Consider the following 212830-nt stretch of genomic DNA (forward strand, 5'->3'; position numbering starts at 1 on the left):
AATAAACAACCTAACCTTGCACCTAAAGCAATTAGAGAAAGAAGAACAAAAAAACCCCAAAGCTAGCAGAAGGAAAGAAATCATAAAGATCAGATCAGAAATAAATGAAAAAGAAATGAAGGAAACAATAGCAAAAATCAATGAAACTAAAAGCTGGTTCTTTGAGAAGATAAACAAAATTGATAAACCATTAGCCAGACTCATCAAGAGAAAAAAGGAGAAGACTCAAATTAATAGAATTAGAAATGAAAAAGGAGAAGTAACCACTGACACTGCAGAAATACAAACGATCATAAGAGATTACTACAAGCAACTCTATGCTAATAAAATGGACAACCTGGAAGAAATGGACAGATTCTTAGAAATGCACAACCTGCCGAGACTGAACCAGGAAGAAATAGAAAATATGAACAGACCAATCACAAGCACTGAAATTGAAACTGTGATTAAAAATCTTCCAACACACAAAAGCCCAGGACCAGATGGCTTCACAGGCGAATTCTATCAAACATTTAGAGAAGAGCTAACACCTATCCTTCTCAAACTCTTCCAAAATATTGCAGAGGGAGGAACACTCCCCAACTCATTCTACGAGGCCACCATCACCCTGATACCACAACCAGGCAAAGATGTCACAAAGAAAGAAAACTACAGGCCAATATCACTGATGAACATAGATGCAAAAATCCTCAACAAAATACTAGCAAACAGAATCCAACAGCACATTAAAAGGATCATACACCATGATCAAGTGGGGTTTATTCCAGGAATGCAAGGATTCTTCAATATACGCAAATCAATCAACGTGATACATCATATTAACAAATTGAAGGAGAAAAACCATATGATCATCTCAATAGATGCAGAGAAAGCTTTCGACAAAATTCAACACCCATTTATGATAAAAGTCCTGCAGAAAGTAGGCATAGAGGGAACTTTCCTCAACATAATAAAGGCCGTATATGACAAACCCACAGCCAACATTGTCCTCAATGGTGAAAAACTGAAACCATTTCCACTAAGATCAGGAACAAGACAAGGTTGCCCACTCTCACCACTATTATTCAACATAGTTTTGGAAGTGTTAGCCACAGCAATCAGAGACGAAAAAGAAATAAAAGGAATCCAAATCGGAAAAGAAGAAGTAAAGCTGTCACTGTTTGCAGATGACATGATACTATACATAGAGAATCCAAAAGATGCTACCAGAAAACTACTAGAGCTAATCAATGAATTTGGTAAAGTAGCAGGATACAAAATTAATGCACAGAAATCTCTTGCATTCCTGTATACTAATGATGAAAAATCTGAAAGTGAAATTAAGAAAACACTCCCGTTTACCATTGCAACAAAAAGAATAAAATACCTAGGAATAAACCTACCTAAGGAGACAAAAGACCTGTATGCAGAAAATTATAGGACACTGATGAAAGAAATTAAAGATGATACAAATAGATGGAGAGATATACCATGTTCTTGGATTGGAAGAATCAACATTGTGAAAATGACTCTGCTACCCAAAGCAATCTACAGATTCAATGCAATCCCTATCAAACTACCACTGGCATTTTTCACAGAACTAGAACAAAAAATTTCACAATTTGTATGGAAACACAAAAGACCCCGAATAGCCAAAGCAATCTTGAGAACGAAAAATGGAGCTGGAGGAATCAGGCTCCCTGACTTCAGACTATATTACAAAGCTACAGTAATCAAGACAGTTTGGTACTGGCACAAAAACAGAAATATAGATCAATGGAACAGGATAGAAAGCCCAGAGATAAGCCCACGCACATATGGTCACCTTATCTTTGATAAAGGAGGCAAGCATATACAGTGGAGAAAAGACAGCCTCTTCAATAAGTGGTGCTGGGAAAATTGGACAGGTACATGTAAAAGTATGAAATTAGAACACTCCCTAACACCATACACAAAAATAAACTCAAAATGGATTAAAGACCTAAGTGTAAGGCCAGACACTATCAAACTCTTAGAGGAAAACATAGGCAGAACACTGTATGACATAAATCACAGCAAGATCCTTTTTGACCCAGGTCCTAGAGAAATGGAAATAAAAACACAAATAAACAAATGGGACCTAATGAAACTTAAAAGCTTTTGCACAGCAAAGGAAACCATAAACAAGACCAAAAGACAACCCTCAGAGTGGGAGAAAATATTTGCAAATGAAGCAACGGACAAAGGATTAATCTCCAAGATTTACAAGCAGCTCATGCAGCTCAATAACAAAAAAACAAACAACCCAATCCAAAAATGGGCAGAAGACCTAAATAGACATTTCTCCAAAGAAGAGATACAGATTGCCAACAGACACATGAAAGAATGCTCAACATCATTAATCATTAGAGAAATGCAAATCAAAACTACAATGAGGTATCATCTCACACCGGTCAGAATGGCCATCATCAAAAAATCTAGAAACAATAAATGCTGGAGAGGGTGTGGAGAAAAGGGAACACTCTTGCACTGTTGGTGGGAATGTAAATTGATACAGCCACTATGGAGAACAGTATGGAGGTTCCTTAAAAAACTAAAAATAGAACTACCATATGACCCAGCAATCCCACTACTGGGCATATACCCTGAGAAAACCATAATTCAGAAAGAGTCATGTACCAAAATATTCATTGCAGCTCTGTTTACAATAGCCAGGACATGGAAGCAACCTAGGTGTCCATCATCGGATGAATGGATAAAGAAGATGTGGCACATATATACAATGGAATATTACTCAGCCATAAAAAGAAATGAAATGGAGGTGTTTGTAATGAGGTGGATGGAGTTAGAGTCTGTCATACAGAGTGAAGTAAGTCAGAAAGAGAAAAACAAATACAGTATGCTAACACATATATATGGAATCTAAGGGAAAAAAAAAAAAAAAAAGAGGTCATGAAGAACCTAGTGGCAAGATGGGAATAAAGACACAGACCTACTAGAGAATGGACTTGAGGATATGGGGAGGGGGAGGGGTGAGATGTGACAGGGTGAGAGAGTGTCATGGACATATATACACTACCAAATGTAAAATAGATAACTAGTGGGAAGCAGCCGCATAGCACAGGGAGATCAGCTCGGTGCTTTGTGACCACCTAGAGGGGTGGGATAGGGAGGGTGGGAGGGAGGGAGATGCAAGAGGGAAGAGATATGGCAACATATGTATATGTGTAACTGATTCACTTTGTTGTAAAGCAGAAGCTAGCACACCATTGTAAAGCAATTATACTTCAATAAAGATGTTTAAAAAAAAAAAAAAAAAAAAAAAAGATTGCTATATAATAGCTTACTTAGCCAGGCCCAGATTTTGAACATCTGGATTGTTTCCAGGTTTCTACTGTTATTTCCTTTATTCATTTAACAAAGCAAATGACCTTATTTGCTTGGGCACGCATAAAATTTCCCTGGAGGAGGAGGAGGGGTGTGGGATTGTTAGAGGCCAGGAGTGGGAAGGAGACTTTTCACTGAATTTCCCTATAGACCCTTCTGAATTTTGAATCATGTGAATATGCTGACTATTCAAGATATATATACCAAAAGCTTACTGTACATGAAGCATCTCACTGGAAGCTGGATATAGCAGTGGTGTCTACACTCTCAAACTAACTTCCTAATATGTGCTCTCCCAAAAGTATGTATAATGTACCTTGGGTATCCAGAGGAGAGAGCAGGGTGAAGAATCTCAGAAAATGACATTTTCACAGTAACTTGAAGCATGCGTAGGACTTAGTCAGGCTGATAAAAGACCACCGTGGGCAAAGGCCCAGAATAGCAAACGGCACTTCCTGGTTGGGAAAGGAGGCTGTATCTGGTGTGGTGTGAAAGTTATGGGAAGTGAGACTTTCAAGGAGGGCAGAAACCAGTGGAGCAAGGGCTCTGGAGGCCAGACTCTGGGCTTCGAACTTGATCCCAGAGGCCATGCGAACCTTTGGAGGGTTAGAAACAGGGCAGAGGGTAAGAGCTGTGTTTGATAGCAATCCTCTAGCAGCAAAGGACTAAAGGAAGGTAGAGCAGCGGGGAGCAGCCTGCTGAAGTCCAGGAGACAGTGACAAAGGCCTGAACTAGGGGACCAGCTGTCCCAATGAGCCCCAAACCACCCTGGTTTTAGCACTGAAAGTCGTGCGTCCCGGGCAACTCCTCAGCCTCTGGCAAATAGACATAGTCGGTCATTCTAGCCTGAACCAAGGCGCTAGATGCTGCTGTTCCCCAGAGCCTGCATGCCCTGAGAAGTGATCCAGTGACTTCCAAGAGATTTTGAAATACTCACCCTGTTCTGTCCCACCCTCCACCTCCTCCGTCCCCACCTCCAGCCACTACTCCTGGGTTCATTTACTTTCTGTAGGTTCTTTCTAGAGCTGCTGATTTGCAGACATAAAGGGATTTATGAGGAAGACATCCCCACTTACCAACGTCCAGTCTTCTCTCCGTCTGCTCCCCTCCACAAACCTGAGGCTCCCATCAAACGAAACTAGTCCCTGTGCCAAAGCAAACCTGCAGACTTTTGTGTCTCCCCAGCTGCCACAAGACAGATCACTCTCCCTACTTCTCTGCCTGTTGAAGCCCATTGCAAATGCCACCCCCCCCCACCGCCGCACAGCTGAGTACCAGTACCATGGAAAAGCTCCTGGGTGGCAGACACTGCCCGAGAACTTTTCAAACGTTACCACTACTCCTCACTGCAAATAAATATGACTAGTCCCTTTTTCCGGAGGAGGAAACCGAGACTCAGAGAAGGGAAGTGTCTTGTCCAAGGTCACACAGCTACTAGCCTTCCCCTCCATCTTCTTTGTACTTCTCTGATGGCCCCAATCCTTGTATTGATGATGTGTGTACTTCTTTCACTCCCTGCCAGCCCCCTGACCCATCACACACATGATTGTCAACCTAGAATAATGCCAGGCTTGTAGTAGAACCTCAATAAAAATTTGGTGAAAGAAGGGACTATGTATGTCCCTTGTATAGTACCTAGCCCATTGACTGGCACTAAATAGGTTCTCCTCTTCAGATATTGCTGAAATTGCAGTACTGAACCAAATAAGGGTATGATTGAAGGGGAACGATCAGAAGAAAACACATTATGGCAGAACCTCAGCTATCCAAAGCTTTCTAGAAAGGAGTCATTCTGAAGGCTGAGGGTGAACCTTCAGAATCCAGGAAGAAGAATCCTAGGGCTGCTTCTTTCTCAGCGTTTCCCTCACTTCCACCCACTTCTTCTGAGCTCCCCGGTCCCCTTGCTCTCCTTTTCCTTCCAGTCTTCTTTGGTTTTCTGTTGTTCCTGCAAAGCTTCTTAGCTTCTGGTTTGGCGAGCTAATTGCAGTCTTCCCCGTGCTGTCCTTCCATGCCTTTTGCACCCTTTCTCCTCACCGCAGCACCCCCGCTTCCACAGAGGCTTCCCTGCCCTCCTCAGGCTGGCGGATGCTTCTCTCATCTGCGTCTGCACACCCCACGGCACCCCATACGGGTGTCTGTGATTCCATCCACTTCACATGCTGGACTGTGAGTTTCTTGAGGGTTAGAATCATATCAGCCTTAAATGTCTATGAATGAAATTACCAGACCCTTTTGTGCTTCTCGGCCGCCTCTCCTTTGGTACTGCTTACTCCGAGGCAGCTAAGGGTTTGCTTGTTGGTTGGTTGGATTGTAATTGGGAAATCATGAGTGCTGGTTATTCAGGATTTGTCTGCTCACCTACTTCTCTTCTTCCTGCTTTTACTACATTCACTGGTGTTCGTGTTATACTTGTCCAGTTGGCTCAGGAAGGCTCCAGCTCAGACAGTATGCTCTTTGTTTTGGGGAGAAAAGGCTGGCAAATCAGGGTCATGGCCCAGCCCTGCCAGTACATCTTGCTTAAGGAACCAGGAGACCAGACCTCATTATTTGTTCCACAAGCATTTACTTGAATGCCTACGCTGTACCAGGCCCTGAGCCGGACATTAGGCAGACAGAAATGGAAATCCATGTGTCCTTGCCCTGCATCTAGCACCCTGTGTGAGCCTTTTCTAGGCCTCTTCCATTTACCCATCTGAAAGTGAAGCAGGGTAGAGACCTGATTTGTAAGCAGCCTTGGAGCTGGCAGCATTGTGGAACTCATCTATCCGGGATACTCTCACCCTCCCCACATCTGTGCTTTGCCCTGGAAGAACCCAGGCCCACCTCTTACCTCTCTCCCTTCTCCCCTGCAGATTCTGAGCAGACGTGCTCTAATACATCTCACCCTGTATGTGGCCAACTAGCCCCCAAGAAGCAGCTTGGTAACCCCAGCTAGCCAGGGGGAAGAAAAGAAAGAGGAAGAGGAGGAGGGGTGGCATGTCAAGTGGCCATGGAGGGTACATTGGGGGAGGACAGTACATCCCACGGTGCACCAAAACCGTCCCCTAAGCTCAACTCTGAAGATTCATATTAGTCAGTCTAATCGAGGAGGCCCAAGCCAGAGTGGGAGGTAGGGAGGGAGACAGAGTTCCACTGATATTCCTGGAAAAGGCTAAGGAATCAATATTTCCTTGTACTTGTAGGACACTTGATACCTTTTTGTATTTGATTTTCCTAGCAACCTTTTTGATTACATTCAAAAGATTTTTTTGAGCACCTACATTAGAGGCCTTATGCTGAGAATTACTGGCCTTTTCCTTTAGGACACTTATCAGAAATTCAAGTGTATAGACAGTTTCATAAGTTTTTAATGTCTGTCTCCTCCACTAGACTGTGAGTTCAATGAAGGCAGGAATCATGCCCATCTTCTTCCCCAATGAATCCTCAACACCTAGAACAGTACCTGGCAAACAGTAATCACTCAACAGATAGTTACCGAAAAAAGGAATCCACAGGCCTGGGACCTGGAGACAATCTTTAATTTTGAAAAGGCTGGTGTGCAGAAGCAAGCCTTTTAGCCTGAAACATAATAGATGTTCAGTAGACATTCATTTAATTAAACGAAGAATAATAATCGGAAACACTTACAGTAATACCCCCTGTGTGCCAGGCCCTGTGCTAAGTGCTTTACATTCACTCACTCAATCCTCAGAACAACCCTATGAAGCGGGTACTATTATTATCCCCATTTTACAGTTGGGGAAACCGAGGCACAGAGGTTTGCCAACTTGTAAGTGGCAGAGCTGAGATCTGAACCCCAGCTATCTGGCTCTAAAGTCCATGCCTTTAGCCGCTAGATTGCCTCCCAACAACAGATCTAGAGAGACGGAGCAATTCCCCCACAGCGTCCGGGGAGGAACTTGGCGGAGCCAGGACCGAAAGCCAGGTCTGCTCTCTGTGCGGTGCTTCTCCCACTGGCCACTGGTACAGAAGCCCTGGGAACAGAGGCACAAGGAGGGATCTGAGAAGTCTAGATATTCATGCAGAAAAAGGCTCTAGTCGACTAGGTGGCTCTCAGCAGAAGACAGGAGGAGTCGAAGAGCACCCACCAGGGCAGAATGCTTTTCAGAGATCCTATTTGAGGCCTAAGCCATTCCTTTTCCTGCACTAATTTATCAGGGACCCCTCCTCACACACACACACACACACACACACACACACACACACACACAGCTAGAACCAGCCCGAGGCAATTGAGCACCTGTGGGGAAAGGATGCATATTAGAGAGATTAGAAAGTATGATCTAAAGCCTGGTGTGTGCGTAGGAAGTTGAGGTGGGGAGAGAACAGGGAAGACTGGAGAAAAGGTTAGGTCAAGGCTAAAACCTCCAGCAGATAAAAGGACTCAGTGATCAGATTAAAGCAAAGCACCTGCAATCAGCTCAGCTTTGGAGGCACCAGCCTCCTTACCACAACAGAACAGCACCATGGCCATGGCCTTCCTCTCCCATCTGGATCTTCAGGAAAGCCTCCAAACACTCCCTGTTTTGCAGTGGATCCCAGTCTATGTCTTTTTAGGTGAGTGAACCCCAGGGGCTGGAGAGCACAAGGGAACAGATGAGGAAAGAGACCAGGAATCTCCAGATGAGGAGGGCTCCAAAGAGATCATTTGGTTGCTCTCCTCTCTCTGGGAAGGACTGTGCCTCTCCACCCAGAGAGAGGGCTACTGTTGAGTTCATTAGATTTCTCTCCTCCCATCTGAGGGGCATGAAGGCCAGGAGTGAGGCTGCAGGTTTCCTGGTTTAAAGATCACCCCAGCCTTCTCTCAGGACTGCCCCCTGCGAACTAGCTGAAAAGAGTCCTATTCGGGGGCAGGGGCAGAGTTGGTGTTACTGGGTAGACGTAAGGTGATTTTCCAGTATAAGACTACGATGAGAGAATTATGGAAAATCTGCAGGCTGCGCGAGTGACTCATTAGACAGAATTTTGAGAAAGGGCCAGTTCTTCAATGGACTCAGAGAATGACAGTCATCGGTGCTGGGCAAATGGGCTAAGAGCTCGAAGCTTTTCTCAGTCAGAAACCAGGGCTTTGTGAGCAGCCAATTACAGGGGCAAGTTTGGAAACTGGACATGGAGAAATGTCATCCTGAAGGATGGGACAGGTTAGGAGGCTGCCAAGTCCAATCTGTGAGAGGCTATATGACCCCGTAGAGCAGTGGTTCTTAACTAGGGACCTATAGACCTAGAATGAGGGACAACGTTAAATTTGGATTGAAAAAATTACCTGTTTATTTTCACTAACCTCATATTGAAATGATGAATGTAGGCAGCAAACCACAGAAATACCTGTGAATTTGTCGGTAATAGACATCACAGAGATTTACATTTCACGTGCCAGTTGTTGCAGTCATCTCAAAAGTTCATTTATGCTCGTTACCACTTCCAAATTCCAACAGTTATTGGAACTACCACTAGGCGTGGTTATTTAACGCATAAATCAAGAAGCCCGTGTTACTGTATGACATATTTGGCAATATTTTGATAACGGTGTTTTACTATGATGAGTTTCCTTTGTAAGTCTGTGTATTTTATTTTGTGCATTTAAAAATACTATTCAGAAAAGGGCTTCACCAGACTGCCAAAGGGGTCCATGGCCTGGTTCCCAGTAAATGCTCCTTACAGAAAAGTGTCCTTCCTTCCTTCTTCCCTCCCTTCCTCCATCCTAATTCCTTTCTTCCTTCTTTTTCTCACCCTTTTTCCTTCATTCTTTCTGTCTTGCTCAGAGCCTCCCTCAGCGCTTCTCCTCCTTCCTGAATGATGTTGAGAATCATGGCTGGTTGCTGAGCACTACTGGGAGTGATGGGGGGAAAAGTAGGGAAGAGGGGGAGAGAAAAGGCAGAGGGACAAGAAGGAGGAAAGAAGCGAGGAGAGAAGAATGAAGAGATGGTTTGGGGGAGATGTGGAATATAAATATTCATGACCCTTGGAATTAGGCAATGCTCCTGAGAGCCCCTCTGAGGCCCAGCTTCCAGTTAAAGGATGGCTCTCCATCTGTCTCTTCTTTTCTGGGCTTGTATTGCCATCTATCTAAACTGTTGCAATATCCTCTTTCCTGGCCTGCTGTTCTCCACCCTCTCCCATATATTCCACTGCCTGCAGCCAGAAGAGTCTTTCAAATGCATCTTTGATTACAGCCCTCTGCTGCTCAAAAATAGTCAGCGGTTTTCCCTTGCCTACTTGATGAAGTACAAATGTGTTATCCTGGGCATTCAAGGCCCTGCTCCAATCTCTGCCTCAAACTCTTTACCAGCTCATTCCCCTACTCTTCCCCTAGGTGAAGCTCGTATTCCAGGCAATCTATTCACAGAACAAATGGGAAGCGTACTTACTCTCTCACTCCTTCACTTCTGCTCTATCTCCTCCACTTAAAAGATTCCCTGATCACCCTTCCTGCACTATCCCTGGACAACCCCTCCTTTGAGATATTGCTCAAGTCATACCTTCTCTGCAACATTTTCCTGGCAACCTGAGACTATATTATCTCTGAAAGTCCAGAGCACTTTGGAAAAATTGGTTGCATAGCAGCCTTTATACCCTTTGCCTCCTCTACCCAGTAAAGCTCCATGAAAACAGGAGCCACATCTTGTCATTGTTCTATTTCTTGCAAGACCAGGCTTGACACTGTTGATTCTTCCAGATTTCTTCTCCTCAGTAAAGACCTTTAAGTCCACCTCTTGTTCTTTTTTCTCTCTCATGGACATCTTTTTGTGTGTGTGTGGGGGTCTGCCTCCTACCTCTGGTTGCGGATAATACAAAAAATAGAACATACTCTTGGGAGTCAGACAGATCAGGTCTGCCGTTTACTTGTTATGTGAGCTTGTGCAAGTAAGTCGTTCACCCTCTACCATTGTAGAACAAAGCTCTCAAGACCATTCTGATAATCAAAGAGGAAAGAAAACCCTCAGTAGACGTTCATTTTCTTTCTGTTATAGAAATTGACATTGGAGCCCAACCACCCCACCTCAGAAGACGTTTGATCAACAGAAGAGTGACTACCACTTCTGAGACAGACACCCTAGACTCTGATTTCATTGCACCTTCAGGAAGAATAATAGTAACTAGATCCTAGAAAATGAGGCAAACAGAGACTCTGATACCTTCCGAGCATTCCCACAGGCCCTTTCAAGACATCGTTCACTACTCCCTCTCCTTCATCCCCTACATCCAGTCAACTGCAAACCCCTGAACATTCTGCCTCCATAGTATCTTTCAAATTGATTTCAGAAGTAGTAGCCGATTTCAGGTTCCCATTGCCTCTCATCTAAGTCACTGCAACTCTTAGCTGACCTCCCTGCCTACCGTTTCTCCTGCTCCCACAGTCATCTCAAATGATCTTACTGATACACGGATATGATCACGCTCTTCCTCTGCTAAGAACCATCACTGGCTTCTCATTCCATTCAGCATGGGACCTGAGCTCCCCTGCTTCCTTCCCAGTGTCATCTCCTGTTCCATGGCTTCCCATGCTCCCTTGTACTTTTACAGGTTATGGTATTACTCACAGACCTTGGACTCTTCCATCTCCAGGCCTTCGTTCGAGCTCTTCCTTGCACGTGGAAGGCCCTTCCGCCACTAATCCATCTGTCAAAATCCTACTCTTCCTTCAAGATTCAATTTAAATCTTACCTTCTGCAAGAAGCCTTTCTAGGTTGCCCGGTAGTAAAGAATGGCCTTCTCCTTTGGTCCCCATATAATGACATTTGAACCCTAACTGTATTGTTCTCACCCTCTGGGATATATCCATTATTTATGGTATCAGTTTTCCCCTCTAGACTAGGAGTTTCTGGAAAGCAGGAACTTTATTTTTTACATGTCTTAATATGACTTAAAATTAATTAAGCATACACAAAGTGCTTAAAGTAGCTCTTGGCTCATAATAAAGACTCAACAAATGCTACCTACTTTTTTTCCCAAAGCTTGAAATGAAGATACATGACCTCTCTGAGCCTCAGTTTCTTCGTATGTAAAATGGGGATAATAAAATTATCTACCTCTCAGGGTCGTGAGAGGATTAAATGAGATAATGCACATTAAGTGCTGAACAGAGTGCTTGTTGACAATAAATGCTCTATACAAGGTATCAGTAACCATACTTACATTATTTTCATCGTTTTCATACTTATGCTCTTCACCCTCCTCCTTCCAGGCCCCAAGCCTGCCCCCATTGCTTCTAGCACAGGGATTTCACACGAGGTATGCTCAGTCTATGTTTGCTGAATTACTAAATTATCTTCTTTTTACTCCCACGGGTTCTTATATTTATAGTAATACAGATCCAATAAGTAATCACAAAGCCACAGAAATTCGTTTTTGACAAACCAGCCACGTTCTTGGATTTCTGAAGGCTTTGAGCCAACTGATTAAGATGCCGGGTTTTCGCTTTACACTAGAAATGACAGGCTGCCCATAGCCTTACACACTCATGCACACCCTGGAACCTCAGAAGGCCTTTCTTTATTTGGAATAAGGGCATTGGTGGTTTCTTTCCCTGTTAACATTCACCTGCCACTTGGAGAATTTTGAAATCAAACTTCCCTGTGCTACAACTGAATGTAACAAGTATATTTATCCTGAGTCATCATCCTCCTGTGCTTGGCACTGTGCTGAAGGCTGTTTTCAAGAAGCTTACTGTCTAGGGCTTCCCTGGTGGCGCAGTGGTTAAGAATCTGCCTGCCAATGCAGGGGACACAGGTTCGAACCCTGATCTGGGAAGATCCCACATGCCGCGGAGCAACTAAGCCCGTGTGCTACAACTACTGAGCCTGCGCTCTGGAGCCCGCGAGCCACAACTACTGAAGCCCGCGTGCCTAGAGCCCGTGCTCCACAACAAGAGAAGCCACAACAATGAGAAGTCTGCGCACCACAACGAAGACCCAACGCGGCCAAAAATAAATAAATTTATTTAAAAAAAAAAAGGAAGCTTACTGTCTAAAAGGCAAAGGGCCAGACATGTAAGGTGCTAACTACACAAGCAGCAAAATGAAACAGGACTAAATAGATGCAGAAGTAATGTGCTGTGGGTGTGTAGAGGAGGGAACTCTTCATTCTGACCAGAGAATAAGCAAAGATATCATCAAGGAGGTATCATTTGAGCTAAGCCTTGACGGCTGAGAGAATTTTGATATAGACAGAAAGTTGGAGAGAGGGTAGTCAGAATAAGGGAACAGCATCACCAAAAGCATGGAGAGGTGAAATTGCATGGTGGGTTGAAAGAATGGGGAGTAGACTAAGGTGGTTGGACCCCCGTTTCCCATTCTTCAGCCATTTGCCTCCCACTTTCTGGTCCTTTCCACAGCTGAGTACCACCTATGCTATTATTACTTAACATTTTTTCCCCAAATTGACTCATTCCTGTAACCTAAATTAATATATTCTTTTTTTTTATAAATTTATTTATTTATTCATTTATTTAATTTTTGGCTGCACTGGGTCTTCCTTGCTGTGCGCGGGCTTTCTCTAGTTGTGGCGAGCGGGGGCTACTCTTCGTTGCAGTGCGCGGGCTTCTCATTGTGGTGGCTTCTCTTGTTGCAGAGCATGGGCTCTAGGTGCGCGGGCTTCAGTAGTTGTGGCACGCGGGCTCAGTAGTTGTGGCTCACAGGTTCTAGAGCACAGGCTCAGTAGTTGCAGCGCACGGGCTTAGTTGCTCCGCGGCATGTGCAATCTTCCCGGACCAGGGCTTGAACCCGTGTCCCCTGCATTGGCAGGCGGATTCTTAACCACTGCACCACCAGGGAAGCCCCTAAATTAATATATTCTAACAGGAAACTTTACATTACCACCATGAATTCACTTTTATTCACTACACATTAAAATAACTTTCCATCCATGAGCCACTTCAGATCACCCCGTGTCCTTACAGTGGTGTGGGTATGATCACCTCATGCTAGATCATAAGGGGTGTGAGTGCCGGTGCTGAGAGATGAGGCCAAGAAGGTGTGTGGGGCTGGCCCATGGAGGGCCTTAAACACCAGGCTAACATGTTCAGACTTTATCCTGTCAGCAGTGGGAAAATACTGAAGCCTTCAGAGGAGGCAAACAACATTATGACTGTGCCTCAAAAATATATCTGCGGCATGGAAAATAGACTGGAGGGGAAGAGACCAGCAGGCAAGAATAGACAAAAGGCTGCAGTCCAGACCAGAGGAGATCAAGTTCTGGACCACAGCAGTGGCAATGGAGACAGAGGCAAGAGGATGAATGGGAGAGATTTTTTTTTGGAAAGGGAGAGAAGTTAAAGATAGTTCCAAAATGTTGAAACTGTGACATTTATCCTGAGGCCTGAAATATGAATAGGAACTAGCCAGGCAACGAGCTGAGGAAAGAGTCTTCCAGGCAAAAGGGACAACATGCACAGAAGCCTGGAGGCTGGGGAACAGAATGAGTTGAAGAAACTGACAGAAGAACAGTATGGTGGCATGCAGAGAACCAGGGGGTGGCCAGGGGCTCCATCACGGAGGACCTTCAGAACCAAGGTTATGAGACTGGACTGGATCCTAAGAGTCATGGGAAGCCATGTGAGTTGTTGAATTATTGAATTACCATTAACCCCCATAGGTTCTCATATTTATCATTAATTTTGATCCATTAAGTAATCACAGAGCCACAGAAATGTCTCTTTGACAAACCAGCCATGTTCTTGGTTATATGCTATAGAAGGACAGAGATTTGCATTTAGCATGCTGGCTGCATCATGGCTCAAATCGAAGCAGGTAACCTGTTTAGAAGACATTGGCAGTCGGCTTAGAGAGAGAGAATGGTGGCTTGGACCGGATGATAGCATGGAGGTGGGGAATAGAATAATTTGAAAGATGTTTGGAGGACAGTACTGACGGGAATTAATAATTGACTAAAGGAAAGCAATAATTAGAGCTCAGTGTCAAAGAGTACAGTCTCTGGAGGAAGAGTGTGAGTTCTCAACTCTGGCTCACCCACTAGCTGGCTGTGTGACCTTAAGTGGTTATTTAACTTCTCTGAACCTGGGTTCCTCATTCACAAAATGAGAATGCTTATTGTCCTAATGGGGGCTTTATGAAGATTAAATAAAATACGCATGTAAAATACTTAGTTTTACATGATGAGTGTACAGTAAATGTTGGCTATTACTATATGGGGAAAGTGAGCAAGCAAGATGAATCAGAAATGATTTGAAGAAAGGACCCACTTAGATTCATATTGGTACCATCTTTAACTTAAGCTAGTAATCATTAGTAATTTGAGGGTGTACAGGTTTAAATTTATTTTTTTAAAGTCAAGACCAAGGTGAAAAAGGATATTACATAATGGTAAAAGGGTCAATTCACCAAGAAGACATAACTATCCTAAATGTCTATGCACCTGGCAATAGAGCTTTAAAATATATGAAGTGAAACCTGACAGAACTGGAAAAAAATAGACAAATTAACAATTATATTTGAAGATTTCCTTGAAAACCACAAACAACTAAAACTCACCCAAAATGAAATAGATAACCTGTAACTATTAATTAAATTAAATTTTAATTTTGGAAGGTTATAAACCTTCCAAAACAGAAATCTGCAGACCCAGTTGGTTTCAACGGCATATTCTTCCAAACATTTTAAAGATGATATATCACAAATTCTACACAATCTTTTTCAGAAAATAGAAGAGGAAGGAACACTTGCCAACTCATTTATGAGGCCAGACCCTGATACCAAAACCAGACAAAACAGTACAAAAAAGAAAACTACAGTCCGATATCCCTCATGAATATAAATGCAAAAATCCTCAAAAAAATACTAGCAAATCAAACAAAGATTAATATACCATGACCAAGTGGGCTCTATCCCAGAATGCAAGTGTAAATATTTGAAAATCAATCAATGTAACCTAGCATATTAACCACCTAAGGGAGAAAAAACACACACAATTATATCAATTGATGTAGAAAAAACATTTGACAAACTTTAACCCATGATAAAATCTCTCAGCAAACTTGGAATAGAAGGTAACTTTCTCAACTTGATAAAGAGCATCTGTAAAAAAAACCCTGCAGGTAACATCATACTTAATGGTGAAAGACTGAAAGCTTTCTCCCTAAGATGGGGAACAAAGCAAGGATGTTCACTCTCACCATTTGTATTCAACATCATACTAAAAGTCCTAGCAAGTGCAATAAAGCAAGAAGAAAAAAAAAGAAAGAAAAGCATACAGATTGAAAAGTAAGAAATACAACTGTCCTAATTCACAGATGACATGATCACCTGTGTAGAAAATCCCATTAAATTAAATACTTTTAAAATCTACTTCAAAAAAATCCCTCTAAGGGTGTGGAGAAAAGGGAACCCTCTTGTACTGTTGGTGGGAATGTAAATTGATACAGCCACTGTGGAGAACAGTATGGAGGTTCCTTAAAAAACTAAAAATAGAGTTACCATATGATCCAGCAATCACGCTCCTGGACATAAATCCGGAGAAAACCATAATTCAAAAAGACACATGCATCCCAATGTTCATTGCAGCACTATTTACAATAGCCAGGACATGGAAGCAACCTAAGTGTCCATCGACAGATTAATGGATAAAGAGGATGTGGCACATATATACAATGGAATATTACTCAGCCATAAAAAGGAATGAAATTGGGTCATTTGTAGAGACGTGGATGAATCTAGAGACTGTCATACAGAGTGAAGTAAGTCAGAAAGAGAAAAACAAATACTGTATGCTAACACATATACATGGAATCTAAAAAAAAAAAAGATGGTTCTGAAGAACCTAGGGGCAGGATGGGAATAAAGACGCAGACCTACTAGAGAATGGACTTGAGGACATGGGGAGGGGGAAGGGTAAACTGGGACGAAGTGAGAGAGTGGCATGGACATATATACACTACCAAATGTAAAATAGATAGCTAGTGGGAAGCAGCCACATAGCACAGGGAGATCAGCTCGGTGCTTTGTGACCACCTAGAGGAGTGGGATAGGGAGGGTGGGAGGGAGACGCAAGAGGGAGGGGATATGGGGATATATGTATATGTATAGCTGATTCACTTTGTTTTAAAGCAGAAACTAACACACCATTGTAAAGCCATTATACTCCAATAAAGAAGTTTAAAAAAAATTAATAATGATTCATATTTAACTTTATTTGAGTTTTCTTCTGAAGCTTACCCAGCAAATTTACTCTCATCTTTTATGAGGGTCAGAGGTAGCAAGATTTGTATCCATGGCAATCTTCCCATAAAATTCCTCCCCCTGCTATTTCCTATTTAATTAGTATGCTTACAACAACCACTTCAGCCAGCTCTTGTAAGTGGAATTCAGCCTATCACTAAGGTTTCTTCTACTCCATAACACAACTTCTGTTTTTAATGCCCATTCCATCTTTTTCCTGTTATTTTCATCTAAGCCCAAAATGCGAGAGACAAACCTGCTGGCAGGTAACTCTTGAGTTTCTTCCCCTTCTCTGAAACTTTTATCTACTATGATGTTATCTGGTCAAAGAAGTCATTCCTTTAGCTGGGTATTTTTAAATTCACAATATGTGTACTGAGCCCCTCTTTCTCATGAATGCAGATTTTAAAATGGAATTCAACTCCTACTGCTGTAAGATGTATCAAGTCTGCATTTCACAGCCTGCTGTGACCCTTTGCTAACAGAGATGATTTTTCCCCCTTCTGAACTTTTGAGAGATTTCAAATGGGACAAAATCAAACAAAGTAAAGCAGTTTCTAATATGTGTTTTCTTCTCAGCATCAAACAGCCCGTTCACTGCAGGCCGCCCCTCTCCACTGGAATGTGCTGACAGAGCAGTTCTACAAAGGAAGGAGGGTTGAGCTTTCAGAAAGGACTTCCTGAGGTGCCAGAATGGGGATGTAAGCCACCGGCCCAAGATGCTGTTTCCTTCCAATTGCCAAGTAGTGCTGTCCTTTGACCCCAGCTGAGGACCTACTCTGAGAACGTCATGGTTCTGCTGTTTCCTCAGTTAAGATCTCAGCCATCAAGGGGACCCAGATCCAGGGACTCAGAGGTCATCCCGGACCACAGCAGAGCTAGGAGGCGGGTAGGGGGTTGGGGGGGATGAGGAGAGAAGAGTCTCACACCGGCCTCGACCTGCTCCTTCACTACAGAGCAGAGATCGGGGTTATGAGAGGTGTATTAAACTTGAAGGGAACTGAAGGGCACGAACCCTTTGTGTCCCCTCAGAAGCTATTCCTATTCTTCTTATACCCTACTTTCTGGTGTTCACTAAGTTCGGGATGCTGTCCGTGCTCGCCTTAGCCTGGCTCGCCTATGACTGGAACACCCACAGTCAAGGTAAGAAACAGGGGAAGAGTGGTGGTCCCTGTCTGTACTAAGGATGGAACCACAGGGCTGGGGTGGGGGTGGAAGGAGAGAGTGGGAGAGACAGAGGGAGAAGAGGTGGAGAGAGGAAAGAAGAGGAAAGGGAAAGGAAAGGAGGTCAGGGAGGCGAAGCGAGGGAGAGAGGGAGAGGAGCACAAGAAGGTAGAGGGAAGGGGAGGGAGACAGGAGGGCAAAGCTCAGCAAGGAACAGAGGTCTCTGCCAGGCTGCCCAGGAAGAATTGAGGCTGGTTTCTGGGCGGGTGCTCCCAGCCTCCTGCTATTTCCCTCCCACCTTTCTGACTGCTCCAGAGGAGCAGGGGCTTCCTGTGTCTCCTTGGGGGATGGATTCAGGGACACTACCTATAGCTCTGTGCCCAAGATATGGAAATGTGAGAAGACCCCTCTAGTGACCTGAAGATTTTAGGAAGAACCCTCCACCTCCGGGAGAAGTAGAGGGATTGGCAAGATCTCACACAGTCTTCCTTTCCCTTCCGTACCTGCAGGTGGTAGGCATTCAACTTGGGTACGAAACTGGACCCTCTGGAAGTATTTCCAAATTACTTCCCAGTAAAGGTGACTACGCTTCCTCTGGGTGCCCTCAGTCCCTGCTGCCCAGACTCTCCCTCCCCATTCAGCCCCATGCTTTCAAAGGCTTTGGTGGCCAGCAGTGGACGTCAAGGCCCAGAGGCATAATGCAGAGTAGGGACCCAAGATGGATGGGCAGGTGGGGAGACAAATGGATAGCACCTTGCCTCAGAGTGGCAGACCCAGGTCAGCCTCTCTGAGCATCATAACCCCTGGCAATCCTGTGACAGTGAAGACATCCCAGTGAATAGGGATTTGGGGCTCCCCAAGGGAAACACAGGCTACCTACTGGGATCTGAGTCCACATGTCCTCTCTTCCTTCTATCCACTACTGTGATTCAATCTCCCTCTAACAGCTGGTGAAGACTCATGACCTCTGTCCCAAACACAACTATATCATTGCCAACCACCCCCATGGCATTCTCTCTTATGGTGTCTTCATCATCTTTGCCACTGAGGCCACTGGCTTAGCTCAGATTTTCCCAGCCATCACTCCTTATGTAGGGACCTTGGAAGGGATCTTCTGGATCCCAATTGTGCGAGATTATGTGATGTCAATGGGTGAGTATAAGAAATCATTCCATTCTCTGACCTACCTCAGGGCTCCAACTTCTATAAGCCTTGACAGTCAGTCCAGTTCTCACTCCCTGCTGGAAGAGGACTTTTAGTAGAAAATGAGTCCAGAACACACTGGGCCAGTAACAGGAATATGTGGCCAAGCCTCAGGTTCTGTCCAAGATCTGGGAGGCAGGGTTTGATTAGGCAGCAGGATAAGTTATAGCCATTCATAAGAGTTGCCAAGGATCCTTTCAGAGGAGGAAGCAGAAGCCTGGAGTTCAGGATCAAAGCCAAAGTGGAAAGCAGAAAGCAAAAGCCAAATATCAAAACCAAATATAGGGAAAATGAGGCATGAATGGGACAGCTCAGATGAACTTTGCCTGACTTTTGGGTGATGTCAACTGGCTTCTTTTGGCCAGTCATTTATGTAGCAGCTCTCATCTCAGGGCGTCTCAAAGACACTTTTAAGTCTTTCATACTAGCTGGTACCCTCCTGGCCCATGACCCTCATCTCCTGAGAACCCCTTTGAACTTGCGTAAGACATCAAGGGATAAAGGATAGGCATCCGTCAGAATCCAGGACAACTTCCCCATGCCAGGCTTCAAGCCGGGGTACTGTGCCAAATGTCCTTCTCTTTGGATGAATATCCATCCTTCTGGACACCAGAAAACAACTGAAGCCAAACATTAAAAGGTAAGATACATTGATATCTGGAGGGGCCAGGTGGGACCACTAGAGTCCCAGAGGATGGTTCTGCTCCCCTCTGAGGTTGGTATGAACCTGGATCTCAAGGACTGTGGCCTGGAGCCAATGTCTGCCATCCCAGGAGAGAACAGAAGGTGAGCACAGGGCAAAGTTGGGAAGCAGAGGTGAGGAAAGACTCTGTGACTGTTGTAGAGCAGCAAGATGTCATCCTCATTCCATGGTTCATCTACATTTCAATTTGGCTTGGACAGGATCCTGGGTCTGCCTACTCTCCAGAACCCCCAGCCAATGGCTTCCCTTTGCCAGGTCGCTCTAGGGAGGAAGCAGGTTGGTGGTGGCTATTCCTCATTACTCCTAGGGAAGAGAACTCTGGAGAGCCTCAATTGCCATCAGCCTGGGGAGAGTGGAAGACAGCTGTGGTTCCTGGGTAGAGAAGGAAGGGATGGGCTTAAATACTATAGAGCTAAGAGAAAGTAGGCAGAAGAACTCAATGTAGCCCCAACTGTAGTAGCACAGAGCTGCAAGGCAAGCAGCTGACCCTAAGGACCAACCTCAGGGCTAACCCAGGATGTGGAGGTTAAAGACAGAAGAGTGGAAACAAGCACAGTCAGGAAACAGAAGAACTGTCTCCAGCAGGAAGACCCTGGAGGAACCCCTTACCCCGTCCCCAACCACCAAGCTTGTTATACCACTTGACTCTTTTGTTTCACAGGTGTGTGCCCAGTGAGTGAGTTGGCCTTGAAGTATTTGTTGACCAAGAAAGGCTCGGGCAATGCTGTGGTTATTGTGGTGGGTGGAGCTGCTGAAGCCCTCTTGTGCCACCCAGGAGCCTCTACCGTCCTCCTTAAACAGCGTAAAGGTTTTGTGAGGTTGGCACTGAAGACAGGGTGGGTCCCTAGGTTCTGGTGCCCTATCGTCAGGGTGCCATAGGTCCTCCATAGCACCTCTCCAGAATGGTGCCCTTCCTTGGAAACCTGTTAGAGGGGGTTCCCTCTTCATTCTGATTGTTTCTCTCTACTCGCTCACACTGTGCCTAAGGGTGTTTGGGCCTCCAGACACATTCTGGCAGGTACTTTTAAAACTTGAAGTTGGAGAAAAAACAGTAAAAGACCTTTACCCTCTGGCCATTAGCCTGGTAGGCTGGGGTTCTGGGGAAGTGGGGCTTCAGTCTATATCAACCCATGAACTGCGAGGCCCAGAGAACTTACCCAGGGCAAGGAAGGCACTGGGCTTGATGCTGTGGGGATTGCAAAGATGCAAAAGACATGGATACTGCCCCCAAAGAGCATATAATCTGGTTTGAGAAATAGAATGCATTCATTCAGCAGTTATTGAACAGCTACTGTGTGTCAGGCATAGTACTAGGCATTAAGGATATAAAAATAAATAAGACCTGCTCCTTGCCTTTAAGGAACTCACAGTCCAGTGGAAGACAGACATATTCACATATAATTACAAAATATATCCAGAAGCCAACCACTTACCATCTCAACTATCACCCCCTGGTTTACCACCCCATCGTCTCTCCCCTGGATTATTACAACAGTCTCCTAAGTGCTCTCTCTGCTTCTATCCTTGCCTCCCTCACGTCCAAGAGTCTATTCTCAACCGTGGCCAGGATGATCCTATTCAGCGTGAGTCAGATCATGTCACTACTCCAAATGCTCCAGTGGCTCCCGTTTCACTCCGAGCAAAACCAAAGTCTTTACGAGGGCCTGCAAGACCCTAAATGATCTTGCCACGTCTCTGATCTCATCAGCCACTGCCCTCCCCCTTGCTCACTCCATTAGAGCTACACTGGCCTCCTTGCTGTCCCTCAAACAAGCCACACAGTCCTCCCTTAGGGCCTTTGCTCTAGCTGTCCCCTGTGTCTGGGACATTATTCCTGCAAATAACTCTTTGGCTTATTCCTTTACCTTCTCCAGGTCTTTGCTCAAATGTCTCTTCTCAATAAAGTCTATCCTGACCATCCTGCTGGATCTTTTTCCCATTGCACTTATCATCTCCTCATACGTCATCAATTTTATTTCTTTACATATATGGTTTTCTATTTGTTCATTATTATTGTTTATTGTTTGTCTTCTCTTAATAAAAGGTTAGCTCCATGAGGACAGAGATTTTTTTCTTTAATCCATTGTGTTCACTGATGTGTCCCCAGGGCTTAAAAAAGTGCTGGCACATAGAAAGAACTCAATACATATTTGTTGAATGAAAGATGTGCCATAATGGACATATGTATAAAGCACTATGAGAGCACCAATTGATGGAAAGCCTTTCACCCAAAGTAGAAGTTTTATAAGTGGGTGACATCTGAACTGTGAATTGAAATATTAGTAGGCATTACCAGTCAGACCAAAAGGGAGAAGAACTCAGGCATTCAGTGAGGGCCAATGATGACATGTCAGGCACTATGCCAGGCCCCTGGGGTTCAAAGATGAATAAGACATAGTTCCCCCTTTTGATTAGCTTGCTGTCTACTGGGAGTCAGCCAGGCAAGGTGATGACTGTAGTACAGAGTTGGGGTAGTGTTAGTGTAGGAAAGAGGTAAGCACTAGATGCGGGAGGTGGGAGTGGAAGGAATTGGAGGGGGTCAAAGGACTGGAGGTGGTTCAAGGGGATGAAATTGGAGCTGAGTAGTGAAGGCCGAAATAGAATTAGCCACGTGAAGACAGAGGGAAGGCATTTCTGGCAGAGGGAGCAGGATGTACAAAGACGCATAGACAAGCGAGAACGTTGCACACTTAGTATGGCTAAGCAGATTGCAACAAAGGGCTGGGGAGAGGGGAAGCTAGCCAGGTAGACAAGGCTAGAGCACAAAGGCCTTGCTAAGCAGCGTGGCACAAAGTGAGGAGCTCTGGAAGAGTTTTAAAGAGAGGAGTGACATGTCCAGATACACAGTTTAGGAAGATCACTCTGGATGCTGGGTACAATAAGGGCTATTAGATTTCCTGAGATTACTTTCCTCCCATCACAAGACAAGGTGCAGCAACTCTCCTCAAAGTGTTCACTTGTGGGGGGGTGGGTGTGGAGCATAGCAAGAGCGAGACACAAAGCTGGAGATGCTTGGGTGCTTGGACTCTTGTCCTATAATGGGGAGATTGTAGAGGTTTCCTACCTTGGAGAGGGTTTCACAGCGGGGAGCTTCCTGGGAGAACTCACACTTCTGCCCATCTCTTTGCAGATCATGCCTTGTCCCCTCCTATTCCTTTGGAGAGAATGAGGTTCACAATCAAAAGACCTTCCCTGAGGGCACGTGGCTAAGGTTCTTCCAAAAAACCTTGCAGGACAGAATCAAAAAAACCCTGACTGGGTGAACTGATGAGGATGATTATAATTTTTGTGACTTTCTGTTTGAATTAAAGCAAACAAACAAACAAACAAAAAACCCTGAGACTAAGTTTCTGTACCTTCCACGGCCGGGGCCTCACTCGAGGATCCTGGGGCTTCTTGCCTTTCAATCGGCCCATTACCACTGTTGGTAAGTTTTCCAGCATCTTTGGACCACTCTGGTCCTTGATTCCCCCCACCCAGGTCATCCCTCAAGTCTCAGGGGACCCGACACACAGCTGGGACAGGCAATGGGAATTCCAGTGGCTGTGGTTGAGGGCAGGGTGGGGAGGACAACTAAACAGATCAGAGTTGTGGCCATTCACGGGAGGGACACAGTTCAGCAGCTGCCATGAGGGCATCATTATTCGCATACATTCCTTCAGCACTCTCTGAGTTTACTCTCATTCTCTTAAGCATGCACGAGATTAGGTATTTGGAGAACATGGGACAGGATGGGGTTGGAGCAGAGAGAAAGAACAAAGGAAGGGGAGGGCACCCAGATACTGAGTTTCAGTATGTGGCTCCCTCTGAGGAATGGGTAATTTGAGTTGGGTGGGGGGAAAGGTCTGATGCTTGTCTCTCCTCCTTCCCCACAGTTGGGGAGCCCCTGCCAATTCTCAAGATTAAGAAGCCAAACAAAAAGACGGTGGACAAGTACCACACACTCTACATCAGTGCCCTGTGCAAGCTGTTTGACAAAGTACAGTATGGCCTCCCTGAGACCCAGGAGCTGACAATCATATAACAGGAGCTGGATTTCCCCGTTATTGAACCCCCAAAGCATTAAGGGATCCAAGTAGGGCCACATGGAAAGAAGAATCTGGGGAGAGGGGAAGATCTCAGGGTTGAGTGAGGAGGCCAACCAAGCCAGAAAGTACTTAATGAGTCCGGCTTAGAGGAAGGAACCAGAGGGATGGGGAAGAGTGGGCAACAACCCAGTTTAGTAAGCAGAGTCTTGTGAGTCCACAGATCTCTTTTGCCCCGTGACTCCAGCCAACTCTGATCAGAGGAATGAGAAGTTAAAGAACACCATGCCCTTTCCTCCTGAGCCTTAGTGACACCATCACTATTTAGGCTGAAGCTTAGAAGCCTTGTTGAGAACAAGGATGGTTTGTTTCCTCCTAGGCCCTTGGCCCTTTCCTTACAATTTGGGGGCCACCACAAGGTAAACCAGGGACCTGAGCTATGCTTTCCTGATCCAAAGCAGACACGATTCCCTCAGCTGTGATACAGTTCTACACTGGCATAAACTTTATTAAAAATAATTACACCATTTCTTCTATAAAAACAAAGCTCTAGATATATAAAACAGGATATGACTATTTCCTAATTACTGTGTGGTTCACTACTGGGCTTCCCTGAAACCTAGCCAGAAAGCTGGTCTGTGGAGAGCCATTTTCCTCTTCTTTATCCACCCTTTACTCTGTAGCTGACAGAAAAGGTGGAGGAGTGGAACCAAAACTGCTGCACAGTGTAGGAGACAGGACAGAACCATGGGAACTGGCACAGGCATGCCCTGAGTAGCCCATCTCTCCTGATCCCACATAACCACCCTGGGTGAGGAGGGAGGGCACATACAAGACCACGTACCAGCTGTGAGTCTACTTTATGTCAAAAACCTACTGCGGGGAATTCCCTGGTGGTCCAGTGGTTAAGACTCAGTGCTTTCACTGCCAAGGGCCCGGGTCTAATCCCTGGTCAGGGAACTAAGATCCCACAAGCTGCGTGGTGCAGACAAAATAATAATGATAACAATAATAATAATAATAAAAGAGCCTACTGCGTACCAGAGGCTATGCCATCATTTTCACAGCCTCTGTCTCTGAATGCTAACACAGCCCCATGAGATTGCCATCATCTCCATTTCACAGTAGCTAAAACTCCTAGAGATGAAGTAACTTGCCCAAAGCCACAAAATCCAGGTTTTGCTAGTTCCATTCCAAAGCTGTTTCTAATTCAAAAAACCACCACACCTCCCATTCCTCATTTCTTGGAGACCTATTAATCAGCTTCATTTTCCTAAATGTGGTCCTGTGGCACCCTACTTAAATTAGTTCATAAGTGTGGGTAAAAATGACATGGATTCTACTCCAAGTGGTCCCAGGTTAGGCCTCACGGAAAATAATGTATTAATTAAATAAACTTTTTATAGAGACAGAATGGAATTGAGAGTCGAGAAACAAACTCTACATTTATGGTCAATTGATTTTTGCCAAGGGTGCCAAGATAATTCCATGGGGGGAGGGGAGAATAGTCTTTTTAATAAATGATGCAGGGACAACTGGATATTCACATGCAAAAGGGTGAAGTTGGAACCCTACCTCATACCATATACAAAAATTAATTCAAAAGGGATCAAAGACCTACAGTGAGAGCTTAAACTGTAAGACTCTTAGAAGAAAAAATAGGGTAGTTTGCTGGCCTTGGATTTGGCAATGGTTCTTATATATGACACCAAAAACACAAACAACAAAAGAAAAAATAGGTAAGTTGAACTTCATTAAAATTAAACACTTTTGTGCTTCAAAGGACACTATCAAGAAAGTGAAAAGACAACACAGAGAACAGGAGAAATTTGCAAATCATTCATCCAATAAGAGTCTAGTATCCAGAATATATAAATAACTTACAACTCAACAACAAAAAGACAACCCAATTAAAAATAGGCAAAGGATTTGAATAGACACATTCCTCCAAAGAAGATATACAAATGAAAAATGCTCAGTTAACCATTAGGGAAATATAATACAAAACTACAATGAGATACCATTTCACACCCCCTAGGATGACTATAATAAAAAAGACAGACAATAACAAGTATTGGTGAGGATATGGAGAAATTGGAACTCTTAAGGCATTGCTGATGGGAACATAAAATGGTACAGCCCCTTTGGAAAACAGCTTGGCAGTTCCTCAAAAAAGTTAAAGTTATCATATGATCTAGCAATTCCACTCCTACATATGTACCCAAAGAACTGAAAACACATGGTCACACAAAAATTTGTATATGGATGACCATAGCACAACTATTTACACAGGCATGCCTGGTTTTATTGTGCTTCACTTTATTTTGCTTTGCAGATAATGCACTTTTTACAAATTGAAATTTTGTGGCAACCCTATGTGGAGCAAATCTATCAGCACCATTTTCCCAACAGTATTTGCTCACTTTGTGTCTCTGAATCACTTTTTTGGTAATTCTTGCAATCCTTCAAGCTTTTTCTTTATTATTATGTTTGTTATGGTGATCTGTGATCAGTGATCTTTGATGTTACTACAAAAACTCACTGAAGCCTCAGATAATAGTTAGCATTTTTTTAGCAATAAAGCATTTCTTAATTAAGGTATGTACATTGTTTTTTTAGACACAATGCTATTGAACACTTAATAAACTACAGTATAGTGTAAACATAACTTTTATATCGACTGGGAAACCAAAAAATTCACATGACTCACTATATTGCAACATTTGCTTTATTGTAGTGTTATGGAACTGAACCCACAACATCTCCTAGGTAAGCCTCTAATAGCAAAAAAGTGGAAACAACCCATAGGTTCATCAGTTGATGGATGGAGAAACAAAATGTGGTACATCTATACAATGAAATATTATTCAGCCATAAAAAGAATGAAGTACTGATACATGCCACAACAGGATGAACCTTACAAGCATTATGCTAAGTAAAAGTAGCCAGAAACACAAAGCCATATATTGCATGATTCCATTTCCATGAAATGTCCAGAATAGGCAAATATGTGGATACAGAGAAAGAGAGAGACAGAAAGTAGATTAGTCATTGTCAGGGACTGGGGAAAGAGGTGATGGGGAGTGACTGCTAATGGGTACATGGTTTCTTTCTGAGGTGATGAAAATGTTGTGGAATTAGATAGTGGTGATGGCTGCACAACCTTGTGAATATGTTAAAACCCACTGAATTGTATGCTTTAAAATGGTGAATTTTATGATATATTGTAACCGAGTTCAAGCTCATACTGCTCGCTGCACAAGAGGCCACTGAGTTGAGAGACAAGGTGTTGGGGCAAGGAAAAACGACTTTATTCAGAAAGCTAGCAAACCAAGAAGATGGCGGACTAATGTCCTAAAGAACCATCTTAATTCAGGGTAGAATTCAAACTTTTTTTATTGTAAGGAAGAAGGAAGCAAGAAGGGGTTAAGATCAGGAAGTGACATGTGGTCACCAGCAAGGGTCCAAGGATGGTTGTGAAAACTTTGTTCTTGGTCAGCTGACTTGGGTTGATGTGAGTTTGGTCACAATGTTCCTTTAAATCTTGACAAGACAATCGTTATTTTTTTTATTCATACTTCCTTATCTCCCTGTGGGAGACAAGTTTCAGGTGAGGGGCTGTTTGCACAAATCTTAAGCTGTAAGCAAAATTCCTTTAGTGATTAACATGTCTACGTGTAGAGCTAAGCGGAGGTTTATGACTCAGAGATTAAAGCAGCAGAAGAGATAGATACATTATGGAGTCAAAGATGCCAAGCTTCTTCTACAAATAAGATGCAGGCAGGGGACATTGTGGGGAGGGGGGTCTGTCCCCAAGAGGGCCCCACACAGTTCTGCTTGGTTACAATATGAATTATATCTCAAAGAAAAATTAGCCTTTTAGTTTAAGGGAAAAAGTGTGAGCTATATTAAAGTTTCAAAATCACAATAAAAAATTTTAATACTTTTTATTTTGAAATGATTGTAGATTCACAGGAAGTTGCAAAAATAGAGTTCGTTTGACACTGTACCCAGCTTCCCACAATGGTGACATCTTATATAATTGTAGTACAATATCAAAACAGGAAATTGACACTGGTACAATACTGTTAATTAGACTACAGGCCTTATCCAGTTTTCACCATCTTTATACACACTCATTTGTGTGTGTGTGTATGTGTGCATGTATGTGTGTCTATACAATTTGATCCCATATATAGATTTGTGTAGCCCCCATGACCGTCATGATATAGAACTGTTTCATCACCACAGAGGAACTCCCTCATACTGCACCTGTATAATCACATACCTCCACTTTCGTCCCTGTCTCCTGGCAATCACTGACCTGTTCTCCATTTCTGTTGCTTTGTCATTTCAAGGATATTACCGTCAGCCTTCTGTATCCAAGGGTTCTGCATCCACAGTTTCAACCACGGATCAAAAATATTTCATCAAAAATATTGTCAGGGGCTTCCCTGGTGGCGCAGTGGTTGAGAATTTGCCTGCCAATGCAGGGGACACAGGTTCGAGCCCTGGTCTGAGAAGATCCCACATGCCGCGGAGCAACTAGGCCCGTGAGCCACAATTACTGAGCCTGCGCGTCTGGAGCCTGTGCTCCACAACTAGAGAGGCCGTGATGGTGAGAGGCCCGCGCACCGCGATGAAGAGTGGCCCCCGCTTGCCGCAACTAGAGAAAGCCCTCGCACAGAAACGAAGACCCAACACAGCCATAAATAAATAAATAAATAAATAAATAAATAAAATTAAAAAAAAATTGTCAGATCAAAAATATTCGAAGTATTCAGAAAAAAATTCCAGAAAGTTCCAAAAGGCAAAACTCGAATTAGCCACAAGCCAGCAATTATTTACATGGCATTTACATTGTATTAGGCACTATAATATAAGTAATCTACTGATGATTTTTAAATATATGAGAATGGGACCTAATTCAACTTAAAAGCTTTTGCATAGCAAAAGAAACCATCAACAAAACAAAAAGACAACTTACTGAATGGGAGAAAATATTTGCAAACGATATGACCCATAAGGGATTAATACCTAAAATATATAAACAGCTAATACAACTTAATATCAAAAAACAAACAACCCAATTTAAAAGTGGACAGAAGACCCGAACAGACATTTTCCCAAAGAAGACATGTAGATGGCCAACAGGTACAGGAAAAGATGCTCAACATTGCTAATCTTTAGAGAATTGCAAATTAAAACCACAATGAGCTATCACCTCACACCTATCAGAAGAGCTATCATCAAAAAGACCACAAATAACAAATGTTGGTGAGGATGTGGAGAAAAGGGAACCCTCGTATACTGTTAGTGGAAACGCAAATTGATGCAGCCACTATGGAAAATAGTATGGAAGTTCCTCTAAAAACTAAAAACTAAAACTAAAAATAGAACTAAATATGATCCAGCAATTTCACTTCTGGGTATATATGCGAAGAAAAAGAAAACACTAATTCGAAAAGATACATGCACCTCAATGTTCATATCAGCATTATTTACAATTGCCAACATATGGAAGCAAACTGTGTCCATCAACAGATGAATGGATAAAGAAGATGTGGTATATTTATATACAATAGAATACTGCTCAGCCATAAAAAAAGAATGAAATTTTGCTGTTTGCAACAACATGGATGGGCCTGGAAGGTATTATGCTTAGTGAAATAAGTCAAACAGAGAAAGACACATACTGTATGTTACCACTTATATGTGGAATCTAAGAAATACAACAAACTAGTGAATATAACAAAAAAGAAACAGACTCACAGATATAGAGAAGAAACTAGTGCCTACCAGTGGGGAGAGGGAAGAGGGATAGGGTAAGGGATTAAGAGGTACAAACTACTATGTATAAAATAAGTAAGCTACAAGGATATATTGTACAGCACAGGGAATATAGCCAATATTTTATAATAACTATAAAAGGAATATAATGTATAAAAATTTTGAATCACTATGTTGTGCACCTGAAACTAATATAATATTATAAATCAACTATACCTCAATAAAATAAATAAAATAAAATTTAAAATAATAAAATATAAGGGAGGATATGCATAAGTTGTATGCAAATGCTAGATCATTTTATATAAGGGACTTGAATATTTGCAGATTTGGGTACCTGCAGCGAGGTGGGGACGGTCCTGGAACCAATCTCCCTCAGATACCAAGGGACAACTGTATACAAATGGAATCACACAGTATGTAATCTTTTGAAATTGGCTTTTTTCCCTAAGCATGTCCTTAAGATCCATCCAAGGTGTCGTATATCAATAGTTCATTCCTTTTTATTTCCGAGTAGTATTCCATGGTCTGGATGTACCAAAGTTCGTTTTACCACTCACCCATTGGAAAACATTTGGATTGTTTCCAGTTTTTGGCTATTACAAGTAAAGCTTCTATAAACATCCATGTACAAGTTTTTGTGTGAACATGTTTTATTTTTCTGGCATAAATGCCTAGGAGTGCAATTCATGGGCTATATAAGTAATTGCATGTTTAGTTTTATAAGAAATGGTCACACTGTTTTCTAGAGTGACTGTACCGCTTTACATTCCCATCAGCAATATATGAGGGAGCAAGTTTCTCTGCATCTTAGCCAGTATTTGGTATTGCCACTGTTTTTATTTTAGTAATTCTGATACATGTGTAGTGATATCTCGTTGTAGTTTTAATTTGCATTTCGGGGGGTCAGTCTCAGCCTACCAATGGTGATGCTATCAGTTAGAAATGCCTGGGGGCACTCACCTGGGCCCTACTACTTGTGGGCGAGCCCCAAGGACATTTCCCTAACCAGAGCCAATGTTGTGGCTGGACCAGCTCTTGTGGTTCTTATTACGATTGCAAGACCATCAAGGAACTTTTAGAAAAACGAGGTTCATTACTCATAAGTCCTGGATGGTACATAGCACTCTGAGGGCCACACAGAGAGGTCATGGGGAGAGAGAGAGAGAGAGCATGTGAACCTGGGGTTCTGCCTTTATTGGGGTTGATGGTGGGGTGCCCAGGATTTCACGAGTTCATTCTTTATTGGTGAATTTAAAACATAAGAGTGGGAATTAAAGCATAGGAAGGGAAAAGCAGGGTCACGCATCATTTCAGTTATCTAGGTCGCCCAGAGCTTTCTAAAAGGGGAACTACAGGAGTGGGACAGCCTGGCTCTTTATCTCATTGTGTAGCTGGCAATGTGTTTATTCAAGATGAATGTTTTTGAAGTGGACGCCTCAGCAATCAAAAGCTTAATGACAGGCACTTACAATTTAAAAAAAGCTAATTATTAAGCACTTACACTACAATTTTCCTAATGGTTAATGGTGTTGAACATCTTTTCATGTGTTTATTTGCCATCTATCTATCCTCTTCAGTGAAATGTCTCTTCAGCCTTTTGCCCATTTTCTAATTGGGTTAATTAGCTTTTTGCTGTTCAGAGTTCTTTATATATTCTGGATACTAGTCCTTTGTTGGATACATGGTTTACAGATGCTTTCTCCAAGTCTATAGCTTGTCTTTTCATCCTCTTAACAGGGTCTTTTGCAGAGAAAATATTTTTAGTTTTGGTAAAGTCCAATTTATCAAATTTTTCTTTTATGAATGTTATCAGTTTACTATTGCAGCTATAACAAATTCCCACAAACATAGTGGCTTAAAACAACTAATATATTATCTTACAGTTCTGGAGGTCAGAAGCCTGAAAAAGGCTCTCACCAGGCTAAAATCAAGGTGTTGGCAAGGTTGCATTCCTTCTGGAGGCTCTAGGAGAGAATTCATTCCTTGCCTTTTCCTGCTTTTAGAGGCTGTCCGAATTCCTTGGTTCATGACCCTCCTCCAGCAAAGGTGTCATTCCAACCCCTGCTTCTGGCATCACATCTCCTTCTCTGATTCTTACCTTTCGGCCTCCCTCTTATATGGACCCCTGTGATTACATTGGGCCCACATAGATTATTCAGGATAATCTTCCCATCTCTTAATCATATCTGCAAACTCCTCAGCCACGTAAGGTGCAAACTCACAAGTTCCAAGGATTAGGACATGGACACTTTAGGGTTAACCATTATTCAGCCTACTACATGGATCTTGTTTTTGGTGTCATGTCTAAGAGCCCTTCACCAAGCTCTAGGTCCCCAAGATTTTCTCCCATGTGTTTTTCTAACATTTTTCTAATTTTACATTTTATATTTAAGCCCATGATCCATTTTGAATTAATTTTTGTGTAAAGTATGAGGGATTAATAAATTTTGATTATGTATAAAGTGCCACCCTGAGCAAATAGAACCATTGTACCTACTCAGAGAAGGCCACCAAGATGGTTCATCTCTTTCAAGTGTTTTCATTGATAGTACCTGATTAAAAACAGAGACAGCACACATGCCAAAAAAGGAAACTACAGAATAATATCACTTACAAACAAAGATGTAAACCTCTTAAATAAAATAAGAATAAATTGGATTCAGAGTTCCCTCAACAGAATGCTCCACCGCCAAGAAAGTTTTATCCCAGGAATGCAAATATGGCTAAATATTAGGAAATCTATTCCTAGGACACAACAATAGGTCAACAGAGAAAAACTGTATGATCATCTTAATACATGCTTAAAAAGCATAAAATAAAATTAAATGTCCATCCTTGATCAAAAACTCTTTAAAACCTAGGAATACAAGATACTTCTGTAATATCATAAATGCTACCTATCTCAGGTCAATAGCCAGCATCATAAAATGAAACCCTATAGACATTTCCTTTAAAATCAGAAACAAACCAAGAATGTCTTTTATCAACACAGTTACTTACTACTATTTTCAGATTCCTGGCCAAAGCAATAACAAGTAAAACAGAATTGAGAGGAATAAATATGGGAAAGAAGGCGACAGAATTATGTTTGGAAGTGATTCCTTTCTTTTCAAGACTAAAGTCCCCACTGTAATACCCAAACTGCTATTTACACTGATACAAATTCAATTGATAATAAGCTGAGGTGTGGGTGAACAAGGAGAAGAATAAGAACAGGGTAGGAGGGGTAGGCAGGGATTCAATTACATAAGGTCTTGGAGGTCATGGTAAATATTCTGAGTGAGATGGGAAACCACTGAAAAGTTTTGAATGAAGAAGTGACAATATCTGATCCCCTTTATCACTTTTTTTTATCAGTTTTCTTCAAATTTGAAAAAATTTTCACTTTCCCCAATATATGAGAAAAGAAATGCCAAATCAATAAAGAATTGAGAGACTAAAACTTAAAATTGAAATATGATATTTTGACTCCATTAATGCATAATGAGCCAAGCAATAATTTTGACAAAAACATTGTCTCTCTTAAGAACACATAAAAATAGGCAGAGAGATCAAAAGAAAACATTTCATCCTGAACAAAGTACACTTCTGTTTTAATAGCTACAGCAAGAGAAATTTTACTACGATATCAGAATTGGGGGAGAGGTAATCTGCAGGTCCTGGCACAGAAGCATTGAAGGAGTTCCCGGAAAAATTAATTGAAATCATTGAAAAGGAAGGCTACTATTTCCATACAGGTGTCTAATATCAATAAAGCAGGAATTTTTGTAATCTAATGCTGTCACAAATCTCCAATGTCAAGAAATATAAATCAAGACCTGGGTATAAAGCAGAGGTGGTTGAATTGTTAGGTCCTCAAAGGAACTCAGCCATGAAGATTTTATTGAAATAGGAGAGCAAGGCGTCACTGTTCAAGTTGCCATAGAAATTATCCCTCTCTAAACATTTACCATGTCTCAATATGCAGCTCATTGGCAACAAAAACTTTCCAGAAAGATGACCCTATTTTAAAATGCATTTGGAAGGTCATAAGAGTAATAAAGAATGCCTATGTTCACTTGATATTTAGCAGAAAAATACGACATCTTCATTCCAAACTTCAAGGACTATATTTTCTTTTTTAAAAGATTGGGATATACTTGACATACCACATAATTACCCTTTTAAAGTGTACAATTCAGTGGTTTTTGCATATATTCACGATGGTCATCTTAGCCCAGCCTATGAGTAAAAGTAACCTCCCCCAGAAAGAAGCATTTATAATGTAGCATTTTTAATGTAGCATTAAAAGCATTTTTAGGGGCTTCCCTGGTGGTGCAGTGGTTGAGAATCTGCCTGCTAATGCAGGGGACACGGGTTCGAGCCCTGGTCTGGGAAGATCCCACATGCCGCGGAGCAACTAGGCCCGTGAGCCACAACTACTGAGCCTGCGTGTCTGGAGCCTGTGCTCCGCAACAAGAGAGGCCGCGATAGTGAGAGGCCCGCGCACCGCAATGAAGAGTGGCCCCCCACTTGCCACGACTAGAGAAAGCCCTCGCACAGAAACGAAGACCCAACACAGCCAAAAATTTATAAATAAATAAATTAATTAATTAAATGCAACTGCGGAAAAAAAAGCATTTTTAATGAAGCATTTAAAGCATTCAAAATGTAGCATTTTTTTAGTGTTTTATTTACTGTTTTATTTACTGTTTTGTATTACATAGTTCATAAGGATCTTTTAAAAACATATATTTGGATTTTCTTTTCTTTTTCATTTATTTTCATTATCAATTTTGGTATTTTTAGTGTCAGATGAGTTTTCAGGAACAGATTAGAAGGTATTACATTGCACCAGTAGGATATGAATTTACCTTATGACAGCTTAATGACTGAACTTGGCCCAGGAACCAATAGGTTACAAGTTATTTGCAAACAATATGATTGTTTAATTTAAAAACTCAAGAGAATAAACTAAGAAATTGTTAGAATTGATAAGAGAGTTCAATCAAGTGGCTAAATACAAGACAATATATGCAACAATCAAATTTTCCTGTATACTAATAATAACCAATTAGAAATGTTAAAGAGAAAAACCACAGACCCAAAAGGGCATCACTTGTGCTAAAGCCCACGATGCCAAAACTAACCTAAACCCATGATAGCTAACCTAATTGCAGTTTTGACCTTCCCCAGGAATGTAATCTTAATCAACCAGTCCGGAACTTTCTGGTCAGCACCAATGAGGTAACCCGTCACGTGGGCCCTCTCTATCTGCCCCACGCCCCCCAAGAGTAAGAAGAGGCAATCTGCTAGTTCCCTTCCTCACAAAAAGAAGATGTCTTGGGGGCTTCTCTGGTGGCACAGTGGTTAAGAATCCGCCTGCCGATGCAGGGGACACAGGTTTGAGCCCTGGTCCAGGAAGATCCCACATGCCGCGGAGCAACTAAGCCCGTGCGCCACAACTATTGAGCCTGCGCTCTAGAGCCCGTGAGCCACAACTACTGAAGCCCACATGCCACAACTACTGAAGCCTGCACACCTAGAGCCCATGCTCCGCAACAAGGGAAGCCACCACAATGAGAAGCCCGCGCACAGCAACGAAGGGTAGCCCCCGCTTGTCACAACTAGAGATAGCCCACTCGCAGCAACGAAGACCCACTGCAGCCAAAAATAAATAAATAAATGAATGAATGAATAAATAAATTTATTAAAAAAAAGAAGAAGAAGAAGATGTCTTGGCCCAAAATAATCCTTTCTTTTCTTTTTTTATTTTAAATATTTATTTATTTATTTGGCTGTGTTGGGTCTTAGTTGTGGCATGCAGGATCTTCATTGCTGCATATGCAGGATCTAGTTCCCTGACCAGGGATTGAACCCAGGCCCCCTGCATTGGGAGTGTGAAGTCTTAGCCACTGGACCACCAGGGAAGTCCCCACCCTTTCTTTTCTTTTGCTAATGACTTCCTCTCCCCAACTTCCTTTCTATAAAAGTCTTCCCTCTTGTATGGCTCCTGGGAGGTTCCTTCTGGTTGCTAGCCGGGATGCTGACAGATTCATGAATCATCTAATAAAGCAAATTAGATCTTCAGATCTACGGGGTTGAATTTTGGTTTTTGACAGGATTTAGAGTCTCTCTGCTTACAGTTCCCTCATGGTCTCTTCCCTTGGGAGAAAATGGAGGGGGTTTCCTCAGGGCCTACGAAGATTTATCCTTGACAGTGGTGCTTTCTAGGCCAAAGCAAGACCTCAACCCAATGGCAAAACACTATTGTCTGAGTGCGCAGCAAAATCAGTGGCCAAGGTCCCTCAGAATTTGTTGAGCTGAAGAATTGAATGGGGTCTCTGCACAGACATCTCTGAACAGGCTTTGTTCAAGAGTGCCACAGGCCCAAGCTCATGTCTCTCCTGTGGCTGCATAACAAGAGGGTATCAAGAGGGACAATGCAAAGAGGTTGGAGGGAATACAGATGAGGGGCAGGGTTCCTTGTTGGGGGTGGGAAGAGATCCTCAAACTCACTGCTGCTCCCAGGTCCAAGGCTATCACATGGAGCCCCCCCACTTTTTATGCCTCCACAAAAACCACCACAGTCTCAAGGCATAATGTCTGAGGAAAAACTAAGAAATTTTTAGAGCCTAATCTCTGGCTCTCAGGACCTGGTGCTTTTTCTCAATAGCCAGTTTTCCTTTTTTCCCCAGTAACTGGAAGAAAACTGAGTTTAAGGATGACCCAGAACTGGGAACTGGTGAGTCAGAAAACAGAGCAGTCATGCTGATAGCTGGAGGGGGACCCCACCCCCTTGACAAACCCAACAGCCTGGAGACACAGCCCCAAAACATCTGTGCAAACAAGTCCTCCCTGAAGACAAGCAGAGTCTGGGAGATGCCTCACTCCTTATCCCCAAGATCTCTCCCACCATATGACACATACAGAGCATCACAGCACACGCTGTTCCTAGAGGATTAGCAGTTCAGCAAATGTGTCGGCATGAATTGCTATCTGTGCCAAGTCACTCAGGGCTTTTAAACTGTCACGACACTATTCTTTTGCCATTTCAACAAATGTTTTATGGAGTTCCTACTATGTGACAGGCACTGTTCTACATGCTAGGATTGGAGCACTGAGTAAAACAGAGACCTTGCCCTCACAGAATTTACATTCTAGTTAGGGGAGGCAGATTAAGCAAGCATCTTCAGATAGTGATAAGTGCCATGAAGAAAAATAAAGCCAATAAGGGACCAGTGTGTGATGGGGAGTCCTATTTCAGCTAGGGTGGTGAGGGAGGCCTTCCCTGGAAAGGTGTTGTTGGAACAGACATTTGAATGAAGTGAGGCATCCAGTCACGTTAGCATGGGGGGTGGGGAGAACAGTTCTAACAGAGGGATCAGCAAGGACAAAGAGCCTGGCATGTTCAGGGAATAACAAGATTGCCTGGCAGACATAGAAAACAAACATATGGTTACCAAAGAGGAAAGCGGGGTTAGCGGGAAGGGGGTAGGGATAAATTAGGAGTTTGGTATTAACAGATACACACTACTCTATATAAAATAGATAACTAATAAGGACCTACTGTATAGCACAGGGAACTATACTCAATATTTTGTAATAACCTATGAGGGAAAAGAAGCTGAAAAAAATAGATATAGATGTATATATAACTGAATCATTTTGCTGTACACTTGAAACTAACACAACATTGTAAATCAACTATACTTCAATTTAAAAATTTTTTTTAAAAAGATTGCCTGGTAACTGGTTGAAGTGGAATGAACAACAGGAGAATGAAAGATGAGGTGACAGAGGTAGACAGGGGCTAAAGTAGGACCTCATAAGACAATGTGATAGCATTGGATTTTCTACTAAGTGAGATGAGGAGTTGTTGGAAGGTTTAGTTTTTTCTTTAGTATGAAAAATTTTAAACACATACAAAACTAGAGAGTATAGTAATCATGAACTTCTATGGAAGTTCTGGATTCCACAACTATTAAGATAATGCCACTTGCTTCATCTATCCCAACTTTTCTTTTTTTTTAAGCTGAAGTGCTTTAAAGCAAATTTCACCCTTATGTATGGCACATCTAAAAAATATGACCATTTTCTTATATAACAATAAAGCCATTATCACACCAAAAAAAAAATTGACTATGATTCCTTAGTACCATCTAATACTCAGTCCATAGTCACATTTCCCTCCTTGCCTTCAAAATAGTTTTTTTACAGTTGGTTTATGATGCCCCATCAATTATTTTAATCTAGAGCGGTCCTCTCCCCCAACCCCCCACTTTTTTCAAACCATTGACTTATTGAAGAAACTAGACCATTGTCTTATAAAAAGTCCCATATTCTGGATTTGTCTGTTAGCTTCCTCATGGCATCTTTTAAGTTGTTCCTTTATCCTTCCTATTTTCTGTAAACTGGAAGTTAGCCAGAGGCTTGTTTAGATTCAGGTTCAATTTTGAAGGTAAGAGTACTTGATGGGTACATGATTCACATTGAGGTTATCCCCCTTTTAGTGCTTCTGAGATTAATCTGAAATGTGGGTGGCCATAGCCTGATCTTTTCATTGCAACATTCCATATCAACCTTCACCTCATGGTTATAGCAGTCAGTGATGATCATTACATGTCACAATTATTTCATCAGAAGTTGTACAAGGATGTTTTTCTATTTCTATCATCCCGTCCACACTTATTAGCTCACATAATGCAGTGTATTGATAAGCTTCACTTCCAACTCCACCCCCTCTAAACTTTTCCTTCCCTGTCTCTACGGGGAAGGTTAATTTGTTTTTTTTTTTTCCTTCTAGAGTTCTTTTTCCAATTAGAAGCATTTATATGATATATTTGTATGTACACATATATATTCATATCCCTCCTCTTCTTGACTAAAGGTTGCATAGCTGTATATGCTATTCTGTATCTTACTTTTTTCACTTAAAGTATATCCTGGAAATCATTTCATGTCTATCTCGAGATCTTCCTCATTATTGGTTTTGAGCAAGGGAATGACAAAATCTGACTTATAGTTTAGAAGCCTTCCTCTAGTTGCCTTGTAAAAAATAGAATTTAAAAGGACAAATACCAGACTTCCCTGGTGGTGCAGTGATTAAGAATCCACCTGCCAATGCAGGGGACACGGGTTCGATCCCTGGTCCAGGAAGATCCCACATGCCGTGGAGCAACTAAGCCCATGCGCCACAACTACTGAGCCTGCACTCTAGAGCCTGTGAACCACAACTACTGAGCCCACATGCCGCAACTACTGAAGCCCACACGCTTTAGGGGGCCTGCGTGCCACAACTACTGAGGCTGTGTGCTGCAACTACTGAAGCCCATATGCCTAGAACCCGTGCTCCGCAACAAGAGAAGCCACCGCAATAAGAAGCCCGCGCACCACAACGGAAAGTAGCCCCCGCTCACTGCAACTGGAGAAAGCCTGCACGCAGCAATGAAGACCCAACGCAGGCAAAATAAATAAATAATAAAATAAAATAAAATAATATTTTAAAAAAAGGACAAATACCAAAGCAGAGAGGTCATTTAGAGGCTGCCATCTTGGATCATGCAAATAAAGGCAACACCCTAGGGATGGAGGGGTCTGGGCCCCTGACAACTTCACTGAGTAGCCTGGCACAATAGCCACTTCATCTTTGGGTCTGAAAGAGAGAGAAATAGATCTTTATCTTATGTAAACTACATTTTATTTTGGATCTCTGTCACATTCACTGAACCTACATCCTAATTAACAAATCATTCTTATTTTAATATGCTCTGATTATTATGACTGGAGTCAAGACAACTGGCTTCTTGTCTTGACTGTATTGATCATGTGACCTTGAGCAAAGAAGAGGTGAGAGAGTGTTCTGGATAGAGGAACAGCATGAGTAAGGTTTCAGAGGCTGTGTAATTTGGCCCTTATCTCATAAGCAATAGAGGACCCCTGAAAGTGGTAGTACAGAAGGAATTCTCAAAAGATTAAGTGGGTAGTAGTATAGAAGGGAAGAGAAACCAGAGACCAGGAGACCAGAATAGGAAGCCAGCCCTAGGCCTTGCTTCTACCCAATACGTAGCCATTGATGATCCAAGATAACTTATTTCCTCAGTGACTTACCATGGTTAACCTTACCACCATCTCTCTAACTCCACTTCCTACTATTTTCTCTACTTGTTGTTAACTCCACTCCAGCCACAGGATCTGCTTGCTGTTCCTTGAATAAATTCCTTGAACAAGTATGCTCCTGCCTCAGGGCCTTTGTATTTGCTGTTCCCTCTCTCTGGAATGGCTCTTCCCCTTGATAGCCACATGCCTTCCCTGACCAATCTACCTAAAATGGCAGCCCCATCCCCATCCCCCTTACTCTGATTTCTTTTACTTCACAGAATATATCACCATTTGGCATTATATATTTATTTATTTTTTGTTGTCATCCCTCCCTGGAATATAAGCATCATGAGGACAGGGACCTTGTTTAGTACACTGCTGAAATCCCAGCACTTAGAACACTGTATACAATAGTTGGCACACAATAAGTATTTGTTGAATGAATGAATGAGATATAAAATAGATTTTACTTATGTCCTTCTATGAGTAATTGACTTTAAGAAATTTTAGAGAAAACATGAGGCTAAAGAGGTGAGGAGGGAAGGCCTAGAACGGAACACTCAGCCCTGAGGCTAAGAACATGGAGGAATGAGCTTGAAGAGGAGCTAAGAGGCTTAACCTAATCCCATTTACAGACTGAAAAGCACTCAAATCGACTTTTGTGGTGATTTTAACATTTTCTGTAAGTAACTAAACCTGCTATTTTTGCATCTCTCTTTTTCCCAAAGTCATTAAAAATTTTTTAAGAACAACAAACTTTTAAAATTTTGGAAGAAAGTATAGAAAAATATCTTCATATTCTCAGATGGGGAAATTTTTATTAAAACAACGCACAAAGGATTGATACATTCACATTAAAACTAAGAACTTTTTAAAATCTCTAAAGAAAGAGAAAAGACAATCTACAGACGAGGAGAAAGATCATTCAACAAATATTATTGAGCACCTACTATGTGCCAGGCACTGTTAATGGTCCCTAGGATAAATTAGTAGATGAATCAAAACAAAATCCCTGCCCCTAAGGAACATTCTATTGAAATGCATATGTTGATTAAAAGGAGCCAGGTACCATCCTAAGTACTTTACATATATTAACTCATTTAATTGGCACAGTAACTCTGTGGGTTAGGTACTCCACGGATGAGAAAAATGAAGCTCAAAGAGGTTAAGGAAACTGAGGCACAGAGAGGTTAACTGCCTGAGATCACACAGTTGGTGAAGGGTGGAGCTGGGATTTGAACCCAGTCTGGCCCTAGAGGCCAGGTACTCTATTCCTTATTGTAAATTAGTATACTGACATTCACAGCACCCAACTGACAAAGGATTAGTATATGGACTGTGTCAAGAGTTCCTACATATCATTAAGTAAAAGATAACCAATAAAAAAATTAGTAAAAGATGTAAGCAGATATTTTCCAGAAGAAATATGGCCCATAAGTATAAGAACCGATGCTCAACTTCTTTAGTAATTAGGGAAATACAAATTAAAACTGCAACAAGGTAGCATTTGACACTAAACTGATTGGCAAGAATTTAAAAGTCAGTTAAAGCCAAGTGTTAGGATATGAGGCAATGTGTACCCACACTCTGCTGAAAGCATATGATATAATCACTTTGGGAAACAATTTAGCATGTCCTAGTAAAACCGAATCTGCACAGAACCTATGACTCAGGAATTCCACTCCTAGGCATATACCCTAGAGAAACTTTTACGCATGAGCACTACAAGACATGGATAAGAATGTCCTAGAAACAGGGTTCATAATAGCAAAAACAAGCTGGAAACAACCCAAGTGTCCATAAATAAGACCATGGATGAATAAACCATGGTACATCCACCCATATTCATACAATGGAATACAAAAAGCAAAGCTACATATGTCAACAAAGATGAAACTCAAAATCTTAGTGTTGAGTGGAAACAATCAAGTCAGAGAGAAATACCATATATATGTGTGTTTGTGTGTGTGTGTATATATATATATACACACACACACATATATACACAAAAGTAGGCAAAACTAAACAACATACGTGATAAAACTACAAATAAAAGAAAGGGAATGACAGACAAACACATCAGCATAGAGGTTATTCAAGGTAGGGGAGGAGATGAGGGGAAGGAGATTAGGGAGAGGCACTCAGGGGTCTTCGAAGCTACTGGTAGCATATTATTTCTTTAGCTGGGTGGTAAATACACGTGTGTCCTCATTATTATAGAAATATTAGTTATTATATATTATAATTATAAAAATGAATAATATAGAACAATATATCATAATAATGTCTTCATTATTATTTCAATTCTTTTATACATATGATACATCTCACAAAAACATGAAGAAAAGAAAAAGTAGAACCCTAGCCGATCTGAAAAAGATTATATATTCTTTTCAGAAACAAGAAGGTAGGGGAGGAGTGGGAAGGCCATGCCCATTTCTGCTGGTCCCCCCTTTGCTCTGCGTAGGAGCTCTCAGTGTTAACTGGGTGTTAACTGGACTCTGAAGACTTCCTCTTGGCTCCCCACACTTGGTCTGTGTCCAGTCCTTCCCCAGTGGTCACAAATGAGCAGCCCTTGGACCAAATCTGTCTGCAGTTGTGTTTTGTTTAGACAGTCCAGTTATTGTCATTTTTAAAATTTTAAATCGTTCAGAAAAAGAAAACTCACATACATATATACATACATATGTACATACATTCCTATAGAGAGAGACAGATAAAATAAATATGTGAAATACTGACAATTGTTGACTTGAAGAGGTAGATGATATACAGGTGTGTATTATACTATTCTTTCAACTTTCCTGTACGCTTGAATTTTTTTTTACAAGAAAAAGTTGGAAAAACTAACTTTGAAGGCCTTTAGAAGGAGCATGCCCTCTCTAGTTCACCACAATCCCCACCATTCCCTATTATAACTCTCAGCCTGTTCCCTCATTTCTAGTACCCCTGGTCCCTAGAGACATGTGAGTTTGCAACTGGTAGCTCAGCTTGTAGGGTTTGGCCCCTCTTGCATCTCCATGTCTCCTGCATGTACGTGGTTTGTTCAGCCATTCCCACATGCTGAACAAACCTTATGCAAAGTTTTGTTTTTAGAACAGGAGAGGACAACACAAGCTGATGTAATTCCCCACTACCCTGCAGTAGGGAGGGAAGCCCTCTTCACCCACCTCCCAGCAGCTACAGAAACTTCAGCAAGTGTACTCTACCTTGTAAGACAAAGGTGGGGCCTTGAAAAAGTCAAGCCACACCAGTTAGCTTCTCCTAGAAGATAAGATGAAGAATTTGATGACTCTTTATGACTCTCTGGCATCAAAGGTGAAAAGGATGGGGAAGGAAAATCTTCCAGCAACATCAAGGGGCCTGCGAGGTAAACGACTATATCAGGGATATAAAGTATGAGATAAATGTGAAGTATGAGATAAATGTGCCTGGACTTATGAGTTAGAAAGAATCCCTTGAGGGTGCTTAGGCACCAGTTTGCAACCAATAAACCGTTCCTCTTCAGACTGATCAGTGCTTGGTCCCTCAGAGTCCAGTGGCATCAGGGAAACTGAAGCAGCTTCCTAGTTAGCATCTGCCCAGCCATGTTCGGTGATATGACAGGTTCTTTCTTTGCAAACTCTGGTTTTCACTCCCACTGCACTAAACAAATCCTTGATTCCTGCCACCCACAGTTTGGCTATTTCTGCACACACCACACAGCATGAATTCATCCAATTGTTTAGCATGCAAAACAGGCTTAGAAAGGAATAGGCAGATAGCCAGAGGCAGGCAGTGTCACTTGGGGGATAAGGCCATTTTGGAACAGCCTTGCCTTTTGGTTTATTCTTGCCTTGACCTCCACACCTTGCTGAATTCCCAGATCTTAGAACTTCAACTCATTTCTGATATCCAGCTCTCCATAGGACCAGGCATCGGCTTTAGGGAATATTGATGCCTGTCCATCCTTCCCCATGACCTGCTTTGGCTATTTGCCATCCACATCCTATTGTGACAGAACTCACCTAAGGATTTGATGCTGCTGTCATGAATCCTTACCAGGTCAGGGACTGAAGATAAGGAAAAGAAGAACTCTATTACCAAAGCTGTAGCATCAAGGCGATACCTTCAATATATAGAATGGATAAACAACAAGGTCCTACTGTGTAGCGCAGGGAACCGTATTCAATATCCTGTGATAAACCATAATGGAAAAAAATATGAAAAAGAATATATATATATAACTGAATCACTTTGCTGTATAGCAGAAATTGACACAACATTGTAACTCAACTACACTTCAATAAAATAAACTAAAAAAAGAAGAAGAAGAAGAAGATACCTTCAGATGTCTGAGAAGGAAGTGAAGGCCAAGACCAGACAAGTAGCTGCTAAGTTGTGACACAGGGGCAAGACAGTACTTCTCATGTGTAGTGCTTAAGAGGGCAATTCCTACTGCAAAAGTAGATAGATAAATAGATAGATAGATAGATGATAGGTAGATAAATAGATAGATGATAGGTAGGTAGATAGATAGATAGATGAGAGGGAAGGGGGACATCCATAAACAATGAGAGTGTGTCATCAACCAAGGATTACAATTAGTACAATTCTGTGAGGTCATGTTAAAAAAAAAAAAGGGTGGGGGAAGAAAAGAAAGGATCAGTGTACTTACTAACAATCAGTTCTTACATTCCCAGGTTTCCTAATTTCTTTTGGCCATCACTCCATTTTCTCTGATACAATTCATGGTGACCAGGACCACCCACATACCAAGGAAGTCTCTGGCCTAGGGAATTGCAATCACTCTCATTCTTAGTTCAGGTGAGACTAGATTAAAAAATTTTTTTTTCTCAAAAAGAAAAGAAAACAATATGAAAGCATAGAAACCAATGTATTGATACAACAGATTTCTTGTACTGATCTTTCCTGGGTACAGGCTGATCTCAGTGATCCACACCTTTCAAGACCCATTTTTCTACACTTCACCTCAGCCCCGGACTTGGCTTGTGTTTAAATGTTCCTGAGCTTGAGCGGAGGTGAAACTAAGCAGCAGCCCTGCCAGGTCTAGTATATAGGGGGCCTTCAAGAAACCTGTTTCCTGAGCTGTTTGGAGAAGAGGGTCAAGCCCTTTCTTCAGATCTAGTCATTTCCTGGCAGAGAGAGGCCGACTCTGCTGACCACACTACCTGGTCCCTGGACCTTACCTGGGTTAACTGAGGCTTGAGGAAGTGGTCCGCTTTTTGCACCAGTAAATCCTAAAAACTTCTGGGAAAGAGGAAACTGAGCAGTGCCCACTGAAGGGGCTGCGGGTAAGTGAGGGTTTCTGATCAGTGACCTTTCACCTACCATTAAAAGACCTAGAAGTCTGACCAGATAGTGAAAGAGGCATGTCTAAAAATTAGTGCTTCCTCCATAATAGGAGATTGGTTAAATGAATCATGGCATATCCATACAATGAAATGATGATGTGATAGAAGAAAATTGACATGAAAAAATGTCCATGATATACTCTTAGGTGAAAAAACAGGTTACAAAACAGTACAGAGAATATGATTTCATTTTGATTAAGAAATTATACATATAACTAACATTTATTGAGCTTTAAATATGAGCATATAAATAAACAAGGCACTGAAGAAAAAGCTTTACATTAATTACTTACCCTCATGACAACCCAATGGTATCGGTAGGTATTATACTCATCTTTTAGAGATGAGGAAACTGAGGCACTAAGCAGTTAAGTAATTTGCCATAGTTCACTTAAGTGGCAAAGCTGAGGTACAGACTGGGATACGTTGGACTCAAGAGCCCAAACTCTTCACAGTGACACAATATTTATCTCTATATTCATACAGGAAAAAGTCAAGAAAGAGAGATACCAGGATGTGAACAGTTAACAGTTGTTATTTCTGGATTGTGAGATTATGAGTCATTTTTGTTTCCTTTATGTTTCCTTGCGTAGTCTGAAATTTTTATGAATTAAATGAATTATTTTTATAATCAGGAAAAAAATCAACTTTCATTTTGAAAAAAGCAAACAAGCCGTTGTTTCTAACCTGTAAGCAGCAGACCACTGTGGGGGGCAGGGAGTAACTTAATTATTACAAGGGTTCTGGAAATTCCTATATGGCCCAAGCACTGTCTAGAATGAACAAAAAATATGCTTACACATATTTTTTTTTCAAATGTCACAATGTATACTGTCATGATGTATAGCCATAGTTGTTTCGTTTGTTATATATTTCTCAATCAATGGATATTAAAAATACAACTATTATTATATGGAAGTCTATGACATTTTAAACATTAAAATATGAAAACAAAGGATGCAATCTGCTGTTAAAAGGAAAATATATGTGTACAGATCAACACTGTAGCTTGAGTGTCTTCTCAACAACTGACCTCTTTTTGGGGGTGGTGAGGGGGTGGGAGGAAATAAAGGGGAAAAACTGAAAATGCACAAATTATTAAAAGTTCATCTAGGAGCAGTCCTGAGGAAGACAATTTACAAGGACGAGAGGGCATGGAGAGGGAGTTAATGTCACCCCAGAAAATCCTATTCTGGAAAGACAGAATGCTAATCTCCCCTGTATTGCGAGGGGCTAGTCCTCACTTTCAAGCACAGGGATGTCAACACAGATTGCAGGAGATGCTGTAATGCCTGAATGCTCAAGCTTGCTACAGGGCCGGGCTGATATTCAATTAGCAGGAAGAGCTGGAGTGGGGACAGCCCTCCAGGTTCAGAGAAGGCAAAGTATGCAGAACTCTGTCTTTTGTCAAACCGACTCAAAGGTCAACACTTGCCTTCCTTCCTCTCATTCTTCTTTTCCTGTTTTGCAACGTGCCCATTGTCCTCTATTTCTGTACAGCCTTTTGTCCCCCCACTCATGTCCCCAGGACACACTCTTCCATAGGACTCCTGTGATCTAATTACCCAGAAGAAACCACAGACCTCAAACTAAGTTACTCACTCACTGATTGTTTATTTAATACTGAGGGCCTAGGACTTTCCGGGCATTATAAGAAGATGCATTTAAAAATAAGATATGGTCCGTATCCCTTTAGAAGCATACCGACTTCACGTGTGAAAATCAAACAAAAACAAAGAACAAAACAAAACAAAAAAACCAACAACTCAATTTGCTTCATTGGGCACGAAGTTATAACAAGGTAAGAGTTGGGAGTCAGAAAGAAGAATGAGGGCTTTGCTGCCCCCCCTCCTCACTTTGGCCTGTACGTGGGGCTCACCCCTGCTCATGGGAGGTGGTGCTGAGGTCTGGAAGACAGGCTAACTCCAAGGGAGAACAGTCTTTGACAGGTCAATGGCAGGGGAAAAAGGAGGGTAGGAAGTGGGATTGTTCTGTATTAAAAGTAAATGAAGATCTTGCTGAAGGGCTCAAACCTGAGTCTGATCCAGTGTTTGAATCCAACTGCCAATCTGGGGGAAATGCAGACACGCAGCAAGCGGAGTCCAGGCTGTGGGAGATTCTCCAGGTCAAATGTGGGTTGTTCAACAGATAAATGATCAGGAAAAGAAAGGGATGGAGGGGGAAGCTGGAAACTAAAACAGACCTAAACTCTTACAAAATGCCAAGGTCATAAAAGACAAGGAAAGACCAAGAAACTGTCACAGACTGGAGAAGACTAAAGAGACAAGATGACTAAATACAGCATGGGACTTGATGGCACCCTGGAACAGAAATGGACATTAGTAGAAAAAAACTAGTGCAATTCGAATAAAGTCTGGAGTTAACAGTAATGTTACAATATTGGTTTCCTAGCTGTGATAACTATACTATGGTTACATAAGATGGTAACATAAGGGGAAGCTGGGTGAAGGGTATAGGGAACTCTCCACACTATCTTTGCAACTCTCCTATCAATCTAAAATTATTCTCTAACAAAACGTTTACAAAAAAGAAATTTTAAGGGTTATAATAATCTTTTTAATGGACAAGACTAAACCATAGTCATTAGGGAAGTGTGTTTGGGTAATAAAACCATAGAAATGCAAGGGAACGATTCCTCTAAATGTCAAAGATAATGGTTACTTTGGGAGGAGAAAGAGAGTTGTGACTGTAATGGGGCACATGGGAGGCTTCCGGGGTGGGTGAAAAACTTCTATTTCTTGACCTAACGGTGACCACAAGGTATTTGTCTTATAATAATTCATTAAGCCATATTTGTTTTAGGTGGTTTTCTGTATCTGGGTTTTATTTTACAATGAACAATTAAAGAGAGAGACTTAACAGACATAACATCCAAATAAAATCAGTGGACCTTGTTTAGATCCTGATTCAAATTAACCAACTATTGGGTTGGCCAAAAAGTTCGTTCGGTTTTTTTCCATACGATGGCTCTAGTAGCACTTAGTTGTCTTTAACTTCATTCGAAACAATTTTGTTAGATTGTATTGTGACAGCTGTCATATCAGCGTGCATTAAAAAAAACTTACCAAAATTGGTGAATTTTTGTGTAGCTATTTTGATATTGAAGATGGAAGAAAAAAAGCAACATTTTTGGCATATTATGCTTTATTATTTCAAGAAAGGTAAAAACGCAACTGAAACACAAAAAAAGATTTGTGCAGTGTATGGAGAAGGTGCTGTGACTGGTCGAACGTGTCAAAAGTGGTTTGTGAAGTTTCGTGCTGGAGATTTCTCACTGGACGATGCTCCACAGTCGGGTAGACCAGTTGAAGTTGATAGCGATCAAATCGAGACATTAATTGAGAACAGTCAACGTTATACAACGCGGGAGATAGCCGACATACTCAAAATATCCAAATCAAGCGTTGAAAATCATTTGCACCAGCTTGGTTATGTTAATCGCTTTGATGTTTGGGTTCCACATGAGTTAAGTGAAATAAACCTTCTTGACCGTATTTCTGCATGCGATTCTCTACTTAAACGTAATGAAAATGTTCTGTTTCTAAAACAAATTGTACAGCAGAAACTAACACAACATTGTAAAGCAACTATACGCCAATAAAAATTTAAAATAAAATAAAATGATTATAATTTAAAAAAATAAAAAATAACAAATAAATTAAAAAAATAAATTGGGATGGGCGATGAAAAGTGGATACTGTACAATAATGTGGAATGGAAGAGATCGTGGGCAAGCGAAATGAACCACCACCAACCACACCAAAGGCCAGTCTTCATACAAAGAAGGTGATGTTGTGTATATGGTGAGATTGGAAGGGAGTCCTCTATTATGAGCTCCTTCCGGAAAACCAAATGATTAATTCCAACAAGTACGGCTCCCAATTAGACCAACTGAAAGCAGTACTCGACAAAAAGCGTCTGGAATTAGTCAACAGGAAATGCATAACATTCCATCAGGATACCCCAAGACCGCATGTTTCTTTGATGACCGGGCAAAAACTGTTACAGCTTGGCTGGGAAGTTCTGATTCATCCGCCGTATTCACCAGACATTGCAACTTCGGAATTCTATTTATTTCAGTCTTTACAAAATTCTCTTAATGGAAAAAATTACAATTCCCTGGAAGACTGTAAAAGGCACCTGGAACAGTTCATTGCTCAAAAAGATAAAAAGTTTTGGGAAGATGGAATTATGAAGTTGCCTGAAAAATGGCAGAAGGTAGTGGAACAAAACGGTGAATATGTTGTTCAATAAAGTTCTTGGTGAAAATGAAAAATGTGTCTTTTATTTTTATTTAAAAACTGAAGGAACTTTTTGGCCCACAAGTATAAAAAGACATTTGTATATGGACTGGATATTAGATATTATTAGAGGAGTATTAATTTTGTTAAGGGTGATAATGGCATTGTTATTATCGAAGAAAACATCCAAATTTTTGTAGATGCATAGTGAAATTTAGGGGTGAAATGACATGATGCCTTAGAATTGCTTTAAAATACTCCAAGGGAAAAAAAAAAAAAGAGCTGGGAGATAGATGAAACAAGTATGGCAAAATGTTAATAGTTGTTGAAGATGAACATAAAACATGAAAACAAAAATGAAAATTTCTTGCATTCTCTAGTTTTGTGTGCGGGGGCAAATTTTTATAATAGAAAATTAAAAGAGGAGGACAGCCTCGAACCAGGCTGCCTCAGGGCAACGGCCGCAACAGACATCTAACCCCAGGTGCTCCCCACCCCACAAACCCACAGCGCTCCCTTCCCACCAGCCATCTCCCTGAGGTCACAACCCCAGCAGTCTCAGAGTGGCCTGTGATGTGAGGGGTGTTTCCCTTCTCCGGACCTCTGCGTCACTAGGACCGGATAGCAGCTTTTCTCACCTTTTCTTCATCCTTATGTTCTAGTAATACCAGGAGAGGGAATCAAAGGGCAAATGGGCAAGGCCCAGGGCTCAGACCTGATGGGGCAGTCCTTACCACTCCAGAGCCTGCCCCCTTCAGTGGGTGGTAGATGTGGGGTTGGACCAGGACGGGACAGGGAGATGAAAATCCTCATAACTATATGCGTTCAATATCGGGTGAGCGTCCAGAGGCTAGTGGTACCTTTGGTTGGAACACCGTTCTGGGATCTTCGTCTCCTTCAGGCTCCTGGGCATCATGCCTTGTTTCAAGCAGCCTAAGCACTTCCAGAGTCTGGTACTTCTGCACTGGCCCCTGAGCGACCTTGCCATATGTGTGTACTGATCCAAGAGAGCATGGCAAGAAGCCAGAGTCAGAGGCCAGGACAAGATCTGGGGTGACTTTTGTGCTCATGGGAAGTCTCATCTCTGGCCTTCGATCATCTCAGTTGGTACTACAGAGTAAAGCCAAGGAGTCTCAAGTTCCCCGAGTGCCCTGGAGAAGGAAGAGATAGAGTCTCAGGGGCAGAAAGGACAGGTGGAGGTGGGAGGTGGAACAGGGTCATGTTGGTTATGAGTAGATCTAGCTAATTTCAGCCACTTCCTAACCCTCACTATATGGAGAGGAGAAATGAGGGCCATGGAATAAGCGTGATATGTCCAAAATCTTAAGGAAGCATGGGGAGTGGGGCAGAGGAAGCATTAGCATTACAGACTTAGAGAAGTATCGCCTGTGTTTGAACCATAGAATTTTCCATTCTGGGAGGGGAGTGGTAGTAGCATGGTGGGGGTGGGGGGAGACAGAGATAATGGAAGGAATGGTGAATGGGCAAGGGGACAAGAATGGTGTACGGGGAACAGTAGAAGGCTGCAGATGCTGTATGCACGGAGTATGGGGAGATATAGACAGTATATGGACAAGGGAGGGTGAGCTAGTGTTTTAACAAGAGTTCAAGGATGATGAATAGGGAGGGAGACAGGAGACAAGAGGGAAAACATGGTGGATGAATGGAAGCAGTGGGGGGAAAGCTAGTGGCAGGCAGGGAGCAGGAGTGGGGGGATGGTGAGAGGGCAGGTGGACAGGGATGACAGGTAAGCAGAGAAATAGATCTGGAATGTATGGTAGATGATAGAGGGAAAGTTTGAAGGACAAGTGGACATGGCTGATGGACAGGCAGGAGCTGGATTGTGCAGAAGGCCAGGACCAGGGGGCTTGGAGAGTTTGGAGGGCTTTTAATAGGGCTGGACATGGTCAAGTTCGGCTGGCAGCACAAATTTGGTCTGATCTGCTCCCTCATCAGTTTGGATCTTGCAACCATTGTCCATTTACCTGCTGTTTACATCCTAGTGGCCACTACCAGCCCTTTACTTTGCCTGGTTTTTCCTGGACTGGAAGACCCCAGAGCAAGGTAAGACTCATGGACCTAGAAAGAACAGGACTTAAGAATGTTCCACCTCAACCTGTAACCAGGCAGTCCCACTTACCATGCCACAGGCCTCTCATCCAAGTTCTCAGAGCCACAGGAGCTAGGCCAGTCAGGACCATCCTGAGGTCTCTTCCTTTTCCCTAGCAGAGCCACGGTCCCTCCAGGCTGCTAGGGAAGCACTGGGTGAGCGGGAGGAGTGGGCTTGGCACACACAGACACCATCCCCTACAGATATTTCTATCTCAGGTGACAAGCGATCAGCCTGGGTAAGGAACTGGTGTGCCTGGACCCACATGAGGGACTATTTTCCCATTTCCGTTAAGTGTCTCTTCCCCAGCGTCTCTCACAGTTCCCCAGATACTAAGCATTGATGCCAAATGACTAGGGCTGTCCATAAGGAAAATGAGCATCCCAGAGAAGTCTCAGTGCAGGCTAGACAGACTTCAGGGTCCAACATTGCTACTGGGCTCTCACTACCTTGCTAGTACTTAACTATCACTTCTAAGCAGCACCAAATCCAAATGTAGAATTCTGGTTCCTCGTCCAGCTACACTAAAGTTGAGAACTTTTGAGAAGGGGTTCCCACCCACAGGAACTGTAACAGATGTTTTTTCATCCATTACTCCATTGACACTTCACAACAGCCCTGCCAAATAGGTATTACTATCTCCAGTTTATCAATGAGGAAACTGAAGCTCAGAGAGATTAAATAACGTGTACAAAATCATGCAGCTAGTGAGTAGCAGATCAAGGATTCAAAGCCACATCTGGTTATCTGACTAAAATTGCTATTCTCTCTACTACTCCTCATCACCTCCTTCACCAAAACACTGGCTTTCATCACATGAATGAAAGAGAACAGAGGTCTCAGGTGAAGCATTTAGCATAACCAGTTAGGGATTGTGGGATGCAGTAGTAGAAAATGTGGGGAAAGCAAAAGCTCAGATGTACTACCTCCTTCACTCCACATCCAGGTTACCCTTACAGGTAAGCCAAGCAGTGAGTAGCCAGTGTAGTAGGATGTGAGATATGCTGGACAGGCCTACTTTCCTTCAAAGTATCTTTCCAATGCCCTCCCAACCTCCACTGCTCCTGAAGTACCCCTAGATCTTTAGGCTCCTCGAGCTCTGTGGCCTCTTAACATGGAAATATTCCCAGGAGAAGAAACATTAAGCTGAATTACTGACATGTAATTTTTCAGAAAATATTTATTAAGCACCATTTATTAAGCAAATGGGATGATAAAATAAATATTTATATTTGCTTAGCTGTCTAGATTTGCAGAGTCTTGCCACAATCTGGAGCATCTAAAGCTGAGATTATGATCTTCATTTTACAGATGATGAAACTGTGGCTCAGAGAGTCTGAGTGACTCACCCAAGTGACATACCTGAGCCCCACCTTGATAACTAGGGCTCCAACTTGGTTCTTCTGATTTTCAGTTCTATGCTCTTTCCTCTCTATCACAGTAACTCAAGGGGTTTACAGGTAGGAACTCAAAACAAACACACATAAAAACTTAAATAACAATTCAGGATAATAGTATAAGCGATATCAAAAGACAATAAAAGTGTCAAATGACTGATATAGATAATAATTACTGTAGGAATGACCAGGAAGTTCACTGTGGGTAAGAGTCAGCAGAGAAGGCCTCAAAGAGGAAGTGGGACTTAAGCCTGGCCTTTGACACTGGGTAGGAAAAAGACAGTGGGAAAATAAAGGGAGGGCATTCTAGAGTATGGGAAAGGAAGAATAAAGGTGGAGAGGTGAGAAAGCAAAAGTCTTATTTGGAAAAAGAATGAGGAGATCAAAATAGCTGGAGAGATTTGTACGGGGGAGGAATGGAAAATAAAACTGAAAAAGTACTCTTGAATTTCTTCTTTTTTTTTTTTTGACACAGCACAAGCTTTGACTAAAGAATGGAGAAACGAGAACTAAGTTCACAGATCAACTTCTCATCCACCTGGCAAGAGGGATTTAATTTTAAAGAGTAAAGACAAAGGGAGCAGAAGTGAGGCTAATGACGGGGAGGCATACGCATTAGTGCTCTTGAATTTCTGACAAAAGGATTTCAACATGTCTTGTAGACAATGGGGAACCATGAAAGAGTTTTGAGTGAGAGAGTGAAACTGAAAGCAGTTTTGGGGCCAATTAATCTGGCAATATGCACTGTATATATCGTGCTAGGAAAGACTGGCGGCAAGGAAGACCAGTTGGGAGGCAGTGACAGTCAGTCAGGGAGAAGGTGACAAGAGCCAGTATTAGAATGGTAGCACTGGGACCATAAAGGAAGGCCAATTGTAATTGACATGATGAAGGAAGAAATGTCAGAATCTTGTGAAATAGGGAGGGCAAAGAGTCAAAGTTGCCTGAGTGTTTTCAAGCCTAGGTGACTTGAGAAAAGAAGATGCCATGAACACAAATGAGCAAGACAGGTAGGGAAACTGGTTCAGGGAGTTTAATTTTTGACATTTTGGGTTGGAAGTAACAATGGAAGATCCAGTGAAACTATCCAGTGGGCAACTGAAGACACAGAGGTGGAGCTTGGGAGAAAGGTCAGACATAGAACTGAGTTGGCCTGGCGTAATGGGAGGAGCTCTGGAATTCAGGGGTCCTGGAGCCTCGTCTCTGCTCTGTTCCTAATTTACTAAGTCATGGGCAAGTCATATCTCTGGGCCTGTTTCCTCCTTTGTAAAGTGACGGGGTGCCCCGGCCCTAGAAGATTTCTGAGATACTCTCAAGGACTATGAGTCAACTGAATTGTATTCACATGCATATATGTTCTCTCCAAGAGAAAAATCAAGGCTCAGATGAGGGGAGGGGATTAAATAATCCCCAAATGCTATGACTATGACAGATCCTGGAACTCTGTTTACTTAGGGAGTAAAAGAGAAAGAGAAGAAGTAATAAGAGAGAGTAAAGTAGGAAGAGAGAAATTTTAAAGCAAGGGGATAAAATAAGAAACTAAAGTTAAAAGTATTACAATAAATGGAAGAAATAGTTATATCAAATATGACAAAGGATTAACATGTATGTTAAATAAAAATACATCTAGATAGATAAGAATACCACTAAGATACCAATTGGAGAAGGATATGAACAGAGAGTTCACCCAAGAGAAAATGCAAGCAGTAAACATATGGGAAAGTGTTCAATCCCATGAGTAATCAAAGAAAGGAGTTAATAAGTTAATGTTTAAGCCATCCAAAAAGATTTCTAATAAAGTCCAATGCTGGGGCTGCAAGGGAACTGGAACACTCGCATGTCATTGTGATGTTGATAACTGTGCAGTCCTTTGGGAAATCAAGCTCTATAAAAACATTCATGCTCTTTGATCTAGTAATCTCACCCCTGGGAACTTGTCCTAGGAAGAGGATTACAAAGAAGAAAACAGCTATATGCATTAAAATATTCAAAGCACAGAAAAATTGGGAGTCGCCTAAATGTCCAGTAATAGGGGAATAGTCAAATAAAATATAATCTACTGATGGATGTAATTTCATGTGGCCATTGGAATGATAAATATGAAAGACTGTAACACAAGGAGAGTATCTGCAATTAAGTTTTTTAAAAGAAGAATTAAAAAATATATGTACACTATGATTGCACTTATATAAAAATATGTATTATACAAACTGGAAAAGCACAGAATGTGGAAAAATAAAAACAATTGTCTAGGGTTGGGAAGTTGAGGTAAATATTTTCTTTCAAATTTTGCTTTAATGTTGTCATAGTGCAATTTATTAATGTGGTTTTTATAAAAATTTTTAAAGAAGATATGCAACAGGGTCAAGCGAAGCAGAGAAGTCAAAGAGGATGAAGGCAGAGAAAAGATCATTAAAGGTTTTGCTTATGAGGCAATTTGTGTTCTAGGTACAGAAAAGTGTAGGAAGGAAACCAGATCCAGAGAGTTAAGGGGTGACTTTGTGATGAGGAAATGGGATTCATGGTATTCTTTCCAGATATTTGAGAGTGAAATGAATAAGATGAATAGAATTTGTTTTTTGTTTGTTCGTTTGTTTGAATTTATTTATTTTTGGGTTGTGTTGGGTCTTTGTTGCTGCACGCGTGCTTTCTCTAGTTGTGGCGAGTGCGGGCTACTCTTTCTTGTGGTGTGCCGGCTTCTCATTGCAGTGGCTTCTCTTGTTGCAGAGCATGGGCTCTAGGCACGCAGGCTTCAGCCGTTGTGGCTCACGGGCTCTAGAGCACAGGCTCAGTAGTTGTGGCACACGGGCTTAGTTGCTCCGCGGCATGTGGGATCTTCCTTGACCAGGGCTCAAACCCGTGTCCCCTGCATTGGTAGGTGGATTCTTAACCGCTGCACCACCAGGGAAGTCCTAGAGTTTGTTTTTTAAGACTAGATGAAATCAGTTACGGAAGAGACTGAAAATGAAGAGGGATAAACAAAGGAAAAGGAAAGAGGGCCACTTCTTATTCTGGGACTGCAGGGAAGAAAGGGAGAAAGACAAAATGAATATAGAAGTAGAGTTATCGTGAATGAAACAGAGGGAAGCTGAGATATTAGATTTTCTCCGTTTTTCAGGAGGCAAGGTAACTCTTAAGAGGTCATAGGGGAGGATGAAGTTGGGGTCTTGAGAAGGTAGAAAAGACAGGAAAGAGTTGCTCTGGAATGTTCACTAGGAACTCAGCAGGCTAAGGGGAATGGGGGCTTAGATGAAGTTCTAACACATCAAGTTTCAGTGGGTCAAGCCAGCCTTGGGCTCTGGCTCCACCTGCAATCCCCTCTAGTCCTAGGAGACAGAAGACTGGCCCAAGGTGAAAGTCAAGGTGTTTAAAATTAGAGTGTGAGGGAAGGTGGCCCAAAAGTAGCAGACCACAAAGTCTGGGCAGTTAGTCTCAGTTAAGCGTAGGGGACTTCAGTGGACTGGAGAAATGGAGGACCCTGGGTCAGCTGTGATGAAGAGAGCAGCTTTGTTAGGTGGGGCTGGTGGGTAGGAGAGGTGATAGGCGAGGAGGCTGTGGTCATCAGAATAAAAGGGAGTAAGTGCCGATGAGGAACAGCATATGCAACAGTCTAGGCAGTGGCCATGAGACTGGGAGGCTAGTAAGAGGAAGGCCAGTTCATTAACTCCTAGTGGAAGGGGTCCTTGATGTCTAGAGAGGAAGAGGGAGCATTTACAAGAATGCAAAGGGGGACTCAGGGGCACTGAAGTCATTTTTTTTTTCTGCAGACCAGCCCTAACCTTACTCTCCAGAGAGACCCCTTAGAAGCCAGGAGACAAGCAAGGGATCAGAGCTAGGTCAGCAAGAGTGGGGCAAAAGGAAAGGAAGGCTGGAGACTCAAGAGACCAAAGGACTGGAAGGCAATTTTAGAGAGGGTGCCTGGAAGTGTAAGCCTACCCTTCTCACGAACGCCTTCCCAGAAACTCTTACTTCCCAAGGCTTGGGAGTTAGCTCCCCAAATTCCACACCCCCCGCCCCACTCCTGGAAGTCTGTAAGCACTAAGATAGTGCTGGAGAGGAGTGACTGGATGGGAAACTGAGGGGAGTTGTCCTACTCCCAGTGCCTTGCCCTGTCCTCGAAGTCCTAAAACCTGATCTGAAAGAGCTGGTGACAGATTTATCATTTATCTAGGGCAGGAGCTAGAGAAAGGGGAGAGACCAGTGGAGAGTCAGCTCTGGGCCTCGGTCCCTGTCACCACCCCAATCTCTGCACAAACCTGCTCCACCCTTTGGTGCTGGAACTTATGCCATAGACACGAGAGCTCCTCCCTTGCGTTCTGAGCCATCCACTCTGCCTTTCATTAAGTACCGGAGAGCTGTCAAATATGTTCTCAGCAAACATCATAAAGAAGGGCCAGTCCCATTCCTGTTCCAAAGACCATTATCAGCTTGGGTCCTGCTCCCTGAGGCTCCTCAAGGTCCCCACCCCATGGGAAGACTCAGGGCTCCCTCTCTACCTCATGGCTACACACCATTCAACAGGGCCATGCCTCTAGCTGCACATGGGGACCCTGGCAGGCAGGCTCTCTGGGACTGTGCCCTAGTTCAGCGCCTGGGTAGACAAGACTATCCTGTCTTCCAGGGGAAACCAGGGAGTGGGTGTGGGCACTACATATGTCACTTCCCAGGCATTTGTGATATGCTGGTGCCCCCACTTCCTGATTCTGGCTATCACTGTCAGATGAGTCAGGCCAATCCTGAGATCACCCCAGCTTCTTCACCCCTCCAGTTAAATGCTCTGGTCTGGCTGAAGGAACACATGCTATACAAGGATATGGGGGGAGAGGGCAGGAGAAGGAGGGCTGGGGAAGATTTCCAGCAGCCTTGTAGGACCAAGAAACAGGACCAGTGGCCCCAGGAAGGGGACAGAAACAAAGAGAAAGAAGTCGAGGACGAAGAGTGGCTGCTATGTCTTTGGCTAAAAAGGAGAGGGCAACTGAAGGGTTTAGGGGAGATGGGGTCGCACGTGATTTCTCTGGCTCCTCCTAAATCTCAGGGTGAGGGCCTCTCTCCAGAGCTCAGAAAAGAGGAGAAAGCAGCCAGATCGGGTGTCACTATAAGGTTCCCTCCCCTCTTCCCTGCACTCACCCCCTTTCTCTCACTTCCCGGCTTCCGTTACAATCTATCTGCCCAAGCCGCCATCCTGGGGGGTGGCTGTCCACCTGCAGCTGCTGTCCTCAGGCAGGGACACCAGCGCCAGAGAGGAGGCAGCCGTGGGGAGCCGGGGCCTGCCACCCCTGCAGAGCTGCCGGAGCTGACGTCGATACTTGTCCCCAGTGAGCAAATAGAGCACAGGATCCAGGCAGCTATTGGCACTGGCCAGAGGCCGAGTCACTTTGTAGACCATGTTGACGATGTTCAGCACCCAGCAGTCAGCTTCCAACAGCCTCGCCATGTAATAAACGGTGCGGGTGATGTGGAAAGGCACGAAGCAGACGGCAAAGACAGTCAATACCACAGCGATGGTGCACAGCGAGCGCAGACGGGAAGATGACTGGGCAGCCCCTGGCAAGGGCCGATACAGGCGCCGGGCCATGAGCCCATAGCAGACAAGAGTGACCAGGAAGGGCACGCCAAAGAGCAGCCCCATGATTGCCGAACTGAAGTGCACGTAGTGGTCAAACTCCTCAGGCCGGGTGGTGTCGTGGCACAAGATGATGTCCCCCTTAGGGCTGGTGGTGACAAAGAACAAGTTGGGCACGAGGCAGCCAGCTACGACCAACCAAACTGCCAGGCAGAGAAGGCCAGCAAGGCGTGGGCGGACCCAGCGCAGCGCCCGCAGAGGGTGGCAGATGCCCAGGTAGCGGTGTACGCTGATGCAGGTGAGGAAAAGGACGCTGCAGTAGAGGTTCCAATAGAAGAGAAAGAGGATGAACTTGCAGATCCCAGTGCCAAAGGGCCAGTGGTTGCGGGCTGCGTAATAGTAGACGAGGGTGGGCAGCGACAGGACGTACAAAGTATCTGACAAAGCTAAGTGGAACATGTAGGTGGTTGTCGCATCCCACGGTCGGAGGCGAAAGAGGAAGAGCCAGATGGTCAGGGCATTGAGGCCTAGGCCCAGCACAAAGACAACTGCATAGCTCACGGGCAGCAGGATAAACTTGAACTCCTCATTAAACCGGCAGTCCAGCTCCACCTCACTGTCGTCAGGATCTGAGTGGGGGCCTAAGGCTGTGAACAGTGAGGACTCCGTACTGGTCATGGTCCCCCTAGGGGTGGAAAGGGCAGAAGTGAGGGTGGCCAGAGTTCCCTGGGCCCCCAGCCCTGACCTGGGGCAAAAAAGCAGAGAATGGGGAGGGTGATGGTTGAAGCACAAGGGGAAGTTGAGAGGATGCATCTGGGAGTAACCCGGGCCAGCCTGGCTCCTGCCAGAGCTCCGTCGGTCCAGCCCGGGGAATAGTAGGCAGCAGGCAGTGCCGGGGCTCAGGAGGGCAGTCAGTGGGTTTGGGTCGTTCTTCTGAAGCTGACTCTGTCCTTCAGAGCTTGGTTAGCTAAAGGGGGTCAAGGCCCACCAGGACTATCCAGTGTAGGAAGATACCCAGACCCAAATTGTCTCCCAGCTCATCACAACAGCTGTGTCCCTGTGAAGAGGGCATCTCTCCACACAGTAACTTCTCTCCCCTGGTCCCAGTGTCTCTGAACTACAGTGATCTCTGATACCTTCCCCCAGCCTGGGCCAGCCCAGGAACCCCATCGCCACCCTTACCCAAGAAACTTGGCACGTCTCCTACCTGCTCCCCTTGAAGCTGAGCCCAGCTGACTCTGTCACCCGTCCCCTTGGCAGCCAGAGGGCATATCCAAGGGGGCGGGGTTGGGCGTGGGACCTGTACCTCCTCCGGTCCTGGGAAATCATTAGAGCTAGAAAGGCCCATCAAGATTATCTAGTCCCACCCACTCAGTGCACAGATTGGGAAACTGGGGCCCAGTGAGATTACTATTTAACGGTTCCTAAATGACTGTAGGAGAGAGTACACAAGGAAACGTCCAAGATGACAGATGAAGAGCCAGGCCACTGGAGATAACTAAAACTGCAGGAAGATCATAGAAATCTGTATGAGCAGAAACATGGAAAATGAATGTTAGCATGGATAACACATCGAAAGATTTTAGGAAATCTGAACTACTGATATAAATCTTAACTCCATGTGCATATAATTATAAGAAATTTGTATATAGCACTTACTACATGCAAGGTGCTGTTCTAAGCGCTTTGTACTTATTAATGGCCCCACAGGCTCTCTATGATGTAGGTATCATGATTGTCCCTACTTCACTGATGAGAAAACGAAGGCACAGAAAGTTGAAGTATTTTGCTAATTAGTGGTAGAGTCAAGATTTCGAACCCAGGAAGGCCAGCCTTTGAACCAGGCTTCAGCAATCCATAATTGCTATGCTCAATGGCCTCTCTAAACCACTGGCCATAATCTAGGAAAGGATAAGCAAACATGTTCTGAGAGCCTATTACGTGCTTGGACCAGTTCTAGGCACTGGTAGTTCACTAATAGTAAGCAAAACAGGCAAAAACTCCTACTCTAATGGAGCTTACATACCAGTGGGAGGGAAAAGATAATAAAATTAAGAGGTAAAATATATAGATCATGATCATTGTTATGGAAAAAAGTAAAGGAGGGAAAGAGAATAGAGAGGATTTCTGTTTTAAATATTAGGGTGACTTTTGAATAAGGACCAGATGGTTGTGAGGAAGAGGAAACATAGGGAGGAGGTCAGAGAGTTTGGCACAAACCAGATCATGAAGGTCCTTGGAAGCCATTGTGAGGACATCTTGGCTTTTACTTTCAGTGACTGGGAAGCCATTGAGGGTTTAGAAGAGACAAGTATCAGGATCTGATTCACATTTTAGAAAGATCCCTGGCTAGCTCTATGTTGAGAATAGACTACAGGGCTAGGGACACAGGAGGAAGATCAGATCAGAGGCCATTGCCAATAGAGATGATGGTGGCTTGGACCAGGCCGGTGAAGGTGGTGAGAAGTGGCAGATTCTGGCTAGCTTTTGAAAGTAGAGACAACAATATTTACCAATAAGGGGTATAAGAGAAAGAGAGGTGTCAAGAATGACTCCAAGATTTCTGGCCTGAGCAACTGGAAGAATGGACTTACATCATTGACAAAGATGGGGAAGGCTGTGAGAGGAGTAGGTGTGGGGAAAGATGAGGAGTTCATTTTTCCACCTGCCAATTTCAAGATGCTTATTAGGCATGTAAGAGGACGTGGTGAGGAGGTGATTCACTCCTCCCCAAAGATGCTAGCTCACATGCTTCCCTTACAGACTCCACCCCCTCCTACATACCACCCCTCGTCTCTCTCTATCACCCCAGGAGACCCTGGTCTGAATACAGCCAAGACAGTACAGACACCAAACCTAGATGTTTGAGAGCCTAGTGCTAGGGAACATGGAATTGTCAGGAGCTCTGGGCCTGAGGCTCCTGAGGCTAACTAAGGCTCCGTGATTATGGAAGTCTTAGGCACAGGAAGCAAGCTCTGGGCCTGGAAGACTCTGAGGGTAAGGTGGGTAGTGCTCTTGGGGAGGGGGAGCAAGCTGCAGCAGAATCCACTCTGAAGGGAGCTGGGAAGCAATGGGGACTCTGAACTGATCTTCAGATCCTGAAAATGTTGCCCAGCTGGATCCTGGGAGTGAGGGGAGGAGGCAGGGCTGCAGGGGAGGCTCTAGAATCTAGAATCTAGATCTCCTGGAAGACCCAGAAACCTAGATGGGGGAAACCTGGAGATCCTTGTCCAGTGGGGGTGTGGTGGATAGAAGGTAGGCGTGGAGAAGGCAGTCATAGCCTGAGTCCTGGACAGCTGATCGCTGTGATTTTGCACAAAAGGCTCAGGTGTTTGGAGCCAGACAGACCTGAATTCAAACCCTTGTTCTTCCACGTATTAGTTGTGTCACCCTGGATACCTCTTCATGACTGAATTTCCTCATGAGTGAAATGGGGTCACTAATACCAACCTTTTAGGGTTTTCTGAATACTGAATTGGTTAATAGATGTGAAAACACTTTGTAAACCATAAAATGCTGCAAATCTATAAAGTACTTTGTTATTATTTACTTTGCTCCCAGGGGTGAAGCTGGCCTCTTCAGAGGACGACAAGTGTGATCTGAAGCTTGGCATACACTCAAGGGGACATTCCAGTGTCCACTAAACTAGAGAAGCCCCAGCAGGAGCCAGCTTCCTGCTCCTACTGCTTCAAGCTGGTTTAGCTCTGCCAGGTTTCTGCCAGTCCCTGGACGCAGCTGCAGCTGCCAACGCTGCCACCACTGCCGCCCAGTGGCTACTTCAGGAAAAGACCTCTCCCAACATTCCCCAACCAGAAGCTAGCTTCCGCTGACGTCACCTGGGCCAAAAGGAATGCATGCCTTATGAAAGGTTGCAGACCAGACCCCTCTCTCCTGTGAAACTCTTCCTCATTTTCATTTCTATGACTTTACTCTGATTCCCTTATTCCTCTGGATGTTCCTTCTGACCCCTTCCCTGGCTCCTTTTTGTCCTCCTTCCTCCAAATGTGACCCTTCCACAATGCTTACTTCCAGATCTCTTCTCTCCTCTCCTCCTTCTCCATTCCTCCATTGTTTCTTTCTCTCTCCTTCTCTCCCTCTCTCTCTCCATCCACTCTCATGATTTAACTTACAAGTTATGAATAATTATAATGACCAATGAGATTCCAAAATACAAATCTCCCTCCAATCAAAATTTCTCTTCAATTGCCTAGGTTTTCTTTATGAAGTGAAAAGACGAGGTCGCCTGCTAAAAGTAAGGTGCAGTGTGGAGTGGAATAAGACAATCCCCACAGGCTTGATGGAAAGGAGCAGTAACCTGAAATCCTGGACAATCCAAATTTACTAATAAAATCATGGGAAAGTGACTGGTTCCATATAATTGTACCCAAGTTAGTGTTGTCCAGGTGTCTTTTCTGTAGTGTTCCCTTTTAGTCTTTCTAAATGTCTGTTCTTTATCTCCAACAAGGCTGTTAACAACTTTAGACTAGAGACCAGTACCACTGTGTCCGGTACCTAGGACAGCAGGGGAAGTCTCTGCTTCTACCATTTGATTTGTCTGCCTCCTCTCCATCCTCCCGCACTGAGCCAGTGCCGTTGTGCAGATCCCACTTAAGTCTGCTGGTATGTTGTCAGCTGCAATAACAGAAAACGCCAACTCAGTTGACTTTAAAATAAGGAAATGTATTATCTAGCATCTAAGTCCAGGAGCAGGGAGCTTTAGAGTTGATTAATTCAACAGTTCAACAATGTCATTAAAAAAATCCTGATTCTTTCCATCTTTCTGATCTGCACCCCTCAGCCTGCTGCTCAGCAACTCTCATGGTCACAAGGTGGCTGTTGCATTTTAGGCATTGTATCCAAACATGGAAATACCATTGACAAAAGGAGAGGAAGGCCTCTCTTCCTGTGTGTTTATTTTTATCACTCAGGAAACCTTTCCCAGAATCTCCCTAGCATGCTTCCCCTCATGTCTCAGTGGCCTGAGTTTCATCATGCCTATAACTAAACCAACCACCGGCAAAGAGGATGAAATTACCATGACTGGCTGAGAGGAGCAGAGAGCCAGGTGGAGGAGGGTGGGGTACATAAAAAAGTGGGGATTCTGCCCACAAGAAGGAAGGGAGAGATGCCTATTGAGTTGATAAACAATCCTGTCTGCTAAGATCCCTTATGGAATAACCAGCCCTTCCTCACTCAGCTATCCGGTCATCACTTCCAAACTGGAAGGACTGGTTGGGAATATCACTGGGGTGTGCAGAGTGAGGGTGGGTAAGGACCTGAAGATACCTCTCCCATTAATCTATCACAGGGGCCAGACACTTCACCTTTAGAGATGCACTCCTTTGCCTTCTTACTCTTGCCTCCTCACAAAATGCAAATACTCTTGATCAAAATAAAACTATGGTGTCTCTCTTTGGGAGACTACTAACTGGAAAGGGACACAAGGGAATTTTCTGGGGAGCTAGAAATGTTCTATATCTTGATCTGGGTGGTGGTTACATGTATGTATACATAGGTGTAGTAGTTTCTTATTGCTGCTTTAAAAAATTACCACAGACTTGGTGCCTTAAAACACCATTTATTCTCTTACAGTTCTGGAGGTCAGAAGTCCAAGATCAGGTTCACTGGGCCAAAATCAAGGTATCAGCAGGGCTATGCCTGAACTGTGACAGCCACCCTGCAACCATGAGGGACTATAGGGGAGAAACTGTGTCCTTGCCTTTTCCAGTTTCTAGAGCTGCATTCCTCCATCTTCAAAGCCCAGAGCATAGCATCTGGCTGCAGTCCTCATATTGCCTTCTGTCTCCGCAGTTAAATCTCCCTCTATATCCCTCTGCTTCCCTCTTATAAACAGACTAGTGATTACATTTAGGGCCCGCCCGGATGATCCAAAATAGTCTTCCCCTCTCAAGATCCTAAATTTAATCACATCTGCAAAGTCCTGTTTTGCCGTATAAGGTAACATTTATTGGTTCCAGGGATTAAGACCTGATATCCTTAGGGGCGCATTATTCAGCCTTCCACAGTAGGTAAAAATTCATCAAGCTGTGCAATTAAAATTTGTGCATCTTACTTTTGCTAAATTATACCTCTGGCAAGAAATGCACATACTCCAGGAAAAGAGAGAATGATTTAAGTTCAATCATAATAATGAATTAAAGGTCTACCAGATCTACTTCCTGTTGAGAGTACCATGGACCTGGGTTGAAAGAGGGGCTAAGCTTCAAGTGTGTGTCTGAAGACAAAAATGGGTTGAAGGCTAGTCCAAAAGTACATTCATTCTGACTTTTCACCTCCTCCATAGACACCAACCTTCTCCGCAGAGTCTGGGCTTCTAGCTGTAGCTGAAAATCCCTGAGAAGGAAAGAGTTACAATGACTAAAAGCCAAGGCCCTGGGGTGCATACTAACAAGGAATGGCAAAGGCTAACCCGGTTATTTGGGCAAAGAGATTATAGGACAGCTAGCTCTCCAGTGCCCACAGTGGGGAGTGGGAGATAGGGAAGGCCCAGCCCCCTGAGCCACGGACATAGTCACCCTCTGAGGAACGGACATGCTGTCGTGGAGGGTTGAGGGCTGCATCTATGGATAGATACTAAAGCGCAGCCGGCACTATGGTGAGGTGAGGTGGTGTAGGGTCCTGTATCCCCAGAGCTTGGATATCCCGTCTCTACATCCCCCATGTCCATGAAGCCTGGGCCTGGGCCCTATGGGAAGGACAGCCAAGAAAGGAAGATTACTTTTGTTGCTACCATTGTGGGGGGTCCTGGCAGCTGCAGGACAGAAATATCTCTAATTCCATGAGTGGTCATATGAGGCGAGCGAAGCTGCTTAGAGCCTATAGCGTGGACTTAGTTTTAGGGATTGGAGAGAGTCAAGGGCTGGGGGGCAGGAAAGGTTTACTTCAGGTGGGGGTGATATAGATGTCAATTGCTTTTTCCCTCCACAGGCAACATCCTGCCCAGAGAACCTGCCCCTGGGCCAAGGATCCTTTGTTACCTTCCTCTCCAACAAGAAAAGAAGTTCAAGGCTCACAGACATGTGCACACAGCTCAACACACTCAGCCTCTCCTGCCCTACCCCACCCCCATGTACGGGAGATTGACTCCTGCTGTGCACATAAGCTGGGATAATCGGGTCTCTAAACATCACTTCAAGAGTCCCAAGTCCCAAGTAGTGGGGGGCTGGGGAAGGGGTGCTCTTTCCCATACCCTTGGCTTTTGTGTGGCCTGTAATAGTTGATCAAGAGATATAGAAAGACTGGAATATGACACAAGCCTCTCCTTTCAGAATCATAAAGGCCTATACTTTGAGCCCTCCTATTTCTATCCCTCACATTGCTTTTCTTTTAATATCCCAGAGTCCCCTTTGATCCCGGTCCTCAGGTTCAAGGCCTCACAAGGCCAAAACCTTGTATTTCCCTTTCTCAAGCTCCCCTGACTTTAACACCATCAGATTCAACCCCTGACTCCCGCCCTGTCCCAGCAGCAAGAGCCTGCTAATCTTTTAGCCACTAATCTTTTAGCCACTAATCTGCTTTCCAAACTCTTGGCACCTGCGCTATTTATAAATCAGTATTTCATGCCCCCCCCAGAACCCTATTCTTCTCTCCTGACCCCCACCAATCTAAAAACTCAGAGGATATACCCTGAGAAAACCATAATTCAGAAAGAGTCATGTACCAAAATATTCATTGCAGCTCTGTTTACAATAGCCAGGACATGGAAGCAACCTAGGTGTCCATCATCGGATGAATGGATAAAGAAGATGTGGCACATATATACAATGGAATATTACTCAGCCATAAAAAGAAATGAAATGGAGGTATTTGTAATGAGGTGGATGGAGTTAGAGTCTGTCATACAGAGCGAAGTAAGTCAGAAAGAGAAAAAGAAATACAGTATGCTAACACATATATATGGAATCTAAGGAAAAAAAAAAAAGGTCATGAAGAACCTAGTGGCAAGATGGGAATAAAGACACAGACCTACTAGAGAATGGACTTGAGGATATGGGGAGGGGGAGGGGTGAGATGTGACAGGGTGAGAGAGTGTCATGGACATATATACACTACCAAATGTAAAATAGATAGCTAGTGGGAAGCAGCCGCATAGCACAGGGAGATCAGCTCGGTGCTTTGTGACCACCTAGAGGGGTGGGATAGGGAGGGTGGGAGGGAGGGAGATGCAAGAGGGAAGAGATATGGGAACATATGTATATGTATAACTGATTCACTTTGTTATAAAGCAGAAACTAACACACCATTGTAAAGCAATTATACTTCAATAAAGATGTTTGAAAAAAAAAAAAAAGAATAAAAACTCAGAGGACCTTGGGTATAAGAGGTTGGGGAGGCGAGTATAGTGACCAGAGCTGGAGACGGATGTGAGCTTCATCTTCCTCTCCAGGTAATAGTCCAAAGTCCTCTATTTCCAGCCCATACTAGGCCCCATATCCCCTTCCCTTAGCACCCCCATCAATATATCAAGAAGCACTTGAAGGGCACCTTTCCCGACACAACTGACAGGCACTCAGGCTGAGAGACCCTGGGAGAGACCTCTGGAAGCTCCCCTAAGCTCACCCCTCAAGCCAGATCTAATATGCATCAAAGAAAAGCATTAGAGAGACGTCTTCCTCTCTCTAAGTATCCCTACTCCAAGGCTTAGCACCTGGGGACATGGATGGAGATAAGGGTGGGAAAATCTGGGGAGGGTGATGTGAGCGATGAAGAGGTTCAAGGAAGGCTTTCAACCTCCATACAGGTTTCTGCCACCAACAACCAGGAGCATGAGGGTACCAACCTTTTCTCTCCCGCACCTTTCTCCTTTCTTACCTGAGTGTTAAGGCCACCGTGAGGTGAACTCAGGCTCAGAATCCATTGCAGGAGCAAAGCCAGAGTCTGGATTTTGTTCATTCATTCATTCATTCATTCATGTATCTAACGAACATGTCTTGGTGCCTACTGTGTGCCAGGTGATGTTCAGCCTCATCCAGTCCAATTCTCCTCATACTTTCCTGGATGCAGGCCATTCTCCAGACAAATTTCTTCTCTCAGAAGGCTCTCAAGAGTGCCCCAGCTATTTCAAAAAGCCTCACTCTTTCTGGAGAATAGACAGTATGGTTAGTCAACAATTCGTAAAAACTAGGGAAGGTTATTTCCCATGTCCAGGATAGTTGAGATTATGGCTGAATAAGTAACCTTGGCAGGAGGCAGAATAGGAGGTGTGGATGGTGGTGAGGTGTCTATCTAAGAAGAAAAGGTTACATCACACTAGGTGTGTCTGGATGGTATACCAGAGCCAGGTAAGGAGAATAGGGACCAAATGATTGAGCCTTCCTCCTTCTTTCCCTTTTGCCAGAAAAGGCTCAACATCAACGCCATGGCCAACATATCCAGGTAAGTAAGAACTCCTAATTCTCTGATTCTGTGACTTGTCACTTACCCAAACCCAAGTACTTGCCTTTGGGGTGGAGGGGTTTGCAACCTCTCCCCAACTTGTGTCTTGGACTCTATCCCAACTGCCTCCACCTTTGTGTCATTTCGCTCTCCTTGGGGCTCTTCTTTTTTTTTTTTTCCAGCTCCTCCCCAATCCCACCAGTAAGATTTATTTATTATTTATTTATTTTATTTATTTTTGGCCGCGTTGGGTCTTAGTTGCGGCACGCGGAATCTTGGTTGCGGCGCACGGACTTCTCTCTAGTTGTGGCGTGTGGGTTTTCTCTTCTCCAGTTGTGGAGTGCAGGCTCCAGGGCACATGGGCTCTGTAGTTGTGGCGCACGGGGTCCAGGGTGCGTGGGCTCTGTAGCCTGTGGCACTCGGGCTCTCTTGTTGAGGCCCGAGAGCTCAGTAGTTGTGGCACGCAGGCTTAGTTGCCCCAAGGCATGTGGGATCTTAGTTCCCTGACCAGGGACTGAACCTGCATCCCCTGCATTGTAAGGCGGATTCTTTACCACTGGACCTCCAGGGAAGTCCCTGGGCCTCTTCTTCTAATCCTAGAAATATTTCCTTTTCTCCCCACTTCCCTTTCTCTTCTTCTCCTCTTCCCTTCTTTTCCAATCCCCCTCCTTATCCTCTGATTTTCTCCTCATAGGGTGTTTAAGAAGACCTGCTCCAATGGCAAGGTGAGAGAACCTGGCCCAGCTGGGCAAATGAGAGGGCAAAAGGGATAGGTGGGTACCTCCTTCAAGGTCTCAGGGGTTTGGGTTGGGGGCTTCAGGGGAATCCATTCAAAGATGATTATGAGAATAACATGGGAGGTTGTTCCACAACAGCTCTCCATCTACCTGGGGAAACGGGACTTCATGGACCATGTGGACATGGTGGAACCCATTGGTCAGTGAGTCCAAAAAGGGAAAGAGCCTGGGGAGAAGGGAATGGGAGTGAGGGAGTAAAAGAAAGCCAAGAAAGGACCATGCAGAAGAGGAGGCCAATTAAAGAGAAAAATAGGAGGAACCATTCAGGGGTCAACTTCTGTTTCATAGTCTGAGGACCTTTCCTGACCAGAGGGCCATCTCTCCCCCTCTCCACAGATGGTGTAGTCCTGGTTGACCCTGATTACTTAAAAGGTCGAAAGAGTAAGTAAAAATCCTTGTTGGTCTGTGTATGTGCCAGGGACCCCAACCTAAAATGTCACACATGCCAGACAAGTAGCCTGAATGAGTGGAGTGGACGAGTGGACCAGAGGGGTATAAGAAAATATAAAAGTAGTGGGAACTGTGAATGTCTTGTCTGGTGGAGGTTAACCACTGGGAATTTCAGCCCAGTGTGGCCAGATTTTCCAATTGTTAAAGAGGAACTGGAAATGAAGCTCAGAATACGATCTTGAGAGGCCCAAAGTCTGAAAAGATTCTAGTGCCCCTTTCCCAAATGATATTCAAAATAGATATATTTCTAAAGCATAAATGAAATTTTGTTTTTCAAGATCACACAAAATTTACATGTGTGCTGAAATTAAGTTTTTTTCTAAAATTTCTGATTTTCTCCATTACTGTTGCTGGTCCCTCTTGCTTAGACTGCCCATGGAAAGATCCAGTACACCAGAAACCCATATTTTAATGCAAATTTCCTGATTTTCAAATGTTGGTAACTAATTAAAAGATTTTTAAGGGCCTGGATAAATCAAAAAACTTTATTTTTCCATAGGGTGGATGTGACCTTCAGCCTGCCACTTTGCATTTGCTTTTTCCTTTAATTGCATATGTCTTTCCATATCTCCTTTATGTAGGGAAACCCATTTTTCCCATTTAAAAAATCCCAAACAAAGAAACAAACAATAACTACAGCAAGTAACAGCAAGCGACATTGCTCTGGCCACAGTATTATAGATCCAGATTACACTGAAATATTGTTTTGCCACTTTTTTTTCTTTTAATTCTTACTCTGTGATCCAATTAGACTGAAAATTGGGTTTGACTTGAAAAAGGCTCAGAACAAATTGATGAATACTAGTTCAGATGTAACCTTTAGATATTGTGGAATAAACCAGACTTAGTCGCTCAGATTAAACAGTGCAGATAAGCAGTCCACCCAGTTTTAAATATCAGAGGAACTTTGGGGTATGGCCAGTAAATTAACCAACTTATTTAAGACTCTCAATTACTCTGTAGTTCTAAAACCTAAATCATTTTTTCACAGTCCTACAAAGTCTTCAGAATAACCTACAGAAAGAAATCTTTAGTTGAAAAAATGCATGTCAATCCAGGAATAAGATGTGTTTTTTCCTTTAATTCTAATCTTCTTCATGTCCCTTAGTAGTTTTATATTATTATTCATTTAGGTTGTATATATTTAAGTTTATTCCTTAGCTACTTTATATGTTTTGTTACTTTTATGAAGATAATCTTATTTGCATCATATTTTCAAATATGCTTTTTTTTCTTTTGAGGTGCATTTGTTGATGTGAAATATGCTTACGCTACACCTTGAATGAAAAAGGCTTGTTGTAGGGCAACATATGCGGTTGTGCGAATGAAGTGTGGTTTAACAAAAATCGATGTGGGATCTCTCTGTGTTATTTCTTACAACTGCATGTGATGATCTCAAAATAAAATGTTTCATTTCAAAAAGGCAATGAGAGAGAAGTCAATAGCTAAGGTGGCCTTATGTTTAATTATAGAAACAAAGTTGGGAAGCAAATGCAACAGAAATTAACAGCAGTTATCTCTGGAATATGATGTATGATGGCAGGGCTTTGATTCTCTTTGTGTTTTCTGATTGCCACACAATTAATATGTATTGTTTATATAATAAACACAAATATAAATTAATAACTTTAGAATAGACGTTGAATTTTTAAAAACTAAAAACAAGCTATTTCCTAACACACTAAAAAAAGGATGATTCTAAACTGCCAGAGAGCCAATAAGATCTTGGGGGTGGGGTGATGCCCTCCCCACATGCCACAGCGGGATGTGACAGAACAATTCATCTGATTAACACCTTTACCTCGGGGGCTATTAGATACCCTTCTGCCTGGCCTCGCCTGATCTTTTTCTGTCTTACTTCTCATCTCTTTCATTTCCTCCCTTCCCTTGCTTCCTTCCAGCCACCTCTTTTCCTCTTTTTCTCATCTTCTCTGTTTTTTCTTTTCCTTTGCCCCCTCTTTCCTTTTCCTTTTCTTTCTCTCTCCCTTCTCCCACTTTTATTGGCATAATTGGGAACCAAGGTGAATTTAATTTGTTGTATCTTTTGAAAATTGTTAAGTTTGTCTTCATTGTAGAAATATTAGAAAGTACAGATGAAGGAGAAAAAGACTGTAATCCTCTCACCCAGAGATAATCACTAATATTTCACTTCATATTTATTCATATTTTCTGAGCAAAAAATCTATATTTTTATTAAAAATGCTATACTATAAATAACATTTTCTAATCTTTTTTACCTATGCAATATGTAAAAATCTATAAAGTTTTAAGTTGCCTAGTAGTATATTGTATGGGTGTACCATAATATATTTAGCCAACTTCAATCATTGGACATTTTTTGCTATGATAAACAACCCCATAAAGTACATGCTTGTATGTATTTCTTTTCATACTTGTCCAATGATTTCTTTAGACTAAATGCCTAGAAAAGGAATGAATGGCCAAAGGGCAGTCACACATTTTTAAAGGTTTCTATTGCCAAATTGCCCTTCAAAATGGTTGTACCAATTAACTCTCCCTCCTGCAGGGTATGAGGCTGCCCATTGCCCCAGTCATTATAAACACTACCATTATCATTACTTTCAGTCTTTGTTGTGTCTTTTGAATATAGATTCATTTTCTTTGCTTGCTCGTAATTTTAAAAGCAGATAATTTGGCTGTTTGATATTTTGATCTCTTAAAAATACAAAAATGAGTTGCTTTCTACTAGTGTGTGGCTCTTGGTAGTTTTCTTTGGGTCAGGGCTCCTGATTAAAAGTAAGATTCCCCACCTCTGTTCTAAATCTTTCCTTCCCTCAGTCTCTGTCACTGTCCTTGGACAGGTATCTTTCTGTACCCCATCCCACACCACTAGTGCACTCAAGTGACTTTCTATTTGCCCCTAATCTTAGGTACTATCTGCAATGTATAAGTTCATTTATAACTGTTCCACTTTTCTAATATTCCCATGATCATCATCATCATCATCCACATCTAATTTAAATGTCCAAAGGGATTTCTCATACATCAACTCCTTACAACCATCCTATGAGTTAAGTTGGGCACGTACGAGTCTGGGCTTTGGAGTCAGGCCTGAGTTGAAATCCTGGGCTGTCACTTAGCTGCTCTGAGCTCATTTTCTCTACCTGTAAAGTGGAGATAATAATACTTCAGAGGATTATTGTGAGGTCCAAATAACATATGTAGAGCTCTCAGTGCAGTCCTATTATTGACAGGTGAAATAACTGAGGCTCACACAAGTCGAGGGATTTATGCAAGTCATATTCAAGCCCAAGTATCTGACCCTAGAGAATGATGTAATGAATACCCTGTACTCACCATCTAGCTTTAAAAAGAATTACAGAATCAAACTGAAGTCTCCTGTGTATCCTTCCCTAATCCCATACTCCTTCCTCCCTCCCTCCTTTTCTTCCTGCCTCCACCGCAGATAATTACTATCCTGAATTTGATGTTTATTATTCCCATGATGTTTCTATACTTCTACTCTATATTTATATATCAGTGAGCAACTTTGGTACTGTTCTACATGCTTTTCAACTTTATGTACATGGTATCAGATTGTGCATATCATCCTGCAGCTAGCTTTTTTTACTCAATAGTTTTTGAGACTTAACCATGTTAATACATGGAGTTTAGTTCATTCATTTTAACCTCAGTTTAGTATTCCATGATATGAATATACCACAACTGTTTACCCATTCTCCCATTGATAGGTATTTAAATCATTTCCAATCTTATGCTATGACAAACATTGACGCAATGAACATTCTCATAGGTATCTCCTTATAGACATGAGCAAGACTTCCTCTAAATTCATCTTAGGTCATAAGATATAAGCAGATTCAGCTTTACTGGATAGTGCCCAACAGTTTTCCAAAGTGGTTGTACTCATTTGTTAGCAAATTTTTTTCTGCATTCCTTTGACCAACTACAAATCTCCAGGTCCTTGAATTTTCTCTTGTATCAGTCTTAACATCTTACTGGTTTCCTCATTAGTTGAACTGCCTTCAGAAATAAATAAATAAATAAATAAACCTAGGGACTCTGACAGAAAAAAAAAAGTGGTTGTACTAATGTATATTCCCACCACAGTGTGTAATGAACCCTATTGCTCCACATCTGGAGCACTGCTCAACACACAGTGCTGTCAGACTCAAAAGTTTTTGACAATATGATGGGTGTGAAGTGTTATCACATTGTGGGTTTTTAAAAATTATTTATTTATTTATTTGGCTGTGCTGGGTCTTAGTTGCGGCACGCAGGAGCTTCGTTGTGGCATGCGGGATTTTTTTTTTAGTTGCAGCATGCAGGATCTTTTAGTTGCGGCATGTGAACTCTTAGTTGCGGCAGGTGGGATCTAGTTCCCTGACCAGGAATCGAACCCAGGCCCCCTGCATTGGGAGCGTGGAGCCTTAACCACTGGACCACCAGGGAAGTCCTCTCATTATGGTTTTAATTTGCACTTATCTGATTATTATTAGACTGGACATGTTTTCATACCTTATTGGCCATTCCGTTTTGCTCTTCTGTGCAGAGCCTATTCATAAACTTTGCACGCTTTTATATTGGGCTGTTTTTATTTTTATTACTGATTTGTGGGAGTTCTTTATATATTACGAACACTAAACTTTTGTTTGTTATATGTGTTGCAAATATTTCCTCTCAGGCTTTTGCTTGTTTCATTATTTATAAAGACTCTTAATGTAAAGAAGTTTTAAATTTTACTATAGTCAAATGTATTGATCCTTTTCTTTATGGCCATACTGTTTTGATCATATTACATTGTCTCTCCATGTCTTCCTCTGAGCTATTTAAGATCTCCTTTCCTCCTCAGGTCTGACAGGTCACTCTCTTCCTCCTTTGCCTGCAGTGTTTTTCATGTTGACGTGTGCCTTTCGCTATGGCCATGATGACTTGGATGTGATTGGTCTGATGTTCCGCAAAGATCTGTATGTACAGGTCAAGCAAGTGGTCCCAGCTGAGCACAGCAGCCCCCAGGGGCCCCTCACAGTCCTGCAGGAGCAACTGCTGCACAAGCTGGGGGACAATGCCTACCCTTTTACCCTGCAGGTACTGACCCCAAGTCCTGGGTAAGGCTTCCAGGGAAGATTAAGAAAGGAAGCTAAAGAAGGAGAACATAGGAAAGGGGTCCCTGTTTCTTCTGTTTGCTGACCTTTTCTGATCTTTTAGATGGTTGTCAACCTGCCCTGTTCGGTGACACTGCAGCCAGGTCCTGATGATACAGGGAAGGTGAGGTCTGGGTTCTGAGAAAGAGGGACAGGGGGATAAATGGACAAGACTAGAGAAAGGGACAGCTAAGGGACGGGATCAGACATTTCCTTATAAACCCATGAGGAAGGGAGGGGTAGTGTCAGAAATGAGTTCTTTTTGCTCCTGCCCCTTTGCAGGCCTGTGGTGTTGACTTTGAAGTGAAGAGTTTCTGTGCTGAAAACCTGGAGGAGAAAGTCTCCAAGAGGTATTTCTTTGGTCCTCTCCAAAATCCCTGCCTCCAGCCTGCGCCAGAAAACAGATCTTGCTCTCAGGACAGAAACAGCCCTACTTCTAACCTCTGTAGCACCGTCACCACCAACTCAGATGCCCAGTTCTGATTTCCCTCTGACTTCTCTTCTTTGCTCTAGGGCAAGGGTCAGCAAACTTTCCTGTAAAAGGCCAAAAAAGAAATATTCAGGCTTTGTGAGCAATGTAGTTTCTGTTGTAACTACTCAGCTGTGCCACTGTAGCGTGAAAACAGCCATAGGCAGTACGTAAATGAACGAGCGTGGCTTTATTTATGGACACTGAAATTTGAATTTTACATAATTTCCACATGTCATGAAATATTATTGTGGATTTTTTTTCAACCATTAAAAAATGTAATAACCATTCTTAGTTTGTGGGCCATACAGAAACAGGCAGCAGGCCAGATTTGGCCATTGAGCCATAGTTTGCTGACCTGTGGTCTAGATACCTACCTTGAGGGTACAGAGGAGTTCTCTGACAGAGGCCTTCCACCACCTCCCCTCCCCAAGCAAGGACTGGGCTATGGGGTTGGCATGAGAAAGGTCTGTGGGTCCTAAGGAGACATTCTGGCTGTTCCCTTGGCCTCTACTTAGAGACTCTGTGCGGCTGGTGATTCGGAAAATCCAGTTTGCACCCCTGGAGCCAGGCCCTGGCCCCTGGGCCCAGACTGTTCGCCGCTTCCTTCTGTCAGCTCAGCCCCTACAACTCCAGGCCTGGATGGACAGGGAGGTTTGTGACCCCCATTTCCTGCCCCCTACCATGCAACCCCTCTGACATCCTTTCTTCATTGATCTCCTACTTGGGAAGACAAGGGTGGAAGCCAGGGTGGCAAAAGCACTGAGGAAACAAATTCTAGGTCTTGATCTGGGTGTTCTCCCTCCAATCTTATAATGGGCCTCTCCTCCTGCTTCAGGTTCACTACCACGGCAAACCCATCACTGTCAACGTTTCCATCAACAACTGCACCAACAAGGTCATCAAAAAGATCAAGATTTCAGGTGAGCTTCTTTTCCTATCCCCCTGCACCTGGTCCCAAATCCAGAGGTCTTTTTCCAGAACTCTGCCCCACTTACCCAGTCTGCATTCATCTAGGCTTTCCCTCCATTGCAGGCTTATCAGAACACGTATCTCTGTTTGCCCATATGCACATCTTAGTATATCATGAGTAGTGTGCCCGTGTACAAGGGCAGCAAGTTGGGGTCTCGAGGATGACTGACTAATTGTAGTCATGTGTTTTTCCTGGCTCTTCAGTTGACCAGATCACAGATGTCGTCCTGTATTCACTAGACAAGTACACCAAGACTGTGTTCGTTCAGGAGTTCATGTGAGCTGGCACTGGGGCCTGGGTCAGAGAGCCAAGGGATAGGGTGGTGGGAAGAGGGCCGGGGTCTGGAGGCAGAGGAGGGGGTTGGGGAAAGAAGGAAGTGGAGAAGAGCCCAGGACTGAGGAACATCAAGGTGAGGGTTGATGTGGAAAGAGGGAGGGATTCTCAAGAGAGCTGGAGGGGGGATACCACAAGAGGATCATCAAGTCCTGAGAGAGGGCAGAGGCATAAGGATTTCCCACCAGAGTGAATTGTTCCCACTCTCCACAGTCAGACATGCCAGCTCTCTTGGATACTCCAGTAGTTCTTGGAATCGTGCAAAAAATTCTTGGGAATGAGAATCACTTAGTTGGCGAGCCTAGCTTAAGTTCATCTCTTCTTTTCCTTTGAAAGGGAGACTATAGCTGCTAACTCCACCTTCTCCAAGAGCTTTGCAGTAACCCCACTCTTGGCTGCCAACTGCCAGAAACAGGGCCTGACACTGGATGGCAAATTCAAGCATGGTGTTACCAATCTGGCCTCTAGCACGATGTAAGCTCAAATGTAACTCCCAACCTTCATTTTCTATCCCCAACCCATTCTGTGTGCTATATATACAGTTCTGAGGTTTCACCTTCAATGAAGCCTACCTGTTTTTAAAAATGTCCCTAGGTCAGTGTTCAGAGCTGCCTCCAGGCAAGAGGGCCGACAGTAAGCTAAATAATACCCATGGGACCAACGGCAGGCTTAGGTCATAGGCAACAAGAAAGGAAAAAATGGAAAGGAAAAATTCCTTATGTTGTATAATATTTTACAGCTCATAAAGGTCTTACGTATGGTACTGTTATCTTCATAAGAATCCCATTAAAGTAGGCTGGATGTGTATTCTTATTCTACTTTACACTTAACGACCCTGAGGTTCAGAGAGATGAAGGAACTTGTCCAAGCTTGTGTAGCTAATAAGTGGCAGAGATGGAAAAGATTCTATCACATGTCATCTGCCTCTAACACTGCGATCTCTACAGCAGCTACTCTCTAGTGAAGATAGAAGTTCAATGGAAGACAGATGAGAAATGGAGAGAAAAGAGGACAAAAAGAAGAAAAATATGATAGGAATTGATATAATTCTATCAAATCATTCATTTGGTCCTATGCCTAACACTTGGAGGCCCTAGTATAAGATGTGTCTCCCACCAAAAGCCATCTGCCACCATCTAACAAGCATTAATTCCCACTGCCTTTCCCTATGCCTTATCAATCATGTAGCTATGGACTATTATTGCTTGAAAGAGCCTGAGAAATCATACAAACAGCATTATTTTACAGATAGAGGATCAGCATCCCAGGGCAATGAAGAGACTTTCCCAAGATCATATAGCTTTCTGTGCCTTATTTTTCAATCAGTGGGTTTTCATTGAACACCTGTTACATGCTTATTCCTATGCTAAGCAATGTGGGAGGATACAAAGACGTTTAAGACAGTCTGCCTTCAGTCAATTTACAGCCTAAACGGAGAACAAAGAGGAATTTAAATACAATCTAACAGTTAAATGTTAGTACGTGTGGTTCAGACTATAAATCCGATAGAAGTTAATAGAAGCCAGCATAGCTGGAGAGGGCTTCCTAGAGGAGACAAAAGGAGCTAGAGCTTGAAGAAGGTGTTGGATCTGGATAGCAACAGAGGAAGAAAAGAGTGTTCTGGGTTGGGAACATAGCCTGGGCAAAGGCTAGAAGGTAGGACTCTGCATGGCACGTTCTGAGCATGGAGAGAGCATGGGTCCGCTTAGGTTGTATCCCCGGTGTTAGGGAGTTAGGGCAGGAAGGTTAGATTGTTAAGGGTCATGAAAGCCAAGCAGTGTAGTAGTTATATTCAGAGAGGTAGGCTCCTGAGCAGAGGGTGACCTGGTAAAACTGGATCTGAGGAACAGAAATGTGGTCCCAATGAGTAGGAGATCAGAGCCTGGGAGCCCTGTCAGATGACAAAAGGTGCACTGAATGAATTAACCTCCAGCCCCTCCCCTCCAAACACACAACAATGAATACTACCACCTCCAGTCTTCGACCAGGAATGGACAAGGAGCTGCTGGGGATCCTGGTGTCCTACAAAGTCAGAGTCAACCTGATGGTGTCCTGTGGAGGGTGAGTGAGAGTGCAGGGTCTGTCTGGGCAGGGGCTGGGGAGCCACTTCTGTTTTCCTCCCAGTTGGACTGATCCACTCAAGCTATTCCCCACCCCTTCTCCTGGACCAGTTTCCCAAACCTGTAAGCTCCACAAACAAGCCAACTTCCCTTCCAGAAACCCATTCTGTGGTTGAGTTGGCCTTACAATCCTTCATTCCCCTGCAAATTTAAGTTGCTACTAACCATTTCCAGCTGCTAATTTTAGGGTGTCATTCTACCCTCAGCATCCTAGGCGACCTGACAGCCAGGTAAGACACTGTGGGGAGGGGGAACTGGGGCAAGAAGGGGAGGATGTGATCAGGAGACCAAAAGAATGACACGGGAGAATCTAAGGGCATCCCAGGACCGAAAAATTGAGGGAGAGAGGTTCAGGGAGTGGCCTTGGAGGGAAATCTGTAACTCTGCCTTGGGATCCTTGCAGTGATGTTGGCGTGGAGCTGCCCTTGATCCTGATGCATCCAAAGCCATCGAACGGTGAGTGACCAGGTGGGACTCACAGGAACAGTGGTCCCGAGGGTTGGGGACCAAGCAGTTCTGATCTCATGAATCGAGGACTGGCAGTTTGGGTAGAGATTGAATAGCAATAGGTAGGTTGGGTGTCTAGGTTTTCAGGGGAAGTTGTGTGTGTGTGTGTGTGTATTGTGTATATGGGAGGGAGAGGGTTAAAAAGGGAGAGGAATGAGTAACAAGACATTTCTTCAGGGAACTTATCAGCTTCAATCCATATTTCCTTCCCTCTCCATGCTTGCTACAGAGGCCGCTAGGTAAGAAAATGTGAGGCCTGGAAACCTCGCCCCCCTTTCCCCACTGCCACTCTCCATTTTATGATGATGGAAATGGATAAAAGCTTCCCTGGAGTGTTGCTTTCAATAGGTGTGCAGTGGAAACGTATGGTTTAGCTTCGTGTCATAGTTCAGTGCTTTTCATACGCCCCACTCTTTCCCTTTTTGCGTCCCCCCCTCCACCTCCTGCTCTTCTCCCAATCGTCCTTCCCCCTCATCCCTTCCAGTTTTCTTTTTCCTTCCCCTCGCACCTCCTCACCCTAACTTCTCCCGTCTTTCATTCTCCCATCCCTTCCCTCCTTCCCACCCTCCATTCTTATTTCCCCTCCGGCCCTCATGGGGGCTTTTGTGTTGGCAGACTGGGGAGGGAACAAAGGAAACAAGCCAGTGTGATCCAAGTGGGGCGGGTGCAGCTGAGAGGGGGTGAGGATCGGAGTTGGGAAGCAGGGAAGGGATCACTTCTCTGGGATCAGGAAACGGGAGTGGATGTGGAAGACGCTCAGACAGCTGTTCCTAACCCTCCATCTCCCTCTGCTGCTTCTGCAAGCTCTGAGGATATAGTCATCGAGGAGCTCGCTCAGCAGCAGCCCGGCAGAGAGGAGAGCCAGGAGGCTTTGGCGGCCAAGGGGGATGAGGGCAGCTGAGCGCCTGGCTCGGGTGCCTCTGTGTGGAAGCCCCACTGCAACACTCTAATAAATCAGCTTGTCCAGATGTGCCCACTGATCGCTTTGGTATCTCCTCCTCCTGGAGGAGGGTAATGGAACTACCTAGAATGAGCCACCTCCCCACCCGCCACCCCACATCAGTGATTAGACTTCCTGCAGCACGTGCTTTTCCTCTAAACAACCCTGACTTCCCTCTGGCAAGGCCACCCACCCTGTGAGTCCTTCAACTTTCCTTCTGAGCCCTGGCCACCTCTGCCCCCACCCCCAACTATCCCACTCCCACCTCGGAGCTGCGGGCAGCGCCTGAGGGGACATGGCCCTGAGATCAGGCCTGAGGGCGACGCTGATGGTTGGACAGAGTGCCATGTGACCCCAGGCAGCAAGTGCCACCCACCTGCCAAGCATACAGCACACCAGAAGGCCCACAGCCAAGGCACCCAAGCACCAGTCTCTGCGCAAATCCAAACCCTGCAATCCTTGGGGGTCAGAGCAGCGGGGGTCTGGGTTGGGCTCTGGGAACAGGAAGGTGTGATGGTATGGAATGGAATGGGGGGTTCTCTGGGGAATCAATTTCCTCCTCGCCCAGGGTGACACTTGGCCTACTTATCATCACCCACTTTATGTACAACAGCTTCGAAGGCGCCTGCTGGGTGAGCCCACCGCCAAGGCATCACACAGTACATTTTTGCCCCCTTCTTTGGTCAACTTACCCGGGGATTCTTCTCCTCAAAGCTATCTATTGTAAGTGTTGAAAAGCTGAGCCAGAACACTTTTCAAGGGCTATTCTCCACTTCCGGGTCTAATACTGCCTGGTATTGGGGGTAGAGGAGGGGTTTGCAGGCGACCTTTGGAATTGACTTTCTAAGATCATGTACTTGGAGGACTGAATAGTGAGTGTTCACTCTCATGCCACTAATCCGGTACCTCAATCACTTAGGCCTATTCATCACAGTAGGGTAGCACCACCCCACATTACCTGTGGATAAAGAAGGAGAAATAAAATGTGAAACCTCCCCAAACTACCAAATCCTGTGCTGTTTCTTATTCTGTCTGTCCTCATCTAATCTACAGCTGTAACAAAGTCCAAGTAGCCTTGAATCCTTAAATCTGCTGCTCTGTAGGGTCTTCCTTAATCAAAATAGTGTATTGAGATCGGACCTGTCCTAGGATGGTAGGCACCTGGTTTGTGGCCATAGCAGCCACTTTTCAGGAACCTAATTTCCTTGACTTTTTTTATGCCTTTATTAAGTTCTAGCCTTTAAAAAGCTAGTTTCTTTTCTATCTTTCTCCACCTTCTTTCTAAACATTTGTTTTATGCAGGTTCAGCTGCAGCTATGGAATGCAGCTGGCCAGGAGACCTTTTGAAGCCTAATTCTAGCAACATTCATGATTCAACTATTGCTGTGGTTGTCTATGACATCACAAGTGGGAGTTATGCCATGTTTTACTTGAAAAGGGGATTGGGGGAAGCAATAGAGAGGTTGGTAAGACTAGCAGAGAGGATAAAAAAATACAAGCATTAGTGCATAAGAAAAAAAAAAAAGACTAGGAGAGAGAAAGACAGGTACGTTATTTTCTCCAAATCTCTACTAAATGTTTCAACTCTCTGCAACACATTGTCCTGTAGACATCAACTTTTTCAAGGAAACAGATAAGTGGGTAGAAGATGTACAGGCAGAGTATATCATCATCATGTTGGTGGGTAACAAGATTGATCTGAACAACAAAAGGAAAGGTATAACTGCAACTGCTTCTGGCATACCTAGAGCTCAATCCCAATGGGGAGGGTCTACTGTGCTCTATTTACTTGGGAGGAGTTACCTGTGTCACGGATCAGAAAGGTCATGGGTTCAGGGCTTCGAGGGTTCCTGGTCCTAGGGATGCATCTTTACACCTCAGAAGGATCTATCCCCATCCACTAACTCTAGGTCAGAAGGGGGTCTTACCACTATCTGGTCCCTTGTATCATTTCTCATTTGTCCAGACAAGTCTCTACCGAGGAGGCAGAAGAAAAATCCAGAGACCTCAATGTGATGTTTATTGAGACCAGTGCCAAATTCACCATTGCTTATTCTTTTGGATAACCTTGGCTTGTCCTATCGTGGGGTGGGGGTAAGGTTCATCTCCCCATCATGCAGTGCAAAGGCCTGGAATCATCTCTCTAAACCTGACCTTTTTTCTTTCTTTTGCACATACACACACACACACACACACACACACACACACACACACGGCTATTCCATAGCATGGCTTCTGCCCTCACTTCCAGAGGTAATTCCTCTCCACTGAAGGAAGACGAGAGTATCCTTTCTCCCAGCTTTGCTGGGGTAGGGAGGGTACAAGCAGAGAAGGCAAACTTCCTTTGCTGAGTTGATGGCCAGGCCAATTTTCCTGCCTGACTGATACTGAAGGGAAAATGGGACTAACTTCAGCCCAAAGCAGCTCCCTGGTTTGCCTTTAGGTGAAAGGGATCATAAGATAAAAATTCCTTTTCTGTATCTCCTAGAAGATGCCCCCGGGAGTTGAGATTTGACCCCAGCCACTTTATTACCTTCCTTCCTTACCACACACTTCAGTGCTGAAATCCAACTGGAACCCTCCAATGAGTCAGGCATCAAAAACCATTGTTCCTGTTGATAGCTTAGGTTATCTCTCTGCCTAATATGATCAACTTACTGCATTTGGGCTTCCCAGTACCAGTCCTTCTCCCCCAACCTCATGTTTATGGTTTAAATACTTGGCCACTTACTAAGCTCTTGTTCAATTCCTAGGCTTAGGAGTAAAACGGAACCCCTGAAAATGCTATCACTTTCTCTTGACCACTTCTCATAGTTACAGGGTGGAAAGTTCTGGCAGAGTCCAGGAATCCCACCTGGCCGTCTCTGACTGCTAAAACACATCTATAAGGGATGCAGTTCTATGGCAGCTGGGATACCTCAAGGATTGGTACAGTTCCTTCTCCACTGTTTTCTTATCTCACCCTCAATAAATGACTGGTCCTTTCACCTCAGCCTCTTATTGTTTGCACCTTCTCCATGCTATACCTACACCTCCACAATGCAGTTGCATCATGCTGGTGCCCCAACACAGGACCATTCTAAATACCTCAAAGAACCAGTTTAGGGCAGGATTTTTGCCTCTTAGGCCCGTGGCACCTGGCTGGGGCTTTTTACCCTGTTTACCACACTTCTTCGATGAGTTGTTTTAAAACCTTTTAACCACAGACAGTTGGGAGAGTCTTGGACCTCAACATTCAGTAGACTCAGCCAATATGCCTTTGTGCAAGTATCTCAGCCTCTAGTTTCTTACTCAGATGGCCATTGGGGGGCAGCAGAGCAAACAGGAGCATATATTCTATATGGGGGGATTTCCCGGGAAACAGAGACAGCTAGATTGATTGCACCTCCAGCTCTGCTCACTAGGATGTCGCTACCTGACAATGGCACCGAGCCTCTAGAAGAGGTACCATAGTAGAGCTGGGGTGGGATTTATAGGAAGAACCAGAACTTCCTCACAGAGATATGTTACTACTATTTAGAACTGTTTCCCATATTTGAAGACTTATTCACCTTATTTTAAAATCCATTACAAACAAAAAAGAAGCATGGAAACCCTGGGTGATTAGTGCTTCGCAGAGTCAGTAAATTGGTTGGTTTGTGCAAAATTTGGAGAGAAGAGAGTAGAGTGGCAAAGTGAGTTAACTGTGGCAACATGAGTAGAAGTGGCACTGAAAGTGCAGAGGGGCAGCCTCCTAATTGTATTGTGATTTTTTAAATCGAGGTATAGTTGATGTACATAATTGTACTGTGACTTTGAATAAAGAGATCTTTAAGTACAAAAAAATAAAAAAAATAAAAATAAAAATTCAGACATCCAGGCTCCACCTCAGATCAATAGAATCACTCAATGGGGGCAAGGGCCTCAAAATATATATTGAAGCTTCCCAGGATTCTTTCAAGGCAAATTCGGGACTTTCATTATGGGGTACAACTTCGCCCCGTACCTCATTAGACAACTTTCTATTCTGAACGGGTATTGTGAGCATGCCAATGGAAATGGCATAAGGCGTGGCCTGGAATCTCTAACAATGGATTGCTAAGAACATAGCAGAAGGTTATTTGGGGGTTGGGGTGAAGACAAGGGGGAAATCAGCAGTCAGTACTACTCAACCAACCAGGTGGAAATTGGGAAGCAATTTCTTACTGCTGTCCCTGAAAAGAAATGCATCTAAGCCTCTCCCTTAGTTTATGTTCCCGATGAAAGAATCTGGGAAAAAGAGAAGACAGAACTATATTAATACTGCCCCCTGCAGAGAAATGGCCACAGCTCATGGGGGAAGGGGCACTGTTTCCTCCAGTACCCCCTCACCCTATACCATTCCTCAGTTATACTGTAGATAAGCTTCCTGGGTCTCCCTAATGTTCTGAGAGAGATAATTGTGAAGTACATATAGTGTTGCTCTGCTGCTTCTAGTGGCTCCTCTCTTTGGAAGAGCTTTTATTTTTATCTATCTCGAAGGCATTTAACACCCAATCAGTATCATCCAAATCAGTATCAACCAACATTTCCTCAGCATTGTGTTTTACTTTTTTGGAGGGAGAAGATAGAAGGAGGGAGTGGGGGAAAACGGGGTTCCACTGGAGTCTCCAAAGTGTGTGACTGGTAGTATAAGGATGGGATGAGATGGCCAGGCAGATTAGGTGGGAGGCCCCCAAGATTTGTAGACGTTAATGAAAATGACATGACATATGTGGAACTGCCTCGCACATGGTATTCAATAAATGTCAGTTGCCTTCTCTAGCAGGGTTCTCCACAGGCTAAGCGATACCTAGACATCATCATCCTTCTCCTTCCAGGGAATGAAGCCCACCTAGAAAACTAGGGAACTCAAAGTGCAGTACGGGTGGGATAATGCAGTTGGCCAGCTGGCTCAGGGCATCCTCCCCATCCTCGCTGTCTCCCCATCCTCCCTACTCCACTCTGCCAGGGTGGGGCTGAGAGTAGAGTTTCCCAAGTGGCTTCCCTGAGGCCTAGCTAGCTCGTCCTAGAAGATTCCATGTGGAGGGCTGTGGGTTGCAACTCTCTAGTGCACAGTCCTCTCTTTCTGGCGGTGATAATCTGGGGGAAAGAAGGAGGAAAAGAGCAGGTTATTTTCCGGCCTGAGCTCCCAACTCCCCATCTCCAACTTGTGGGGCCTCTAGTAATTGGTATTTAAAGAGTTCCTACCTAAGGCCCTGCCAGGTAAGCAAAAAAGAGAGCGGCACTTACTATAGGGAAAGAAGCGGACACGCATGCTGATTTCTCGAGCTGTCTTCAGGATCTCAACAGCCTGGAAGGAACACAGCAGCTTGTACAAATGAAGAGATACAACCCAGGACAGAATAATAACAGAAGGAATGTAGTTTGCCATTCCAACTTTCTGGGTCACTAATAGCTGCTTCCCTCTTACCAAGGAGAAATTGTTTCTTATCAAGTTACACATCAGGCTAATCTTATCCACTGTGTCCTACCTGGGATGGCTTCTTGCCTCACCACAGCCCAGGCTGCTGTGCTCACCTTGCTGTGCTCAATATCTTGGAAATCCACATCATTCACAGCTAGGACTTGGTCCCCTTCCTGAAGTCCTGCTCGATGTGCATCAGAGTCCGGAATCACCTGTTGGTAAGGAGAGAATATACATGATCAAGGTGGGATAATTTCAAAGAATGTAAGTGAATTAAGTACTATTCAAATGTAAGGTACTATCGGTTGTGTGTGTGTGTGTGAGACAATGCAGGGAAATGGGTGGCTTGCCAGGTGGGAAGTTTTAAGTGGGCAAGGGTATCCCCACTATGCCCCTTCTATGAGTCTACTAAATCATCCCTCTCCCCAGCCTTGGGACATCAGGGTTCTGCAACCTGATAACTTAACAAAGGGAAGTAGCTATCCATATTGCCTACCAGGCACACGCACCTTGGAGATGAAGATGCCTAGCTGGGAGGCCTTTCCTCCTCGGATGTTAAATCCCAACTGTAAGACAAGAGCACAGAATGGGGGCTCAATACAGACCACAAACACAAGAACATCTAGTAGCATCACTGTATGATAGCTTGCCTTGTGTCCCTCAGAGAGAAGTCAGAAGTTGTGGAAGTGGCATCTCAGCTTTTCTGCCCATAAAAGTAAGTTTCTTTACCTCCTTACCTGCTTCCCAATCCGTCCCCCCAACCGTGGCCAACTTCTGGGCCTGGTACGGACAAATCTCGCCTGGAATAAGAGGCAACTGTTCCATAAGCTCACCTGAGCTCCAGGGGGCTTCTTCAGTGTGATGATACGGGGCAGAAACTGGGTCAACTCATTGTTGTAGTCTGGGTGGTATACCCTCTGCAAGACACAGCAACCCCAGAAATCTTACTACCAGTCTTACTACCTTCATCTAGAACACAAATGCATCACCCTGAAGCCAGGAGAAGGTGAAGTCATGGACTTAGTTTAAGTAGAACCGATAACACTGTCCAAATAGGTAGACGGATAGCAGTGGGGAAATGCTAGCCGCCCAGCAGCTCCCCACTTCTTTACCTCGACAAAATGGAAATCAGGGCTCTGAATTTCCAGAATTCTCTGGTGTAAGTGGACTCTGGCAGGAGGATTCCATAAGAAGTTCCCAATGGGGCCAGTTGCTCAGAATCTAACTTCTGGCCAAGATTCACTCTCTATTGAGCTTTCTAACCCTGCCATCCTGCCTTTCATATATCATCCCTTGCCTATGGGGAAAAAATCCCTTGTACAGATGGTTCCCACCTCATGAGGAGGAATCCATGCTGGGGGATTCTCATAGGCAGGCAGGAAAACCACCGGGTAGTCATCATAAGGAATCCGGCTGTCCATCTCCAGCAAGGACCTGGAATGGAAGGGTGAATCAAAGCTGACGAAAATGGTTCAAAAGGGATAGCAGCCCAGCGAGTTTCAGAAAACAACCCCAACCCATTCCAAGGCTGTCAGTCTCTAGGCCCGGCCCACTTCTAGGTAGGTGATAAACATTTTGGGAGAGAAGGAAGAAAACTATCAACTTGGCTGAATATCTGGACTCCAAGCAACCTGTTAGGTACACTATAGAAATGATCTCCTTTCTCACAACAACCCTGCAAAATAGATGTTACCGTCTTCATTCTAGAGAAGAGGAAATCAGGAACGCGTCTAAAAAGATTTGACTACTTTGGAAATTCAAGGGAGTGCTGACTCCAACTATCCACGGGGACTCGGGGCAAGGTACCGCCCCATATTCCCTAATTTGATCAGTAATGGTGGGGGTCCCCAGATCGGCCCTTCCTTTACCACCAGCCACCTCCAGATACCCGTCCCGCATCGTGCCTGAGTCCTGCGCCCACGGCGCTGTAAAAATCGTCGTACTACCTCTCCCGCCGGCAGGCCCCAGACGCCCCGTACTCCTCTCACCATCAATTCAGCCTGGGACCCGGAAGCGGATGCTCAGCTGTGGAAAAGGGGCGGGGTCAGGGTGCGGCGCGCAGGCCCTCCTCCTCCCCAACGCGTCATCCTGCGCGCGCCGCGTGCGTGCTCCGCGCACAGGCTGTCTGCGCTCCGATTGGCTGGCGCCTCCGAGAGTGATTTGAAACTTGGCGGTTAAAGCTGTGGTTGGGACAGGGCGGCGGGAGACCGGGGAAGGGACGTTTAGTTTGGTGAGTTAAGGGGGCACACCTTAGCTCAGGATCTGCCTTTCCCGGTACCCTGGGGCTTTGGTTCTTTGTTGTCGTCTCCGCTGGGCTTCTCCTTTTCATTTCAGACGCCACTTCGCTCTCTTCAGAGGGTCGGGCTGACTGGCAGTCCTGTCGTGGCAAAGTCTGAGGGACAGTGACTTTCCCGAGGCAGCGATCCCGCTGGCACGGGGACGCCGCCACCGTAGGCTACCGCTGACTTCCCTAACCCACCACACCCTCCGAGGAAGGCCGGAACTGAGGAAGAACGCCTTCCCACCCCTGCCGACCTACAAAACTTAATCAGCGATCATCTTTCCCCACCCCCCCGCCGCAGAGACGGTGCCGAGGTAGGATCATGAAGGAAGAGGTGAAGGGCATTCCTGTAAGAGTGGCACTGCGATGTCGCCCTCTGGTCCCCAAAGAGATTAATGAGGGCTGCCAGATGTGCCTTTCCTTCGTACCCGAGGAACCTCAGGTGCGTAGCGAGTCCTGGGCCTGCCTCTGAACAGCTGGGGCCAAATGGCAGTGAGGGGCGTGGTCTGGCCTTTCATTTTTTTTCTTACTCCTTGTCCCTTGCCTTCTCTAGGTGGTGGTTGGTACTGACAAATCCTTTACCTACGATTTTGTGTTTGACCCCTCTACTGAACAGGAGGAAGTATTCAATACAGCAGTAGCACCACTCATAAAAGGCGTATTTAAAGGTGAGGCTGTTTGATTCTTCAAATGGTTCTTGAGCATACACTGTGTTAGGCACTGTGATTGCGTGCTGCCAATACAGGAATGGATGAAGCATGAGTCCTGCCTTCAAAAAGCCCACAGCCTGAGAACTCACCAAATATCACTTGTACCCTTGAAACTAGTTTTATACTTTATTTGCTTTCTATGGTTCTGCTCATCTTTGACTTGTATATGTTTCGGTTTGTTTGTCCTGGAACCTCATTAGATTCTAAGCTGTTTGATGGGTGCTGATGAGGATCTACTTGAGGCCCAGGCACTGCAAAGCCTGTTGAGGGATTCAGAGATAAATAACATAGCTTCTGGGTCCTGGAAGAGTTCAAAGTCCAGGGGTAGGAGTGGAAATAGATGACTACATACATACTTTTTAAAAAATATTTTTATATTTTATTGACATTTATCACTTGTGTTTTTTCTTTTGTGAACTTTAAAAATATTTATTTATTTATTTGGCTGCGTCGGGTCTTAGTTGCAGCACACGGGATTTTCATTGCTGCGTGCAGGATCTTCGTTGCAGCATGCAGACTCTTAGCTGCAGCATGTGGGATCTAGTTCCCTGACCAGGGATCGAACCAGGGCCCTCTGCATTGGGAGCGTGGAGTCTTAGCCACTGGACCACCAAGGAAGTCCCCATACTTTTAAATACATTAGAAATGTTAAACTTTTTGCTCCTATCTTTAAGAAGAAATATTTTAAAAGTTAAAACCTTTGCGGTTTCCTAAAGCCCCCGAATACCCTGGCCAGTTAATAATCTTGATTACAGAAGCTAAGGCTTTAGTGTTATTGAAGACCATGGCAAAGTTCTGAAGAAGGGAGCAATGCCTGAGAGGTGTCTAATTGTTATTCTAGTACAGTGGTTATTCAGGATTCAAAGCAGAGGGCTATTTAAAAGAAGTAGAACCATGGCATACTAGTCCCTTAAAGTTGAAAGGGATATTTGTACATCATCTAGTCTAACTTTCCATCCAAAGAAAAATACTTTCTAGCAATATCTCTAAGTGAACTTCCAGCATCTGGTTAAAATTTTTTTCTTTGACAGGGATATCACTGGCTCATAGGGTAGTCCTGTTGATTGGTTTTGGACAACTCTAATTGTTTTAAATTATATTGAGATGAAATTTGCTTCTCCATAATCTCTACCCAGTGATGTTAGTTCATCCCTCTAGACAAACAGAAGCCTTCTTCCAAGCAACAGCTATTCACATTTTTTTTTTTTCGCTTCTTAAAATGATGTCATGGCTCAGGACACATTGAATACTTTGTTTCAAATTTTTTAACTATTAAAGCAGTAATCTCAAACTTACAGAAATGTTGCAAGAGCAGCATAAAGAACTTTTTTTTCCTGAACCGTTTGACTTGAGTTGTTGACCTGATGGCCCCCTGAATACTTCAGTGTATATTTGCTACAAACAAGGACTTCGTCCTGCGTAACTACAACAAGACCATCAAAATCATGAAATTAGCATTGCTACCTCACTACCATCTGGTCCTCAGACCTCATTCAAGTTTCACCAGTTGTCCCAATAATGTCCTTTGTTGCAAAAGGATCTAGTTCAAAATCATATGTTACATTTAGTTGTACTACTTCTATAGTCTCCTTTATTATAAAACTCCTTCAGTCTTCTTTTGACTTTCATGATCATGACACTTTTGAAGATCACAGGCCAATTATTTTGTAAACTGTTCTTCAATTTTGTTTTGTCTGAAGTTTATTTATGATTAGATTCAGGTTGTATCAATATATCTTTAGCAGGAATATCACAGAACTGATGCTGTATTCTTCTCATTGAATTCTATCAGGCAACACACGATTTTGATTTGTTCCATTACTATTGATGTTCATTTTGATCATATGATTAAGGTGATGTCTGCCAGACTTCTCCAATATAAAGTTAATCTTTTTCCTATTTACACATTTGGAGGACCATTGTTTGATTCTAAGTCTCTTCTAATTAACCATCCCTCCTTTCCTTTAGCCATTCCTAAAAAAAAATATGGTATCCAGACCCTTCATTATCTTGTTATCTTCCTCAGAATGTACCTTTCACAGCTTAGTAAGAACACTATAGTTCTACTTTAGTATTCTTAACTTGGGAAACTATGAGAATGATAGTCTTTAGAGGCAATATAAAGTAGAAAGTGATTCTAATATCTATGTGTTTTGTTAACATTGCTCTCAGTTGCAGAGATAAAGCCAGTATTTTTCAGTCAGGTCAACAGCACCCTGAGTTTTTATAGAAAGTACTGAAACTTGGTTTCCCCACTTATTACTATATATACATATCTGTGGTATTGCAGGAGATTATGGAATGTTATTCTCTTGTCCCAGAGTCATGCCAGGTGATATTAGCAATCTATTACAGTGAAAATCTCAATTTAACATCTTAAGATCTTCCAGAACATCAAGGTCTTCATTTAGGTGAATAAGTTCTTTCAAAAAGAAAAAAAAGCAAAGGACATATATCACATTGAATCGTACTTAAATGATGACATTTCTATGAGGAGCCTGATAATACGGTCCAAATGCAGTCTGAGAATTCATATAGGGAGGGATGCTTTCATTGACTGTAAAAAGCAACTTTGTTGCCTTTTCGAATGAAGACTCTGTTAATCAAAGAAATACACGTTGGAATCCCTTCTATTTATGCAGCTTCTAAAACTTTCATTTAATTGCCCTAATTTAGAATTGTTCGAAGTAGAGAGAAAGTAGAATTATAAAACTCTGAATGGCTTTTAGACAGTGACTTGGCCACCTTCATTATCTCAGTCATATCTTTAAGTGTTTTACTTCCTAGCTTTTAAGGGCTATCAAGAGAGGCACACATTCAGGTTTTATATTTTTCTTCTTTGCTTATTTGGAGTAGTGCAAAGTCATGGCACTCATATAACTTTTCTTTGTGTCTGACATTCCTAAGAGACCCTTGTGTTTAGAGAGCAGTCTCAATTTTGTTACAAGTAATTGCTGAAGGAAGTAGAGTGTATTGATTGGATGAAAATATTTGAGCACCGCCGTGCATGTGACTTCTATTTTGTCAGGATACAATGCAACCGTCCTGGCCTATGGGCAAACTGGCTCTGGAAAAACCTATTCGATGGGAGGTGCATACACTGCAGAGCAAGAAAATGAACCAACAGTTGGGGTCATTCCTAGAGTAATACAGCTGCTCTTCCAAGAAATTGATAAAAAGAGTGACTTCGAATTTACTCTGAAAGTATCATACTTGGAGGTAAATGATTTATCTTTAATTATTCTGAATTCAAATTTATCTTTGGGTAGAAAAATAAATACAAATCAGGTTTTTCCTGGCATAACTCAAATTAATAAATTGCATTTTTAGTAAATTGCATTTTAATAAATTGATAGAGAAAACTTACTGGCTCAGTTGGATCTGGCTCCCACCCAGTTCTTTCCCTGTTGTCAGAATAGTCTGTTTAATCCGATTGTTAGAGGAGTTGGCATTCCCATATAAAAAGATAATAGGAATCCTTTAATTCCAGTTTGGCCTCTATTATTGATTCCCTGTAGAGTCTGTAGAAAAATATTTGATATCCCTTTAGTGTTTCGAGGCTTGAGTGATAATGCTGCTACTCCATGAAGAATGTTATAAAAATTGGGTGAAGTATTGAGCTGTGTAAGTGATGACAGAGTGTTTATTCAACAGATATTTATTGAGTCTACATGTTACAGGCCCTGTTCTAGGTATTTGGGATATATCAGTGAACAAAACAGATAGAAGTCCCTGCCTTTGTGGGTATTTTCATTCTATTATATATCAGTATACAAGTAGACTGACCAGTTATATATAACCTCATGACACCAGAAACACATAGTTAGGAAACTTATGGCTTCTGGGAAACTAGCTGGTTGATTCCATAGCAGTGATAAGATGTCTTATCTTTAAGGAGCAATAATTAAATGTATATAATTTAAACATGCAATTATAAATAGTATGTGAATACTTCATCCTGAAGTTGAATCTCAATATGTTAGTTGGTATAGGAGGTATAGAGGTGGAAGATGGGGAGTTAAACATCATTAAGATTAACCTTCTTGAAACTCTTGATTAACCCAGTTGTGGCCAAGGTGACCAAATGTAAAAATAACTTAGGAACCTGCTATATTAAATAGTACCAACAGCAATAATAGCAAACAAACGTGGTGCTTACTATGTGCAAACACTGTTTTAGTACTTAAAGTTCTGGTTGTTGTTGAAATATTGGTTGCTACCTCTCCCTTTTGCTTCCCACTTCCACCCTCCACTAAGGACCCATTGCTTACATTTTAACAAAATTGGTGAAGGTGATGTTGTCATGACACCATCAAAGAACTGAATTTGGGCACCCATGTAGCTTTCATTGTGTCTGCTATTCCTGAGAAACACTGTCTCAAGATAGCAGTCTCAATTTTGTTACAAGTAATATGTGAATTTATTCCTATAACTATCAAATGGTTACATGTAGGGTTAAAATCCTTTTCTTAATTATAAAAATAATATGTTTGTTGAAAAAAATTTTTTTAATACAGAAAGTCATAAAGAATTTTAAAAATCACCTGTGGTCCCACCACTCCTCAATTACCACTGTTAACATCTTGTTTTTACCACTTTGTTTTCAACAATACCAGATTTACAATGAAGAAATCTTGGATCTTCTGTGCCCATCTCGTGAGAAAGCCCCTCAAATAAATATACGGGAGGATCCTAAGGAAGGCATAAAGGTGTGTTTTTCTCTCATTTGATGTTATTTTAAAAATGTTGGCCACTACTAAAGTTCACACTCCTTTTATTTGCCACTGTGGTTTTAAATGACTACTAACATCTCAGTCTTTCAGATTTTGTGTGGTCCTAATTCCCTTTGTTAACCTAGAATTCCTAGATGGGAACTTTTGTGGGGAAGGAAGTTTTATCACCTTCCTATTACCTCTTGAAGGAATGCTAATATCAATTAAATATTTATTGGCTATTTACAGAGTTCTGAGGCTGGGCTGTCCAGTATGGTATCCACTAGCCACAAATGGCTATTTAAACTTAAATGAACTAAAATTGAATGTAATTTGAAATTCAGTCCCTCAGTTACCAGCCACATATCAAGTGCTCAATAGCTACGTGACTAGTGGCTACTGTATTGGATAGCACAGATATAAAACATGGTCATAGGAAATTCTGTTAGACAACACTGTAATAGACATTGTGCTAGATCTCTGGAATGATATTTAGAAAGTAAAATGATACAAAAATTTTAAATTTATAAGTACCATAGGAAGAAGAGATCGCTTATTTGAGAGGCTTCCATCACATGGTATAGATGTAGGCTGAGGAGCTGTAGCTGAACAAAGTTTGAGGCAAGGTTGGGAGTATTGTATATGGGAGTGGACCAAATCCAGGAGCCAGTGTTGAAAACAGGCAGAGCTTGGTTCTAGCAGCAGCTTGAGTATTCAGGAGTGGGAGAATTTGAGGTGGGAAGTGGATGAGAATAGGGTAGTACAGACTTAGGAAAACTTGGTAAAATAATACCTTATCCATCTTTCTCTCCTTCTTCTCTTCCCTGCAGAGAAAGCTGAAATTTAGGGTGCAGGTGCTTGAGGGGCAGATGCCTATGCTACTGAAATTTTTTTCCTTCTGGGTCATTAAGTCATTAGCCAGGCACTAAAGCAAGGCTTGAAGAATCAGACTTATTTTGAAAGCCTGATAAGCGTGGGATACAGAAAGACAGTTTGGATAGTGGGGATAAGAAACCTGGGTAAAATGCATGCTGTCACCAGAAAGAATGTTGGTACTGAGCCGGCTCTTGACCCAGTACTAAGATCTTTTATGTGTCCTATACCAAGGCAGGAATTAAATCCCAAGCACTATTTAAGGGAAAATTTGCAATACAGAGAAGTGTTAAGTTTCTGACTCAAATTGGGGAGGGTAAGGACAAGTTTGTGAGCACTCTTCAGTTGGGATGGGTGGAATATAAGTAAGTAAAGAAGTAAGGTTATTCTTGTAGTAAGGAATAGCTTAAGCAGGAAAGCAGAAAATATATTCCTGGGGGTAATAAGACTAGATCGGTCTGTCTGCATTAGAGGATATGGGTTGGGAAGTAATAGGAGATGTGTTAGGACCAGATTATGAAGCCAGGCTAAAGAGCTTAGTTTCTATCCCTGTGAATAGTATGTAAGCTACTTAATATTTCCGAATGAAGGATTGCACTGGCTACTTTTACCAAGTTTTTATCTTACGTGTATATCTCCGACTAAGTTAGCTCCCGGGAGGTTAGGAGAGTATCTTAAGATCTCTTTGTACCCTCATTATCTAGCATAGGGCTTAGGAGTTTGGTGACATTTTAGGAAGAAGGATTTTCGGAAGGCTAAACAAGAATGGATTGAAAAGGAGAAAAACTAGGATGAGGAAGGAAAATTTAGGGAAACTTTGCCTTATTTTTCAGGCATGAAGTAATATGGGCCTGGATTAGGCAGGTAGATGTGGAAAGGAAAAGGAAACAATGGATTCAAAAGAAGAATGACTGGGAGTTGGTGATAGGTGAGATATGGGGGAAAAGCAGGAATTAAAGGCGAATCTGAGGTTTTGAGAATAGAGATCTTAGTAGAAACGAAGAAGTAGTGGAGAGAATCAGTGTTGGTGGAAGGAAGATGAGTTTGGTTTTATAATTTACTGATGTCGAAGTGTAAGTAGCAGGCAATTTGAAGTATAGGACTAGAAATTAGGGCCACAGATATAGATTTGGGAGCTATGGGGTAATAAAATCATAGCATATTGAGGCTAGAAGAGACTTCATAATCATCTAGTTCAATCTCCAGAGGCTCTAAGAGATTTTAACTTATACAAATTCTCCTGGGTAGATACAGTACCAAGCCTAGGACCCTGTTTTCCTGGCTTCCTAATCCAGTGGAAATTGTACCATGCTATTTTCCCTAGTGAATATGAGGTATAAAATGGGTCCAAGATATAGGGAGGAACACAGGGCCACATGGAGGAGAATGCAGCAAAGAGAAATACCATAGCTATTTGTGTTGCCCTTGCTGTCCTTAGGGCCAAAACTTACCTTCACTTGGGGCTCCCTGGAAGGCACATACCATTGCTACCATAAAATCTAGAGGTCTTTTGTAGCTCCAGTGTTGACTGGCATCCTTGTTTTGGAGGTCCCCAGCGAAGACTGGAGACCTTGGTTTGCAGTGATCACAGAGTTGCTAGTTAAAACTGTCCTTATGGGACTTCCCTGGTGGCACAGTGGTTAAGAATCCTCCTGCCAATGCAGGGGACATGAGTTCGAGCCCTGGTCCAGGAAGATCCCACATGCCGTGGAGCAACTAAGCCCGTGCACCACAACTACTGAGCCTGCGCTCTAGAGCCTGCGAGCCACAACTACTGAAGCCCACATGCCTAGAGCCCGTGCTCCACAACAAGAGAAGCCACCGCAATGAGAAGCCCGTGCACCGCAACAAAGAGTAGCCCCCGCTTGCCACAGCTAGAGAAAGCCCGCACACAGCAATGAAGACCCAACGTAGCCAAAAATAAACAAAATAAATTTTTTAAAAAAACATTAAAAAACCCAGCCCTTATTACCATGACTATTTATTGAGGTTCTACTGGAACATCAAGGCATTATTTTTTAAACCACCAATCCTTATATTTCTGATGAAGTATTTGAAGTCGAATCATAAGAGAGTTTTTTCTTTCTCTGAATTAGATTGTGGGACTCACTGAGAAGACTGTTTTAGTTGCCCTGGATACTGTTTCCTGTTTGGAGCAGGGCAACAACTGTAGGACTGTGGCCTCCACAGCTATGAACTCCCAGTCATCCCGATCTCATGCCATCTTTACAATCTCCATAGAGCAAAGAAAGAAAAGTGACAAGTAAGTTCAAGTTACAAGTAAGAGTCAAGATTTTTAACATTAGTTCTACTGAAGTTGAATAATAGGTTGCTTCTTGATTTGAAAAATAACCAGACATCAGTACTCTGAGCATGAGTAATGAATGGAGCCATTTGGACTGACGTGAAAGAAAATGAGAGCTGGCAGGTGAGCTTTGATACTCACCTACCCTCAAGCTTGTGTACCATTCTCACTTGTGTCCTGTTATCATCACAGGAATAGCAGCTTTCGCTCCAAGCTGCATCTTGTAGACCTTGCTGGATCAGAAAGACAGAAGAAAACCAAGGCCGAAGGGGATCGTCTAAAAGAGGGTGAGAATAATTAAGGCTACAGTCGTAGATAAAAACTTCCAGTACTCTTCTTACTATTGTTGGTGTCTTGACTGGAATATCTCAGGTCACATTCTAACAGTAGCTACAATTCAAGTTTGAGGCTGATTTCAGAAACAGTGAAAAATTGTTTCTCTCCCTTGCACTCATTTTCTAATTTAGGTATGAGATTTGGATCTGGTCCTTGGTTTGATTTCATCTGGCCCAGGCAAGTTTTAGTTTTTGTTTTGTTTTGTTTTACCCCCAACTACTTATAATTAAAATCAATATCCTGATTCTGTCATCCCAAGTATTCACTCTCCTTCCCAGATGTTGTCACTTATAAACCTCATCAGCATGGTTTCCATATCTTCATTTAAGTGGTTGGATATAAACGATGAAGCTCCTAAGGCTAGGAGAACCCCATGGTATATGCTATTAGAAACCTGTGTCTAGCATGATAATGACCTGGTAATCTGCATGCTTTGGGAATGGTCTTTCAAGCAGTTATTAATCTAGCTAACAAAAATTAACAACCAGCTCCCATTTCTCAATTTTGTACTTAAGGATCTCATAAAAGATTTTGTCAAATGCCTTGCTAATGTCCAGATATACTATATGTCTACCATATTTTTCATAGCTACCAGCTTAGTAACGGTACAAAAAAGAAATAAAGATTAGCCTAAATTGACTTTTTCTAAGTGAATTCAAGCTGGCTTCTAGTGCTTATTCTTCCATTTCTAGGTTCTTGCAAGCCATCCCTATAATAATCTAGAAGACTTATATCAAACTGACTGGTCTGTAATTTATGGAATTAACTTACCTCTCTTTTTTCGAAAATTGAAATTACATCTGCCCAGTCTTCTGGAACATCCTTCTCTGTGATTCTTCAAATATCATTGACATAGCTTCAGTGTTCTTGTTTGAAATTACTCTCAGTTCCCTCAGCTATAATTCGTCTGGTCCAAGACATTTGAACTCTTATTAAAGTAGTTGAGTTCTTGCTTACTACCTTACTACAATGAGTTCTTTACTCATATTGGGCTTCAGTTCCCTCTTGGGAACTGAGAAGGCAGAAGCAGAAATAGTGATTGAGGAATTTTACCTCTTTGTCATTTATCATTATTATATTGCTGGCACAGGGCAGAGACCTATTTCTTCCTCATTCAGCTTTTTGTTCTGAATGTATTTAAAAGTGCCCTTTTTGCTCTATGTTTGTACTTTAAGATTTATCCTTCTTAAGACTATTTTTAAAGGTTCTTTTGCCTCCTCTATCTTATTTTAGGTGTACAGTCTGAGGTTTTTTTTTTTAATTTATTTATTTTATTTATTTATTTTTGGCTGTGTTGGGTCTTCGTTGCTGCACGCAGGCTTTCTCTAGTTGCGACAAGCAGGGGCTACTCTTCATTGCGGTGCGCGGGCTTCTCATTGCAGTGGCTTCTCTTGTTGTGGAGCACGGCTCTAGGCACTCAGGCTCAGTAGTTGTGACACACGGGCTTAGTTGCTCCGCGGCATGTGGGATCTTCCCAGACCAGGGCTCGAACCCGTGTCTCCTGCGTTGGCAGGCAGATTCTTAACCACTGTGCCACCAGGGAAGCCCTCTGAGTTTTTTTTAACAGCTTTATTGAGATAATTCACATTCCATAAAATTCACCCGTTTAAACTACATTTCAGTGGACTTTTGTATATTCAGAATTGTGCAACCATCACCACAATCTAATTTTAGAACATTTTCATCACCTCCAAAAAGAAACTCATACCCATTAGCAGTCACTCCCCATCCCAACCCCCTTTTCTAGCCCTAGGCAACCACTAACCTATATTTCATACAAATGGAATCATATAATTTATTGTCTTTTGTGACTGTCTTATTTCACTTAACATAAGGTTTTCAAGGATCTTCCATGTTGCAGTGTGTATCATTACTTCATTTTATTGCTAAATCATATTCCATTGTACAGATATACAACATTTTGTTTGCCCATTCATCAGTTGTATCCAATTTGACTATTTTGAATATTGCTCTGTGAACATCTATATATAAGTTTTTGTGTGGACAAATGTTTTAATTTCTCTTTAGGTATAACCTAGGAGTGTTACACGTGGGTCATATGGTAGCTGTTTAAATTTCTTTTTTAAAAAATTAATATGTAATTAATATACCATAAAACCCACTTTTTTAAAGTGTACAATTCAGTGATTTTTTAGTATATTCACAAAGTTGTACAACTATCACTGCAATAAATTTTAGAATATTTTCATCACCCCCAAAAGAAACCTATACCCATTAGCAGTCACTCATTTTTTTCCATTGTCCAGCCCCCGCCACCCCACCTCCAGGCAGTGACTAATCCTTCTGTCTTTATGGATTTGCCTGTTCTGGACATTTCATGTAAGTGTAATCATACAATATGTGATCTTTTGTGACTGGATTCTTTCATTTAACATCTTTTCAAGGTTCATCCATGTTGTAACATGTATCAGTACTTCATTCCTTTTTATTGCCAAACAATATTCCACTACATGAATATATTAAGTTTTTATTTATCCATTCATTTGTTGATGGACATTTGGGTTGTTTCCACTTTTGGTTTTTATTAGTAATGCTGCTATGAGCACTGATGTACAGGTTTTCGTGTGGATGTGTGTTTTTATTTCTCTTGGGTATATACCTAAGTGGAATTGCTCAGTCAAATGATAACTCTATGTTTAACTTTTTGAAGAACTGTCAGACTGTTTTTCATAGCAACTGTACCATTCTACCTTCTTACCAGCAATATATAAAGGATTGTAATTTCTCCATATTCTTAGTTTTATTATGTCTTAATTATAGCCATCCTAGTGAGTATGAAGTGGTACCTCGTTGTGGTTTTGGTTTGCATTTCCCTGACGGCTAATAATGTTTCATGCGCTTCTTGGCAATTCGTGTATCTTCTTTGGAAAAATGTCCATTCAGATTCATTGCCCATTTTTTAAATTGGGTTATTTATCTTTTTATTGTTGAGTTGTGTGTGTTCTTTACACATTCTGGATACTAGCCCCATATCAGTTATATGCTTTGCAAATGTTTTCTTCCATTCTTTGGGTTGCTTTTTCACTTTATTGATGGTGTCCTTTGAAGCACACATTTAAAATTTTTAGATGAATTCCATTCATCTGTTTTTTCTCTTGTTGCTTGGTGTTTGGCATCATATCTAAAAAATCATTGCCTAATCCAAGGTCACAAAGATTTACGTCTCTGTTTTCTTCTAAGAGTTTTATAGTTTTCAATGTTAAATATAGGTCAGAGATCCATTTCGAGTTAATTTTTGTATATAGTGTAAAGTGGCAGTCCAAACTTTAATCTTTTGCATGTAGATATTCAGTTATCCCAGCATCATTTGTTGAAAAGACTATTCTTTACCCATTGAATTGTCTTGGCATCCTTGTCAAGAAGCAATTGGACTCTCAGTTCTATTCCATTGATCTATATGTGTATCCTTATGCCATTACTACACTGTCCTCATTACTGTAGCTTTATAATAAATTTTGAAATGGGGAAGTGTGAGGGCTCCAACTTTGTTCTTTTTCAAGATTGTTTTGGCTGTTCTGGGTCCTTTGCATTTTCATATGAATGTTAGGGTCAGCTTGTCATATTCTGCAAAGAAGCCAGCTGGGATTTTCACAGGGATTGTGTTGAATCTGTAGATCAATTTAGGGAGTGTTGGCATCTTTCAATTCTTTCAAGTCCTTCAATTCATAAACATCAGATGTCTTTCCATTTATTTAGGTCTTCTTTAATATCTTTCAATAGAATTTTTTTTAATTTTCAGAGTACAAGTTTTACACTTCTTTTGTTAAATTTATTCCTAAATATTTTATTCTTTTCAATGCTTTTGTAAATGGAATTGTTTTTACTTAATTTCATTTTCAAATTACTTATTGAGCTTTGTATATTGATCTTGTGCCTGCAAGCTTGCTGAGAACCTCCAGTACAGTGTTGAATAGAAGTGGCGTGAGTGGATGTTGTTGTCTTGTTCCTGATCTTAGGGGAAAAGCATTCAGTCTTTTACTATTAAGTATGATGTTAGCTGTGGGTTTTTCACAGATGCCCCTACCAGGTTGAGGAAATTCCCTACTATACATAGTTCATTGAGTGTTTTTATCATGAATTTGTCAAATGTTTTTTCATCGTCTATTGACATGATCACGTTATTTTGGTTCTTCGGTTGGTATATTGCATTAATTGCTTTTTGGATGCTAAACCATCTTGTATTCCTAAAATAAATCTAACTTACTGTTTTTATACCTTTAATGACTTTACTGGACTAATTCTACAACTCCCTATAGTTTGTGGTCACAGAAGTGTCTGCTCAGTTACTTTAGTAGTTAGCTAGTGATTGGTCTCTTTTCCTTAAATGCCTTGAACCTATAACTCTTCCAGCATTTGCCTAGGGCTCTGAGTTTGTGTTGTGGCTTACCTTCAATGCTAAGGTTCTTTACAACTCTGTCTTTGTCTTTACTTCTTGAGCAGGGTCTCAGAGTCAGCCAGAGGTACAAGATGAGAGCCTTCTAGGTCTTTACTGACATGTTTAGGTCTTTCCTGAGCATGCACATGGCTTTCTCCAGCAATATATCAGAGCTTTTTAAAGTCCCTAGTGGACTAGAGGTGGGATAGGGACGGTGGGAGGGAGACGCAAGAGGGAGGGGATATGGGGATATATGTATACATATAGCTGATTCACTTTGTTATACAGCAGAAACTAACACAACAATGTAAAACAATTATACACCAATAAAGATGTTAAAAAAATAAATTAAATAAAATAAAGTCCCCAGTGGACATTTCACTCCCCAGATCTTCCTTTTAAGTTTTCAGCCAGGCTCTTTTTTTTTTTTTTTTTTTAAAGGAATTCCTTTATTTTTATTTTTTATTTATTTATTTATGGCTGCGTTGGGTCTTCGTTTCTGTGCGAGGGCTTTCTCTAGTTGCGGCAAGCGGGGGCCACTCTTCATCGCGGTGCACGGGCCTCTCACTATCGCGGCCTCTCTTGTTGCGGAGCACAGGCTCCAGATGCGCAGGCTCAGTAGTTGTGGCTCACGGGCCTAGTTGCTTCGCAGCATGTGGGATCTTCCCAGACCAGGGCTCGAACCCGTGTCCCCTGCATTGGCAGGCAGATTCTCAACCACTGCGCCACCAGGGAAGCCCTCAGCCAGGCTCTTGTTTGACCATGGCTATTAAGTTGGGTGTTTATCATCACCAGATATTTTTCTATATGCATATATATATATATATGCACATTTAGTAATACATTTGTTATATGCCTTTTAAAATTTTGGCATTGCTAAATCAATTTATTTCCTTTTAATTACACAAGTAATACATGAATCAATTCCTGGTATACAAACATAAGCAATATGGATGAAGATAAAAATCCCCCTTGATTTACCACCTGATCCTAATCTAGAGGTAACTACTTTTACCTGCCTGGTGGGTAGCATTCAAGATGTTTTTCTGTGTATATATTTTTATTGGTGTTTCCTGTTGTTTTTAAAGATAGATGCTATCATACTGCATATATTGTTTTTCAGCTTGCTTTTATCTCAGCAATATATGTTTGAAATCTTTTTGTATTAGTATATAAGTCTACCTCATTTTTACAACTGCTATTTAGGATCCCACAGTATACAAAGTCTACCTTGTTTGTTTAACTATTCCTGTTTTGACTGACATTTAGGTTGTTCAGTTCCTGGCTATTGTAAAATGATGCCTCAGTCAATAGCCTTGTATGTGATGTACAAGTGAGAGTATTCTCTAGGTTATATACGTGGAAGAGGAATTGCTAGTTTGAAGGGTGTATACATTTCAGATTTTTAAATACTGCTAAATATTGTCCTCTAAAATGTCTGTCCCAGTATGCACATACCTACAATATATGAGACTATGTTTCACTGTACCGTTGACAATATTGGATATTATTGACCTTTTTTATTTTCCCCTATCTTGAACATTGCATGTTATTTTTTTAGAACTTGTATTTCCCCAATTACTTATGAAATTAAGCATCTTTTTGTGTTACTGGCCATTTCTCTTTCCATTTCTGTGAATTCCCTGCTCATACCCTTTGTTTTGATTTGGTTTTTTAGTTTCAGGTTGACTTTTTCTTGTTTTTCTTGTTATTTTTCCTGTTGACTTTAGGAGTTGTTTCTGTATTCTAGATATTAATCCCTTGTTGCATATATTTTTCTTAGTCTCATTTTTTAACTTTGTTAATCTTTCGATTCATGTCTTATGTGTGTATTTCTTCCTATATACTTTTTTCTTGAGGTAAAGTTTATACGCAATAAAATGCACATATTTTCAATGCTCAATTTCTTGAGTTTTGATAGTTGTATGCCCTCATGTAACTACTAACCAAAACATGATAAAAAACATTTCCATCTCCCCTAGAAAGTTCTCTTGTGCTCTTTCCAGTCAATCCACCCTTCCCACATTACACTTTAAGCAACCACTTTCTGACTTCTATCACCATAAATTAATTTTACATGTTCTTAGACTTCATATAAATGGAATCATATAATTTTTTCATGTGTCTGGCTTCTTTTGCTCAACTTAAGATTTTTTGGGCAGATTTTTTTCATGTTCTTGCTTTGATTAATAATGTGTTCCTTTGTACTGCTGAGTAGTATTCCATTATATGATTATACCACTATTTGTTCTTCAATTTTCCTATTGATGGAAATTAGGGTTATTTCCAGTTTTTAGCTATTATGAATAAGGCTGCCCTGAACATTCGTGTGCAGGTCTTTTTGTTAACATACATTTTCATTTCTCTTGGGTAATTACCTAGGAGTGGAAGAGGTAGATATATGCTTAATTTTATAAGAAAGTGCCTAACAGTTCTGTAATATGGTTTGTACTGTTTTGTACTCCAGCAATGTTATTGAAAGTTCCATCTTATCACAGCTTCATAAATAAAGATGTTGTCTTAGAAATTCTAGTGGGCGTCAAATACATCTCATCATAGTTTTTTGTTGTTTGTTTTTGTTTTGTTTTGTTTTGCTGCACCACGCAGCTTGTGGGATCTTAGTTCCCAGACCAAGGACTGAACCTGGGCCACGGCAGTGAAAGCGCTGAGTCCTAACTACTGGACCACCAGGGAATTCCCCATCATAGCTTTTTAAAAAAATTTTATTAAAGTATAGTTGATTTACAATGTTGTGTTAATTTTTGCTGTACAGCAAACTGACTCAGTTTATACATATATATATTCTTTTTCATACTCTTTACCATTATGGTTTATCATAGGATATTGACTATAGTGTGCTATACAGTAGGACCTTGTTGTTTAATATAATAGTTTACGTCTACTAATCCCAAACTCCCAATCCTTCCCTCCCCTACTCCCTCCTCCCCCTTGGCAACCACAAGTCTGTTCTCTATGTCTGTGAGTCTGTTTCTCTTTCATAGGTATGTTCATTTGTGTCGTATTTTAGATTCCACATATAAGTGATATCATATGGTTATTTGTCTTTCTCTTTCTGACTTACTTCACTTAGTATGATAATCTCTAGGCTCATCCATGTTGCTGCAAATGGCATTATTTCATTCTTTTTTATGGCTGAGTAGTATTCAGTTGTATATGTGTACCACATCTTCTTTATCCATTCATCTGTTGATGGACATTTAGGTTGTTTCCATGTCTTGGATATTGTGAATAGTGCTGCTATGGACATAAGGGTGCATGTATCTTTTTGAATTATAGTTTTGTCTGGATATATGCCCAGGAGTGGGATTGCTGGATCATATGGCAACTCTATTTTTAGTTTTTTGAGGAACCTCCATACTGTTTTCCATAGTGGCTGCGCCAACTTACATTTGTACCAACAGTGTAGGAGGGTTCCCTTTTCTCCACACCCTCTCCAGCATTTATTATTTGTAGACTTTTTAATGATGGCCATTCTGACCAGTGTGAGGTGGTATCTCATTGTAGTTTTGATTTGCACAAAAATTTTAATTTTGATGAAGTTCAGTTTATCGTTTTTTTTTCTTTAATGCTTAGAGCTGTTGGTATCCTGTCCAAGAAACCTTTGCATACCCAAAGTGATGAGGATAATTTCCTATGTTTTCTACTTGAAGCTTTATAGTTTTAGCTTTTACATTAGTTGTATGATCTATCTTGAATTAGTTTTTGGTTATAAAGTGAGATAGGGGTTGAAGATCATCCTCCACCCCCCATGAATATCCAGTTCTTCTAGCACCATTTATTAAAAATAAGGTCCTTTACCTACTGAATTGACTTAGTATCTTGGTGTATTGAGTTGACCATATGTGTGTATGTCTATTTCTGGACACTATTCTGCCCTATTAGTGAATTTGTTTATTCTTAAACCTTTTGTTTATTTTTTTATTATTTTCTTTTTAAATTTATTATTTATTTATTTATTTTTGGCTGCGTTGGGTCTTTGTTGCTGCATGAGGGCTTTCTCTAGTTGCTGCGAGTGGGGGCTACTCTTCGTTGTGGTGCACGGGCTTCGCATTGCGGTGGCTTCTCTTGTTGCGGAGCACGGGCTCTAGGCGCACGGGCTTCAGTAGCTGTGGCACGCAGGCTCAGTAGTTGCGGCTCACGGGCTCTAGAGTGCAGGCTCAGTAGTTGTGGTGCACGGGCTTAGTTGCTCCGCGGCATGTGGGATCTTCCCGGACCAGGGCTCGAACCCGTGTCCCCTGCATTGGCAGGCGGATTCTTAACCACTGCACCACCAGGGAAGTCCCAAACCTTTTAATAAATACAGTTCATCACAGTATATTTTAATCTCTGGGAGGGCAAGTTTCACCTCACTTTTCTTTTATCAGAACTGTTTTGATTATTTTCTTGTCCAGGTGAATTTTAGAATCAAGTTGTCAGGTTCTATGAAAAATCTTTTTGGGATTTTTATTGAGAACTTAAATTCAGCTTATAGATTAAGTATAACTGAGCCTACCCATCCATGAGCATGATCTCTCCACATTTATTCAAGTCTTCTTTTATGTCTTTCAGTAAGCTTCGTAGTTTTCTTAATGTAATTCTTTTTTTTTTTTTTTTAATATATCATTTTAAGGACCGTGATCTTTTTTTTTTTTTTTAATTAATTAATTTATTTATTTTTGGCTGTGTTGGGTCTCCGTTTCTGTGCGAGGGCTTTCTCTAGTTGCCGTGAGCGGGGGCCACTCTTCATCGCGGTGCGCGGGCCTCTCACTGTCGTGGCCTCTCTTGTTGCGGAGCACAAGCTCCAAACGCGCAGACTCAGTAGTTGTGGCTCACGGGCCTAGTTGCTCCGCGGCATGTGGGATCTTCCCAGACCAGGGCTCGAACCTGTGTCCTCTGCATTGGCAGGCAGATTCTCAACCACTGTGCCACCAGGGAAGCCCCCTTAATGTAATTCTTACACCACATATCCTGGTAGGCCTATTCTGGAATATTATAGTTTTTGTTGCTATTTTGAATACCTCTTTTTCTATTTTTATTTTCTAATCCTGTTTAAGAAAAGTATTAATTTTCAAATTTCCGTCTTATATCTAACCACATGGCTGAATTGCATTCCTAGTTTCTCATAATTTGTCAGTTGTGTTTCTTGGATTTCCTAGGTAGGTATTCACATTATTTTCAAGTACATACTTTGGCCTCTTCCTTTCCAACATTTATATCGTATTTCTTTTCATATCTTTTTCAGTGTAAGGTTGAATAGTACCAATGATAGTAACCATTCTCATCTTTTTTTTTCTTTTTTTTGCTCTAACCAGAACATTGCTAGTGTTTCACCTTAATCTACTGGCAGATAGCCTTTATCAAGTTAAGGAAGTGACCTTTTAGTCCTAGTTTGCTAAGAATTATATATTTTTAAAATAAGAAATGAGTATTGAATTTTATCATTGATTGGGAATTAATGAACGTGTAGTTTTTCTTTTTTTCAACCTATTGATAGAATAAATTGTAAAAATAAATTTTCTGTCATTGAGTCATCCCCAATTGATCATGATAAATTACTCTTTCTGTACATTGCAGGATTCACGTACTAGTTTCCAATTTAGGACATTTATATATCTGTTCCTATGAGAGAGTAACCTATAACTTTTTTTTGTATGTATGCTCTCCTTATTTTGGTTCGAAGATTTTGCCAAGTTTATATATATATATATATATATATATATATATATATATATATATGTATATATATTTTTAAAATTTATTTTTGGCCGCGTCTGGTCTTCATTGCTGTGTGCAGGCTTTCTCTAGTTGCGGCGAGCGGGGGCTACTCTTCGTTGCGGTGCGCGGACTTCTCATTGTGGTGGCTTCTCTTGTTGCAGAGCACGGGCTCTAGGCACACAGGCTTCAGTAGTTGCAGCACGCGGGCTCAGTCGCTGTGGCTCGCAGGCTCTAGAGCACAGGCACAGTAGTTGTGGCACACAGGCTTAGTTGCTCCACGGCATGTGGGATCTTCCCAGACCAGGGATCGAACCTGTGTCCCCTGCATGGGCAGACGGATTCTTAACCACTACGCCACCAGGGAAGTCCCAAAAGATCTATTTAAAACTATACATTTTCCTCTAAGTACCACTTGGATATAATCGTATAATTTTGAGAAATAGTACTCTAACTGTTCATTTTTAAATAGGAGATTTCCTTTTTAATTTCCTCTTTAACCTAAGAGTTAGGTAGTAGGCGTCCCTATGTATTCTTTTGTTGTTAATTTCTGATTTATTGCATTATGATCAATGAATGTGTGTGATTTCTGTTTTTTGAAATTTTGTCTGACTCTTGTTTGAGCTTTGTTAATATTCCATGTATATTTGAAAAGAGTGTGTTTTCTGTTAGGTATATAGTTCTATGTATACCTATTAGATAAACTCATTAATTGTATTATTCAGAGTCTCCATGTCCTGTCTTGTTATTTACTTAATATGCTATTTTCTTACATTATGACCAAGGATTTGTCAATTTCTCCTTGTATTTCTTTGTTTATGTATTATATATTTTTAAGCTATGTTGCTAGCTGCATAAAGTGTCATGGCATATATCTTCTTAGATGATTATATCTATTTTGTCTGATTAATATTTCTTCACCTACTTTCTCTTTGTTAGCCCTTGCTTGGTATGTCTTTTTGCATCCCTTAATTGAAACAATGTATCTTGAAATTCATTCATTCATTCATTCATTCATACCCAATCGGATGTTCTCTTTTAACAGAGGGTTTTATTCTACATGTTTTTATGTTTGTGTTTGGACTTATTCCTGCCATATCATTGGCTACTAGCCCAATGGCCTACTCCTACTCTGGTACTACAACCAATTACCTTGATTGTTGTCCCAAGGCTCCCTCTTGTTTGCTGGATCCACTACCTTCAAGTCTACACTACCCGTAGAGTTGGTGCCACCTTTTCATAGCAGTTCTCTCCTGTATATTTTTTCTTCTGTTAGTCCGATTCATCTGCTTTCAGTCTCTCACGAATTTTGCCATTTCTGATCCACCAGTGATAGATTCAGAAGTGGCTGCTGGGCCATTCCAGATTGGTAGGTGGCAGATTTAATAAGCAAGGGAACTTAACATGAGGCTTGTGTTGGGCAGCTGCAAGACAAGTGGATCTCCACACCTGCCCACCAGAATCTTAAAGTTTATATAGAGGCTTAACTGAGTTTAGTCATGTACACTGTCCGTATGGTCTCAATATGACCTTACTCTCTCAAGGCTGCATTCTTGAAAATGGCTCTAGCTGTGGGAATGGTGGACAGCACATAAGTTCCAAGGACAGGGAAGGGGATGAGGAGCCCCCAAATGCCCAGGTCCATTTCATGGGTCAATCTGTGGTAATATCCTCTCTAGTATTACCGAGTCCAAGCTTGAACTGCTCGCTGCACAACAGGCCAATAAATAGAGAGGTGCATTGTTGGGGCAAAGAATAGTGACTTTATTCAGAAAGCCAGGAGATCAAGAAGATGGTGGAGTAGTATCCCAAAGAACCATCTTCCCAGAGTTAGAATTCAAGCTTCTCTTATACTAAAAGGGGTGTGTGTGTATGGTTGTTGCTACAAACTTCTTGGTGCCAGAATCCATTGATCCTGCAGCTGTCTAAGTAGGTCTGGTCACAGAGTTCCTATAAACCTCCAATAAGACAAATGGTATTCTCTGTTCTGCAACATTTTATTTCTATATGAATGGAAAAGTGTTACATCTTTAAAGGGCAGAGCCTTGAGAATGGGCTATCCTGTATATTTCAGGCTATAAGCAACATTCTTAACTTGTAGCAAAAGCAATAGAATACAAAGGTTAAAGTAAAAGAAACAGATCGGTTATGGAATCAGATTTGTTCTTCCCCATTACACCATGACCTCCTCCAACATTACCGTCCTTCTCCAGAAGTCTCTTCAGGTCTGGATGGTGTGATTAGGGCCAATTGTCCCCTTCTGAACTGTGGTCTTTGATATAAAAGGCTCAGATGGGCTGGCTTTCAGTCACATGCCCACTCTGAACTACAGGTGGGGTCAAATGCTCCACCCTCTCTCCAAGTAAACCCATAGATTGAGGGTTGGGGAGAGAATAATTTTAAGTAAAACATGCTGTTTCCAGAAGAAGGGTCAAACTACACTGAGTAAACAAAAAGTATATGTGCCTATTAGCGGTAAATAATGATTCATTCAAGTCATTTAGATAATTAAATGCCAAAAGTAGGAGTTGAAATTATATGTTCTAGGTAATAGGAAACTATTAATCATGGATATAAAGATCTGTTCTCAAAGAATTCTATAGGCTCTTAGAGGAAAGGCAGTGAGTCTATATTTTTTACCATTGTATCCTCAAAAACTTAGAATGGTACCTGGCACAGAATGACTGTATAATATATTTGCTGATTGGAGTTAATGTAACTGACTTGAACAATTAATTATCGGTCCCTGTGAGATACCACACAAAACTTTTCAATCTAATCTTACATCTTATCTTTCTTATCCACTCTCAGAATTTTAAACTAATTTCTGTATTATAATTCTATGTATGGTGATAAATAATATACCTAAATCTCCTGCCTTAACTGCTTCTCTGAACTTCTTAACCATAATGAAACTTTCCTTTTAGACTAGTTTTCTCACTAGTTCAGAATGTTTAAATCTGAACACATTACCAGTTCTCCAAAGTTTGTTTCTTTTTCTAAATATCAATTTAATATATTGTACCACCTTGTGTGTTTGGACTTAATTACAAAAGCTTGAAATATAAAATCATTTCAGATCTCTCTTTTCTATCTCTCTGTGCTTGAACAAGTGTGAACTTGTGAAAAAGTTCTCCCAATTCTACCGCCTCACTATTTTTCATATCTGTGTTCTCCAGCCTAATCAATTGCAGGAACTTAGTAGGTGCCTTATATAATGTCTGGATTATCAAAATAATTACCCTTATTTTTCAGCTTTATTGAGGTTTAATTGACAAATAAAATTGTAAGATATTAAAGTGTACAATGTGATGATTTGATATATTTATACATTGTGGAAGGATTACCCCCCTTGAGTTAATTAACACATTGATCACTTTTTTTTTGGTGAGAGTATCTACATTTAAGTTGTACTCTTGGTAACTTTCAATTATACAATACAGTATAATCAATTTTAGTCACCATGCTATACATTAGATTCTCAGACCTTATTAATCTTATAACTGAAAATTTGTACCTTTTTACCAACCTTTTCCTGTTTCCCCAAGCCCCTGGCAACCACTTTTCTGCTCTCTGTTTCTGTGAGTTCAATTTTTTTTTTTTGTATGTCCACTTATAAATGATATCATACAGTAAAAAAAAAAAAAAAGAAGTGGCTGCTGGCTTTCTCACTTGGCAGCATCTTCAAAGACTTTTAGGAGCTCTCAAAGGAATTTAACTCAATTTCATTAGAGAGTTTTGCCCCTACATTCCAGGTTCCTTTTTTTAACTTCAGAGCTTCAATTTCCTCATTTGTATAATAGGATTTGAATATATACCCCCACAAAGATGTGAGGATTAAGTGAACTCATATTGTAAAAAAATGTAACATAATTCCTAGTATATATTAGCCTCTTAATAATTATTAATTCCATCTTCTGTGGTTTCACTTGCTCTGAGTGGTGGTTAATAAGGAATATAGGGGCCCTACTGATATTTATAAACAAGCTCAGATGAACTAAGACCCCCTAGGAGCTTGCAAGGGTGCTTGTCATCATTTGAGGTAGATTTTTGAGGGTGGAAGAGGCTTGTGGGAATGTGACTTGTACCAGCGGAATTAAGTTTTCTTTAGCTAACAAAATATCATTCCCAAAGCCAAGCCCCCCACTGTTAGAGGGAATAATTTTCTAGCTATCAAGAGCTAAGAAGGTTGCTAGCCCCTCTAGGATATTTTCAGAGGGTGGATATGGCTCATCAGAATTTTGTTGCATATTGCATTACTGGGGGTGGAGGAAGGAGGTGTACTCAAGTGTCAGATTTGATTTATGAGGCAAAGAAGTTTATGACAAAATCACAATTGAGTCTTAGATCAAGTGGGAGATGCCATTAGCTGAAAGGGAAGCTAGTGAGAAAGCAAGACACAGGTATATAGGAAGAAGACAGCAGAGAGAAAGATAACGAGTTTGATTTTGGATGTGTCAGATTTGGAATGCATATTAGAAAAGTCCAGGAAGAAAGGGGAAATTCAGAACTAGAACTTAAAAGCAACGTCTGGGCTGGAGATAAATATTTGGAATCTATGGGTGAGGTTGCCCAGAGAGAGTTTTGTAGAGAAAGACTAGATATTGAGAGAGCCAACACTAAATATTAGTGAGGAGCACTAATATTTAAGAGTCAAGAGTAAAGGAGCCAATTAACGAGGTTCAAGAGACACAGGATAGTAGTAGTTAAAAAACCAACGTAAGAGTTTCTAGAACGAAAGGATTGTTACCTGTGTCAAATGTTTCAGAGTGGTTACATAAGATGAGGACTGAAAAGAAACGGATTTGTCCACTGAGGTTTTTGGTGATCAGTTGAGTGGTAAGGGATCGGGGCAGGTTGCATCAGATTGAGGTGTGAATGTAACTACCATTCTGAATGTGGTGTTTATCTTTTCCATTAATTTCCTTATTCTTGTATCCCTTAATGATATGTAGTGGTATTTTGCCTGTTTCTAAACTTTTCATAAGTGGTTTCATAATGTATTTGTTTTTTCATCACTGATTTTTTTCCTCAGTGTTATGTTTGTGAGATTCATCCATCTTGATCCATATAGCTCTGTTCTAAGCTTTTTTTTAACTAAAGTCTTAAATTTTCTTGGTATAAAGTCATATCAGTAAAAAGAAAATTATCTCTTTGCCAATATTTATTCCTGTTATTTAATTCTCTTATTTTTTGTTTATTAGCAAGAAACATGATGAAGGACACATCCTGGGCTTGTAAAGTTGCTTTCCTTGGGAGGAATCTAGTTTCTGATTTTAATTGGAATAGTTTTAGTGTTTTAATATTTGGAATGATAATTGCTACTGGTTTTGGTAAATGGTATCTAATTCTTTTAGTTCCAGAAAGTAAAGCTGTACTTTAATCTCCTTGAGAGATCTTTTTTAAGCTCAAGTTGTCTGCTTCCTTTCAGCAACTCTATTTTATAAAAGGCCTATTCTAAGCGTTCTGCTTGTTTCTTTTATTGGCTTCTGGGTCTCCTTACGTGTATCGTTATTTTCCTTTGTCTGCTCATTGGGGCTCAAGTCTAATGCTGGGGTGCCTTACATTGTAGCAGCTATGTTGAGTGGAAAAGCCACAGTGATTTCTGCCCATGAGCCAGGACTGTAGCAACAGGCATGTCAGTCAGCTTGTCACACTCTTGGGAGGCATCAAGAGGGGCCTGTGTATACTCTTGTTCCCTGGTGCTGTCCTTGTCTCAAGGTAGGGAGGACCCAATCCAACTCTTCAGTTTCTTCTCAGCATTTTCAGGTCCAGGAAAACCTGGCACACTCACATAGGTAATATCACCTATTCCCTAGGAGTTCATAGAGTCCTGCAGGCCAAGTCTTCACCAGGAACTGTGTTCCCATCCTTGCACTTTGGCTCTCCTACATCAGACCCCAGGCCAGTAGCCCAGAGCTCTCATCTGTTCCAGAGATGAAAAACCCTGCATCACCCCTTATTCTCAGGTCTCAGACCCATCCTGTGACCTCATTCTCTTGGCTGACTGCAATACCTACTTGGCTCAAGAACAGAGTAGATGGATCAGACTTGGGAATAGAGGGGATCTGGGATGTCTTTAACCTACCATCTTCCTAAAATCCATCTACATTTTTAAAATTCCCATGAAGGCATGAGATTATTCATTTTTCTAAAGTTTTTTCACTTTTCTACTAAGTATTATTACCTATTTGATAAGTGAAAAGTGGTATCTCATTTTCATTTCTGTAGTTATTAGTGAATTGAATACGCTTTTATATTTATAGACCATTTATATTCTGGATTAAATTACCCATTCAAGGCATTTCTCTCCCTTTAGTCAGTTTGGGTGCTGTACATTTCTTGTTAAGTTTATCCCTACTTTTTGTTGTGACTTTGAATATAAAACATGTTCAGATCAGTGCCAGATAGATTATAAATAGATTACAGATGGATAACAGATAGATTATTCAATTGAAGAATAATATACATATAGAAAGTTGCCCAATTCATAATTATACAGTTTGGTGAATGTTCACAACGTGAATATACCCATGTAACTAGCACCCAGATCAAGAAACAATATTACAAGCATCCCAGAATTACCACTGTGCCCACTTCCAGTCTCTGTCTTCCCCAGAGGGTAACCTTTGTGTCTGACTTCTTTCATCCAATGTAAGGTTGCCAAAGAAAATACAGGATGCCCAGTTAAATTTGAATTTCAGATAAACAATGAATCATTTTGCGTGGAGCATATATATATATTAAAAATGATTCATCATTTATCTGAAATTCAAATTTAACTAGATGCCCTGTATTTTTTTTTCTCTTGCTAAATCTAGTAACCCTAACTCAACATTATGCTTGTGAGATTCATCCATATTATTGCATGTAGTTGTAGTTCATTCATTTTCATTACTATACATATTCCATTGGTGAATATACCACAATTTATTTATTCTTTGTACTGTTGGATGGGCATTTGGGTAATTTCCAGGTTGGAGCTATTATGAATAGTACTGCTATGAATATTCTTGTACCTGTATTTTGGTGAACATATGTACACAAATTCCTTCAATCCTGAATTCTCCTGTAACTGCTACCCTATCTGCTTCCCTTTAGAGTTAAGCTCCTCAAAAATGTTTACACTGCTTAGCAACACATGTGATTCATTCATACATTTTTTGGTGAGATATAGCATACCTACAGAAAATTGCATAAATCATGTATATAGTTTATTAATAATTATAAAGTGAACACCCATGTAGTTACACTTAGGTTGAAAAACAAAACATTTCTAGCACCCATATATAGCCCTCACAGGTCACGATCCCCTCCCTTCCCTCTAGAGGTAACCACTCCCGACTCTTGTGGTAGTAATTACTTTGCTTTCCTTGATAGTAGTGCCACCTGTGTATACATCTCTAAACAGCATAATTTATAGGGTTGGCCAAAAAATTCGTTCGGGTTTTCCCATAACATCTTACCAAAAACCCAAACGAACTTTTTGGCCAACCCAATAATTTTCTTTACTTTTAAACTTTATATAGGTGGAATCATACTGTATGTAATCTTTTGTGTCTTACATCTTCCATTCAACATTGTGTGTGAAAGGTTCGTATGTTGCATACAGCTGTAGTTCTTTTATTTCCATTTCAGTATAGTTTTCCATTGGTATGATTATACCACTATTTATTCTTTCTACTGTTGATGGAACAACAGTTTCAGTTGTTTCCAGTTTTTGGCTATTATCAACAATACATTCTTGTTCATGTATCCTGAGGCATAGAATTTTCTAAGGTATATACCTAGAATTACTTGGTCATAGATATACACCCAACTGTCTTCCAAAGTATTCCAGTGTGTGAGAGTCCTGTTGCTGAGCATTCCCCATGTAGTTATATTCCCCATGTTCTGTCAGAATTTTAAATAGTTGCCAATCTAGTGGGTGTGGAGTGATAAACTTCACGTGGTTTTAATTTTCATTACCTGGATGACCGGTTGATCACTTTTTCATGTATTTATTGGCCATGTATATTTTCTTTTCTGTAAAATGCCTGTTCTATTCTTGCCCATTTTTCTATTGTGTCTGTCTCTGACTGATTTTAAAACATAGTTCTTTATATACTGTAGATTCTAGTCACTGTTCAGTTATATTTATTGCAAACCTCCCTGCCCCCACATGTTTTGCAGATATCTTCTCCTTCATCTCTGGCTTGTCTTTTCACTCTCTTTTCATTTATGATTCCTTTATATTATGTCTTCTTTAAGAAATCCTTCAGTACCACCAAGATATTCTTGAAGATATTCTTTATTATCTAATAAAAGCTGTACAATTTTGCCTTCACATTTAAGTCTTTAATTCACCTGCAACTGTTTTCTGTACACAGAATGATGTAGGGGTCCAATTTTGGTTTTCCATGTAAATACCCATTTGTCCTAGCACTATTTATTGAAAAGTCCATACTTTTCTCACTGATGAGCAGTGCCAATTCTGTCATTTATTAAGTGCCCAAATGTAGCTTGGTCTGTTTTTGGGCACTCTATTCTCTTAAGTCAAATTAAGGTTTCCAAATCTATGTATATCTCCTCACTTATTTAGGACTTCTTTAATATCTCTCAGTAATTTTCCTTGTAGACATCTTATACATCTTTTGTTCTATTCTTCGGTAATTTGTAATTTGACTCTACTGGAAGTGATATTTTAAAATCTTTTTAGTAAAGTATAATATACAAACAGAAAAGTACATATAAGTGAATACCTTGCTGAATTCTCACAAACTGAATAAACTCATGTAACCAGCAAGAATAGAATCTTTTAAAATTTTATATTCTAACTTTGTTTTTGGCATATGGAAATAAAATTTATTTTCTAAGATTGACTTTGCATCTAGGAACCTGATTCACTCTCTCTGTAGTCTGTCTTTACCCACCTTACTAAAACCACTATGTAAAACATCACCAGTGATATATATATATTTTTAACATCTTTACTGGAGTATAATTGCTTTACAATGGTGTGTTAGTTTCTACTTTATAACAAAGTGAATCAGCTATACATATACATATATCCCCATATCTCCCCGATCTTGCGTCTCCCTCCACTCTCCCTATCCCACCACTCTAGGTGGTCACAAAGCACCAAGCTGATCTCCCTGTGCTATGTGGATGCTTCCCACTAGCTATCCATTTTACATTTGGTAGTGTATATATGTCCATGCCACTCTCTCACTTCATCCCAGCTTACCCTTCCCACTCCCCGCGTCCTCGAGTCCATTCTCTATGTCTGCGTCTTTATTCCTGTCCTGCCCCTAGGTTCTTCAGAACCTTTTTTTTTTTTGATTCCATATATATGTGTTAGCATACGGTATTTGTTTTTCTCTTTCTGACTTACTTCACTCTGTATGGCACACTCTAGGTCCATCCACCTCACTACAAATAACTCAATTTCATTTCTTTTTATGACTGAATAATATTCCATTGTATATATGTGCCACATCTTCTTTATCCATTCATCTGTCGATGGACACTTGGGTTGCTTCCATGTCCTGGCTACTGTAAATAGAGCTGCAATGAACACTGTGGTACATGACTCTTTTTGAATTATGGTTTTCTCAGGGTATATGCCCAGTAGTGGGATTGCTGGGTTGTATGGTAGCTCTATTTTTAGTTTTTTAAGGAACCTCCATACTGTTCTCCATAGTGGCTGTATCAATTTACATTCCCACCAACAGTGCAAGAGGGTTCCCATTTTCCACACCCTCTCCAGCATTTATTGTTTGTAAATTTTCTGATGATGGCCATTCTCACTGGTGTGAGGTGATACCTCATTGTAGTTTTGATTTGCGTTTCTCTAATGATTAGTGATGTTGAGCATCCTTTCATGTGTTTGTTGGCAATCTGTATATCTTTGGAGAAATGTCTATTTAGGTCTTCTGCCCATTTTTGGATTGGGTTGTTTGTTGTTTTGATATTGAGCTGCATGAGCTGCTTGTAAATTTTGGAGATTAATCCTTTGTCAGTTGCTTCATTTGCAAATATTTTCTCCCATTCTGAGGGTTGTCTTTTCATCTTGTTTAGGTTTTCCTTTGCTGTGCAAAAGCTTTTAAGTTTCATTCGGTCCCATTTGTTTACTTTTGTTTTTATTTCCATTTCTGTAGGAGGTGGGTCAGAAAGGATCTTGCTGTGATTTATGTCATAGAGTGTTCTGCCTAGGTTTTCCTCTAAGAGTTTGATAGTGTCTGGCCTTACATTTAGGTCTTTAATCCATTTTGAGTTTATTTTTGTGTATGGTGTTAGGGAGTGTTCTAATTTCATTCTTCTACATGTAGCTGTCCAGTTTTCCCAGCACCACTTATTGAAGAGGCTGTCTTTTCTCCATTGTATATTCTTGCCTCCTTTATCAAAAACAAGGTGACCATATTTGCGTGGGTTTACCTCTGCACTTTCTATCCTGTTCCATTGATCTATATTTCTGTTTTTGTGCCAGTACCATACTGTCTTGATTACTGTAGCTTTGTAGTATAGTCTGAAGTCTGGGAGCCTGATTCCTCTAGCTCCGTTTTTCTTTCTCAAGATTGCTTTGGCTATTCGGGGTCTTTTGTGTTTCCATACAAACTGTGAAATTTTTTGTTCTAGTTCTGTGAAGAATACCATTGGTAGTTTGATAGGGATTGCATTGAACCTGTAGATTGCTTTGGGTAGTATACTCATTTTCACAATGTTGATTCTTCCAATCCAAGAACATGGTATATCTCTCCATCTGTTTGTATCATCTTTAATTTCTTTCATCAGTGTCTTATAGTTTTCTGCATACAGGTCTTTTGTCTCCTTAGGTAGGTTTATTCCTAGGTATTTTATTCTTTTTGTTGCAATGGTAAATGAGAGTGTTTCCTTAATTTCTCTTTCAGATTTTTTATCATTAGTGTATAAGAATGCAAGAGATTTCTGTGCATTAATTTTGTATCCTGCTACTTTACCAAATTCATTGATTAGCTCTAGTAGATTTCTGGTAGCATCTTTAGGATTCTCTATGCATAGTATCATGTCATCTGCAAACAGTGACAGCTTTACTTCTTCTTTTCTGATTTGGATTCCTTTTATTTCTTTTTCTTCTCTGATTGCTGTGGCTAAAACTTCCAAAACTATGTTGAATAATAGTGGTGAGAGTGGACAACCTTGTCTTGTTCCTGATCTTAGAGGAAATGATTTCATTTTTTCACCATGGAGAACGATGTTGGCTGTTGGTTTGTCATATATGGCCTTTATTATGTTGAGGAAAGTTCCCTCTATGCCTACTTTCTGCAGGACTTTTATCATAAATGGGTGTTGAATTTTGTCGAAAGCTTTCTCTGCATCGATTGAGATGATCATATGGTTTTTCTCCTTCAATTTGTTAATATGGTTTATCACATTGATTGATTTGCATATACTGAAGAATCCTTGCATTCCTGGGATAAACCCCACTTGATCATGGTGTATGATCTTTTGAATGTGCTGTTGGATTCTGTTTGCTAGTATTTTGTTGAGGATTTGTGCATGTACGTTCATCAGTGATATTGGCCTGTAGTTTTCTTTCTTTGTCACATCTTTGTCTGGTTTTGGTGTCAGGATGATGGTGGCCTTGTAGAATGAGTTTGGGAGTGTTCCTCCCTCTGCTATAGTTTGGAAGAGTTTGAGAAGGATAGGTGTTAGCTCTTCTCTAAATGTGTGATAGAATTCGCCTGTTAGGCCATCTGTTCCTGGGCTTTTGTTTGTTGGAAGATTTTTAATCACAGTCTCAATTTCAGTGCTTGTGATTGGTCTGTTTATATTTTCCATTTCTTCCTGGTTCCGTCTCGGAAGGTTGTGGTTTTCTAAGAATTTGTCCATTTCTTCCAGTTTGTCCATCTCATTGGCATATAGTTGCTTGTAGTAATCTCTCATGATCCTTTGTATTTCTGCAGTGTCAGTTGTTACTTCTCCTTTTTCATTTCTAATTCTATTGATTTGAGTCTTCTCCCTTTTTTTCTTAATGAGTCTGGCTAATGGTTTATCAATTTTGTTTATTTTCTCAAAGAACCAGCTTTTAGTTTTATTGCTCTTTGCTATTGTTTCCTTCATTTCTTTTTCATTTGTTTCTGATCTATTCTTTATGATTTCTTTCCTTCTGCTAACTTTGGGGTATTTTTGTTCTTCTTTCTCTAATTGCTTTAGGTGTAAGTTTAGGTTGTTTATTTGAGATGTTTCTTATTTCTTGAGGTAGGATTGTATTGCTATAAACTTCCCTCTTAGAACTGCTTTTGCTGCATCCCATAGGTTTTGGGTTGCGTGTTTTCATTGTCATTTGTTTCTAGGTATTTTTGGTTTCCTCTTTGGTTTTTTCAGTGATCTCTTGGTTATTTAGTGGTGTATTGTGTAGCCTCCATGTGTTTGTATTTTTTTACAGTTTTTTTCTGTAGTTGATATCTAGTCTCATAGCGTTGTGGTCGGAAAAGATACTTGATACGATTTCCATTTTCTTAAATTTGCCAAGGCTTGATTTGTGACCCAAGATATGATGTATCCTGGAGAATGTTCCCTGAGCACTTGAGAAGAAACTGTATTCTGTTGTTTTTGGATGGAATGTCCTATAAATATCAATTAAGTCCATCTTGTTTAATGTATCTTTTAAAGCTTGTGTTTCCTTATTTATTTTCATCTTGGATGATCTGTCCATTGGTGAAAGTGGGGTGTTAAAGTCCCCTACTATGATTGTGTTACTGTCGATTTCCCCTTTTATGGCTGTTAGCATTTGCCTTATGTATTGAGGTGCTCCTATGTTGCGTGCATAAATATTTACACTTGTTATATCTTCTTCTTGTATTGATCCCTTGATCATTACGTAGCGTCCTTCTTTGTCTCTTGTAATAGTCTTTATTTTAAAGTCTATTTTGTCTGATATGAGAATTGCTTCTCCAGCTTTCATTTGACTTCCATTTGCATGGAATATCTTTTTCCATCCCCTCACTTTCAGTCTATGTGTCCCTAGGTCTGAAGTAGGTCTCTTGTAGACAGCATATATACAGGTCTTGCTTTTGTATCTATTCCGCCAGTCTATGTCTTTTGGTTGGAGCATTTAGTCCATTTACATTTAAGGTAATTATCGATATGTATGTTCCTATTACCATTTTCTTAATTGTTTTGGGTTTGTTATTGTAGGTCTTTTCCTCCTCTTGTGTTTCCTGCCTAGAGAAGTTCCTTTAGCATTTGTTGTAAAGCTGGTTTGGTGGTGCTGAATTGTCTTAGATTTTGCTTGTTTGTAAAGGTTTTAATTTCCTTGTCGAATCTGAATGAGATCCTTGCTGGGTAGAGTAATCTTGGTGTAGGTTTTTCCCTTTCATCACTTTATATATGTCCTGCCACTCCCTTCTGGCTTGCAGAGTTTCTGCTGAAAGATCAGCTGTTAACCTTATGGGGATTCCCTTGTATGTTATTTGTTGTTTTTCCCTTGCTGCTTTTAATATTTTTTCTTTGTATTTAATTTTTGATAGTTTGATTAATATGTGTCTTGGTGTGTTTCTCCTTGGGTTTATCCTGTATGGGACTTTTCTGCACTTCCTGGACTTGATTGACTATTTCGTTTCCCATATTAGGGAAGTTTTCAACTATAATGTCTTCAGATATTTTCTCAGTCCCTTTTTTTTTTCTCTTCTTTTTCTGGGACCCCTATAATTCGAATATTGGTGCATTTAATGTTGTCCCAGAGATCTCTGAGACTGTCCTCAATTCTTTTCATTCTTTTTTCTTTATTTTGCTCTGCAGTAGTTATTTCCACTATTTTATCTTCCAGGTCACTTATCCGTTCTTCTGCCTCAGTTTTTCTGCTATTGTTTCCTTCTAGAGAATTTTAAATTTCATTTACTGTGTTGTTCATCATTGTTTTTTTGCTCTTTAGTTCTTCTGGGTCCTCGTTAAACGTTTCTTGTATTTTCTCCATTCTGTTTCCAAGATTTTGGGTCATCTTTACTATCATTACTCTGAATTCTTTTTTCAGGTAGACTGCCTATTTCCTCTTCATTTGTGTGGTCTTGTGGGTTTTTACCTTGCTCCTTCATCTGCTGTGTGTTTCTCTGTCTTCTCATTTTGCTTAACTTAACTGTGTTTTGGGTCTCCTTTTTGCAGGCTGTAGGTTTGTAGTTCCTGTTGTTTTTGGTGTCTGCCCCCAGTGGCTAAGGTTGGTTCAGTGGGTTGTGTAGGCTTCCTGGTGGAGGGGACTGGTGACTGTGTTCTGATGGATGACGCTGGATCTTGTCTTTCTGGTGGGCAGGACTGCGTCTGGTGGTGTGTTTTGGGGTGGTGGTGAACTTATTATGATTTTAGGCAGCCTCTCTGCTAATGAGTGGGGTTGTGTTCCTGTCTTGCTAGTTGTTTGGCATAGGGTGTCCAGCCCTGTAGCTTGCTGGTTGTTGAGTGGAGCTGGTGTTAGCATTGAGGTGGAGATCTCTGGGAGAGCTTTCGCCATTTGATATTACGTTGAGCCGGTAGGTCTCTGATGGACCAATGTCCTGAACTCGGCTCTCCCACCTCAGAGGCACAGGCCTGACACCCGGCCGGAGCACCAATACCCTGTGAGCCACACGGCTCAGAAGAAAAGGGAGAAAAAAAGAAAGGAAAGGAGGGAGGGAGGGAGGAAAAGAAAGTTATTAAAATAAAATATTTTTAAAAATTATTTTTAAAAAATTGAAAAGTAATAAAAAAAGAAAGAAAGAAAGAAGAGAGCAACCAAACCAAAAACAAATCCACCAATGATAACAGGCACTAAAAACTATACTAAAAAACAAACAAAAATGGACAGACAGAACCCTAGGACAAATGGTAAAAGCAAAGCTATACGGACAAAATCACACGAAGAAGCATACACATACACACTCACAAAAAGAGAAAAAGGAAAAAACATATATATCTGTATATAAAAAAATAAGAGAGTGACCAAATCAATAAACAAATCTACCAATTATAATAAACTCTAAATACTAAACTAAGGTAAACATAAAACCAGAAATAAATTAGATGCAGAAAGCAAACCCGAAGTCTACAGTTGCTCCCAAAGTCCACCACCTCAATTTTGGGATGATTCGTTGTCTATTCAGGTATTCCACAGATGCAGGGTACATCAAGTTGATTGTGGAGATTTAATCCACTGCTCCTGAGGCTGCTGGGAGAGATTTCCCTTTCTCTTCTTTGTTCGCACAGCTCCTGGGGTTCAGCTTTGGATCTGGCCCCGCCTCTGCATGTACGTCTCCTGAGGGTGTCTGTTCTTCGCTCAGACAGGACACGGTTAAAGTAGCAGCTGATTCGGGGGCTCTGGCTCACTCAGGCCGGGGGGAGGGAGGGGTACGGAATGCGTGGTGAGCCTGCGGTGGCAGAGGCCAGCGTGACATTACAACAGCCTGAGGCACGCCGTGTGTTCTCCCGAGGAAGGTGTCCCTGGATCAGGGGACCCTGGCAGTGGCGGGCTGCACAGGCTTCTGGGAGTGGAGGTGTGGATAGTGACTTGTGCTTGCACACAGGCTTCATGGTGGCTGCAGTAGCAGCCTTAGTGTTTCATGCCCTTCTCTGGGGTCCGCGCTGATAGCCGCGGCTTGCGCCCGTCTCTGGAGCTCGTTTAGGTGGTGCTCCGAATCCCCTCTCCTCGTGCACCCCGAAACAATGGTGTCTTGCCTCTTAGGCGGTTCCAGACTTTTTCCTGAACTCCCTCCTGGCTAGCTGTGGCGCACTAGCCCCCTTCAGGCTGTGTTCACGCAGCCAACCCCAGTCCTCTCCCTGGGGTCTGACCTCCGAAGCCTGAGCCTCAGCTCCCAGCCCCCACCCATCCCGGCGGGTGAGCAGACAAACCTCTCGGGCTGCTGAGTGCTGGTCGGCACCGATGCTCTGTGCAGGAATCTCTCTGCTTTGCCCTCTGCACCCCTGTTGCTGTGTTCTCCCCCGTGGCTCTGAAGCTTCCCCCCGCCCATCCCCCATCTCCACCAGTGAAGGGGCTTCCTAGTGTGTGGAAACTTTTCCTCCTTCACAGCTCTCTTCCAGAGGTGCAGGTCCCATCCCTATTCTTTTGTCTCTGTTTTTTCTTTTTTCGTTTGCCCTACCCAGGTATGTGGGGAGTTTCTTGCCTTTTGGGAGGTCTGAGGTCTTCTGCCAGCGTTCAGTAGGTGTTCTGTAGGGGTTGTTCCACATGTAGATGTATTTCTGATGTATTTGTGGGGAGGAAGGTGATCTCCAAGTCTTACTCCTCTGCCATCCTGAAGGTCTCCTCCACCATTGATATCTTAATTACCAAAACGAATTGGTTATTTTTAGTGTCCATCTTACCTGACTTCTTTGTGGCATTGACACTTGAACATACCCTTCTTGAAACTCTTCTGGTTTGTGAATGTTCACTTTCCTAGTTCTTTTCTTAACTCAAACTATTCCTTTTCAGTCTCTTTTGCTTTTCTTCTTCCTGTTCCTAATAATATGCTAATTATTGTACTCAGCATCATTTCCTTGACAAGGAATGAGTACCCATCACCTGCTGTTAGTTCTTCCTTAGCAATATTGTGGAGGTTCACCCACTTGCAGTCTGTTCCTCCTGCCTCTGCAAAGTCCGTGCCTTACCCAGCACACCTGGTCAGGAGCCTCCTAACACTTTCACTCCTAGGAGGCATTCCTTCTAAATACCATAGCCATGTTAATCTTCTTAAAATACCACTTTGTCCATGACACCTCCCCTGCTTAGAAACTAAGTGGCACATCACTGCTTATAGGATGAAGTCGAAAAACCGTAGCTAGGCCTTCCAGAACCTTTCTACCCTGATCCCATTTACCTCCTCAGCTGTCTTTCACAGCTTTCCTGCCCACACTCTCCTCTCCAGCTACATGGCCTCCACAACATGCCCTGCTAATTCTGGCTTCTGTGTACTTTCATCACAGCTGTCTCCTCTTCTCTCCCAGAATGAAGTCATTCTCCCCATCCCCCATCAAACTATCTACAACATAGCCATCTTTCAAGGTCCAACTTAAGTCTTGAGGTTTTCGATGTCACCTTTTGTAACCATTTCATCTTCTAATGTATTTCTTCTCCTCTAAAATTCTGTAGTACCAGGGGGCTCTCTGGTCATTTTCTGGCCCCTCTGTATTTCCAGCTTCATCTCCCAACACTTCCCCACAAACTTCAGGGATCCACCCACAGCAGTCTACTCATTGCTTTCCAAACAGTACTGTTGTTTCAGATCTCTGTGCTGTTGTATATGCTGGGTTTTTTCTTTTCCCTACTGCCTCAGAAACCTGGTTTCATCAAGCACCCCTGTTCCTCCTGTGTTTTTAACCTTTCCCTCTCTACTGGCTTTTCCCCCTCAGCATAGAAGCATACCAATGTGTTTCTCCCATTTTAAAACAAACAAAATCCTTGATCCTCCTCATACTGCTGCTCTTTTCCCTTTTCCTTTCACTCTGCTTTTTTGGCAGCCCTCCATCCTCATCCCATTGAAACTGTCCCTGCCGAGATCAACCAATGACCTGAATAACTGAATCCATTAGGCTCTTTTCAGTCCTCCTCTTACTTGGTGACTCCACTGTGTCTGACACCCTGCCCCTTCTTCTGGACAGTCTCATTCCTCCCGTGGATCTGTGACACTACCCTCTCCTGGGTTTCCTCTTACTTTTCTGAGGACTCTTTCTCAGGCTCCTCTTATTCCACCCACCCATACTTGAAACATAGCCCAGGTTCTGTCCTGGGATTTTTTTCTTTCTCTTCCCGCTGTTCAAGCCCATCACCTTGCTCCCTCCACACCACCTTAAGTGGTGTCGCTCACTTAGATGCTTATAGCTCCTACCCATATGCTGCTGATCCCAAACCTCTATCTCCTGCCCATATCTTGCATCTACATTTCAGCCTATAAATGTAGTTGCCTGTGGGGCATCTCGTGAATGTCCCACAGGTACCTCCCATTCCACGTATCTGAAGCTGAACTCCCCATCCTTCCCTGCCTCTGTTAAACCTGCCCCTCCATTACCTGTATTCAATAATATCAACATTCCCCCAGTCACCCAAGCCAGAAACCAGGGCATCACTCCATACTCTTCCTTCACTCTGACTCCTCTTCCCAATCCCATCAGTCACCAAGTCCTGTCAGTCTTACTTTCTCATCTCTCAAGTCACTTTCTTTTCTCTAACCCTACTACCACTACCTTCGTTCAGGCCTTCATCGTTAGCTTATAGCACGCTTTCCAACTGGATTCCTTATCTTCAGTCAGGCACCTGTTAAAGTTATCTACCAACCAGCAGCAGCATGTTCTCCCTAAACGGGATATCCCTGCTTAGAGCTCTTTTCAGAGCTCCTCGCTTTGTGCCACGCTGCTTAGCAAGGCCTTTGTGCTCTAGCCTTGCCTACCTGGCTAGCTTCCCCTCTCCTCAGCCCTTTGTCAGAATCTGCCTAGCCATACTAAGTGTGCTATGTTCTTGCTTGTCTATGCGTCTTTGTACATCTTGCTCCTTCTGCTATAAATGCCTTCCCTCTGTCTTCACGTGGCTAATTCTATTTCGGCCTTCACTACTCAGCTCCAATTTCATCCCCTTGAACCACCTCCAGTCCTTTGACCCCCTCCAATTCCTTCCACTCCCACCTCCCGCATCTAGTGCTTACCTCTTTCCTACACTAACACTACCCCAACTCTGTACTACAGTCATCACCTTGCCTGGCTGACTCACAGTAGACAGCAAGCTAATCAAAAGGGGGAACTATGTCTTATTCATCTTTGAACCCCAGGGCCTGGCATAGTGCCTGACATGTCATCATTGGCCCTCATTGAATGCCTGAGTTCTTTTTCCCTTTTGGTCTGACTGGTAATGCCTACTAATATTTCAGTTCACAGTTCAGATGTCACCCACCTATGAAACCTCTACTTTGGGTCGAAGTCTTTCCATCAGTTGGTGCTCCCATAGTATTTTTTTCCTAACACTTTATTATGAAAATTTTCAAAGATACAACAAAGTTGAAAGATTATACAGGAACATCCCTACACCTAGCATCTGGATTCCGCCATTAATATTTTACTATATTTGCTTTATATCTGTCCATTTATCCACTCATTAATCCACATTCTTTTTTAAAACGCATTTTTAAAGTAAATTGCACACATTAGTGCACTTTCTCCCAAATTCTTAAGCTTACATATTATTAACTGGAGTTTAATATTTCCTTAGATTTTTAATGTAAAATTTACAATGAAAAGCACAAATTTTAAGTGTATTGTAGCTGAATTTTGACAAATGCATTTACCTAAAAGCCTGTAATCCAAAGCCTTATCATGATATAGAAGATTATCTCTCTTCCCAGTCAGTTGTCTACCCTACCCTACCACGTCTCACAGCATTCTCCCTTTTCACTGTAATTATATTTGTCTTTTTTTCTCATTAAACTTTGATTTCCTTGAAGGTAGTGACCAGTTCGTATTTTCTTGCCACCTGTGCTAAGACTGTGTCTGACACACAGTAGGCGTTCCATAACTGTTGTCTGGCCGGATATATGAATATCTGCCTTATTCCTGGAATATGAGTACATGTTGTATTCATCCTCTTTCTTTCTCGTCTCCCACATCCAAAAGGTCTCTTGGTCATGTCATATTTATGTCTTAAACACCTTCTATCTCCTTCATTCCTCTCCCATGGTTCCAGTCCTTAGAGATCGCTCAACTGAACTATTAAAATTACATCCTTGTACATGTCTCTTTATGCACTGATGAGAAAGTTTCTTGATAGACACCCAGAAGTAGAATTGTTGGGTCATATTGTAATGAACGTTTTTTACTTTAGTAGGTATTGCAAAATCCTCTCTAAGGAGCTTGTACCCTTTTACACACCCACCAGCAAATATTATTAATTTGATCATTTTTGCTAAATTGATGGATGCAAAATTTTATTGTTGTTGTAATTTGTATGTTTTGATTTCTAGTAAGGTTGTCTTTTCAGTAAAGTTGCCAAATAAACCACAGGAAGCCCAGGACACGGATATACTAGGAATACAGGAAACATAGGACATACTTATACTAAAAACTTATTTGTGTTTTATATGTCCTATATTGTTATCTGTTAAATTCTGTGAATTGCCAACTCAAATACTTTGCTTGTTTTTCTATTGACTTTTTAGAAAATTAATTGGGAGAGGGAGTTCATATATTCTGGACATAAGTGGTCAGTTTTATGAGTTCCAAATATTTTGTCCCCATCTGTGGCACATCTTTTTACTAAGTGTATGATGTCTTTTGTCATATAAAGTGTTGGGTTTTTTATATAAATAGAATTTCAGTGTAGTCATACAGACATAAAGGCATTTCTCCTATGTTTTCTTCTTTAAAAAAAGTCTTAAATCTGTCTGGAATTTATAACTACGTGTGGTGTGAGGTAGCAACTTAGTTTTATGTTTTTCCATATGGATAGCCATCTTCCCCAACAGAATATATTAAATTGTCCATCTTTTCCTCAAAAAAAAAAAATAACCTCCTAAATGGTTTCTTAAACACCAGTTTTTTCTCCCAAATCTGCCTTCCAAATGACTACCAAAGTAATATTTCTGAAATCTAAATTTGATCATGTTTATTCCTCCTTTAAAACCTTTCATTTGTGTCCATAATCTACAATAGATGTTTTTAATCTGCCTTCTTTTTAAAGCAGAGGAACTCTTTTTAAAATGAAGTCTTAAAACAAATTCTAACAGCTGAAATAAATTAAAAAACAGATTTTAAATTCACATAAATTTATTTTGTAAGTTCAAATTTATAACATTGAGTAGGTCAATCTTCAAACAATAAGAATATTATAGCTATTTTTATGATCACAATTTCTTTCTGTATATTGCATATCATAAAATTTTTCATGGTAAAAAAATGCAGTACATCCAGCAAAGGACTTGTATCTAGAATATATGAAGAACTCTCAAAACTCAATAGTAAAAAATAATCCAACTAGAAAATGAGCAAGACACGAACAGATATTTCACTGAAGAGGATATACAAATGGCAATAAGCACATGAAAAGATGTTCAACATCCTTAGTCATTAAGGAAATACAAGTGAAAACCACAAGGAGATTTCACTGTACACCTCTCAGAATAGCTAAAAGAAGAAATAGTAACAATACCAAATGCTGGCAAGACTGTGGTGAAGTTGAATTTCTCATACATTGCACTATTGGACATTTATTCCTGAAAAAGTGTATGTTCACACAAAAACCTGTACGCAGATGTTCATCATAGCTGCTCTATTTGTAATAACCAAAAACTGGAAACAACTCAAATGTCCACCAGCAGGTGAATGAATGGTTGAACAAACTGTGGTACATCCATGCCATGTAATACTATTTAGCAGTAAAAAGGAATGAACTATTAAAACAGACTCCTTGGATGGATTATTATTATGCTGAGTGAAAAAAAAGAAGGCTAGTCTCAAAAGGTTACATACTGTATATGCCGTTTATACATTCTTGAAATAACAAAATTATAGGGGAGAAAGCTTAATGATTGCCAGGGGTTAGGGATTGGAGGGTGAAGAGGTAGGTGTGCCTATAAAGGGCAGCACAAGAGAGCCTTGTGATGATAGTACAGTTCTATATCTTGATTTTGGTGATCATTACATGAAGTTATACATGTGATAAGATTACACAGAACTACACGCACACACACACACACACACAGAGTATGTGTAAAAATTGGTCACATCTGAATAACATCTGGGGATTGTGCCAATGCTAATTTCCTGGTTCTGATAGTGTACTATGGTTATGTGAGATGTTACCATTGGGGGAGGCTGGGTGAAAGGTGCACAAGACCTTGCTGTACATTTCTTTGCAGCTTCCTGTGAGTCTATAATTATTTCAAAATAAAAAGGCTTTTTTTAATGCAGTATAATGAAAAGTAACTTTTTCTCTTTTCCCCAAATCCCTAGTCTATGTCTTTAGACATTCTCTCTTTCTGTATAAATGGAAGCATACTATGCACTCTGTTCTAATCTACCCTGTATTTATGGAGATTGTTCCATATCAGTATATACATCTCTACTGTATTCTTTTTCATGTCCATATATTGTATAGATATGCCACTGTATTTATTATACCATTCCCCTATTGATAAACATTTAGGTTGGTTCCAGACTTTTGCTATTACACACTAGCTCCAGTGAACACTCTTAGTTCTTAGTATATAACATGATGGGGATTCTGGATGACAGCTACAATCTTATTTAAGGTTTTGTATCTATTTTTTCTATATTTTTTTCTTGTCACACATTATCAAGAAAATCCTGATTCATACTAATACATAATTATGAGTTATAAACATTTTTTAACAGCCCACTTTACAATCTCTTCAATTATTAAACTGATCTAGGAGCTTCAATGAGGAGTGATAGGACATTTAAATTCAATGTTGGATCACTAACGATATATTTCCTAATATGTTATATAATAGCTATAAATGTCTAACAAGACACAAAGCTTACAAGAAGCACTGAAACCATCTTTTTTTTTTTTTTGAGTGCCATTGGCTAAGTGCTTCATATGCACCATCACATTTTCTTTTTTTTTCCAGCTTTATTGAGATATTCTTGACATATAGCATATGTTACGTTTAGGGTGTACAATGTGATGATTTGACACATGTATATGTTGCAAAATGGTTACCACAATAAGGTTGGTTAACACCTCCATCCCCTCACATGATTATCATTTTTGTGTGTGTGTGGTGAGAACATTTAAGCTTTACTCCCTTAGAACAAAGTAGTGGTTACCAGAGGGGAAGGGGTTGGGGAAAGATGAAATGGGTAAAGGGAATCAACTGTATAGTGATGGATGGAAACTAAAACTTTGGTGGTGAGCATACTGTAGGACATATAGAAGTAGAAATGTAATGTGCACATGAAACATATAATGATATAAACCAATGTTATCTCAATAAACTTTTTTAATTAAAAAAAGATTTAGTCTCTTAACAGCCATCAAGTACATAATACAGTACTGTTGATTATAGTCACCATGCTGTACTTGAGATACCCAGAAGTTATTCATCTAATAGCTGGATGTTTGTACTCTTTGACCAGCATCTTCCCATTTCCCCCACCCCTCAGCCTCTGGCAGCCACTATTCTACTCTCTTTCTATGAGTTCAGCTTTTTTTTAATTCCACATATAAGGTGAGGACACACAGTATTTGTCTTTCTCCATCTGATTTATTTCACTCAACATGATGCCCTCAGGGTCCATCTATGTTGCAAAAGGCAGGATTTTCTTCTTTTTTGTGGCTGAATAATATTTCTCTCTGTGTGTGTACCACATTTTCTTTATTCATTCATCCATCAATGGACAATTAGATTGTGAAACCATCTTTAATAGTATATCATAACATGTTGAGTTCCATATTCATTTGTTACCACACAACCAACTATGACGCAGTGATGAGCACATGAATTGAGTAACTGCCTCTGTCTGGTGTTTCAGTACAAGCTCATGTGCTACAGTGGTATAATTATCTGTACAGTTTTCTGTGAGTGTGCATGTGAACTGGGCAAAAGTCTAGTGCAAAGCCACAACCTTAAATTACACATTTGCAAAAAATTCAAACATATGTACAAATAATAGAGGTATTTTCAAAGACTGCAGAAAAATTAATTAACCTTGCTGTGCAAGATAATGTGTCGGTAGATTCTAACACAGTATTGTGAAGCAATTAGACTCCAATAAAGATCTATTAAAAAAAAAAGATTTGCTTTATAGCACATTGGAATGAGCCATTTAAATGCAGGTTTTTTTAAAAAACAATATAGGGTTTTTGTTTTTTGTCTTTGCTGCGTCGGGTCTTAGTTGCAGCATGCGGGATCTTTCGTTGCGGCATGCAGGATCTTCGTTGCGGCACGCAGGCTTCTCTCTAGTTGTGGCGTGCAGGTTTTTCTCTCTCTAGTTGCGGCATGTGGGCTCCAGAGCACATGGGCTCTGTAGTTTGCAGCAGGCAGGCTCTCTGATTGAGGCACGGGGGCTCAGTAGTTGTGGCGTGCAGGCTTAGTTGCCCTGTGGCATGTGGGATCTTAGTTCCCTGACCAGGGATCGAACCCATGTCCCCTGCATTGGAAGGCAGATTCTTTACCACTGGACCACCAGGGAAGTCCCTTAAATGCAGTTTTTAAAATAGTTAAAATAACGTTAAATAGCGGTGATGGTTGCACAACAGTGTGAATGTACTTAATGTCACTGAACTATACACTTAAAAACTGTTAAAATGGTACATTTTATGTTATATATATTTTACCACAATAGAAATAATTTTTAAAACAAAATCCAAATTACAGTTGCAGAAACTCTGCAGTATTTTTGTGGTTCCCTAAAGTATCCCTAAGGTTCTAAGGAACACAATTTGAAAACCACTGTCCTACAGGATAAACACAAATACCTGAGCATGACGTATCTTTCATGCTCTTTATGATCTGTCCCTAACTGTCCTCTGGCCTCATTATTTGTTACTCTCTATCTCATAACTTGCATTATTTTCCTGTTGAACTCCCTGTAGTTCCTAAATGTATGATGCTCTCTCACAAATATGTGCCTTGACATGTTACTTCTCTGCCTGGAATGACCTTACATTCTTCTTTCCTACTCTTCCCTCCTCCATCAGCATTGTCCTAGTCATTCTTCACAGTTCAGCTCAAATTTTCAATTCCCACTCCTATGAGAACCCATTTTTACTATACTTACCTTTTCCTTTAACATATTTGCGATTATTTTTTGTTGGTGTGTCTATCTCCCTTTAGATTTTTAACTCCTCGAGAGTAGGGATTGTGACTTATTCACCTTTCTACCTCTAATGCCTAGCACAGTGCCTAGAATATTGAACATATTCACTAAATGATGATAAGGACTCAGATGTGTGGGGTGAGAAAAGAGGGAGAGTCCAGGATGTCACAGGTTTGTTGTTTGTTGGATGACTGGTTAGGTGGTGAGACAATGAAAAGGAACAGTGCTGGAAGTGAAATCGATTTGCACTGAAAGATGAATTCTGTGTTGTTCAAGTTTGTGTTATGCAATGCCACGTGGGCACAGCCCACTGGTGGTTATTCAGTAGGCAGACAAAATATAGCTTTGGACAGTAGGAAAGAGGTCTGGTTTGGAGATGGGAATTTGAGGAAGTCATTAATATAGGTGTTTATTGGAACTCTAGGCAAGGATGAGATAGCCCAGGAAGAGTATATATAGTAAGCAAAGAGCCTAAGACAGTCCCAAGAGAATACCAACATTTAATGGGTGGGTATTGGAAAAACTATCCCATTAAGTAGACTGGGAATGGTTGAGAATGGGGGACACAGTAGTCACATGGCTCTGGAGGGGCGACGTGAGAGTTCAAGCTTTCTTTAAATATGTTTTCTACCAACCCCGTCTTTTCAGCCTCAAATCTCTCCTCTTTCCAAGGTACCTGGTGCCTCTAAGTGAGCAAATTTGCTCATTTCCATAGAGCATAGAGGTTAAGATCATGGACTTGGGAGCCAGACTGCCTCCATCTGAATCCTGACTCTGCCACTTATTAGCTATGTGACCTTAGGCAAGTTACCTAATCTCTTTGTGCCTCAGCTCTCATATCTGTCAACACAGATAATCATACTTGATGCACACTGTATAGGACTATTGTGAGGATTAAGTAAGGTAATAAGTATAAAGTTCCTAGAACAGTATCTGGCTCATAGTAAACACTATATAAACTTAGCTGTTATTATCACTGTCGTGGTCATTATTGTCCCTCTGCAGGCACTCTAGATTGAGGCTCCTCCACCTTGCTGAGTCAGTTATTGCTTCTCTACCTGTGCTCTAAAAACACATTGACACCTCTTGTCTACGGATATTTCCTCTCCTGTGCTCTGTGATCTTACGGGTTACTACTTTTTAAATTCCTTTTAGTGGTATCTTAGGGGGGAAAGAAATGCTGGTGGTCAGTTTCCTGTGTTTGAACAGAATTTCCTCTAATGCTCTCTGTGTTCTTTTTGCATATAATTTTATTTGTTACATTGGTTCCTATGAAGCTATATCAATTTTTTATTGGAATAATATGTGCCTAGATAATTACAATTTTATTTTTTGAAAGCCTTTCATACTTTTCCCTCTTTAGACTTTCTGTACCAGAAACTTAACTATCTTTTTTCCTGAATTTTAGAGATACGTTTTCTTACCATCTAGCATACTGATGTCTGACCATGCACCTCGGTCCCCTACAACCAGATTCTCATCATTTTACTTACATAATCAGTTCTTCCATGTGTGTCAACTTGAAGGCCAACTTCAAGATACTGCCATTTCCTTCTTCACTTGCAGTATCTTTTTGGTGAAGAAATTGTCATCAGAGTAGATAAGGAATTTATTGGGTGCTCTGCTTTCACTGTCATGTAACTTAGCAAATATCCAGATTATCTAAGTTCCTCTATCCTATTAATAATAACTTGGGCTTCCCTGGTGGCGCAGTGGTTGAGAGTCTGCCTGCCAGTGCAGGGGACACGGGTTCGGGCCCTGGTCTGGGAAGATCTCACATGCCGCGGAGCAGCTGGGCCCGTGAGCCACAGCGACTGAGCCTGCGCGTCTGGAGCCTGTGCCCCACAACAAGAGAGGCCGCGACAGTGAAAGGCCCGCACACCGCAATGAACAGTGGCCCCTGCTTGCCGCAACTAGAGAAAGCCCTCTCACAGAAACGAAGACCCAACACAGCCAAAAATAAAAATAAATAAATAAATAAAAATTTTAAAAAATAATAATAATAATAACTTACATGTAGGTAGCACTTTATAGATCACATTTGATTTTTATCATAGCCTCATGAGGTAAGGTATGTATTACACCTGTTTTATGGATAAAGGAAAGTTTTAGTGGCTTGTCCAAGGTCACACACATTGATAAGTGGGAGAGGCAGAGTTTGAACTAAGATTCTATCTCCCGATCAAGTTCCTTTCCACTGTATCCCCTCTTAGTAGTTACTCCTGTAAGTCTTGTGATCTAGTGCAGTAATAGATCATTCCCTTTCTAGATAGGCAGACCATATCTATACTATCATATTACTTCTGTTTTTCACCCTAATTTTCTTGGCTGTGCTACTTGCCTTAGGCTCATACATATTTTCTTCACATGTAGAGCAGGGTTTCTCAGCTGTGGCACTATTGACATTTTGGGTCAAACAATATTGGGGGGCAGGGACTGTCCAGGGCATTGTAGGGTGTTTAGTGGTATCCTTGCCCTCTACCCACTAGATGCCAGTAGCACTCCCCTGACCTCACAGATTGTGACAACCAAAATGTCTCCAGATATTGCCAAATGTCCTGCAGGAAGCAAAATTGTCCCCAGTTGAGAGCTGCTGCTTTGTTTCTCTTCTGCCTCGTTTTTCTCTCCTATTACCAATATACCCTTTTATTCTAGTTGTGAAACCAATTGTAACGTGCCTCCATGATACTTGTGAAGTTCTAGTCCCTTTTTAAAGTTAAAATCTCTACTTTATTATTTATTTGTTGCCCTAGTGAACAAATACCCGAAGCTGTTAAGTAGTATTCTTGATCCTCTCCTCACTTGGTCTGTTCTCAATCTTTTAGAGAGAAGAGGAACTTCTGGTCTTATAATTTTATCTGGGCATTTTCTCCATAGCCATCCTTGATTAGAACTTTTAAGTCTCTGCAGACATGTTCTTCCCAGTCTTTATGATATATAATCTCCAACCATGTCAAGAATTTTCTCTTAACAACAGGAAATCAAATGCTGTTTTGTGATGATTTCTTTCCAAAGGGACATTCATTTCCCTTGCTCCTATCTATTCCAAAACTCCAACTCTCATTTGAAGAAAAAAAAAATCAGCCTTTTTATCCTTAAGTTTATGGTTCTTGCTTAGATCATAGTAGCCATAATTTCTTCTCAGGGCTCATCTGGACTTGTATTGTTGTTCCTGTGGAACTATAGATGGACATTTTGCTCAGCAGGTTTGAAAAATCTCAGCAGTCTCTCCTTCACATCCTAGATGGGATATGGGCCAATAAGATGGCACAATGTTCTGTTTGGCTAAAAGGGGGAAAGAAGAGAAAGGAGTGAACTAATATGAGGATTAGTACAGGCATTGGTGAGGTTTGATCAATCTCAGCAGGATCTCCTTCACATCCTGGATGGGATAAGTGGCCCTGAAAAATGGTACCCCTTCCAGCTTGCAATAAAGGGAAAAGAAAGAGATAGTTGCTTGAGGGAATTGTTTTTGTTTTAGGTTGGGGAGATTTGAGCATGTGTATAGACTGAAAAGAAGGAATTCGTGAAGGAAAAATAAATTGAAGATCTAAGAGGGAGGGGGAAGATTGAGGGATCCAGGGTCCCTGGGAAAATGGAGGGAATAGAAACACTGGAGAGGCTGAAGGGAAAATAAAGGTAGTTATTTCCTCCTCTGAAACAAGGAGAAGGACAAAGAAATCAGTAACAGCAAAGGAAAGACTGTGAAGTGAGGAGAGGGAAGGTTAGGGAGCCCTTGTGAATAATTGATCACCATAATGTATTTGTTGAAATCATCTACTAATAGAGTGAAGGTAGATTTCCAGTCTTGGAAATGATGAGTGTTTAGAATAGCTGCTGTGGTGAAGGAAGAATGAAGAAGAGAAGATTGTCTATTGGCCAAGGGTTCAGCCAAGGTCAGATAGCGTGTTTTATAATGGGTGGATCCAGTCCATTTCGTTATGTGACTTTCAGAAACTTACGTGCACGCGCGCGCACACACACACACACACACACACACACACACACACACACACACACACACACAGTTGGTTTAACCTAGGCCTGGGAATTGACATGGTAGGAATGGCAGAAGGTCATGGGTCTAGTGAGTGCTTGGGAAAACATAACTGAAATGATTGACCGCAGGGAACTGGTAGTTTAAGGCCCAGGAAGGATGATCTACTGGGAGTATTAGAAAGTGTCAGTAGGGACTTCCCTGGCAGTCCAATGGTTAAGACTCCGCGCTTCCACTTCAGGGAGCACGGGTTCGATCCCTGGTTGGGAAATTCAGATCCCACATGCTACGTGGTGCAGCTGAAAAAAGAAAAAAGAAAGAAAGCGTCAGTAAATTTGTAGCCACAATAAGGGTGAAGAACAGGATCCATGAAAGAAATGGAAGGATAGTAGTAGGATGCAGAGAGGAATTTTGGAGTTCAGGATCTTGTAGATATAATTGTTTCAGGTTATAAGGGAGTCCAAAGTACGGCTGAATAAGTAAAGTAGTACAGCACTAACAATAATGATGCCATTTATATATCATTTAACTTTGTTTTGTGTAAAGTATCTTGTTAACTCCCCACCACAACCTAACGAGGTGGGTAGATTTGCCTCATTTTATAGAGGAGCTTACCCAAAATCGCATAGCTAATCAGTGACAGAGCCAGGATTAGAACCTAGGTCTATCTGACACCATTGCCCATGCACTTAACCATTATACTACGTAGACTTTCCATGATAAACATAACCATGGGAGGGTCAGGGGCTTTCAAGGGACCTCAGAGATTATTATAATGTTTAAAAAGTAAACCTTGGAATTTAAGAAGTGGAAAAGAACCTTTACTCTATTTAAAGCAATAAGAGGAAAGGTATTTCATTGTGGTATAATAGAAAGAGCATAGGATTTGACTGCAATCCTGAGATGGAATCTCAGGCCTACCACTTATCCGCTAGTGGTACCACTTGACCTTAGGCAAGTTATTTAACCTTTGAGCTAGTTCTGTCATCAATAAACTGAAAATGATAGTTAAAATAATGATAATAATAAAAAATAGCTTTTAATGTAATTTCACAGCATTAATTTAAGCATTAAGTGTGATAATGTATATTAAAAGTGTGATAATGTGTATAACCACTTGTAAATAACTATACAAGTGGTTATTGTCATGGTGATCATTATCTGTCTCTCTGCTTTGTTTCCATGGGAAAGGGCAAGAAGTGCCAACAGACTCAATTGTGCATTCATCTTTGTCCTTTGAACTTTGCTTAACTGGAAGACCAACTGTTTGAAAGAGGAAGAGATGGAAAGAAAGTAAAATATCAGAGTGGATATCACCAACTTCTACCAGCATTATGTTTATTCCCATTTCTACCCATACCACCTAGGAAAAATATGGCCTGTTTCCCAAAGAGCATAAGAATATCTGATAAGAACACTAAAGATTTTTAAATACTGTTGTTTTTCATTTCTATAAAGCTTTCTGTTTGAAAAAAAAAAGAGGCACTCTCAGAAAAGTGAACAAGATTAAGAGGTTTCTTTAAGATTGCTGACGTAATATTTCTATAGGGTCTTTATTTCTTATCTCTTTCTCAGGATAGGTATATGTTAGATGTTACCCAGGTAACATGGGTATATGTTACCAAGCAATTTAAATTTTGTTTCCTGCTATTAGGTATTAATATTAACCGAGGCCTCCTATGCTTGGGAAATGTAATCAGTGCTCTTGGAGATGACAAAAAGGGTGGCTTTGTGCCCTACAGAGATTCCAAGTTGACTCGACTGCTTCAAGGTAAGCCCAAAGTGCCTCTAAAAATAAGAGAGTAACTCAGAATGATAGTGCTGAGAAAGCAAAGATAGAACAGGTAAAAAGCCAGATTTTTGGACTATTATATACAGAGCTGTCTAGTTGATAAACAGGAGAGAGACCTGTTGGCAAGCAGGCTTCTAAGGTAATGGAAAAAATATCTTCATATATGGCTTTGAGAGCCAAAAAATCTGTATGTAGCGTGTCAACTGTACTTAGTACTTTGTACCTGAAAATGAACTTAGTTACTGCCTTTATTACTGCTGATAAGCAGAATTCCCTAAGGAGTTAAGATCTACCTAGAGGGGGCATCCTAAGAAATTTTAATCCTAATAGTGACTCCTAACTTACTTGGCCCAGTAAGTTTTTTTTTGTTTTAACCTGATTAACTGCTGAAGTCACAGTCTCTCTTAAGAACGAGGACACATGCAATAGGATTCTAAACTATATCATTTTATACAACAAAAATCTTAATGTTTTTATATTGACACAATAGGAAACTTGTAGATACTTAAGACTTTTTTTCTTACAGCTCTGAGATTGAAGTCACCAACCCAAATGGACAGTTTTGCTTGCATCCTACTTGTTTGATTTCATTTCCTTCCCTTGTTCTTTTTCAGATTCTCTAGGAGGTAATAGCCACACTCTTATGATAGCCTGTGTGAGTCCTGCTGACTCCAATCTAGAGGAAACATTAAATACTCTTCGCTATGCTGACAGAGCAAGAAAAATCAAGAACAAACCTGTTGTTAATATTGATCCCCAGAGAGCTGAACTTAATCGTCTGAAGCAACAGGTAGAAGGAACTTGACATTTGATGGGAAAAATTACAAGTGTGTGAGTGGAATGATAGAGCTCCTATTTCTCAGGTTCTTCTCTACCAGAAGTTTAGAGATGTTGGTTAAGCATTATGTTAGTTTGGGGAAATCTTAAAGTAACTCCTATTAACAGGTTTTTGGTCATATTTAAGATTAGGGAGTGGCACTGGAGATTTCACTGATAAAGAAGCGAGCAGTGAGAGATGAGGCAAGAGAGGTAGGCAGGAGTCAGATCCCGAAGGTCCTTATATGACTTGTTAAAGGATTTGGAATTCAACCTGAAAGCTGTAGGGGGCCACTGAAAGATTTAAGTAAGAGGGTAACATGTTGAAATGAGATTACTCTAGCAAGTATATAGAAAGTGGATTAGAGGTGGATATGACTAGAAGTAAGAAAATAAATTAGGGTATTATAATAACTCAGGTGAGAACTATGGCCTGAACTAAAGACAGTACCGATAGAGATGAAGAAAGGGGGACAAATTAGAAACAAAAGACAAGGAGGTAGAATGTATAGGGCTTATAAATGTGGTGACACATGTGACGTGGAAGGGTAGGTAGGGAGAATCAAAGTTGATTCCCAGGTTTCTTGCTTGGACAACTGAATAAATGGTAGTAATAATCATTGAGTCAGGGAATATAGGAGGAAAAACGGGGTCAGGTAGGGAAATGGAAATGATGAAATTCAGTTTTGGGCATTTTGAATTTGAAGGGCTTGTGGGACATCTAAGTAGAGTTGTTCAAACATGGCTGGGTATGTGAGTTTAATGTAGAGAGGTCTGAACTGAAGATACAGATTTGAGAGTCATCAGCATTTAGATGGTATCTGAAGTTATGGAGTGGATGAGATCAAAGAGTGCCCGGCGCATTAAAGGCATTTCCTCAATATTTGCTGAATGAGCAAATGGACAAGAAGAGAGAAGAAGCCTAGACAGAACTCAGGGGTAACAGCAGCATTTAAGGAAGGGGGAAAGGAGTAGAAGACAAGAGAGATGAAGAAGGAGCAAACAGGCAGGAAGAAAATCAGTGGTTCATGGAAGACAAGAGAAGAAAGTTACAAGGAGGGCTACTGAAAGTATAAATTTATAAAGAAGTGTAAAGTAAGATAAGGGTTGAAAAGTGTCCATTGATTTTCTTTTTTTAATCAACAAGGAGGCTATTGATGACTGCAGTGAGAAGAGGGTCAGGGGAATGATAGGAGCAGATTGCTATGGGATGGACAGTGAATGCTAGATAAGGAAGTGGAGGAAGTTGTTAGGCTCTTCTTTCAAGAAGGCAAGATGAAAGAAGACAATAGCTGGTAGTCAAGGGTCAAGGGATGTAAATCTGTTTGTTTTTAAAATATGGAAGAGACTTGAACATGTGAAAGAACCAGTTGGGAGAGACTAAAACTGAGAATAGGGATGAGTTGATAAGGGGTCATCTCTTAGTTGAGATCCTGAGCACAAATAAAGAGGGCTTTGCTTTAGACAGTAGAGGGGATACTTGCCCCCAAGACTAGAAGAAAAGAGGTTAGGATAGGAAGAATACAATGACACTAATTTAGAGGAAGAAGAAGGGAAATTGAGCAATTTTCAGCCTGACAATCTTTATCTTTTCAGTGAAGTAGGAAGCAAGGTCATCTTCTAAGAGCAAGCAAGCAGATGATGATAGGGTAGAGGGACTGAGGTAACCACAGAAGGCTTAAAATCACGGAAATGGAAGAAGTAGCTGACTAGGAACATGAATTTGTGGTGGTATCGGTATGACTGTGCAGCAGCTCAGTAGCTCTGGCAGAGGAGCTGAGAGGGCAGGTGGTTGGGTTGACCCCTTTGGGGGGGGTCAGGTTTTCTTGGTGTAGCACTCTTCCCAATGGGAATCTAGTGTTTCCCAACTGTCTAGTGTTCACTCCGTCTCTGGCCTTCCTCCTCAGTGATAATTATTACCATTCATTCAATCTGTTGTCTTCCTTCCCCTTATCCTCCTTTACTTCCTTCCCTCCTAGGGTTCACTATAGAAAATATAAGTAATTTACCTGTTCACAGAATCATCTCAATTGTAAAATTCCTTATTCAGTCCTGCTCCTCTATTTTCTTTCATGTGTATTCCTATTGCCAAAAATGCTCTTTTTCCTGGTCATTTATTTGTTCATCCATTCCAACAATAAATATTTATTGAACACTGTTATGTGCCAGGTACTGTGCTGGGATACATTGTTAAGCAAAGCAGACACAGTTTCTGCGTTCATGGAATTTATTGCCTAGTGGGGGAGACAAACATTAAACACACAATCATACTAACATATCATTATAAACTGGGATAGTGTGCTATAGGGCACTGTGAAAGTATGGAACAGGATCTTCTGTTAAATATCTAATCTGAGAAGGCTTCCCTGAAGTAACTGCATTTGAGCTGAGATCTGAGGGACTGAGTAGGAATCATCTATGCAGAAAAGAAAGAAGGGGATTCCAGGAAGAAGAAATAGCATGTGTAGCAAAGTATGATGGGAAACAGCATTGACACTGCAGCCAGGCTGCCTGGGTTCAAATCCTGCCTCTATACCTCACTAGCTATTTACCCGGGGCAAGTTCTCTGTACCTCAGTTTCCCTATCTGTAAAATGGAAATAATAATAGTACCTGCTTCATAGGGTTTTTGTGAGGGTTAAATGAGTTAATACATGTAAAGCACTTAGAACAGTGCCAGGCATATAGCATGTCTGCAAAGATCTTGAGTTAGGAATACAGTGCATTTGAAGAACTCAGAATGCCAGTGTGGCTAGAGTGGAGAGAGCAAGGAAAGGGTGTTCCAGTCTGAGACTAGAGAAGAAGCAGAGGCCTGATCAAGGCCTCATGTACTATGTTAAAAATGATTTTAGGCAAGGTGGCAACATTGATCATTTCCACTTTTAAAAAATGGTATGGCTGCTGTGTGGAAATGGATTATAGTGGAGCAAAAGTAGACTCAGAGAAACCACTTAAGAAGTTACTGCAGTGGTCCAGAGAGAGAAATGGTGGCTTAGAAAGTGATAGAAAGAAGTGACCAGTGGATTAGATAAGGGGGTGAGGGTATGACACCCAGCTTTCTGGCATGTGAAACTGCATATTCACTGACCTAGAGTATACTGGAGAAGGACCAGGTTTGGGATAGCAGACACCTAGGCAGCAATATTAAGTAGATATTTGAATATAAAGGTTCTAAATTCAAAAACGCTAAAGGGATCTAATAATAGTGATACTCAGCTCCCTGGGCTGATTTGAGGATTAAACAGGATATTATGTCTAAACCATCTTGCGTAGTGTCTGGCTCCAGGGGCTAGACTCAGGCCTCAAAGAAGCTCCCTTCCTTTCAGATTTCCTGTCTCACCTTGACATTCATACATGATTATGGTTCAGAAACAACCCTTTTATATTCATTATTTAATTTTATCATCATAATAAGCCAGTGAACACAGCAGATATCTTTATTCCCATTTTAAGACACTGGGGTCTAAGAAATGAATATAGGTGGTTCAGGGCAGGCTGATGGAGGAACCAGGTCTCCTGACATCCTGCCCTTGACTTTTCCCACTGTCTTTCCAAGATGGAGCAGTAGTGGCTTATCAAGGAACAGAGAAAGCTCTTCTCCCTGCAGTGGTATAGTAACTCTGATAAGCCTTACTTGCAGGTTGCAAGGGAGAGATAGCTGGATTGGAGGGAACAGCGCCCCCCTACCAGCAGTTCCTTCACTGATGGCCAGCAAATCCCCCCTAAGCTTTCTGCCTGAAGGCTCCTTTTCATAAAATGGAGATAAAATACCAGTTTCTCCCTGTCAAACAGCCTTGTTCCCTGTAAATGCTTTAGAAATCTATGTGGACCAAATGAAATCACATGTGTAGTCATGCTTTGGAAATAATGATGTGATAATAAATGTAAAATACTAGTGTTATTGCATTAAAAAAGGGTTCTAAATTCAGAAAGATCTGTGTTTGAGATAAATTTGGGAGTCACCAGTTTATAGATGGTAATTGAAACCATAGTCAGAGATGAGACTTTAAGGAGAGAATAGAAAGTGAGTGAGCTTTGAGGAACTTTATCATTTAAAGGACAATTGGAGCAAAGATGAACTAAGACTTAGAAGATCAGCTTGAAGAATAGAAGGAAAAGCAAGAAAGCGTGGCGTCTGGTAACCCAAATGCTACCAAACAGTCAAATAAAATGAAGACTGAAAAATGCCCATGGGATGTAGTGGCATGCCGATCATTGGTGAGAGTTATTTATCTCATTATCAAGAGTTATTTCAGCGGAATGTTGTGGGCACAAATCAGGTTAGAATAGGTTAAAGAGCAAGTGAGAGAAGAGCAAAAGGAAATGGAGGCAGTGGGTGTAGACTATTCTGTCAAACTTTGTGAAGGAGAGAAATTGGGCAAGAGAGATAGGAAGTGGGACTGGGAAAGGTGCTTTTGTTTTGTTTTGTTTTGTTTTAAGATGGGAGAGACTTGAACATGTTTTAATCTTAGTAGGAAGGATTCTGTAAAAAGGGAGAAGTCAAAGATATAGAAGAGAGAACGGATAACAAATAGAATAAGATTTTTTTTAATTAATTAATTTATTTATTTATTTATTTGGCTGCACTGGGTCTTAGTTGCGACACGCGGAATATTTTAGTTGCGGCATTCAGGCTTTTAGTTGTGGCATGTGGGATCTAGTTCCCTGACCAGGAATTGAACCTGGGCCCCTTGCAATGGGAGCATGGAGTCTTAACCACTGGACCACCAGGGAAGTCCCTAGAATAGGATTTATCAGAAGGCAAGAAGAGTTGGGATCCAAAGCTCAAGCAGAACAGCTCCTCTTTTATCTTAAGAGGGAATGGAGAGGTTGATTGCACATTCACTCTGGTTTAAGATCCGTCTCCACGAAGCCTCCTTTGGACTATTTTGGGATTTCATTAATTTGCTTCTTCTCAGAACCCTAAAGTACTTAACTATACTTGATGACTAGCATCTTCTGTCTTGTGTTATTTCCTACTTTTTCAGGCCTTAGTCTTGTCTTCATCAACTAGATTGTAAACTGGATAATAAACCACAAGAGTTTATTCTTGTATCCCCCCCCCCCACATTGTGTAGCCCAGTGCTAAGTTTGATTTTTTTAATTAATTAATTAAGTTATTTATTTATTTATTTATTTTTGGCTGTGTTGGGTCTTCGTTGCTGCGCGCGGGCTTTCTCTAGTTGCGGTGAGCAGGGGCTGCTCTTCGTTGTGGCACACAGGCTTCTCATCGCAGTGGCTTCTCTTGTTGCAGATCATGGGCTCTAGGCGCGCAGGTTTCCGTAGTTGTGGCATGCAGGCTCAGTAGTTGTGGCTTGCAGGCTCTCGAGCACAGGCTCAGTAGTTGTGGTGCACGGACTTAGCTGCTCCGTGGCATGTGGGATCCTCCTGGACCAGGGCTCGAACCCGTGGCCCCTGCACTGGCAGGCAGATTCTTAACCACTGCGCCCCCAGGGAAGTCCCTAAGTTTGATTTTTTTAAAAAAGTAGGTTCTCTGGAACTTCCCTGGTGGTCCAGTGGGTAAGACTCTGCGCTCCCAATGCAGGGGCCTGGGTTCGATCCCTGGTCGGGGAACTAGATCCCACGTGCATGCCGCAACTAAGAAGTCGGCCTGCCGCAACTGAACATGCCACAGTGAAGATCCCGTGTGCCGCAGCTAAGACCTGACGCAGCCAAAATAAATAAATAAATATTTTTAAAAATAATAATAATAAAAATAAATTTAAAAAAATAGATTCTCAAAAACTCATGAAGATGCTTAGGTAAAAGAGACAACTCATCTTCTAAGTACTAGTTATTCATGTAATGCTGATTGTCCTTTTATCATTAAATCATCAACCATGTTGCTTTCTGTAATACCTAAGATATGCCTTAGATTTCATAGGTATCAAGTAGAATTACCCTACTACTAATCATTGTAATTTTGCTGATAAGGGATAAGTAACTTTTGACTGGTAACTAGCTGACTATTTTTCTTTGCCTTTTCCAGGTACAACAGCTACAGGTCTTGTTGCTGCAAGCCCATGGAGGTACCCTGCCTGGATCTATAAAGTAAGAGTCATAGACTAATTTTAAGTGTATATTCTAACAGAGCCTTTTTCTCCTTATGATTGTTTTCCCCTGATATTCTAAAGTTTCTGGTAGCACTTGGTGTCAAGGTAGGGAACTTAACAAACTTGCTATCAACTTAGGACTAGCTAGTTAGCTTTGAGACAACCTGGTATAATAGAAAGAGCATGGGTTTTGGCCTCAGAAATTTATTAATTGGAATTCTACTATGAGGAAGAGCTGTCTCTCCCCTCCCACCATTTATTTATTTGATTATGTATTTATAGCCATATAGACTCATGGGTATTTATTTTATTCTATGCATTAACATCCAATTAACATCCAATCCATTATGTTTTATTGCTTGTTTTATTTGTTGTTTCTGCTTTGTCCACTAGGAGCTCCTTCAGGGTGGCTCTTGTATTCTTTAACACGCTATCAAGTTTTTAAGCATTTCTACCAGATGTTCCACACCTGTCTTCTATTTTCCCTGCCCCAATTCTGGAATCAACCATATGTCCAAGGAGCCCTGGGTTGTTTTTTTTTAATTGGAAAATGGTGTTTAGAAACCAGACCTGGGTGCTAGGTGTGCTCATTGTTACTGAGAAGTCATTACTTCTAGGCCCTCTCAGTGAGTAGAGCTAGGAAATATCTGTATGTATAGTAACCCACACATATATCTATATTTTTATGTCTATCTAACTATGTATATATTAAAAACCATGATTTTAGACTGATACCTCTGATTCCAGTCCAACACTACAGGGTTTATTCTAATCCTCCCACTCTCCTTATTTATAACTTCTTTCTCCAGCAGTGAAAAACCAGCTCTCATTATCTGCATTCTATTTACTTACTTGTTCAGTTCTAGTATACACATAAAATAATTTTGGAATTGCTAGCCCATACCCCTGTGAGAAACACTTTTAGGAACTAGATTACAGCATATATGTATAATTCTTTTGTCTTTAGGCTTAGAGTATCCAGGCAAGATATTGTTTCCCAGAGTTACTGTTTGTATTCCATTGTGGGTTCCCACTACATCTTGCTTGGTTAGTTTTAATTGTTTGTTTATATTTTGGGTATATGAAGGGTATGTGAAACATTATCATGGTCTAAGAGTCAGAGTTTTACAAAAAGATATACTCAGAGCAGAGAAATGCAAATGAAAACCAAAATGAGATATCACCATACACCTGTCAGGATGGCTACTATCAAAAAAAAAAAATAACAAAAAATAACAAATGTTGGAAAGGATATGAGGAGGATGTGGAGAAATTAGAACCTTTGCGCACTGTTGAAAGGATTGTAAAATGGTGTAACTGCTATGGAAAACAGTATGGAGGTTCCTCAGAAAATTAAAAATAGAACTACCATATGATCCAGCAATCCCACTTCTGGGTATATATCCAAAAGAATTGAAAACAGGGTCTCAAAGAGATATTTGCATACCCATGTTCATAACAGCACTATTCATAATAGCTAAGAGGGATTTCCCTGGTGGTACATTGGTTAAGAATCTGCCTTCCAATGCAGGAGACGTGGGTTCGATTGCTGGTTGGGGAACTAAGATCCCACATGCTGTGGGGCAACTAAGCCCGCACACTCTAGAGCCTGCGTGCCACAGCTAGAGAGCCTGCGCGCAGCAGCTGCTGAGCCCCCGCACTCTGGAGCCCACACGCCTCAAACAGAGACAAGCCCGCACACCAAAACAAAGAGCCCATGTGCCGCAACGAAAGATCCCCCATGCCACAACTAAGGCCCAATGCAGCCAAATAAGTAAATAAAGGTTTTTTTTAAAGTAGCTAACGGCTTCCCTGGTGGCACAGTAGTTAAGAATCCGCCTGCCAATGCAGGGCACATGGGTTCGTGCCCTGGTCCAGGAAGATCCCACATGCCGTGGAGCAACTAAGCCCGTGCGCCACAACGACTGTGCCTGTGCTCTAGAGCCTGTGAGCCACAACTACTGAGCCCGCATGCTGCAACTACTGAAGCCTGTGCGCCTAGAGCCCATGCTCCACAACAAGAGAAGCCACCACAATGAGAAGCCTGCACACCTCAATGAAGAGTAGCCCCCGCTCGCTGCAATTAAAGAAAGCCCGCATGCAGCAATGAAGACCCAACGGAGCCAAAAATAAATAAAAAATAAATAAATAAATTTATTAAAAGAAAAGAATATAGGAAGGGCTTAAACACCTTCCTATATTCTATAAAAACTAAATAAATAAATAAATAAAATAAAAAGTACCTAAGAAGCGGAAGCAATACAGATGTCCATCAGTGGATGAATGGATAAATAAAATGTGGTATATACATACAACAGAATATTATTCAGCCTTAAAAAGGAAGGAAATCCTATCACATGCTACAACATGAATGAAACTTGAGGGCGTTATGTAAGTGAAATAAGCCAGTCACAAAAAGACAAATACTGTATGATTCCACTTATATAAGGAATTTAAAGTATTTGAATTCATAGAAATGGAAACTAGCATGGTGGTTACCAGGGGCTAGGGAAGGGGGAAAAAGGGAGTTGTTATTTAATGGGTATATAATTTGAGTTTTACAAGATGAAAAAGTTCTGGAGATTTATTTCACAGCAACGTAAATATACTTAATGCTACTCAACTGTACACTTAAAAATGGTTAAGACGGTAAGTTTTATGTTATATGTTTTTTACCACAATTTTTTTAATATAAATTTATTTATTTATTTTTCCCTGCATTGGGCCTTCACTGCTGCATGCGGGCTTTCTCTAGTTGCGGCAAGAGGGGGCTACTCTTCGTTGCGTTGCGTGGGCTTCTCATTGCGGTGGCTTCTCGTTGTGGAGCACAGGCTCTAAGCGCGCAGGCTTCAGTAGTTGTGGCATGCGGGCTCAGTAGTTGTGGCTCACGGGCTCTAGAGCACAGGCTCAGTAGTTGTGGCGCACAGGCTTAGTTCCTCCGCAGCATGTGGGAATCTTCCTAGACCAGGGATCAAACCCATGTGCCCTGCATTGGCAGGCAGATTCTTAACCACTGCACCAACAGGGAAGTCCCCACAATTTTTAAGAAAGAAAAAACCTACAAGAGAACTAGGAGAAAATATAAGCAAACTTCTGTGTGCACATAGGTGAAGGTAAAGAGCATTCTATGAATAAAAGCAGTGGCAGAAAACTAAAATAATAGACTGGGGGGGTGTGTGGAGAGTTGTTGTGTAATGGGTATGGAATTTCAGTTTTACAAGGTGAAAAACTTTTGGAGATCCATTGCACAACAATGTAAATATACTTAACAGTGTTGAACTATACACTTAAAATTTACTGGCTAAGATGGTAAATTTTATGTTATGCTTTTTACCACAATATTTTTTAAATTTTATTGTATTTATTGTTTTTAAACAGCAGGTTCTTATTAGTCATCAATTTTATACACATCAGTGTATACACGTCAATCCCAATCGCCCAATTCAGCACACCACCATCCCCACCCCTCCGCGGTTTTCCCCCCTTGGTGTCCATACGTCTGTTCTCCACATCTGTGTCTCTATTTCTGCCTTGCAAACCGGTTCGTCTGTACCATTTTTCTAGATTCCACATAGATGCGTTAATATATGATATTTGTTTTTCTCTTTCTGACTTACTTCACTCTGTATGACAGTCTCTAGGTCCATCCACGTCTCTACAAGTGACCCAATGTCATTCCTTTTTATGGCTGAGTAATATTCCATTGTATGTATGTGCCACATCTTCTTTATCCATTCATCTGTCGATGGGCATTTAGGTTGCTTCCATGACCTGACTATTGTAAATAGTGCTGCAATGAACATTGGGGTGCATGTGTCTTTTTGAATTATGGTTTTCTCTGGGTATATGCCCAGTAGTGAGATTGCTGGATCATATGGTAATTCTATTTTTAGTTTTTTAAGGAACCTCCATTACTGTTCTCCATAGTGGTGGCATCAGTTTACATCCCCACCAACAGTGCAAGAGGGTTCCCGTTTCTCCACCCCCTTTCCAGCATTTGTTGTTTGTAGATTTTCTGATAATGCCCATTCTAACTGGTGTGAGGTGTTACCTCGTAATTTTGATTTGCATTTCTCTAATGATTAGTGATGTTGAGCAGCTTTTCATGTGCCTCTTGGCCATCTGTATGTCTTCTTTGGAGAAATGCCTACTTAGGTCTTCTGCCCATTTTTGATTGGGTTGTTAGTTTTTTTAATATTGAGCTGAATGAGCTGTTTATATATTTTGGAGATTAATCCTTTGTCCATTGATTCATTCACGAATATTTTCTCCCATTCTGAGGGTTGTCTTTTTGTCTCGTTTATAGTTTCTTTTGCTGTGCAAAAGCTTTTGTTTCATTAGGCCCCGTTTGTTTGTTTTTGTTTTTATTTTCATTACTGTAGGAAGTGGGTCAAAAAAGATCTTGCTGTGATTTATGTCAAAGAGTGTTGTTCTTCCTGTGTTTTCATCTAAGAGTTTTAGTGTCAGGTCTTACATTTAGGTCTTTAATCCACTTTGAGTTTATTTTTGTGTATGGTGTTAGGGAGTGTTCTAATTTCATTCTTTTACATGTAGCTGTCCACTTTTCCCAGCACCACTTACTGAAGAGACTGTCTTTTCTCCATTGTGTATCCTTGCCTCCTTTGTCATAGATTAGTTGACCATAGGTGCATGGGTTTATCACTGGGCTTTCTATCCTGTTCCATTGATCTGTATTTCTGTTTTTGTGCCAGTACCATATTGTCTTGATTACTGTAACTTTGTAGTATAGTCTGAAGTCAGGGAGTCTGATTCCTCCAGCTCCAGTTTTTTTCCCTCAAGACTGCTTTGGCTATTCGGGGTCTTTTGTGTTTCCATGCAAATTGTGAAATTTTTTGTTCTAGTTCTGTGAGAAATGCCAGTGGTAGTTTGATAGGGATTGCATTGAATCTGTAGATTGCTTTGGGTAGTATAGTCATTTTCACAATATTGATTCTTCCAATCCAAGAACATGGTATATCTCTCCATCTGTTTGTGTCATCTTTAATTTCTTTCATCAGTGTCTTATAGTTTTCTGAGTACAGGTCTTTTACTGCCTTAGGTAGGTTTATTCCTAGGTATTTTTTTCTTTTTGTTGCAGTGGTGAATGGGGTTGTTTCCTTAATTTCTCTTTCTGATCTTTCGTTGTTAGTGTATAGGAATGCAAGGGATTTCTGTGCATTAATTTTATATCCTGCAACTTTACCAAATTCATTGATTAGCTCTAGTAGTTTTCTGGTGGCATCTTTAGGGTACTCTATGTATAGTATCATGTCATCTGCAAACACTGACAGTTTTATTTCTTCTTTTCCAATTTGTATTCCTTTTTTTTCTTTTTCTTCTCTGATTGCCATGGCTAGGACTTCCAATACTATGTTGAATAATAGTGGCGAGAGTGGACATCCTTGTCTTGTTCCTGATCTTAGAGGAAATGCTTTCAGTTTTTCAGCATTGAGAATGATGTTTGCTGCGGGTTTGTCATATATGGCCTTTATTATGTTGAGGTAAGTTCCCTCTAGGCCCACTCTCTGGAGAGTTTTTATGATAAATGGGTGTTGAATTTTGTCAAAGCTTTTTCTGCATCTATTGAGATGATCAAATGGTTTTTATTCTTCAATTTGTTAATATGGTGTATCACATTGATTGATTTGGTATATTGAAGAATCCTTGCATCCCTGGGATAAATCCCACTTGATCATGGTATATGATCCTTTTATTGTGTTGTTGGATTCTGTTTGCTAGTATTTTGTTGAGGATTTTTGCATCTATCTTCATCAGTGATATTGGTCTGTACTTTTCTTTTTTTGTAGTATCTTTGTCTGGTTTTGGTATCAGGCTGTTGGTGGCCTCATAGAATGAGTTTGGGAGTGTTCCTTCCTCTGCAGTTTTTTCAAAGAGTTTGAGAAGGGTAGCTGTTAGCGCTTCTCTAAATGTTTGATAGAATTCACCTGTGAAGCCATCTGGTCCTAGACTTTTGTTTGTTGGAAGATTTTTAATCACAGTTTCAATTTCATTACTTGTGATTGGTCTGTTCATATTTTCTGTTTCTTCCTGGTTCAGTCTCAGAAGGTTATACCTTTCTAAGAATTTGTCCATTTCTTCCAGGTTGTCCATTTTATTGGCATAGAGTTGCTTGTAGTAGTCTCTTATGATGCTTTGTATTTCTGTGGTGTCCATTGTAACTTCTCCTTTTTCATTTCTAATTTTATTGATTTGAGTCCTCTCCCTCTTTTTCTTGATGAGTCTGGCTAAAGGTTTATCAATTTTGTTTATCTTCTCAAAGAGTCAGCTTTTAGTTTTATTGATCTTTGCTATTGTTTTCTTTGTTTATATTTCATTTATTTCTGATCTGATCTTTATGATTTCTTTCCTTCTACTAACTTTGGGTTTTGTTTTCTGTTTCTCTAGTTCCTTTAGGTGTAACGTTAGATTGATTATTTGAGATTTTTCTTGTTTCTTGAAGTAGGATTGTATTGCTATAAACTTCCCTCTTAGAACTGCTTTTGCTGCATCCCATAGGTTTTGGATTGTCGTGTTTTCATTGTCATTTGTCTCTAGGTATTTTTTGATTTCCTCTTTGATTTCTTCAGTGATCTCTTGGTTATGTAGTAACGTATTGTTTAGCCTCCATGTGTTTGTGTTTTTTACATTTTTTTCTCGGTAATTTATTTCTTATCTCATAGCATTGTGGTCAGAAAAGATGCTTGATATGATTTCAGTTTTCTTAAATTTACCGAGGCTTGATTTGTGACCCAAGATGTGCTTTAACCTGGAAAATGTTCCATGTGCACTTGAGAAGAAAGTGTAGTCTGCTGTTTTCAGATGGAATGTCCTATAAATATCAATTAAATCTATCTGGTTTATTATGTCATTTAAAGCTTGTGTTTCCTTATTAATTTTCATTTTGGTTGATCTGTCCATTGGTGAAAGTGGGGTGTTAAAGTCCCCTACTATGATGGTGTTACTGTCAATTTCCCCTTTTATGGCTGTTAGCATTTGCCTTATTTATTGAGGTGCTCCTATGTTGTGTGCATAAATATTTACACTTGTTATATCTTCTTCTTGGATTGATCCCTTGATCATTATGTAGCGTCCTTCTTTGTCTCTTATAATAGTCTTATTTTAAAGTCTATTTTGTCTGATATGAGGATTGCTACTCCAGCTTTCTTTTGATTTCCATTTGCATGGAATATCTTTTTCCATCCCCTCACTTTCAGTCTGTATGTGTCCCTAGGTCTGAAGGGGTCTCTTGTAGACAGCATATATACGGGTCTTGTTTTTTATGCATTCAGCCATTCTATGTCTTTTGGTTGGAGCATTTAATCCATTTACATTTAAGGTAATTATCGATATGTATTTTCCTATTTCCATATTCTTAATTGTTTTGTGTTTGTTGCTGTAGGTCTTTTCCTTCTCTTGTGATTCCTGCCTAGAGATGTTCCTTTAGGATTTGTTGTAAAGCTGGTTTGGTGGTGCTGAATTCTCTTAGCTTTTGCTTGTCTGTAAAGGTTTTAATTTCTCTGTCAAATTTGGATGAGATCCTTGCTGGGTAGAGTAATCTTGGTTGTAGGTTTTTCCCTTTCATCACTTTAAATATGTCCTGCCACTCCCTTCTGGCTTGCAGAGTTTCTGCTGAAAGATCAGCTGTTAACCTTATGGGGATTCCCTTGTATGTTATTTGTTTCTTTTCCCTTGCTGCTTTTAATATTTTTTCTTTGTATTTAATATTTGATAGTTTGATTAATATGTGCCTTGGCATGTTTCTCGTTGGATTTTTCCTGTGTGGGACTCTCTACGCTTCCTGGACTTGATTGCCTATTTCCTTTCCCATATTAGGGAAGTTTTCAACTATAATCTATTCAAATATTTTCTCAATCCCTTTCTTTTTCTCTTCTTCTTCTGGGACCCCTATAATTTGAATGTTGGTATGTTTAATGTTGTCCCAGCGGTTTCTAAGACTGTCCTCAATTCTTTTCGTTCTTTTTTCTTTATTCTGCTCTGTGGTAGTTATTTCCACTATTTTATCTTCCAGGTCACTTATCTGTTCTTCTACCTCAGTTATTCTGCTATTGATTCCTTCTAGAGATTTTTTTAAATAAAAATTTATTTATTTATTTTTGGCTGCCTTGGGTCTTCATTGCTGCACACGGGCTTTCTCTAGTTGTGGCGAGCAGGGTCTACTCCTTGTTGCGGTGCACAGGCTTCTCATTGTGGTGGCTTCTCTTGTTGCGGAACACAGGCTCTAGGCGCGCGGGCTTCAGTAGTTGTGGCACGTGGGCTCAGTAGTTGTGGCTTGTGGGCTCTAGAGCTCATGCTCAGTAGTTGTGGCGCACGGGCTTAGTTGCTCCGCAGCATGTGGGATCTTCCCAGACCAGGGCTCGAACCTGTGTCCCCTGCCTTGCCAGGCGGATTCTTAACCACTGCGCCATCAGGGAAGTCCCTAGAGAATTTTTAATTTCATTTTTTGTGTTGTTCATCGTTTGTTTGCTCTTTAGTTCTTCTGCGTCCTTGTTAAACGTTTCTTGTATTTTCTCCATTCTGTTTCCATGATTTTGGGTCATCTTTACTATCATTACTCTGAGTTCTTTTTCAGGTAGACTGTCTTTTTCCTCTTCATTTGTTTGGTCTGGTGGGTTTTTACCTTGCTCCTTCATCTGCTGCGTGTTTCTCTGTCTTCTCATTTTGCTTAACTTACTGTGTTTGGGGTCTCCTTTTTGCAGGCTGCCGGTTCGTAGTTCCCGTTGTTTTTGGTGTCTGCCCCCAGTGGTTAAGGTTGGTTCAGTGAGTTGTGTAGGCTTCCTGGTGGAAGGGACTGGTGCCTGTGTTCTGGTGGATGAGGCTGGATCTTGTCTTTCTGGTGGGCAGGACTGCATCTTGTGGTGTGTTTTGGAGTGTCTGTGAACTTAGTATGATTTTAGGCAACCTCTCTGCTAATGGGTAGGGTTGTGTTCCTGTCTTGCTAGTTGTTTGGAATGGAGTGTCCAGCACTGGAGCTTGCTGGTTGTTGAGTGGAGCTGGGTCTTAGCATTGAGACGGAGATCTCTGGGAGAGCTCGTGCCAATTGATATTACGAGGTCTCTGGTGGTCCAGTGTCCTGAACTCAGCTGTCCCACCTCAGAGGCTCAGGCCTGACACCTGGCCGGAGCACTCAGACCCTGTCAGCCACATGGCTGGAGTGCCTTTAGAATTGGGGAAGCTGGCCTGCAGTGGCTCTCCTTCTGCACTGCACATTAGAATCACCTGCTGCTTCCTTGTTTTGCCCCAAAGGCAGTGTTCCACAGGGAAAAACAGTGGCGAAAATAGTCACAGCTCTGAGATGACTTTTTTTTTCCCCTTTGTGCTTAGTTGGGATTCACTTGCTCACAGGGACCATGTGCAGAGGCCTCTCACCTGGCTTTTCTGACTGGAGTTCCTAGTGTGGATTGGCTGCCGCCAACACCTCAGCTCAGGCGGGCCAAAAAATTACTTTTTTTTTTTTTAAATAAATTTATTTATTTATTTATTTATTTTTAGCTGTGTTGGGTCTTTGTTTCTGTGCAAGGGCTTTCTCTAGTTGCGGCGAGCGGGAGCCATTCTTCATCGTGGTGTGTGGGCCTCTCACTATCGCAGCCTCTCTTGCTGCGGAGCACAGGCTCCAGACGCGCAGGCTCAGTAGTTGTGGCTCACGAGCCCAGTTGCTCCGTGGCATGTGGGATCTTCCCAGACCGGGGCTCGAACCCGTGTCCCCTGCATTGGCAGGCAGATTCTCAACCACTGCGCCACCAGGGAAGCCCTAAAAAATTACTTTTTATGTAGTAAAAAGTTTATCCATCATTTTTTTATTGCCTCCAGTTTTTTTAGCCTCTAGATTTATTGAGATATAATTTACATACCATTAAATTAACTAATTTTAAATGTACAATTCGATGGTTTTTAGTAAACTTACAGAGTTGTACAACTATCACCACAATCCAATTTTGGAACATTTCCGTTACCCCAGAAAGATCCCTTGTGCCCATTTGCACTCACTCCTGTTCCCACTCCCAGCCCCAGGCAATCACTAATCTGCTGTCTTTTTCTACAAGATTTGCCTATTGTGGACATTTCATATATGTGGAATCTTGCAGTATGTGGACTTTTTGTCTGGCTTCTTTCATCTATAATGTTTCTGAGATTATCAGTACTTCATTCCTTTTCATTGCTAAATAGTATTCCATTGTCTGGATATGCCACATTTTGTCTATCCATTTACCAGTTGATGGACTTTTGGGTTGTTTCAACTTTGGGACTATTATGAATTATGCTTCCATGAATACTCACTTGCAAGTTTTTGTATGGACATATGTTTTTTATTGGGTAGATACCTAGAAGTGGAATTTCTGGGTCCTATGTTTAACTTTTAAAGAAACCGCCAAACTGTTTTCCAAAGTCACTACACTGTTTACATTCTCCTCATGTTTCTGGATTTTGCTTCATAGTTAGGAAGCTTTCTCTATGCCAAGATTAAAGAGGCAATCACCCATGTTTTCTTCTAGTACTTACGTTGGTTTTATTTTTTACATTTCATTTTTCCATTCGGAGTTTATACTTGTGTTTGGTGTGGACCTATTTTCTTTTAATATCCTTATTTTCAATAACTCAATCATTTTTTCTGATTATAAAAGTGATACCTTGCTTCTTGTAGAACATTTAGAAAAGTATAAAGAATAAATCTTAAAATTTGCCATAGTTTTATCACCCAGAAATGACTGCCCTTCTCTTTGTAACTCTCCCTCTTTGGGTCATTTAATCTTGGTTTCCAGGTAATATTTTTAAAATGTTGGATAAAGGAACTGAGGAAAGCTTGGATCTCTTAAAGGGTCTCCTAAAGACCTGTTCTGGTATACCCAGTTTAGAAGCAATTGACCCATCTTTCCTTTCAATTTAGCACAGACCTGTTTCATGTAAGACAAGACTAATGAAAACCATTCCAGACTTCCAACTACCTAGAATATCCTATAGGATATAGTTTTAGCTACAAAAGTAACAGATTCTAAGAAACAGTTGATGAATGAAACAATGTAACTCAGTTGTTCAATGTTTTACAGAGAAATAAAGATGCTACTTTTCTCAAAAATGTATATTTATATCTTTAGAGACATTTCTTAAGGCTTTTTACAAAATGTACAGTTTATATACATGATTTTTTTTTGCTTTTTTCCTTAGGTTATATTCTTTTCTTTGTGAATGTGTGTCATTGAAGCTTTTGTATAGATTTTCTGCACGTGTTTGTCAATTTTCACATGCTCAACTGACAAATCCTACTAGCATTGGCAATTAAATAACACCTGAAAGAGGAAACATTGGTTTACATTGTATTTTCCCCCGTTTAGAGAAACCTTGGAAATTTTTAGAGGAAAAAACTATTGAGTTAAAAGTATCATTACTTTGGAGCTTGTCAACTTGCATGAATGATGCATGGAAGTTTTCAGTTTAATAACAATAAAGAAATCAGAGCAATCTAAACTAACACTAAATTTACCCATAGTTTATTTTTATAATCCACATTTTAATTGAACATTCCTTCATAAGAGTTCTAGTAAATTCTCAAGAGTGTAATGAGAACCTATGGTGTGGCCTTGCTCTTAACTTTTTGATAAAGAACATGCTAAGATCTTCTATAAGACTTCATGGAAATCTTAAACTGGGTGAGAGGGCATCTATTCCTGAAATCCTTTTCTATCCTTTCTTGAGATTGAGAACAGCTGTTCCCTGTCCTTTTTTTCACTTTATTATATCCTTGACAACTATTCATTTTCCCCTTCCGTTTCCTTCAGATCAAATCTTCATGTTTCTTCTGATCTTTTTCTGCCAGTCCTATTTTCTAGTCTTTTGAGCAATTAATCCCAGTGGATTACAAAAAAAGCAAATCAAAACTGCTTCTTATTGATCTGTTTCAGTAGTCTGGAACTGATAGCAAGTAATCTGCATAAATGCCAAACGTTCTTTGAAGCTATTTCTGTCCCTCCCACTCCTATTTGAAATGAATACTATTGTTGCCACCACCCACTCTAAGCCATTAAAAATTGATAGACAAATGAACAGGAGGCTGTGGGTCATCAGTTTGAAGCCAGGCAAGCATTTAGAAGGGAGCACTTGTTTATGGAGAGTTGTGAAATGTGTTCTTAGTGGCCACAGGTCATCATTTCAACTTTTTCACTCCTTAAATGCTATTTCCCTAAACTTTACAGCAAATAGGTAATTGACTTATGTTGATTAGCTTAAATTTTGACCCTTAGCAGTGTCACTTCTACCTCCCCCATACCTCTTCCTTCTCTAGTTCCCTAATCTTTAATGAGGGATTGAGAATGAGAAGAGGGAGAGAACATGTATCTTAGCTATTAGTTAGCCTTTACTTCTTACCTAGATGGCATAAATAGAAAGATCTTAAACCAAGATCCTAAACCTAGAGGTTAGTCATTCTTGTTGCAACCATTTCTTGCTCTGAATTATTACCTTCCTCCAAACCATTAATTTAAAGTAGTTCAGGCATACATTTTTATTTATCCAATATACTACCTGGCTGGAAGTATATATTGGAATGAACGCTTTTTCTAGACTTTTGGGGGTAATTTTAAACCAATCCCACCCAAAGGCCCATGGGATATATATTTTTATCCATCTTTGATATAACTGTTATCAATCGGGTACTTTTTTTTTTTTTTGGCTGCATTGGGTCTTCACTGCTGTGCATGGGCTTCTCATTGCGGTGGCTTCTCTTGTTGCAGAGCACGGGCTCTAGGCACGCAGGCTTCAGTAGTTGCAGCACACAGGCTCAGTAGTTGCGGCACACAGGCCCTAAAGCACACGGGCTTCAGTAGTTGCAGTGCATGGGCTCAGTAGTTGTGGCACGTGGGCTCTAGGGCACGCAGGCTTCAGTAGTTGTGGCGCGCGGGCTCAGTAGTTGTGGCTCGCAGGCTCTAGAGTGCAGGCTCAGTAGCTGTGGCGCATTGGCTTAGTTGCTCCGCGGCATGTGGGATCTTCCCGGACCAGGGATCGAACCTGCGTCCCCTGCACTGGCAGGCATATTCTTAACCACTGTGCTACCAGGGAAGTCCACAAGTACTTTTCTAATATGTTACTTTCTTTGTCTTAGTGTGGAACCATCAGAGAATCTACAATCCCTAATGGAGAAGAATCAGTCACTGGTAGAGGAGAATGAAAAATTAAGTCGTGGTCTAAGTGAGGCTGCTGGTCAGACAGCCCAGATGTTGGAGAGGATCATTTTGGTGAGGCTTCAAGACTAAACTACTACCAGGCTGGACATTTACTAACTTTAGTTTCTGAAATACTTAACATGCTTCTCATTATGAGAGACAAGTTACATGGAAAGAAATGAATTAATATTACCATATCCTCCCTGGAGCCCCCTCCAGGGAAAATCCAAGAACGTTTAATCAAACATACAGAAAAATTAAAAGAATTATACCGTGAACACCTATATATCTACCACAAAGAATCTACATGAAGCCCATTTTAAAATGGATTTGTTCTAAAATATCAGAGAGGAAAGAACCAGGTCCCTCTGTCACCTTAAGTTCTGCCTAATCATCCATAATACCAAGTAACTCTCCTCACTAAGATTTTAGTTCCTTTCTATCTCCCTTCCCCTAATGTCACATTTCATATCCCATCCTAATAGCTGTCATGGAGAGAGAAAACATCTGGAAAATTAATTTTAACTCCTTTTACATATGGTTAATTTTCAAATAGTGGATCACTATGTAACTGACTACACCAGTTCTGTGTCCTACTACGTGTGTGATAGTACCCTCCTGGATCAGTGTGTGCTGGCTCTGTCACTAACATTGTTCTACTAGTCTAAATACAACTCAATCTTTGATAGCACAGCGATTGCAAAAAGTGAAAATGAGTTTCCACCAAAATGTTATTGAACATCTGTAATTTATACACCTTCACGCATCAGTGTACTCCAGTCAAGGAAGGGTAAGCTGCTTAAAGATTTCTTTAAAGGGGGCCAAATCCTAGGTCCATTGTAATGTCCATTACTAGCAGAAGGGTGAAAATGGGATCTAGGGGATTTTTTATATACAGTTTTCTATCTCCAGTGCTACATTTTATGTCTTTGAAGTAACTCTAGAAGCTGTGCTTCACATGTGAGTGTGGCTCACATAACAGACAGTACTTGTTATTATTCTAGCGATGTACCCATATGACCTTTATAAGGTTGTTACAATGGCTGCCCAATAGGTTTATTGTTTGATGTCTTGTCAGAACTTCATAACGAGCACAACAGTTTTGTCCTATATAAACTGTCCTTCCCAAATCTGTTGCAGCATCTAGCATGTTACAGATACTGTGACTGAAATAAAATGGAAAATATCAGTAACCCTTCCCAAAATGTAGCTGCCTCTCTGCCATTTCTTCTTCTCTGCCATCATTCTTATGCCTCATCTTTTTCTTGCTTTCTTTTGCTAAAACTAGTCTACCATATCAGATAGTGTAACTTGAAAAAACCCTCAGCTCATATTCAATGTGAGGCCCTTTTATGTTTTAAATGTCCTTATGGTGGGGCTAAGGAACAGTGTAGTGTAGGAGGCAGTTTTAAAGCAAGTGGGTTTTTTGCAAACAGCAGGGAGTAGCATGCCAGGAAGTATTGCTTTTTCCCCCAGTTGCAAAGTTCTCTATGGAATTAAGGCTTCACGCTCCACCCTATAGTCTGAGCTTCATGGCAAGCATAAGACCCAGCTGCTTGGATGCTATTTTTAGTAGCTCATGTTGACTGAAGGGCTAATTTCCATGACTGTTAAAAAACACATTTCTCGCTAAATAACCAAAGCCCACTAAATCCTCTATTACAGCAAAGGAGTTAGCCTCTCTACCTAGGTTTTAATCCATAGGAGCAGAAGAGAGGGCCTACTTAGGTGAGGCTGTCAGGCAGTGCCACTGATGATCTCCTGGGTCTTTGTTGCAGACAGAACAAGCGAATGAAAAAATGAATGCCAAGCTAGAAGAGCTCAGGAAGCATGCAGCGTAAGTTTCCTACCAGATGTTTGTTAGTGACCTATATACCACCTTAGTACATAATCACAGACCCACTGGCCTTTGCAGTATGATTAACCCTTGGGTTCCTTTGCTTGAATTTTCAGCTGCAAAGTGGATCTTCAAAAGCTAGTGGAGACTTTGGAAGACCAAGAATTAAAAGAAAATGTAGAGATGATTCGTAACCTGCAGCAAGTGATTACCCAGCTATCGGTAAGCCAAGTAGGGACAGTGTAAATAGGCATATTGCTTTCGTTTGTTTCTCTTGATGCATATAAACATGTCTAACTCTGCACCTTTTGCTGAAACAACTAGATTGTGAGCTGTTTGAGGACAAAGATCATGGATCATTGGATATGATCTGAATATTGAATTAGTTAAATCAAAAACACTCATAGATTACACGTGCAATGGCACGTTAATATTTCAGTATTCTAATCAAACACTGGAAGCAGCAACACAGTGGTGCAAAATTGCCTGGGTAACAAGAGCAGCAGTCATTGATTTGCTGTCCTTTCAGTGTAGGCTAACTTAATGAGAGGCCTTACACCATACCCCAATTTTAAATAAGCTGGGTTCTGACAGATAGCATAGAGCCTCCAGGGAATACCGTAGCTCTCTTTTATAACCAGTAATAAATTAGTTTGAATGATCATTCCGCTATAAGTTCCCATTTTTATTTATAGAACTAGTATAGTAGTTGTGGGTGGGTTTTGTTGGGAGGGTGGTTGTTTGTTGTTTTTCCCAGAAGAAACATTCTTACAGTCCTACCATCCTAAAAGCCTCTTTTTATTTTTGGTGTTCCTTCTCTATCCTAGTACTTAAGCATAGATATTTTTTTGAAAAATTGAAATCATATTATGTTACGGGGTCATGGTTGGTAAAGGGGTTATGGTTTGTTTTGTTCCATCTATACCCTCTTGTTTATTATTCTGAAGCAGTAATGTGTATGTAAGTGCCTGGTAGTAATTCTAGGTCTGAAACAGAGGTTTTAATTTTACCAGAACAGTGATTCTCTACCCCGGGTCTTGCCCAGTGTTTTCTAGAGTTGTCAAAAGGGTATCACAAAATCATCCGCACCTCTATTTTACTCTTAAAGAGTCAGTGAAAAAAATACCATACAATATTGTAGGGGGAATGGTTAGGATGGCCAGTTCAAGAAATTAAATGAGTAAACTTCCAAAAGAGTAGAAAGCAGTGTTTTAGAATAAGTAGCACTGTACAAAATTATTACAGGTAGTCCAAGATGACAGTTCATTTTCCTAACAAACAGGCCATAGTAATTGAGAATCTGAGCTCCAAAGCCAGACAAACCCTGGTTTGAAGCCCATTCTGCTACTCACTAGCTGTGTAACCTTGCTAAGTACTATATTGATATTGAAAGAAAATAATCCAAGTGACTCAAATCGAGGTTAAAGGCATTATTCAGCTGATGTACTCAGGGATCACCTGAACTCCAAATAACTCCCCGAGTTGAAATAGGATTGGAGTTTCATACGGTGAGAAGGGAGGGGTGTGATTCCTTGTGGTTTGTCTCAGCTGGCAGTTTTTGTTGTTAATTGCTGTGAATCTTTTGGTTGGAGGATGCTCCAGTTTTCATGCTTCTCGCTCAAGAACACTGGTGCAATCCCATCCTGATAAATGTCCAATTATTTTCAAGAGTTGTTCTTGCAAGCCTTGTTGTTTGTCAGTTTGTCAAGGTTCACAGGTGGAAGAGGTGTCAAAAAACCCTCTCTCATGTCTGTTTTAATCCTCTTACATTAACCATATGAGCAAAGTGTGGTGGGAGCCCAAAGGAAGGGGTGATTAACTGCCTAGAAAATTCAGGAAGAAAAAACTGGGTCCTAAAAAATGAATAGGAGTTTGCCACACAGACAGAGGGGAAAGGACGATCTATATAGAGGAAAAGGTATATGCAAAAGCAAAGAGGTATGAATGTTTAGAACATGGTAAGAACTTCATTGTGGCTGAAGTATAGAATGTGTGCTAGAGAATGGCTATCACAAGGTTAAATTTCACCATCTGTAATCGAGGTGAAGCATCTTATATATGAAAACTTTGTGTGAACTGCCTCAGAATTCAGATAATCTAGACTGCAGAACCCTACTGGAGCCAAAGTTTATAAGATCAGAAAAGAGTAATCCAGGGCACCATTGTTCATGGCCACCACACCGATCTTAAAGGATTCCACACCACCTCTTTGAGTCACATGGGAAAGATGAAGAAGGAAACTAATGGGACCAAGTTAACAATATAAGAGAAGGCATATCTTCAGTGAGGATCTGGCAGTATGACTGGTGCCTGGCGTGACTGTGGAGGCAGTTGCTAGTGGTGGCTGGCTCAGAGGAACTCTAGAGAATTGCTGTGTCTGTCACTAAAATTCACTTGGCATGCGCAGCAGGAGGGTGCTAAAGATTGCCACAAGCTGATAAAGTCCCTGGCTTCCATCCACCGTCATGGTCAGGTAGAGTAAACCCTTTTACCCTGGGCTCCTGTTGGACTCTTGAATCAGAGTTCTCTGTGTCTATTGTTTGGAGACCCTCCCAGCTACATATTTTTTTTTGGAAATACACAACAGTGTATCCTGTGGCTTTTATTGAGACTCACTACGGTGAAAGCAGAATGTTTTAAATGTAAGTGCTTGTGCCCTTCATTCTGGATTAAAACTATTTTTATTATAAGTGATGGTTGAACACCCTCTTTTCAGTTATGAAGGCAACCATTGTTCCTGGACCTTTCTCCTAGGGCTTTAAGTGCTAAACTGTACTATTTCTTCCTTTAAAATATAATTCAGGCAAACCTTGTTGCAGTTACCTGTGAGGAAATTCATGCAGTCCTTTCAGTTCCCACAAAATCAATTTTTTTTTGGTTTTTACCCCTTCCTCCAAGACCAGTTCCATAAAAAGCTTTTTGCATGCCCAGTAATGCTATTGCCTACAGCCTACAAGCACAAACTTCATTTTGGAGGGTATTACTGATTAATGTAGCTCAACGTACCTGTTCCCGTAGTAGTCCTGTTCCCCTGACCATCACCTTCAGCAAATCATGTCTTTTTATTACAAGAGGTTCTCAGTAGCCTTAGAATGAGGGAGAAAGAGGCTGTTAGATTGAAATAAATCCCATTGTTATGTATTTACATTTAGGATTATAAAGGCATAATCCTGCCATGTTCATGTAGAACGTGTCACCAAAGCTTAAACCTTAGCATTGTGAAATTTCACTGGGCCAAAAGGTAAACCCACAGTAACAACATGTCTTCTTCAGGGCATGTTGAATCGGATCTACTTGGATCCTGACCCTCTGGAAGGTCCTAGAAAAAGTCTCCAAAAGCCAGTGTCATAGGCCCTACTAATCTAGGATAGGCCTATAACTAGTCCTTTTACTGAGACTTACTGGGAGGGAGAAAAGGGTAACCATTAATCTATAATATATTGAAGTGCTCTGTTTTTTTTTTTAAAGATTTATTTATTGATTGATTGATTGATATGTTGGGTCTTCGTTTCCGTGCTAGGGCCTTCTCTAGTTGCGGCAAGCGGGGGCCACTCTTCATCGCAGTGCGTGGGCCTCTCACTATCGCGGCCTCTCTTGCCGCGGAGCATAGGCTCCAGACGCGCAGGCTCAGTAGTTGTGGCTCACGGGCCTAGCTGCTCCGCGGCATGTGGGATCTTCCCAGACCAGGGCTCGAACCCGTGTCCCCTGCATTAGCAGGCAGACTCTCAACCACTGCGCCACCAGGGAAGCCCAAAGTGCTCTGTTTTTTAAGAAGGATTTAGTATGTCCTGCCCTTGGAGAATCACCAGTAGTGTAAATCATGATGAGAAAGGATGTAGGAATACTGGGGCTTCCTTTGAATTCTCTTTGAGTCTCACTGGTTAGGAATTTCTGGACAGAATAAGGGAAATGCTTTACAAACAGCATTTACTAAGGGCCTTTTCTTTTTTTTTTCTTTTTTTTTTTTTTTGGCCACACTGTGTGGCATGCGGGATCTTAGTTCCCCGACCAGAGGTTGAACCCGTGCCCCCTGCACTGGGAGCATGGAGTCTTAACCACTGGACCACCAGGGAAGTCCCATTAAGGGCCTCTTTCACTTCTTGCCTTAAAGGTACTAAGATTCAAGTTTCAACAACTATGTAATGTTTCACTGGGCTGGTGCCGAGACTCCCTGTGCTAACCCTAAATTCTTTCCTTGCTATTGAGCCAATAGCTCTTTCATCTATGACCTTAATCATGCGACATCCTGGAAATAATCCTTTCTTCCCAGGGCTTTGCAGAATCACTTAAACAGAAGTGGTAATCTTTTATGTTGCAATGCCAAATAAAGCCTAAATTCCAGTGGGGAGAACAGAGCTTGCTCATATGAGAGCCTATAAATAAATTAGTCCTAATAAGTGGTTTTAGGTTTCCCTTTTAGGTGGTTGTTGTTCTAATGCCCAAAAAAGGAATGTGCCCTTCTCTGGGAGGGAATCAGTGCTTACCCTTTCCCTTCAACTAACAACTACCTGGAGTAGCTGCATATGATTGGTTCCTATGTATATGAGGGACAGAGTCTGAAGTGTGTCTGACTTCATGAGCACATTTTTCTGGGGCATTCACCTGTGGCGTTTATTTCCTTGTAGAGTGGGCTCTTGCTACCTTGACTGGATATAAGATAAAAATCAAAAATAATCCTTCATCCTATTCACTTTTCTGCTGCATTGCCTTTATTTGCTATGTCTGGTCTTAGGATGGTATGTCCATGAGAACTGGCTAGACCTGTACATTATAGAGGTAGACTTAGTGGTAAAAAACAGAAAAAGAAAGGGTAGAGTCTATAAAGTGGATTGAACTTTGACCTGCTGGAATGGCTGTTTCACTCTAGCCCAGTGAACTCTGGCAGAGCAGGAGAGGTGCAATAAATATGTCAGTGGCCACATGACCCTATTTTTACGAAGACTGCACAATCAACCTTTATAAAGAAGACAGACCCTTGAGAGATGGGAAGTGGAAACCTGGTTGGTGGGGTATATGTGACTACAGAATTGGTCCAACACCTTAAATGGTCTCTATATACACTTGAAAACAACTAAATAACCCATATAAAACCCACTAGTAAGCTCCTAAACTGAGACATCATTTCTCATTGCAGGATGAAACTGTTGCTTGTATGGCTGCAGCCATTGATACTGCAGTGGAACCAGAAGCGGTAAGTAATTGGCCCCTTTGTGTAGAACCAGGAGCTTTAACTGTGCCATTTCTTATAATTTATCACTCACCTGAGGAAGAGACTACCTGATTGCTACCATCCTCCATAGAATGCCTTGGAAATCCAGAAATCTTGAGTGTAAACCTCAGTTAACTATAAAATCCCTAACTTGGATAGTATCTCTCTCTAATAGTATAACTGCTAATGGGTAGCAGAGCTTCTCAGGGATGCCACTTTCCATATTTGCAGTCTGGCTTACTGATTTCTTATTAGATGCTAGTATTCTGCATCAACTGTCTAGCACGTTAAGACGAAGAAGGAAACAAATTAGGAAATTATGGCAAAGTCGAAAAAGCATTAGAGAAGAAATGGAAGAAAATTTTTTCTCAGCATACGTTTCTGTGGATGCAGTGGTTAAGGGCTAAAAGAACCAAGGAAAATATTTTGAGCATTCAAGTTGCAAGAATAGATAAAATGTGTTAGATATTGGCTGAAGGCTATAGAGCAGAGTCAGAATGAAAGGATGGACAGTGGTTTGCTTGAGACAGCTTTTTCTCACTAAAACAAATATATGTTGGTATTTTTTATATTCTGAAAGAAGAAAGATAGGAGATAAATCAGGTGCCAGAGGTCAGCTCTGTGAGAATAAATGAAGCCTCTTCTCCATTTCCACCATTACCAAAGTGCCATTTCCAGAGCCCTCTCTCCTCTAATAAGGTGAAAGTAAGAAGTGTTGGCCAGACGCATAAAGGAAAGAGCAAGAAACTTGGTTCACTCTAAAATAATCAGTTAAAGGATATAAGAAATAAGGTTCTTGTGAGAGCAGAGAGATAGGTTAGCTCAATTTACTTCTGATGTTTAAAGCAAATGTTTGAGAAGCCACAGTTTTAAAAGAACAGAGGTACTTAAAAAAAAAAAAAAGAACAGAGGTACTGATAACGGAGAAGTGGCGCTGAGACTTGATGAAACAGTGCCTAAGGAACTCCAATTGCTTGTTCCTCTCACAAATCATTATCCTGATCTTTTCCAGCAAGTGGAAATCAGTCCAGGGAGCAGCAGGTCTTCTGATGCTTTCACCACTCAGCATGCTCTACGTCAAGCTCAGATGTCTAAGGAGCTGGTTGAGTTGAATAAAGCCCTTGCACTGAAAGAGGCCCTAGCCAAGAAAATGACTCAGAATGACAGCCAACTACAGCCTATCGAGTTCCAGTACCAGGTACAATATTTACTAGGGCACGTAATGTTCATGTCTACCATCTCTCTTTAGTAGTATGGGAAGAAAACAGGCACACCGTTTTTGATGATGACAAGGCAACATAATGTGCATAGTACAACTGGAGTTGTACTGCTGGTTAAAAAAAGGATACATTCAGTATAAAGAAACTGTAATTTTCTTTCATTTAATCTAATACCTTACTTATGCAACAGGTATTTAATAAATAGTTAGATAATGTTATAATAAATGTGGTCTCTACTTGTAGAGAAATTTTGTTCTAATAACTATGCTGGGATTCTAAGAAAGGTACATCTCTTAGTAGATGGTCTGGGTTATAGTGAGAATTATGAAGACACTTGTAGTGGATGTCACATGACTTGGCAAATGGCTAAACTGCTTTTCCTAGTGGTAGTCCTAAGTGTCCCTTGCTAATTAATAATCAGGTCTTTACTTAAAGACAAGTCTTGGGCTTTTAGATTGTCCACAAGGTTACCCTTGCTCCAGACCTTGTTTTCCCCTGTAGCCCGGTATTTCCCATCCACAAAGGGATGTTAGCAGAACTGGTAAGGGGAAGGGTGGATTGCTTTCCCATTCAGCTATATCCTACCATCCCCAAAGTCCTATATGCTGTTCTCGACAAATCCCTGTATTACTCATACATTTCTACCACCAGTTCCCCTAAGTTTTCAGAGTAAAAACAAGAAAAGTGTTTCTCCTAAATAATTTTCACCACTTGTTTTTCCGTAGAGCAGAAGTTGCTTCCAAAATAATAACTGAGTTGCCAATAGAGGTGTTATTTCCTTTTTGTTATCACAGTCTTAACTTTTTTGAAACTTATTTTTTATTTATGTCACACAAATGCGTGTATATCATTTTTACAGGTCAAATAGTACAATGCTCAGAAAAATAAAAGCAATCTCCTGCCCTACTACCTTCTCCCCTATTCCCTAGGCTTATAGTTTAAGTTCTTTAAGCTGTTTCTTCTGACATTTACCTCCAGATTTCTAGATAAGAGTTCGTAGTATAATTATGTTACTTTAAAATTTTTGGACATTTTCAACTGACTTCCCACTATGGGAGATGGGAATATAGCTCTTCTTATACATCCTCCCATGCACACTGCCTCACCTCTATCTTTCAAAATGGTTATATCACACTTTTTGATTAAATGAATATTTAGTGTTTAAATTTTATGATTACGTAAGTTTTATAACTGAGCCACATAGTATACTATGATTCCGTTTCCTTTCTTATACAGCCTTTTGCATTTCCTCAAGTTAATTTTGGGAGTTCCCTGGCGGTCCAGTGGTTGGAACTGGGGGCTTTCACTGCTGTGGGCCCGGGTCCAATCCCTGGTCGGGGAACTAAGATCCCTCAAGCCACGTAGCATGGCCAAAAAAAATAATAATAATCACAATAGTAATAATAATCTCATTTTTTCATTTACTTAGTCTGCTATTTACCTGTCAATAATTTATCTCCAAACTTCTTAACAGAATTATAAAGCTCCTCTCAGTAGTCAAACATACCAGGTAATTTATCAATCCATTTCTTTCTTGAAGACAACCCTCTTGGAATCTTTTGTTCTGGTTTGCTTTCTCTAGGCCTACTGCCCAGCCATCAGCCTGGGACCGTCGTCCTGGGAACCTGCTTCACTTCTCATCTCTGTGTTGAAACCGATTCCATGTCTTCCTCATTCTTGGGCTACTCCTTTGTGTTGGTGGAGTACAACCCAAACAGCTTTCTGAGAAAGTGTACATGAAAGGAAAATGTTTTAAACCATTGCATGCCTGAAAATAGCTTCTTGTTGTTGTGGTGGTGGTGGTGGTGATGGTGGTGTTTCTCACACTTGTTAGTTTGGCTGGGTTTAGAATTCTACAGTGGAAATCGTTTTTCTTCAGAATTTTGAAGGCTTTGCTCCATGGTCTTCTATTTCCAATGTTGCTGTTTAGAAGTCCATTATAATTCCTGATTCTTTTTATTTGACCTGTATTTTCCTCCCCTCTGGCAACTTTCAGGATCTTTTCTTTGTCCCCAAGTATTCTTTAATTTCACAATCATGTGCCTTGGTGTGGATCTATTCTCACTTATTGTGCTTGGTGCTTGGTGGGTCCTTTCAATCTAGAAATTTGTATTCTTCTTTAGTGGGAAGTTTTCTTGTATTATTTCTTTAATAATGCCCATCTCTCTATTTTCTTTGTTTTTTCTTTTCTTTTTTTTAATAAATTTATTTATTTTTATTTATTTTTGGGGCTACATTGGGTCTTCGTTGCTGCACATGGGCTTTCTCTAGTTGCGGCAAGCGGGGGCTACTCTTCACTGCGGTGTGCGGGCTTCTCATTGTGGTGGCTTCTCTTGTTGTGGAGCACAGGCTCTAGGCGCGCGGGCTTCAGTAGTTGTGCACGCGGGCTCAGTAGTTGTGGCTCGCGGGCTCTAGAGTGCAGGCTCAGTAGTTGTGGTGCACGGGCTTAGTTGCTCCGTGGAATGTGGGATCTTCCTGGACCAGGGATCGAACCCCTGTCCCCTGAATTGGCAGGCGGATTCTTAACCACTACGCCACCAGGGAAGTCCCTGTTTTTTCTTTTCTTGCACTCCTCTTAGTCAGATATTGGATCTCTTAGATTTAGTCTCTGCTTTTCTTATCTCCTCTCTCCTATTTTCTATTTCTTTGTCTTTTTATTCCATTCTCTGGGAGATTTCCTTGCACTCCTTCTGGTGAATTTTTTTATTTGCCTATTTCTAAGATTTTTAAAAATCCTCTAATTGTTCCTTTTTATAGCCTTCTCTTCTTTTTTTTCATGGATACAGTGCTCATCTCTAAGGATAGAAATTAAATTTTGTTGAAGTTTTCTTCTTCCTGCCTTGCCTCTGTTTCGTTCAAATTCCATTCTTTAGTGTGTTTGATTTGGTCTTTCATGTAAGAAGCTTTCTGCAAATTTCCAGTGATCTTTGGTTGTCCATTCATATTTAACAGTGAGACACTAATAGTCAATAGGAAGTTCTGTATGCATAGGTTTCTCTGGGCTGGTCAGTTTCCAATAAAGAAATCTTTCATTCTCCTGCCTGGAGTTGTGTGGGGAGAGTAGTAATATGCCCTATTTCTGGTAGCTCAGAGGAAATAAGGGAGTTGAAGTCTCTCCAGTTATATACAGACTTTTATTTAATCCCCTATCAGTAGTATGTTACTTTATCCCTGCCTTTTGCTGTGTCTGCTGCCTATGAGTCCAGCCTGTCAGGTTCAGCCTCTCTAGAGAGGAAACCTCTTCTCCTCTTTGTGGTGTTATGGTACAAATTGGCTTGTTACCTCTTGACATTTGTCCTATAGGAGTCATAGTTTAGCTTTTTCTACTCTAATTCAGTTACCACTTATCCAACTATTTTCCTCATCCAAAAAAGTTTGTTGGTATCTCTTGACTGCTCTCTTCATCCTTGTTGATTTATACCCTTTTGGGAGGTCATTTTAGTGGGCTTTCAGGAGAGAGCAAGTTAAATACATAGCTCAATCCTCCATACTAGCAGGACATAAAATGCAGCCTTTTTTAGGTTGAACGTATTTTGGCCTTTCCAGGATAAACGAAGGATTAATGGTAAGGCTGAGAAATTATTCCTCTCTTCTTGTACTCTTGCCTAGAAACGGAGGGACATATGTTCCCCCAGTGTACTTCTAACCCTATGAGGGGGTGCTAGTAATGATCTATAGCTATAGCTGTAGTAAGATAACTTGTCCTTTTTTTCCCTTGGAATCAAATATGCTTGAGCTTCCAAACCTTAAAGTTAAAAGGAAATAAATTCTTAATGTTAACAGTACCTTTTAATCACATGTAAATGTCTCTCTTTTTCTAAGAAATAAAGGTAGTTTTTTGTTCTAAACAATATTTTTCCTATCACTGTAAAGAATTGCTATAGAAAAATTTGAGGAGGTATAAGTTCTTGTTAGTGAAGACTACCATGAATTATAATAGCCCAGGAGTCAAATATTTGAATAATTTCCCTTGTGGAGACAGTGAGACTATTAACTGAATGTGGCATACATAATGAAGAGATACTATTTTTTTACCCATCCCATTGGTAAAAATTTTGAAGTGTAGCAATATCAAATGTTGACAAGGGTGCAGGGAAATAAGTACTCTCATACATAGCTAGCGAGAGTGTAAATTGGAATAACCACTTTAGGGGACAATTTGGCAGTATCTATTAAAATTAAAAATGTGTACCCCTATGACCCTGTAATTCCACTTGTCTCTACCCTAGAAAAACCTTGCACGTGTGCACAGAAGGCATGTACAAGAATGTTTCATTATGGCAACAAAAAGAATGAGATAGATCTGTATGCACTGATATAAATAAATCTCCAAGACCAAGTTTTAAAAAAAAGGCAAGTTACAGAATATTATCTACATATAATGTAACTCTATTTATCTTTAACATATTTCAGTAAGTACACACATACACATACATATATGCACGTGTGTATATATGTTATTTTAAAATGGATGGACCCAGAGTCTGTCATACAGAGTGAAGTAAGTCAGAAAGAGAAAAACAAATACTGTATGCTAACACATATATATGGAATCTAAGAAAAAAAAAAAGTCATGAAGAACCTAGGGGTAAGACGGGAATAAAGACACAGACCTACTAGAGAATGGACTTGAGGATATGGGGAGGGGGAAGGGTAAGCTGTGACAAAGTGAGAGAGTGGCATGGACATATATACACTACCAAATGTAAAATAGATAGCTAGTGGGAAGCAGCCGCATAGCACAGGGAGATCAGCTCGGTGCTTTGTGACCATCTAGAGGGGTGGGATAGGGAGGGTGGGAGGGAGGGAGACGCAAGAGGGAAGAGATATGGGAACATACGTATATGTATAACTGATTCACTTTGTTATAAAGCAGAAACTAACACACCATTGTAAAGCAATTATACTCCAATAAAGATGTTAAAAAAAAAATAGAACTACTAAAAAAAATCTATTTATTTACATATATTATTATATATTCTAGGCATTTGCCACAATGTATTTAGTAAATACACACACACACACACACACACACACGCACATGGCATTTACATTTCTATGTAAATGTCTAGAATATGTACATGTCCATATACATAGTATGTAAGTGTCTAGGAAAAAAATGTCTGGAAGATCTGAACCAAGCTGATGACAATGGTTACTTCTGGAGAGAGGACTGGAATTTTGGCAGGGGTGGGGCAGTCAAGGGGACTTGCCCTTTATATGTATTATCTGGATTTTTTACAAGAATGTTTTCATGTGTTACTTCTATAAGTACACACACACACACACACACACACACGTTATTGCCAGTTTAAATATACAGGGTATATAAAGCAGTGAGATTGGTCTTCATTGATTAGATTGAAATGGCTAAAAGTATACTTCATGGAAAATAGCTCTTGCCTATTTAGATACAGCCCCACCTAACCTGCCTCTGCTTCTTTTTGTCATTTCAGTACTGGTCTAAGGCCCTCGTATAATCTTCTTGGCTACCAACCACTCATTCAGCCAGTTTCCTTTAATCTTTTTTTGGTTATGAGAACAGGAAGGAATCTGTTCATTGAGTTTTCGCAATCTTGGAAAAACTGCCAAACTTCAGTTTCTAGAATTTGTTTTCTAAGTGCATGCAGAACTGCAGTTGCTATTGAATGCATACGTTTGAAAGTTCAGAATATAAGAATGTTTGTGCAGCTCTTTACAGTTTACAAAATATCTTTACTTTTTGTCTTATTCAGTCTTCCCAACAACCCTGTGAGGTAGGTGGTGTTAGTTGTTTACATAGATAGGAAAACTCTCGGGGGTCCCCAAGACCACCCCCAGTTTCAACGATTCACCAGGAGGACTCACAGGACTCAGTGTAAGATTTATTACAGTGGAAGTATACAAAACAAAATCAGCAAAGGGAAAGAGCACATGGGGCAAGGTCTGAAGGAAACCAGGTGCAAGCTTCCAAGAGTCTTCTTCCGATGGAGTCACATAGTATGTACTTAATTCCTCCAGCAACGGGTTTTGACAACATGTGTGAAATGTTGTCTATCAGGGAAGCTCCCCTGAGCCTAGGAGTCCAGGATTGTTAGCAGCGGTAATTCATGTAGGCATTCTCTGTCTAGCACATACAAAAATTCTAGACTCCCAGAAGGAAAGCATGTGTTCAGGATAAATCATACTGTTTGCACAGTTTAGGCATAATGAGCGACTCTTATCAGTTAGGAGATGGTGGGAATCCTACTAAAATCCAAGATCCCAGACATGAGCCGAGGTCCAACTTGCAAGCCAGGTCTGTTTTTAGGATATCAGTCTCAGGCCTGCCACATTAACTCTTGTTTGCATAGAAACTAAGGCTAAAAGAGATGAAATGGCTTTCCTTAAGTTATTTAGATAGGATGTGCTGGACTCAAGGTTTAAACCCAGGCCTTTGGATTCCAAGTTCGTACTTTTCCCACTACATAACTTCATTCTCCATCAAATCAAGTACAAATGCTTTTAGTGTGCAATCGAAGTGGTAAAGTTGAATGCCTAGTTCCTTAAGACATGAGATGTTGAAGTGATTTTCTTGCTTTGCCTTGTAATGCTTTCTTTCTCTCGACCTATAACATTTCTAGGATAACATAAAAAATCTAGAATTGGAAGTCATCAATCTGCAAAAGGAAAAAGAAGAATTGGTTCTTGAACTTCAGACAACAAAGAAGGATGTCAACCAAGCCAAGTAAGAAAAAAGTCAATACTATTATTTCAAGTCCCAAACTGTGTATGAAGAGCCATAGACGAAACAGAGAAGTGAAAGGGCCATTTCCTGCCCCTACAGGATTTAAACCTAATTATGGAGAGGAGACCTAAAACAAAAGAAAAGCTAAGGAATTGAGATTTTAAATAACATCTCATGGTGACAGTAAAAGAATGCCATAACACAGCATATGATTAGCAGCCAAATAAATTTCTTAGGCAGTAATGGCTTTAAGAGTTCAGAGGCAGGAGATATCAGTTCAGGCTGGCATGATCAAGGAAAGATTTATAAGAAGTTAGCATTTGAGCTGTATTTTGAAAGATTATCAGACCTACCAGACAGCAACAGTTTCTTTGTCCCTGTGCTGATGGTAAATTAGTTTGTGAATAGAATTAATATTCAGGCTAGCAAATGAAAAATCAATCTAGCCATCCCTTAGCCAGTTAAGAATAAAACCAAGACAAATTACCAGAATATCCTACACTCCCTTAAACCTTTGCCTCTATTGGCTATTCTACCTTCTTTTTACTCAGTGATTCTGTTATATCTCTCTATAGTATCTAAAGTTCATGTTCTTAAAAGTTATGTTGAATGTTTACTTTCTATCTCAGACTTGTGTAACAATCATCGGAATTATTCCTTACGCTCAAGTGAAGTGAAAGGCCTTCAAAGAACCATCCTTTTAACGCAGAGTGGTGAGAGAGTAGTGTATTGAGGCAGCTACATTGTTACTTATGCAAAAAATTTCCTTTACTCTTTAGCTCCCAGTGTTGAGATGGTTTTGGTTGTTTGGGTGGGATTCATTATTTAAAGATGGCTATGTGACTGGTCGCCTATTTTATATATATCAAGGTTGTGAACCTGGGAGTCTAATATTATGTCTTTTGGAGTCAGACTTTGCTGCTGCTAGTCCTCATTCCTACAACATCTGTGTTTAGGTTGAGTGAGCGCCGCCGGAAACGTCTCCAGGAGCTAGAGGGTCAAATAGCTGATCTGAAGAAGAAACTGAATGAGCAGTCTAAACTTCTGAAGCTGAAAGAATCCACAGAGCATACCGTCTCCAAACTGAACCAGGAAATACGGGTAATAAACTCTCATCCTTGCATTTACCCTATAGAAACTTACAAACATAGGTGTTTTATTTAGAATTATACTACAGAGGTGTTTGCAGGTGAGAAAGTAGCAGGCAGGGCCCATCATTTCAAGTGTTTGAATCTCTACAAATGTCCCTTTTGTAGGACATTGTGCTAGCCATCTAGAATCTGAATAACAAAACTCTGCTTTGACATTCAGAGTTTTAATGTTAGATTCTCTGAAACCAAAGGGCAAGGATACCTTAATATTTAGTGGTGACATTCTGACCACTTTCCATGATCATGTGGAATAATTTTGCAAAGTGGTTGCAAAACAACAGACACCTAGAGAAAATTATCAGTCATTGAATGTTCAACTTCTGACATCTACAAAGTGGTGGTTGCAGGTCATTGTACTGAAACTATTCGCATACAGTGGTTGCTAGGTAGATTTGTCCTTGAGACTTAGTAGATACTTCCTTGAAATTTCATTTATATGCAGTGAATTTAGGGCTGGATTTAGCTTGTAGGTACATTTTTTCTGTTATTTCTTCAGAGCATTCATTTGTATAGTCTATGCAAGCATAGCAAGTGGTATTGCAAACGTAATCAGAAAACCTGTTGGCAGGCTTCTCAGCTCAGCTCTGGATTTTTTTCTCTCTTCTTAATGGTTAGTCTATCCATCTGTACATCAGCCCAGAATAAGTGCAGATGACTACTATTCGTGCTGGTTTTTGTTTCTACAGGTGATGAAAAACCAGCGGGTACAGTTAATGCGTCAGATGAAAGAGGATGCTGAGAGGTTTAGACAGTGGAAGCAACAAAAAGACAAAGAAGTAATCCAGTTAAAAGAACGGGTAAGTAACTACAATTTCTCAAAGTCCTACCTAATGAACCCTTTTCTGGGCTGACTAACATTAAAGCTTCTCTTCAAACAGCTGGTATCTCTAAATATATGATACATTCATGAATTTAACAACTGTTTATTAAACGTCTACTACGTGCAAGATACTATCCACTAGATACCATGGAAAATAGAAAGATGAGTAGTATATGTGTTTTGCTCTTGAAGACTGTCTTGTCTAAAGGGGAAAATGAGACATAAGCATGATTTTCTTCAATACAAGAAATAAAGAGACTTGTGCTTTACAAATAGTCTAAAATACCAATGTAATTAAGAAAGGGAAGCACACTTCCAGTTGGACTGAAAAGACCTTGAACAATAGGGAGGATTTTGATAGAGATAAACGCAGGCATTCCAGATAAATGGAAGAGCAGGAACAAAGACACAGAGATGACAACTTTGTAGGAATATTCAAGGAATAGCGAATGATCCAAGTGGGATGAAAGATAGTAGAAGAAGATTCCATTGGAAAGACAAGTTGAATCTGGATTGTTAAAGATCTAGGAAGTTTGAACTGTATTTTGTTAGCAGTGTAAAGATTTTTAAGGTTTTTGAGAAACAAAGTGCTATCAGCAAAGTACTGCTTTCCAAAGATACATCTGGGAGTCAGGTGTAGAACAAACTGAAGTATTGAGAAACTGGAGGCCAGAACACAAGTTAAGCAGATATTGCATCATCCAGAAAGATAATAAGGGCCTGAATTAGAGTAGTAACAATGTTCTTGGAAAGCACACTGGAAAGGACATTAATTTGGGGTAATTTTTAGAATTGGCCAGAATGTGATATCTTGGGTCAAGAAATGAGAGAAGTACTTCAGGAATGGTGACATGAGGAATGGTGGCATGAGGAGCTTTGTGGACTCTCTTCCCAGCAAAAGAAGCACAACTGGTGAAATGTATTGTCCTAAGGGCATACAGCAAGGAAACGATTATTCAAGGAAATCTACTAAATCTGAGTAAGAGCAACAATAGTCTGTGGCATATGAGCCACGACCAACTCTCTCCCTTCATCCCCCTCAGCTCCATGTTGCTGAAGCTTTGTTTCAGGCAAGAACAGCCAAGAGATCTGGGGATCCCTTCTTCCACCTAGCCTCCATGCAGAGAGTGGAAGCTGTATCCCTGCTGCAGAAGACCAGGACTACTGGGGTCTGACTACCATAACCCATCTAATCGTAGGATGTAGGTTCCATGTCAGGAGACCAGCCAAGAAAAATAGGGTATGCTGCCACTGGCCAGCATCCTACTCATAGAACAGAGATGTCACTCAGAGAAGTGGGCTTCTGTCCCCACCCCCAGGTCCTAAGCAGTGGTGCAGAGGGTTCTGCCCAGGGGGAGGGGCAGGCCATAGGAATGCAGCTCTCCCTAAGGGGACTGACTTTATTTGGGGACAGAGTCTGGGGAAGTTAAAACCTAAAGGTGCTGTCAAAAACAATGGAAATTTTGGTGGTGAGCAATTAAGAGGAGACTGGTAGCTCCATGAGAACAATAAATGAAACAGCAGTCAAAATATTCAAAGATCTAATGACTGAAAACTTTCTAAATTTGATGAAAAACATTAATCTACACATCTAAGAAGCTCAATCAACTACAAGTAGGATAAATGCAAAGAGATCAACACCCAAGACACATTATGTCCAAATGTTGAAAGACAAAGACGAAAACTTAAAAGCAGCAAGATAAAATGACTCATCACATACAAAGAAATCCCAATAAAATTAACAGCTGAATTCTCATCAGATCAGGAACAAGACAAGGGTATCCACTCTCGCCACTTCTATTCAACATTGCCCTGGAGGTTCTAGCCAGAACACTTAGGCAAGTAAAATATATGAAAGGCATCCAGATTGGAAAGGAAAAAGCAAAACTATCTCTATTAGAGATGACATGATCTTGTATGTGGAAAATCCTAGAGAATCAACTGAAAACTATTAGAACTAATACATGCGTTCAGCAGGGTTGCAGGACATAAGTTCAATGCACAAAATCTGGTTGTGTTTCTATTCACTAACAATTTGAAAATGAAATTAAGAAAGTTCCTTTTATAATAACATCAATAAGAATAAAATACTTAGGAATAAGCTTAACAAAACAAGTGTAAGACTTACACACTAAAAACTACATCATTGAATTAATTAAAGATCTAAATAGGGCTTCCCTGGTGGCACAGTGGTTAAGAATCCGCCTGCCAATGCAGGGGACACGGGTTTGAGCCCTGGTCTGGGAAGATCCCACATGCTGCGGAGCAACTAAGCCCGTGCGCCACAACTACTGAGCCTGTGCTCTAGAGCCCGCAAGCCACAACTACTGAGCCCACGCACCACAACTACTGAAGCCTGCGTGCCTAGAGCCTGTGCTCCACAACAAGAGAAGCCACCGCAATGAGAAGCCCACGCACCACAACAAAGAGTAGCCCCCGCTCGCCGCAACTAGAGAAAGCCTGCACGCAGCAATGAAGACCCAACACAGCCAAAAAATAAATTAATTAATTTAAAAAAAAAGATCTAAATACATGGAACAATAATCCATGCTCATGGATGGGAAGACTTAATATTCTTAAGTTGGAATACCCCCTCAGATTGATCTACAGATTCAGCACAATCCCAACCAAATTTCCTCTAGCTTATTGGTAGAAATTCACATGCTGATCCTAAAAGTCATATGGAGATGCAGGTGACCCAGAATGGTCATAACAATCTTGAAAGAGAACAATAAATTTGGAGATATCACATTTCCTGATTGCAACATATCCATCACCTCACATAGTTACCCCTTCTTTTCAGTGTGGGGAGAACACTTAAGATCTACTCTCCTAACACATTTCAAGTATACAGTATAGTATTATTAACTATAGTTACTATGCTATACATAGATCCCCAGAACTTATTCATTTTATAACTAAAAGTTTGTACCCTTTGACCAACCTTTCCCCATTTTCCTCACTGCCCCCACCCCCTCCCCAGTACCTGGTAACTACCATTCTACTGTCTGGTTATATGAGTTTGACTTTTTTAGATTTCACATATAAGTGAGATCATATAGTATTTGTCTTTCTCAGTCTGGTTTATTTCACTTACCACAGTGACCTCCAGCTTCATCCATGTTGTTGCAAATGGCAGGATTTCCTTGTTTGTGACTGAATGATATTCCATTGTATATACAGTTGACCCTTCAACAACATGGGTTTGAACTGCGTGGGTCAACTTATACATGTATTTTTTTCAATAGTAAATACTACACTACTATACTAGCCACAGTTGGTTGAATCCATGGATGCAGAACCACAGATATGGAGGGCCAACTGTAAAGTTATACACGAATTTTCGACTGCATGGGGGTTGGCACCCCTAACCCCACGTTGTTCAGGCGTCAACTGTATACTCATACCACATTTTCTTTATCCATTCATTTGTCAACAACTTAGGTCAACTTAGGTTGTCAACTTAGGTTGTTTCCATGTCTTGGTTATTGTGAATAATGCTGCAATGAATATGGGAATGCAGATATCTCTTCAAGATACTGATTTCATTTCCTTTGGATATATATACCCAGTAGTGAGATTGTCAGATCATATGGTCTTTCTATTTTTAATTTTTTAAGGAACCTCCATACTGATTTCCATAATGACTATACCATTGAAAGACTCTTCAGTTACATTATAAGGTTTTATTTTAGCTAGCTGAATAGCAATGAAAAGTCTGACTCTTTTCTTCTCAGGACCGTAAGAGGCAATATGAACTGCTCAAACTTGAAAGAAGCTTCCAGAAACAGTCTAATGTGCTCAGACGTAAAACTGAGGAGGTAAGAAAATCCAATCTGCTAGGTCAAGTGTATTATCACTTTCAGGCTTGGATGATGGCAGAGTAGTATCCCTTAAATGAGCCAGTGTCCTGAGAAACCAGGGATAACAGTCTTGACCAGTAGTTCCTAAGTCTTGATCCCTGTTTGTCATGAACTGTGAGCAGATAAAAACCTGATGAAAATGGCACTATTCAAATAAGGATTTTTTCTAATTGGGCTTGCTTCTTTCCAAACAAAACAAAACAAAAAGCAGAGTAATTCTGATATATGACATTTCCAGACGCTTTCAGTCTGCAGTGCTTCCTTGAAATTGTGTGCCTCCCCTAGGCTCTAAAGCAGTAGCTGTTCACCAGTGTTATGTACATGGAGACTTATAAATGTGGTTCCTATAAGAATTCAAACCCATAGAATTTTTTATTTTTCTTGACTAATATGCTAGAAATTAGAATGTTCTTTCTTTTTTTTATTATGTTAATATAAATTCTTTTATTGAAGTAGAATATATATACCTAAAACGGGCACAAATATTGTGTACATCTCCACGAGTTATTCCAAAGTGAAAAAACCTGTACAACCATCAACCTAAGAAAAACAAGTCACTACTAGAACCTTAGAACTTCATCCCCACCCCCCACCTATTCTCTCTCCAAATGACGAGTCCTTCCCTCTTCCTCAGAGGTAACGACTGTCCTGACTTCTAACACTACAAATTAGTTTTCCTGGTTTTGAAGGGAATTACAGAGAATGAAATGCATCTTGTTTCTTTCATTTGGTAGTAGAATTGTTATAAACACCAGTGCTGTTGCATGTAGGGGTGGTTTGCTCTGAACTTGCATTTCAGTATCTTTTGGCACAGGTACGTGAGCATTTCTGGTGAGTTATACCTAGGGGGGAAATGATGAATCACAGGGATTGTGTATGTTCAAGTTTAGTTAATAATGACAAACGATTTTCCATGGTATTTGTACCAAAGTTTACTCACACCAGCCATGGATAAGAGTTTCAGTTGCTCCATATCCTCACTAACCTGGGGATTGTCAGTCATTTTATTTTTCATCGTAGCCACTCCAGGGTTTGAGTAAAAGCATCTCACTGGGTTCTAATTTGTATTTCTCAGATGATTAGCTGTATGAATCATCAGATACATAATTAATGAAGAATGTTCTTCTTCCTACCCTTCAATTCAACATTACTATGAGCCATTTTTATTTAGGCAGCAGCTGCCAACAAGCGTCTCAAGGATGCTCTCCAAAAACAACGAGAGGTCACAGAAAAGCGGAAGGAGACTCAGAGCCGTGGAATGGAAGGCACTACAGCTCGAGTGAAGGTATGGACAACTTGAACTGCCATTTGTCTTATGTACATTGGGGATAGGAAAAAATGGGCAGTAGCTTTCTTTTCGTTTAGAAGTAAACACTACAAAATCTGGAGTTCTACCTGAAAGCGTTATTTCCTAAAGATATGATTATCTCTGAACGGTTGTTAAAGACCAAGAGTAGTGAACCCTTTCTATCCCTGCCCCTGTTCAGTTAATTTTTTAACAGTTTTATTGAGGTATACTTGACCTACAATAAATTATACATATTTAAAGTGTACAGTTTAATAAGTTTTGACACAGATATGCACCCATTAAATCATCACCACAATCAAGATAAAGTCAATGTCCATCAGGACCAAAACTTTCTTTGTACACCTTTGTAATCCCTCCCTCCCCTCCCCAGTCTATCCCTCTACGCCCCATCTCCAGGCAGCCATTAATCTGCTTTCTGTCACTGGATTTTCTACATAGACGATCACATCATCTGCACATAGGGGCAATTTTATTTATCCTTACCCACTCTGTATGCCTTTAAAAAAAAAACTTTCTTGCCTTATTGTACTTGCTAGAACCTCCAATAAAATATCGAATAGGATAGGTGAAAAGAGGGCATCCTTGCTTTGTTCCCAATCTTAGAGAGAAAGCAGTCAGCCTTTCACCGTTAAGTACGATATTAGCTATAGGTTTTTTGTATATGTTCTTTATCAGGTTGAAGAAGTTCTTGTCTATTCCTAGTTTGCTGAAAGTTTTTATGACGAATAGATGTTGGGTTTTTTCAAAAGTTTTTTCTGAATCTTCTTGAGATGATCTTATGGTTTCTGATCTTTTTGAGATAATCTTCTTGAGGTGATCTTATGATCTTATGGTTGGTTGGTTTGTTTTTATTCAGTATGGCAAACGACATTGATTTTTTTCCAATTTATTTTATTAAGGTATAACTGATGTACAGTAAGATCTACCCTTTTTACTGTAGTTCTGCAAGTTTTAACATCATATACAGGTGTATAACCACCACCACAATAAAAATATAGAATAGTTCTATATTCCCCTATAACACTTTGTAGTCAATTTCTCCCACATCCATATGCTGGCCCTTCACAAACACTGATCTGTATTCTGTCATTATTGTTTTCACTTTGCATTGCATCAGTGTCATATAACTGGAAACGTACAGTATGGCTTCTTTCACTTAGCATAAGGCATTTGATATTCATCCATGTTGTTGCCTGTATTATTCCATCGTATGGATGTTCCACAGTTTATCTGTTCGCCCGTTAAAGGTTATCTTGGAGTCTTTTTTTTTTTCCTAGTTTTTGGTGATCATGAATAAGGCCACTATAAAGACATTCACATACAGGTTTCTGTATAACAAAGGTAGTCATTTCACTTGGGTAAATACCTGAGAGTGGGATTGCTTGGTCATATGGTAAGTGTATGTTTAACTTTATAAGAAACTGCCAAGGGACTTCCCTAGTGGTCCAGTGGTAAAGAATCCACCTTCCAATGCAGGAGATGCAGGTTTGATCCCTGGTAGGGGAACTAAGATCCCACATGCTGCGGGGCAACTAAGCCTGCACTCCACAACTACTGAGTGTATGCACCTCAACTAGAGAGCCCGAGTGCTGCAAACTACAGAGCCCATGCGCTCTGGAGCCCGCGCGCCACAACTAGGGAGAAGCCCGTGCACCACAACTAGAGAGAAGCCCTTGTGCCTCAACAAAGAGCCTGAGAGCTGCAACAAAAGATCCCACATGCCGCAACAAAGATCCCACGTGCCACAACTAAGACCTGACACAGCCAAAAATAAAATTTTAAAAAATCTAATAATATCAAAACAATAAAAAGTTAAAAAAAAAAAAGAAAAACTGCCAAATTATTTATCTAGTTGTTCATTGCTGGTATATAGAAATACAACTGATTTTTGTATATTAACTTTTATCTTCTGACTTTATTAGTTTAGTGGCTATTTTGTAGGTTCTTTGGGACTCTCTACATAGACAATCATGCCATCTATAAATAGTTTTATTTCTTCCTTTATAATCTATATGTCTTTTATTTATTTTACTTGCCCTATTGCATTGGCTAGGACATTCAGGATGATGTTGAATAGGAGTAGTGACAGTAGAAGCCCTTCTGCTATTCCTGATCTCAGGGGAACTGTATTCAGTCTTTACCATTAAGTATGAGATTAGCTATAGGTTTTTCATAGAGGCCCTTTATCAGCTTAAGGAAGTTCTTATCTATTCTTAGTTTGCTGTGAGTTTTTATCCTGAGTGGATATAATTTTTTTTTTTTTGGCCACACTGCGCGCTTTGCGGGATCTTACTTCCCTGACCAGGGATCAAACCCAGGCCCCCAGCAGTGAAAGTGCCAAGTCCTAACCACTGGACCACCAGGGAATTTCCAATGAGTGTATATAAATTTTGTCAAATACTTTTTGTCTCTAGTTTGTTGATTTGGTGAATGACTTTGATGTTCAGATATGGAACCAGCCTTGCATTCTTTGAATAAATTCCACTTGGTTGTGATATATCATCCTTTTTATGTATTGTTGAATTCAACAATACATAAAATTAAAATTTTGCTAAAATAAAAATTTCGTGTAAAATTTTTGCATCTGTGTTCATGAGGGATATTGGTCTGTTGTTTTCTTGTAGTGTCTGTCTGGTTTTGGTATCAAGGCCTCTTAGAATACGTTAGAAACTATTGCCCCCTCTTCAATTGTCTGTAAGAGTTTGTATAGAACTAATATTGTTTCTTCCTTAAAAGTTTGGTACAGGGACTTCCCTGGTAGTCCAGTGGTTAAGAATCCGCCTTCCAATGCAGGGGATTGCGGGTTCCATCCCTGGTCAGGGAACTAAGATCCCACACACCACGGGGCAGCTAAGCCCACGCACCGCAACTACTGAGCCCACGTGCCGCAACTACAGAGCCCACACGCTCTGGAGCCCATGCGCCACAACTACGGAGCCCACACGCTGCAACGAAAGATCCCGCATGCCACAACTAAGACCCGATGCAGCCATAAATAAATATTTTTTTAAATAAAAATAAAAATCCTTAAAAAAAAAAAAGAAGAGGAAGTTTGGTACAGTTCACAAGTTAAGCCATCTGGACCTGAAGGATGTTTTTGTTAGTTGTTGCTTTTGGTGGGGAGGAGGGGTTAACTGTAATTCAGTTTTTTAAATAGATATAGGGTTGTTCGGGTTATATATTTCCTCTTGGGTGAGCTTTGGTAGTTTGTGTGTTTCGTCTAAATTGTCAAATTTATTGGTGTGAAGTTATTCATAATATTCCCTTATTATCCTTCTAATGTCTGTAAAAACTGTAGTAATATCCTCTATCTCATTCCTGTTATTGATATTTTGTGTCTTTTCTCCTTTTTCTTGATCAGTTTGGCTAAGGTTTATCAAAGAACCAGCTCATTCTTACAAATGGTTAAAATAGTAAATTTTATGTTATGTATATTTTACCACAATTAAAAACAATACCCCCAAAACCCCAGCTCATTAATTTCCAATCTGACCTTTATTATTTCCTTATTTCTGCTTTGGATTTTATTGGCTTTTTTTTTTTTAAGTTTCTTAAAGGTGGAGCCTGAGGTCATTGATTTGAGTTCTTTTCTTTTTTTTTTTAAATTTATTATTATTATTATTTTTAATTAATTTATTTAATTATTTTTGGCTGTGCTGGGTCTTCGTTTCTGTGCGAGAGCTTTCTCCAGTTGCGGCAAGCGGGGGCCACTCTTCATCGCGGTGCGCGGGCCTCTCACTATCGCGGCCTCTCTTGTTGCGGAGCACAGGCTCCAGACACGCAGGCTCAGTAGTTGTGGCTCACGGGCCTAGTTGCTCCGCAGCATGTGGGATCTTCCCAGACCAGGGCTCGAACCCGTGTCCCCTGCATTAGCAGGCAGATTCTCAACCACTGCGCCACCAGGGAAGCCCTTTTCTTTTCTAATATAAACATTTAGTGCTATAAATTTCCCCTTCAATACTCCTTTAATGACATCCCACAAATTTTGATAGTTATGTTTTCATTCAATTCAAAATACATTCTAATTTCCCTGTTGATTTCTTCTTTGATCCACAGTTATTTAAAATGATGTTATTTAGTTTCCAAATATTAGGGAATTTTTCCAAATATCTTTCTGTTATGATTTCTAATTTAATTTCATTATGGTTAGAGACTATCCTTTATATGACTTGAATCCTTTTGAATTTATTGAGACTTATTATGGCCTAGAATATGGTCAGTCTTGGCAAATGTTCAAACTATGTGTACTTGAGAAGAATGTATATTCTGCTATTGTTGGATAGAGTGTTCTATAAATGTCAGTCATGTTAATTTGATTGATTGTGCCATTCATTTCTACTGTATTCTTGCTGATTTTCTGCCTACTTGTTCTATCAGTTACTTAGAGATGGGTATTGAAATCTTCAATTAGAATTATGGATTTGTCTTTTTCTTATTATGGTTCTGGTTTTGCTCCATATATTTTGAAGCTCTGTTATTAGACATAAACATGTAAGATTAATTGATCCCTTTATTATTATAATAATAAGTTTATTATTATTATGATCATTTTTATCCCTAGCAATATTCTTTGTTCTGAAATCTACTTTTTCTGATAATAATATAGTCCCTCCAGCTTTCTTTTAATGTTAGCATGGTATATTTTTTTAAATCCTTTTAGCTTTAACCTCTTTGTGCCTTTGTGCGTTTTTAAAGTGTTTTTCTTGTAGGCAGTATACAGTTGAGTCTAGCTTTTTTAATCCAATCTGACAATCTGCATTTTAATTGGGGTGTTTAGACCATTTACATTTAATGTGATTATTGATATGGGTTGATTTGAATCTATCATATTGCTATTTGTTTTCTATTTGTCCCATCTGTTCTTCATTCCCTTTTCCTTGTTTTCTGGCTTCTTTTGGATCAACTGAGTATTTTTATGATTCCATATTATCTCCTTTGTTGGCTTATATATGATTTTGTTTCAGATATTTTGGTGCTTTGTATATTAGGGGCATAAACATTAAGGATTAAGTTCTCTTGAATAATTGACTCCCTTACCATTATGAAATTATCTTTTTTTATCCTTGATAATATTCCTCTTTTTTCTTCCAGTTTTATTGAGATAAATTGATAAACAGCACTGCATAAGTTTAAGGTGTACAGCATAGTGATTTGACTTATATACATCTTGAAATGATTATCACAATAAGTTTAGTGAACATCCATCATTCATATAGATACAAAATTAAAGAAATAGAAAAAAAATTTTTTCTTGTGATGAGAACTCTTAGGATTTAGTCTCTTAACAACTTTTATATATAGCATACAGCAGTGTTAATTATATTTATCATGTTGTACATTACATCCCTAGTACTTACTTAATCTTATAACTGGAAGTTTGTACCTTTGACTGCCTCTCTGGTAACCACAAATCTGATCTTTTTTTCTATGAGTTTGTTAGTTTGTTTATTTTTGAAGTATAATTGACCTACAGCACTATGTTAGTTCCTGTTACACAACAGTGATTCAATATTTCTATACTTTTAAAAATGATCACCATGATAAGTCTAGTTGCAATATGTCACCATACAAAGATATTACATAGTTATTGACTATATTCCCCACACTGTACATTTCATACCCTTGACTCCTTTCTTTTGCAACTGGAAGTTTGTACCTCTTAATCTCCCTCACCTATTTCTTTCCTCCCTCTATGCCCCTCCCCCTGGCAATCACCTGTTTGTTCCCTATATCTATAACTCTGTTTCTGTTTTGTTACATTCATTTGTTTTGTTTTTCAGATTCCACTTATAAGTGAAATCACACAGTTTTTGTCTTTCTCTGTCTGACTTATTTCACTAAGCATAATATCCTCTAGGTACATTCATGTTGTCGCAAATGGCAAGATTTCATTCTTATGGCTGAGTAATATTCCATCGTATATACATATATATATCTCACATCTTCTTTATCCATTCATCTATTGATGGCACTTAGGTTGCTTCCATATCTTGACTATTGTAAATAATGCTGCAATGAACATAGGGGTACATATGTCTTTTCTAATTAGTGTTTTTGTTTTCTTTGGATAAATACCCAGGAGTGGAATTGCTGGATCATTTGGCAGTTCTATTTTTAATTTTTTGAGAATCTCCATACTGTTTTCCATAGTGGCTGCACCAATTTACCTTCCCACCAACAGTGCATGAGGGTTCCCTTTTCTCCACATCCTCACCAACACTTGTTTTTGTTCTTTTACTTTTTATTTTATATTAGAATACAGTTGATTAACAATGTTGTGATAGTTTCAGGTATACACACTGCTATATTTAAAATGGATAACCAACACTTGTTATTTGTTGTCTTTTTGATAATAGCGATTCTGACACGTGTGAGGTGATATCTCATTGTGGTTTTGATTTGCATTTCCCTGATGATTAGCCATGTTGAACATCTTTTCATGTGCCTGTTGGCCATCTGTATGTCTTCTTTGGAAAAATGTCTATTCAGATCCTCTATCCACTTTTAAACCTGGTTGTTCGTTTTTGTTTGTTTGTTTGTTTGTTTTTGATGTTGAATTGTATGAGTTCTTTGTGTATTTTGGATATTAACCCATATCAGATATATCGTTTGCAAATATCTTCTCCCATTCAGTAGGTGGCCTTTTCATTTTGTTGATAGTTTCCTTCACTGTGCAAGAGCTTTTAGTTTGATATAGTCCCATTTGTTTATTTTTGCTTTTCTTCCCTTGCCTGAGGAGACATAGCCCCCAAAATATTACTAAGACTGATGTCAGAGAGCTTACTGCCTATGTTTTCTTCTAAAAAGATTTATCGTTTTGGGTCTTACGTTTATGTCTTTGATCCATTTTGAATTTATTTTTGTGCATGGTGTGAGAGAGTAGTCCAGTTTGATTCTTTTGCATCTAGCTGTCCAGTTTTCCCATCACCATTTATTGAAGAGGCTGTCTTTTCCCCATTGGTATATTCTTGCTTCCATTGTCATAGTTGTATTGCCCATGTAAGTGTGGGTTCATTTCTGGGCTCTCTATTCTGTTCCATTTATCCATGTGTCTGTTTTTGTGCCAGTACCATACTGTTTTGATTACTGTGGCATTGTAGTATAGTTTGAAATCAAGGAGCATGATACCTCCAGCCTTTGTTCTTTTTAATAATATTCTTTGATGTAAATTCTATATTATTTGATATTAATATATCCACTCCAGCTTTCTTTGATTACTCTTAGCATGGTATATCTTCATCCAAAAGTGAAAGGTTTCTCAGGGATGGTTACTTTTTTAAAAACTGAATTTAGTTAATTTTGTTTGCTTTTTTTTAATTCCATTCATCTATTTTAAAGATTAATAATAGTTATCTATTTATTAAATAGAACAGATAATCTAAATATACTTCAGTTCTATATTATGACTTGTTAAGGACAAAGGTTAAGGAGAAAGTGGAGAAGGTAAAGACAGAATACATAGAAATGCTAGGATATCTGGAGAAAGATTTTCTGCAGAAAACTTTTCTTGTGACCTTTTGGGATATTGCTGTTAAAGGCTCTTAGAGCATTATTGGGATTTTTGGTCAGTGTAGGCACAAATGGAAATCTCACTTCTAGTTACTTGAGCTCTGGTCCAAGTGAAATTAAATCTGGAGCTGAATATAGCCCATGGGCCAGAGATTCCTCATCCCTAACCCAACATCACTGATTTATCTTCTAGAGTTGGCTTGGAAATGAAATTGAGGTTATGGTCAGTACTGAGGAAGCCAAACGCCATCTGAATGACCTTCTTGAAGACAGAAAGATCCTGGCTCAGGATGTGGCTCAACTCAAAGAAAAAGTGGAATCTGGGGAGAATCCACCTCCTAAACTCCGCGTAAGTGCCCTATGGAAATACATTACCAATGATCAGACTCCACACTCCCCAGAAGCCCTCGCTACTTTGGAGAATTACTTTCCAAGTAGTACTTCACCCTCATCCCCACTATTCTTCTTTACAGAGGCGTACATTCTCACTTGCTGAACTGCGTGGTCAAGTTTCTGAGTCAGAGGATTCCATTACAAAGCAGATTGAAAGCCTAGAGACTGAAATGGAACTCAGGTAATGGGACTGTGTCTAAGGCATTATAAAAATTTATGCCTTGAATCAAAATAGAACCTATCAATCAGTTATTCTAAAGCTTGTTTTTCAGAAGCTTTGTGATGTAGGAGAAACAAGAGAAAGTAACAATTTTTTGAGCTATACACTTCACTAGACATGTTAGATACATTTTCTCATTCAGTCTCTCCCTATGAGGTATACCTTGTGAGGTAAGTATCATTCTTCTCACTTTAGAGATCTAAGCTAAAGTTCAAAGATCTTAAAAAATTTGCTAAAGTTTATACAGAACTGGGATTCGAAATTCAGTTTATCTAATTCCAAAGCCTATGGTCTTTATCATATACCACAAGAACTGACTAAAAACAAAACTTTAGAGGAGCCCAAGAAATGATACCAGAAGATCAACAACCTGGGAGAAGGAGAACTTTAGAGATCATCAGCAAAGTAGATATAATATAATGCATAAGTAAAGTATCATGACCATTAAATGAGATTAGAAAGTAAAGTACATAGCACAGTACTTGGCATATTAGAAGTGCTCAATGAATGCTCTTCTCTTTAATCACTGTTACTTTCTTTTAAGTGTCTGTGAAATCTAGAAGGAACAGAACTTTGACAGATATTGTATAGTGTCTTAGGGTAATAGAATTTTATTGCCCAGAAGACCTTGGAGACCATTTAATTTGTTTTTAGCAACACATACTAGCTGTTTATCTTTGGATACATCTTTAAGTTGCTCAACATTTGAGTGTCTGCTTTGTGCTGCACTGGATGCAGTTGGGATATATAGAAAGAATAGATGGCATTGTTCTTGCTCTCGAGTAGAAACAGTATAATGACTGACAGTGGTGTGTTGGAATTGTTTGTTAAAATTTCAAGACGGTTGTAAACTGTTGAGAGCTTACAATTCCTTTGGTGAGAGTATTTACACTACAGAAACTAGCAAAAGCTACAAATCAGATCTGGTTTTTTAGATGCTGTTTATTAAACATTTACCTGCACACCACTGTGCATAAGTAAATGATTATTTAAATGTAGGGCAGGTGCCAGGTAGAGGGCAATTAGACAGAGGTGAGTTTAATCAAGGGAATTTCCCTAAGGACAAGAAAGGGCATTTGATAGATAAAACAACTCTGAAGTGTTCTGGCCCACCTCTTCCAAGAAGCCTTCCCTGACTCTTCATCCCTCACTAATTTTCCTCTTCTCTAAACTCCTTCAGAACTTACAGTACTCAGTCATGTAGTATAGATGATGTATGTTATCTCTATATTTATTAATTATTTTACATTGATTAGTCTTGTCAATCTAGACAGATTGTAAGCTTGTTAAAGGAAAGGACTATATATTAGACCAGGGTTCTCAAAGTGAGGTCTACAAACTCCTGGAGGGTCTCCGAGACCCTTTCAGGGAGTCTAGGTGACTCCCTGTCTTTATAATAATATTAAGACATTGTTTGCCGTTTTTAGTACACTGACATTTGCCATGATAGTGCAAAAGCAACAGTGGACAAAACTGCTAACACCTTAGCTTGAATCAAAGCAGTGGCACAAACCTGTACTAGCAGTCATTGAATACTTCACCACCACACACTCTCGGTTTTACTTAAAAGTCAGTTTTACTTTTGGCTTTGATAAAGCAATAAAAATTATTAATTTTATTAAATCTCAACGCTTGAGTTCAGATCTTTTTAATATTCTGTGTGACAGAATGGGAAGAACACATAAACCACTTGTGCTGATGCCGAAGGACGATGTTTCTCTCGAGGAAAAGCATTTGTGCAATTGTTTGAGGTGTGAGTTTAACAGGCCTCTTTTTTCATGGGACATCATTTTTACTTGAAAGAACGACTGACAGACAAACTATGGTTATTCAGACTTGGGTACTTGGCAGACATTTTCTCAAAAATGAACCGAGTGAGTCTGTCAAGTCAAGGAAAACAAATGACAGTGTTTGTCACCAAAAATAAAATTTGAGCTTTCAAGCAAAACTTAGAATTTTGGAAAACGTGTATCTGCCACTGTAAACTTGACAGTTTTTCATAACTTTTCTAATGAGACCGGTAGTGATATTAACAATTGTGGTCTTTTTTATATTGTGTAATGAAATGTGTTGATTTGAAGGCTCTGTATGACTGTCCAAATGACATGTTACAGAGTCACGTTTGAGTAAAAGATCCATTCAGATTGCAAGTAACCACATTTCAACTAACTTTTAAGGAACTTGTTGGGTTTTGGTGTAGTCTCAAAGAAGAATATCCACAATTATCTGAAAAGACTATTAAAATGCTCCTCCTGGGGACTTCCCTGGTGGCACAGTGGTTAAGAATCCACCTGCCAATGCAGGGGACAGGGATTCGAGCCCTGGTCCGGGAAGATCCCTCATGCCGTGGAGCAACTAAGCCTGTGCACCACAACTACTGAGCCTGCACTCTAGAGCCCACGAGCCACAACTACTGAGCCCTAGTGCCACAACTATGGAAGTCCGTGCGCCTAGAGCTCCTGTTCCGCAACAAAGAGAAGCCACCGCAATGAGAAGCCCACGCACCACAACGAAGAGTAGCCCCCGCTCGCCGCAACTAGAGGAAGCCCATGCACAGCAACAAAGACCCAACGCAGCCAAAAATAAATAAAATTTAAAAAAAAAAAAAGCTCCTCCCAGGAATTCCCTGGCAGTCCAGTGGTTAGGACTCGGCGCTTTCACTGCAGTGGCCTGGGTTCAATCCCTGGTCGGGGAACTAAGATCCCGCAAGTCGCACGGCATGGCCACAATAAAATAAAATAATAAAATAAAATGCTCCTCCCTTGTCCAGCTACATATCCATGTGCGGCCAGATTACCTTCATTTACATCAACCAGAACATGTCACAAAAGATTAAACGCAGAGGGAGATATGAGAATCCAGCTATCTTCTACTAAACCAGACATTACAGAGATCTGTAAAAATGTAAAACAATCCCACTCTTCTCACTACATTATTTTTCGTCTTGGAAAATGTTGTGTGTGTGTGTGACACACACACTCCCCCACCCTGCATTCATGTCCTTTCCGGACCTTAGAATGTGACTTTATTTGGAAATAGTGTCATTGCAGGTATAATTGTTAATGTATAATGGGTTGTTGTGATTTTAAGTGAATTAATAATGTTTTTCTCAGTTTTACTTTCTAATACTGTAAAATTACTTTCTAAAACTGTAAATAGGTATAACATACATGAGCAGAATTTCTTAGAGGTCCTCAATAATTTTTAAGAATGTAAAGGGGTCCTAAGACCCAAAAAGTTTAGAACTGCTATCTTAGATTATTTTAGTACCCATCTTCTTTATAGTACCTTACATAGCACTGCATGTTACACACATGCCGGTATGCTCCCTCTCACTGGACACCTAGCAAATTTGAGAAGGAAGCTATTGACGAAACTGAAATATTGTGTACATCTTGGTCTCAGGCCATACTTGACCGTAAAGTATCTGGAAGCTATAACCAGGGTCGTGGTATCTAGTTTTCGTAGAAACTTCTCAGTCCTGTGGCAGGTACTCCAAGATAACCTCTCACGACACCAGCCATGGGTATCAGTTTGGTGTTAGATTCCAGCAAAGAGCATCTACCTGTTTGTTCTTCTGAGATTTTTTTCCTTAAGGTCTCTAACCTGAACCTTGTCCTTGCATAGGTGAGCCACCACGTCACAGTTCCAGCTTATGTGGCCTCAAGACAAAGTCACATTATGGTCAACGTGCTACAACAAAAGCCTCACTAAAACAAAGCTTTCCAAGTCCCACTATATGACCCACTTATTTCAACCAGTATTTAATAAAATAAAACCATTTGGTTAGTCTTAGCATCCCTTTGTAACAAGATTTGAGATACTGTATAAAACCCTCACCAGATGACTCAATCATTATTTAAATGGTATTTAACTGATACCTGTGTCCGTGAAACTATTTGAAGTTTCTCCTCAGAGCTCTTCCCCTCTCCTTGGTGTTGAGGCTACTAGAAATAAGGCTCACTGTTTCTTTCCCTGAAGGAGTGCTCAGATTGCTGACCTACAGCAGAAGCTGCTGGATGCAGAAAGTGAAGACAGGCCAAAACACCGCTGGGAGAATATTGCTACCATTCTGGAAGCCAAGTGTGCCCTGAAATACTTAATTGGGGAGGTAAACATCTCTCTTCCTCTCAGCAGTTCGGGGTCTGGCTTGGTGGGTTGAAATAAGATGTTAGCCTAGAATACTATCATAGTGTTATTGCCACTGTTCGTGGTAGAAACCACAATGACACAAACATTAGAGAAATAGTTTTATGGGTAAAGGTTGGTGTGGGCAAGTACAGGCCAGTTACTTAAAAATATATATGAGTTGCAAGTTGATACCCATGCCTGGCATATAGCAGGTGCTCAATAAATGTTCACTGTTATTATTATGAAAAGATCAGGATGCCATAGTAGGCCACAGGTCAAATGTAAAATATTATACTATACTACTTTTTAAAACACCTCTGACATGTATTATATTCAAAAAGTTTAAGATACAATCTAGGAAAGAGAAAACCTTTGACATATAAAGATTCATCTTAAGGAAAATCCATCTTCACTGACCTTAAAATAAATATATCATCTTCCACTGTCACAAGAGGAATTAAAATTGGTCACCTCTGGTGATTGAAGCAAGCATACAAACTCTGACTCTGCAAGTTTGAGCAGTGCTATCCTTTATGCATTTTTGTGTTGGGTTAGCAGATTTATCCTACTAAGGAAATCCTGATTAGTCTTGTGAACACTGGTGTTTATGATGTTCACTATCTGGGCTAGTAGAGAATATAAAACTAGGACAGCATAGGATATCAATCTAGCCTGAAGAGCCAGAGCTGTAGTCTCGGCTAATGTGTCTACGAGTTCCAACATGTGAACACAGACATTCTGAAATGGGACATAATTAGCCATAAGGGTGTGTGCTATGGATTTCTCTTTAAAATTAAGGAAGAACTTCTTGAGTATCAGAATTTGGAATTGTCAGATACTGTTTGTGTTAGATTTATTCTTGCCTTGAGGTAGAACAAGAGATTAAATGACCTCAGCAGTGGCTTCCAGCTCTAAGATACCTATCTCAACAGATATCTATCTCGGCTCTTGGTTTGGGTGGTGGTGATTCTATTCAATGGTAGAATCCATATGACATGAAAACATAAGAATGGACTTGGACATGGAAGAACTTTTCTCAGTCCATTTCAAGAAAGCTGACATTTTCCTGCCTAATGAATGGGGAAGGGTGGCCATTCTCCAAATAAACTGATCTTCTTTTATCCCTTCCAGCTGGTCTCCTCCAAAATACAGGTCAGCAAGCTTGAAAGCAGCCTGAAACAGAACAAGGCCAGCTGTGCTGACATGCAGAAGATGCTGTTTGAGGAACGAAATCATTTTGCTGAAATAGAGACAGAGTTACAGGCAGAGCTGGTGAGAGTGGAGCAACAGCACCAAGAGAAGGTAAGCTGGCGAGCCAAGAAGCTATACGGAAAAACAAACCATTGTTGCTCTTTGTTGTTAGTTAAAAATAATAATAATAATAATGGGGGTATGAAGTTTCCTTCAAAAGACCACGTAGTCTTTTCCAACTTTTGCAAATAAGAAACCAGCAATAGAGAAAAATGACTTATCTAATAAGTTTACACATACCAGTGACAATGGCTCTTAGCCTCCAACTTTAATACCAAGATGAACATGATGATACTTCAAGCCATGAGAGCCAAAGAGAACAATTTACTTTGAAATCACAAAGGAGTAACTGGATCACTGCTTGGACTAAACCAGAATTCCTTTTTCCTCTCATTCCTTTGGTACCTTTGGGTTGTATCTTTCTCTAGGTGCTATACCTCCTCAGCCAGCTGCAGCAAAGCCAAATGGCGGAGAAGCAGCTCGAGGAGTCCGTCAGCGAAAAGGAACAACAGCTGCTGAGCATCCTGAAGTGTCAGGTATGGAGATGAGGCAAAGGTCTCCAGAGATGGGGTCCCCAGGCCTGACTGAGAATCCTGTCTGATTTACATGACTGTACCTGCAGGAAAGAGTAATTACCTACTGAAAAAAAGCTTTATAATGGTAGCCTTTTATAATGGTAGCCTCTATTGCCTTGTTGCCCTGTTTGATCAATTTAGGGGTGTTTAGGATGTAGCCACACATAGGATTACCTCCGTTTTGGTACAGAAATGACAGTACATACTCCATACCAGACTTCGAGGCCTCCTGGTTCTTTGCCTCAACCCTGAGCTCTAAAGAGTTGAGAAAGTTAAATCATCCAGTAGAATCCTAGGGGCATTTAGCTGTCTCTTCCTGTGCCTGTTCTGAGTTGAGACCTGACCTGTTTGTAAAATGCCTGGGGTCTGCATTTCTTCCAGAGGCTGGGAACACCACACCCTTTAGTAGCATGTTGGAGCACTATTTTATCCAACTTAGAGTCTTTTTCCTGAACCACCAGTCTCTATGGCTTCCTTGGCACCACCCATCAAAGACATAACCAAACGTGTTAAGGTCGTAGGCATGAATCCAATTATCGTAAATGCCAAGGAAGTTTAATCAGGCTTATTAGTGTAGCAAATAAGCTGCCTAATCTTTGTTGAGAAGCGTGGACAAAAGCATCTGTAGACTTCAAAGAAACAGCTGACTCTCTGGGTGGGCTTCTTTATCAGCATCCTGATGTGAATAAGGGATATGAGGCTAGAAAATAGAAAAGAACGAGGAAGGCATTCCTGCAAGTGCGGTCGTGGCTGCTTGGGAGCGTTAGAATAGAGGTGGCACTCAGGGCACCTAGGAATTGGTGGGGATCAGACATTTCTCTGGGCGCCAGTGCCTGCTGTGCAAAAACCACCTGCTGCCAGCAACTTGGCAGTAGTATGTTTTCATCTCTGTGAGTTGTTTGGTAACCCACATGTAGTGCCCAAAATAACCCCACCTATCACTGCATTATCTGGAAATAGGATGAAGAACTTGAGAAGATGCAGGAAGTGTGTGAGCAAAATCAGCAACTTCTCCGAGAGAACAAAATCATGAAGCAGGTAGTACCGCTTCCCACCCATTTAATAAGCCCTGGGAGACCCTCTTGCAACTGAGGCCAGCTCGTGGGAGCAACCCTGAGTATAATGACTTGGCTCAATTTTATGAGGTCTACATCTAGTTTCCATGTGGTATGGTCATGTGCATTTCAGATGGTATAAACACATTTTTTAATTTGCTCGTTTCTGAATCTAATACTGATCTTGTAAAGTGGGAGTCCTTCAACCTACTTTGCTCTTACCCTGCCTCACTTTACCATGGCTTAAGATTAAGCTAACTTAGGAATCTTTATGTTTTAGCCATGAACACTCTCAGAAGCTGCCCTGCAATGTACACTTTGTCTCTTCTTTTCAAATAGAAACTGAACCTCCTCCAAGTAGCCAGCAGACAGAAATCTCATCTTCCTAAGGATACCCTTCTATCTCCAGACTCTTCTTTCGAATATATCCCACCTAAGGTAAACTGCTCAGGGCCTGTGATACCTTCGCATAGCCAAGGTTTGGGGTGAGTGTACTAAAATCACCTTTCAGAAGTGGTTGAGAGTTAAAATTCCCACATTCCAGCATCTCAATTTTCTATGGAGTCCCAAATAAAACTACAGTGCAATCTTGAGGAAAATAAGCATTCTCCCTCCCTAGACGGCTGACTTTGGACCATGTGCAGGCATTATGCAACACAACTGAGGAGGAGGCACATAGAAAAGAGCAGTGTTCGGCTGTCCATCCAAAGATACTTATCATATCATGAGTCCCTCCCTCCTCCCTCAGATTGCTCAGCCTCTATCCCTTCAGTTTCTCTCCCTTCAAAGACTCTGTGAGGCCAAAGGCTAAAGCAGAATTTCTTCTGATTGGTAAAGCCAATTGGGGTATATTTGAGGGCATCTGAAATCTCTGCTCTGAGAATATAGCTGGCAGCAGCCACTGGGAAGATATAATCCACATGTTGTTGTTGTTGTCGTTGTTTTTAATTAAATAACCATTCCAAACTTTTTTTCTTAGCCCAAACCTTCCCGGTTTAAAGAAAAGTTCCTGGAGCAAAGCATGGACATCGAAGATATAAAATATTGTTCAGAATATTCTGTGAATGAGCCTGAGGACAGTGATGGTGATGGTGGTGATGGGGATGATGAGGAATGGAAGCCAACAAAATTAGTTAAGGTGTCCAAGAAGAACATCCAAGGGGTAGGAGGCAGCTCATCTCTTTCAGGGGTTCTAATCATTAGTCTTCACTGCCAGTGAGGGTGTGCCGGCCCCAGACCCTACACCTCAGTCCTTTGATCGTGTTCAGAGGCACTGGCTCTGCTGAGGGTTGCTTGTTGGGCCAGCTCTGTATGGAACCGGGGGCTAGTTGAGAGGGCTGCCTGGGTGCACAGGGAGGCTCTTTTCATGTTTTCAAGTTCTGACCAGTCTGAACAGGTAGTAGTGTTCTATACCATCTCATTGAAACTGGTTCCAGTGTGACCATAATAATCTTTCACATTTTTAAAGCACTTTACAGTTTATAAACCATTCTCATATATGTTACCTCTTTTCATTGTCACCAAAAAAAAAATCCAGTGAGGTGTTTATTATTTGTATTTTACAGCTGGATCTGAGACCCACGAGAGGGAAATGACCTTGCCCAGGGACATAAAACAAAGTGACAGTCAGGACTTGAAATCAAATGTTCTGACTCCAAGTCCAGTTTGTTTCTACCACATCATGGTCATATCAGTGAAAATTGTAGACCAGAAGCTGAGTGGGAACTTTAAGATTGAACACACCAAAGTTAAGGCTAGTTAGAAACAATCTGACTTTGAGGCATGCTCTGTTTACTTACACAATGATAATCCTACGTATTTATCAAACCTAGGTGTTCTATGTTGAAACATTAACTTCCCAGGCATTGCAGTTCATCACTACCCCAACTGTGGCCTGCAGCCACATTCCACTTAAAGAGAACAGCTCACAAATTACCCTAGCTGGATTCCTGGAAGGTTATTCGATTTCATTAGCTGATAGTGCACCACATGGGGAACTGAGCCTTGTAAAGGCCACAACACCAGAGAGAAGCAAGTCATGAGGACTAGACAGCCATGGTGGCCTTAAGTCATTTGGAAAGTCATCAGGAATGCAACATACCATGTGCTCTTAGTGGGACTAAGAGCTCATCCTTAGCCTCAGAGAGCTTATAATCTAATGGGAAAACAAGCCAAAGAAATAGGAACACATCACAGGACCTCAGCATACTCATCTCAGGGAGATGGACTGAGGGGCTTTTAAGAGTGACTGTAAAGCCAAACCAAGTAGATATAGTTTACGAACATGCCATGAAAGAGACGACTCTTGCTGCATTATAAGACAGAAAGGGAAATACAGTCTTGGGAGCACCTGGGAAGCCATTTTCTGGCACAATGAATAGCATATTGCAAAGACTTGATAGTAGAGGTAGTAGCGGGACACAGAGCTGGGACACTGAGAGTAAATGGGACAGAACATGTCTGACTTTGATTCACTTACTCAGCAAACATTTATGCTCTCTACTGTGGTTGAAGTGGTAAGCATGAGCTGATTGTTGATGAAAAGGTCAGCCAAGTAATAGGAAGCACAGGTGAGAAGTACACACAGGAACAAATGGTAGAGGACCTAAAACTCTGGGGAAGGAGTTTCCAAATGGCAAGCAAATATGGGTATACTTGTCCTTGAGGAAAGCTTATCATACACACACACACACACACACACACACACACACACACAAGCATAGATATAATAGCACTGTTGCTGTAAGCTTAAAAAGGAAATATAGAAGTATAGCCAAAAATGCAAGTAAGTGATATTTGCTATCAATGATAAATCCTATCTCTAAAACACTGAGAGATGATTCTTTTCTAGGCTTTTCCCCTGATTTTATAACTTGAGAATATAACTGGGTTTTAAGGGGAGCAAGTTGACATACAATCTAGTTTCTCCCTTTTGGAGGCCTCAAATTACATGGACTGCTCTTTGATCAGACTGCTTGTAGACACATCAGCTGTAGACCTTGATGCTTTGCATGAAGGCCATCCTGATTATTATTGTTTCAACCCAGCTGAAGTGGGCTGGTATGAATCACTAGGTATCTGCAAAGGAGACTGCAGCAGGTACCAAAATGATGACTTGTCCAAAGCTAATGCTGAAAAAACTAGGTTTCCTCATTCAGCCATATTTCCTATCTGTACTAAGGAGATGCCGAAGGATAGGCCATGTGCTGTAGTAAAGAAGTGATAGCTTAGAAGCCAGGTAGACATGAGTTCTAGTCTTGACTTTGCCACTGTTTAGTTGGATGGCCTTAAGCAAGTCACTTAATCTCTCTGAGCCTCAGATTCCTTATTTATGTAATAAAGGGACGAGGCTAGAATAGTGATATATAAGGTCCCTTCCAGCACTAATATCCTGAATCAAAGTAACAGTCAAAGTTGTGTAAATGGGTTTTGTTGTTGTTGTTTTTAATAAATGGGTTTTAATAATACTACCTTTATATGGGGTTATATGGTATCTGAGAAGTTAAAAGAAGGAATATATGCAAGAGCACCTTGTGAAGGATAAAATATCATGCTGGTATTGTTATTAAAGCACTGTAAGCATTTTTACAAATATTCCCATTTGTCCCCTTTGGCAGAAAAGAGGGAGGAGGTATTCTGGTCTCTAGTCATGAAAGAATGGAGATAAACTTGGATGGAGTGACTTGTCCAAGGTCATGCCAAGTATTAAATATAAGACTAGAGCCCAAGGCTCCTAATTCCTAGCCTGGTATCCTTTATGTTACAATTTTTACCAGATCTTATCATTCTGAGATATAATGTAACACTGAAATCAGTGCTAGAAGAATTATAGACTCTAAAGAAATAATTCTCAACCCTGGCTGCACGGTTAGAATCCCCCAGGGAGCTTTTAAACACAGGGAGCCTGGGACCCCACCCCCAGATATTCTGATTTAATTGGTCTGAGGTGGGACCTGGCCTTTTTGAAAAGCTTCCCAGAGATTTCTTATGTGCAGCCAGGGTTGAGAACCACTGGCTTAAAGGAACCCCAGAGGTCTTTCATCTCGACTTCCCACTTATTTTATATAAACAATCTCTCTATTATAGTGGTTCTCAGCTATGGTGTTGGGACATGCTGGTGGGTTGCTAGCAGTTGTGATACACACACACCCCACATACATCATATTTGAGATTTTGTCTGTGGCAAGATCTTGCTCCCTCTCTTATATTCTGATCTGCGTCCTGGTGTGAGAGAAAATAGGATGAAGCTAAAGCTAGTGCACATGGCATTCGTGTGAATACATCTGTCATGTACGTCATGACTGTTCTATAATACCACTCCCAGGTGTTTATCTAGCCTCTGCTTGCTTGAAAACAAGCAATCTAGTAGGGGGAGGCTCACAGTCGTGAGACAGGGCAGCCCATTGTATTCCAAGTAGGTGTTGGAAAGTAGTTCCTTGTTGAGCTGTCCTATAAATCATCCCAGTGAATCTTGGCTATGTAAAAATCTAATTGTTCTTCCTTATGATAGCCCTTCAGATGCCACTCTTGTACTTTGGATAAAATAGAGACACATGGACAGGGTAATAGAGTGTTTTTGAGGCATATAATATAGATAAATGTGTAAATGGTCAGAGGACCATACCCAGCCTGTAGCAATCAATGGATCAATGTCATCCTGGCGAGGTGTCTCTAGGACATGTCATAGAACTCTGTCTTTTGCTCTGTCTTATTCAAAGAAGCAAAGTTAGGGGGTTTTTTTTGTTATGTCCAGTGTTGGCAAAGGTGACAAAGGTGGGCACTCCTGTCTGTTGTTGTTAGAAGTGTAGTTTGGCATACCTTTCTGGAAAGCAACTTGAAAATATGCATCAAAAGCCTTAAAAATGTTCCTATCCTTTGGCTCAATAATTATACACATAGGTATTTATACTAAGGAAATAGTCATTGATATGTAAAAAGATTTATAAATCTTTTTTGAGCATCAAACTATGTATCAGGCACTGCTTCTAGGTGCTGAAGATGCAATAAACAAGACAGGTAAAATCCTTGGCCTCATGAAACTGAAGACATTCTTGTTGAGAGAGACTCATAGTGACCAGAAAAACAAATAAAATAATTTTAGATGATAAGAGATAAAAAGAAGGGCTTCCCTGGTGGCGCAGTGGTTGAGAATCTGCCTGCCAGTGCAGGGGACACGGGTTCGAGCCCTGGTCTGGGAGGATCCCACATGCCGCGGAGCAACTGGGCCCGTGAGCCACAACTGCTGAGCCTGCGCGTCTGGAGCCTGTGCTCCGCGACAAGGGGGGCCGCGATAGTGAGAGGCCCACGCACCGCGACGAAGAGTGGCCCCCGCTTGCCGCAACTAGAGAAAGCCCTTGCACAGAAACGAAGACCCAACACAGCCAAAAATAAAAATAAATACATTTATAAAAAAAAAAAAAAAGAGAGATAAAAAGAAAATATAGTCAAATCATAGAGAATGATGGGGTAGGAAAAGAGTACTTTGGACGAGTGTTTGGGAGAGGCCTCTCTGAAGAGGAGATATTTAAGCTGAGATCTGAACAAAGTGAAGGAGCAAGTCAGGAAAAAAATGAGAAAAACATTTCAGGAAAAGGAGACAGTAAATGCAAAGGCCTCGGGGCAGGAATGAGCTTGGCTTATCAAGGAGCAGCTGAAGAGGCCAGTGAGGCTGGAGGATACTGAGAAGTGGGAGAGTGCAGTACAAGGTCGGGTCAGAGGGGTAATCAGAGGCCTTGTCAATCATGGTAAGATTTGGATTGTATTTATGTACCAGGATATTTGCTGTAACATGATTTATAATGGCAAACAATTTCTTTCAAAACAATCTTAATAGCTAACATTAGGTGACTGGTTAAGTAAATTGACACTTCCACATGATGAAAGACTATATACAACTGTTAAATATTAAAAATCATGGTTTTGATTTTCAGATTTTATAAAGTACTATATATTATTCTCATAATGGGGGCGAGGGGGAAGATGTTTTAATGGTTTCTTTTACCCTCACAACTACAGAACAATGGTGATGGTTGTCCATATGAAACAGACTCGAGGGCTTGAATTTAACTGTAAACGCAGTATGAATCCACAAAGATATGACAAGGGAAAAAAATCTGTGATTTTAGGACTCATTAGCAGAACTATGGAGTTCATAACAAGGGAGATGTTTGTCTCAATCTGCTTCACAATGATCACACCACATTTAGAAAGTTATGCTCATTTCTGGATGTCACAATTAAAGATGAACTTGGACAAATTGGTATATAGCCAAGGTGGTGAGAATTCTTGGAAACCATGTCAGGTGGTGAATCATTGAGGGAGCTAGGTATATTTAGCTGTGAGAGGATTTGGACAGAGTGGGACTGGGGAGTGAAAATGATGCTCAGGGTTTGAACATATATGCTGTGAAAGTGGGGTTAAATTGATTCCATGTCATTCCAGATGGCAGAATTTGGTCCTGAGGTCAGAAGTTATATAGAAACTGTTATCATCTCAGGATAAATAGAGCATTGGATAATAAGACCAGGGATGTTTGAGTGGGGCTTCATACATCAAATCAGGCTTTAGATGGTCACTGAGGTCTCCTCTGACTCTAATCCATCATTCTGTGAGCTCTGTCACCTATATTTGTTTCAAGCCAAACTATCCTACTTTCTTCCACCATTTCTCTTACAACATCACTTCCTATAATGCTGGTCACCCGCCCCCTTTTTGTTTAATTCCCTCTTTATGAAGCACATATACACAGTGGACTCCTGAATGTGTGCACAAGGAAACATACTTATTGATAAAATGGGCTTAATACATGGAAAGCACTTGTAACAGTGCCTGGCACACGGTGATGTCAGCTATTACTACTGCAGCCTTGTTGTAAGTGTGAAATATGGCACTATGAGGAGTATGGGTAAATTGTGGCATACTCGTAGAGTGAAAATGAATGGAACAGGAGCTACATGCATCAACGGATGATAAGATACCATTTATATGAAGTTTAAAAGTGTGTAAGATAATTCCTTACATATTTTAAATAAAAACTCACATGTGGTAAAAAGGCATGCATAGGATAATAAGCACCTAATTCAAGAGACTGCCCCTGGGAGGGAGGGAGGCGAAGGGGATCAGGAAAGCGTAGACAGGAGGCTTCAGTTCTATCTGTATTTTACTCATCAAGGGAGGGTTGGGGACATGAGTGGGGTTTTTTTATTGTCTACACTTTTTATATGCCTAAAAAAAATTATGGGGCCCTAAAATAGGATATATCATTTCAAATGGAGTCTGACTGACCCAGGGTTTAGTGAAACATTCTCTCCCTGTGATTTCTGAACTCCAAATTTCTGCCTGATTGACTTGCTTTTTGACAGCTATTTCACACTGTTGACTCATGAAGCTTGCTGACACCTCAAATCCCTAGTCCCTTTTTGCACAAACTACTTTTTTTTTGGCTGTACCGCGCAGCTTGTGGGATATTTTATTTTTTTTTAACATCTTTATTGGAGTATAATTGCTTTACAATGGTGTGTTAGTTTCTGCTTTATAACAAAGGGAATCAGTTATACATATACATACGTCCCCATTTCTCTTCCCTCTTGCGTCTCCCTCCCTCCCACCCTCCCTATCCCACCCCTCTAGGTGGTCACAAAGCACCGAGCTGATCTCCCTGTGCTTGCGGCTGCTTCCCACTAGCTATGTATTTTACATTTGGTAGTGTATATATGTCCATGCCACTCTCTCACTTTGTCCCAGGTTACCCTTCCTCCTCCCCGTATCCTCAAGTCCATTCTCTAGTAGGTCTGCGTCTTTATTCCTGTCTTGCCCCTAGGTTCTTCATGACCTTTTTTTTTTTTTTAGATTCCATATGTATGTGTTAGCATACTGTATTTGTTTTTCTCTTTCTGACTTACTTCACTCTGTATGACAGACTCTAGGTCCATCCACCTCACTACAAATAACTCAATTTTGTTTCTTTTTATGGCTAAGTAATATTCCATTGTATATATGTGCCACATCTTCTTTATCCATTCATCTGTCGATGGACACTTAGGTTGCTTCCATGTCCTGGCTATTGTAAATAGAGCTGCAATGAACATTGTGGTACATGACTCTTTTTGAATTATGGTTTTCTCAGGGTATATGCCCAGTAGTGGGATTGCTGGGTTGTATGGTAGTCCTATTTTTAGTTTTTTAAGGAACCTCCATACTGTTCTCCATAGTGGCTGTATCAATTTACATTCCCACCAACAGTGCAAGAGGGTTCCCTTTTCTCCACACCCTCTCCAGCATTTATTGTTTGTACATTTTTTGATGATGGCCATTCTGACTGGTGTGAGATGATACCTCATTGTAGTTTTGATTTGCATTTCTCTAATGATTAATGATGTTGAGCATTCTTTCATGTGTTTGTTGGCAATCTGTATATCTTCTTTGGAGAAATGTCTATTTAGGTCTTCTGCCCATTTTTGGATTGGGTTGTTTGTTTTTTTGATATTGAGCTGAATGAGCTGCTTGTAAATTTTGGAGATTAATCCTTTGTCAGTTGCTTCATTTGCAAATATTTTCTCCTATTCTGAGGGTTGTCTTTTGGTCTTGTTTATGGTTTCCTTTGCTGTGCAAAAGCTTTTAAGTTTCATTAGGTCCCATTTGTTTATTTGTGTTTTTATTTCCATTTCTCTAGGAGCTGGGTCAAAAAGGATCTTGCTGTGATTTATGTCATAGAGTGTTCTGCCTATGTTTTCCTCTAAGAGTTTGATAGTGTCTGGCCTTATATTTAGGTCTTTAATCCATTTTGAGTTTATTTTTGTGTATGGTGTTAGGGAGTGTTCTAATTTCATTCTTTTACATGTAGCTGTCCAGTTTTCCCAGCACCACTTATTGAAGAGGCTGTCTTTTCTCCACTGTATATTCTTGCCTCCTTTATCAAAGATAAGGTGACCATATGTGCGTGGGTTTACCTCTGCACTTTCTATCCTGTTCCATTGATCTATGTTTCTGTTTCTGTGCCAGTACCATACTGTCTTGATTACCATAGCTTTGTAGTATAGTCTGAAGTCAGGGAGCCTGATTCCTCCAGCTCCGTTGTTGTTTCTCAAGTTTGCTTTGGCTATTTGGGGTCTTTTGTATTTCCATGCAAATTGTGAAATTTTTTGTTCTAGTTCTGTGAAAAATGCCATTGGTAGTTTGATAGGGATTGCATTGAATCAGTAGATTGCTTTGAGTATAGTAGAGTCATTTTCACAATGCTGGTTCTTCCAATCCAAGAACATGGTATATCTCTCCATCTATTTGTATCATCTTTAATTTCTTTCCTCAGTGTCTTACAGTTTTCTGCATACAGGTCTTTTGTCTCCTTAGGTAGGTTTATTCCTAGGTATTTTACTCTTTTTGTTGCTATGGTAAATGGGAGTGTTTCTTGAATTTCTCTTTCAGATTTTTCATCATTAATGTATAGAAATGCAAGAGATTCCTGTGCATTAATTTTGTATCCTGCTACTTAACCAAATTCATTGACTAGCTCTAGTAGTTCTCTGGTAGCGTCTTTAGGATTCTCTGTGTATAGTATCATGTCATCTGCAAACAATGACAGTTTTACGTCTTCTTTTCCGATTTGGATTCCTTTTATTTCTTTTTCTTCTCTGATTGCTGTGGCTAAAACTTCCAAAACTATGTTGAATAACAGTGGTGAGAGTGGGCAACCTTGTCTTGTTCCTGATCTTAGTGGAAATGGTTTCAGTTTTTCACCATTGAGGACGATGTTGGCTGTGGGTTTGTCATATATGGCCTTTATTATGTTGAGGAAAGTTCCCTCTATGCCTACTTTCTGGAGTGTTTTTATCATAAATGGGTGTTGAATTTTGTCGAAAGCTTTCTCTACATCTATTGAGATGATCATATGGTTTTTCTCCTTCAATTTGTTAATATCGTGTATCACATTGATTGATTTGCATATATTGAAGAATCCTTGAATTCCTGGGAAAAACCCCACTTGATCATGGTGTCTGATCCTTTTAATGTGCTGTTGGATTCTGTTTGCTAGTATTTTGTTGAGGATTCTTGCATCTATGTTCATCAGTGATATTGGCCCGTAGTTTTTTTTCTTTGTGACATCTTTTTCTGGTTTTGGTATCAGGGTGATGGTGGCCTCGTAGAATGACTTTGGGAGTGTTCCTCCCTCTGCTATATTTTGGAAGAGTTTGAGAAGGATGGGTGTTAGCTCTTCTCTAAATGTTTGATACAATTCGCCTGTGAAGCCATCTGGTCCTGGGCTTTTGTTTGTTGGAAGATAATTTATCACAGTTTCAATTTCAGTGCTTGTGATTGGTCTGTTCATATTTTCCGTTTCTTCCTGGTTCAGTCTCGGAAGGTTGTGCATTTCTAAGAATCTGTCCATTTCTTCCAGGTTGTCCATTTTATTGGCGTATAGTTGCTTGTAGTAATCTCTCATGATCCTTTGTATTTCTGCAGTGTCAGTTGTTACTTCTCCTTTTTCATTTCTAGTTCTATTGATTTGAGTCTTCTCCCTTTTTTTTCTTGGTGAGTCTGGCTAATGGTTTATCAGTTTTGTTTATCTTCTCAAAGAACCAGCTTTTAGTTTTAGTGATCTTTGCTATAGTGTCCTTCATTTCTTTTTCATTTCTTTCTGATCTGATCTTTATGATTTCTTTCCTTCTGCTAACTTTGGGGGTTTTTTGTTCTTCTTTCTCTAATTGCTTTAGGTGTAAGGATAGGTTGTTTATTTGAGATGTTTCTTTTTTCTTAAGGTAGGATTGTATTGCTAGAAACTTCCCTCTTAGAACTGCTTTTGCTGCATCCCATAGGTTTTGGGTCATCGTGTTTTCATTGTCATTTGTTTCTACGTGCTTTTTGATTTCCTCTTTGATTTCTTCAGTGATCTCTTCGTTATTAAGTAGTGTATTGTTTAGCCTCCATGTGTGTGTATTTTTTACAGATTTTTTCCTGTAATTGATATCTAGTCTCATAGCATTGTGGTCGGAAAAGATACTTGATACGATTTCAATTTTCTTAAGTTTACCAAGGCTTGATTTGTGACCCAAGATATGATCTATCCTGGAGAATGTTCCATGTGCAATTGAGAAGAAAGTGTAGTCTGCTGTTTTTGGATGGAATGTCCTATAAATATCAGTTAAGTCCATCTTGTTTAATGTATCATTTAAAGCTTGTGTTTCCTTACTTATTTTCATTTTGGATGATCTGTCCATTGGTGAAAGTGGGGTGTTAAAGTCCCCTACTATGATGGTGTTACTGTCGATTTCCCCTTTTATGGCTGTTAGTATTTGCCTTATGTATGAGGTGCTCCTATGTTGGGTGCATAAATATTTACAATTCTTATATCTTCTTCTTGGATTGATCCCTTGATCATTATGTAATGTCCTTCTTTATCTCTTATAATAGTCTTTATTTTAAAGTCTATTTTGTCTGATATGAGAATTGCTACTCCAGCTTTCTTTGATTTCCATTTGCATGGAATATCTTTTTCCATCCCCTCACTTTCAGTCTGTATGTGTCCCTAGGTCTGAGGTGGGTCTCTTGTAGACAGCATATATATGGGTCTTGTTTTTGTATCCATTCAGCCAGTCTTTGTCTTTTGGTTGGAGCATTTAATCCATTTTCATTTAAGGTAATTATCGATATGTATGTTCCTATTACCATTTTCTTAATTGTTTTGGGTTTGTTATTGTAGGTCTTTTCCTTCTCTTGTGTTTCCTGTCTAGAGAATTTCCTTTAGCATTTGTTGTAAAGCTGGTTTGGTGGTGCTGAATTCTCTTAGCTTTTGCTTGTCTGTAAAGGTTTTAATTTCTCCATCAAATCTGAATGAGATCCTTGCTGGGTAGAGTAATCTTGGTTGTAGGTTTTTCTCCTTCATCACGTTAAATATGTCCTGCCACTCCCTTCTGGCTTGCAGAGTTTCTGCTGAAAGATCAGCTGTTAACCTTATGGGGATTCCCTTATGTGTTATTTGTTGTTTTTCCCTTGCTGCTTTTAATATTTTTTCTTTGTATTTAATTTTTTTTTCTTTTTTTTTTTAAAGAAGTACTTTTTATTAATTAATTTATTTATTTATTTATTTTGGCTGCGTTAGGTCTTCATTGCTGTGAGTGGGCTTTCTCTAGTTGCGGCAAGCAGGGCCTACTCTTCGTTGCGGTGCACGGGCCTCTCATTGTGGTGGCTTCTCTTGCTGTGAATCGTGGGCTCTAGACACGCAGGCTTCAGTAGTTGTGGCACGTGGGCTCAGTAGTTATGGGTCATGGGCTCTAGAGCGCAGGCTCAGTAGTTGTGGCGCACGGGCTTAGTTGCTCAGCGGCATGTGGGATCTTCCCAGAACAGGGCTAGAACCCATGTCCCCTGCATTGGCAGGCGGATTCTTAACCACTGCACCACCAGGGAAGCCCTGTATTTAATTTTTGATAGTTTGATTAATATGTGTCCTGGCGTGTTTCTCCTTGGATTTATCCTGTATGGGACTCTTTGTGCTTCCTGGACTTGATTAACTATTTCCTTTCCCATATTAGGGAAGTTTTCAACTATAATCTCTTCAAATATTTTCTCAGTCCCTTTCTTTTTCTTTTCTTCTTCTGGGACCCCTATAATTCGAATGTTGGTGCATTTATTGTTGTCCCAGAGGTCTCTGAGACTGTCCTCAATTCTTTTCATTCTTTTTTCTTTATTCTGCTCTGCACTAGTTATTTCCACTATTTTATCTTCCAGGTCACTTATCCGTTCTTCTGCCTCAGTTATTCTGCTATTGATCCCTTCTAGAGAATTTTTAATTTCATTTATTGAGTTGTTCATCACTGTTTGCTCTTTAGTTCTTCTAGCTCCTTGTTAAATGTTTCGTGTATTTTCTCCATTCTATTTCCAAGATTTTGGATCATCTTTGCTATCATTATTCTGAATTCTTTTTCAGGTAGACTGCCTATTTCCTCTTCATTTGTTAGGTCTGGTGGGTTTTTGCCTTGCTCCTTCATCTGCTGTGTGTCTGTCTGTCTTCTCATTTTGCTTATCTTACTGTGTTTGGTGTCTCCTTTTCGCAGGCTGCAGGTTCGTAGTTCCCGTTTTTTTTGGTGTCTGTCCCCAGTGGCTAAGGTTGGTTCAGTGGGTTGTGTAGGCTTCCTGGTGGAGGGGACTAGTGCTTGTGTTCTGGTGGATGAGGCTGAATCTTGTCTTTCTGGTGGGCAGGTCCACATCTGGTGGTGTGTTTTGGGATGTCTGTGGCCTTTTTATGATTTTAGCCAGCCTCTCTGCTAATGGATGGGGTTGTGTTCCTGTCTTGCTAGTTGTTTGGCATAGGGTGTCCAGCACTGTAGCTTGCTGGTCTTTGAGTGGAGCTGGGTCTTGGCGTTGAGATGGAGATCTCTGGGAGATTTTCGCCGTTTGGTATTACATGGAGCTGGGAGGTCTCTTGTGGACCAGTTTCCTGAACTTGGCTCTCCCACCTCAGAGGCACAGCCCTGATGCCTGGCTGGAGCACCAAGAGCCTGTCATCCACACGGTCATGTGGCTGTAGGTAGGAGGCCTCAGTTCCTTGACACATGGATCTCTCCTTAGGGCTGCTTGAGTGTCCTCATGACATGGCAGCTGGCTTACCCCAGGATGAGTGATCCATCCCACGGTCCCCAGGACTGTCGCAGCTTTGGCTGCTGGGACCCCTCCAGAGCCGACAGCCTCAGTGAGGCCGCCCTCCGCTCGGGCTCCGGGGCAGTTCAGTGACGGCGGAGGGAAGAGACCCCAAGCCAGGAGTTCCAGCTCTGTGGAAGCACGGGCTCCATTCTTGCTTGTGGGATCTTAGTTCCCCAACCAGGGATTGAACCTGGGCCCTTGGGCCCTCGGCAGTGAAAGCTCCGGGTTCTAACCACTGGACCGCCAGGGAATTCCCTGCACAAACTGCTTTTAAGCCAGATCTCCCCCCCACAACATTACATTTATATGGCTGATTTGGGGGGAACTTAATGCCAGACTTACATTTATCCCTGTTATAACTTTTCTGTCTACTTCCAGCCCATAATTCCAGCCAGTCAAAATATTTTTGAATTGTGATTCTATTATCTTACATATTAATCATCCTTCCAGCTTTGTGTCATTGTTACAGCTGATAAATATGCCTACCTTGTAGACTGGCTATGAGATTCAAATGAGATTTTGCATTTCTATATATGAAAGTACTCGGAAAACTGTAAAGTGCTATACAAATGTAAATGATTTTATTTCATATCATCAGTGATTTATTAAAATGTTGAATGGTTAAACTGCTAAGGACAAAGCCTAGGCTGACACTAAACAAACTGTAGAAATGTGAGTTGGATGAAAGTACAGCTGGGTAGATCTAAGGATACTGAGCAACTATACTCAGTCCTTAAATATGCCTAATTCTACTCCCATTCATCTCATAGTTCTTCACTTTGGCCATAAAATCATCATGAGGATCTTTGTCAGTTGCCCTGCATTATTATGGTATCCATCCAATCCATCTTTCAAGTATACTATCCCAAAAGTGTGGCATGACTTGTTCTTAGAAAACCTATGGGGGTTCTTGGTGATCATTGTTTCACTAAAGAGAGGACTGAGGAGACAGAAGCTTAGTAAAGTTGATGGTACTTTCCAGTTTTTCTAGAATGGCCTGAGAATGAAGAGAAGGTACTTCAAACCTAGTCTTCTGACTCAGTAATGTGTCTTTCTACAAACCTGCTTTGCAGTGTTCCTGCAAGGGCTGGTGTGGGAACAAGCAGTGCGGGTGCAGGAGACAGAAGTTGGACTGTGGCGCGGACTGCAGCTGTGACCCCACAAAGTGTAGAAACCGTCAGCAAGGCAAGGTAGGATCAGTGCTGTCGTCCCTCACCATCCTTTCAGATCTCCCAGCAGTTTCTGCCCTTTTCTTCTACCTTCCCTCCTGAAAGCCAGAGTCTCCTGCACAGCCCTTCCTACCCTTCTTCCCTCTGCAACCAGAAAAAGACATTTCGCTTCTCAGTCCTTCTTCCTTGCTGCTAGCCTGTCCACACAACCCCTTCAGAAGCCACAGCCCCTCCCAGGAGATTCCCAGATATGCAGCTCCCCACCCCTAGCCTTGGCTGTAAAATTTCTGTACAGTGTCTAAGGCACAAGCAAGGAACAGTAGAGCAAGCATTTACAGGCATACAGACATGCAGGATCAAACTAGTCCAGAGGCTTAGCTGGAATTGTAAGGGCCATGTGCTGAGGTAGCAGCTTCCAGGAAGGAAGTTAATCCTTCTGACATCTTGAGACATTAGTTACTTAGACCTTCTCCATGGGAACCAGCTATTCTATGGCTCTAGGAAAAGACCCACAGGAACTTGGTCTTTCTGATAGGCACTGTTCTGAGCCAAGTTAACTGTAGCTGTTCTTTTTTGCTCCCAGGGATAGCAAACTCAGGGAAACGAAATGTGTACTGAGAAGTGCAGCACCAAGCAGGTCAGATGCCCGAACTTGCCTTATGCCTACCTGTGCCCACGGCAAAAGCTCATTCCTACTGCTCTCTGTGTGATACACAGGGATTTTAGCAAGACTAGTTCACCGTGCATTTCTTAACCATCTATATGGGCGCAGTTTTGCCCTGGGTCTTCTATTAAAAAAACTTCTGAGGTAGGTAGTCATTAGAGGACTAAAGTGGCAAGCTAGAGGTCAGGCTAAGAACTGTAGAAGTAGTATTGCAGAAGGACCTTCAGGATTCTCTATGCCTATGCTTTTCTCAGTTTGGGTTCTAGAGTCCTATAGTGGCTCCATGGAAGTGCTTCCAGGCAGAGGAGTGTGGCCCAGCTCAGTTTGACCCTGTGCCAACCAAAGCAACTTGCTCTTTACTTGTTTATATATCGAGTTTCCTCTTAGAATTTCAGTTGGAAAACCACTGATCGAGTCCAGTACTGCCATTTTACAGAGAAGGAAACTAAGGCCCAGAGATAAGCTTAAGTGACTCGCGTGATATTATACAGCTGGTCATGGCAGCTAAGATTAGACCTCAGGCTTCCTGACTCTTAATCCAGTTCAGTTTCCATGAGAACAGGCTATAATTCTAATCCAAGCTCTACCACAGAGTCGCCTTGTTACCTAAGCAACTTCTCTCTCTTGGCCTCAGCTTCCTCTCTGAAAGGAAGACCAATACAGGCAACACTCTGTAGAAATGCTAAAAAGTATATTGTAGATTGGGGAGGGGAGAGGATTAATCAAAGAAATGACCAAGGCTCAGCCTTGTTTTAAACCTTGCCTCATGATGTGTCCTGTGCCGCTCTCCTACCCAGTCCTTTGCCTTCAGAGGCTGCTTTTGAGCACTGTGACCTCCCCAAGCAGGGTCACCCTAAGACCTGCTTACACTGACTGATGAGGCCCTCAGAGCTGGTACCTCACTGGCTGAAGGGGAGCAGACTGATTGTGTAACCCTAGTAGCTGAATTTCTAATATCCCTGTCTGCTTGATTCTCAGGATAGCTTGGGCACTGTTGAGCGGACTCGGGATTCTGAAGGCTCCTTCAAACTGGAGGATCCCACAGAGGTGACCCCAGGATTGAGCTTCTTTAACCCTGTCTGTGCCACTCCCAACAGCAAGGTAGGTAGCCTAAAAGCCAGGTGTTTCCAAATGTATTAGCGTCCGTCTCTGCATTAGCGCTGACAGAGAGCTGTGGGAGAAAAGGAGGTAAAGGTACAATCAGCTTGCTGGGAACTGGGAACCGGGCATCTGCTAGAGTCTGGTTTTTTCAACAGAGCGATTTGGGGGGGTCACCTCATACCACTGGGAGTGTGCTAAACATCTGTAGTGGCTAGGCTGCGCTGAGCCTCTGTCCCTACCCCAGATCTAGTCATAGCTGTCTCTGTCCTTCCTAGATCCTGAAAGAGATGTGTGATGTGGAGCAGGTGCTATTAAACAACACGGCTCCAGGTGCCTCCTCCCTTGGCCTCCCAGAGTCAAAACATGTAGCAACAGAATCCCAAGAAAATAAAGCTCCAGGGAAGAAAAAGAAACGAGCTCTGGCCAGCAATACCAGCTTCTTCTCTGGCTGCTCCCCCATTGAAGAAGAGGCCCACTGAAGTTGGACTCATCATATCTGCCCCGGTCTGGCTTGGGAGATGCCTTCAGGTTGCAGCCAGAAGGGTTTTTTTTTCATGATTCCTCTTGATTTCAGGTTTCTTGCTGTTGAAAAAAGGAACAGCACGTTACTGAAAAAGAGGGAACCTTTGTTGGATGTTGGCAACTTCGTGCCCAGTCCCCCAGCCCCTGACGACTACTCTCCTCTCCAGAAGGGTGCTAAGCTACCTGCTGAAGAGAGAACCAACTGACCTTCCTGATGACTCATGAGGAACCAGTCCTCAGTACAATCTAGCTCTCTCTTACTCATGAGCAGTTAGGGCTGTCTCCCAGTGGGAACGAGGCCAAGGCTGTCTTATCTTTAGGTTGTCTCAGTTTCATGGCAGAGCCTAGCCTAGGTTGGAGGCCTGGCACAGATCTTCACGCCACCTCCAGAATGGCGCTGGGATCTTTCTTGTCTCTGGATTTCAAGTGTTTTAATAGTACACTCAATTGTCTTTCAAGTTGCTGAGGTAAATGAAATCTTTTTAAATGTTAATGTTAAGTAAATAAATAAATCTTAGTCCATCTGCTGTTTGGAAAGAGTCTTCTGTGCTAGAGGGAGAAATACAATTTCAACCTGTGTTCCTCCGCCCCTGGGAACGCTATTAAGGAAAGTCAGTGCAAGTGCCCAAGCCCCACTGCCTTGTAGCAGCCCTCATCCCCTGAGGGGAGTATGGAGCAGCAAGTCATGTGTCTTCATGTTGCTCTGTTATCTCAGGAGGTTAGAATATTGCTAGCAAGTCCAGTGGCCTGACCTTCACTGTAGAGGCTGCCTGACCTCCAGATTTTGGAGGAAGGAACCATATTTACCAAGCATCTCCATGTGCTTGCCACAATTTTATTTGCTCCTCACAAAAAAGTTCAAGGTGAATAGGTCTCATTTTGCAGATGAGAAAACTGAGATACAAAGACGTTAAGTCACTTCACTAAAGTCACAAAGTTAACGAGTAATCGAGCTAGGACTTGAACCCAGATCTGACACCAAAAGTTCTTAGCTGACTCTAGATCAGCAGTGATGGCCATTACTGACAGCCTGCGGCCTGATTTGGAGTCGCCTGGGCATGGGCTCGTACTGCTGCCCAGCCCCCGGACAGCACTGCACTTACACCCTGCTTCCTCCTTTGAAAGGGAAGAGGATGGGCGCGGCTTACTCCTCACTCTGCATCTGGGTTCTTCATCTCTGCTTAAGGCGAAAAGGGAGCCAGCCCTGGCCCTGCAGCCTTCTCAGGAGTTCACAAGCCCTGAGCGTCATATCCATGCATTCTGAGTCCCAGCCCCCTGCCCCGAACAAAGCTCCCAAAGTACCCCCCAGAATTTGGCACATGAAAGCCAAGACTCCTCCAGAATCCAACAGAGTCCAAGCAAAGGAAACTGAAGGACAACCTGCCTAGAGCGAAGCCTTCGGGACTAGGTGACCCTGCAGCCCTTTCTGGCCTCCTGCCAGCAAGCAGCCCTGCTTCTCTTTGCATTTTAATGCCGAGGGAGCAAGGGAGCCTTTGCCATTGCCAACTAGAGCCTCTGGATACAATGGGAAGGCAGAGAAGGAGGGGGCAGGCTCTTGGCCTAAGAGAGCAGGTCTTCCTTCTCACTGTTCCAAATCCAGTGTGTTTGGGGGGAGGGGTAAATGAGCTTATCCCCAGAGAAGACATTCTTTCCCACCAACACTGCAGTAGCCCCCAGGCATCGAGCCACTGCCTCAGCCAAAAGGTTGAGAGGGAAGGTCAATCAAGCCAGCCCCCAGTCCCTGGCCCACCCAGAGCCCTGTGCTTTAGCACTAAGCTGACTCTACGGCCTGCTGGCCATCCCTCCCCTGCTGATGGTGTGGTAAAAGTGTCTTTTATATGTATTCATCTTCCAAAAGCCAGTGACCATACCACTATACACTCCTCAA

The 212830-nt window shown here is 41.0% G+C and overlaps 6 protein-coding genes across 7 annotated transcripts; 4 read left to right on the forward strand and 2 right to left on the reverse strand.

Annotated features, from left to right (window-relative positions):
• Positions 1 to 7811: 7811 nt before the first annotated feature.
• LOC133082496 (diacylglycerol O-acyltransferase 2-like protein 6) lies at positions 7812 to 23611 on the forward strand. Its single transcript, XM_061179096.1, is given in 9 exon segments — positions 7812 to 7902; positions 17550 to 17660; positions 18191 to 18238; positions 18241 to 18260; positions 18629 to 18833; positions 20249 to 20423; positions 22718 to 22846; positions 22929 to 23014; positions 23463 to 23611. Coding segments are annotated over 9 exon segments (1014 nt in total).
• Positions 23612 to 57769: 34158 nt separating this feature from the next.
• Positions 57770 to 58849, reverse strand: P2RY4 (pyrimidinergic receptor P2Y4). Its single transcript, XM_061178152.1, has one exon. The coding sequence runs from the start codon at positions 58847 to 58849 to the stop codon at positions 57770 to 57772; it is 1080 nt and encodes a 359-aa protein (XP_061034135.1).
• Positions 58850 to 67550: 8701 nt separating this feature from the next.
• On the forward strand, positions 67551 to 79243 carry ARR3 (arrestin 3). The gene is made up of 16 exons (XM_061177915.1): positions 67551 to 67567; positions 68262 to 68292; positions 68443 to 68503; positions 68701 to 68745; positions 73685 to 73884; positions 74005 to 74064; positions 74223 to 74290; positions 74928 to 75063; positions 75248 to 75332; positions 75586 to 75658; positions 76052 to 76189; positions 77693 to 77776; positions 78042 to 78065; positions 78239 to 78291; positions 78572 to 78581; positions 79147 to 79243. Exons 1-16 carry the CDS (start codon positions 67551 to 67553, stop codon positions 79241 to 79243), a joined length of 1182 nt encoding a protein of 393 aa, XP_061033898.1.
• Positions 79244 to 79577: 334 nt separating this feature from the next.
• On the forward strand, positions 79578 to 81348 carry RAB41 (RAB41, member RAS oncogene family). The gene is given in 8 exon segments (XM_061178153.1): positions 79578 to 79630; positions 79851 to 79914; positions 80105 to 80123; positions 80126 to 80154; positions 80585 to 80636; positions 80639 to 80689; positions 80892 to 80999; positions 81254 to 81348. Coding segments are annotated over 8 exon segments (471 nt in total).
• Positions 81349 to 83828: 2480 nt separating this feature from the next.
• On the reverse strand, positions 83829 to 86732 carry PDZD11 (PDZ domain containing 11). 2 transcript variants are annotated; one of them, XM_061177987.1, is made up of 7 exons: positions 86654 to 86732; positions 86042 to 86141; positions 85541 to 85624; positions 85217 to 85273; positions 84821 to 84919; positions 84533 to 84593; positions 83829 to 84382 (listed from the first exon to the last, which is right to left on the reverse strand). In XM_061177987.1, exons 2-7 carry the CDS (start codon positions 86126 to 86128, stop codon positions 84348 to 84350), a joined length of 423 nt encoding a protein of 140 aa, XP_061033970.1. In that variant the 5' UTR covers positions 86129 to 86141; positions 86654 to 86732; the 3' UTR covers positions 83829 to 84347. The 2 variants fall into 2 exon arrangements, with proteins under 2 accessions (XP_061033970.1, XP_061033969.1); XM_061177986.1 differs by having other exon boundaries at positions 86612 to 86726.
• A 578-nt stretch (positions 86733 to 87310) lies between these two features.
• On the forward strand, positions 87311 to 210967 carry KIF4A (kinesin family member 4A). The gene is made up of 30 exons (XM_061177723.1): positions 87311 to 87430; positions 87542 to 87656; positions 90727 to 90917; positions 92315 to 92407; positions 95380 to 95546; positions 95781 to 95875; positions 136428 to 136544; positions 137180 to 137355; positions 143370 to 143431; positions 156545 to 156677; positions 158384 to 158442; positions 158559 to 158664; positions 163577 to 163633; positions 164664 to 164849; positions 171474 to 171577; positions 172534 to 172678; positions 173415 to 173525; positions 177286 to 177369; positions 178583 to 178696; positions 186423 to 186578; positions 186703 to 186803; positions 190824 to 190953; positions 192105 to 192275; positions 192653 to 192760; positions 193760 to 193837; positions 194194 to 194292; positions 194834 to 195016; positions 208560 to 208676; positions 210298 to 210420; positions 210696 to 210967. Exons 1-30 carry the CDS (start codon positions 87311 to 87313, stop codon positions 210897 to 210899), a joined length of 3705 nt encoding a protein of 1234 aa, XP_061033706.1. The 3' UTR covers positions 210900 to 210967.
• The last annotated feature ends 1863 nt before the right edge of the window (positions 210968 to 212830 follow it).

This window comes from Eubalaena glacialis, chromosome X (assembly GCF_028564815.1).
Source record: "Eubalaena glacialis isolate mEubGla1 chromosome X, mEubGla1.1.hap2.+ XY, whole genome shotgun sequence".
NCBI classification, from domain to species: domain Eukaryota; kingdom Metazoa; phylum Chordata; class Mammalia; order Artiodactyla; family Balaenidae; genus Eubalaena; species Eubalaena glacialis.

Coding starts and splice junctions, on each gene's coding strand:
- KIF4A (XM_061177723.1), top strand. CDS start 87,311: ATGAAGGAAGAGGTGAAGGGCATTCCTGTAAGAGTGGCACTGCGATGT. Junction 190,954..192,104: donor TGAAATACTTAATTGGGGAG/GTAAACATCTCT, acceptor TATCCCTTCCAG/CTGGTCTCCTCCAAAATACA. Junction 195,017..208,559: donor CCAAGAAGAACATCCAAGGG/GTAGGAGGCAGC, acceptor CCTGCTTTGCAG/TGTTCCTGCAAGGGCTGGTG.
- P2RY4 (XM_061178152.1), bottom strand. CDS start 58,849: ATGACCAGTACGGAGTCCTCACTGTTCACAGCCTTAGGCCCCCACTCA.
- PDZD11 (XM_061177987.1), bottom strand. CDS start 86,128: ATGGACAGCCGGATTCCTTATGATGACTACCCGGTGGTTTTCCTGCCT. Junction 85,625..86,041: donor CATGGATTCCTCCTCATGAG/GTGGGAACCATC, acceptor TGTGTCTTGCAG/AGGGTATACCACCCAGACTA. Junction 84,920..85,216: donor TAGGCATCTTCATCTCCAAG/GTGCGTGTGCCT, acceptor CCTTACCAACAG/GTGATTCCGGACTCTGATGC.
- ARR3 (XM_061177915.1), top strand. Junction 73,885..74,004: donor CCTACCCTTTTACCCTGCAG/GTACTGACCCCA, acceptor CTGATCTTTTAG/ATGGTTGTCAACCTGCCCTG. Junction 75,659..76,051: donor GTGTTCGTTCAGGAGTTCAT/GTGAGCTGGCAC, acceptor TTCCTTTGAAAG/GGAGACTATAGCTGCTAACT.